General features: G+C 39.4%; 3 protein-coding genes across 8 annotated transcripts; all 3 read left to right on the top strand.

Annotated features, from left to right (window-relative positions):
- The first annotated feature begins 2207 nt into the window (after positions 1–2207).
- Positions 2208–44682, top strand: WDR89 (WD repeat domain 89). Of its 4 annotated transcripts, XM_043472252.1 has the most exons (4): positions 2212–2291; positions 18595–18659; positions 42765–42841; positions 43372–44682. In XM_043472252.1, exon 4 carries the CDS (start codon positions 43402–43404, stop codon positions 44560–44562), a length of 1161 nt encoding a protein of 386 aa, XP_043328187.1. In that variant the 5' UTR covers positions 2212–2291; positions 18595–18659; positions 42765–42841; positions 43372–43401; the 3' UTR covers positions 44563–44682. The 4 variants fall into 4 exon arrangements, with proteins under 4 accessions (XP_043328190.1, XP_043328187.1, XP_043328186.1 ...); XM_043472251.1 differs by lacking the exon at positions 42765–42841; XM_043472254.1 differs by lacking the exon at positions 42765–42841 and having other exon boundaries at positions 18595–18717.
- A 39582-nt stretch (positions 44683–84264) lies between these two features.
- PPP2R5E (protein phosphatase 2 regulatory subunit B'epsilon) lies at positions 84265–233841 on the top strand. Of its 3 annotated transcripts, none has more exons than XM_043472250.1 (14): positions 84265–84859; positions 87073–87236; positions 161888–162084; positions 189613–189714; positions 196172–196264; positions 212235–212365; positions 212515–212574; positions 214999–215107; positions 216753–216806; positions 216910–216960; positions 218622–218741; positions 222079–222206; positions 224291–224377; positions 229149–233841. In XM_043472250.1, the coding sequence occupies exons 2-14, from the start codon at positions 87080–87082 to the stop codon at positions 229246–229248; spliced, it is 1389 nt and encodes a 462-aa protein (XP_043328185.1). In that variant the 5' UTR covers positions 84265–84859; positions 87073–87079; the 3' UTR covers positions 229249–233841. The 3 variants fall into 3 exon arrangements, with proteins under 3 accessions (XP_043328185.1, XP_043328183.1, XP_043328184.1); XM_043472248.1 differs by having other exon boundaries at positions 224291–224392; XM_043472249.1 differs by having other exon boundaries at positions 84279–84859; positions 87076–87236; positions 224291–224392.
- Positions 233842–282179: 48338 nt separating this feature from the next.
- Positions 282180–286223, top strand: GPHB5 (glycoprotein hormone subunit beta 5). The gene is made up of 2 exons (XM_043473043.1): positions 282180–282383; positions 285948–286223. Exons 1-2 carry the CDS (start codon positions 282180–282182, stop codon positions 286134–286136), a joined length of 393 nt encoding a protein of 130 aa, XP_043328978.1. The 3' UTR covers positions 286137–286223.
- Positions 286224–288358: the final 2135 nt, after the last annotated feature.

Here is a 288358-nt window from a genome sequence, read left to right as displayed (position 1 = left end):
ATTTAAAATAGGGGGCAAAAGGAAAAATATTTTCAAAATGTTAGTTAATGGAAGGCATTAAAACTAACATTTACATTTTTGTCTGATGGTGATTTTCATACCAATATATTTCACTGAGTACATCATATCAAATATTTAAAGGAAAAACACAGTGGTAGTAATACTCCATTTGGCTCTTTATGTACTGAGAATTATAGGGAAAAAAAAACACTTATGTTTCTCATGTTTCATTTATAAAGAAAACGTGAGACCTTCTGTCATCATTTACAAGACACAAAAAATTGTAAAACAATTATTTCCAAGCATCAGTCATAAAAGCAGTTTCTGCTTGGCTTAAATCCTCTGGATTGTACTTAATTTTTTGTCCAGCAACAAGCCCTGTTTTTTCTTACACGTATGAATGTTTGTATTACATATTAAATGGAAAAAAAATGCTGAAAAGGGCCACTCAGAAAAGCTTTTGATATTTACAGATTTTCACTTTTGCTAAACACAAAGCAATGAAATATTACTAAATGTGCTCACAGACATGAAAGGAGTTCATGATTCAATAAAACCAAGGAAGTGAAATGAAGTCACTCAGTCGTGTTCAACTCTTTGCAACCCCATGGACCTAACACACTCCTCCAACCATGAGATTTTCCAAGCAAGAGTACTGGAGTGGGTTGTCATTTCCTTTGCCAGAGGATCTTCCTGACCCAGGAATCGAACCCGGGTCTCCCACATTGTAGGCAGATGCTCTACCATCTGAGCCACCAGGGAAGTCCTAAAACCACGGAAACTCTGCCTTAAACCAGCATGTTTCTATTAAGACTGAAAATGGACCTCATAATACAATCTTGAATAATATACAGTGTGTGTGCGCTTCCTGAAATTGGTCATGTTTGACATTTTAACTACAGCATTATTTTCTTATCAACACAGTAGCCAGTTCTGCTTTTTATATCAACACTTGATTTACGTAAACAGACAAAATAGCATATACAACTGTCAAGTTTAAAGCACTTTTCAAATATTGTCGAGTGAACACGATCATGAAAATCAAATACCATTTTGCTGTAAAAGCAAAAAAACCAAGACTTTTACTATCCACTTTGTATGTTAATAACGAACATCTAGCAGAGGGCTTCCCTGGTGGCTCAGTGGTAAAGAATCGGCATGCAATGCAGGAGACCCGGGTTCGATCCCTGGGTTGGAAAGATGCCCCGGAGGAGAGCATGGCAACCCACTCCAGTATTCTTGCCTGGAGAATCCCATGGACAGAGGAGCCTGGCGGGTTACAGTCCATAAGGTCGCACAGAGTCAGACACGACTGAAGCAACTAAGCAGCATCAGCAGAGGCACAGTAGTGAAATGTTTTAAATACTAGTATTTATCTTTACATACATTAAGTCCTTCTAGTTTTCCTAAGTGGCCTTTGGCTTTAATACTCCTGATAAGCGAAATGATAAGAAAGACAACGGAAAACAAGAAAATCACAGTAACTATCAGCGGTTGTTAACATGGAAGAAGTAGCAACAACCACATTCAAAGCTATGGGACACTTGCGCCCAGGACCACAAATCCCAGGATTGCCTGGGGTGGACGCGGAGCTACGTTCAAATTGATAACTTTTTCAGCCAATGACACAGCCAAGTCAAAGACCGCGAAAAGGCCTGATTGCTCTGCGTTCCAACACTGAAGTGATTATTTAAAAGTTCTGAGTGTATGTGGTGTTTCAGGGCCCCATTCGAACTACTAAGTATTTCTCACCCGCAGAAACGTACTGGTCAACGTCCCAGTTGTCTACCCGAGTCTGGCTCGGTGGCAGTTCTAGCGTCTAAACTCTGAAAGGAACTCACGTCGCCCTCTGTCAAACGGAAGGACCCAGTCGCCCGAGGAAGAGGCGGAACTCGCTTTCTTCTTGCCCTTTCTTGGACACGCCGCCAGGAGACTTACGCCTTCGTTACAACCAATGAGTCATTAAAACTTCCGCTAACGGAACGTACTTCCGTAACGTAAAGGGCGATGTTGCCCGTCCCTATACGGAAGCTGGGTCTACGTCTGCGCAGATGTCTAGCTTTCGTCCAATCCGGAAAGAGGCCAACTCCCGGCGTTTCTTCTCACCTCCCCGCCCCACCTCTGTCCCCTCCCCGGGCAATGGCCCGCCTCTCTACTGTTGACCAATCCTCTGCGGGCTCCTTTGCGCGTTTATCCAATCAGAGAGTTGGAGGGTGGAGTTCCGGTCGTCCGCTCGGCTCCGAGTCTGTGCTCGAGTTCGTTCCCGAACCAGTCGCGGGCTTCCCGGTCAGGTATATTTTCCAGGCCTGGGGTGGTTAAGGTTCTTGGGATGGGCAGCTATCTTGACGGTCGGCGACAGTGCCAGTTGACTCTAGAAAACCGAAGTCGCTGAGCCTGTAGCTCTAGGGGCAGAGGGAAATTAGGGGAGGCGGTGAGAGGAGGGAGCCACGTGTTGGGACTTCTGGTGCAGTGATCCGAGCCCCTGGGTCACACCCATGCCGTCACTGCCCCGCCGACCTTCTGAGGGTTAGGTTGGTGTCACCGAAGCCGTCCTGTTTGGGTAAAAACTAGGCGTCTGTTTGTCAAGTGTTCAAGGAGGGGTAGCTGGGACCTATTTTTCCCCTACCCGCTCTCCCTCCCCTCACATTCTTTGCTACCCACCTCCTGTGTTGGTTAATTTTCGGGTCAGAAAAGCAGATTCTCCTCTGGGAAGAGACATCCTGGAGTATATAGTACGAACTGTGAGACTAGCTGCTCTGATAAGCACTTTACGTGTATTATGTCATTTAATCTACACAGCAACACCTTAGAAGGGTAGATACTCATTTTCCTGCGGAGAAACACATTACTCGTTTACGTGTTCTCTTCAGCTTCTTTCTAACCACTTGCGTGTGACCTTAGGTTTCTATGCACGTAAAATTAAAATATGGTATTGCTTGTAAAATGTTGGTCTTGTTTTCTTTGCTAACTTGAAGTTATTTTAGAAGTTAATATAACTTCTAGACGTAGATCGGTTGCTGTTGTCGAGGTAAAATAATCTAGTAGAAAGACATCGGAGTAGGAGCCGTTTACTAACCTTTAACTGGGCAAATCAACCTCTCAGCCGCTGCTTTTTCCACTGCAGAGTTGAATTCAGTACCAGACGTGACTGCTTCCTAGAGTTGTGAGGATCAAATGAGATAATGAATATAAATTACTGATGTTAGCTACATAGGACTCTTTGTGCTTTTCAATTTCTTTCCTGTGGAAGCTAGACTACCTTTAATATGCAATATATAATATATTTAAGATATTATATACACACACACACAATGGATAACATGCAGCCTAGTACCACTTGAGTTGAAATACCTCTTAAGCCTATGTGGCCCACTTAGCTGCTTATCCAGGGTTCAGGACTTTATTCCCTATGAATGCAGAAGTGGTACTTGTCTGGTTTGTATTCTTATCTTACACTGCTGTAGACAGCATAAAGCAAAAATAGTTCAGCTCATTTAACTGCTTTTCTGAGTTCTGATTACTTCTGGAGACTCTGAGAGGAAGTCCCATTTCTTTGCTTTTTTCAGCTTCTAGTAGCCAGTATTCCTTGACTTGTGGCTCCTGTATTTTAAAAGCACATCTGTGAAACCTGTGTTTCCGTGATCTTATCACCCTCTGCCTTCCTCTTACTGGGGCATTTGTGTTTACAAATAGGTCCCACTTAGATCAGTCAGTTCAGTCGCTCATTCATGTCCAACTCTTTGCAACCCCATGGACTGCAGCACACCAGGCTTCCCTGTCCATTACCAACTGCCAAAACTTGTTCAAACTCATGTCCATCGAATCAGTGATGGCATCCAACCATCTCATCTGTCGTCCCCTTCTCGTGTCTTCATTGTTGCCCAGCATCAGGGTGTTTTCCAAGGAGAAAGTTCTTCACATCAGGTAGCCAAAGTATTGGAGTTTCAGCATCAGTCCTTCCAATGAATATTCAGGATTGATTTCCTTTAGGATTGACTGGTTGGAGCTCCTTGCAGTCCAAGGGACTCTCAAGAATCTTTCCAACAACACAGTTCAAAAGCGTCAGTTCTTCGGCACTCAGCTTTTTTTTTTTTTTTTTTTTGATGAGGCACTCAGCTTTATAGTCCAACTCTCACATCCATACATGACTACTGGAAAAACCATAGCCTTGACTAGACGGACCTTTGTTGGCAAAGTAATGTCTCTGCTTTTTAATGTGCTGTCTAGGTTGGTCATAGCTTTTCTTCCAAGGAGCAAATGTCTTATAATTTCATGGCTGCTGTCACCATCTGCAGTGATTTTGGAGCCCCACAAAATAAAGTCTCTCACTGTTTCCATTGTTTCCCCATCTATTTGCCTTGAAGTGATGGGACCGGATGCCATGATCTTAGTTTTTTGAATGTTGAGTTTTAAGCCAACTTTTTAACTTTCCTCTTTCTCTTTCATTGAGGCTCTTTAGTTCTTTGCTTTCTGCCATAAGGGTGGTGTCATCTGCATATCTGAGGTTATTGATGTTTCCCCCGGCAATCTTGATTCCAGCTTGTGCTTCATCCAGCCCAGCATTTCGCATGATATTCTCTGCTTATAAGTACTACTCTGCATATAAGTCAAATAAGCAGGGTGACAATATACAGCCTTGACATACTCCTTTCCCAGTTTGGAACCAGTCTATGGTTCTATGTCCAGTTCTAACTGTTGCTTCTTGACCTGCATATAGATTTCTCAGGAGGCAGGTCAGGTTGTCTGGTATTCCCATCTCTTTCAGAATTTTCCAGTTTGTTGTGATCTACACAATCAAAGACTTTGGCATAGTCAATAAAATAGTCAGAAATAAAGGAAGTTCATGGTTCATTGTTGAAGGTACTGTTGAAGCCTGAGTTGGAGAATTTTGAGCATTCCTTCACTAGCGTGTGAGATGAGTGCAATTGTGTGTAGTTTGAACATTTTTCGACATTGCCTTTCTTTGAAAACTAACCTTTTCCAGTCCTGTGGCCACTGCTGAGTTTTCCAAATTTGCTGGCATATTGAGTGCAGCACTTTCACAGCATCATCTTTTAGGATTTGAAATAGCTCACCTGGAATTCCATCACCTTTACTAGCTTTGTTCATAGTGATGCTTCCTAAGGCCCACCTGACTTCATATTCCAGAATGTCTGGCTCTAGGTGAGTGATCACAACAACGTGGTTATCTGGGTCATGAAGATCATTTTTGTATAGTTCTTCTGTGTATTCTTGCCGCCTCTTAATATCTTCTGCTTCTGTTAGGTCCATTGCATTTTTGTCCTTTATTATGCCCATCTTTGCATGAAATGTTCCTTTGTTATCTCTAATCTTCTTGAAGAGATCTCTAGAATTTCCCATTCTGTTGTTTTCCTCTATTTCTTTGCACTGATCACTGAGGAAGGCTTTCTTATCTCTCCTTGCTATTCTTTGGAACTCTGCATTCAAATGGGTATATCTTTCCTTTTCTCCTTTGCTTTTCGCTTCTCTTCTTTTCTCAGCTATTCATAAGGCCTCCTCAGACAACCGTTTTGCCTTTTTGCGTTTCTTTTTCTTGGGAATGGTCTTGATCACTACCTCCTGTACAATGTCACAGACCGCTGTCCCTAGTTCTTCAGGTACTTTGTCTATCAGATCTAATCCCTTGAATCTGTTTGTCACTTTCACTGTGTAATCGTAAGGGATTTGATTTAGTTCATACCTGAATGGTCTAGTGGTTTTCCCTACTTTCTTCAGTTTAAGTCTGAATTTGGCAATAAGGAGTTCATGATCTGAGCCAAAATCAGCTCCCTGTCTTGTTTTGCTGACTGTATAGAGCCATCTTTGGCTGCAAAGAATACAATCAATCTGATTTCAGTATTGACCATCTGGCAATGTCCATGTGTAGAGTCTTCTCTTGTGTTGTTGGAGGAAGGTGTTTGCTATGACCAGTGCATTCTCATGGCAAAATTCTGTTAGCCTTTGCCCTGCTTCCTTTTGTACTCGAAGGCCAAATTTGCCTGTTATTCCAGGTATCTCTGGACTTCGTACTTTTGCATTCCATTCCCCTATGATGAAAACGACATCTTTTTTGGGTGTTAGTTCTAGAAGATCTTATAGGCAGATAATCCACCTAGAGAATCCAGAGTAATCTGTCAATCTCAAGATCCTTAGCGTAATTACAAAATCCCTTTAATTTGTAAGGAAACATTCATAGGTTCTAGGAATTAGAGAAAGGAAGTTCTGGGTGGGGGTGCCTTATTTAGCTTGCCACAAGGGGTATAAAGAAGGGTAAAATAGTTTCTATACTAGTGCAGTGTAAAGACTAGTAGGATATGCTGAGAGAAAAAAATATTAAGTGACTTCTGGATTGCTGTGAAAAGACCCTTAGTTACCATAAGTTGGTGCTTCAGCTTTTCCACTGGGGAATAGAAGAGGTAAGTGAGTATTCCTGTGATAATGTGGATACAAAGCCTGAATTAATCCCTTAGAAAAGTGAAATTTCTTGAATTCTAGTCTGTTATAAAAGTTCATGTGAGTGTTGCATTCAGTTTCATAATATTTGTGTTTGATACTGTTTTGAACTGTTGCCGTATCATAACATTGCCGTTCTAGGGAGAATAGAGTTTATTTTGTAGCTTTTTATAATAGCCAGTTTACTGTAGTCATAGGTGTGTCCCCTAGTTTAAGAAGCATGACCTCAGAAGATGGAGATGTATTATAAGGAAGTCAGTAAAGACTCAGTCTCATTCCTCCTAAGGCTAGAATATGCGTGAGTCATCATGGAGAACTGGACTGATGGTCCCTCATCATTAATACCATCCAGTTCCCCCAGCAAGAAGATAGTAGCTCTGATGACTTCAGCTTTTACTCAGAAGGTAACAATCCGTTGCTCTCCTGTCTGGTTGGAATTAATAATTCTCAAGAGACAGAATCTGATGAGTGTTACCATCCAAGTATAGATATATTGGAAAAAGATTGGATAGATATATTGGAAAGAACTCAGGTCTAAGCAGTCATTCGGTATTCCAAGAACTCAGTTCAGTTCAGTTTAGTTGCTTAGTCGTGGACCCCAGGGACTGTAGCACACCAGGCTTCCCTGTCCATCACCAACACCCATTCCCTTCTTCAAGGGATCTTCCTGACCCAGGGATTGAAACTCGGTTTCCTGCATTGCAGGCAGATTCATTACCGTCTGAGCCACCAGGGAAGCCCAAGTCCTTTTTAAGCTGGCTGCCTTCCTGTGCCATCATCAGATCCATAGGAAAAATCTCACATCCTTTGCCCTGAAAATAACAATGCATTGCAGTACAGCCATTTATCCTTGTTCTGTTGGAGCAGGTATCCAGCCACAGTCTCTTGGATCTTTCCAGGCATGGCTCTTGTGTCAACAGTTAGCAGGGTACCAGATCAAGGTCTGAGCTACTCTCATAAAAGTGGGCATGAAGAAAAAAATTCCTCAGTATTTTTCCACAAATAACTTACTCCAAAAAATTATTTTTCAGCTTCTTCTGTGCTTTTATTACTTAAAATGCGTGTCATGCTACCGATTACAAAATTAGTTTTAGGCTACCTTCTTGGCAAGTCCAGTGTGAGTGGTCTGCTTCCTGACTTAGGACTGGGAGGGTATAGTACACAGTTTTAGACTCTAATATATTTTTGTACACTTAAGGTACAGTTTGTTGGGTATTTTCTTGGTAATTAATTTTTAACTGATTATTTTAAAAAATCTCCCAGTAGTTTGAATTTTTAAACAAATTCAAACCTAAGGTATTTCACTTGGGAGAAGGAAATGGCAACCCACTCCAGTATTCTTGCCTAGAGAATCCCGTGTACAGAGGAGCCTGGAGGGCTGCTGTCCATAGGGTCACACAGAGTCAGACATGACTGATGTGACTTAGCATGCTTGTAAGGTATTTCACTTACTAAATGTTTCTCTTTGGTTCACTAGTCTTCTCTGTTTCTTTGCCCTGTAGTAATTCATATGAAATAAATATAGAGGAATGAATATTTTTGAAACTGATTATCTCTAGGAAGCTAACATTTAAGTGATTGAGATGAATGATAGAAGTGTTTTTTTTTTTTGAATCCTAGAAAATAGTATTATTGTAGAGTTACATTATTTCACATATATGCATTTTAAATTGGATTTGTTTATCTTTATTTTATTTATTTTTTATTTTGTGGCCATGCCACGCAGCATATGAGATCTTAGTTCCCCTACGATAGAAGCATAGAGTCTTAACTACTAGGTCACCAGGGAAGTCCTCACTTAGCTTTAAATGCAGGTTTTTCTTGGGTTCCAAGTTTATTTTAGCTGAATTAACTAGTTCATCATTTCAGTTAAATAACTTGTACATCATACAATAATGAGATTTTTAGCAAATAGACCATAAAACTTCATTATGTTTTCTGCTGTACATTTTCCAAATTTTCTTGGCTATAAAGCAACTTGAAAAGTAGAAAGCTTAAAATTTTGGCAGCATAATGTGATAAAAGAAGCACTTGGACTCAGATCTATCTAGACCATGTTAAATATTTAACTTCTCTGAGCTTCAGTTTATTTATTAAAATAAGGATAATAGTATTTGTCCTATTTCAGGGTTGTGAGAAATAGATGAAATGACAAATACTATAGTCCTTAGAAAAATGTGGTTCTTTCATAAAATAGGTTATATTAAGTATCGGTAGTGCCTTAAAAGAGTTCAAGTATAACACTAATTCTATTGTGAACTCCACTAGTTCATGTGATTTTTGAAATTTTGCTGTTTCATAAGTTGACTGGATCAAAATACAATAAAAATCCTGTCTGTCAAGTTTTTTAAGTTAATATTAGTGTTAGTTAATATTTGTCTCCAAATTTCATTGTGTTGCTAACAATAGAATTTTGTAGGAAAATTAAAAGAAACCTCTGTGCCATTATAGTTGAAATTGTTTCCCTGGTAGTATAGATTAGTTTCTCATATCAGTTAATATGTTTCTTTTACATGGTCCTTTGTATTGGTATATATGCTGAGGTAAGTGATGGCGCCATTCTCTCTGTGGACGTTCATCCTGATCATTATTACTTTTTATTGGCTTTTTAAAAAAAGTGTTTCTCAATTTCTTTTCTATTATTATTATTTAATTGGAGGAAAATTGCTTTACAATGTTGTGTTGCTTTCTGCCATACAACAATGCAATTTAGCCATAATTATATATATATATATATCACCTCCTTCTTGAGCCTCCCTCCCACCCACCCCCATCTCACCTCTCTAGGTCATCACAGAGCAGCAGGCTGGGCTCCCTGTATTACACAGCAACTTCTCACCAGCTACCTGTTTTACATATGGTAGTGTATATATATTGATGTTACATTCTCCATTCATCCCACCCTCTCCTTCCCACACTGTGTCCACAAAGTCCATTCTCTATATCTGCATCACCATTCCTTCACTGCAGATAGGTTCATCAATACCATTTTTCTAGATTCTATGTATATGAGTTAATATGTGATATTTGTTTTTCTCTTTCTGACTTTACTTTGTATAACAAGCTGTAGGTTCATCCCCCTCACTAAAACTGGCTCACACGTGTTCCTTTATGGCTGAATAATATTCCATTGTACATATGTACCACAACTTCTTTATCCATTTACCCTATGATGAACATCTAGTTTGCTTCCGTGTCCTAGCTATTGTAAACAGTGCTGCCATGAACGTTGGGGTATGTGTGTTCTTTTCAATTATGATTTTCTCAGGGTATATGCCCAGTAGTGGGATCAGTGGGTCATAAGGTAGTCTGGGGCTTCTCAGGTGATGCAGTTGTTAAAGAATCCACCTTCAATGCAGGAGACTCAAGAGACTCTTTCCTCGGCAGGAAAGATCCCCTAGAGAAGGAAGTGAGAACCTACTCCAGTGTTCTTTCCTGGAAAACTCCATGGACAGAGGAGGCTGGCGGGCTGCAGTTGATGGGGTCGCATAGCATTGGACACAACTGAGCTTGTATGCACATGTGTAGTTCTATTCTAGTTTTTTAAGGAATCTCCATACTGTTCTTCATAGTGACTGTGTTGACTTACATTCCTACCAACAGTGCAAGAGAGTTTCCTTTTCTCCAGCATTTATTGTTTGTAGATTTTTTGATGATGGTCATTCTGACTGGTGTGAGGTGATACCTCATTGTAGTTTTTTTTTTTTTTTCCTCTCATTGTAGTTTTGATTTGCATTTCTCTAATAGTGATATTGAGCATCTTTTCATGTTTTATTGGCCATCTGTATGTCTCTTTGGAGAAATGTCTCTTTAGGTCTTCTGCTCATTTTTTGATTGGGCTGTTTGTTTTTCTGATTTTGAGCTGTGTGAGCTGCTTATGTGTTTTGGAGATTAATTCTTTGTCAGTTGTTTCACTTGCAATTATTTTCTCCCATTCTGAGGGTTGTCTTTTAATCTTATTGTTTCCTTTGCTGTGCAAAAGCTTTCAAATTTAATTAGGTTTCATTTGTTTATTTTTATTTCCATTTTTGTAGTTCAGTTCAGTACAGTCACTCAGTCATGTCCAACTCTTTGCGACCCCATGGACTGCAGCACACCAGTCCACCCGGTCCATCACCAACTCCCAGAGTCTACCCAAACCCATGTCCATTGAGTCGGTGATGCCATCCAACCATCTCATCCTCTGTCGTCCCCTTCTCCTCCTGCCCCCAATCCCTCCAAGCATCAGGGTCTTTTCAAATGAGTCAGCCCTTCGCATCAGGTGGCCAAAGTATTGGAGTTTCAGCTTCAACATCAGTCCCTCCAATGAACACCCAGGACTGATCTCCTTTAGGATGGACTGGTTGGATCTCCTTGCAGTCCAAGGGACTCTCAAGAGTCTTCTCCAACACCACAGTTCAAAAGCATCAATTCTTTGGCACTGAGCTTTCTTTATAGTCCAACTCTCACATCCATACATGACCACTGGAAAAACCATAGCCTTGACTAGAGGGGCCTTTGTTGGCAAAGTAATGTCTCTGCTTTTTAATATGCTATCTAGCTTGGTCATAACTTTCCTTCCCAGGAGTAAGCGTCTGTTAATTTCAAGGCTGCAATCACCGTCTGCAGTGATTTTGGAGCCCAGAAAAATAAAGTCAGCCACTGTTTCCATTGTTTTCCCATCTATTTGCCACAAAGTGATGGGACCGGATGCCAAGATCTTAGTTTTCTGAATGTTGAGCTTTAAGCCAACTTTTTCACTCTCCTCTTTCACCTTCAACAAGAGGCTCTTTAGTTCTTCTTCACTTTCAGCCATAAGGGTGGTGTCATCTGCATATCTGAGGTTGTTGATATTTCTCCCGGCAATCTTGATTCCAGCTTGTGCTTCTGCCAGCCCAGCGTTTCTCATGATGTACTCTGCATATAAGTTAAATAAGCAGGGTGACAATATACAGCCTTGATGTACTCCTTTTCCTATTTGCAGCCAGTCTGTTGTTCCATGTCCAGTTCTAACTGTTGCTTCTTGACCAGCATACAGGTTTCTCAAGAGGCAGGTCAGGTGGTCTGGTATTCCCATCTCTTTCAGAATTTTCCAGTTTATTGTGATCCACACAGTCAAAGGCTTTGGCCTAGTCAACAAAGCAGAATTATTGTAGAAGGTGGTTCAAAGAGGATCTTGCTGTGATTTATGTCAAAGAGTGTACTGCCCATGTTTTTGTCTAAGAGCTTTATTGTTTCTGGTTTTACATTTAAGTCTAACCCATTTTGAGTTTATTTTTGTGTATGGTGTTTGGAAGTGTTCTAGTTTCATTCTTTTACATGCAGTTGTCCAGTTTTCCTAGGACCACTTATTGAAGAGGCTGTATTTTCTCCATTGTATATTCTTGCCTCCTTTGTCAAAGACAAGGTGCCTATAGGTGTGTGGGTTTATCTCTGGGCTTTCTATCTTGTTCCATTGGTCTATATTTGGGTCTATATTTCTGTTTTTGTCCCAGTACCATACTGTCTTGATGACTATAGCTTTATAATATAGTCTGAAGTCAGGAAGTTTGATTCCTCCAGCTCCATTTTTCTTTCTCAAGATTGCTTTGGCTATTTGGGGTGTTTTGTGTTTCTGTACAAATTGTGAAATTGTTTATTCTAGTTCTGTGAAAAATTCCGTTGGTAGTTTGACACGGATTGTATTGAATCTGTAGGTTGCTTTGAGTAGTATAGTCATTTTGACAATATTGATTCTTCCAATCCAAGAACATGGTATATCTCTCCATCTGTTTGTGTCATTTTTTATTTCTTTCAACACTGTCTTATAGTTTTCTGCATACAGGTCTTTTGCCTCTTTGGGTCGGTTTATTCCTAAGTATTCTTTTTGTTGCACTGGTAAATGGGATTGTTTCCTTAATTTCTCTTTCTGATTTTTCATTGTTAGTGTATAGGAATGTAAGGGATTTCTGTGTATTAATTTTATATCTTGTGACTTTACTGTATTTATTGATTAGCTCTAGTAATTTTCTGGTGTCATCTTTACGGTTTTTTACATATAGTATCATGTCATCTGCAAATATCTCCATTTCTTAAATTTCAATAGATCTAGTGAGGTTAAGAGCACAGATTCTTAAACCAAGCTACCTGAGTTGAATACTGGCTCCAATTATAACTACTTTGTAGGCTGTTAGGAGAGTTAAATGAATAAATATTTGTGAAGTGCTTGAAACAGGGCCTGACACACACTATTTTTTTTAATTAATTTATTTTAATTGGAAGCTAATTACTTTACAGTATTGCAGTGGTTTTGCCATACATTGACATGAATCAGCCTTGGATATACATGTGTTCCCCATCCTGAACCCCCCTCCCACCTCCCTCGCCATCCCATCCCTCAGGGTCATCCCAGTGCACCAGCCCTGAGCATCCTGTCTCATGCATCAAAAACCTGGGCTGGTGATCTGTTTCACATATGATAATATACATATTTCAATGTCATTCTCCCAAATCATCCCACCCTCACCTTCTCCCACAGAGTCCAAAAGACTGTTCTAAACATCTGTGTCTCTTTTGCTGTCTCGCATATAGGGTTATCATTACCATCTTTCTAAATTCCATATATATGCGTTAGAATACCGTATTGGCTGACACACACTATTAAGTAAATACCTTCCTTGATGATTTTATTCATATATCATTCATCAAGTATTAATGTGAAATAATAGCAAGAAGAGAAGAAACTCTAGATGTTGGCTTATATTTTAAATTATATCTTGTACCTGACATTATTTTTTTTCTGACATTATTTTAAATCTTTCTTTAAGCCTGTAAATATTTGGAAATGTGCACATCTAGGCATCTAAAATTGGCACTGCATTTCACATCATTGATATTACCACTGTCTTTTTAAAAACTTCCTTAGTATGAAGACTTTCCACATATATATGCTTTAAATATTTTAACTATATGTCACTTGGTTGTATGAATTCATTTTTGTTAGTGCCAATAAAAATTATAATAGCACCACTTTATATTAGACTGTTTATTTTTAGTTTGGCTACTCTGGGTCTTCATTGCAGCATGCAAGATCTTTTAGTTGCAGCATGTGGGATCCAGTTCCCTGGCCAGGGATTGAATCCGGGCCCCCTGCATTGGGAGCACAGTCTTAGCCACTGGACTACCAGGGAAATCCTGAATGGCCATTTTAGAATGCTTTGTGAAATATGTTCTTTATATCATTTGGGAGGTGGTATAAGGAAGTATTTAAGACTGTGGACTCAAGCCAGATTTGAGTTCCAGTCCCTGTTCTACATTTGTGAGCTGAGTGACTTTTGGCATGTCACCTACCCTTTCAAGCTTTACTTCCTAATTATAAAATAGGGAATCTACATCGTAGGGTTGTCTGGGAGGTTAAATGAGATATTCATATAAGACATTTAGAACAGTGCCTGGATTATAGCACAAGTTCAGTCCATCCTTAGTTACTGTTAATGTCACTGATGTATACAGAAGAATCAGTAAACACAGTAAGTAGAAATGTGAGGAAACTAAGATTCAGACCGAATCTGTGATTTACTAAGGGTCACATGCAAAAACGAAAAAAGTAAGGCCCCCTCACTTCTAGTGCAGATGTTTTCCCATGAAAAGAGTGTCTCCTTTTCTACCATTAACACCTTTTAGCACACTCATAATGACTAGGTACATCCCAGAGACATGTTCCTTCATTTTCCGTTGTGTTTCCAACTTTTGGCTGCTTGTTAGCGTATTTTTATCTTGGTTCTAATTCTGTCAGACTGCTCTTTCTTCATGAATCCTTCGATCCTGCAGCATGCATGACAGGCATCTATCTTCAAGAAAGGAGAATAGATATTGAAGCTAAATTTTTCATAGTGGTTAGTTTATTTTAAAACATTTGATTTCATTAGCCTATGGTTAATTTGTATTTCATGTAGCCCTGAATTATTTTTGCAGAGCTATTTTATTCATTCTGAACTTACCCTCCCCCACCCTGCCCTGCAATTGTAAAGTCGAACTGAAGGTATTTCTTAGGAACTAAGAAAGGAGCTTGAAAATCACACAAATACCCTGAGCCATTCTAAAAATAGGAAGGATGCAATTTGTGAATCATCAGTTTATTTTTGAAAATTTTGAAAGATTATAATTTGGATGTATTTTTTTGGCATCAAAAACATGTTTATATCATAGGAACAAAGCAAGTAGTATTTAGTGTTTTATACTGGAATTTTGAATTTTTTGATCCTGTAACATGTTTTGTGAAAGAAGAGTTGCATTTTGAACATATTTGCTCCGAATTTGGGTGTGTAGGACTAGTTATTAAATAACATTCAAATCATCAGGTGTTTGTTTGCTAAATACTTTCTGCATATGGGGTGATGTTCCTAAATCCTAGTTCATTCTTCAGTTGTGCTTTCATGGTGCTTTCTAGGAGGTCGAGTGAATTGATCTTCTCAAAACTGTGGTTATGGGTTGTTGTTGTTGTTTTTAATCAATATTGATAAGATTATTACTATTTAATTTCTCTAGAAAGGGGATAGCTGCTTCTAAAGGTTGGTCTGTGTGTGTGTTTCCTGTCTTTGGCTGTCATTGTTTTACATCTGTGGGTAGTTCCTTATCTTTGCCACCTTGTCTGCCTCTCGAGTGTGTTTCGTATGTGTTTGTATTTTTACACTCCTCTTATGGGAGGTAGGATTTCCTGAGGCATGCTGTGGAGTTAGTCTCCAGCTGGTAGAAGATTGATATTAGAGAACTGAAAAATATAGTTCCTGTCCTTAAGAAATTTCTACTTTACACTGGGGAGAGAAACAAATATAAATATATAACACGTACAACTAGGGATAAATAACGTTTTAGTATATTTAGCATGTGATTGCTAAATGAGTAACAGTTGGTATTTTGGCATTCAGAGTAAGTAGAAACACTTTAGGTTGAGTTAAGAAGGATTTTGTAGTACTGGTGAACTTTTAGCTAGATCTTAAAGCATGGGTATTATCTAGATAACTCAAGAAAATGATGTAGGATTCTTGGGAAGAGTAGCAACTCTTTTAGCAGCTGTATTGTGGAGAAAATATTTTGCCTATTAAAATATTGTTGAGTCTAGGGATGCTATAAAATACATTGTGTAATTCACATGTTCAAATGTCTGCATGTGAAACAACAATAGAATGTATGTCATTTTTATGAAAATTATTTAGTTTTATGAACTTAAGAAATGTATGTGAAATCATATATTTGCTTTTATTTGTGATATACTGAATGTCAATATTTTTTACAAGATGAAGTTGGCATCTAAGAATAAAACCCTTACATGCTGTTTCTCCTGTAAGAAGTAAGAAATTTTCCCATTCTTGCCATCTTTGTTCAGGAGTCAGCTGTTGAATCAAGCGTTTCCTGTCATGCTCCGTATCAGGCACAGAGGAAGATTATTATAGTTGCAGACTAGAGGTAATGGAAAACAGGAAGACAGTGGCAGGATAAACAGTGAGGAGGTGGATGTGAAGGGCGATTTTCAAGGTAGGCTTTATTAGCTAGTGGAATCTTGTCCTTGGCCTCCCTTTAATCAAAGGTAATTCTGAGATTTTGAGTTTTGGTGACTGAGAAGACTGTGCAGTTAACAGAGATGAAGAATATATGTTTGAGTTACATTATCAGTATAATTAATTTCAAGTTTTAGCAGCATGTTCAGGGGTAGAGGTCTAGGCACATTAGAAAAACAGGATTAGAATTTTGAAGAGAGATCAGTGTTGAGGATAAAAGCTAGGAGTTCACATAGAGGTAGTAATTTATATTGCCAGGGGAAGAGAGGAAAAGAACAACTAAGAAAGTCTTAGTTGTCCTGGGAACAGTTTAAATTTCTTCTGTTTAGAGACTTTGTAGTTAAGTCCTGAATGATGTTTTTTGTCATTCTCTAATTTTTGCACCTGTTGCTTAATGGCTCTAGTCATTGGTGCCAAGAACAAAGTAGGCAAGTATTTAAAAAGAATTTGATAGTTTAAGTCCAAGCTAAATGTTTTCATGTTTAGTAAAGTTAAATTTGACAGTACATTATTTTCAGTCCTTTTTATCCTTCACATCAGATCTATATAGTAAGTGTGGAATTTTTTTTCTCTTAATATCCGGCTTTTGCAGGATGGTTCAAGAATTACGCCTTTTGTTGGTTATTTCTCTGATATCAGGATCTCTCACTGTGTTCAGAGGAAAGGAAATGAGTTTAGAACTTAACTACGTTCTTATCTTCCTGTGATATGGCACAGAGTGATTAAGAGCACTGGTCTGTCCTATTGAATCTTTACACAAACATAAAACTATAAGTATTTATGTTTAAGGGTTTTTACCACTCTTTTTCTATTTCAACAGATCTCTTTTGGCTATTCACCTAATTTAGAGTAATAAATAGTGAACCTAGACTTTGAAATGTAAAAGATGTCTTTAACTATCAATTTATAAACATTTATAAAATGTAGCCTTTTGTATGAGAGATATGGTGACATGATTATAGGCTCTCCAGTATCAGGAAGCCTCATTCTGGCTTAATCTTATTTTAAGTACTGATTAACAGTGGAAATTAAAAGAATGTTAAGGTGTTCTTCCCACAGTTTGTATATTCAATTTGATTTCAGTTGTCATGGTTAATCATGGGCTTCCCAGGTGCTGCTAGTGGTAAAGAACCCACCTGCCAATGCAGGAGACAAGAGACACAGGTTCGATCCCTGAATCTGGAAAATCCCCTGGAGGAGGGCAATGGCAACCCACTCCAGTATTCTCGCCTGTAGAATCCCATAGACAGAGGAGCCTGGCAAGCTATGGTCCATTGGGTCACAAAGAGTCAGACACAACTGAAGTGACTTAGCACGAACACATAGTTAACAACATGAGGGTGTGTGTGTGTGTGAAATCTAATAAGTTATTCTGCAAGTTTATCATTTGATGCTTGCATTTCTTTGAAATTTTCTATGCTGACACTTAATAGTCTTATGGGCCAGCCATCATTTTGATCACTTAATATGTAGTAGTTAATTTGTATCTTATAACAACCCTAATAGGTTGTCTTATAACAACCCTATTAGGTTGGAACTGTTAACCCCTGTTTAAAGAATAGAAGCTGAAACACAAAGCTAGTGAAGCCAGGATTTGAACCTTGACAGTCTGGCAGTATACTCATCCTCTTAGCTATTGTACAGTATCTGTTTCTCTAAGTCTCAGTTTCCTCACCTCAAGGGCAGTAATAAAAAGATTGTTTTTTAGGGTTACTGATTGGTAGGACTAAATAAAGCAATGCTTGTGAAGAGACTGATTCAGGATCCTAGATATTAATGATAAGTTAATACTTATTTGGCTACTTTTTGGGGGTCCTTCTGTTTCTTTTTTCCTTGTCTCCTTTATAGTTTTTATTTTCCTTCTGCCCATTTCTTTTAACTGGTGTTTCAAGGTTCCATTCTTGACCTGCTGTTGTATATCATTCTGTATAATTCCCCTTCAGGAGGTTCATCAACTTTCCCAGTTTTTAACCACTGCCTACTTCCTATAGGTCAATGATCCAATTCTGTACTTTCCTCCTGAGTTGTAAGCTGATGTATCCAAATGTCTGTTGTACATCCTCCTTTGCCTACCCCCACATGTCCCTCCAGCTTGATGCAGATAAAACTACAAACGGTTTTAATCGGACTTGAAACTAAAGGATACAAAATGGAGAATCTTGCACTTTAGCTCTCAGAACAGCAAAACTTGAAGACTAAGAGACTGATATTCCATAAATGCCTGATGTATAAAAGATTGAAACTTAACCTCTGACCAATGAATTGCTCCCCATCTTTGAGCCAGTTAACTCTGCATGGCCACTAATTGGGCTCTCCCCTTTTATACTCCTTGCCCGTGAATGCAACCCATTCTTAACCTTCTTCAGTGGACTCACCTATAGCTCACTGCAGCTGCATGTCCTGAATTACAATATCTCTGCTACTCCAGAATAAACTCGATTTTTGGTATCTTGTGAAGAAGGAAATGGCAATCCACTCCAGTGTTCTTGCCTGGAGAATTCTATGGACGGGGGAGCCTGGCAGGCTACAATCCATGGGATCACAAAGAATCAGACATGACTGAACGACTAACATACACATACGTTTGGTATCTTGTGTTTGCCTCAGCTTACCTCTTTTCTTTTAGGTTGACCTTACATGGTGTCATAAGTGGGATCTGAAGGCACCAACCACTTGAACCTGTGGAATCAAGTGAGTTTCTTGTAGTTGAGTCCTTTGCACTTAGCTTCTATGAGCCATTCTAACTTTGGTAAGTCTCCTCAGAGCTCAAGCTGCCTTCTTTTGTTTGAGCTCTCCTACTTTATTCAGGATCTAGATAGAGACAGATTGTCCTTCTGGTAAGTACTCTTGTTTCTGATAATTGTATCCAGTCATCTGAATGTACTAAAGGTACATTTAGTACTGAATGTACTAAAGTACTCCCCACAACCACCACCTTGAGGGATCCTAGCTGGTTTTATGTTAAAAAAATGTATGGCCTTTCCTCCTGTGCGTGTTTGACTAAATAGACCAATCTTACTAAGGATAACACAGAACTCCAATGGCCATTGTGTGGAAACTTTGATCTCTCCAAACTTGTTTTCTTTGAACTAAGTTAGAAGACCATGGCTACCATATTAAGCAATCTGAGTAGGATGGTTATTTTAATTGATATCTAGAGGCTACTAAATGTTCAGGATTCTAAAATTGCCTCCTTATTGTTTCTAAATTAACTGAGGCAAATAAACAACCAAAGATGGATTAAAGAAATCCCAGGTCCCTTCCTCAGTGCTCACTAAGGTCCTTTCTAACCCCACTGTTCCACCTCCTCCTTATCTCCCTTTTCCCTTCCTGAATCTCTTCTCTGAATTTACTTTCCTTACCAAACAGAACCTATTAAGACCTTCTTTTTCAAAATTAGACCTTTTTAGGATCCTACTAAAAACTGCCGTAGATTTCCTACACCCCATGGACAAAGGGCAACATAATGGCTATAATAAAGGATTTCCCCTTAGTAACTGAGGATCCCAATATATTTGCTGAAGAATTCAATGCTGTAACCCAAACCCACCAACCTCATCTCTCTCATCTCTGTTAATTAGTTTACTTGCTTGTTGGAGAAGGTCAAGCCCCAAAGTGGATTAAAACTGCGGCTTGGGGAAACCCTGAACAATTTCTAGGGTTTAAGTTAAACCAACCATTAGTCCTTTTATATGGTTAACCTCATGGCAGAGCCAAACGGCTACACAAAGCCATCCCTGGAGCCTTCCCAAAACCTGTGGACTAGAATTAAAGTCAGGTATGCATCCAAAAGCCTGCTGAATCCTTCCATGACTATTAACAACAAACTCCAAACCGTTTCCAAAGGGAATTCTGGACTCCCTATAGATGTTGAGTCCTCTCAGGTGGCTTTTAATTCCATATGTGTAAATGGCCTACATAAGGACTTATCATTGTTGGTCAAAAGAACCTGTATCAAAGGGGAGAGAGTGTTCACCCCTGACCTTGTCAATCTGGCTATTAAATGAGCTCACACCATATAAGATGACTCCAGAAAGAAAAAAAAAATGGTAACTAAGATTTTGAATCTACAGCACCAATACATGGAAACTCCAAAGCAAATCCATCCTACAAGAATGTGTCATTATTGTATAAAACCTGATCAGGGGAAAGGATTGCTACAAATTGAACTCCAAATAGTTAAAACCTTCTCAGAACCGTGGCCAAATCCACGCCAATGATGGGGCTTCAGGGACACACAGGGACTGTTCCTCTTCTGCCATTAGATAGACTGGGGAAAACTACTCTCCAGATCAGGGACAAATTCCTTACAGTGTTAACTGACACAGGGGCTGCTCCTATCAGTGCTCCATCCCACTGCAATTAAACAGCCCCTTCCCTGGAGTAGTATATTTGTTCAAATAGTGGGAGACTTAAGTAAACTGCAATGTGTCCCTATTTCCCAGCCCATATTTTTTGGTCTGGACCTTTTGTAAGGCAAATGTCTGCTGCTTCTCAGTGATTTGGGTCCCAAACATTTATTGGGATGAGATTTGCTGGAGAAACACAATGCTGCCATTTTTTCTCTCAAAAGGTGGAAGCAAAAAAAAAAAGGTGAAAGTATCTCTTGAGTTTAAGTTCAACACTCAGGAAAATTCAACCCCCATTGCCATTATTTGCATTCTACAAACCAAGGCAGTCCAAACTTTGCACTCATCTGCTCTACTAAACATGAAATTCCCTGATCTTTGGGTAAAATCCTTAACTGAAATAGGCACAATTCATAGTGCCCCTCCCATTATGATCCAGGTGGACCCCACAAAACCTCTCCTAAGAATAAACAAATACCCTATAAATAAAGAAACTTATAGGGCATAAGGCAAATTACAGAGGAGTATAAAGCCCAGGCACTTAGAATCCTTTGTACTATCCTTGTGTTAATAATACCCTTATTTTGCCTGTAAAAAAAAAACACCAGTGGCTGAGAATGGAGATTTGTCCAAGACCACAGGGCAATAAATAGCATTGTAATTCTCTGCCATCTTGTCTTTTCTAATCCCTGCATGCTATTAGTATCCATCCATGCTGGAAGCACCTTTTACATTTTAATCAGTTTAGGCAGTGAGTTTTTAGTATCCCTGTTGAAAGGGATAGTCAGTATCTCTTTGCCTTTACCTGAGAAGGACAACAGTACATGTGGACAGTCATGCCTCAAGGCTCTACTGAGGCCTTCTTACTTCTCACAAGTTTGACAGGCTGATTTAAATGACATAAAATTCTCTAGGGGCTCCACCTTACTACTGCATTTGGATGAGCTTCTTTTTTGTTTGCCCTCCTAATACTTCTTGCAAAAAGAAGTATTTGCTGAAAATCTCAGCCCTTAAGGGACACACAGTCTTGAAGGGGAAATTACAATTTGTCCAAACTCAGGTTCAATCTTGAGGACATTTAATCTCAAAACAGGTGCTACACCTAGATGCTGATAGGCTTCAAGGCATTTTAAACTTTTCAAACCATAAAAGCAAATGTTTCTTGGTTTTGGTTTTTTGGCCATGCCACGCAGTTTGTGGGATATCAGTTCCCCGACCAGAGGCTGAACCTGGACCTTGGCAGGGAAAGCCCAGAATCCTAACCACGAGGCCACCAGGGAACTCCCGAAAGCAAATGTTAATTGTGAGGTTTTCTTGGCCTAGCTAGCCATTGTCATAATTGGATCCCAAATTTCTTTTTGTTGGTTCATCCCCTATATACCCTGCTAAAGAACACCAGCCTGACCCCATAGTTTGGGATGATCAAGATAGCTTGGCCTTTAAGATCTTGAAGGAAAGCTTAATAAGTCTGCCTGCCCTTGGACACCTAAATTATCAGCTACCCTTTTCCCTTTTTGTATATGAGAAGGAAGGGAATACCCTCAGATTACTTACCCAAAACCATGGGGCTATCAGCAACCTCTAGATTGAGTAGCCAACAGTTAGATGCAGTGACCTGAGGATGCCTCCCTCCCTCCCATGCCCTAGAGCTATGCTTGCTTCCACTCCTTTAGCAAAGGCTACTGAAGAAATTGTTATAGAATCCTCTTTAATCATCTTTGTACCTTAGCCTGTTGAGCCTCTCTTAAATTTCATGCCACACTCAACATCTTTCAGCGAGCCATCCTACCACCTATGAAATCCTCTTACTTACCTCCCCTCATCACTCTTATTCACTCTAACAGTCTCAACCCTGCTCTCCTTCCCTCTTGCACTGATGAAATTCCCCCTGTCTCTTTGACTTTGATGGATCACCTCTTGACCCCTCATGATGACTTACAAGCTAATCTGGTTTATTGATGGCTATTGCCTAAAAAATGAGGAGGGCAAGTTTTGTGCCAGGTATGCAGTGTCAGCCATTTTCCAGGTCAGTGGAGCTGCACTCTTTCATTCAGCCGCTTCAGTCCAACAAGCTGAATTATATGCTGTCACTCAGTGTGTTTTAGCCAAAGGCAAGATGGCCAGCATCTATACAGATAGTTGGTAGGCCTTTGGGATAGCCCATGACTTTCTAATATTATGGAACAGTGGGGTTTTCTTTCTTTTAGTGGAGATAAAATTAAGAATGGCTCTTATGTCCAGAATTTGTTGGCTGCCAGACTGCTGCCAGCACCTCTAGCTGTCATTGAAGTCCCTGAGCATTCCAAGTCTGATTTCTGGAAGCCAAAGGAAATGACCTCACCAATATTCCTGCAAAAAAATGCCACCCTTCTGGAGATATATAAACCAAACCTCTACCATGGTCCAGAAGGCTACTCCCCCTGTGAAGACCTAAGGGCACTAGTCAGGAAAGTACAACAGTTGGCCTCTGAAAGGAAAACAGAATTGGAAGTCTAGAGGCTATTGGTCCCGTCAATTAAAGGGACGTTGGTTTGGACCCAGTAATAAGTTGGTCCTGCCAAGAAAATCTAAGATTTCCCTTATTAGACACCATACATGAATTAAACCATTGGTCCAATGAGAAAACAGTAGCATTTATGAATGAATATTGGTGAAGAAACATTGGTGAGGCCACAGAAAGCACATGTCTTGTTTGTTCTCCCTGCCCTAAATTCAACTCAGAGAAGACTCTATCTACGCTGCTGGGGACACATTGATTTACCTAAAAGACTGTCTGAGGTCTGGCAAATGGATTTCATACAATACTGCCTGTCTTGTGGATACAAATATATTAGTCTTGCAGGTTTGAAGGTTTTCACAGGGACTGAAGCATTTCCATGTAGAGAGGCAACTTCCTCTTCTACAGCTAACGTTCTTTTAAGAAAGATTATTTCCATTTGAGGAGCCTCCCTGGAACTCCATAGTGAACCCACTTTACAGAACAAGTACTTTGTGTCTTCTGGCCAGTTCTGCAACATTTTCATTCTGCTTATCATCCTCACTCTTCAGGACTAGTTGAACATTCAAATGGAATTATAAAGATCCATTGGCTAAATTAGTTAAAAACCTCCAAATACCTCAGCCAAAATTTTTTCTGCTGGTTTTTGTAAATCTTAGACCCATTCCATTCAGGATTCATAAACTCTTACCCTTTGAAATAATTACAGGACAGTCCCTGCTTCCTTTGACCTACGAATAATAAAAAGGGGATATATTTCAGTTTTGCAAAGGTGTAATTAAGTCCACTGAGAATAATAATGCTTTGGAAAAAGAATCTTTCCGTGGCATGCTCCCAGGAGACAAAGATGTCACATACCACATTTGCAGCCTGCTCTATTGGAAAAGGCATCTCCATAAAGTTTCCTTCTAACCTCGTTGGAAGGGCCCCTCGCAAGTGTTGCTAACTAACACCCGTGTCGCTAAGCTCCAAGGGTTGGACTCCTGAATTCATGCGTCTCTTCTATAAAAAGTGGATCTGCAACCTAACTGGTGATTCAAAGGTAAAGTTTTCTAATGACTGAAGCGGATGACATTAGAAATAGACCGCTTCCCCAAGATAACCAGACCAGGCCTGTGTCATGCTGCTTAAAGTTCTAATGGTCCTCTCTCTGGATTTCTTGCTGCCCCCTCATTTAGCTTTAGCACATCCCGTGGTTCCCTGCTTAGAAAAACTCCCAGTTTCTGCCAGCCTTACTGGTGGTTTGGTTTGTGCCAGAGCTGATAAGGCTCTTGATGAACCTGAACTGGTAGCCTGGCCATCATCCTTAGAAGGGTGGCACGGTCTCTCTGGCAGAGATGTAGTGTTTTCCTTTGGTCCCTTTGAACTGTTACACATTCTTCCTTCTGGCAAATTGGCACCAGACATTACAACATTCCATTGGGTGCCTCCCACCCACAAAGGTATACCCCTCACTCAAGTCTGGACTCTTACCCATAATCTTCCTTTGTGTTTCAAAAACGTTAATGGGACTGGTAAAAACTTTGTGGTGGGGTAACAAAAATTATAATGGTACTGGGGGATGGACGGCGGATGTCATTCCATTCAATGATAATTCGGTTGGTAAGAAATCTAGTAAGTGGTGGGAACGTACCTTCTCCCTGGAGATTCCCCAGACCTCCATCAGAACCTCACCCACAACAATCCAACTCTCCCATTATTCCAAATATATAGAAATTTAAGGTGTTCTTATAGCCATTTCCACCATGCCAACTATCATGTGCTATATGTAAATGACTGTTTTTGGTCATGAGAACTCTTCTTTTATCAGAGGAAAAAAAATACTTGGGCTAAAGGGCCCACTTATGCCCTTCCTTCAGAAAACACTGGTTATTTCTTTCTGTTTAGAAGAAATACACATTCCACATTCCCCCTGAAATGGAAGGGACCCTGCAGAGTTGTTTCCCTCACTCCTGACACCAGAGTCAGGAAAACCCTCCCTTCCACTGGAAGAACCCACATGGGTTCTTTCTCCTCACAACTTAAAGGAGCACGTGAACCTTTTGTTCAAAGTTGTAAAGCAGTTGTGGATTTAAAATATATCCATAAATTCTTAGATAGTCTTTCTTCCAATAGGTGGAACCTAATTGTCCTACTTTAAGTGGGCTGTAGTTAGTGACTCTCATCTATCAAGTAAAATGTGGCAAAAGTGACGGTGTGGTTTTCAGGACCAGATCATGAAAGGCATAGTGGCTTTGTGTGTGTGTGTGTGTGTGTGTGTGTTTATGGGTGTGTATGCGCTTTCTCTCTCTCTCTTGGATCACATCTTCTGGGGAAAGTTGCCACATCTTGAGGACACTCAAGCAGTTCTGTGAAGAGGTCCATCTGATCTGGAACTTAGGCATGCTGCCAATAACCGATAAAGAGGTGAAGCCTCATCCACAGTGAGGAAGCATTCTGGGGAAGGAAGTCCTCCAGCATCAGTCAAGCCTTCAGCTGACCGCAGTCTTCGCCACCATCTTGACTGTAGCTTCACGTGAGACCCTGGGTCAGAAACACTCGTCTAAGCCCCTCTCTTACTCTCGGAAACTGTGTGAAATAATGAATGCTTATTGTTTTAATCTGCAAAGTTTTGAGTAATTCACAATGCAAAAAAATTAACACACCATATTATCTTTATCATAGGGGTTTAATTTTAATAAAATGTGAAAACTAAAAAATCAGTGTGAAACTAAATGTGGAAATCAATGTGAAAACTAAAAAAAAAAACTAGGATGGATATAATTTTGGATGGATGCCCTCTAATAACCCTGTAGTAGTTAGGAAGGGATTTGAGTGTGTCTTTGGCTGTCTTTTCTCCCTAGGGTTAGAGTAATAGACTGTGAAAAAGCAAGTCAAAACCTCTCCATAGACATGGGAACTACCTTCAGTGCTTCTCTTAGAGCTTTTGAATAGCAGCAAACCCAGATAGACAGCCTAGCAAAAGTAGTCTTACAAAACCACGGAGCCCTAAAGCTCCTTACTGCACAGTAGGGAGGAACCTGTGCCTTGCTCTGGGAAGAATGCTATTTTTATGTTAACAAATAGGGAAACACAGTGGATGAACTAAAAATGATGGACAGTATCAATCTCTTAGCTGAAATGAAATATGCCAAGCCCTAGGATTGAAGACATTTTCAAGCTATTAAGTATAGGTAGCTGGGGAAACTGGTTAGAAGCTTGTTCCAGTTGGTAGCTATAATTGGACTTCTGACCCTGGCTATAATCCTTCTAATGAAATTTCTACTGTCTTGTTTCAATAGGCAAATGCCTTTCTCTCAGATATATATACAGAATAAAGTTCCTAAGGCTTATCCTGAGGCTTAATTGACCATGAAACCAAATTGACTCCCTTAGAGGAGTGTGACTGAGATTCTCCATGTTTAAATGAGGCAACAAATCAACTTGCCATGCCGTCTTCTGTGGGACAGAGCATCCTAGGATGGTCCTTTGCAGATTCAGGGGATACACAGCCCAACATCTAGCAACATCTCAGAATAAACAAATACCCAAGGTTGATCAGCAATACTTTTCTATGAGAGATCTTGCTCAAATGAGGAGGAAATAAAAGGATTTTAATCTAAAATGGAACCAGAGGGTATGAAATGGAGACCCATGCATGTGCCCTCAAGAAAAGCAAAACTTAAAGATTGAGAGACTAATTTCCCATAAATACCCAACTTAGAGAATTATCAGTTCAGTTCAGTCACTCAGTCGTGTCCTGACTCTTTGTGATCCCATGGACTGCAGCATGCCAGGCTTCCCTGTCTATCACCAACTCCTGGAGCTTACTCAATGTCATGTCCATCGAGTCAGTGATGCCATCCAACCATCTCATCCTCTGTCGTCCCTTCTCCCACCTTCAATCTTTCCCAGTATTAGGGTCTTTTCCAGTGAGTCAGTTCTTCACATCAGGTGGCCAAAGTATTGGAGTTTCAGCTTCAGCATCAGTCCTTCCAATGAATATTCAGGACTGATGTCCTTTAGGATGGACTGGTTGGATCTCTTGCAATCCAAGGGACTCTCAAGAGTCTTCTCCAACACCACAGTTCAAAAGCATCAATTCTTCGGCACTCAGCTTTCTTTATGGTCTATCTCTCACATCCATACATGACCAGTGGAAAAATCATAGCTTTCACTAGATGGGGTTTTGTTTCCATACATGACTACTTGAAAAACTATAGCTTTGACTAGACAGACCTTTGTTGGCAAAGTAATGTCTCTGCTTTTTAATATGCTGTCTAGTTGGTCATAGCTTTCTTTCCAAGGAGCAATTGTCTTTTAATTTCATGGCTCCAGTCACCATCAGCAGTGATTTTGGAGCCCAAAATATAAAGTCTGTCTCTGTTTCCATTGTTTCCCTATCTGCCATGAAGTGATGGGACCAGATGTGATGATCTTAGTTTTCTGACTGTTGAATTTTAAGCCAATTTTTTCACTGTCCTGATCTTTCACTTTCATCAAGAGGCTCTTTAGTTATTCTTTGCTTTCTGCCATTAGGATGGTGTTATCTGCATATCTGGGGTTATTGATATTTCTCCCAGCAATCTTGATTCCAGCTTGTGCTTCATCCACTCCAGCATTTCGCATGATGTTCTACTGTGCGTATAAGTTAAATAAGCCGGGTAACAGTATACAGCCTTGACATACTCCTTTCCCGATTTGGAACCAGTCTGTTGTTCCATGTCCAGTTCTAACTGTTGCTTTTGACCTGAATACAGATTTCTCAGGAGGCAGGTCAGGTGGTCTAGTATTCTCATCTCTTTAAGAATTTTCCAGTTTGTTGTGATCCACACAGTCAGAGGCTTTGGCGTAGTCAATAAAGCAGAAATAGATGTTTTTCTGGAACTCTCTTACTTTTTCTTTGATCCAACAGATGTTGGCAATTTGGTCTCTGGCTCCTCTGCCTTTTCTAAAACCAGCTTGAGCATCTGGAAGTTCATAGTTCACGTACTGTTGAAGCCTGGCTTGGAGAATTTTGAGCATTCCTTCTCTAGCGTGTGAGATGAGTGCAATTGTGTGGTAGTTTGAACATTTTTCGACATTGCCTTTCTTTGGGACTGGAATGAAAACTGACCTTTTCCAGTCCTGTGGCCACTGCTGAGTTTTCTAAATTTGCTGGCATACTGAGTGCAGTACTTTCACAGCATCATCTTTTAGGATTGGAAATAGCTCAACTGGAATTCCATCATCTCCACTAGCTTTGTTCATAGTGATGCTTCCTAAGGCCCACTTGACTTCACATTCCAGGATGTCTGGCTCTAGATGAGTGATCACAACAACGTGGTTATCTGGGTCATGAAGATCATTTTTGTATAGTTCTTCTGTGTATTCTTGTCACCTCTTCTTAATATCTTCTGCTTCTGTTAGGTCCATAGCATTTTTGTCCTTTATTGTGCCCATCTTTGCATGAATTGTTCCCTTGATATCTCTAATTTTCTTGAAGAGATCTCTAGACTTTCCCATTCTATTGTTTTCCTCTGTTTCTTTGCATTGATCACTGTGGAAGCCTTTCTTATCTCTCCTTGCTATTCTTTGGAACTCTGCATTCAAATGGGTATGTCTTTCCTTTTCTCCTTTGCCTTTAGCTTCTCTTCTTTCCTCAGCTATTTATAAGGCCTCCTCAGACAACCATTTTGCCTTTTTGCATTTCTTTTTCTTGGGGATGGTCTTGATCACTGCCTCCTGTACAATGTCACAAACCTCTGTCCATAGTTCTTCAGTCACTCTGTCTATCAGATCTAATCCCTTGAATCTGTTTGTCCCTTCCACTGTGTAATCATAAGGGATTTGATTTAGTTCATACCTGAATGGTCTAGTGGTTTTCCCTACTTTCTTCAATATAAGTCTGAATTTGGCAATAAGGAGTTCATGATCTGAGCCACAGTCAGCTCCTGGTCTTGTTTTTGCTGACTGTATAGAGCTGTATGGAAGATTATCAGATGTAACAGATTTATTAACCTGTGACTAATGAGCATCCCCCAAAACTTTCTTCCCATCTTTGAGCCAGTGAACTCTCTGCATGTCTCCTACCTGGACTGTCCCCTTTTGCACGCTTTGTTCATAAAAGCAACCCACTCTTAACCTTAACAGACTTGTCTGTAATTTGCTACAGCATGGTATCCCGAATTGCAGTTACTCTGCTGTTCCGAAATAAACTTGATTCCTGGTAACTTGAGTTTCACTTCTTTTAGACTGACATTTTATTATCTTAACCAATTTTCAAAAAGCAAAGATTTTAAATTTTAATTAATTCAAGCTTTTCTTTGCTGGTTTGTGCTTTTGTATACTAAGAAATCTTCACCTAACCCAGGGTCATAACTTCCCTACTTCTTTCCTAGAAGTTTTGTAGTTCTTGCCCTCACATTTAGGTCTATGACAATTTTAAATGAATTAATAGTCCTTGTTCAGACCTCTCCTTTATCTGATATTAATAAGCCACTGCAGTGTTGGGTTGTAAGTTAGTATGTTGTTGTTGTTTAGTCACTAAGTCTTGTCCAACTCTTTTGCAACCCCATTGACTATAGCCCACTAGGCTCCTCTGTCCATGGGATTTCCCAGGTGGCTCAGTGGTAAAGAATCTGCCTGCCAAGGCAGGAGATGCAGGTTCAATCCCTAGAGTGGAAAGGTCCCCTGAAGGAGGGTATGACAATCCATTCCAGTATTCTTGCCTGAAAAAATGCTGTGGACAGGGGAGCCTGGTGGGCTACAGTCCATGGGGTTGGAAAGAGTCAAACACGACCTAAGGGACTGAGCCTGCAGTGTTGGGATGCTGGAGGGCTTTCCTCATTGTCCCTCCTCCACTCACAACGTTAGGCAGGCACTGCTGTGCTGTGACAGATAGGGGATTTCTCACCTCACCCTTCCTCCTCCAGCGGTAGACTTGTTCCTTTTTACTCTGAATGAGAATCTTGATGGAGACAGAAGGTCATTCTCCATGGTGGCTTGTTTTTTCAAATTTGTATACATCTGTATATAATCAACACTCAAAAGTCCTCTTGCTCTCTTTCTCAATCTGGATCCCACCAAAAGATAGGCAGTATTCCAATTGCTACCATATAGATTTGTATCAGTGAAATCCTGCAGCACCCTGTTGTGCCAGGCTTCTATCACTAAACAGTTCTGAGGTTCATCCACCTTGTTGCATGTACTGGTGGTTTGTGGCTTTCTGGTTTCTTTGCTGTGTATAATTCTATTATATTAATAGATCAGTACCACAATTTATGAGCTTCCCAGGTGGTGCAGTGGTAAAGAACCCGCCTGCCAATGCAGGAAACATAAGAGATGCAGATTTCCCTGGGTCAGGAAGATCCCCTGGAGGAGGGCATGGCAACCTACTCCAGTATTCTTGCCTGGAGAATCCCATGGACAGAGGAGCCTGGCGGGCTGCAGTCCATAGGGTCGCAAAGAGTTGGACACTACTGAAGTGACTCAGCACGCACATAGGCTTCACAGTTTATAAAGACTATTTAAACAATTGGATGATTAATTATCTAATTAATCATCTTGTAATTGTCCTAAATGCTTATAATTATCCTAGAAGTAACATACCAGCGGTCTATTCACCTTGTCCCTGAGGCCAGAAACCTAAGAGTCATCTTTGACACTTCTCATACTCCTCTTGAAGTCTAATGAGAAAATTCTGTTTATTCCTCTTTTGTAATTATGGTCACAATCCAGCCACTTCTCCCTATTTTCGTATCTCTTGTCCACAGTTGTGCACAAGACTTTTTTTTTTTTTTTTTTTACTTTCACTTTTCACTTTTTTTTTTTTTTTCCAGTGGGTTTTGTCATACATTGATATGAATCAGCCATGGATTTACATGTATTCCCCATCCCGATCCCCCCTCCCACCTCCCTCTCCACCCGATTCCTCTGGGTCTTCCCAGTGCACCAGGCCCGAGCACTTGTCTCATGCATCCCACCTGGGCTGGTGATCTGTTTCACCATAGATAGTATACATGCTGTTCTTTTGAAACATCCCACCCTCACCTTCTCCCACAGAGTTCAAAAGTCTGTTCTGTATTTCTGTGTCTCTTTTTCTGTTTTGCATATAGGGTTATCGTTACCATCTTTCTAAATTCCATATATATGTGTTAGTATGCTGTAATGTTCTTTATCTTTCTGGCTTACTTCACTCTGTATAATGGGCTCCAGCTTCATCCATCTCATTAGGACTGGTTCAAATGAATTCTTTTTAATGGCTGAGTAATATTCCATGGTGTATATGTACCACAGCTTCCTTATCCATTCATCTGCTGATGGGCATCTAGGTTGCTTCCATGTCCTGGCTATTATAAACAGTGCTGCGATGAACATTGGGGTGCACGTGTCTCTTTCAGATCTGGTTTCCTCAGTGTGTATGCCCAGAAGTGGGATTGCTGGGTCATATGGCAGTTCTATTTCCAGTTTTTTAAGAAATCTCCACACTGTTTTCCATAGCGGCTGTACTAGTTTGCATTCCCACCAACAGTGTAAGAGGGTTCCCTTTTCTCCACACCCTCTCCAGCATTTATTGCTTGTAGACTTTTGGATAGCAGCCATCCTGACTGGCGTGTAATGGTACCTCATTGTGGTTTTGATTTGCATTTCTCTAATAATGAGTGATGTTGAGCATCTTTTCATGTGTTTGTTAGCCATCTGTATGTCTTCTTTGGAGAAATGTCTGTTTAGTTCTTTGGCCCATTTTTTGATTGGGTCATTTATTTTTCTGGAATTGAGCTGCAGGAGTTGCTTGTATATTTTTGAGATTAATCCTTTGTCTGTTTCTTCATTTGCTATTATTTTCTCCCAATCTGAGGGCTGTCTTTTCACCTTGCTTATAGTTTCCTTTGTAGTGCAAAAGCTTTTAAGTTTCATTAGGTCCCATTTGTTTAGTTTTGCTTTTATTTCCAATATTCTGGGAGGTGCACAAGACTTTTCACTGCCTCATTCTTACCCAAAGGTGTGTTCTCCAGGCTGGAACTGGCCAAGGAATCGGTCACAAACGTTCCTCACCTGCTGTCAACCTGCAGTGGCTTGCTTCCTTCCCTGAGAGTAAAAGCTGAAGTCCTACCATGGCCTGCAAAGCTCTTCTCTGACTCCCGCTACCTCTTCAACCATAATTCCTACGCCACTTTCTTTCTCTGACACAGCTTTAGCTGCTCCAGCCCACCTGCTGTTTTTCTTTGCCCAGGATGCTCTTGGCTCACATGGTCCAATACTTTGCTTCCGAATTTTCTTCTGGTGTCGGCTCAAATGTCACCTCATGAGAGAGGCTTGCCTCTAATGACCAAATCTAAAAGGCTCTTCCTGGGACTCCCCTGACTGTCCGGGGGTTAGGACTTCACCTTCTAAGGCAAGGGGTTCAGGTTCCATCCCTGGTCAGGAAGCTAAGATCCCACATGCCATGTGGCCAAAAAAACCAAAACATAAAACAGAAGCAATACTGTAACAAGTTCAATAAAGACTTCAAAAATCGTCCACATCAAAAAAAAAAATCAAAAATAAAATAAGTAAAAGGCTCTTCCTGTCTCATGTCTTGACTTACACATTATTTTTTATAATACTTATCACTGTTTCCATTAGGACTTCCCAGGTGACACTAGTGGTAAAGAACCTGACTGCCAATGCAGGAGACAGAAGAGATGCATGTTCCATGCCTGGGTTGGGAAGATCCCCTGGAGAAGGAAATGGCAACCCACTCCAATATTCTTCCCTGGGAAATCCCATGGACAGAGGAGCCTGGCAGGCTACAGTCCACAGGGTCTCACAGAGTCTCAGAGAGTCGGAAACGACTGAGGTGGCTTAGCATGCACGCACGGTTTCCATTACAATCGTCTATACATCTGTCTGTCTCCTCACCACCCTCTTTTGAGAGCAGGGACTTTGCCTGTGTTCTTTGCTAAATCCATTGTGTTTTAGGCCTGTCGTGTCAGCCATTCGAGAATTATTTCTGAATTATTGAATAAGGATTTAATGATATTGCTTATCAGTTTCTAACTGTAACAGTATTCAAATGGCTGGTTCTTTGATGTTAAAATCATTCTATTATAAGCCATGATTCTTTTTGTTCTCCTTCCTATCTTCCTTTTTCTTCTTGCAGTGATTAAAGAGAACGTTAACTTAATTTTCAAAAGCATCTATTGAGAATTATAAAAAGAAGTAGTAAACATAGAGTACCAATTCAAGATTTGAACTCTTCCACATTGCTACTGTCTGTTCCAAATTAAGACATCTGGTGATTGGGGAAGTTTGGTTCCTCTCTGTTTTGTTCACCAGCTGGTTGTTCTGGAAAGGCAAAGGCAATTTATTGTTCTTGTTGAAAGAGCTGGATGTTCATAAACTTACTATAAAGGATGGATTTGGGATGGAAGATTTACTGGAGAAGCTGGACACCTCAAGATGTTACTGGGGAAAATGTCTGTTTTTTAAAAGTTACTTTGAGTGTTCTATCTGGAAGCTGAAGGGTAATCTCATACTGCTTGAGGGAGTGCATGTGTATCATTCCTTCCTACCCTCTCCCCGCTTTCCCTCGGTAACAAATTCCTGCACTTTGAACACTGTGCTTTCCCTAAGAATCTTAGTGTATTTAATGCATGAAGTACCATATGTTGCTGCAACCCGTATCTTTAACATTTGTGTGAGTAAGAATAGCATATTCAGGCTCACTAAGCAGGGTTAATTTACAAAGACATTAAGTCTCAGTCATTAATGAATATGATATTTGAAATTACACTGAAATTGTAGCAGATGTCAGTTTAGCATACCTTCCATTAAATATATAGCACTTCTGCCCAATTTAAAGCAAATGGTTCTTTGACAGCCTAGAGGGTTGGATGGGGTGGGAGGTAGGAGGAAGGTTCAAGAGGGAGGGGACATATGTATATCTATGGCTGATTCATGTTGACATGTGGCAGAAACCAGTATTGTAAACCAGTTAGCCTTCAATTAAAAATAAATTTAAAAACAATTTTAAAAATAAAACATGATTTCTTGATAAATTGTTTTAAAGCCAATTCTCTGTTAGTTTAAAACATACACACAAATTTCTCTACATTTGTTATATAAAAGTTTTCTGAGAAACGTTCAGCTGACATTAAACCAATGTTTGCTTTTTATCCCAAGATATTCTCTAGGACATATTGGTAATGCATATGAGTGACTGATCTAGAACTTTTGTAACTACCGTTAGATTTTTCCCGTTTGCCATTGACCTTGCCAGTAGCACATGTCATGAGATATCAGCAGTTACTGCTTCCAAATTCTCTGCTAACACCCCTTTGCTTAAAAAAATAAGTATAGTGTATGTTTATTATACAGATAACATAGCCTACGGAGAAGGAAATGGCAACCCAGTCCCGTATTCTTGCCTAGGGAATCCTGTGAACTGAGGAGCCTGGTGGGCTGCTGTCTGTTGGGTCGCATGGAGCCGGACACGACTGATGCAACTTAGCAGTAGCAGCAGCAACATAGCCTACACCTATTTCTAAAAAATATGCTAAGTGCTTACCATAGAGACAGTATAGTATAGGAGTTAACTGTATGTATAGGCTCTGGAATGAGAATACTTGAGTTCAGAAGCCAGCATTTTCAGAACCTCCCTCTCACCTCTCACCCCATCCCACCCTCTAGGTTAGCTGCATGTTAGCTGTGTTTTTCTTATCAGTTTAATGAACATAATAGTACTTACGGGATTATATCATCATTGTTAAAAATTTTAACAATATAGAAAAAGTACTGAAAAGGCAACATATTCCCTCCATACACACATACATACACACACACTCTCCAGATAATTGAAATATATTTTATGAACATTATTCCAAGACCTTTCTTGTGTATATACAGATAAGCTGAACAGAACCATGCATGAATAGGAATAATTTTATTAAATATAATATTTATATATTTTATATAATATTTATTAGTATACATTTTCTCTGAATAGTATTGCATTTAACTTGGGTTTAATTAACAAAAACATAAAATGAAAGAAATAGCTAAAATTTAGGTCTTCCTTTAATATTTGCAAATTCCTTTGAGTTAACCCAAGGAAAAGATGAATGATATTAAAAAGTTGGAGTCATTATGCTGTGGAGTTTTTTAAACTACATCTTTCAGGTAGCATCTACACTGCTAATTAACTGATGCAATCAGATGTAGGTTTTTCTGTTCTGTAGTTAGCCTTTCACGTGGTGATTGGCAGAATCAGACTCCTTTCATTTTTTGACTCGACCATTCTTTTTCTTTGGTCACACTGAGTCTTCCGTGTAGTGCTCAGGTTTCTCACTGCGGTGGCATCTCTTGTTGCAGAGCACAGGCTCTCAGTGTGTGGGCTTCAGTAGTTGTGGCACTCAGGCTTAGTTGCTCTGTGGCTTCTAGGATCTTCCTGGATGAAGGATCAAACCCGTGATTCCTGCACTGGCAAGTAGATTCCTATCCACTGCACCACCAGGGAAGTCTGACTCAACCATTCTTTTGGGTCTTGGAATCCTCTGTATCCAGCCAGCAGATGGGTGAAGAGAAGGTGAAGAAGGCATCACCTTTTGATCACCTGACCCAAACACAACCATTGCTTCACTATTACTGGCAAAAAGTCATCACAGGCTAGGCTGAGGCAACCTTTGCTTGGGTACCTGGACTCTTTTCCCTTCTGGGATCCCATGAATGTCCTGTACCAAATCCCAGGTATATCTATTCCTGTGGGCTGCTTCTCATGTCCTAAACTCAGTGTGGAGACCTTAGAAATACAGTAGGCAGCCCTCCTTCACCCTTCTGTACCCTTCACATAACCGTGATACATTTGTCAGAACCAGAATTAACACTGGTATGATACTGTTGACAAAAGTACAGAATTTAGCTGGATTTAACCAATTTTCCCACTGATATTCTCTTTTTGGTTAAGAATCTAATCAAGAATATCACTAATCTAATCAAGAATACACACGATCACAGACAACTAGCCAATCTTATCACATGGACCACAGCCTTGTCTAATTCAGTGAAACTAAGCCATGTATGTGGGGCTGCCTAAGATGGATGGGTCATGGTGGAGAAGTCTGACAGAATGTGGTCCACTGGAGAAGGGAATGGCAAACCACTTCATTATTCTTGCCTTGAGAACCCCATGAACAATATGAAAAGGCAAAAAGATAGGACACTGAAAGATGAACTCCCCAGGTCAGTACATGCCCAATATGCTATTGGAGATCAGTGGAGAAATAACTCCAGAAAGAATGAAGGGATGGAGCCAAAGCAAAAACAACACCCAGCTGTGGATGGGACTGGTGGTAGAAGAAAGGTTCGATGCTGTAAAGAGCAATATAGCATAGAAACCTGAAATGTTAGGTCCTTGAATCAAGGCAAATTGGAAGTGGTCAAACAGGAAATGGCAAGAGTGAACATCGACATTCTAGGAATCAGCAAACTAAGATGGACTGGAATGGGTGAATTTAACTCAGATGACCATTATATCTACTACTGTGGGCAGGAATCCCTTAGAGGAAATAGAGTAGCCATCATAGTCAACAAAAGAGTCCGAAATGCAGTACTGGATGCAATCTCAAAAACAACAGAATGATCTCTGTTCGTTTCCAAGGCAAACCATTCAATATCACGGTAATCCAAGTCCATGCACCAACCAGTAACACTGAAGAAGCTGAAGTTGAACGGTTCTATGAAGACCTACAAGACCTTCTAGAATTAACACCCAAAAAAGATGTCCTTTTCATTATAGGGGACGGGAATGCAAAAGTAGAAAGTCAAGAAACACCTGGAGTAACAGGCAAATTTGGCCTTGGAGTACGGAATGAAGCAGGGCAAAGGCTAACAGAGCTCTGCCAAGAAAAAGCACTGGTTATAGCAAACACCCTCTTGCAACAACACAAGGGAAGACTCTACACATGGACATCACCAGATGGTCAACATCGAAATCAGATTGATTATATCCTTTGCGGCCAAAGATGGAGAAGCTCTATACAGTCAGCAAAAACAAGACTGGGAGCTGACTGTGGCACAGATCATGAACTCCTTATTGCCAAATTCAGACTTAAATTGAAGAAAGTAGGGAAAACCACTAGACCATTCAGGTATGACCTAAATCAAATCCCTTATGACTATACAGTGGAAGTGAGAAATAGATTCAAGGGACTAGATTTGATAGACAGAGTGCCTGATGAACTATGGACGGAGGTTCGTGACATTGTACAGGAGGCAGTGATCAAGACTATCCCCAAGAAAAAGAAATGCAAAAAACAAAATGGCTATCTGAGGAGGCCTTACAAATAGCTGTGAAAAGAAGAGAAGCAAAAAGCAAAGGAGAAAAGGAAAGATATATCCATTTGAATGCAGAGTTCCAAAGAATAGCAAGGAGAGATAAAGAAAGCCTTCCTCAGTGATCAGTGCAAAGAAAAAGAGGAAAACAATAGAATGGGAAAGACTAGAGATCTCTTCAAGAAAATTAGAGATACCAAGGGAACATTTCATGCAAAGATGGGCTCAATAAAGGACAGAAATGGTATGGACCTACTAGAAGCTGGAGATATTAAGAAGAGGTGGCAAGAATACACAGAAGAACTGTACAAAAAAGATCTTCACGACCCAGATAATCATAAAGGTGTGATCACTCACACTCACCTAGAGCCAGACATCCTGGAATGTGAGGTCAAGTGGGCCTTAGGAAGCATCACTACGAACAAAGCTAGTGGAGGTGATGGAATTCCAGTTGAGCTATTTCCAATCCTAAAAGATGATGCTGTGAAAGTGCTACACTCAATATGCCAGCAAATTTGGAAAAGTCAGCAGTGGCCACAGGACTGGAAAAGGTCAGTTTTCATTCCAATCCCAAAGAAAGGCAATGTCAGAGAATGCTCAAACTACCACACAATTGCACTCATCTCACATGCTAGTAAAGGAATGCTCAAAATTCTCCAAGCCAGGCTTCAACAATACGTTAACCGTGAACTTCCAGATGTTCAAGCTGGTTTTAGAAAAAGCAGAGGAGCCAGAGATCAAATTGCCAACATCCGCTGGATCATCGAAAAAGCAAGAGAGTTCCAGAAAAACATCTATATCTGCTTTATTGACTATGCCAAAGCCTTTGACTGTGTGGATCACAATCAACTGTGGAAAATTCTGAAAGAGATGGGAATATCAGACCACCTGACCTGCCTCTTGAGAAACCTATATGCAGATCAGGAAGCACCAGTTAGAACTGGACATGGACCAATAGAATGGTTCCAAATAGGAAAAGGAGTATGTCAAGGCTGTATATTGTCACCCTGCTTGTTTAACTTATATGCAGAGTACATCATGAGAAACACTGGGCTGGAAGAAGCACAAGCTGGAATCAAGATTGCCGGGAGAAATCAATAGTTTCTAAATAGGTATAAAATGTGTGTTTTCTTTTTATACTTTTTTTCATCTTGTTTAAATGGGAAAGAAAGCTACTTCCTCTTCCATTATCGGCTTCCCTTGTGGCTCAGCTGGTAAAGAATCCACCTGCGATGTAGGAGACCTGGGTTTGATCCCTGGGTTGGGAAGATCCCCTAGAAAAGGGAAAGGCCACCCACTCCAGTATTCTGGCCTGGAGAATTCCATGGACTGTATAGTCCATGAGGTCGCAAAGAGCTAAACATGACTGAGCGACTTTCACTTCCATTATGGAATTATTTAAGCTAGCTAGGCTGTCCTTCAGATTTCATATTCAAACTTGGTCAATCCAAGAATAAGAGGAATGCCTAGTTGCAGTTAGATGTATTTAGAATGTACTTTTTGTATAGAAATAACACTTTATTGGGTTTATTTTAATAGGAAGTAAAATAAAAGAACATTTTGATTGATAAAGATAACATATCTTTATGCAAAAGCCCCAGAAGAAATACTTAATGTTTAGGGATGTTGTTATCAAGTAAATCAGCCCTCAACTATCTAAGGACTGTTCCTCAGATTAGAGATTAATGAGCATTTTCCATCTAATGTGTTTCAAGATGGCTTAATGAAAACTTTTTAGCCAACATAGCTTTAGACTCTACTGAACTTCCTTTATCTGGACTTTCCCTCCTTGTCTCATCTCAGTATTGGGAAAGTACAAAGTGCAGTGTGATTTAGGAGGTAGTGGCAGTAACTCCATTCCCTTCTCTTTTCTGTTTTGTCCTCTTTAGGCTTATCTTCATTTCTCTTCTTTTCTCCTCCCTATTCTTTGCTTCAGTATTCTTTTCTGTTCTTTTCTGTTTGTGCCCTTTTTCATTTGTGTGTGTGCATTAGTATAAGAAAGGCGTCCTCAGCTCTCACTGGCCTGTTGAGATCTAAAATGCTAACTTAGCTTCCTTTTATGTATCTAACAGAAACAAATAGAGAAAATATTAAAATTATGGTTAGTCTTATTTGTTCTCTTTATACGTTTTTGTTAGGTTGAACTGTATGCAGTTGTCAATATTGTTTTAATCTCCAGAAATAGATCGAACCTTGTACTTCAGTTAGTAGCCTGCAGCAGAAGATTTGAGAAGGGATTGGATGAAAGCCCTGAGTAGGAGAGTTGGATTTTCCCCAGAGATTCTGGCTTAGGTAACTGAGTAGGTGAGAGTGCTGTCGTGGTGCCAGTACCACCAACCAACATGGAGAACATCGAGAAGCATAATTTGGTTTTGTTTTTAAGGAGAATGTTTCATGGAGGGGAAGCATAAATAATCAGTTTAACTTGGAGTTGTAGTGGGATTCAAGGAGAGATGGCTAGTTGACACTTGGAAATATGGGCTTGTAAATAGATGAGCTCATTGGCATGTTGGTGGCACTTGAAAACATGAATTTCAATGAGGTTACTGAGTGAGAAGAAAAGAGAGACCATGGCTTATCTTGAGGAATGGGAAGAGGATCATGCCAAAAGAAAAAAAAACTCAGATAAGGGCATACATAGAAGTAAAAAGGTTTATTTATCATTTTACAATGATTCATTAGTATGTAAAATTAAGATTGTGTAACCTTGGAAGTTATATTTCAAATATGTCTCATTTGCATATGCATATTAATGTGTTAAAGCATAAGTCAGAGGTTTTCATCTTTTCCCAAAGAGATTAAAGTAATATTTTACTATTTGTATCTGTGGACGAATGAATATAAGCTCTATAATATGAGCGTTGTGGGATCTACCTATCTTCTAATATCTTTCTCTTTTTTTGAAGCACTATACTGCATTTAAACAGTGTGTTAGGTGGAACACCAATGAGATTGTTACCATTACTGCTATCTTAAAATGTTGGTTTGCTGTAGCATTCCATCTGGGGCCCACTCTGCCTGCATCATCGATCCCAGAATCCTTTGGATTAAAGCCTTGCAGGACCGTTCCAATATGAAGCAGACTCTGGGCAGCACTGCTGGGGGGAGGAGGACAGCACTGCTGGATTGCTTGAGGGGAGCAGTGCGCAGCCATAGTCCTGGAACTTACCGTTAACTTAAAAGTCACATTAAACTTTCTTATTGTTTAAGACTCTCATCAATCTGATGTTTCATATGCAGAGATCAATATGAAACAGTAGCAAAGAATTGTTTCTTTTGTAATCTTATTAACACTTTGATTATTTCAGGAATGGGTAGTTGATTTTTATCTGGAATTAAAAAGGATTTTTTTCCTTGAAGTGTGTAGGCAGTATACTCTTAAGTGAACACACATTTTAGGACATATTTGAATATCTTGTAGTAAAAAAAAAATATGTTAAATAATGTTTCTTTCACAAATATAAAGTCTTTATATTTCCTCTTTGTGTTTTATTTAAAGTACTGCTAAAGAATGCCATTATGTTACTAATTTCCATAAGCAGAGCTCTCCGTGCAAACATACAGACATATGACATATCATTTTAGGTTTATTCTGCTTTTCCTGGAGCTCTTCAGCTCTTTATGCATGAAAGCTGAATCAATTATTCATTCATTTATTCAACAACCGTATTGATAACGAAAGAGCAAGAAAGTCAGGTAAAATCAAGTTTTTCAAAAATATTGAGTGAAAAGAGCAAATTGTAGCAAAGATACATATAAATGTGATGCCATTTTTAGAATTTCTTAATCATAGAAGTTGTATCTATCATTTCATTTCTTTAAATAAAAAACTGAGGCAAATTTGGCAAAATGTTACCATCTGTTAAATCTAGGTAATACATACAGTATTTGAGTATGTTTCCTTTTTTCTACACTTCTTTGTACATTTGAAATAGTTCATAAATTAAAGCATTTCTAATTTTTTATTTAACAAAATGGGCAATTTGATTAGGAGTGACCGGCCGCTTTAGGTTGGTTGATCACGGAAGTTCTCTCTGGGGAGGTAACATATTGAGACCTGAATAACAGGCAGGAGTTACTCACACAGAAAATGTACAGATGGTATTCCAGACAGAGAAGCAGCTACTGCCACAGTCCTGAGACAGAAGCATGACACGTTCAAAAAGAGAAGGCCATTTAACCTATCTGGTTATAAAACCAACAGTTAAACACTGTGGAGGTAAATCATCTTTTAGTCTCTGAATACTTAAAGGAAGTTCACTGTTTTCGTACTTAGGTTATTCTTATACAGAGTTGTTCCATGTAGGGACTTAAGAGACTAATTGTGATAATGACATATCAAAAGCACACAAGCTGGCCTGAAGAGTTTCTCAGTGGTCAGGTCAGAGACAGTTTGAGCACCAAGAACTTAAGGAAGTGATCAAAGTTGTTATGAGCCTCTATGATGTGATGCAATAAGAAGTCCCCAGCATCACATAAATTGTATCCCTGATAACAATGTTAAACTGGAATCTAATCTCGAAGAGGAGACAATTAGAAGAATCTAGAATATAGGACATTTTATGAGACAACTGGCCAGACTTTTCAAAAAATTCAGTGTTAAGAAAACAGAATATTGGGGAGGTTCTCTGTGTCAAAGTATTTAGAAGTGAAATGATATTTTGTCTGCAGTTCACTTTCAAATAGCTCATCAAAAATGTGTGTGTCTGTGTTTATAGAGATAGTAGAAAGCGAGTGATCCTCGGAGGTGAAAGACTGTGTGTATGTGTGTGGGTGTTCATTGTACTAGTCTTTTCAACTTTTGTAAGTTTTAAAATATTCAAAATTTAAAGTTGGAGAAGATGCTTATTCTTCTTTTGAACCTCAATCCAACTTTTAATGTTTTTTGTCTATTGGTTTAATTGTGCTGTTTGGAGCCACTCTGATAGATTTAAATTCTCCACCATGTGGTGTTAGTGGTATTGGTAATGGTAATCCTGGTCATTTTTATGTAACATTTGTTGAATGTGTACCATGATATGCCAGACACATTATTTCAGTTAATCCTTCTAACCACTCTTGAGTTCATATTCATTCCTCCTTGTAAAGATGAAAAGACAGATAGCTAAAAAGCTATCACTAAAGCAACAGAAAAAAAAAAAGCATTTCATCTTAAGAATGAAAATGTGAATTTGTGAGGCTGGCAAGAATACTCATGTGGTAAAGCAAGATAGAAAAACTTGTGATAAAGTCACTAGACTTTATGCATATCTTTCTGGCCTGGAACTAGTTCTGTATACCATTGAGAAGCAATCTAATGTGGTGGTGAAGATCACTGTTCCTGAAGCCAAAATGCCTGGGTTCAAATTCCAGCTCCACCATTTGCAAACTGCTCCTGCCTGAGAAGCAGATTTCTGCAATTCCTCCTGGGTACCTGTATTAGTTTTTTTTTTATCGCTGCTGTAACAAATTACTGCAAAATTGGTGGCTTGAAATGACATAAATTTTTTATAGCTCTGGAGGTCAGGAGTTCAAAGTGGGTCTCACTGGGCTAAAATCAAAGATTAGCAGAGTTTCACTTTCACATGGAGGCTCTAAAGGTGGCTATTTCCTTGCCTCTTCCACTCTCTAGAGGCCACCCAATTATTGGCTTCCCTCGCCCAAACCAATAATGTATCTCTCTGAACTTTTCTTCCACAGGAACATCTCCCACCAATTCTCATATTCTGCCTGCTTCTACTTTTAAGGGCACTGGTTTTTACTTTGGGTCCACCCAGGTAATCCTCAATAATCTATTTTAATGTCAACTGATTAGCAACCTTAATTCCATTTATGACCTCAATTCCTCTTTGCTTTGTAACCTAACATATTCATAGGTTCCTGGGATGAAGGCATGAACATCTTTGAGGGACTATTTTTCTGCCAACACATCTGTGTTTAGATTCTATAGCTGTATAAGGTAGCTAGAGCCAGGAGAAAATGATCCCAAAGTAGAGATCCTGGCTAATGCTGAGGACCATGAGTAGGACCAATAATTAGGTTTGAGCTGAAAGGAATTACTATGCAATGTATGTACATGTACATACATTTTTATAATCTCTTACTGGCAGTAGATTCAGTATATAAAAAGTGGTTGAAATAGAAGGAAGCAGCTGAGTTTTAGATACATCATGGTAGGTAGGGGAATGATTAAAATAATAGATTTTATTTCTATTTTCTTATGCCAGCTCTCAGAGGGAAATGTTCTTGATTTAATTACAATGTAGAGATACTTTGGGTTTAATTTCAATTTTTGTTTTTATTACAGATTTTTACTACCCTTGGATGCACTCCTGATATGGAGAAGATTGAAGAACAATTTGCCAACTTGAACATTGTTAAACGTTCCTCAGAAACTAAAGAGCCTACTTACCTGCTTGGCATAGACACGTCAAAGACTGTACAAACAGAAAAAGGAAGCTTGGTTGCTGTTTTATGTTCTAATGGATCAATCAGAATATATGATAAAGAAAGGTTAAATGTACTCCGAGAATTTAGAGGGTATCCTGGACTTAATGGAGTCAAGTTTGCAAATTCCCGTGACTATGTGTATTCCTCATGCACGGATGGCACGGTTAAGTGTTGGGATGCTCGACTGGCCGGTGGAAAACCTGTCCAGCTGTTCAAGGGTTACCCTTCCAATGTTTTTATCAGTTTTGATATCAGCTCTAATGATCATGTCATTTGTGCTGGTACAGAAAAAGTTGATGATGATGCATTGTTGGTATTTTGGGATGCAAGAATTAATTCTCAGGACTTGTCTACTGCCAAAGAGCCACTTGGTGCATATTCAGAGACACATAGTGATGATATCACTCAAGTATGTTTCCATCCCAGTAATCCAAACATGGTAGTCTCAGGTTCAACTGATGGCCTGGTAAATGTATTTGATATTAGCGCGGATAATGAAGACGATGCACTGGTCACAACCTGTAACTCAGTTTCATCAGTAAGCTTTATTGGTTGGTCTGGGAAAGATTATAAACAGATTTACTGCATGACACATGATGAGGGATTTTGTTGGTGGGATCTTAATCATCTGGATACAGATGAACCAATTACATGTTTGAACATTCCAGACGTCAGAGAAGTAATTAAAGTGAAAGAAGGGAATTTGGACTATTTGATTGGTGGCCTATATCATGAAAAGACAGACAAATTGTTTGTTGTTGGAGGGACAAACACAGGAATTATTCACATAATGAGCTGTATGACATCAGGATTGGTCCACGTGACCAGCCTTCAAGGAGGGCATGCTGCTATAGTCCGGTCCTTCTGTTGGAATATGCAGGATGATTCTTTGCTAACTGGAGGAGAAGACGCACAGTTGTTACTTTGGAAACCTGGAGCAGTAGAGAAGACATTTACAAAGAAAGACAGCATGAAAATAGCATCCTCTGTATACCAGCGCGTTCGCGTTCACAGTAATGATTCTTATAAAAAAAGGAAAAGGCAATGATGTTACATCGGGCATTTACTTGATAGGTTTTATAGTTGCAAATGATTATTTCTGTGTACTACCTGTGGTAGACATGTTAAAAGTTCATATATAAATAAAAACAAGCCAGTTAGCAAACAATCCTGGGAATATGCTGAGAATGGTTTAATTCAAGTCTTCATGTATTCCAAAATTATTTTTTTAAAGCTGCCAGTTGAGTATATAATCAGTGAGTTGAAAGTAAAATTACATTCCTCATTTTAAAAACCCATCTGTTGAATTAGTAAATGTTGGGTTTGAAGAAATAGCTTTGATAAGGGTTTTTTAGAAGTAGATGGCTGGTGTGACTTTTAAAAACAGGTGGTTTGGGTTGTGTTTTTTAAGCTCAATTTTTTACTTTTTTAGTCATCTTTATTATAAAACCAAATCAGACTGTTTTTTCTTTATTTGAGAAGCCCCTACTTGCTTAATACATGTAGATTACACTCGCACTGTAGTTGAGTCCCAAAATCATGTTCAACTCTTTGCGACCCCATGAACTGCAGCACGCCAGCCTTCCCTGTCCTTCACTGTCTACCAGGGTTTGCTCAAATTCATATTCATTGAGTCAGTGATGCCATCCAACCATCTCATCCTTTGTCATCCTTTTCTCCTTTTGCCTTCAATCTTTTCAGCATCAGGGTCTATTCCAGTGAGTCGGTTCTTTACATCAAGTAGCCAAAGTATTAGAACTTCAGCATCAGTCCTTCCAGTGACTATTAAGGGTTGATTTTCCTTAGGGTTGACTGGTTTGATCTCCTTGTAGTCCAAAGGACTCTCAAGAGTATTCTCCAACACCACAGTTCAAAAGCATCAGTTCTTTGGCACTCAACCTCCTTTATGATTCAACTGTCACATCCATACATGACTACTGAAAAAACCATAGCTTTGACTATACAGACCTTTGTTGGCAAAGTGATTTCTCTGCTGTCTAGATTTGTCATGGCTTTTCTTCCAAGAAGCAAGTGTCTTCTAATTTAATGGCTTCAGTCACCATCTGCAGTGATTTTGGAGCCCAAGAAAATAAAGTCTGTCACTGTTTCCACTTTTGCCCCGTTTGCCATGAAGTGATGGAACTGGATGGATCTTAGTTTTTTGAATGTTGAATTTTCAGCCAGCTTTTTCACTCTCCTTCCTCTAGCCTGGCATTTCACATGATGTACTCTATATATGGGCTTCCCTTGTAGTCCAGTCGGTAAAGAATCTGTCTGCAGTGCAGGAGACCCAGGTTCAATTCCTGGGTCGGGAAGATCCCCTGGAGAAGGAAATGGCAACCCACTCCAGTATCCTTGCCTGGAAAATCTCATGGACACAGGAGCCTGGTGGGCTGCAATCCATGGGGTTGCAAAGAGTCAGGCACAACTGAGCGACTAACACTTACTTACTTATTCCATATATAAGTTAAGTAAGCAGTGTGACAATGTACAGCCTTGTCTTACTCCTTCCCCAATTTTGAACCAGTCATTTGTTCCATGTAGGATTCTAACTGTTGCTTCTTGACCTGCATACAGATTTCTCAGGAAACAAGTAAGGTTGTCTGGTATTCCCATCTCCTTAAGTGTGTGTATGAGTCACTCAGTTGTGTCCAACTCTTTGAGACGCCTTGGACCATAGCTCACCAGGCTCCTCTGTCCATGGAATTCTCCAGGCAAGAATACTGGAGTGGGCACCATTCCCTTCTCCAGGGGATCTTCCCGACCCAGGAATTGAACCTGGGTCTCCCGCATTATGAGCAGATTCTTTACTGCCTGAGCCACCAGGGAAATATTTTCAACAGTTTGTTGTGATCCCCACAGTCAAAAAAAAGCAGACTGGTGGCACTAGTAGTAAAGAACCCGCCTGCCAATGCAGGAGACATAAGAGATGTGGGTTCAATCTGTGGGTTGGGAAGATTTCCCTGAGGGAGGAAATGGCAACCCACTCCAATATCTTTTCCTGGAAAATCCCATGGACAGAGGAGCCTGGCAGGCTACAGTCCAGGGGTCACAAAGAGTCAGGCACGACTGAAGTGACTTAGTACCAAAGTCAAGACTTTAGTGTAGTCAATGAAGCAGAAGTTTATGTTTTTCTGGAATTCTGTTGCTTTTTCTATGATCCAGTGAATGTTGGCAGTTTGATCTCTGATTCCTCTGCCTTTTCTAAACCCAGCTTGTACATCTGGGAGGTTTTGGTTCACATGCTGCTGAGGCCTAGCTTGAAAGATTTGAGCATAACCTTACTAGCATGAGAAATGAGCACAGCTGTAGTTTGAACATTCTTTGGCATTGTCCTTCTTTGGGACTGGAATGAAAACTGACCTTTTCCAGTCTGGTGGCCACTGCTGTTCCCTGGAGAAGGGAAAGGCTGCCCACTCCAGTGGTGGGTGAAAATGAAAGTTCTCAGTCATGTCCGACTCTTTGTGACCCCATGGACTAGTCCATGGAATTCTCCAGGTCAGAATACTGGAGTGGGTCCCAGGAATCAAACCCGGGTCTCCTGCATTGCAGGCAGATTCTTTACTAGCTGAGCCACAAGGGAAGCCCAAATAATAGGTAAGTAACTATTATACATATTAAAAATACATAATTCTTATTTCAAGAAATTCAACTATGCTTGGTATTATCCAAACCATACACCTGAGGGTAACTTAGTACTTTCCCTTTTTCTCTTAATCACTCACCAAGTCCTGTGCCATTCTACTTCCTAATAGAAGTAGGAACTTGTCATCTTTTTTTTGCTTTACCCCCTACCACTACTGCCTTAGATGAGACTTTCATCGTTTCTCTCCAAGATTATAGACTCTTATCCACTCCAGTTCATTTTCTCTACTCTTCTTGACTGACATCAAAAACACAGGTTTGATAAAGCCTCATGCTGCTTAAAATCTTTGATACATTTTGATCTTTTGATAGAGGACTATGTAAAAATGAAAAGCCATGTTTTTAACATATTTAGGATATGAGGTAATGCTGACTATGTTGTAAGTGGGAAAAAATTAAATTATTAAAATGACACAACTTAAGAGGCTATCCCAGAACTTTAGTCTTGAGGTTGAAAGGCCCAAAAAGAGTGTCAAGTGTAATGACAATAATAAGACAGCCCAATTTTTTCAATGGTCAAAGGATCTGAATAGACATTTCTCCAAAGAAAATATACAAGTGGTCAATAAACACACAAAAAAAGATGTTTAATATCATTAGTCAGTAGGGAAATGCAAATTGAAACCACAATGAGATACCATTTCACACCCAGTAGGATGGCTATAATTTTTTAAAAAAAGTATTGGTGAGAGTGTAGAGAAAGCTTCACACGCTGCTATTAGGAATATAAAATGGTATAGCTGCAGTCTGGCAACTCTTCAAACAGTTGCTATTTGATACAACAGTTTCACTCCTAGGTTTATGGTGAAGAGAATTGAAAACGAATCCACACAAAAACTTGTATATGAATAATCATAACAGTATTCGCAATAACCAAAAGGGAAATTCAAATGTCCATCAGTTGACGAATGGATAAAAGTACACATATGATGGAATATTATTCATCCATGAAAAGGAAAGAAATATTCATCCATGTACTAATGAATGCTACAACTCTGATGAATCTTGAAAACACTAAGTAAAGATAGCTACAAAAGACTACATATGTATCATTCCATTTACATCAAATGCTCAGAATAGTCAAATCTATAAAGAGAACATATATACAGTATTTGCTTGGGGCTGGGAGGTGGGGGTAAAATGGGAGGGTTGATGGCTGATTGCTGATAGGATTTCTTTTGGGGAAGATGAAAATATTCAAAAATTGATTGTGGTTATGGTTGCATGACTCTGGGCATATTAAAAGCTATTAAATTGTACACTTCAAATATATGAATTGTATGTGAAGTACATCTGAATAAAGCTGTTGCCAAAAAAAAAAAAGATACATCAAATAGATATGAACCAAAAAGCTAGGCGGCAATCTTAATTATTGACAAATGGAATTTACAAATGTAATTATTGAAAAATGTAGCATTGATTCCAAAATCAGATGAAAATGAAGAAAAAGGTTTATTTTGTTTGTATGAATATATATTCACAGGTTAAAATATTAGCTACCAAATCCAGTGGTGTATTTTTAAAAAACTTGACAAATAGGGTTTGTCTCAGGGATACTAGGGTGACTCAATATCAGATAACCTATCGGAGTGATAGACAAATAGTGACAGAAAAACATGTGGTAAGACTTAATACCTATTTATGAAAAATCTAAACCTCAAGCTATCAATAGAATAATTATAACTTGGTTAAAGTTTATATATAAAAAATATGCACTAAATGTTATTCTTGTGGGAAAATGTTATATTAAAATACATTTTCTTTGAGAAATTGAGACTGGAACGCAATGAGGAAGCCTATTGGAGTAGTACAGATTCTGGCTAATACTATAAGGAAAGATTTTAAAAAACTATAATGTGTAAGGACTGGAAGAGAAGAGGGAAAAAAAACTCCTTTGTAAATTAAAAATACCTGAAAAAATCCAACAGTCAGCAAACTATTCGAACTATAAAGAGGTTCAGCAAAGTTGCCAGAAGATGGTCAGTCTACAAAAATCCAAACATCATTTAACAATAGCAAAAGTTAAAGACTATCCCAGAATTGACCAAGATTATAGGATATCTATTTGAAAGTGAAAGTCGTTCAGTGGTGTCCGACTCTTTGCGACCCCGTGGAATTTTCCAGGCCAGAATACTGGAGTGGGTAGCCTTTCCCTTCTCCAGGGGAATCTTCCTGACCCAGGAATCAAACCCAGGTCTCCCACATCGCGGCGCATTCTTTACCAGTTGAGCCACAAGGGAAGCCCAAGAATACTGGAGCGGGTAGCCTATCCCTTCTCCAGCGGATCTTCCTGACCCAGGAATCGAACCAGGGGTCTCCTGTAGGTGGATTCTTTATCAGCTACCAGGGAAGCTACTGTATGGCCATAGAACAATGCAAATGTATAGAACTCAGAGATAAAGCATGGATATATGGCAACTTAATATTTTATAAAGGTGACATAATGAAAAAGGAAAGTTTTTTTCATTAAGTTATTTAGAGGATACTAGCTTACTATATTTGAGAAGGAAATGACAACCTGCTCCACCCTGGAAACTCCCATGGACGGAGGAGGAGCCTGGTGGGCTACAGTACATGGGGTCGGGAAGAGTCGGAAAGGACTGAGTGACTTCACTTTCACTTTTCACTTTCATGCATTAGAAGGAAATGGCAACCCACTCCAGTGTTCTTGCCTGGAGAATCCCAGGGACGGAGGAGCCTGGTGGGCTGCTGTCTGTGGGGTCGCACAGAGTCAGACACGACTGAAGTGACTAAACAGTAGCAGCAGCTTACTATATAGAGAAAAACAAAACTAGATTCCTTAAATTATAAATGTTGTTCAGTTGATAAGCTGTGTCCAACTCCTGTGACCCCATGAATTGCAGCATGCCAGGCTTCCCTGTCCTTCACCATCTTTCTGAGTTTGCTCAGACTCATGTCCATTGAATCAGTGATACCATCCAATCATCTCATCCTCTATTGTCCCCTTCTCCATTTGCCCTTAATCTTTCCCAGCATCAAGGTCTTTTCCAATGAGTCAGCTCTTCACATCAGGTGCCCAAGGTATTGGAGCTTCAGATTTAGCATCAATCCTTCCAATGAATATTCGGGGTCGATTTCCTTTAGGATTGACAGGTTTGATCTCCTTGCTCTCCAAGGGACTTTCAAGAGTCTTCTCCAACACCACAGTTTGAAAACATCAATTCTTTGGTACTCAGCCTTTACAGTCCAGCTCACATCTCTACATGACTCCTGGAAAAACCATAGCTTTGACTATATGGACCTTTGCTGGCAAAGTGCTGTCTCTGCTTTTGTCTAGGTTTGTCACAGCTATTCTTTCAAGGAGCAAGCATCTTTTAATTTCATGGCTGCTGGGACTGTCCGCCTTGATTTTGAAGCCCAAGAAAATGAAATCTGACACTGTTGCCACATTTTCCCCATCTATTTCCCATGAAGTGATAGGACCAGATGCCATGATCTTAAATGAGAATAGCTCTAATTTAGAGGTGGTAAATGGATTCTTAAACTTCAAAAGTATACAGTATAAAGCAGAAAAAATATTATTATATCAAAATTAAGCATTTCTGGTCACAAAAGATCTGTAGATAAATGACTGATGGAAGAAAAGATACTTGGAATCAATGAGTGGTTAATGTAGACTATAGAAGGAATTCTGCAAATCAATAAGAGAAAATACCCATGGAAAAATTAGCAATGAATATAAAAAGGCAAATTTCAGATGAAACCCACAAAAATTGTCGAACTTCTTAGCAATCAGAAAAATAAAGACTTAATCACCTTATATATTTTAGAATTTAAAAAATTAGGAAATTAAATGATACCAAAATGTTGGAGACATGTGGGCACAGAGGAACCCAAAGCACTGCTAATGGGAGTGTAGACAAACAGATACAGCTATTCTGGATAGCAAAAACACGCATTCATGTACCCTCTGACCTAGCCATTACACTGCACGATGTGATAGCCCAAAGATATTTGCATACAGGTTCATTACTGGGCATTGTTTGTGATGTCATACAGTAGGAGACAACCTGGATATGTATCCCTGGGAAGCAGGTAAAAATGTGATGGATGTACACCATGAAGTATTCTGCAACACTTAACAAGCCACAAACTAGATCTATATACTTTAGACATATGGCTTAATCATAAAAATATAGTACCCAATGAAAATAGTTAAGAAATGGAATGCATGTGTGGGAAAACCATTTATATAAATTTAAAATATACAAAAAGCAATTCACATTTTGCAAGCACATACAGACAATTATACATGTTAATCACCATAGGGTGGTTGCCTAGTATGGAAGGAGAAAGTAATGGAAGAGGGTTTAGAAATAGGGAGAATGAGAGAGGGAGGAGAGAAAGCAAAGACAATAATTTTAACTGGAAAGAAAAGAAGACCACATTGATGGGATATTACAATGCCATTTCTACAGTTTGTGGGTCATCTGCTTGGCAGCTGTATGGTGGGTGGGGTTAGGTGACCTTCTCCAAAGGGGTTATGCCGCAGGCTGTGTCACCCAGGTAGCTGCATCCTTCCTTCCAAGGACATTGCTATTCTATACCTATGCCCCTCGTGACTTTCAGAGCTTCAGGCTCTGGTCCTTTCATCAATCTCTAGCTCCATCAGAACCCCATTCTTTGCAATGAAGCCCCATCCAAGCCCAGAAATGCAACTGCAACCCACACAACAAACCACATACATGTAAGTTTTGCGTCTACTGCCCCAGACTTCCTCGACCTCTGCCTCACCTTTCTGATGACAACCACACCCTGAACCAAAGACTCCTGCAACAGATAGCCATGGCTCCTGCTACCACACTGATTATATTCTTTGCAGCCAAAGATGGAGAAGCTCTATACAGTCAGCACAAACAAGACTGGGAGCTGACTGTGGCTCAGATCATGAACTCCTTATTGCCAAATTCAGATTTAAATTGAAGAAAGTAGGGAAAACCACTAGACCATTCAGGTATGACCTAAATCAAATCCCTAATGATTATAAGTAGAAGTGACAAATAGGTTCAAGGGATTAGATCTGATAGACAGAGTGCCTGAAGAACTGTGGACAGAGGTTCGTGACACTGTACAGGAGGGAGTGATCAAGACCATTCCCAAGAAAAAGAAATGCAAAAAGGCAAAATGGTTGTCTGAGGAGGCCTTACAAATAGCTAAGAAAAGAAGAGAAGTGAAAGGCAAAGGAGAAAAGGAAAGATATACTCATTTGAATGCAGAGTTCCAAAGAATAGCAAGGAGAGATAAGAAAGCCTTCCTAAGTGATCAATGCAAAGAAACAGAGGAAAACAATAGAATGGGAAAGACTAGAGATCTCTTCAAGAAAATTAGAGATACCAAGGGAACATTTCATGCAAAGATGGGCACAATAAAGGACAGAAGTGGTATGAACCTAACAGAAGCAGAAAATATTAAGAAGAGGTGGCAACAACACACAGAAGAACTATACAAAAACAATCTTCATGACCCAGATAACCATGATGGTGTGCTCACTCACCTAGAGCCAGACATTCTGGAATGGGAAGTCAAGTGAGCCTTAGGAAGCATTGCCGTGAACAAAGCTAATGGAGGTGATGGAATTCCAGTTGAGTTATTTCAAATCCTAAAAGATGAAGCTGTGAAAGTGCTGCACTCAATATGCCAGCAAATTTGGAAAACTCAGCAGTGGCCACAGGGCTGGAAAAGGTCAGTTTTCATTCCAATCCCAAAGAAAGGCAATGTCAAAAAATGTTCAAACTACTGCACAATTGCACTCACCTCACACGCTAGCAAAGGAATGCTCAAAATTCTCCAAGCCAGGCTTCAACAGTACGTGAACTGTGAACTTCCAGATATTCAAGCTGAATTTAGAAAAGGCAGAGGAGCCAGAGATCAAATTGCCAACATCCACTGGATCATCGAAAAAGCAAGAGAGTTCCAGAAAAAACATCTATTTCTGCTTTATTGACTATGCCAAAGCCTTTGACTGTGTGGATCACAACAAACTGTGGAAAATTCTGAAAGAGATGGGAATACCAGACCACCTGACCTGCCCTCTGAGAAATCTGTATGCAGGTCAAAAGCAGCAGTAAAATTGGTCATGGAACAACAAACTGGTTCCAAAACGGGAAAGGAATTATGTCAAGGCTGTATATTGTCACCCTGCTTATTTAACTCACATGCAGAGTACATCATGAGAAACGCTGGGGTGGATGAAGCACAAGCTGGAATCAAGATTGTTGGGAGAAATATCAATAACCTCAGGTATGCAGATGACACCACCCTAATGGCAGAAAGTGAAGAGGAACTAAAGAGCCTCTTGATGAAGGTGAAAGAGGAGAGTGAAAAAGCTGGCTTAAAACTCAACACTTAATATACTAAGATCATGGCATCCGGTCCTATTTCTTCATGGCAAATAAATAAGGAAACAATGTAAACAGTGACAGACTTTATATTTTGGGCTTCAAAATCACTGCAGGTGGTGACTGCAGCCATGAAATTAAAAGACACTTGCTCTTTGGAAGAAAAGACAGAATATTAAAAACCAGAGACATTACTTTATCAACAAAAGTCCATCTAGTCAAAGCTATGGTTTTTCCAGTAGTCATGTATGGATGTGAGAGTTGGACTATAAAGAAAGCTGAGCGCCGAAGAATTGATGCTTTTGAATAGTGGTGTTGGAGAAGACTCTTGCGAGTCTCTTGGACTGCAAGGAAATCAAGCCAGTCAATCCTAAAGGAAATTAGTCCTGAATATTTTTTGGAAGGACTGATGCTTAAGCTGAAACTCCAATAATTTGGCTACCTGTTGTTAAGAACTGATTCATTGGAAAAGACCCTGATGCTGGGAAAAATTGAAGGCAGGAGGAGAAGGGGACAACAGAGGATGAGATGGTTAGATGGCATCACCGACTCGATGGACATGAGTTTGAGCAAGCTCTGGGAGGTGGTGATGGATAGGGAAGCCTGGCATGCTGCAGTCCATGGGGTCGCAAAGAGTCAGACATGACTGAGCGACTGAACTGAACTGAAAAGCCCCATTGGAGGGTTTGAGAACTAATCATAGACACATGAAAAACTATGCAAATAAAAGAGGTGGGGAATGATTTGTAACTCTAAGGGGGGGAAATTGTATGAGAAAAGAAATGGAATTATAGTATACTGCTTGACCTAGTGGTGAATGATATTTATGTAGTCATCATGGAAGCACAATGTTGATTTAATCAAAAGTTGTAAAACTATGTTAACAGCAGGGAAGGGAAGTGGAAGGGGTGTAAAAATGCTTAGCTTCTTTTTCCATAGTAAAAAGTTGGCATTCTTTCTATGGATAAATCAAGAAAATAGCAAGGTAAGCATATTATCAATATTTAGAAGTATGTAAGTAAATCATCTGCCAAAACAGTTAAAAGTTGAAAGTTATCCCCTCTAGAGAAGAAAGGCAGAAGAGAAAGGAAAAGAGATTTCTGTTTTTATTGTTCTTTGATATTTGTTATATGTGGGCTTCCCTGATAGCTCAGTTGGTAAAGAAGCCACCTGCAATGCAGGAGACTGGGTTCAATCCCTGGTTTGGGAAGATCCCTGGAGAAGGGAAAGGCTATCCACTCCAGTATTCTGGCCTGGAGTATTCCATGGACTGTGTAGTCCACGGGGTCGCAAAGAGTCAGACATGACTGAGCAACTTTCACTTACACCTTGTGGTAGAATATCAGGATAGTTTTGGCTGCAAATAACAGCTCAATTCAAATTAACCAAATGAGGAACATGTTACCTGGCATAAGTTCAGAAGCAAAGCATTGCCAGGGCTGAGAGCAAGAGTGCAAATTCTTTCCATTTTTCTGCTCTGCCAGTTTTCATCTTGTCAGGTTCAAGTTCACAAGATGACTACAATCAGCCAATGAGCACATCCATACTCAACAATGTTTAATGGGAGAGCAGCTGCTTCTTTGCTTGTGATACTTTTTATTAATGTTTGCATACATTTACTGAGAAGCCTTGTAGCAAGTGTCATTGGCTGAAATTTCATTGTGTGCTCAAGCCAAAAACAGTCACTAGCAAGAGGAATGCAATCACCACCAACTGGCCAAGTTGTGATTCACTGCCTGTGGGGTTGAAGATAGCACATGCTCCTTGGAAGCACATGGATTCAGAGAAGGGTATGAAAAAGTAGGTTGGGGTTGATGAATAGTTGTTCTTCGACAGGAAGGCTACTTCAATTCTGTGTATGTGTTACTTCAAAACAATTTTCATTTTATCACTGAGTCAATATTTGTGAGGGAAGAATTAACTTGCAAGGTTTAATCAACATGCATTAAATGCAAATTATTGCATCTTTATTGGACTATTGTTTAGAGGAGAGGTAGACATTAAAAAATTAAAAGGAAAATTACTACATATAAAATAGACAAACAGTGTCCAACTATATAGCACAGGGAACTATATTCAGTACTTTCTAATAAACCATAATGGAAAAGAATGTGAAAAACAATATATGTAAAACTCAGTCATTTTGCTGTACACCATAGACTGACAAAACACTGTAAATCAACTATGTGTGTGTGCTTGCTAAGTCGCTTCAGTTGTGTCCAACTCTTTCCGACCCTATGAACGGTAGCCTTCCAGGTTTCTCTGTACATGGGATTCTCCAGCCAAGAGTGCTGAAGTGGGTTGCCATGCCCTCCTTCGGGGATCTTCTCGACCCAGGGATCGAGCCCTCATCCCTTATGTCTCCTGTGTTGGCAAGTGGGTTCTTTACCACTAGCACCACTTGGGAAGCCCATAATATGTAAATGAAATAAAATTTAAAAGAGAAACTGAAAAATGTGTCAGATGATTTTTGTGGTCCTTTTGGCAAAGTTTACAATACTGATTGCTTCTGAAGTTGGTGATATTATTTGAATTAACTTATTCGGTTACTGACTCATTAGTAAATACATCTCTCAGATCCACAAACTAACTCTCAGTTATCTAGCTTTGAGATTCCTCACATTATATTTCTTCTGCACTTTAGTGCTGCCTGGGTTTTGTGCTTTTCACTACCCATTACCTTTTTGATCATGTGACATGTCAGAATTAAAACCATACAACTTTGCGGCCTCATCACCTTTCATTCCTCCCAATTTTATACTTGTGCATCAGCCAAAAGAAACTACTTGAAATCCCTGAATGCACCATGAAAATAATGTAACCACACTTTGCATCAGTTTTATTATATGAAAAATGAAGATCAGTTCAGTTCAGTCGCTCAGTCATGTCTGACTCTTTGCAACCCCATGAACCACAGCAAGCCAGGCCTCCCTGTCTATCACCAACTACTGGAGTTCACCCAAATCCATGTCCATTGAGTCAGTGATGCCATCCAACCATCTCGTCTTCTGTGGTCCCCTTCGCCTCCTGCCCACAATCTTTCCCAGCATCAGGGTCTTTTCCAATGAGTCAACTCTTCGTATCAGGTGGCCAAAGTATTGGAGTTTCAGCTTCAACATCAGTCCTGCCAATGAACACCCAGGACTGATCTCCTTTAGGATGGACTGGTTGGATCTCCTTGCAATCCAAGGGACTCGCAAGAGTTTTCTCCAACACCACAGTTCAAAAGCATCAATTCTTCGGCGCTCAGCTTTCTTTATAGTCCAACACTCACATCCATACATGACCACTGGAAAAACCATAGCCTTGACTAGACGGACCTTTGTTGACAAAGTAATGTCTCTGCTTTTTAATATGCTGTCTAGGTTGGTCATAACTTTCCTTCCAATATGATAAAAACTTAATTGTCTCCCATTATCTATTCTTCCTTTCCATAGTATGGAACCCCCACATTTAGGATGGGGATGTAATGTCCAGAATAAAGATTGTATTTTCCAGAGTATTTCTTAACTTTGTGGTTATAAGATTTCATTGAGGGACTTCCCTGGTGGTTCAGTGACTAAGACTGCACTCCCAATGCAGGGGGCCCACATTCAATCCCTTGTCAGTGCACTAGATCCCACACGTCACAACTAAGAGTTTGCATGCTACAACAAAGATCAAAGATCCCATGTGCCTCAAGTAAGACCCAATGCAGCCAAATAAATAAGAAATAAAAATAAATATTAAAAAAAAAAAAAGGCTAGTTTGGGTTGGGAGTTCCCTGGTGGGCTGGTGGTTAAGATTTCAGGCTTTCACTACTGTGGTCCAGGTTCAATCCCTGGTGAGGGAACTGAGATTCCATAAGCCGTGTGTGGCATGGCCAAAAAAAAAGACTAAATTGGGTTAATGAAATATATGTAGAACTTCCATAAAATGACAGTTGAGTTCCTTTGCTCCCTTCTGCCATCTGGAATGTGGATGTGATGGCTGGAGCTCTAGTCAACATCTTGGACCAGGAGGATGAAGGCCTAGAGTAGTTGGCTAAAAGAAACCTGGGACCCTGAGGTTTTGTGGAGAAAGGACCTATTAAACTATCATTTAAGCCACTGTTATTTTAGGTCTCTGTTATAAGCAGTGGAACTTGATAATGTTGTATCAACTTTTTAAGATTGTTCAAAACATTACATGAACTGACATATGTCAAAGCTTTTAGAGCAGTGTCTGAGAATAGAGTGAGTGCAAAGTAATATTTATAATATTATAGACTGCAAGGAGATCAAACCAGTCAATCCTAAAGGAAATCAACCCTGAATATTCACTGAAAGGACTGATGCTGAAGCTGAAGCTTCAATACTTTGGCCACCAGATGTGAAGAGCTGACTCACTGGAAAACACCCTGATGCTGGGAAAGATTGAGGGCAAGAGAAGTGGGCAACAGAGGATGAGATGATTAGATAGCATCACCAACTCAATGGACATGAATCTGAGCAAACTCCCAGAAATAGTGGAGGACAGAGGAGCTTGGCATGCTGCAGTCCATGGGGTCACAAAGAGTCTGATGCAACTGAGTGACTGAACAAGAATAAAACTATTTCCATGATTTGGTAAGGTTGTTCTGTCTGCCTGGGGGTTTATTTGGCAAACTTGTATTTGTTCTTAAGCCCCAGATCAATCATTTCTCCTTCTGAAACTCTTTCTGATCTCCACCTGGGGAGGTAATCATTCCTTTGCTTTGTACCGGTTCTTAATCTTTTTTTTCTCAATCTTGTGTATACTTTTATAGCAGCTTGACATTTCAGTTTACAAATTTGTCTCCCTACTAAATCACTTTTTCTCATTCAAAACAAAACAAAAACAATTGGAATCCTCTCTCAATAAACATAAAAATCTCATGGCTCATGTAGATTCCAATACTGCCCCTAAACCTATTACTGCCCCTAAAGCTTTCCTGGTGGCTCAGACAGTAAAGAATCTGCCTGCAATTCAGCAGACCTGGGTTTGATCCCTGAGTTGGGAAGATCCCCTGGAGAAGGGAACGGCTACCCACTCCAGTATTTTTGCCTGGAAAATTTCATGGACAGAGGAGCATGGCAGGCCCCAGGGCATGGGGTCACAAAGAGTCGGACACAACTGAGAGACTTTCAATTGCACTTTCAAATCTGTTACAGTATTACTATGCTAATCCTGCAACCCCCTCCCCACTCCCTGTCACTGCTGCCTAAAGACCCTGATGCACCACTCTTAGAGGAGACATATCCCTCCTCTCCTCTCCTGGCTGACTCAACTGATGAGTTGGGATGAATGCCTATTGAACTGGACACTGTGGCAGTTGACACAGGAGGAAGAGATTTGGTCTCATCCTTGTAGGGCTTGCACTGTGCTAGATGAGACAGGGTCTCTAATAAAAATAATACAATGTACAGAGTGAACAAGTAGGCGGGATGAGAGTGTGATTCATTCTGTTCTCAGGCACAGGTTAAGAAAAGATGATGCCTGGACTGTGTTTGGAAAGAAAAATAGTTTACCCGATAGACTGGAGAACGGGGAGAAAAGAGCAAGGAAGATAAACTGGGCAGAAGGAACAACATGTGCACAGGCACAGAGGCATAAAATTCGTGGTTAATTTTAGTCATGAGCACTGGACTCAGGTCTTTCTGAGATTCTATGCAAACGCATTCACAAAATATTTCGAGGGGTGAGCTACCTCTGCAGATGGTTCATCACATCTCTTCTGTCTTGATTTTTCACTGCTTTAGTCTGAGAGCTGTGTTTCCCTGAGCCTCTTTTCTGGGCTCAATAACACTATATAATAGCTGAAATTGTTAATTTCTCTTCTGGAGAAATATTCCTTGGTGCCAGGTCAGGGCCTCACTGTTGATTCATCCTGCAATTGTGTGTATTCAGAAGCTCTTCCTTCTAAGGCTCATGCTCTTCTCTGACATTCAGAGCATTTGCAAGATTACTTCATAGAAACTTACTGGTTAGTGCTTAGCTTTCCTTTTCTAGTTAACAGCAGGTTGGTTAGTTTTCTACCCTCTGTCTTTAGACCCTAGCCTAGGGACAATACTGTGCTCATATTGCCTTAGTCTTTCTGTGTGTTGTTTTTTTTTTAATTCCTATAGCCTCCTCATTTATTAAACTAGACTGTATTTATAAAATTGCTCTCTGTGCCTTGATTTCTTTTCTCTTGGAGGGAACAAAGGCTACATATTTCCTTAAGGGCTTTGCAAATAATGTAGCTTGGCTCAGGTGTTGAATGAGCTCCTAAAAGGAGGTTTAACCCAGTACTTTTTCCTTGGAGACCTTCAGTGGCTATGAGTCTCACAGTGCACTGGACCTGGAATGATTTTACTGTCACCTGGCTGGATAGAGCTGCAACACTCCACCTGGCAACTCTTTTTAAATTTGGATTGAGTTTTGTGAGCCCTGAAGGCTATTTTGGATCCAGGCACCAACTGTAAGCACCCGCCATTATGGGGTTCTCTCTGCTTCCTTTGTGGCTTGCTCACACACCTCAGATGTTACATATAGATAATAGTTTACATTTCTAACTGTACTATTAACTGCCACTACCATTTGTATTGGTCAAAGCCAAAGAACTGAATTATTAAGAAGTGAGTCTTGGGGATTTCCCTGGCAGTCTGGTGGTTAAGCCTCTGAGCTTCAACTGCAGGGGGCACGGATTCGATCCCTGATTGGCAAACTAAGATCCCACCTGCTGGGCAGAGTGGCCAAATAAAAGAAAAAGAAAAAAAGAGGTGAGTTTTGTGAATGCTCTCTTCCCTTCACCAAGCCTGGTCACTTGGCATGGAGTCTTTGATAAGGCCCAACTTTGAGTACTGTGTTCTCAGCATCATCAGGACCACACCAATGTACCCATCAATAGATTTTTAGCTCTTCCTAGATTCGGAGTACTTATTCCCTGCACCAGTGTGGTCCTTTTGCTTCTCTTTCCTGACAGATCTGTTTTGATGCAATCAACCACTTGCTCTAGGCTCTAGGTCTGATCCCCAACCTGACTTTGCTTTCTGAAGCAGTTTTAGAGAGAGTCCTTCAGGCAACTTTGTGCAATAGCAACCACTAATCCCAAGAGGAAACACAGGACACAGGAGAAAACAGAGATTTGCAGAGGTAAACTTAGTTATGGTTCCAAGATAAGAATAGGAAGTAGCTGGCTTCTGTTCTGACCTGGTAACATTCTCAGGATTGTAGGTAGGAGGCTGTAATGTGATCTATGTGGTTAACAGTGTGGACTCAGATGTCAGATTGCCTGGGTTTAAGTCCTGGCTGTATTAAATTGTTGCTTCTGTGGTTTGAGGGGCAAGTTACATAATCTCTCTGTGCCTTGGCTTCCTCATCTGAAAAAAAAAAAAAAAAATGGAGCAATTAATAGCCTTTACCTTTTCAGTTGTTCTAAAATTTTAATGAGTCGATACAATTGAAGCATGTAGCAGAGTGCTTGGGACATGAAAAGTCCTTGATAAATGTTAGTTATCATCATCATCATTGTCATCAGTGGAACTGAGTTTGTCAGGTAGTAGAAGTCAGATAAAATGAGGCCCACGGCTGTTCGTCACTGATCACACAAATTTGTTGCTTCCACAATGTTTTTCAGTGTTCAGAGAATTTTCACATTTATTATCCTGTGTGATTCCATCACTATTGACTGGTGTAGTCAGTTATGCCACCTTCATTTTATGAAGATATTCCCAGGCATTTATATGCCAGGCACTGTTATGTTCTAAACTCAAAGATAGAAAGATAGCATGGTTCCTGCTCTAGGTCAGTAAGAGTTATCTTTGGGAGTGGGTTTTGAGAGGCCTTTTCTTTTTCTACACTTAGTTTGAATTTATATGATAAAAATATATTAATTTTATGGTCAGAAAAGTAAAAGCTGTGGCATAGGGGGTGTGTCTAATGGGGATACAGGGGTGCAAATTACTAATTATAATACAATTGTCACAGTGGAGGTGCAGATAAGGGTCAATGGACATGTAGGAGTTTCAGGAGTAAAGTCAGAGGAGTGGCATTTAACCAGGGACAGGAACTGTAGGAAGTTTGCAAGTAAATGAAGAGAGGAGGGTATTCAAGCAGAGGAAGCATGAATGACTGTGCTATAGCTTGAGGAAATTATGAACCATTCAGTGTTGCTTGACATGAAGTGAGCAGCAAATGATATAAATTGATGCGAATTACACAAGCAGGAGGAGTCAGATAATGAAGGAATGTACTAGGACAGAGGTGTTCAGAATTTGCCCTGTAGGTGATGGATTTTGTGTTGAATTTTGTGTTGGAGAGTAGCAGGATGAGAATTGTTGGCAGTGTGGGGCTTCCCACGTTGCTCAGTGGTAAAGAATCTGCCTGCCAATCAGGAGACGCAGGTTAGATCCCTGTGTTGGGAAGGTCCCCTGAAGGAGGAAATGGCAACTCACTCTAGTATTCTTGCCTAGGAAATCCCATGGACAGAGAAGCCTGGTGGGCTACAGTCCATGGGGTCACAAAGAGTCAGACATGCCTTAGTGACTAAATAGCAGCAGTGGCAACAGTTGGCAGTGTAGACAAGGGGGCTGATTATATTCTGAAAGGCTAAAATTGTCGAATCAATACCAATATCAGAACTCAAGTCTTTTTGACCCAAATTTAGCATATTTTCCATTAAACTATGCTGACCCATCTACAGAGCAGTTTATCAAAGTTCTCACTCTTTATTGATTTGCTAGTGTGAATTTAAATTCTGAACTAAGAGAATGGGAAAAGGTTTCATATAATCAGTAAACAACTTAACCCCATCTTTCCTCTCTTTGGGGAGATGTGCCTATTAGAAGATAATTTTCTCTTGAATTCCATCTGTTCATCTGACAGGAAGAAAGCTACAATTCATTCATTCTTCAGATATGCACAGAGCATAGATTCTACCAAGCAATTTGTTCTAGTGCATATATCCTTTATAAATTCATGTAATTTTTAAAGTGTAAATTTAATTTTCTTTGATACAGTACAATCCCACTTATCCTTTCATAAGATATATAAAGTCCAAAGATGTATGGACAGCAGCCTTTCACAAGAAAAGCTTGCTTTCTCCATGTGACAATAACTACCCTCACTATGTTTAACACTCTTTGCTTCTACACCCCTGTCCCCAACAGAGGGCATCAGTCAGCCTAATGCACAGCAAACTGGTCATCATGAATTCTTCCATTTGGGGTGACGATGCTTTTACTTCTGATGCTCTCTACCCAGGGATCCTGCTGTCTGGCAGGAGAAGGGAAAATACAGTCCTACACTATTAGCGCCCTCTCTTGGCTTTTCCTACCTAAAGCACTATCCTGTCAATTTGGCAGGACTTAGTATTCCAAGGGCTTCCCTGTTGGCTCAGATGGTAAAGACTCTCCCTACAATGTAGGAGATCCGAGTTTGATCCCTGGGTTGGAAAGATCTCCTGGAGAAGGGAATGGCTACCCACTCCAGTATTCTTACCTGGAGAATTCCATGGACAGAGGAGCTTAAAGGGCTATAGTCCATGGGGTCGCAAAGAGTAGGACATGACTTAGCAGCTAACACTTTCACTAATTTTATCAGAATACCAAGGGTTTTCTGAGCTTCCGAAATCCTCATGGTTAGTATGAGATTTAGTCTGAATTCATCCTAAGGATATTATCATCGTTCTGGCAAAATTCGTGTCATTGAGTGTTTCTTTGCCATCTGTGTTCTACTTCCTGCTTGTTGGAACAAGAAGTGCTAAACTATTCTCTCTCATCAGTGACAACACCCACTTCTGGGGTTAAGTTCAATCTTTTAAACTATACCCAGAAGCATGGTCTTTTAATCATATACTCACTCATTCATTTATCCATTTTTTAACTGCTTATTCAAAGCCAGCCACTGGCAGCCTTAAGTAACTACTTGAGGCACAGTGCTGGACAAAACAGAAAGATCCTTCCATCATGAATCTTCTGACCTAGTGACCCTGATGGGGGGTGGGGAGGGTATTAAAAGTGAGGAACAGATTATTAATTGAGAATGGGAGGAAATGGAAGCATTTACATTTACCATCATTGTAACTGGTGCATTTTAAGTAAAAAGTTTAAACAAATTTTAATTGTTATAGATGAGCATGGATTGCTATTTTCAATTTAATTAGAGGGAAGGCAATATACTGCCTCTTAACATATTGCAGGAGAGTCCATGAGAATGCGGCTATTTGTTTAAAAGGTAACTGGTTCCTTAAAATACTAAATATAGTCCATAAGATCCAGCAATTCCACTTCTGGGTATATACTGTTGTTCAGTTGCCCAGCTGTGTCTGACTCTTTGTGACCCCGTGGACTGTAGCACACCAGGCCTCCTGTCCCTCACCATCTCCCAAAGTTTGTCCAAGTTCATGTCCATTGCATTGGAGATGCCATCCAGCCATCTCACCCTCTGATGCCCTCTTTTCCTGCTGCCTTCAATCTTTCCCAGCATCAGGGACTTTTTCAACGAATTACCTGTTCGCATAAAGGTGACCAAAAGACTGAAGTTCCAGCTTCAGTATCAGTCCTTCCAACAAGTATTCAGGGTAGATTTCCCTTAAGATTGACTGGTTTGATCTCCTTTCTGTCCAAGAGACTCTCAGGCATCTTCTCCAGCACCACAGTTTAAGGGCATCAATTCTTCGGTGCTCCGCCTTCTTTACAGTCCAGCTCTCACAACTGTATACAACCACTGGGAAGACCATAGTCTTGACTATACAGACCTTTGTTGGCAGAGTTATGTCTCTGCTTTTCAACACACTGTCAGGTTTGTCATAGCTTTCCTGCCAAGAGGAAGAATCTTCTGATTTTATGGCTGCAGTCACCATCTACTGTGATTTTAGAGGGTGAGAAGAGGAAATCTGTCACTACTTCCACCTTTTCCCCATCTATTAGCCATGAAGTGATGGGACCAGATGCCATGATCTTGGTTTTCTAAATGTTGAGCTTTTAAGCCAACTTTTTCACTCTCCTCTTTCACTTTCATCAAGAGGGTCTTTAGTTCTTCTTCACTTTCTGCCATAAGGGTGGTGTCAGCTGCATATCTGAGGTTATTGATATTTCTCCCGGCAATCTTGATTCAGCTTGTGCTTCCTCCAGCCCAGCGTTTCTCATGATGTACTCTGCATATAAGTTAAACAAGCAGGGTGACAATATACAGCCTTGATGTACTCCTTTTCCTATTTGGAAGCAGTGTGTTGTTCCATGTCCAGTTCTAACTGTTGCTTCCTGATCTGCATATAGGTTTCTCAAGAGGGAGGTCAGATGGTCTGGTATTCCCATCTCTTTAAGAATTTTCCACAGTTTATTGTGATCCACACAGTCAAAGGCTTTGGCATAGTCAATAAAGCAGAAATAGGTGTTTTTCTGGAACTCTCTTTCTTTTTCGACGATCCAGTAGATGTTGGCAATTTGATCTCTGGTTCCTCTGCCTTTTCTAAAACCAGCTTGAACACCTGGAAGTTCACAGTTCACGTATTGCTGAAGCCTGACTTGGAGAATTTTAAGCATCACTTTACTAACATGTGAGATGAGTGCAGTTGTGCGGTAGTTTGAGCATTCTTTAGCATTGCCTTTCTTTGGGATTGGAATGAAAACTGATCTTTTTCAGTCCTGTGGCCACTGCTGAGTTTTCCAAATTTGCTGGCATTAAAGTGGTATCATCCTCATATCTGAGGTTGTTGATATTTCTCTCGCCTTATCTTGATTCCAGGTTGTAACTCATTCAGCCCAGCATTTCTCAGAATGTGCTCAGCATATATATTAAACAAACAGGGTGACAGCAGACAGCCCTGTTGTACTCCTTTCTCAATCTTGAACAAATTAGTTGTTCCATACAGGGTTCTAACTGTTGCTTCTTTACCTGCATACAGGTTTCTCAGGAGACAGGTAAGATGGTCTGGCATTCCCATCTCTTTAAGAATTTTCCAGTTTGTTGTGATCCACACAAAGACTTTACCGTAGTCAATGAAGTAGAAGTAGTTTTTTTTTAATTCCCTAGCTTTCTCTTTGATTCAGCAAATGTTGGCATTTTGATCTCTGGTCCCTCTTCCTTTCTAAACCCAGTTTGGACATCTGGAAGTTCTTGGTTTGCATAATGCTGAAGCCTAGGATGCAAGATTTTAAGCATGACCTTAGTAGCATGGGAGATGAGTGCAATTGTCTGATGGTTCGCACATTCTTTAGTACTACCCTTCTTGGGAATCGGTAGTACTAAATTCCCAAGTCCTGTGGCCACTGCTGGATCTTCCAGATTTGCTGACATATTGAATGCAACACCTTGATGGCATCAACCTTTAGGGTTTTGAATAGTTCTACTGGAATTCCATCACATTCACTAGCTTTATTAACAGCGGTGCTTCCTAAGGTCCACTTGACTTTGCTCTCTGGAATGTCCGGCTCTGGGTGGCTGACCGCACACCATCATAGTAATCTGGTTCATTAAGATCTTTTTTTGTACAGTTCTTTGGTACAGTTCTTCCATGTATTCTTTCCATCTCTTCTTGATCTCTTCAGCATCTACTAGGTCTCTACCATTTATGTCCTTTATTGTGTGCATCTTTAGGTAAAATATTCCCTTGGTATCTCCCATTTTCCTGAAGAGATCTCTAGTCTTTCCCCTTCTGTTCTTTTCTTCTAGTTTTATACGCTGTTCTTTGAAGAAGGCCTTCTTGTCTCTCCATGCTGTTCTTTGGAAATCTGCATTTAGTTGGATATACCTTTCCCTTTCTCCCTTGCTTTTCGCTTCTCTTCTTTCTTTAGCTATATGTAAGCCTCCTCAGATGGAAGGGCTTCCCTCATAGCTCAGTTGGTAAAGAATCTGCCAGTAATGCAGGAGACCCTGGTTTGATTCCTGGGTCAGGAAGATCCACTGGAGAAGGGATAGGCTACCCAATTCAGTATTCTTGGGCCTCTCTTTTGGCTCAGCTGGTAAAGAATCCACCTACAATGCAGGAAACCAGGGTTTCATCCCTGGGTTGGGAAGACCCCTGGAGGAGGGAAAGGCTACCCACTCCAGTATTCTGGCCTGGAGAATTCCATGGACTGTCCACAGGGTTGCCAAGAGTCAGACACGACTGAGCAATTTTCACTTTCAGATAACCACTTTGCTTTCTTTTCTTTTTCTTTGGATGGTTTTGTTTGCTGCCTCTTGTACAATATTACAGACTTCCATCCATAGTTTTTCCGGCACACCGCTTACAAGTTCTAATCCCTTGAATCTATTTATTACCTCCACTGCATATTCATAGGGGATTTGATTTATGTCATACCTGGTTGGTCTAGTGGTTTTCCCTGCTTTCTTTAGTTTAAGCCTGTATTTTGCTGAGATACTGAGCCACAGTCAGCTTTAGGTCTTATTTTTGCTGACTCTATACAGCTTCTCCATCTTCAGCTACAAAGAATGTAATCAATTGGATTTTGGTATTGACCATTTGGTGATGTTCATGTGTGAAGTTGTCTCTGGTGTGGTTGAAAAAGGATATTTGCTATAAGCAGTGCATTCTCTTGGCAGAATTCAGTTAGACTTCGTCCTGCTTCATTTTGTTCTCTGAGGCCAAACTTGCCTGTTACTCCAGCTATCTCTTGACTTCCTACTGTTGCATTCCAATCCCCAATGATGAATTGACCATCTTTTTCGGTGTTAGTTCTAAGAGGTCTTCTAGGTCTTCATGGAACTGATCAACTTCAGCTTCTTCAGCATCAGTGGTAGGGGCATAGACTTGAATTACTATGGTGTTGAACAGTTTGCTTTGGAAATGAACCGAGATCATTCTGTCATTTTTGAGGTTGCACCCAAGTACTTCGTTTCAGACTCTTTTGTTGATTATGATAGTTACTCCATTTCTTCTGTGGGATTCTTCCCCACAGTAGTAGATATTATAGTCATCTAAATTAAATTTGCCCATTCCTGTTCATTTTAGTTCACTGATTCCTAAGATGTCAAAGTTTATTCTTACCATCTCCGGCTTGACCACGTCCAGTTTACCTTGATTCAGGGACCTAACATTCCAGGTTCCTATGCAATACTGTTCTTTGCAGCATAAGATTTTACTTTCATCACCAGACACATCCACAACTGAGCATCATTTCTGCTTTGGCCTAGCAGCTTCATTCTTTCTGGGGCTGTTAGGAGTTCTCTTCCACTCTTGCCCAGTAGCATATTGGACACCTTCAGACCTGGGGACTCATTTTTCAGTGTCATATCTTTTTGTCATTTTATGCAGCTCATGAGTTTCTCCCGGCAAGTATACTGGGGTGGTTTGCCATTCCCTCCTTCTGTGGATCACATTTTGTCAGAACTCTCCACTATGACCCGACCGTCTTGGGTGGCCCTACATGGCATGGCTCAAAGCTTTATCAAGTTACACAAGCCCCTTCTCCACGACAAGGCAGTGATCCATGAAGGGATGTATTCCAAATGAATTGGAAGCAGGATCTTGAAGAGATATTGGTACCTCTATGTTTGTCACAACATTATATAATTGCCAAGAGGTGGAAGCAGTCCACCATTCATCTGTAGACAGATGAGTGAATTAAAAAAAATGTGATATAAATATACAGTAGGACTTCCCTGGTGGTCCAGTGGCTGAGAATCCACCTGCTGATGCGGGGATCATGGGTTCTATTCTTGGTATGGGAAGATTCCACATACTTTGGGACAACTAGCCTGGGGTGCCACAACTACCGAGTCAGTGCACCCCTGAACCTGTGCTCTACAACAAGGGAAGTCACTGAAATAAGAAGCCCATGCACCACAACAAAGAGTAGCCCTGCTTCCCGGAACTGGAGAAAACCCTCGCATGGCAATTAAGACCCAGCATAGCCAAAATTAAGTAAATAAGTAAATAAAAATTTTAAAAAGATCCAGCGTCTATCTCCCCAAATACATTAAAGAAAATATCATACAATGGGATATCATTCAGCCTTAAGAAAGAAGGAAATCCCATCACATGCTACAACATGGACAAACTTTGAGGATATTATATTCAGTGAAATAAGCCAGTCACAAAAGGACAAATACTGTATGATTTCTTTTATATGAGACATCTAGAACAGTCAAAGTCATGGAAACAGAAAGTAAAATGGTGGTTGCCAGGGACTGAGGGGAAGGAGAAATGAGGAGTTGTTTGATGGCTAAAGAATTTCAGTTTTACAAGATAAAAAAATTTTAGAGATCCATTACAGAATAATGTGATCATGGTTAACATATTGAACTGTACACTTAAAAATAGTTGAGGGAAAGTTTTATACTATGTCAGTCTTTTGCCACAATTAAAACTATGGATATGATAGAAGGAGTGGTGAGTTGGAGTCAGTTAGAAGACTGGAGCTGTAGACCTAGCCCTGCCAGTTCCCAGCTGTGTGACTGTGACCTTGGACTTGCGTTTAACCTCTAAGTCACAGTGTCCTTCCTGATAAAATGGAGATCATGTCACTACTTCAAAGAGTTTTGCAGGTAGTCATCTTACAATTTTTAAAATTGCACTATTTAATTTTCAGTGTTTATAAAAAGAGTTTTTCCCAAAAAACTTAAAAAAAAAAAAAAGTTCTGCAGGGTTAAGTGAGATAGTGAGATGATGTGTGTGCAAGTTGGCAGACTTAAAGCACTGCTAGTTGGTATGATGATGAGTTTCTCTATTATCTGGCTTCCCCACTGTGACATCTGGCCATGCCTGGACTTGGAAGGATGTTGAGGCACTGTGTGAGATAACTGAGAATCTCTCTTCCATTTGTCCCGCTATTTTCTTCAATTCCAGGTTACAGATTTTAAAAGTAGAGTGCCTAAACTGGTTGCTGATCCTGTTACCAGAAACCATTTTTTTTCCTGGCTGCACGAGGAAAAACCTTTGTTCCCCAATCAGGGATTGAACCTGCACTCTCTGCAGAGGAAACACAGAGTCTTAACCACTGGAACACCAGCAAAGTCACTCAACAACTGTTCTTACTGACTTCTCTCCAGGCAACTTCTACTTGCCTCCTTTTTCTTATTTTAGTTAATCCAGTCATAGAGTTGGACAGATTAAATACAAACATGAGGAAATAGAATTGCAATGCAAGATAGTGGGATAACTAAAAAGACTCTTAAAGTAGCTAGGACCCCTTCTTTGGGGAATGGAATGAAGTGTTGGCATTTCTGGTGGGAGGAAACCTCATGAGCAAAGTTTGGAGATAAAAATAGATGAGAAAAGTTTAAGGGACAAAGAGGATACAAGTCTGCTTGAAATAATGAGCTTGAATGATGAGAAAGAGGTATAGATAATGGGAGGGACTTCAGTAGAAGCTGAGGGTACTGGATTTTGTGCAGTGAAGAGTTTAGTCATTTCAGTTTGAGAGTGGAAGTTTGATCTGTCTAGTGTGGGTTTTAGACTAAAATTATTCTTGGACCTAATGCAATTACAATAAAATCTAGATAAGCTATTTAGGAGAGCTATAACATGAATCTGAAATTCAAGTATGCAAGTTATCAGGTGAGAACAAGGAAGAAAAAGACTTAAAAGTATAATGAAAATGGACTTGTCATGACAATAAATGATAGTGGGAAAATTGGTTATTTATAAAAAAAATAAATTTAGGTTCTTATTTTATACCATATGCCAAAATTAATTCAAGCTCAATTAAAGGGTATAGTATAAGAGAGAAATAAAAATTAGAAGATAATGTTGATAAATGACTACTTTCTGAATGATAAAGGATAATTTTGGACATTAGAATCTCCTGTATGCTGCTGGTGAGGTTATAAATTGGTACACACATTTAGGAAAGCAGTATGCCCCTATCTTGTTGAAGTTGAAGAGGACATAACCTTTGACCTGATGTCTCTTCTAGATATGCACACTGGAGAAACCACAGCACACAAGGAGATGTGCCCAAGAATGTTCACAGCACCGCTGTTCAAGACATAAAATGCTGGGAAACAATCCAAACATCACAAAATAAGAGGATGAATAAATGGCAGAACATTTGTAAGCAGAATGCTATATGGCAGGGAAAGTGAATGATCCAAAGCATCTCTATGAACATGGTCAATATCATGTTGAGTGGATAATTATGTTACAGAAGACAATGTACAGTATAATACCAATTATATGCAATCCTAAAATATGAAAACTAAAGAGCCTCTTGATGAAAGTGAAAGAGGAGAGTGAAAAAGCTAGTTTAAAACTCAACATTCAAAAAACAAAGATCATGGCATCTGGTCCCATCACTTCATGGCAAGCAGATAGGGAAACAATGGAAACAGTGACAGACTGTATTTTCTGGAGCTCCAGAATCACCACAGATAGTGACTGCAGCCATGAAATTAAAAGATGCTTGCTCCTTGGAAGAAAAGCTATGACCAACCTAGACAGCATATTAAAAAGCAGAGACGTTACTTTGCCAACAAAGGTCTGTCTAGTCAAAGCTGTGGTTTTTCCAGTAGTCATGTATGGATGTGAGAGTTGGACCATAAAAAAGCTGAGCACCGAAGGATTGATTTTTTTGAACTTGGTGTTGGATAAGAGTCTTGAAAATCTTTTGAACTGCAAGGAGATCAATCCTAAGTCAATCCTAAAGGAAATCAGTCTTGAATATTCATTGGAAGGACTGATGCTTAAGCTTAAGCTCCAATACTTTGGCCACCTGATGTGAAGAACTGACTCATTGGAAAAGACTCTGATGCTGGGAAAGATTGAAGGTAGGAGGAGAAGGGGACGACAGAGAATAAGATGGTCGGATGGCATCACTGACTTGATGGACATGAGTTTGAGCAAGCTCTGGGAGTTGGTGATGGACAGGGAAGCCTGATGTGCTGCAGTCCATGGGGTCACAAAGAGTTGGACACATCTGAGTGACTGAACTGAATCGAAAATGTGAAAAAAGTACTACGTGATGTTTAGGAACATGTACTTAAATATGATGTCATGAGAATAAAAGCCCCCCCAGATTCAGGGTCATGGTACCCTCTGAAAAGAAAGGACATGATGGGAGACCATTACATAAGAGACTTCCACCATAATTTTTTTTTTGACCAAGTCATGAGGCATGTTGGATTTCAGTTCCCTGACCAGGAATTGAACCTGGACTCTCAGCAGTGAAAGCTTGGAGTCCTAACAACTGGACCACTATTTAAGGGAATTCCCTAAAATGTTTTGTTAAATAAAATGTAAGATGATGCCTATGCTTTATAAAAATTAAAACAATATCTCAGTATATAATTTAACTTTTACCATCTTCCTCTGAGCCATGCCTTCAAATGTTCACTGTTAATAGTTCTAGTTATATTTTTCCAGATCTTTTCTAGATATCTATATATCTATTTATACATCAGGTTTCTCCTAATATAAACGGGGGACTACCTTATCTAAAATTTTATAATTCTTGCTTTTTTTCACTTACTGCCATAGACACCTTATCATATGAGGGCATATACATCTCCTTTATATTTAATAGCTACATAGTATTCCATAGTATGAATGTACCACAGTTTATTTTACTATCCCTCAACTGATACATATTTAAGTTGTTTATATTTTTTTGTTATTAAAATTCTGCAGTGAGCATCCCTGGTAAACCTTAGGAGTGTTTTCGTTTGAATTATTTCCAGAGGGAGGAATTTTTAAGGCAAAGACTTTCTAAGAATTTATGCTTAGCAATGAAAGAAATCCCAAAGGAAACCTGGTATATTCCTGTATGTAAATCAATATGTAAAAAATTCATATAAGTAGATCATAAAAGCATTAAAGCTGTAATAGAAAAACAAGCAATGAACACTAACAAACAATTTGCAGGAAAATAAATATAAACGACTACTAAATATGGAAAATATTTTAACTATTCTAGCTCTATAATTAAAAAGATGGAAGTTATAATTAGTTTCAAATTTGGGACCTATCAACTTAGACAAGATGGGAAAGGGAGTAATAGTTTTGGCAATGTGGCAGAACTTAATCAAGGACTCAACGAATACTCTTTTCCCTAGACTATTAATTCCACTGTTATAAATTTAATTTGAGGAAAAAATCAAAGATGTCATAAGCAGACAGTCATTGCATGTGTCTTGGGGTAATGGCTCCTTTTCTTTTTTTCTTTCTCAACACACCTGGAGGCAACAGAAAGCCTCATCGCTCATTTTGTGCAACAATCCTCTGATGTCCTGACCACAGTTGACAGGACCATACATGGGGAGGACCTAGGTTGGACCAGAATCCCCTCCCCAGGGAGTCTAGCTTAACTTCCGGATGCTGTTAAATGGAGACAATGAAAGCGTGAGAGCTTGATCTGCCATTTTGCACCCTGTAGCCTGGTCTCAAAGAAAGTGCCTCTTTAATGAGAGAAAAAAATAGAGTACAATCACAGCAAGGGACAGAGACAAAAAAAGACCTCAGGGCTTTCCTGTCCTGCTGCTAGTCCCTGTCTGTTGAGGCTGTATATCCCTGCCCAGAATTTTAATAACAATTCATCCCTTTTTACACCGGCTAAATCCCTGATAAGGCTCCTGCTGCTCTTTTTTTTTATTATTATTATTATTTATCTTTATTGAAGTATACACTTTGCTGTACAGTAAAGTGAATCAGTTATATGTATACATATATCCACTCTTGTATTTTAAAAAGATTTATTGATTGATTTTATTTTTTGGCCGTGGTGGGTCTTCGTTGCTGCATGCGGGCTTTCTCTAACTGCGGCAGGCAAGTGGAGACTACTCACTAGTTGCAGCGCATGAGCTTCTCATTGCGGTGGCTTCTCTCATTGTGGAGCATGGGCCCTAGAGAACTGGCTCCATAGTTGTGGTGCATGGGCTTAGTTGCTCTGCGGCATGTGGGATCCTCCCAGACCAGGGATTGAATTGGTGTCCCTTGCATTGCAAGGCGAATTCTTAACCAGTGGACCACCATGGAAGCCCATATCCACTCGTCTTTAGATTTCCCTCCCATTGAGGTCCCCACAGAGCATTGAACACAGTTCCCTGTGTTATATAGTAAGTTCTCATTGGTTATCTATTTTATACATAGTACTGTGCATATGTCAATCCTAATCTCCTAATTCATCCCACCCGCCAGGCCCCTGCTGCTCTGACTCAAGAGAGAACCTAGTTTCTACCTTGTCCTGCAATATCCCAGCACACAGAGAGTGAAGGGAAATGAGTATCCTAATTCCTAACTCTGAAGGTGGACTGGGGAAGAGGAGAAGGAATGGAAGGAAGAATTCAACATCCGTTGAGCACTTATTAATAAAATGAAAATAATTTATGTGACTCATTTGGATATTTCCTGGCTATAGCCAAGAATACTTTAAACAAACAAGCAAATAAATAAGATGCCAAGCCAGGAATGAATGAGAGCTCTGAGTGTCACAACGTTTAGCTTGTATACCACGTCCTCTCTTTCTTTTAATTTTTTTTCCCATTTGCCTCTCCTGGTCACAAGATTTTACACTGGACTCAGATGGTAAAGAATCTGCCTGCATTGAAGGAGACCTGGGTTTAGTTCCTGGGTCAGGAAGATCCCCTGAAGAAGGAAATGGCAACCACTCCAGTATTCTTGCCTGGGAAATCCCATGGACAGAGGAGCCTGGTGGACTACAGTCCATGGGGTTGCAGACAATCCAACAAGACTGAGTGACTAAAACTTTCCTTCTCACTTCACTGGGCTCCCATAATAATTAACTCTTGATCTTAACTTCCTATAATACACTAGAGTAATATTACTTACTATATCTTATTCATATTTGAATTTCCTTTGTACACAGAGTAGTTACTTAAATATTTGGAATGAATGCACAAGGCAATGATTAAGTAAAATGATAGAAATTTGGTTAGGAATGTTCTCTGATATTAAGTGTTTGAAAGGCTTATTGAAATGTACTGACTTCGATGATAATGATTTCTCTTGAAGCTAAGCATTTGCTCCCATCTGCCTCCAAAGCCAGTGACTTTTAGTTAATTTTAACTTTTCCTCTCTAAAGGTCAACACAGCTGGAATTTTATATTTTGAATGAGTCTCTTCCAATGCTTGTTCTTCAAAAATACTTTTTCATAAATAGTTTGTTCCAGTTGCCAACTGATTTGTTAAGCGGGTCACTAACCATCGAAATCTGAGAATACAAGCTTTACTGACTTTGAAACCCATCAAACAGAACGTTTTCAAATATTAGAGGTGGCTGCTGCCATTGTCCCTGTTTCAAAGCTCTTTAAGACTAAGGTCTCCAAAGCAGAGCTCTTCAATAAGAAGGTTGATTTGGATCCACACTGCAACCTAACTCCACCAGCAAAGTGTGCTTCCCACCAAAGACAGAATGGGGCTTCTTTGTTGTTTTGGAAAAAGGTTTGAATATCAAGGGAAATGAGTGAGAAAGTTTTCATGTTTTCTATATATTCTATAAAGCACTACATACAAACCACTTCCTAGGGGAGACAGGCAGTAAAACAGTGCATTTAAGTGCCTGTCTTCTAGTCTTAACTCCTGCCCAAATTCTGCCACCTACTAGTTGCATGATTTTTGAAAAGAAACTGAACGTTTCTGTGCCTTAATTTCTATATCTGTAGAATAGGATAAAAGTACTTGCATTAACAGGTTATTTTAAGAATTAAGAGAATACATGTAAAACGTCTGCTGTAATTCCTGGCTTATAGAGTGGGAGTTCACATTGATGATGATGATGGAAGACTTGATCCATTGTTTATACCATTTTTTTTTTCTATATGACATTGTATAGGATACTTAATCTCTGTGTCTTATTAGTCTTTCCTTCTGTAAGATCGAGAAAATAGTAGCCTTGTATTCAATTACTTGGCCATATCATTAGCAAACAAGGATTTAAAAATAGAGGTAACTTGGTACAGTGTGAAAAGGCCTGGCCCCTGGAAGAACTGGATACAAATTGTGGTTCTGTTACTAGCTATGTGGAACTGGACAACTTCCCCATCTCATCTTTCTTATTTATAAAATGGAAATAATATACATCTACAGAGATAGGATTCAAATTAAGTAGTGCACAGGAAAGTGAGCTAAATTGCTATGCATGTGTTTGCAGTTATTATTACCAGTACCATACAAGATTGAGTATATTGTCCTTATTGTTGTTTGTTTTGATAACAGTATATTCAGATTTAAGTTCTCACCCTCTTGGTTGTCTTGCCCACTGATAACATTTTAGCAGTGATTTACCATCTGTTCATAGGTTTTACCCAATTTTATTGATATCTCAGAAGCAATGCTTGCTCTCTATGATAGGTAAGAATCCTGGATGCAAAATTCAACCATAGGCTACACTTTCTAAAACATGGCCTGGTGTCTTAAGCGATACAGTAAAAATAACCTACTGAAAAGCAGCAGTTTGCTAAGAATAAAGCTTATTTTCATGTTTGGTAGGTCACTGCACTTTCTCCTCATGTAGGTGTATTCTAAGGAAACTTAACTCTATAGGTATAATTCTTAAAGATATCTGCTTTGAATTTTAAAAATAAAGCCCAACAAATAAATTTGACTTGATAAATTACATCATGAAAGAATTTCTGGCAAGGTCACTTTAAATAATTTTCTCTCATACATCGGATCAGAGTTCACCTAAAGATTTCATCCCGTAGAAAACCCCAGATTCAGGGACTAAGAGTAAATTGAGGCTTGGAGAGGTTAAGTAACTTGGCCTTGCATTATTAGCCAGGATTCCTTTGGGTGTAAGTTATAGAAATTCAATGCCAAAGTAGCTTAAACAAAAGACGGACTTCACTGAATCACACAACAGAAATTAGTTTCTGACATAGCTGAATTCAGCAGCTCCAATCAGGTGGTTAAAACTCAGCATTTGCCAATGTTTTCCCCACAGCATTGGCTCCCTCCAGGCTGGAGGAGAGGAAGGGAGTTGGTCAGAAGTAGCTCCAACTTACATCATTTCTATGGTTTAAGATTCAAAAGAAAGAGAGGCATGCTCTAGGTTTTCACAGAGCAAATCTTGCGGAAGATCCAGGTGATCCCCTTGGGTCGTGTGCCCATCTTTCATGGTTAACAGTTCCACCAAGACCACATGAAGTGAGGAGTGTGGTCCTCAAAGGAAAAGTGGGTATTCATGGGAAGCCAATATCCACCACACCAAGGCTAGGCTATTACTAGAAACAGGCCTAGGACCTCAGTCTTAGTGCTGTTCTGAAGGTTACAAGGAGAAAGAGAAATAGGTAAGTTTAGAGCAAAATAGTTTACAACTCTTTTAAAGGTATATAAATTAGAAATGAACATAAAGCTCTGAAATAATGTTAAATCAAATGATCATTTTTTATTACTTTCAAAAGTATGCAGATATTGTACAACGCAAATCCCTGTTATTGCTAATGAATGCTGCCACACGCACATGATAATTTAGTGTGGAAATGGATTGAAAAGCATGTGGCTCATTTCCTTGCTCCTTGTTTTCTTTTTATCACAGAAGGGTATTTCAGAATATAATTTTAGGGGGAAAAAAGACAAAACCTCTTAAAGAAAAATTTTGAAATGGATAAAAAGTATTGAAATGTGAAGAAAGTGGATGATTATGGTAATAACTAGTATTTATTGAACAGTTAACATGTGTCAGGCACTATAGTAAGTGCACACATGAATGCATGCTAAGTCGCTTTAGTTGTGGTCTGACTCTTTACCATCCTATGGACTGTAGCCTGCCAGGCTTCTCTGTCCCTGGAATTCTCCAGGCAAGAATACTGTAGTGGGTTGCTATGCCCTCCTCCAGAAGATCTTCCCAGCCCAGGGATCGAATCCACGACTCTTAAGTCTCCTGCATTGGCAGCTGGGTTCTTTACACCAGTGACACCTGGGAAGCCCATAGTAAGTGCATCGTTGTTGTTCAGTCCCTCAATCGTGTCTGACTCTTTAAGACCCTGTAGACTGTAGCACACCAGGCTTCCCTGTCCTTTATCATCTCCCTGAGTTTGCTCAAACTCATGTCCACTGAGTCAGTAACGCCATCCAACCATCTCATCCTCTGTTGACCCCTTCTCCTTCTCCCTTCAATCTTTTCCAGCATCAGAGTCTTTTCCAATCAGTCAGCTCTTTGCACCTGGTGGCCAAAGTATTGGAGCTTCAGCTTCAGCATCAGACCTTCCAATGAATAGTCAGGGTTGATTTCCTTTAGGATGGACTGGTTGGATCTCCTTCCAGTCCAAGGGACCCTCAAGAGTCTTCTCCAACACCACAGTTCAAAAGCATCAATTCTTTGGCACTCAACCTTCTTTATGGTCCAACTCTCACATCCATACTGGAAAAATCATAGCTTTGATTATATGGACCTTTGTTGGCAAAGTGATGTCTCTGTATTTTAATATGCTGTCTAGGTTTGTCGTGGATTTTCTTCCAAGGAGCAAGTGTCTTTTAATTTCAAGGCTATAGTCACCATCCACAGTGATTTTGCAGCCCAAGAAAATAAAGTCTGTCACTGTTTCCATTGTTTCTCCATCTATTTGCCATGAAGTGATGGGACCAGATGCCATGATCTTTGTTTTTTGAAAAGTAAACATGAAAATCACTCAGTCGTATCTGGCTCTTTGCAACCCCATGGACTATAGAGTCCATGGAATTCTCCAGGCTAGAATACTGGAGTGGGTAACCTTTCTCATCTCCAGGGGATCTTCCCAACCAAGGAATGGAACCCAAGTCTCCTGCACTGCAGGCAGATTCTTTACCAGCTAAGCCACAGGGAAACCCATGTTGAGGTTTAAGCCAGCTTTTTCACTCTCCTCTTTCACCTTCATCAAGAGGCTCCTTAGTTTCTCTTTGCTTTCTGCCATTAGGGTAGTGTCATCTGCATATCTGAGGTTATTGATATTTCTCCCGGCAATCTTGATTCCAGCTTGTGTTTCATCCCACCCAGCATTTTGCACGATGTACTTTGCATATAAATTAAAAGAGCACGGTGACAATATACAGCCTGATGTACTCCTTTCCCAATTTTGAACCAGTCTGTTGTTCCATGTCTGATTCTAACTGTTGCTTCTTGATCTGCATACAAGTTTCTCAGTAGGCAGGTAAGGTGGTCTGGTATTTCCTTCTCTTGAAGAATTTTTCACATATTGTTGTGATCCACACAGTCAAGTGCTTTAGTGTAGTCAATGAAGCAGAAGTAGATGGTTTTCTGGAATTTTCTTGCTTTTTCTATGATCTGGTGGATGTCGGCAATTTGATCTCTGGTTCCTCTGACTTTTCTAAATCCAGCTTGAACATCTGCAAGTTCTTGGGTAATGTACTATTGAAGCCTAGCTTGGAGGATTTTGAGCATGATCTTGCTAGCATGTGAAACGAGTGCAATTGGATGGTAGTTTGAACATTGTTTGGCATTACTCTTCTTTGGGGTTGGAATGAAAACTGACTTTTCCAGTCCCGTGGTCATTGCTGAGTTTTCCAAATTTGCTGGCATATTGAGTGCAGCACTTTAACCAGCATCATCTTTTAGGATTTGAAACAGCTTAGCTGGAATCCATCACCTCCACTAGCTTTGTTCCTAGTGATGCTTCCTAAGGCCCACTTAACTTCGCATTCCAGGTTGTCTGGCTCTAGGTGAGTGATCACACCATCATGGTTATCCGGGTCATTGAGATCTCTTTTGTATAACCTTATTTAAATCTGATGACTATTCTGAGTTAGGAAGTATTCTTCTGTTCACTTACAGGCCAGGAAACCCAGGCCATGAAGAGTGAGAAATTTGGCCCAGTTGCTGGCTCTTGGCACTGGAAGTCTACCTTGAGTATAGTATCTGATTCCAGAGTCTGTGTTCTCACCATTTTGATTATAATTAGTTACAACTTTAGTCCACTTTTTGTGGCTTCCTTGGTGGCTCAGATGGTAAACAAACGGCCTGCCATGCAAGAGACCTGGGTTTGATGGCTGGGTGGGGAAGATCCCTTGGGGAAGGGAATGGCAGCCCACTCCAGTATTCTGCCTGGAGAATTCCATGGACAGAGGAGCCTGGCAGGCTATACAGTCCATGGGGTTGCAAAGAATCAGAGGCAACTGAGCAGGCACACACATTAGTCCATTTAATTGTATATAAGGTGACAATTTTACCAGCAAAATTATTGCTTGTAGTACATTAATTTGTCTTTTAGCCTATGTGAAAGAAAGTGCACTTGAAGCATAGGCTTTCTTGTTCCCTGTTTTTTTCCCCTTTTTTGTTAAATTTCCTTCCCCATCAGCAACATAGGGTCCCTCTTCCTGTTTGATGCATTAGTGACCAAGGACCTCTCACTGCTAGGAATGGAAATGGAACAGCTAAATGTTTTAAATCTCAAGCTATAATTATACACATTAATCACATAAAAAGCCATGCATAACCTATGATTTTTGAGGTATATCTGAAAATGCAACTGCACTGTTTAAATTGTAACCCAAGAAAATGTCACTGCGGAGGGTGTTTCCTGTGTAGGTAAATGTTGTTGAAAGAAATATAGCACCAAACTTTTTTGTTTACGTAGCTGTGTATATAATCCTTTTATTGCTTTCCTAAGACAGCAGCTCTTGTCCCAGGCTTTTTCACTATTCTTCCCTCTTGGCTCACAACCAGCTTCATGTACCCTCTACCCCCACTCACAAATTGGGCTCATGTACCTGATGGTACTTAGGCCGATAAGACGATACCTCTGATGGTGTCATCTTAGCAGCATAAGTCTTTCTCTCCTGTGGTGGTAGTTTAGTCACTCAGTCATGTCTGATTCTTTGGGACCCATAGACTGTACCCTGTCAGGTTCCTCTGTCCATGGGATTCTCCCAGCAAGAATACTGGAGTGGGTTGCCATATCCTTCTCCAGGGGATCTTCCCGACCCAGTGATCGAACCCGAGGACACATGTCTCCTGCAATTGGCAGTAGGGTTCTTTACCGCTGAGCCACCATGGAAGCCCTTTCCTCCTATGCTGGTTGACAATTGTTTTGCTGATACTTCTGCTTATTATCTTAACCCTTCTTTAGTTCACCGGTCAGTCTGGTGAATTTCTTCAGTTCACCCGAAGATGACAGCCTACATCTTCCAGTCTCATCACATGGTCAGCTCACTAGTAGATTCAAGATAAGCTCAGCCTCGGTCTGGGAACTGAATGCTTTCATCTGATCCGACGCAGTGTTTTGTCACTTGGTGATGGCTTCCCAGACAACTATAATGTATTTCTTTGTTGTTGTTTGTTTTTATATTTCTTTTTGTGCAGAGTAGACGTCTCCAAACTTTTTTGATCATTCGTTACCATCAGCATATTTTGGGGGAGCAATTATTAACCAAATATATGTATATTTATTTACAAAGTATATACATATGCTACCAGCACTAGCTAATAACTCAATTATATGTTCAGGATGAAGTTCATTGTTAATGACAGCGGATATAAATCCACATTCAGAATCTTCTTGATGAGTTTGGTATTTTTCAAGCCAAAATTTGGTTGAATATTTTACATTAATTTTGAAATGTAGCTGCCAAAAAACCTGATACTAGAAGATGTGTCAGTTCTGCCATTTGCTTGTTTTCCTGTGGTTTCATTGCAAAGAACCCTGTAAAGCAACTAGGATATTTTCTATGGATTAGTTAGGAAATGACAACCCACTCCAGTATTCTTGCCTGGGAAATCCCATGGACAGAGGCAGGCTACAGTCCTTGAGGTCACGAGTCAGACATGACTGAGCAGCTGAGCTCAATCATGAGTTTCATTAAACCTAGGTAATATATTCAGTAACTTCTCTTAACTGAACCAAACAAACTGCAATAAGTCACTACATGTTGACAGAGATTGACTGAGTGGGACTACCACTGCAAACCGCTGAAAATGGATAACTCCCACTTTTCCTTGAGGACATCTCCTGTGCTGTTCTAGGCCAAGAGATCATTCCATTGACTGGGTGCAGGATCACTCATTATATATATCAAATATTATGTAGAATATTATTTTCTTTTTTGATTAGAACTAGGCATAAACAGATGTCTCCATACTTTTTTCTCCTGCAACCCAAATGAACTGGGTTGACTTTTTTTTTTTACCAGGGAAGTCTTGGGTTGACTTTAAAAATAGTCACAACCTAAAAGTTGAGAGTTATATTTTATCTGGTGGGAATTTTTAGGACTTTAAGCCCGGGGAAACAGCATCTCAAGTGACCCTGAGAGAACTGCTCTGAGGGTGGGGGGGAGGAGTCAGGTTATATAGAATTTTCCAACAATAAGCAGGTGGTCTAAACATCAAAAGATTATTGTTAATTAAGGAAAACCAGATATCTCATGAGTTTGAGTAAACTCTGGGAGTTGGTGATGGACAGGGAGGCCTGGCGTGCTGCAGTCCATGGGGTGGCAAAGAGTAGGACAAGATTGAGCAACTGTCCTGAACTGAACTGAAGATATCTCAAGTTAAGGAATTTAATGCTTTTCTATATATGGGAAGATGGAGAGTCTGGGTTCACTGAAATCACTTCTTCCATTTGCATCTCAGCTATCTGGGGCCAGTATCCTGCATTTTTTGCATCTTCCCGCCCCCATCCCCCATCTGCCCCTGCCCCCATTGCTCCTCAGTGCTTATCTAGGGAATGACTGCAGCCTGGGAGCTTCCTGGGGGCCCTCCCGGCTCAGCAATTCACACTTGGAGGGCCAAAATCACTGATGGTTGTGACTCCTTGTTTACTGATATGGCAGGAAACACTCCATTTCTCAACTGCTTTGTACTTATCTGGAATATACATACCCCTTGGATGCGTGGACCTCCTTTAGAAAGCATCAGTTCAAGGAACAATCTCTCACACAGGCAAGGATTTTTCCATTTAAAAAGACCTACTCATTTCAGTTACTCAGCCATTTTATAGAAAGTGAAAGAGTTTTGAAATGAATTGTCTTTATAGAGATCCATAATTTGCAAGCAAAATCCCCACTCTACAAAATGTGAAATATTCTAAGCAACAGCTGTGAGCATTTCAAACAAGCACTACTCTTTGACAGTTCAATTGTTGCCAAGGGAAACTGAGTTGGTTTTAAACTCTTCCCCGGTTTAAATTCTGCATTTACCCTTAATCAGAAATTGAGCAAAGAAGTACTGCATGGCTGGGACACTGAATTTTTCATGAAGACTGGTATGGGAAATTGAGATGTGGAAATGCAAGTTTCTTGAAGGTGGGAGGAAGACTGGTATGCTAGCCAGTTTTATAATGTTTAGGGGAGATGGAACTTTTCAGCGCAAACACAGACACTATGTATAGTGGCCAATCATCTGGAGCCAGTAGGGGAAGCCCGCTTCCATCTAAGAGCAACTTTTTCGGCTTCCTATATCACTTACAATTTCTTTTAATGACAAATTATTTTCATTCAAGACTCATTTCTGGGGAAGTGCATAAAAATTTGCAACACTTGAGTGTTAAGCAACACAAGAGAAATAAAAGCATTTTTTTTTCTCCCTGCTGCCAGTTGTGTGCATGGTACAGTTTTACTTACATGCAGTTTTACTACTTCCTAACTATGGAAAACATGATATAATGCCAAGTGGAAAAATTAAAGTCTAAAGAACGGAACACACAATTCTAAGGAAGAAAATGCTGGAGAGAAGTACACCAAAATGCTAACAGTGGTTGTCCCTGGGTTGAATGATTCTAAATGCTTTTTTTTTTCCTTTTTCCAAGTTTTGAACATTTGGTACCTTGGCATTTGTACTTCAGAATTTTTTTTTTCACCCTCTCAAAAGACAAATGTAGCATGCACTCGAATAGAGCAACGGTTCAAGAATATTCTCTGGTAATGCACCACTTCGCCTGTTGTTCAGTCACTCGGTCGTGTCCGACTCTTTGCGACCCCATGGACTTCACCACTTGGCCTAGGGCTCACCAAGAATGCAACCATGCCTCTAAATATTTAATCACTTGTTCTAGCTAGAGTTAAGTGAAGCCTTCACCACAGACTCTTTCGGATCCAACTTGCCAATTAAAAGCTCCCAAACTCCCACAGTTTGGAGCTGCGTTTCCCTGAGTTCTGTGCAGCGGGTGAGCCCAAGCGGCTGTTCTCGGTAAATGATCTCGGGGCTTAGAGACAGCGTTCCCACCTGCGCCCGCCACACCGACCTGGCCCCAACCAGGCTTGCAGCAGCTCCAGGGAGCTGGCATTCAAAACAGAGGTTCAGGAAAAAGGAGACGAGGACGAGAGAGAATTCGAAGCGATATCCAACCCCTGGCCGGGCCCCAGGGGTTCGGATTTCGGTGCCAGGCCTCCCACAAGGTGGAGCGGTGAGCGACTGCTGGGGGTTTACGGCCGCGAGGCGCGAAGGGCCCATTTACACGAGCAGCGGCGCTGGTTCCCGTCGCGAGTGGACTATTCGAGCCCAGACGGTCCAGTCTCGCGGCTGAAAGGGGCGGAATCGAGGGCCGGATTACCCGACCCTTGCCCTCGGAATCCTCAAGTTGCAGACGACCACCGCCCAGAGGTTCCGCACTGCACGGAAACCCTTCGTATTTATGTCAGCTGCACACCTCCTGAGCTTTAGCAGCTCCAGTTAGGCCTAGTCGCTGAAGCAGTTCTCTTCCTCAGCCTACCCTACCGCTTGGCGGAAGCGGCGGCCGCGCGGCCTGAGAACGCGGCTGCATCCGGGTTCCTCTCGCCTCAGTCCAATCCTCGGTCTCCTCTCTTCCCACCCTCCTGTTTCTCCGCCCCCCCGCCGCCAATCCGCGATCGGCTCTCAGCCGAACTTGCTGACAGGGGAGTGAAGGCGAACGCCGACCAATGAGGCCTCGCTTCCCGTTTGAAGTCTCCAGTGAGTGGGCGCCGGAGGCGGGCGCTGCTGGCGAGAAGGTTCGGTTGCGCGTGTGCCATGGACTCAGCCGCCCGGTGATATTGACAATAGGAGAGAGAAAGGGGCATTGACGGGGACCCACCGCGGGTACCGAACGGCGGCTCTGGCAGTGGCGGCTCCAGCCCCAGCGACTCCTCCTCTTTCTCCTTCCTTCTCCTGTTGCCGCTGCGGCTTCAGTTTTCCTCCCTCCCTTCCCCCCTCCCCTCGTCGTCGCTTCTGCCGCCGGGTCCGAGGCAACGAGCAGAGGCGCCGCCCGCCGGGAATGTGAGCGAGGAGCCACCGGCGGAGCCGCAACGGGGTCGGTGCCGATTTGATGGGACGGGCCCGCGGGGGAGGATCGTGAGGCTGCCGCCGCCGCCGCCGCCGGAGCGCTGAGGTTCAGGTCCGGCTGTGAGGCCTAGAGGCGCCGCCGCCGCGGAACCGGAGGGACGCCGCGCCGGACAGCCGTCGCCCCGGGCTCCCTGCCGCTGTCCGGACCTCCCCCTGCACGTCCCAGTCCCGCCACCCGCCCCCGCTGCGGCCCTCTCTCCCGTCTCCCGCCCCTCCGAAACCACAGATCATCTTTGGATTCTTCTCCAGAAGCTTCAAGGTAACTTCGTCCCTCCAGCTCCGCGGCTTGTCTGCTTTCCTTTTCTCCTTGCTTGCCTCTTCCCCGTCCTCCTGGAGAACCCGCAGGGCACCGGCCTCGGGAAAGGCCTGGCCCGAGCTGGCGAGGGGTGCGGTGGGATGAGGTGCGGGAGAGGGAGCGCCGGTCCCACTTGTCTGATTTACCTGCAATTGCTTCTGATGTTGTCTCTCGTTCTGTTTGCCCCCTCCCCCCCTTTTTCTCCACCTTCCGGCACTGGAGGCGTATTCTTGTCCCCCTTTATCCACTGACGGCGGCGGAGGGGGGAGGAAAGGGGGATTGGTGTAGTGAGAAGGATTCTGTAGCAGCTTAGCTTCTCCAGGGCTTGGGGTGGTGGGGGGATGGGGTGGGTGGGAGCAAAGGGAGTATGTGAGCATCCCTACAGACCAACCTCTTGTCTGTCTTTCTCCTCCACCCCAGCACCCACTTTGGATTATCCTGAGCCTTGGAAATGCCCCGTGCCCGCTGCTCAGAGGATGATAAAGCTTGGGCGCCCTAGTCCGGGGCGAAACCTGTTTCCCCGGGCTTTGCACCGACCCGCTGCTACTGCACGTTCAGTTCTGCAGCGCTTTAGGGTTGAGATCCTTGACGTTTATCCTGGGCCGCGGGCATAAGGGTCAAGTGATTAAAAAAAAAAATTTTTTTTTTTTTTTTTTTTGCTACCGGTAACTTATCTCTAAGATGAGACGTGAAGAATAAAGGGGAGACAAAACGAGTGATGGAGGAACAGGATTTACGGAAATTTTGTGTTGTGAGGGTTACATGTAATCTAAATAACTCACATACCAGATTGGAAAAACTGCCCCTAAATTTACAACATACAGATATGATGTGGAGCTTGTTGTAGATGCAGTCATTATGAAAATTTAGTTCTAAGTGATCTTACTTCTCCTACAGTCATTCATGCTTCGAAATTATCTATCACATTGTATTTGAGGCTAAATTAGGTAGATTGCTAAAAAACTTTTTTTTAAAAAAAGAGAGCCAAACGGGACTTCAGCATCCCAAACCTCAGCAGTATAAGGTTTTGTTTGTTCTTGGTTTCTGTTTTTGTTATTTTTGCTCTGTCAGAATCCAGCTAATCCAGGTAACTTTTTATTCTCACACGTTCAGGAAGAAACTCCCTTACTCTTTTATTTAGAGGTTAAAAACCGCTCGTGTTATGTAGGGATGACAGGTGAGTGATTGCATTTCAGCATTTCCACTATGTGCCTTATTTCTATTCAGGACTGCCATTCATTCTGCATGGGACATGGTGGAGCCTCGGTGCCATGGAAATGAGGGCATCTGTTTAAATTGGTGAATGAAACTGAGCTTAATGCTTGTTACTTTTAGGAAATAGCCTTCATTTTAATAATTTGAGAAGGTTAAAAAAATCTCAAGGAACTGTTCTGTTCCATTAGTTTACCGAATGAAAATTAATATTTGATGATGAACTTCAAGGGAACTCAACTTTGTTGCCTCAGTAGGCTGTGAATTTAGGTTTTTGCATTAATTTTGCTGCATGATTTCATCATAGTTTTTAAGCTTTAGTAACATCAGATGGCTTCATTCAAAAAGAAGACTTCTTTGAAATGATTTTAATTATGCCCTTTATGTGTTCTGTTTAAAGTAATCTAGCCTGTCATTGGTGGTATGGTGTCGTTTATCTTAGCTAGCACATTGCATTAAAAAGTCATGCCTTAGTAGTTCAGAATTTGTAAATTTCACCTTGCTGTGATCCATTGGTGCAGATTCTTGAAGTACCATAAGGATTTCAACCCCAGAGCCCATTCATAATATTAAATATCTTGGGAAAATGTATCGATGGAAGTTTTCCAGTTGCAGAATAGCTCCAAAATTAATTTAGGATCTCAAGATGAGAAGAGCTGTGCAGTTAGAAAACGCGTACATGGCTTAGAAGAGTTTTTTCAGGTATAAACGAACATCTTTACTGCATATTGTAGAAGCAGCACAAGGCATTAGCATTACAATATTGTTTATGTAGTACTTATATTCTATTTTCCACCAAGTTTTTCTGCTTTCCCATTGAACATAGAACTGTTAATTAATTTTATTTGCTTTCTTTTCCCCATATTCCCATTTTCAAAAAAAGTGTGTGGGAATTTTAGAATTTGTGTAACTCACTTGTTTGCTTCCACCTTGGGGGTGTGTGGATGATACTTCTTTCTCTTCAGTAGGGATATGTCCTCAGCACCAACTACTCCTCCATCAGTGGATAAAGTAGACGGATTTTCTCGGAAGTCCGTCAGAAAAGCCAGACAGAAGAGGTCGCAAAGTTCCTCACAGTTTAGGTCTCAAGGCAAGCCTATTGAGTTAACACCTCTGCCGCTGCTAAAAGGTAAGGCTCATGACCAGGTGATGGATTCCTTTTCAGTTGATCTTTTTATATCTGTATATAATTTTCTTTTTGTACCATATTTGTTAAAATTCTTTGTTGCAAGTTGAAGGAATGGGAGACTTTTCAGACATGTTTTAGACAAGTTACTGGTCTGTGACCAGGTATACCCACTCCCACTTTTAGAGGGCTCAATTGAACCTAAATAGCCATGGACAGATGAAAAAAACTTATTATCAGGAGTATCTCTCACATTGATAAGTAGAAAAACTGAATACCACAGAAATTTTAAGATGTCTGGGTCTGGTGCTTGCTTCGGCAGCACATATACTAAGATGTCTGGGTCTGTGTTTTTCTTTTTTTCTTCTGTTGAGATTTAGATGTATACATTGTATGCAATGACACCTATACAATCTTAATCACAGGAAGTAGTAGAGGATATGGTACCATGAACTTACATATAGAAAAGGATACTCAAAATAATTCATTTTTTAAAATTGAGAAAAAATGGTCAGTAATTGATTACACGCATTCTTGTTTTCAGATAGTACAAACAGGAAATGGATTTGATGATCATTCTTGGTTGTGGAATTAATTATGGATAAGTTCTTATGAGAACTGTTTTTTTCTAAATTAGACTTTATTCTCAAAGGAATAAAAAAAACTTGGTTTCTTTTAAGCTCAAAGGAAATAAAAAACTTGGTTGCTAGTTAGTGAACATTTATTTCTATAATGATTTGTGAAATTGTTACAAAGGTAATATAAGAAAGGTATAAGAAAAGCTGGAGTGTGACTAGAAAATGTAGCGGAGGATATTTCAAGCTTCTGTTTTTCCCATATGAATTTATGCTTATGTTTTTCCCAGTATAAACTTAAAGTTGGTGGACATGAAATGAATATTGATTACTGTAGAGATGATATATCTACAGTTAATGAAGATGATCTCATATGAGTTTGGTGGAGAAAATTTTTGACTAAAGATTTTGTTGGTAAAAATGAAAGTAGTCTATGAGATTTTGAAAGAAAAATGAAAGGAAAACTTGCTAGGGATAAAAGTAACCATGCTTGAACTACAAAGTTGGGAGGTATATTGGGTTCTTTACTAATTTATTTAATCTGAAATGGACTGATGATAACTACTGTCATCTCTGTCTGGCAGAGGACTTTATTCTGAGGAAGCAGTTTAAACTTTCTTAGAACAGATTTAAACTTTGTTATATTAATTTCTTGGGATCCATGGTAAATATTTAAATTGGAATCTAACTGACCACTCAGAGCCATGATGTTGGTTTTGTGAGTAGTGAAAGAGGCATGCATGGGGCAAATTTGGCACGTTTCAACATGTTTCAATACTTTGTTGTTTCTTACCTTATTTAAAAAAATGTAGTAAAATATATATAACATAATATTGATCATTTTACCTATTTTTAAGTATGCATTAAGCATGGCATTTACCTTTGCATTGTGAAGGCATCCATTACCGTCTCATATCTCTAGGACTTTTTCATCTTTCCCCAACTGAAATCCTGTATCCATTAAATAAATACTACCTCCCCATTACCTCTGCCCCTGACCTCTTTGCAGCCATCATTCTACTTTCTGTCTATGAATTTGAATACTCTAGATATCTTGTATAAGTGGAATCCTACAATATTTGTCTCTCTTGTGGTTGGCTTATCTTGCTTAGTGTAATGTCCTGAAGATTCATCCATGTTGTAGCACGTGTCAGAATTTCTTTCCTTTTTAAAGGTTGATTAATATTCCATCACACATACACACACACACAGTCACGCACACAAAACTTACTGTTTGTCCACCTTTTGGTTATTGAGAATAATGCTGCTATGAACATGGGTGTGTAAATATCCTCTTGAGTCCCTGCTTTCACTTCTTTTGGGTATATACCCAGAAGTGGAATTACTAGGTCATATGTTTAATTTTTTGAGTAATTGCCATGCTATTTTCCACAGCAGCTGCACCATTTTACATTCCTACCAGCAATGCCCAAGGCTTCTTCCAATTTCTACACATTCTCATTGACACTTGTTCTTTTCTTTTTTTGATAATAACAATCATAATGTGCATGAAGTGGTAGTTCATTGTGGCTTTTATTTCCCTAATGATTAGTGACACCGAGCATCTTTTCATGTGTTTATTGGCTATTTGTATTTCTTTTTCTCATATTTTAAATGTAGTCGGGTAGTACTGAAAAATTTCCAAGATTTTTGTGAACTTGTATATTTTGCCAGCATAGGAGCATTGGAGAGCAACAAGATCATATAATACTAGATACATCTACAAGCTTAATTCTAGAAAGACTAAAAGTGATTCTTGTGTAATAAGCACGTTTTGGGAAAATATTTAGGAAGCATTCCATAAGTTAGATTTCCATATCCTGAGAATAACAAAGAAGTATAGTCATGTACAGACTATAGAAATGTGTGTATGTTCTTGATGATTATAGTGAATGTAGAGAGTTTGTTGAATGACATTTGTTGTTCTTACAATGGATTGACTTTTGTTTGTGTGCCTTACAACTTTAGGAAGTGGTTTATGAACATAATGAAAATGTAAGACGAATTTCTTTTCTTTTTTTTGCCATTTCCTTAGGAAAAACCAGAATAAATTATATATGCATGCCAAAGGCTAGTTACTGATTTAATTTTCTATAGAATTGTTTTGACTAACTTGGAAGGCTTGAGTTAGTTTTATTTGGGGGTGCAGTATAAAGTGCAGTTGAATTTTGGGAGTTGCTTTAAAGAATAAAGTAAAAACATGTCCTTAAGGTCTTTAATTTTAGGGGAGTTTGAAAATGGAAATTGTATAAACATAGTAATTATGTAATAACATTTTTAATATATAATTTTTGAAAGCTCAAAAATTAGGTATTCATTAATGATGACTTATTTTGTGTGTTTGCCCTATAAAAATTTTTATTACAGACGTCATAGTATTTGACTGACTTTAAGTAACACTACCATTATTGCTTAGCGTTTTAAAAGTCTCTTGCAGAACTGTAAAAAAGCGAAAGGAAAGTTTCATCTCTTTTGCTCTTTTTCTAATAGGTGGGGTTTTGAAATTTGTATTAGTGATTTTATTTTCTGCAGAAAGCAGCACCGGCATGTAATTCTGTCTGTGTTAATATATTAGAGTGACCTGGCTTTTCCTGCAATTGTGAAATTGCAGGATAGACCTTGACATACAGACATCTGAATTTTCTCCATGAAGTACTTCTGAAAGTGTTTTCAGAAGGTCCTAAAGTTTTTAAGCCTGAAGGACTTTTCCTCATTTTCCTCATAAGTGAAATTCAGTAGAGGTTGCGTACCTTACGAGCTTCAGAAGAAAGTAAAGACTTTGATGCTTCCTGGGTGCCTGCATAGCGGGACATGAAGCAGACTTTGACAAGGACCTAGAATGAGATAAACACTTAGGCAGATACACACACACACCCATGAATAATAATTGCAATAATAATTATAACTTCTAGGAGCTGTTATCTGCTTAGGTGGTTTATGTTCTCTACCCACTCCTTATTTCTTTCTCTTTTTAACTTTAAACGATTATATAAATTTAGATTTGAGGGAGATGTTTTTGAAAACTACCACCTCTTTGAAAATGTGATTATAATGAAAGTGGCATCGTTGTTGCTAGGCTCACAATTCATCATACATTTCTGAGACATTTTGCTTATAGTTTGAACAGTCGGTATCAAACATTCCAAAAACTTGGATGCCTGGAGGTACTGTTCAGCAGAAAGAAACTCTTTGCCTCTTGATATTGAAACCTTTACATGGGTAACATTTCTGTGACACTAATTCTCTGATTTTTTTTTTTTAACTTTAAGCTTATGATTCAGCATAAAATTTTTATTTTATAGGGTGACAGTTTGTAAGGACTTAAATAATTTCAAGTTAAAACTAGTTTTTGTGCTTTTGAAATTGTTAGATGGGATAATTCCTCTCTTTCATTTGTATCTGGTTTGGGTAGTGTATAGGAAAATGCAGATGGAATTCCCAGTTTTTATAATGGACTAGGTCTCTAAACTGTATTTATGATGAGAATGATCGCCTGAGAAATAGTATCCTTGATTTTAGTGTTCACCTTCCTCCATGGAGGTTACTCTGCAGTGTTGCATGGGAGGAGGTACAGAGGCTTTGTTTCCTGCAAGAGTTCTAGCTAACTTCTAGCTTTGTTGCCCAGGGCAAGTGAGTTAACTTCAGAAAGCTTGGTTTCCATATCTATCATATGGGAATGATAATAAAAATCAAAGAGATACGGCAGTACCAAATCCAATGCATTACTGACTAGTGTCATTTAACTGAGGTTTCAGAAGTTAGAACATGAATAATATGAAATTATTATTTGACCTTTTATATTTTTGCAGCAAAAAGTTGAAACTGGAAATTTCTCTGAAAATTAGGAAACAAGAGCATAGTTTTGTGGTCTTGAACCTCTTTCAACCCCCAAATATGAAGAAACAGTGTGCAAATATGTTGAATTTAGTAGACTAGTTATTTTAAATATCTTTATTTGGAGATTTTTTTACCTTCTGCATTGGTATCCTGCCACATATTTGAGTGTAATGCTTTTTTATTTTTAACTTACTAGTGTTTTGAATAGATAATAGAGTTACGTGGTTCCAATTTGAAAAATACAAAAGGATATGTAATGAAAAGTCTTCCTTCCAAGTTGGTTTTCCTAATTAGTTCCCCTTCCCAGAAACAGGCAGCCATAATATACTTGTATTGTAGGTATAGGCATTTTTAAACCCTTGATTTAATTTGAAATGCCCTGAGCAGACTGAAATTATATGCACATTTTGTATGCATATGTCCATTTTTTTTTAAAATGGGAGAATTCTATAGCATTTTTCAAATTCTTGAAGGGATATTGGAATCAAAAAAGGTTAAGAACCATTGATCTAGTGATCTAGTTTGTACCTGAGATTAGTGATGTATATTCTTTATTTTCTTTTCCATTATGGTTTATTACAAGATATTAAATATAATTCCCTGTTGGGCCTTGTTATTTCCCTGTTTTATAGTAGTTTAAATCTGCTAACCCCAAACTCCTCTAATTTATTACCCCCTTCCCTTTTCCCACTTTGGTAACCATGAGTTTTTCTTCTATGTCTGTGAGTCTGTTTCTGTTTTGTAATTTGTAATTGATGTATATTCCTTAGGCAACTAAATTGTAGTGTGTGTGTGTGTGTGTGTGTGTGTGTGTTATGTGTGAATGGTTTAAAAAAAAATAATCATAAGCTTTGCTTTTGAACCAGAAGAACATCTGTAAGTTAATAGGTGTTAATGTTCAGCTTTGCAGCCTTTGAAGCAATGTGGTAATATTTTTCCTTGGGGGAAGAAATTATAAGATTTTGTACAAAACCAAATCTCAAATTACGCTGTTATCATGTGTGAAAGATTACAGTAGTTGTAGTGAAGAGGTATTTCATTCACTTTTAGGTGGGAATTTATCTATCTCTCTTCATACATGTACATATATAAATTTGTGTGTGTGTGTATCTGTATATCTATATATATCTAACTATATCTGTATCTATCCTAATAGTTTGTTCCTGTAGCATAGAGAAAATTCCTGTACAGAGTCTTATGTGGGCCAAAATAAATTGAGAGTAAGCATTCCTGATTTGTGAATCATTTAAAAGTAGAGTGGCAGCTTGCATTCATATCCATCTCATCTGAGTATGATAATTACTGCTTAATTCTTATCATGGATTTCTGGTTGGGGATAGTGTGTATGTGTTATAGATGAACTTCAGGGTTCTAAGAACCTCCTAAAATTTTATGTAAAGTTTCAGTGTATGTGCATTTTTTGAGGGGGAGGGGGGAGGACAGAGTTCATTGCTTTCATCAGATTCTCAAGGATTTAGCATAATCATTACTGCTCTTTCCCCAGAGTTAAGAGCTTCTGGCTTAGACTAAAAGATTGGGAAATTATTATTATTACTGTTTTTCCTGTTTATCTGGTTAGCTTTGTGTGTGCACAGATGCGTTGGATACTTATCAGTAAATATTGTAAGCTTTAAACAGAATTCATCATAAAGTGGGTCTCTCCAGGATACAACCCATCCAAGACATAAAAATTAATTAAATTGCGAAATAAAACCTCTCATAAGGTGAGGTGGTCCTTTTCTACTTAGAACTTTCTTTTTGTATCATTCTTCAAATTTCAGCTCAAATAGGACCCTCTTATGGACCATCCTGCATCACTTTAAAAAATGATCTTCTTTGACATTTCTATCATTTTATTGTTTTTTTGGCATCGTATTTATAATCTGAAATTATTTTATCTTTGTTCACTTGTATGTTACCTGTTTCTCATCCCCCATGAGAATGTAATCTTTGGTGTGAATACCTTGTGTCACTTATCTATCTCTAGGGTCTAGACCCGTGCCTCATACATAGTTGATATTCAATAAGTATTAGCGAATGAATGAACATTGTTAGATCACAACATTGAGGTTATTAGTAACAGCAGTATAGACATTTGTTTTTCCTTTCTAAATACTAAAATTCTTCCCCTCAAATCCAGGCCATGCAGATTTTAACTAGCAATTTACACAAAATGGTAAACTTGTTTAATGAAGATTTATCAGTTTTAAAGGATCGCTAAGTGTTCACTTAAAATGCTAAGAATGGGTTTATGTTCTGTGTAATTCTCCGTGTTTCAGGCTAAAAACAGAAGTGGTATCTTGTGGAGAAAGAATAGAGGGGATTATATGTATGGTACACTAAGAGTCATTCCTTTTACTTAGGGGATTCATCACTTTGATTTTGCACAAGTTAAGATGTTAAGTACAAGGAAATTTCTTTTTTCTGCTGGTGTTTGGGGACTGAATTATGGGCTGATCAGATCATCAGACATTCTTTCTTAATATAGTTTGAGAGAATATCTGATTTATAATGAACTTTCAGAGCAGTGTTTTATGGTCAGATTTTCTCATCTTTAAAACATTTATTTTATGATAATGTTAACTCTTAATATTAATTAGATTTTGTAGCACTTGAAAAAGAACAGTAAAGTTTCTCGATATTCCATAAAGGCTAACTAAAGTAATTCTTTGATTTGTTTTCCAGTGACATTGTCTTTTGCCACTTAAAAATACTTTTCTACCTTTGGTATTATAAGATTTTATTTAAAAAACCAGGCATCTTATTTTTATATTATAGTACAATTATGCATAAAAGAACTTATGCATATGTTAACTGTATATTATTATTGTTACCTAATATATAACAGTATATACCTAATATATGTATCATATATTACTTGAGGGAGGCACGTACCCTCCCTGAGGTAAGAATGGTCTCTGGGGTCACACACATGTAGGTTTGAGTTCCAGGTCCATTCACAGCCATGTGACTTCTGAGCATTGGCTTTATATCTTCAAAATGGGGAGTGTATTAGAACCCACCTAAGAGAGTCAGATTAAGTACCATCAGGCAGGTAAAACATTTAGCTCAGTGCTGGGGACATTGTAGGAGTTGAAGAGTTTAACTGTCACAATTATGGTAAGAACTGCGTGGTGGAAAATGCTCACCAGTGTTTTCAGTTGATTTTTTATTTCTTTAATTCATTACATGGATTATTTCCACTTAGGTAGAAAAATACGGAGTGAGTGGAGCTATGAGAATTAGACGTTAAAAGCAAAAGAGGGAACTGGTTCTTGTGGAACAATCTCAGCTTTATTGTTGAGTCAGTTTGAAACCAACTTCTCATTTCAGGACTAAGAAAGATGGCTAATGTGATTATTTTCAAGGGAAATTCCATTTGTGGAGAGTTACCCAGGAGAAACTATTGTTAGGTAAACTAATTTTGGAAGTTGTCTAGTAGGACAGGATTTACAAACTTTTTTGTGATTGCTTACTCCTGTCAGTAAAAATAACATGTATTTCTGTTTATATATTATATATACATGTGCTGTTATGTAAATATGTAATGCATGTTGAGAACATACACAGACATAGAAAATTAAAAAGGATGATACTGAAAAACAGTGTGTAGATGTTCTTAATACTTTGTATTTTAACCTCTTTTTCCCTTGCCCGCCCTCCCAGCACATTCACTAGCCTTGGGCATCTCTTTATTTTGATGTTTTGCTTCAAAAAGAGAACCTTCTTTTCAGGTTTTGAGCCTTGTTAAATTTATAGCATTTTATTTTGAGCCAGAAAGAGTTGACACTGAACCCAGATGTGGAGAGTTGAATGTGAAAACTTCTTTATCTTCTTGAGGTTTTTGTCTAGGCTTTTGAGTTTATTGCACTTTAAAGAAACAAAATCTAAATGGGCGATTTTGCCAGTTTGAATATCGTAGGTGGTTCCTTGTTGAGGGCTCTTTGCTGTTGATGGGTAGGTTTCAGAGGGCTCTGAACCCTCGTGAAATTCCAGGCAGTATTTTGTGTCTCTGTGCAGATTGACATTTTTCTGGGCACAGGGTTTAGAGTGTTCATCAGATTCTCAAAGGAGTTTCTCCCAAAGGCTAGCAACCATTGCCTTGGGTGGTGGGTGTCCATTTGCTCAGAGCAGAGAGAGAGAGAGTTTGCCATGTGACCCCTTTCTATAGAAAGGAGATCTCATGTCAAGAGATTTCTCCTGCATATGTCTTCTGATTTTTAATTCTTTTTGGTATCAAACAGAATTTTAAAAGGTGTTTGAAGGTAGATGTTGCTACGTGACTCCAGTGTGGTTGGCTGGAAAATTTTTGATCAGTGTCTTTTGAAAAATTAAGCTGAATGCATGTAACTACCATTGGTAAAATTGAGAGTGCCTGTAAACAGCATTTTCACTTGAACAGCTGTAGACCAGGAAGAAGTCGGGTGGAGAAGCTCAGGTTGTCTTTGCTGGTGAAGAAATGATTTAGTAACCACTGAAGCAGAAGAGAAGCACCATCTCTTGGTTCTGCCCTATGCCGGGCGATGTACCACATGGTGTTGCAGTGACGCTTCTCAACAACACAAAGAGCATGGGAGGTTTGCTGTTGATAGAGGGTAGAGAGAGCCTGAGTTGGGACCCCAGGCCCATCTGGTTTCAAAGCCAGGGCCTTCTGCATTATATGCATTAGTGGTGGATGAGCACAGGTGGGCACTGGACCTAACAACTTTCTTGCTCATGCTATGCTATGATGACTTCCTAGGTGAATCATCTTACTACCTCTTGTAACAACCCTGAAAATTGAGAGGAGATGAGGTGATGAGAAAGAGAGGCAGAGAATAGAAGAGCAGGGAGCCGCCAGGCTGGCAGTAGCACTGTGGTGATGGGGAAGAGTTGAGGGAGAGTCACAGGCCTCCCAGACTCAGCTCCTTGGAAAGGCCCAGGCCGTGCCACCGAGAGGCAGACAGAAAGGGTAGTTGGCACCTCACAGAGGCGGGAGAGGGAAGATGCCTCCCTTGGATCCCTGTTGTCCCGGTCGCCATAAAGTCCAGATAGTTGATAAACAGGTAGCATTCTTGCCATGATGGTTTTTTTTTTTTCCCCCCCTTGTTTCTTTCTCTGGCTGCACAGTGGCATGTGGGATCTTAGTTCCCTGACCAGGATTGAACGTGCACCCGCTGCAGTGGAAGGGTGGAGTCTTAACGTCTGGACTACCAGGGAAGTCCCTGGCAGTGTTTTTTTTTTTTTTTACCATTCATCTTCTCATCTTTGGGAACTAGCATATTGTAGGAAAGGGTCTGGGTTCAAGCCTGGGTGATATTTAGCTTTATGAATTGAGATCAGGTATTTAACCTCTTTGGAGCTTTAGTTTCCACTTTCATAAAGGGGGACTCATACGTCCCAAGGTGTTTGTGAGGAATGAGATCGTGTGGGCAAACTGCTAATGTGTGGTTGGTGGCTTAATAAATAGCCCTTCGCTTGCTTTCTGGTTGCCATTGATCTTTCTTTGAGTCACTCCTGTGGGCCTGCATCATGTTTCAGAGTACACAGTGTTGTGAAGGAAGAGGTCTGGCAAAATTCCATCGATTTATGTAGGCACCATGAAAGACTTTTTGTCTTTTCAAAAAAATTTATTTATTTTTAACTGGAGGATAATTGCTGAACAATGTTGTATTGGTTTTTGCCACGTGTCAGTGTGAATCAGCCATCAGTTCAGTTCAGTTCAGTTCAGTCGCTCAGTTGTGTCCGACTCTTTGCAACCCCATGAACCGCAGCACGCCAGGCCTCCCTGTCCATCACCAACTACTGGAGTTCACCCAAATCCATGTCCATTGCATCGGTGATGCCATCCAACCATCTCACCCTCTGTCGTCCCCTTCTCCTCCTGCCCCCAATCCCTCCCAGCATCAGGGTCTTTTCCAGTGAGTCAACTCTGCGCATCAGGTGGCCAAAGTATTGGAGTTTCACCTTCAACATCAGTCCTTCCAATGAACACCCAGGACTGATCTCCTTTAGGATGGACTGGTTGGATCCCCTTGCAGTCCAAGGGACTCTCAAGAGTCTTGCCAATACCACAGTTCAAAAGCATCCATTCTTTGGCACTCCGCTTTCTTCACAGTCCAACTCTCACATCCATACATGACCACTGGAAAAACCATAGCCTTGACTAGATGGACCTTTGTTGGCAAATTAATGTTTTTGCTTTTTAATATGCTATCTAGGTTGGTCATAACTTTCCTTCCAAGGAGTAAGCGTCTTTTAATTTCATAGCTGCAATCACCATCTGCAGTGATTTTGGAGCCCAAAAAAATAAAGTCAGCCTCTATTTCCACTGTTTCCCCATCTATTTGCCATGAAGTGATGGGACCAGATGCCATGATCTTAGTTTTCTGAATGTTGAGCTTTAAGCCAACTTTTTCACTCTCACTTTCATCAAGAGTCAGCCATAGACACACACATGTCCACTCCCTTTTGAACCTCCCTCCCACCCCATCCCACTCCTCTAGGTTGTCACAGACCACTGGGTTGAGCTCCCTGCACCATACAGCAAATTCCCACTGGCTATCTATTTTATATATGGTAATATATATGTTTCAATGCTGCTCTTTCAATTTGTCCCCCCTTCCCTCCCCAGCTGTGTCCACAAGTCAAAAGACTTTCATCTTAAGGTGAGGTTACGTCTTAATGTAATTAATTTGTAGTTGTCAGTGTCTGGAACATGGTTCAGAGTAAAACATTAAAGCATGAAAAAGAACTTGGAGAAAATTGGGACTTGCTACCATTTCAGGAAAAGTGCTATCTTCTGACAGGAAAGATACAGGCTTTAGAATTAGCCTTTCATCGAAACATGCCCAGAAGACCCCCTCCATTGAGGGGTTGCACCTTAGACATACCTTATAAGGGTATGCGGTGAGAGTTCAGAGTGGTTTCAGGCTCTCAAGGAGCTCTCGGTGTATTCTACATTAGAATTGGAAATCATAGCCACACTGTGCCTTCCACATTGTAAACTTGTAACACTTTTTTTGAATGAGTATTTTGAATTCAAGGACATTTGTCGCAAAAATGATGCTGCTTTTAAGGGTCAGAAGGCTGTTTCAACCTTTTGACTCATCAAATTAAGTTTTCAGAAAGTTACAGTGATGAATCAGAAGGACTGGTGTTTTTCCTTAATTTGTGAGCAAAAGTCAAAATGACTTGAAAGCACATTGATACAAGGGACTTTCCAAAAGTAAAAGGAAGTTTCAGCACTCTCCGTTCCACCTGTCTTCCATGCATCCATTTATGTTTGCCTCTTCAGCTACATCTACACATGATAGAACCAACTGGTATTTTTAATGGTACCTAGTGATTTAGATGGAGAAGGCAATGGTACCCCACTCCAGTACTCTTGCCTGGAAAATCCCATGGACGGAGGAGCCTGTTGGGCTACAGTCCATGGGGTCGCTACGAGTCGGACACGACTGAGTGACTTCACTTTCACTTTTCACTTTCATGCATTGGAGGAGGAAATGGCAACCCACTTCAGTATTCTTGCCTGGAGAATCCCAGGGACGGGGGAGCCTGGTGGGCTGCCTTCTATGGGGTCACACAGAGTCGGACACGACTGAAGCGACTTAGCAGCAGCAGCAGCAGCAGCAGCAATGATTTAGAAGGGCTTTCCTGGTGACTCAGAAATAAAGACTCTGCCTGCAATGCAGGAAACGTGGGTTTGATTCCTGGGTGGGGAAGATTCCTGAAGAAGGAAATGACAAATTATTCTAGGGCTTCCCTCATAGCTCAGTTGGTAAAGAATCCACCTGCAATGCAGGAGACCCTGGTTTGATTCCTGTGTCGGGAAGATACCCTGGAGAAGGGATAGGCTACCCACTCGAGTATTCTTGGACTTCCCTGTGGCTCAGCTGGTAAAGAATCTGCCTGCAATATAGGAGACCTGGGTTCCATCCCTGGGTTGGGAAGATCCCTGGAGAAGGGAAAGGTTACTCACTTCAGTATTCTGGCCTGGAGAATTCCATGGACTGTACAATCCATGGGGTTGCAAAGAGTCGGACACGACTGGGTGACTTTCACTTCACTCATGTTGTTGCCTGGGCAATTCCATGGACAGAGGATCCTGGCGGGCTGTGGTTCTGGGGTCCCAAAGAGTCGAATCCGACTTAGGGACTGAAATAACAGCAACAACAACAGTGATTTAGACATAAAATATTCCCTGGTGGCTCGGATGGTGAAAGAGTTTGCCTGCCGTGTGGGAGACCTGGGTTTGACCCCTGGGTCAGGATGATCCACTGGAGAAGGAAATGGCAACCCACTCCAGTATTCTTGTCTGGAGAATTCCATGGATGAAGGAGCCTGGCAGGCTACAGTCCATGGGGTCACAAAGAGTTGGACACAACTGAGTGACTTATCTTTCCTTTTCTTTAAGAGAGCTTAAAGATGTTTCAATCAATAACAGTTAAGATGAAGTTCCAAAACTCAGTCACTTCAGTCTGGGATGTGACTGGATCTTGGAGGAGATCTATCTATAACTTTTCAGGTATGAGAAATCTTGGCGTAACCTTTGGCTTTTGAGAAAAGCTTGTGCTTTACTACGTAAACTTAGTTATTTCCTAAAGATTTTAAATAGAGCTATATTTTATTGTGTTTAGACTTATAACAACATTGTAAAAGGAATTTCAGCTAATGGTGGAATTTATTTAGGCATTTCTGGTTTAGTGGCATGTTCTAGAAATGGTATATACTTTAAATACCCTTGGCTTACGAGTGGTAGGTCCTGTACTCATGCTGTTGAATTTCGGTGAGATCTGAATGAAAAAAATTGTGTGCAGGTATTTTTCAATATGTATATGAAGCAAATACCTATGAAAAGAATCTGCATTTGACCTGGCTAAATCAGTCACATCCAAGGGACTTAAATTCTCATTTTTGAAGTTGTTTTGTGGGCTCTTTAATTCATTTTGTTCATTTGTTCCTTCATTCATTCATCAGATTTCTACTTTGTGGTGTGATGTACCAGGCACTGTTTTGGGAACATGGTGATGAGCAAAACAAGAAGACTGAGGAGGTGCTTCTTTTCAAAAGGCCATTGTAGCTGGAGGTCAGAGACCGATGGAGCTCTTCAGGTTGTTGGGCCAAATAATTCAGGCTCGGTTAAAGTTTGTCCTGATCCTCAGGGTATTTGTTGTCTGTTGTTGTTTAGTTCTGTGACCCCATGGACAACAGCCTGCCAGGTTCCTCTGTCCATGGGATTTCCCAGGACATTTCCTTCTCCAGGGGATCTTCCTAACCCAGGGTGTTTCCTGCAATGGCAGGCAGGTTCTTTACTATTGAACCCTCAGGGAAGCCCAGGGGTATTTGTACATAGCCATAAATATACAACGATAGAGTATATACATCACCCAGAAATAAACTTCCTACTCAGCCAGTCAGAGGCGTATTTTCCCCTCACGTTTACATATTCCCTTAAAAAATAAGTCATTTGTTTGTTTGGCTGTATCGGGTCATGGTTGTGTCACACGGGGTCTTTTGTTGCAGCCCACGAACTCTAGTTGTGGTGCTTGAGCTCTGGACGCACAGATTCAGTAGTTGCGGCTTGTGGGGTTAGTTGCCTTGAAGCATGTGGGGATCTTCCCGGGCCAGGGTTCGAACCCATGTGCCCTGAACTGGCAGGCAGATTCTTAACCACTGGACTACCAGGGAAGTCTTTCATGTTTAAATAGTCTTGTGTTATGCTTTAAAATTTTTTTTTGTTATATGTGATGATAAATAGCATTGTGATTATTTTGAGGTAGTCTTATTATTGGAGTTGGAATTTTAAAAAGTTCTTTTTTTCTTGTCATGGTAACATCATCCTTGTCATTTTCTGACACTGAAGTTTCTTTGAAAACAAATCACTTAATCATTACTTGCTTTTTAAATTTTTACCAATTTACTTTCAGACTATAAACATGAAGTGTACAAAATGGAAAAAAGTCCTTTTAAAACTAAATAAAGTCCACTTGTAGGTCCAACTACATGCTCTATAGATGGCACTGTGTTATTAAAGTGCATGGTCTTAAGTTTTCATGTTTTAGTTCACTCTTTTGTGAACTGCTGCTTGGAATAGTGGGGGACATAATACAGTAGACTTAATTCATTAATAGAAGAAAGGTTTAGAAAGATTAGAGCTAGATTTACGGTCAGCACCACTTGAAGCTCATTAAATGAGAATGTAAGCAACAGTAAACCACAGTTAGGCAAAGCAATTAACACTGGTAAGCATTATGTTACTGTGAAGATTGGGAAAAACAAATAATGGAAAGTATTTTAAATTTGACAAATTGAATGAAGTTAAAAATTGAATCCACCTCTTTATCACTTGCTAATTTTAAATTTTCCCGAGCTATTATGATTTAAATTATTGGGTGTTATCTGTGCTGAGTTCTGTGGGTGGTGAAAACTGAGTGGAGTGAGTGCTTTTCAGTACCAGTGCTTGAAGCAAAACTGGATTTGTGATAGTTTGTGATGTCTCAGACTCTGACTTGTGGGAGTGTACAACAGAATAAATAAAAGAACTGTAGAGTTTGGAATTTTTGACAGTCCGAGCTTAAAGGACCACTCTTGTACATCAGTGGTTAATGAATTTCAGAATGATTTTAGAATCAATGTACACTCCTCTAAGTGCAAATCTATATTTAATATTAGCATGCTCTTGGTGAAATTATATTTCTTTGCAGTTTTACTTACTGGAAAATTTTCTTTTAGTTGTTAAAGTAACACTTTACCTTCATATATTTCCTGGCTAGAAAGATACCCCCTTTTTATTCTGTACTATCTCTTAAGGGAATAATTTCTTCACATCAGAGCATCATAGTTAATAATTGATACTCATTTCTCCATAAATACAAGGATAATTGTGTAGTTATTTGCCCTGCTTGGTGAGATAGTTGTAATGTTTTGCTTGACTCATGTGGACAAGATGAGAGATCAAGAACTTCTTCACAGGATGGTTTTGAGTGTTGAATGAGTTGAATGAGGGCTAATGCTCGGAGCAGGGCCCAGCTCATGCCAAGTATTATATAAATGTTAGCTGGCTTTGTCATTGTTGTTACTGTTAATTATCATTTATTTATAAATAGCACTGAATTGTATCTTAAGGCTTGGGTTTCAAGTGAATCCTGTGAAGATGATCTATTTTTGTATACCATGTTTAGGAAGTGGGTGTTTTGTTTTTCTGAAATTTATTTGGTCTATACATAGACAAAATTGTTTAAGCAAAACAGTGTATCACTATGTATTACATTTACTAATGAACTTTAGAGAACATTTAAAATGAGTTTTTGAATGAAGAAATATTTGGAAGCTGTAAAAAAAAGAAGATTGCTGAAGCCAAGGACTAGTCTAGCCAAGAGTGAGCTGCATCGTGTTATGATGGATGCTGAAGCATTGTGCTCACCTGTCTTCCCCAGCTGTTGTGTCGGTGCTTTGAGGGGAGGGAGGCTTGGGGAGTTGCATGTGTGTGATGACACTGAACATTGTCATGTGAAACATCAGGAGGGACGGTAGGTGGTTGCTAAATGGAGTTAAGACGTTGGTGGATGCTACCTGGACAGATAGGAAAGAGTTATCAGCCTAACATCTTTCATTTAGTGGGAACATTGGAAAATCGTAAAAAACCAAAGCAACCCCCAAAATCTAAAGAATTTGCTAGGAGTTTTGCAAAAGTATCTTTGGAGCAGGTGGTTTAGAGTGTGAATTTCAGGTGTGTTAGAAATTTTCCTTCATCTGTGAGTTTTTACCTAAAGCTGTTTTTATGAACTGAGATTATGAATTTGTTATGTGTGTATAATTTTGATTAGCAGTGAACCTGTATTTAGTCTTTCTTCAGGCCTAAACCTAGAAAGTTTTTTTTTCCCTTTTTCTTTCCCATGGGAAGTTATGGTTACAATATCAGACCACTCTTTTCTCATCAGATGGTAAAGAATTTGCCTGCCATGCAGGAGACGTGGGTTTGATCCCTGAGTGGGAAGATCCCCTGGAGAAGGAAATGGCTACCTACTTCAGGATTCTTGCCTGGAGACTTCCATGGACAGAGGAGCCTGCCGGGCTACAATGGGGTCACAGTCAGACCTGACTTAGCGACTAACAGAAACCTAGAAGGTTTTTTTCCCTTTTTCTTTCCCATGGGAAGCTATGGTTACAATGTCCTGAGCGCTTGTTTCTCATACTTGTCTCATGATAATGAGTTTTCCCATTGATATGTCTTCAGTTTCTGTTGAGAAATAATGAATTCAAATAAGTGACTGTGAATTGAAAACATTCATGAAAACAGCATGTATATACACTGAAGTAGGTATATAAGGAGGGAAACCAAGGCTCCAAGAAATTACTGGCAGTTCAAAGTTCAGTGAGTGGAGTCGAATTGGAATGCATTCCAAAAAGAACTCTCTCTTCTGAGTGACCTGTCTCCTTGAACTGGTAGATGCTGATGATTCTGTTCTACCTTGAATTTTTACTTTTTATCTTAAAGATTTAAAGTGAAGACTCAAACTCGGAGAAACGAAAGCTTCAGTCAAGGCAAGGCACTTTAGGTGTATACTATACTGTTTGACTTCAGCTTTGTTGAAGCAAGAGACGGTTCCTAGACTTTTTCCCCTGCCATCTGTTTAGAAAAAAATTTTTAAGACAGATTTTTGACATTTATTTTCCCAACTCTGTATATCTTGCTTAGTTTTTTTTTTTTTTTGTCTTTCAGGTGAGTTTACTTCAGGCCATATAGAACTAGCTGTGACTGGGTCATAAATACACAGGTAGCATGGGAAGCTAGGGAGACTGATGATTAAGACATGAAGATGTTGCATAGCCAGCAAGGTAGGGTTACAGGTAGAGGCTAGGTTTGTGAGCCAGTTTTCCTTGCAAACTGGGTGACTTTGGACACATAACCTTCTCAGAGCCTCAGCGTACTCATCTGTAAAGTGTTGATAATATCTGCCTTGCAGGATTAGCTTGAGCGGCCATGTCTATGATATGTCTCGACCAGTACCTCACGCATGGCAGACACTTGCTGATTGACCCTTGTCATGGTATTTCCATCTTTGGGGTCAGGGACCATGTCCATTTATGATTATATTCCCACTGTCTAGGATAGTGTCCCTTCACATTGTCCCTGTTGGTTGAGTACCTGTTGAGTTGAAGCTATCCTTCAGATAGGAAAGGAATTCTTTATGTATGTGAAGCAGTGCTGACTCATTCCTTTTTCTTTTCTGATTTGTATCTTAAATATTCTTTTAAACAAATGTACATATATATTTTAAATGAACAGACTTTTATGTAACATAGTTGTTTAATAAACTGAACATTGCTTTAAAGACAGATGTTTATGACTATGCTTGCCCTGGTTAGGTGAAAAGGTGCTGCTTTGGATAGAGCACAGTCTCTGAAAGGATTATCAAAAGTTGCCAAGTGCTTTGAAAGCCTTCCTCTTCTGGCTTTATCTTCAGTCTCTTCAGCTGTGATTTAGAGCTGTCTGTGTCTGGTGTGTTGGAGACATAGCACGAGTGCTTATAGAGTGAATGAATATGTTGATGGTTCAGATATCAAAATTTTGTGGGATCTTCATTGGGTACTATTTATTTAAACATCTTTGCAAAGCAGAGAGAGTATGCAAACATTAAAAGAATTTTAGTACCTTCTTGACAATAAAACCTCCTCAGTTTCCTGTCACATCTTAAGTGTAGACCAAACAGACTTGCTGGTTCACAGTAATTGCTGTTGACACTAACCTGGCACTTTACTGCTCTCCTTAAAATACACCATAGAGAAGTTTCCACTGGGTTAGCACCTAGGGCCTGAAAAGTGTCACATTTGTATAGTCTCCTTTGGGTGGATATGTGGGGGATGTATGAGTGAAAGAGCGTGCTGCAGGAGAGAGTGTGTATGTTCTTGTCTTTTCTCTCGCTTTGGCCCCACTTTTCTTGTAGGTATTTATGTCATCTCAGATGCACTGATTCTGGCTCATTTGTGACTAATGAGAAGAAGTGCTGTAAAAGTTACTACTCTGGTCCTCTGTGTAGTTTCTTTTTTCTCTTAAATGGACTTTTTTTCTTCACCCAGTCTGTCGTTTGTTTGGTGTGTGTTCAGGAAATCTAAAAAGCTTATTTTAATTCTAGCCTTAAGCTAACATAATTAAAAAGGAAAAGTTTCTGTTGGTTATTGCAGGAAGCCCTCCCTACTTCTACTCCCTGCCTCCCGTGCCCTACCATCAGTATATTTTTTAATAACTCAGGAAGAAGTGAATTTTAGGTTTTCCATATTTCTGTCCCTTCATTAGGGAGTATAATTAAGAGGTGAAAGGATTTGATGTGGCTTGCTAAATTTTTGAGTAACATGAGAGGCACACTGAGTGGTTCATAGTTTTGAAAATCTATACAGTATTTGGGAACATTTTCTTTTACTAGAAACTTTATTTTCTGGGCTCTTCATTTTTCTGTGTATACTTTGATGACTCAGTCTGTCTGTCCTTGTTCTTTATACTTGAAAGGAGACTCAATGTATATTTTGAATAGACCAGCCTGTGACCCTGGGAGGCCTTTCTTTGGTGAGCGTAGCTTCAGAAACAGAGGTAATCAGCATCTGTCCCCAGGAATTTCCTTTCTTCCCGGAGACACATTTCCAAACGTCAAATATAAACTAAGCCCATAAGCTCTGGCAAGTGCTTTCCTTTAACCATCCAAACAGTTTCTGTTTCAGTTCCAAAAAAGGTAATTTGCCCCCTCCCATTAACTCCTTAGGCTTCCAGATTTTTTAAAAAATATTTTGTGAGGCAGAGTGGATTGTTAACAGTGATTATCTTTGGGGAAATAAGAGGGTTTCACTTTCTACCTTGACATTTTCAAACTAGTGAAAGAAAGTAAGCATGTGGGAATAAAATGATCCATTTAACATTGGTGATCATTAGATTAAGCCTTTATATAGTTAGTTGTAACATGAGAAAACATGTATAGGAGCTTATCCATATAGAGTAATATAGCAGTTAATAGTGGAAGTATTATTTGTATGTATGTATGTCTGTCCTTCTATCCTTCTGCCTTCTATCTACCCATCTGTCTGTATCAGTCAAGGAAGCGTGATCTCAGGTTGTGATCTCTTTAATATAATTGATTTCTTTTCTATAAGGAAAGAGTTTTAATTACTCATCTGTCTAGACAACCTTGAAAAAGTATCATTTTTAATGTTTAGAAGGGAGGTAAAGTACTTTGTAGTTTTCAGAAATGGTGTGTAGGACATTGCAAAGAAAAAGTCTATCAGTGTGAAATCTTTTATTCTCACGGTTTTCTGAGATGCTTATCTTGGTGATTTTATTTCACAAAGAACTCAGCTCCCTGGCTGTCATACACCACACTTTAATGAGCTACACAGTAATTTGTGACTTGTGCTCTCTCCTTTTTAATCAGCTTATCACTCATCAACATCATACCCATTTCGTATCAATTTACTTTACAATCGAAACTTTTTGTGTAGTGCCATTAGAGAAACCAGGAGAGCTTAGTGGTTTGCTTTCTGTTTGGGGGATCAAAAGGTATTCAATTAGCTTTTGCTGTTTAACAAATGATTCCAAAACTTGGTGGCTTAAAGCAGCCATTTAGTTAGCTCACCATTCTGTGGTTTGGCAGCTGGGGTTGGGTTCAGCTACATGATGGTCCTGGCCTCTGCTGGGCTCACTCTTGCACCTGCAGTCAACTGGTGCATAATAGTGTCATTGACATGTCTGATCATTGGCTGGCGGTTGACTGGCTGTGGCTGCAGGGGTGTCTGGGCTGTGTTGACTCTCACCATGTAGCAGGTTAGCCTGGTTTTCTTTATGTGGTGGATTGTGGGGTGCTGTGAAGCAGTGAGAGAGGGCAATCGTTAATGCTTCAGTACTTTTCAAATCTCTTGCATAATTTTTGCTGTTATCTTATTGGTTAAAACAAGTTACAAACAAGATGAAATCCTAAGGGTGGAGAAAGACTCCACCCCTTTGTGGGAGGAGCTCTAAAATTGTACTGCAGCATCGTGAATACAAGGAGGAAAAGAATTTGTGGCCATTTTTGCAGTCTGCGAAAGATATTCTGAGGACTTCAGGTCTTGGTTCAGTGGATATTGTCTCTCTTTTGAAATACATGTGGAATCTTCCACCACTTCTGGTCCTACCTCCAAGTCCAGACCACCATCAACCTTCTGTCTCCTAACAGGTCCCTTGCTTCCACCCTTGCCCCTGTATTCTACACAACAGCCAGAGCAGACTTTTCGAAATAAGAATCAAATCATGTTTAAAACCTTCTATTCACTTCTCATCTCTTTGAGAATAAGCTTTAAACTCCCTCCTGTGGCTGTAAGACTGCACGGTGTGGCCCTTTCTCTGACCTCATCTCACCCCGCTCTTCTCACTCACCCTGTCCAGCTCCGCTGCCCTCCTGGCTGTTTCTCAGACACACTCATCTTGTTCCTGCCTCAGGGCTTTATCTTTGCCCTTTCTCTGCCAGATTTTCTGCACAGCTCCCTGCTTCTGTTAGATCTCTGTTTCTGCCCTCTTGCAGAGAGGCCTTCACTGATATCCCCATATAAAATAGTATTCTTTCCTGCCAGTCTCTAGCTGGCATTATTTGACTCCCTAGCTCTTATCATCACCTGACATGTGTTTATTTCCTCTCTCCTCCAGGTAGAATGTAAACTCCTTGAGGGCCGAGAATGAGTGTTTATTCCCAAATACTGGAGCAGTGCCTGGAGCAGGGTATATGCTCCCTGAGCCCCAGGGAAATGACCACTAAGTGATATTCATCACTGGGCCTTGTTGATGGCCGTTCACTAGAGCTAGTGTCTCTGTGTCTCGTTGTTTCTGGGCTGGAAGCAGCCTCTCTCCTCCCCTTGCCTGATGCTCAGCTGGACCAGTGTAATGATATTTAATGAAGTAGCCATTCAGTTTCCCTTAAAAAATTTTTTAAACAATCTAAATATAATGATTTTTGGATCATATTTCTTTATAAATACCTGTATGGACTCAGGAAGAAAATCATTCTCTTTTATCCTGATGGCTTATGTAAATGCATAAATATTCATTCATTCATTTTTTTTTTTTGCAGAAGGTGGCAAACAGCAAACTCTCTAGGCTAAACAGGGAGGTTCCCCTGTTGTGGTGTTAATACCTTTTTTTCCCCCAAAGATAATTGTCAGAGTTATTTGTCAGAAACTTAAGAGCACCTCACAGAGAATGACAGTACTTCCTGAGAATTGTTAACGACAAGAAAAATGCTCCTACTTAAGTGACAAAACAAAGCAAGAAATAGCAGTTCCATACTTTTGTTCCCAAGAATATATAAGCTGTTGTTTTTTCAAATACAAGTAATACATTAAAATAATGTAAACTATCATTTGCTGGTGGGATAAATGATTACCTTCTTTATATGTTCATATTGTCTAAAGAAAGTACTACCTCTGCAAACAGTACATTTAAACCTGGAAAATAAAATGGCAAAAAATCAACAACATGATATTTTTATTAAGTAAATCAAGCAGGAGAATGAAACAGGGCCCATAAATTCTTCACAAGAGACATAAACAGGTCTTGAAGACTGCCAGGATGCAGAGAATGAGAAAAAAGTCTAGGGTAATTCCAAAGTCCCAAGCTGGGAGGGATACAAAACAAGAGGTTTGGGGAGAGTTGTATTCTGCTTTGGACCTAAGGAGTTTGAGGAACCTGTAAAGTCCAGTAGAAATGTATAGAGAGCGATGTGTGTGTGCTCAGTCATGTCCAACTCTTTGTGACCCCGGGGCCCGGCCTCCCCAGTCCATGGGATTTCTCAAGCAAGAATATTGGAGTGGGTTGCCATTTCCTTGTCCAGGTAATCCCTTCTTGTACGCTGGAAATTCCTTCAGTCCCCAAGCCCCCTTTTGTTAGGCCTGTGTACCAAATTCAGGTCCTACTGAGCCGTACTTCCCCTGCACTTTAGCTGACCCAGGCATAGCGTTCCTATCCTTCAAGTGTAATTTGTCTCTCAAATGGCTTTCCTATAGCCACCTCTAGGCTTTGAATCTGAGTTCTGTTAGTCCACAGGAGTTTACCATCTGCAGGTATTTGTTTGTAACATAGAGTCAAACCTCTAATTTGGAATAATGAGATGGGATGGGGCTGAGTAGGAGGAAGGGCATCTGGCTTAGTGAAACCTCTGAATCACAGAATACTTAAAAATAAAGACAATTATATGATTCTTAAATTATAGAGCATATGATACACTAATATATAACTGAAACATAATGAGCTGTGCGAGTAGCAGTAATGGAAATATTTACCGTTCACAACAGGGCTGCAGAATAAGCTAAGAATGGTAAGCAGCAAAGTCTTTGTGAGAGTTATTTGACTCAGAATTTGAAGGCCGACCTAAAAAACCCGAGGACTCATAAATTTCCAGAAAGCTTTGATTTGAAAATATCATTGATTTTTATATAGAGTGTTCTTCATTTATGAAGACCTGAAAATGTGCAGGTATGGACTGACTTGTATTTGATTGTAATCACAATCTTCAAGTTTAAAATAAAGTGTGGAAAAGGAAAAGCTGAGACAGGAGATTTCACTGCTTCACCTTCCTTCCTTCTATCCATTCAGGTAATCCTTTGTGGAAACATCTTCTCCTAATGTAGAAGGTGGGTGGGTACATATTAATTTCTGTTGCCCCAAAGCTGATTGAGTTAGGAAGCTGGCAAGCAAAACAAGATGGGGTTTTAAATAATTTAGTGGAAAGAGAGTGCTCATAATGGCAGCAGGGACTGGGGGCCTTTTCTTCACTCTGGCTTCTTATGAGAAATGGCCAGGGCTAAGAACATGCACTTTGGAGACAGGCTACAGTTTGAGTCTAGTTTTTACCATTTACTGTTGGAGTGATCTTGGGCTTCCCAGGTGGCGCTAGTGTTAAAGAACCTACCTGCCAGTGCAGGAGACCTCTAAGAGGCGCAGGTTCAATCCCTGGGTCGGAAAGATTTCCTGGAGGAGGGCATGGCAACCCACTCCAGTACTCTTGCCCGGAGAATCCCCATGGACAGAGGAGCCTGATGGGCTACAGTCCATAGGGTCGCACAGAGTCAGACACAACTGAAGTGACTTAGCACACACACACACATTGGAGTGATCTTAAGTTATTAAGATCACTAATCTTAATAATCTACATCTCAGTTTCCTTTGCGATTAAAAGGAGGGCGCACATAGAACTTGTATTTTAGACTTATTGTAAGGAATAAGTGAAGTTAATATATGCAAAAGACTTAATACTAGAAAAGGCACATAATATATACTCATGAAGTACTAGTTAATTTATAGAGAAGGCATACTTTCTCAAGTATCTAGACAAGTGATGTTATCAGAAGGGTGTAGAAATGGGCAGCAGAGTATAGTCTTTTGTGACGTTTAAGGCCCTATGAAAATATTGAATATGTGCAGTTAGTCTGTGAGAGGGACAGGGTGAGGGGCGACAGGGAGGGGGCAGGGGGGGTCATAGCATTCACAAGGCCTGTGGTTGGGGTGGGTAGCCAGTGGTTTAGCAAGGAATGGGCAGGGCCTTTGATGTGTGCAAAGTGGCTCTGAGGACAGAAGTGTGAGGTTGTGTGAAGAGAGAACACACGCATGATAGTGGGGGACAGAGAGCTACAGGGCAGGCGGAAAATACTGGTGTGTGAGGGGTGTGTAGGGGACAGGGGTGGGAGGGCAGCGGGTGGAGCAAGGACTTGCAGGCTTCAATCTGGCAGTTGCATTGAATTCCAGACATTTAGGAGCCCCTCAATCAAGGCCTCTACAAGGAGGGATGATACAAACTAAGGCTGTCCTGTTGGTGTGAGACTAATGGTGTAAGGATAATGCTCGAGTATGTCTACTCAGGTACCTAGGCATAAGAGAATTACCCTTGCCACAATCCTGCAATTTCTTTGAAGTTTTGTTTTTTACTTTAAAAATTCAGAGGTTTTTGCATTGCATAGGATCTTTGCTTCTTTTAATTCTCAAAATCGATGTTTTTAGTAAAGTTTATGGTTCCAGGGTGATGTGCCATGTTTATGCTATGGCTTCTGGAAGACACTCACACTGCCCTCCTTGGATCAATCTAGGAACAAGGTGATTACCAAATAGGGCATTTGGACTGTGAGGACCAAGGGGCTTTAGGAGGGCCTCGCCCTTAGCAGGCAGGCAGGCCCTTGTTACTCTTCTTCAGCCGTCGTGGGCCCCAGCCTCTTTCTTGGCGTCTTTGAAAATTCATTGACCGTGCTTTAGTGCTCACTGCTTCCGCATCTTTTTTTCCTCTTCCCGTGGTCTAAAATATCCAACCTCTTTCTTACTGCTTTTTTCAAGCAACTTTTTTGAGATATTGTTTACATATTGTATAATTCTCCCATTTAAAGTGTTCAGTTCAGTGTTTAGTTCATTCACAGAGTTGTGCAACCATTGCCACTCTCTAATTTTGGAAATTTTTGTTCCTCCTAAAAGAATCTGTGCCTATTATCAGTTACTCATTTTCCTTGCCCCCACCCCTGCCACCCCTAATCCTTGGCACCCGTAATCTATTTTCTGTGCACAGATTTGCCTTTTCTATTCATGTAAGTGGAATCATACATTATGTGGTCTTTTATGACTGACTTCTTTTACTTAGCAGGTTTCCAACGTTCATAATGTTGTGACATGTATCACTGCTTCGTTCCTTTCTACGGTTGATCATATTCCATTGTAACACATTTTACTCATCCATTTGTCACTTGATGAACATCTGAGTTGTTCCCATTTTTTGGCTTTTATGGATAATGTTATGTTTTTGTGAGGACATGTTCTCAAGTTTTCTTGGGTAAGTACTTTAGGTGTAGTAATTCTGTGTTTAACTTTTGTGGAGTCACCAAACTTCTTCACAGGGGTGTGCCATTTTGCATTTCTGTTAGTGCTGTATAAGGGATCCGACTTTTCTATGTCCTTGCCAACACTTGTTATTCTTTGTCATTTTGATTAGGGCCATCCTGTTGGGTGTGATAGGCATTTTTCTGATGGCTTGTGATGTTGAGCATCTTTTCATGTGCTTATTGGTCATTAGTATATCTTCTTTGGAGACATTTTTGTTCAAATCATTTGCCTATTTTTGTTTCTTTGGTTAATGAGTTGTGATACTTGCTGTAATATTCTGAGCACAAGTTTCTTATCAGATATAATATTTGTAAATATTTTTTCCTGTACTGTGGGTTGTCTTTCACTTTTCTGATGGTGTCCTTTGAAGCAGAAAAGTTTTTTATCTTGGTGAAGTCCCACTTATTTATTTTTCTCTTTCATTGCTTGTGCTTTTCTTCCTGCTTTATAATCCCAAGCTTGTTGGGATAGGTACAAGAGAACCTGGGTTTTAGTCCGTATTACCAGTAATGAACTGGTTGACAGTGAGCAAGTCACTATCTGTTTGCTCTGCTTATACACCAATCTGTCCTCCACAAAAGAGATCTTTTTCTAAAAACTCCACAGTGATCATGTAACTTCCCTCTTCACAAATGTCTGTTTATTATTGTCCGTAAAGGATAAAATCTAAATATTTAAGGCATTTATTTGAAGCTAGTCCTCTGTTCTTTAGCACCCATCCTTTTTGGATATGCTGAATGCCTCATCAATGTTTAAATCTGTGCTGAATATTCTCACCTGCGTCTCAATCTGTCATAGCTTTTTCCTACTTCATGACTGTGTGCTTTTTTCTTAACTGAGAAATCTTTCTCCATCCCATATTCCTCTTTATTTAGTAAACTCCCTACTTTAGTCTTTCAAGATCTATGGCAAATGTTCATTGTTGTGCCCATGAGGTGCCTGGTACACAGTACATACTTAATAAATAATTGTTGAATAAACAAATGAATGAAACATTACCTTTTCTTGAAAGCCTTACCAGACTTTATTCAAAACTGTAGTTTCCTCTTTCAGGTTTCTAGAGCATATACTTTTTTATGTCTGTCATGATATTCCCACACAGTTTTGTACTTTGTGATACTTTTCTCTCCCACCCAGTGATCCCTTGGGAAGCAGGGGCTATGTCCTCTATGCTCCCAGCTGAGTTTCTGCCAAGTGCAGGAGGATAGCTTAAGGTGGTCGGTAAATGTTGCCTGTGAAGGGACGAGTTTCTCTGGGGAACTCTGTAAAGTATAAGAGGGGATATAGACTGTTGATTCTCAGCTTTTATGAACCAGGCTATAGAATGATTGTAAAGCTGGTGTAAAAGGATGTGAGGAGTTAAATTCTCAGTCAAAGATATTCCTCCAGACTTTGACAGAGACTGTTTGGAGACACACCAGCTCCATGGACCCAGCCTCCCTTGCCTAGTCTTTTGAGTGTGGGGAAGGAGTTGGGGGAGTGAGTGGGAAGAGTACTTGAGCAGATAGGTGGTTATTATTAGGGTTCTGTAATCCCCACCGTTTATGTGGATTTCCGCAATTCTAAAGTAGTTACTACTGAGTTTAATTATCTTTTTAACCTTAGTGGGGTGTAAAGCTGCTTTTGGCTTCTTTAGAAACTTCCTTGGGAGTAACCAGCTTGTGTGATCCTGCTAATGCTATAATAAGATCTCTTCTAGCTCTGAGATTTCATGGTTCAAAACTTTGTCTTGCCTGTGAAATATTTCTTGATTAGTCCTCAGTGATCTCTCTCTTCTTATCCTAAGTCATGCAAGACCTATTTATATGTACTGCACCCTGTCATTCATTCATTCAACAGACCTTCTCCTGGGAACGTGCTAGATGCTGGAGTGACCAAGATGACTAAAACAGCATCCGTTTAACTGCATTTATTGAGCATATATTTTATACTGTGTTCTGGGGGTAGCGTGTGAATAATACAGGCAAAGCTCTTACATTGCACTGGTTGTTGCTTTTCATGGGTGTTGGTTTGCTGTCCCTAATTAGAGGGTAAGTTGTGTGTTTTGTATTTCATTCCCCCAGTCATCTTAATACGCTGAATAAATAGTTCGCAAGAATTACCTGATTGACTTCTTGGATAGAGTTCTTTTGATTGATTGCCAAGAAAAATTCTACTTGCCAAGAAAAAACATGAGCTGTTTGGATAAATCAGAACTTTGAAGTTTATAATCTATACAGTGTGTCCAGGTCTTACAAGTAGTAAGGTAGGTAATCTGATAGGAATAATCTATACCTGTAGTTGAGTTTTATTTGGAAGAAAAATTGGAAATAACTTAAACTTCTGGGCTTTTTACTCAGATTTCATTTCTTAGTAATGAATTTGTATTCAAAGTTTGGACTCAGGATCCTGGCATGTGACTTTGGTATTGCATGCTAAATCAGAACTTCAAAGAGTTTTTCTGTTTTGTTTTGCTTTTAAAAACAGGGCAATGCCCTTCTTAGTAAAGTAGAATCTTTTTGTTTGCTTGTTTGAGTTGTATTGGGGTTTTCCCAATATTTTTCCCTTGCATTCTGCTTTTAATAAGGGCTTTCAGAGCCCTCATGCGGTTCTCACCACTTCATTATTTAATACCTAAGAGGAGAGAGACTATGATTGTTGTATCAGTATCATTTGCAAATATTTTCTTCATTCCGTAGGTCATCTTTTTAATTTGTTGATGGTTTCCTTTGCTTTGCAAAACCTTTTTATGTTTATTGAGGTCTCATTTGTTTATTTTGGCTTCTGTTTCCTTTGCCTTAGGAGACAGATCCAAAAAGATATTACTATGTTTTATGTCAAAGAGTATTCTTCCTCTGTTTTCTCCTAGGAGTTTATGAATTCTAGTCTTACATTTTAGATGTTTAATCTGTTCTGAGTTTTTTTTTGTATCTGGTGTGAGAAAATATTCTAATTCCATTATTTTACATGTAGCAGTTCAGTTTGCCCAGCACTACTTATTAAAGAGTTCGTTCTGTTGCACACTCTTGCCTTCTTTGCGGTAGATTGACCGTCACTGAGCGGGTGTGTTTCTGGGTTCTCCATCCTGTTCCCTTGATCTGTGTGTGTTTTTGCGCCAGTGCCATACTGTTTTGATTACTGTAACTTTGTATGCGTGCTAAGTCGCTTCAGTTGTGACCGACTCTGTGCGACCCCATGGACAGCAGCCCACCAGGCTCCTCTGCCCACGGGATTCTCCAGACGAGAATACTGGAGTGGGTTGCCATTTCCCCCTCCGTAACTTTGTATAGTATAGTCTGGCGTCAGGTAATGTGGTTCCTTCAGCTCCTTCTTTCTCAGGATTGCTGGACCATTCGGGGTCTTTCGTGCTTTCACACTGCTTCTGTGTTTTAATCTTCCTGCTAACTTTGTGTGTGGTTGATTTACTACAGCTGCTGTGTTTCTGCCATTACCAGTGAGCTTTTTCCTTTTGTACCTTTCGTGTTTCTAGTTGTGGCCTTTTCGTTTTTGCTTAGAGGCCTCCCTTTACCATTTCTTGGAAAGCTGCTTTGGTGGTGCCGAACTCTTTCAGCTTTTGCTTATCTGTGGAACTTTTGATCTCTCCATCAAATCTGAATGAAATTTCTTGGTTGTAAGTTTTTCCCTTTCATCATTGTGCATTTATCATGCCACTCCTGCTGGCCTGCAGAATTTCTGCTGAGAAGTCAGCTGATAGCCTTTGGGAGTTCCCTTGTACGTAACTTGTTGCTTTTTATTATTCTCTTTATCTTTAATTTTTGCCTTTTTAATTACAGTGTATCTTGCTGTGGTCTTCTTTGAATTGATCCATTTTGGGGCATTCTGTTTTCTTTCCAGGTTAGGGGAGTTTTCAGCTATTATGTCTCCAAATAAGGATATATTTTCTGTCCCTTTCTCTCTTCTCTTCTGGGACCCTTGTAATACGAGTGTTAGTACCCTTGATGTTGTCTCAGAGGTCTCTTAAAACTGTTCTCATTTCTTTTTATTCTCTTTTGTCATTGTTCAGCTTCAGTGAGTTCCACTACTCTTATCTTCCAGCTTGCTGGTTCATTTCTCTGTATCATTTAATCTACTGCTGATTCTTTCTAGTTTTTTTTTTTTAAAGAAAAATTCATTTATTGTATTCTTCATTTATTTTTGGTTCTTCTTTATATTTTCTAACTATTTGTTAAAAACTTCTAACCTCTCACTCTGTTCATCTATTCTCCAGGGTTCTTTGATTATCTTTACCATCATTGCCTTGAACTCTCTACTGTGTAGATTGCCTGTCTCCACTTTTTAATTAGTTCTTTGGGGGAGTTTATCTTGTTTCTTCATGTGCAACATGTTACTCTGTCACCTCGCTTTGTCTGATTTGCTGTTTTTATTTCTATGTACCTGATAGGTTGATTATGTTTCCTCACCTTGGAGAGGTGGTCTTTTGTAAGAGATATCCTGTACATGTCAGCACCTCAGTTCCCTCTGGTTATCAGGACTCTGTGCTTTAGGAGTATCCCCTATGTAGGCTTCATGGGTCCTTCTCTTGTGGTGGGCTGACTACTATGGGCAATCTGGTAGGCATGACTGGCCCCCCAGCCTGGTTGGTTGCCAGGCCTTGCCTTGTGTGGAGCCTTGATGGCCATTGGTTGGTGGGTGGGACCAGGTTACAAGGGAACTGGCTATGGAACCCCAGAGGTTTCTGCAACTAGTGCTGGCTCACTGGAAGGCAGAGCTGGGTTCTGGGGTGAGGCGTTATAGGACCAGGGTTCCTGAATCCAGTGTTGGCCTGCTGGTGAGTGGGCCAGTTCCTGTCATGACTGACTGCAGGTTTCTGGGTGTTCCAAAGCTAGTGCTGGCCTTTTGGTGAGTATGCAGGATCCTGGGGTGATTGGCTGAGGAGTTTAAGATATTTCAGAGTTAGTGTTTGCCTGCTGGTAGGTGGGTCCAGGTTCCAAGGTCCCTGGCTGCAGGGCCTGAAGGGTCCTGAAGTTGACGTTAGCTGCTGTTAACCCACTAGTGGCTGTGGCCGCTGTCTGATGGACCCAAGGTTTTCCCAGAGCTGCTGTTGGCCTAACGGTGGGCAAGATCAGGGCTCTGGGGGGTCCCAGGGCTTTTGTTAGCCTGCTGGCGTGTTGGATGGGTCCTGGTAAGGCAGGCTGTGGGACTGTGGTGGTCTTGGGCTTGTGCCTGCCCGCTGATGTGTGAGGTTGGTCCCTGGTCTAATGCTGGTCTTCTGGTAGGCAGAGCCAGGTCCTGGAGTCTCTGAGTATAAGACCTGGCAGTTGCAGAATTGGTGTGTTACTGATAGGTGGGGCTGAGGCCTAGTGGGATTTGAGGCTGATGCCTGGTCCACTGGTGCGTGAGCTGGGTCCTGGGCCCTCTGGTGAACAGGGCCCATGTTCAGGGCTATGATTTCAGGGGGATTTAAGGCAGCGTACCTACTGGTGGGTGGGGCTGCGTCCCTGCCCATCCAATTGCTTGGCTTAGTACTGGTGCTGACAGTCTGGTAGGCGGGGCTAGGTCCCCAGTGCTACTAAGTTAGAGGGAGGATTCCAAAATGTTGCTTGGCAGCACTAGTGTCCACACGGTAGAATGAACTCCCGGTGATGACTGCCTCCAGTGTCGTATGTCCCCAGGGGGACTCCAGTTGCCTCCTGTGTCTCTGGGAGGTTCTCCAAGATCAACAGGTGGGTTTGACCCAGGCTGCTTTCAAATTACTGCCTCTGCCTTGAGTTCAGAGTGTGTGAGGTTTTTGTATGTGCTCTTTAAGAGTAGAGTTCCTGTTTCCCACTGTTCTCTGGGTCTCAGGAAAGTAAGCCTTGCTGGTATTCAAAGCCAAACATTCTGGAGGCTTGTCTTCCTGGTGCAGGATCCCTGAGGCTGGGGAGCCTGATGTGGTAACTCAGATGTTAATTCATGTGGAGAACTCTGCAATTGTAATTATTCTCCTGCTTGTGGGTTGCGCACTCAGGGGTATGGGTTCTGACTATATGGGTTTTGACTATACTGCAACTCTGCCCCTCCTTCTTATTTGTATTGTCAGTTATAGATGATCTTTTCTGCTAGATTCTGGTCTTTCCCATCAGTGGTTGCTCTCTAAATAGTTGTAATTTTGGTGTGCCTGTGAGAGGAGGTGAAGTCAGGATCTTCCTACTCTGCCATCTTGCCCAAGCTCCTTGAGTATGTAATTCTTGATATATGGTATGTATTGCTCATTAGACCATTCCCATATACTGGACTGCCTTACTAGCATACTTTTCAGGGCTCCCACATAGAGCTTTGCAGATTTTACACTCATTGCATAATGTACAGTGTTTTAATGCAAAAAATAGCTCATTTCTCTTATAAATATTTTCAGTTCCTTGAAAGTAGGAATAATCTTAAATTTTTATGTTCTCCATAGTACCTAGTTAACTGTTTATGTTCAACCTATTTCTTCTAATATTTTTATCAATTTCATACAACAAAAATATGGTGGTACTGTTTTATCTTTTATTTAGGAAATAACTGTACTAACAAATGATTTAAGATTAGTCACAGAGTCTTAAATTTGATGAATGTTCTTTTTTAGTTTTTAGAGTTCTTTTGCCACCATTGCTTCATTTCCATTATAATTTAGTATGTGATGAGTAATGTTTTAATAACCATTAAAATTAAAGTACTATTGATTGAATATTGTCTTATGAAATATACAGTTGCTAAAGGAGATTATTTTTACATAATGATTCCAGTTAGAAGCCTTGAGCTAAGTTTTTCCAGATCTTCCCCCCACCACCTTCCAAATATACAGATTATTCCTGTATGAATAGTTGAATGTGTTTTTTGGTCTTCTTCTGAAAAAGAAAAAAGAAGAACAAAAATGGCAACTTTTTCAGTTATAAAAGTCACACATATATCTTTATAGAAAATACGGATGAACATTATAGAAGGACATAAAAATAATCACCCCTACTCTCAGCTCCAGAGATGGTTACAATTTCAAGCATTTTGTTGTTATGTTCTTCAAGCTTTTGGTGGAGGGAGGGGGTGACTATTTATATGGACTTACAAATCATTTATATGGTCTTACAAATCATTCTGAATTTATTTTTAAATTGATCCCCCATTTTTGGGGGTAAGGGCTAATTCTATCCTATCCACAACTATGAGTAATTTATATTAATTTGCCTTTTTTTCAAGTCACATCAAGAAATTGACTTAGCCAATTAGTAGTATGTCTCTTGGTTAGTTCAGTGCTTATTGAGCAGCAAGACTGAAATACAAAGAATATAAAGCAGTGCTGTTGGAATATTAGGTCATTGTCTTCTGCTTCAATAGACTACCCATTTTGGGAACCACTGACCTTTTTTTTTTTAATATTGGAAACTGAGCCAGAACATTTTGCTTGTAGTTTGAGGAAAGAGAGCACTCGTGCTCAGCTCCTCTGCATTTTGGAGGATCATGGTTTATGACTTAATGTATACATTTCTCCAGTTCCCTTCTTATCCTCCTGTCTTCCTGGCAGAAGAAATCCAGGTTAACTGCTGACTAATGCCAATAAAAAGATTTCTTGTGTTCATAGAAGGAGTCCCGGGTAGTGGAAGAGAACAGGCTTTGGAGGTTTGCTGTTTTTGCCCTGTGCATGACCCTTAGCAAAAGCATAACCCTTTTGAGTCACAGTTAACTCATCTATTGGAGTCTGCTCCAGTGGTCATCTCTGCTGTTATCCTGGCTCTCTTTCCTCACATCACGTTTCATTTGGTCTTCATGGCATGTGAGGGAGTGAGGAAGATGAGGATTATCATCCTTATTATTTAGGTAAGAGAAGTTATAGGTGTTAGGAGGCAGGCCCTCTTGCCTCTAGCTGTGGTACCCTCTACTTTATGCTGTGCTGATGCTTCCATTAAAAACAAAGAGAACAACAACAACAAAAAACAGAACTTAAAATAATTTTTGATTTAAAGTTCAAGAATAGAGAATTCAAATTGCTTTCCCTAGTACTAGCAGTTTATATAACCATCATCTTTTTTTTCTACTGAATATGGTTCAGTTTTGGATATATTTCACCACCATCTTTTCATTTTATTTTATTTATTTTGGCTGTGCTGGGTCTTTGTTGCTGTGCATGGGCTTTCTTTAGTTGTGGTGAGTGGGAACTACTCTTCCTTGTAGTACATGGGGTTCTTACTGTGATCGCTTCTCTTGTTGTGGAGCAAAGGCTCTTAAGGTGATTGGGCTTAGTAGCTGTGGCTTTTGGGCCCTAGAGTTCAGGTTCAGTAGTTGTGGAGCAGGGGCTTAGTTGCCCCACGGCATGTATAATCTTCCTGGACCAGGAATCGAACCCATGTTCCCTGCATTGGCAGGCAGATTCCTATCAATTGCTCCACCAGGGAAGTCTCATCTTTTTCTTTTTTTAAAACAGTTTTATTGAGATGAACAGTTTATTGAATTAAAACTGAGGTTCCAAAACTGCAGATTCAACCAACTGTGGATTGAAAATATTCAGGAAAAAGAAAAAATTCCAGAAAGCTCCAAAAAGCAAAACTTGAATTTACTTCATGCTGGCAACTATTTACATAGCATTTACATTGTATTTACAACTATTCATATAGCCATTTACATTTTATTATGTGATCTAGAGATCTAAAGTATAAGAGAGGATGTGCATAGGTTATATGCAAATGCTGTGCCATTTTGTATAAGGGATTTGAGCACACATGGATTTTGGTATGTGGGTGGGGTTTGGGTCCAAAAAAACAATTCCCTGAGGATACCGTGGGTTGACTATGATATGCATACCATATAGTTTACCCATACAATTTACTAGTATTTAGTGTATTCACAGATTTGTGTAACCTTCGCCAACAGTCTAATTTTAGAACATTTTTATCACCTCAAAAATAATACTATACCTATTAGCAGTCACTTTCCCTTCTTCTTTCTACCCCTTTCCCCCAGCTCCAGGAAGCCGCTAATCTACTTTCTGTCTCTTCTAGATTTGTCTAGATATTCTGGATACTTCATGTACATTTTCTACCATCTTTGTATCTTGTTAGCATTTTCTATACAGATTCCAGAGCTTCACTTCCTGAATTTAAGTCCTTTACTAGAACCTAACAGTGAACTTGTCATTTAATTTGTCTCTGCCTTGATTTTTTAGTTTGTAAAATAAAAGATAATTATAGTACATACATACAGGGTTTTAAGAATTAAATGAGTTATTGCGTGGAAGGTACTTAAAATTGTACCTGTCCCCAATAAATACTCTATAAATTTTAGCTGTTGTTATTGTGATATGATCTGTCATATTTCTAATTAATTCATTTTGCAGTCTTCTGTATTAGTATTTATTGTGTATGTGTTGTAAACAAACTTAACCTTAAAGTGTATAAAAGTCATTCAGGTCAGTTTTAGTATTATAACTCTAGGGTTTAGAATTTAGTCATAAACTATTTCCTGTCACAAAGACTTAGTTGGTTAAAAAGAAATTACCAAACAACCCCCCCAAACATAAAAAACCTGCAACATTTTGCAGTGTAATTATGCATCTTCATTTGGCACCTTGATGTGTTTATTTGAATGGGAGATGATGCACCCATCTGATTTTAAAGTAAAGTAAATCTCGGGCATTGGTTTCTGAAAAGCAAGTTGGACTTCATTAAAGGAAAGTTGTACTTCATTAAAGGAAAGTTGTGTTTAAAATTGATTTTTTGGACACAATTATTTTTCATAGACTTCCGAAATCCAAGAGGAGATATGTTCCTATGAGAAAAATTCACAGTGCCCAAAAAGCATATCTACCATCACCACCACTTCATAGATGGGTAAACTCTGAGGCTCAGTTGAAATGATCTGTAGGATAGTGAAATGAAGCGTGAGAAATGTCTGTTTAAAGTAATTATCTTTGTCAAAATAATTGTCAACATAAATGCAAATCGCATCTAGATTAGGACATTCAAGAGGGATTGTGAAATACCAGATAAGACACTAGAGACGCTAGGCTAGGAACCAGAAGTTCTGGGGCTACCACTTGCTATATCAGTCAGCTGAATGACCTGGAACATGCCACTTAATGTTCTTTGGGTTTTCTCATTTGTAAAATGAGACAGTGGGTCCCAAATAGATGGTCTCTTGGGGCTTATCCAGAGGGAAAATTCTTTGGTTTATTTCTTATTAGTAACAGACAAGATGCTAGCAAACATTGATCAATTCCCTGTGCGCTATAAGGGAAGGATAGGGCAGAGAGATGACTAAAGGTGTGTTGTTACTGCTCTTTCCCCATTCTTGTAATTGCTGCCTCTTTTCTTCTAGTTTCATGGTGAGGTGGCTGCTTTATGATTTGTATTTATGCATTTCTGCAATGTGTCTGTCTCTCTCACTAGCAGCTCTGACTTGTGATACCTTCAAAGTCTTGTTAAGATTTTAGTTACAGATGGTCTGGCTGGGCAGCATAGCTCAGGACTAAAATCAGCCTCTCGGTGGTAGAAATGGAAGCTGGCATATCCCATGTTCTAGAGTGTCCTGAGGCCTTTTTATGAGTAATTGCATTTCTTAAAAATTGCCTATGAAGTAAATGCTTGTATGTAAATGATTTTTGTGACTAATTTTTAATTTAAATTTGGAATTGTAATTTTAGAGGGAAATAGTATAGTCATGCCTGACATAAAATAAATTGTCACTTCAGATTCCAAATAATTAAAGAGCTATACTGTTTGTACCTAGGCAGTTTTGTGTTTCCTATTCTTTGCCAATGGTTCACCAAATGTGGCCTTCAAAAGATGAGGGATATGTAGTAATTGTAAGGGGTTCAGTCATCTGTGCAAACCCCTAAGCTACAGACTAAATAAATAGGCCCTGGGCGTAAATGTATTGTACTAGTATTTTTCAGATGTTTATAGGTGCTTGTGATTAATAAAGCACAGATTTATTTAAAAATACATACTGAATTCAGAAAAACCTTTGCCCTTGTATTTTCTTGAATGATAAAATTACTAGCGTGTAAAGATCCCCAAACACTGTAAAGCCTTGTAAAAATTCATATATGTGAAGCTTGGAAAACCTTGAAAAAGCTTCTCTAAAATCATGTCAAGAAGGGAGTGAAATGCTTAGATTAACCATCTGATACTACGTATTTGTTTATAAATATGTGTATTAAACAGTTTCTGTCTTAAGTAAAACAATTTAAGCAAGCTTTGCCTTTTCACTTAATAAAACCCACAGTATTTGTCTCTCTAATGGATTTAGGACATTCAGTCTCAAGACAAAATGACAAACATTCAGAAAAGCTCTCAAGACTTGGTTGATACTAACTAAAAAAGCCATCTAACTCATAAGGAAAAAATACTAACTTCTTTTCTAAGATGATTATTTTGTTGACCGAATGATATTGTACTTAAAATAAGACATAAGCCATAGAAACTGAATTCAGTTATTGCCAAAAGTTCACCAAATGTATTGTCTTCTAAGTGAGTAAGGAAATGAGATTTATTGATATTTGTGACGAAGGAAATATTGAACAATACCAGGTGGTACCATTAAACCGAGTGTGTTTTGGCCATGAAAGAAGCAGTGTTTTATGACAGGTTGCAGTGATCAAGTTACCTTTCCAGTTCCCGGGTAAACTTTGAGCAGTTTCCTGTGTTTATACCTGGTTCCTTACCCCGTACACTGTTAGTTACTTTTGGAGAATGAAGAGTGTGGTTTATCTACAGATGGTGCTTTTTCTTGTTGGTGTCAAGAAAGAGGATTGTATGTAGCCTTTTGATGTAGACCCAGGTTTTACAAAATCCCATGGATCCAGTCTTCAGATCCAGCATTCTAATTGAAATAAAGACCTTCAAGGTTCTTTGTTATATTGTTCTTTCAGTGGAAAGGAAATAGTATCATGCTCACATTTATGCATCTCTGTATAAAATAATTTAGAAGTGATATCATATCATCATCATTACAGTCACTAAGATGTGTCCAACTCTTGCGACCAATGACTTCTCTGTGCATGGTATTCTCCAGGCAAGAATACTGGAATGGGTTGCCGTTTCCTTCTCCAGGGGGATCTTCCTGACCGAGGAATTGAATCTGGGTCTCCTGCATTGCAGGCAGTTTCTTTACTGACTGAGCTATGGATATAGTGTATTTGAGATAAATGCCCTAATAAAGGTTAAACTATCTTGGAAAAATGGGAAAACTTTAACAGGAGGAAATACAGTTATTTTTACAATTTAGAATGTTCCATTTAAAAGCAGTTAAACTGGTTAGAGCTGAGGGTAGAGGGTGGTGTGCTAAGATGGTTTAAAGGCCATAGCTATTATGGTTCATGCTTGACATTTTGTTTTGAAAAGTGTCTGCTCGTTTATTTTAGAACCAAAAAAAATTTTTTTGGAAAATTACCTTTCCTTCTGTGCACCCAGATAAAATAGTTTGTTACTCTAAATCTAGAATTGAGGTTTTAATTTTTATTTATTATCAGGTCTGTCAGTCCTTCAGATGTTTGATTATTAATTGAAGATTTAAGTAGAAGAGGAAAAGCCACATCAATAAGTATGGATCATTTAGATCAATAAATTGAAAAGTAAAATTAGAATCAAATTTAAATTTGTATAAGATCAGAGTCTGCTAAATTAAACAGACACTTATTAACATTTCATAAAAATTAAAATATTATGCTAAATTAAAATATTTCTTTCTGACTATGTTCTTAGTTATCAACTGACTGTGATTCAAGAGGGCATCTTGGTGAGATTTCTTACCTCTTTGAAGTTGACTTGGCAAAGTGAATTAAGCCTTAGGTGACTGCTTTCAAGGATCAGCAATGTCAACATTATGTGGTCGACAAACAGCGGACTCTAATGCATCCCAGTGTGTGATACAGAATTATCCACAAAGCCTGATTTATTGAAAAAGTGACATACAGAAAAAAGTTTTTAATAAGCCTTAAATTTGAAAAATGAAGATAGCCCAAGTCTAACTTTAAGTCTGTGTCTTGAAAATTGTTAGTGGCTTAAAAGAACACATACTTGTTGAAAACATCAAAACAAATTGGTGTATATTCTTTCAGACTTTTTTCTGTCTGTATCTACACACAGACACAGACAGAGACACAGACACACACACATATACATGAAGCCATACTTTCTCTCTCACTATATGTATTTCTTTGTCCATTCATTTCCCACTTAAAAGTTTGTCTTATTATTGCTTTTTTAAAGAAAAATGGCTGTATAGTCTTCCAAGGTGTGAATATACACTAATTTATTTAAAACTATTTCCTTACTGACATTTGAAGTATTTCCAATTTGTTGCTGATGTAAACAGTGCTGTGGGAACTGCTTTATGCATCCCTCTCCTTGTGTAGAGGTGAGTGTATCTGTAGGATAGATTCCTAGAAGTGGAATTTTGAGTAAAAAATAAAGTTTTGTAGATGCTGCCAAATTGCTTTACAAGTTGCAGTCTACATTCCTAGACGGTTATCGGAGAATACCTGTTTTCCCCCAGTCCTTGGAGAGTCTCAGTCCTGTTAATTTATTGCTAACTATATGAGTTGTGTGTGTGTGCGTGCTAAATTGCTTCAGTTGTGAAGCGCCTCTTTACGACCCTATGGACTGTAGCCCGCCAGGCTCCTCTTTCCATGGGATTCTCCAGGCAAGAATACAGGAGTGGGTTGTCATGCCTTCTTCCAGACAGTCTTCCCAACCTACTTATTGAATCTGCGTTTCTTGCGTCTTCTGCATTGCAGGTGGATTCTTTACCACTGAGCCACTGGGGAAGCCTGAACTATATGGGTCACAAAGTGGTTTCTTATTTTTATTTAAAACCATATTAAGACAATAACCATCTGAGTTTAGGAGTTAGAACATCATGTCTTCTGAATAGTCACTGTTGGTTAATCTAATAAAAATGTTTACCAATTAAATTAGTTACTAAGGCAGGAAGCTTTACTTCCACTGTAGTTGAAGAACCTTGTGTCTGAAGCTTGGCTGGTTCCTGGAGTACTTCATTAAATTGTGGCCCTCCATGTTTGGGCGTATCAGAGACTTTGTCAGAAGTACTTCTTACCAGGTATGCAAGACCAGCTGTTTGAGTCTAACTTGCCACCCACCTACACAGAGAGCATGGCCTCTGATGTGGTGCAACTTTTCAGGTGCTTTTGCTCTCTACTGATGCTTCTTGGCTGGGGGCTTTTTTTTGTCTCCCAAGGGATCTTTGACAATGTCTGGAGACCTTTTTGATTGTCACAGCTTGTGGTGCGGGTGTGTGGGAAGGAGGTCATGGCTGGCATCTAGTGGGTGGAGAGTCTGCAGATGCTGCTAAAGTATCCTACAATTCACAGAACATTGCCCACAGTAAGGAATTTTCTGACCCTAAACACCAATAGTGCGAAATTGAGAAACCCAGCTCTAGTCAAAGAAGTTAGGGTGTTTAGCCTCAACAGCTATTTGATTTCTTAAACTGTACCCCCATTTCTTACTGCTTCATGCCAAGTCAGTCTTTAATGTATCAGAATTTTTTACTTAGAGTGGCTGATGGGCGGATGACCATCTGGTTAGCCCTTAGCCACCTTTGGGGACTTTATTGTTAGAATGTCTAGCTTCTTCATGTTTTGCTCAGAGGTAGAGACAGGCAGAATTAGGCACAACTTGGCCAAGTAAAGCCTGGTATAAAGAGCCGACTCCTAAGTTCCAGTGAGGAGACTCTGGTAGTTTCTGTCTTGGATTTGGCTTTTTTTATTTTGCTGTTATTTTCCACTCAAATGGAGAAGTAAAACAACCCCTCCCCCCAACAAACAAACAAACAAAAATGCAAAACCCAATCAAACAAAAATGCCCCCATAAACAAAAACAAAACACCTGAGGAGAGAGCCTAAAGTAGTTATCTTTAGTTCACATTTCAGGTTTGTACTTGACTTGTGTTAGCATAAAAGAAAACTAACTGGTATGACTGTCCGGAGTGCGTTTCCAGCAAAGAGGCTGGGAGAGTCCACAAGAATGTTTTGAGTCATCAGATCCTTTTAAAATGCCAGATTCTTTCTGTGGGGTTAATTTAAACCTGTTGTGACCCTTTAAAAATTTTCACAAGAGGCCTCAGAGTCATAATAACATGGAATACTGCTTGTTTAGTAGAAGTTTCTAAAGGGCACCTTTATATTTGGCCACCTTTATATTTGGCCACATTTTTTACATGATTAGCCATCATGTAAGAGAAAAACAGATAGGAATTTTGGGGTCCTTAACAGGAAAGAACAGTTGCTTAGGAAGAGCCTCTCATGGCAGTGTTTTCTTTTGAATAGAAAGGAAGCTCTCTGATTGAAAAAAAAAAGCTCTCTGATTTTCTTCTTTCTTCTTTATCCCTGACAATTTAGGTTTAAGCTAAGTGTATGGAGTGTCTGTGAAGGTGTAACAATTCAGTGTGCTGTTTATTTAAGAAGTTGCCTGCACTTCTTGTTCAGAGGTAGTAAGCTGTAAGTCAGGTTATTGAAGAACAGAGAATGACTGGGTTTCTTTTATGATCACAGAGTAGAATTGTTGCGGGCTCTTCCAGGTCCAAAGGAATGGCAAGTTTTCCTCTTTGTTTTTTGTTGTAGCAATTTGTCTCCTTTGTTTCTTGTGTTAGTTTGTGCTTCCCAGTAAAAAATAGGATGCAGACCTCAACGTGAGTCACATGCATAATTTAACATTTTCTAGTAACTAGATTTTTAAAAAAGGAAAAAGAAACAGATACAGTTAATTTTGATTTCTTTAACTCAAGGTATCTAAAATATCATTTTAATACATATATGATATAAAATGAATTATTTCTGTTTTTAATACTCAGTCTTCGAAATCTCATGTGTTTTTTTACACATTTACAGCACACCTCACTTAGAACACCTGATATTTCAAATGCTTAATAGCTACAGGTGGTCTACTGTATTGGACTGCGCAATTGCTTTTTGTTCTTTTTTTTTTTTTTTTTACTGAAGTATGATTGACAAATAGAAATTAAAGTGTACAATGTGCCATTCTAATACTTAAGCATTGTGAAATGACCAGTCAGGCAGTTAACATATCCATCACTGCACATAGTTAACTGGTGTGTATGTGTGTGTATGTGTGTATATGTGTGTATGTGTGTGTGAGAGAGAGGGAGAGAGATGAGAATACTTGTATAAAATAAATTATTTGTTACAGAAACAAGTGGGTTTGAGACAACTCAGCTCTATTCATGTTGTGTGTTGGTCTCACAGGGGCTACATGGCACAAATACAATTAAATATAATTCCAAGAGGGCAGATATTATCACATCCTGTAATCTACTTAAGTGCAGTAAGAGAGTTACAAGCAAGGGACCCCTGTGCTTCAAAGGCAGGGAAGGATGACATCAGGTTGAGCAAATCACCAGGAAAGGTTCATGACCTTTGAATATGACATTTGAGAGGGACATCTAAGGATGGATGGGGCTAGAGCCTGGAGGGGTATGGGGCCAAAACGAGGAGAGTGAAGACTTGCTTGGGGTCTTTTAGCTGAAACACAGGTAACGGTTTGGGGCTTAGAGTTTATACAGGAAAGAGGAAGGCAGGAAAGCAGAGATAGGATAGGAAAGAAAATGAAAGGGGAAGCAAATGGTAGAGCATAGTGGATCTCATGATTTCTAGTTTCATATTCTGATATATCCCAAATGATGGTGTTGGTAAGCAGTTTGTGATGAGAATTTAGTATATTTGCACAAGTAAACTAAATATGTAATTTAATATACATCTCAAGGGGTTTCCCAGGTGGCGCTGGTGGTAAAGAACCTGCCTGCCAATGTGGGAGACTTAAGATATGTGGGTTCGATCCCTGGGTTGGGAAGATCCCCTGGAGGAGGGCATGGCAACGAACTCCAGTATTCTTGCCTGGAGAATCCCATGAACAGAGGACCCTGGCAGGCTGCAGTCCATAGGGTCACAAAGAGTCGAACATGACTAAAGCGACTTAACATGCACACATGCATACATCTCAAGATAAGAATGTTGCCGTGTATAGATAATGGATCTTTTTGTATGAGAGAGGTCTGGTAGAGAGAAGAGAGAGACTTATTACCGAGAAGAGTGTGTCTTTTGGTATTTGTTAGAGAACCTATTGTTTGTGCAAATGTTTTCACTTATAAGCATCATGGGAAAAAAATTGCTTCCTGGTGAAAATGTTTAAAGAGTGTGTGTGTGTTTATGAAAGAGAGAGTGGAAGAGCCGGAAGTTAGAAAGGGGCAAGGGGGAGAAACGTGAGGAGGAGAGGAGAGAGGTGCAAAGGGGAGTTGGAGAGAATAGGTAATACCAAAGTGTAATGAGGACATATTTTTTAGAGGAAACGCCTTTGGGAGGCTTCTCTACCACAAATGTTTGTCAGTATTTACACAACCATAGATTCATCACAAGTTGTTGTTGCTGTTCAATTGCTGTCATTTTGAGTCATTGCGACCCTATGGACTGCAGCATGCCATGCTTCCTTGTTCTTTATACTATCTCCTGGAGTTTGCTCAAATTCAAGTCCATTGAGTCAGTGATGCTGTCTAACCATTTCATCCTCTGCCACCCCATTTTCCTTTTTGCCTTCAGTCATCTTTCCTAGCATCAGGGTATTTTCCTGATTAAGTCAGCTTTTCACAACAGGTGGCTAAAGTATTGGAGCTTTCAACTTCAGCATCAGTCCTTCCATTGAATATTCAGGGTTGATTTCCTTTAGGATTCACTGGTTTGATCTCCTTGCAGTCCAAGGGACTCTCCAGAGTCTCCTGCACCACAACTCAGAGCATCAGTTCTTCTGCGCTCAGCCTCCTTTTTGGTCCAACTCCCACATCTGTACATGACTACTGGAAAAACCATAGCTTTGACTATACAGACCTTTGTTGGCAAACTGATGTCCCTGCTTTTTAATACGGGTATCTAGGTTTGTCATAGCTTTCCTTCCAAGGAGTAAGCGTCTTTTAATTTCTTGGTTTTAGTCACTGTCTACAGTGATTTTGGAACATAGGAAAATAAAATCGGTCACTTTCCCACTTTTTTCGCTTCTAATTGCCATGAAGTGATGGGACAGGATGCCATGCTCTTAGTATTTTTCATTTTGAGTTTCAAGCCAGCTTTTTCATTCTCCTCTTTCACCCTCATCAAGAGGCTCTTTAGTTCCTCTTCACTTTCTGCCATAAAGGTGGTATTATCTGCATATATGCATCACAAGTTATATATCACTAATAATGGAAGCACCTGTAGATTTTTTCCCCTGCTTTTTAAAAAAGTAAGAAAAACATGGAAAATAGCACTCACATTTCATAGTCATCTTGTTGAAAAGTATGTAAAGTATGTAAAAAGTTATGTTTTTACATGCATACCATAGCAGTAGCTCTTTTCTGTGAGGCAGAAAGATTTAAGCCAAAATCTTACAAAAGAAGTTGATACTTACTTTGGTCGGAACATTTACTTTTATGAAAGCAAAGCAGGTGAAAAGACTGTTCAAAGAAATGAATGGTTGAGTTTGGATATAATAATGGCCTTAGGAGAAAAATTATTTTTTCCTTTCTTTTAAAGTGCTGAAAAATTTTTATTTTCAAAATAAGAAATGTGGTTACATCGTCCCTTCCTACAGGAGTGTTTTCAGGGGTGCTCCCACTGAGAAAGATGAGGCAGCTCTTTGCTGCCTTGGTCTCCTGCAAATTTAAAATAATTTGTTGGCTTATCTATTTTTATTGTGAATTATTGAAATCTTAGGATATAAAAATTGAACTTGGTGGTGCCCTGGTAGTATTTTTAAGCTTCCTGTATCTTTAACTAGCTTGAGAACACTGTGAAGGACTCAGCAAATATACTTGGCCTAGTTAGAACCTTGTTGTGTCTGGCTTTCCTGATCTTTTGAGTAGATTCTGAATACTTTTCTTTGGTTTGAATTATAACATTGTTTCTTGTGGTTCTGGAAACTATCTGTAATAGCCTCATTCTTGTAGTTGCCTCATTCTTAAGAAGTTCCTTTTTTGCTTTTGAGTAATTGTGTTTGACACTGTGCACTTAGGACAGATAAAATATTAATAGTCGTGTTGTTGCAGGCTGCTTCTTTCTGAAAAAGGGAGTGATTAGAAGATCTTGGTGCTCTCTTTATAATTGATATACTTGTGTATGTATATAGTATGTGTGTGAGAGAGAGGGAGGGGAGGGGAGGAGAGAGAAAAAGATGGATAGTATCCATTCTGGTGCCTTCAGCTGTACCTCCCAAACTTTTCAGTTTATATTTCCAGGCTAGAATTTTTTCTAATCCAGATCTGCATTTCTCGCTACTCCATGGTCCCTTTCACAGGTCCCTTACATTGAGCGTGTCCTAAATCTCTCTAGGATCTCTTCTGAATGTCCCCATTTTAGGGAGTGGTACCTTCATCTCCAGTGTGGCCTTCGCTGCATCTGTTTGGGCTCCGTGTCTTTCTGCTTCTAGCTGCTCGGTAGATGTTTTGAGTCTGTCCTGTCCTCTCCTTTCCACATCACTGCCTCTGCATTTTCATTTCTTTCCTGGCCCCACACGAAGCTGCCTTTCAGAGCTGCCTGTGTGAGCTTTCTGTAGCATAGCTGGTGGTAGAAAGCACCCCCTCGAAGGCGGAACCCCCTTGCTCTGACCCCTGCCTGCCTTTCTCACAGCTGCCTCCTCCCCCATCACATCAGCCGTGGTTTCATCCTGGGAGGCTGCCCACTCTAGCTCCCCTCTCCCGGCCACGGCACATGCTGTTCTCTGGACATTGAGAGCCCATTGTCATCTCATGCCTCTGGCCAGCTTCTCTTGGTCTCTCAAAAATTGGTTCAAATGTTCCTTCCTCTGGGAGGCAGAATTAAGGGGCTCCTCCCTCCCATTGAGCCTTGATCAGATCTCACGTAGTACATATTATCACATTGATGTCATGATTAGGTAAATGTCTGTCTAGGCCACAAGTCTGTGAGCTCATCCTACTTAAAATTGTAACCTTGCTGCCTTTCCGGTTGCTCTTTCCTGCTTTCTTTTTCTTTTTCCTGTTGCACTTATCCCTCTTTAAAGTACTAGCTAATCTTCATATTTATAATAGCATCTGTGCTAGAACATAAACCCCATCAGGGCAGGAATCTTCATCTTGTTTGTTCACCACTGTATCATCACTGCCTAGAGCAGTGTCTGATGCACAGAAAGTACTCCAGAAATATGTGTTGAAGGAAATATGCCAGGGTCCATTTCACAGCAGGCATTGGATAAGTTAAACTGTTGGTGAATAGCATATTCTGTTAGACTTACCGGGAGGTATATGCCTGTGCCTTTGTGTGGTACATAGAAGTAAACATAATTAAATACTTTTCAGGATTTTATGTGTTCAAGTAATTGTTTTATTTTGTAAAAGGCTGACTTACTCTTTGTTAGTTTCTTTGTCCTTGTTGATGAGAGAGATTTTGTGCCAGCATATATTTACCCCTCTTTCTTATATAATCCAAAACTCAGCAACTGAACAACCAAGAAAATATTTCACCAAAACTCATGCTTTGAGAATACCATCTATATGCCATCCAGGATCACACATGCCTGATGGCAGCAGTTTTCAAATATTTTTGGTCTATAAACCTGACAGAATTTTGTAGAACATTGAATTTTTGAATTGATTCTGACAAGTTTATCTTGTATGTTTAGACAATTGCATAGCGTGTAATTTCCAGGATGTTGTAAATATTGACATTTAGAGAATGTCAGAAAGAGAAGTTGGATGATGGGTTTGTGGGGATTTATTACACTGTGTTCCTTTTAGGTATATTTCAATACAAAACACAAAGTAAAACAAGACAAAGCAAAAATTCTCTGTGGAAAGTGTTCTCACATGTGTATTCTGATTGGAGACCACTGTCCTTTGATGCTACTAATATTACTAGTCTTAGTGCTATTAACAAAGTAAGGCATTCTCTTAGGTTGAACCAGATGAAATTGCCTATATTTCATATAGACCTAGGATCGGTTTTGACATATAAAAAACTGACTGTTTTATTTAATTCAAACTAACAAAATTTGATCGTATGTATTGGTTTTCTCTTCACACGTTTCATTTTACTAGTTGGAAAATTTCCTTTTACTAGCTTGATGGCTTAGGGAGAATTTTTTTCAGGCTCTAATCCTTATAGACAGTATTTTTAGCTAGGATTTGTCAAAAGGGTTTTTAATTTGATGTCAGTGTGGTGCTCGGTGCTGTTTAGATTGACATGTAGCCGTGTCTTACTCTGTTGTATCAAAGACTACGTTTTGTTCAGCTCTTGATTCCTAAGTGTAGGCAAACAGACAGGTCAGTTCATTTAGCGAGGTGTTGAGTGAATAGAAGAGACCGTTTGGGGCCAGACAGCTGGAGCTGTCACCTGAATAGTACTTGACAAGTAGACTTTAGAGGGAAATTAATCTGCTAAAGGGCTCAGAGTGTGTGTGTCTCTGTGTGTTTTTGTCTTTGTTGTGAAGTATGGGAATAAAAGACTGGAGACAGATATTGTTCTTAATGTTTTCTTTAGCCAGAAGGAGATTAGGATCTAGAGAAGATAAGTGATTTAGTCTGCTCATATGCTAAATCAGGGATAAGAGTCAAGTTCTCATGGATTCTCATACCCTGGACTGGTTGTACTGAGTGTACTTGCTGCCTTAGCCAGCTTGGCTGTTGTCACCCAAGAGATTCCTGGCCCTCTAGTTAAATGTGTTACTTATATACTTTTTAACTTAATGGCGGGTAAATATTAAGCATTTAATGCATTTTTTTTTTTTTTTTTTTTTTTGCCTAGTTAGGTATCATATGGCATAAATTACAACAAAACTCTGGCTTTTGTGATATATAGATCTAGCCTCTGAATTTTCTTTTTAGAGAGCTCAGTAGAGGGCTTTGCCCATGGTACAATTTGCTTTGCTACTTCAGCCTCACTGTAGAGAATCTCGGACATATGATTATTTTGTGGTATCTCACGAAAGAATAATAGTGCTCAGAATTTATCTTGAGTTTATAGTAAAGTAGTGAATTTTTTTCTATTCACTAGAGTAAATTTTTGTGTTTTGATTGGGGAAAAAAGTTAATATGGTTTAGAACTGTTAGACCATATGATTTTACTGTCGCTTGAGTTTTGTAAGGTGAGTTCCTTGGTGCACTTTTGAATGTATGTTTCAAGTTCTAGGTTTCCTGCAGGTACCATGTTTGTATTTTCCAAAGCAGTAGTTGGAAGTTAGGGTCTGGCAAATATTTAATTTTTCTTCATGGTATTTGACACACACACATATATAAAACTCAGATACTATTTAGTTACTATATTTCCTTTTACTTTTATTGAAACTTCACATAAGAGTGAAACTATCCTAGAAAATCTAAGATGGTGGTTTTCTGTTTTTTTTGGTCACCTCCAGTAAAAGGTTCATTTTGCATTCTGACTGCAATATATGGGCCTCTCCATAAATGCAACAGGGTACATGTAACCAATATAAAAGTTAAATGAAGTAGAACTTACATTTCATATGTTAGATGCACTTGTTTATGTTGTTGTTTCTATTCTGCTTCATTTACAAATATATGCTGTTGCAATTCCCTAAGTTGAGATTGAAAAAACGATGAAATGGTACATATTGTTATTGTACATGTGGTATTAAACACCTTCTAGACGGAATTTTGAAGAACTGTGTTGAGTATCAATTCCTCTGTTGATTATTTGTGTAATCTTTCTTTCTTTCCTCCCTGCCTCCAGTATTCAGTGGCTACTCTATGCTAGGCTCTGTACCCACTGTCTAAGGCAGATGCAGTCTTTGTCCCCTAGAAGGTTGTATTCATAATAGTAATTGATAACTGTCACCTACTGAGCCACTTGCAAGAAGATTGGACTAACACTAAAACCACTGTCTCCCACTTACTGCTAAGTCACTTCAGTCGTGTCCAACTCTGTGCGACCCCATCCCTGGTATTTTCCAGGCAAGGACACTGGAGTGGGTTGCCATTTCCTTCTCCAATGCAAGTCTCCCACTTACTGAGCGCCTATTACTTGGTAATGTTGTACATTTTGTTTTCTTTATTTCTTATCAGCTTGCTAAGAGAGTGGTATAATTCTCCCATTGGATGAGGAAAGTGAGGCAACACTTAGTCAGTGAGGGAACTTGGATTCTACTCTTAAGTATGACATTTCTTTATGTTCCTGCTTTCCACTGACCATCTGGCTTTTTTAGACTTAACCCTCTAGGTTTCAATTTCCTTATTCTTTGTTTTTTTTTCAATTTTCTTATTCTTAAAAAAAGGTTGGATGTTAGGTTGCAGAAGACCAGAAGTTGCCATTTATTTGTTTTGCAAGTTGAAAACAATAGTCTCAGTGTTCAGTTCTACAGGGTAGGTGTCTACTTTAATGGTATCCAAATTTTTATTCAATTTTTCCTTTTTTTATTAGTAGTATCGACAGATGATCAAGTAATAAGCCAGATATTAAATGAAATTGAACTATGTCTTTTTTTGTTATTATTTCCACCTTTGAGATGGGAAAACAGCCTTGAGAGTGTTTGAAGGATCTCAAAGCTAAATCATATTAATTCATTTACCTATGTTTTGCATAAGAGCAGTATCACTTGGGATTCATTGTTTCTCTCATATAGATTTTTGGGTTTTTAACTCTAGTATGCATGTTAATTAAGTGCTTTTTTTTTCTGTAGGAGTCAGTAGTGGATAGTGACTTAACCCTAGGCTAACCTACGCTTACATTTTCTTTGAAAGAGCCTGCCTTAAAATGAGGATTTATTTGTCAGTTAGTTTTTACAGATAATGTATCTAACTTCTCTTTCCCTCGTTTTCCTAATTCCTTCTTCTCCCCTTCCCATTTCCTTTTAGTATTACTGCATTTTTTAAAAGAAGATAAATGAGTCAGTAAAATAATAGAAGATGACATTTTATGACAAAGAGATAAAACTCTGGACAGTCATCACTGAACTTGGCCTCTCTTTCTGAAAGCTTTGACTTGTTTCTTCCTGAGGTTTCGCTTATGGATCTGTTACCTTCTCCCTTCTCAGTTTCCTCTTGTTGTCCATATTCTTTTCTCATGTTTTTATTTTAGGAGTTTATTTGATTGTTAGGAAGATTGAGTAATACTGGTAACAATTACTAGCGTCTGTGGAGTGTTCATCATGTGTCAGGCATTGTTCGGAGCGCTTTACTTAAATTAGCCCATTTTACTCACACGTGATGACGAGAGGGCAGAGGCTGTGGTGCTGGGTTCTCCCTAACTGCCAGTGCAACCCTGGGCAAGACGCCTAGTCTCTGTGGACCTTAGTTTCTCTGTTTGTAAAGGGGGGTATATATGCCAAAGCCTTCGACTGTGTGGATCACAATCAACTGTGGGAAATTCTGAAAGAGATAGGAATACCAGATCACCTGACCTGCCTCTTGAGAAACCTGTATGCCGGTCAGGAAGCAACAATTAGAATTGGACATGGGACAACAGACTGGTTCCAAACAGGAAAGGAGTACGTCAAGGCTGTATATTGTCACCTTGCTTATTTAACTTATATTCAGAGTGCATCATGGGAAACGCTGGGCTGGAAGAAGCACAAGCTGGAATCAAGATTGCCGGGAGAAATATCAACAACCTCAGATATGCAGATGACACCACCCTTATGGCAGAAAGTGAAGAGGAACTAAAAGCCTCTTGATGAAAGTGAAAGAGGAGAGTGAAAAAGTTGGCTTAAAGCTCAACATTCAGAAAACTAAGACCATGGCATCTGGTCCCATCACTTCATGGCAAATAGATGGGGAAACAGTGGAAACAGTGGCTGAGTTTCTTTTTCTGGACTCCAAAATCACCGCAGATGGTGATTGCAGCCATGAAATTAAAAGACGCTTACTCCTTGGAAGGAAAGTTATGACCAACCTAGATAGCATATTAAAAAGCAGAGACATTAATTTGCCGACAAAGGTCCATTTAGTCAAGGCTATGGTTTTTCCAGTAGTCGTGTATGGATGTGAGAGTTGGACTGTGAAGAAAGCTGAGCGCCGAAAAATTGATGCTTTTGAACTGTGGTGTTGGCAAGACTCTTGAGAGTCCCTTGGACTGCAAGGAGATCCAACCAGTCCATCCTAAAGGAGTTCAGTCCTGGGTGTTCATTGGAAGGATTGATGCTGAAGCTGAAACTCCAGTAATTTGGCCACCTGATGGGAAGAGCTGACTCATTGGAAAAGACCCTGATGCTGGGAGGAATTGGGGGCAGGAGGAGAAGGGGACGACAGAGAATGAGATGGCTGGATGGCATCACTGACCTGATGGACATGACTTTGAGTAAACTCCGGGAATTGGTGATGGACAGGGAGGCCTGGTGTGCTGCGGTTCACGGGGTCGCAAAGAGTCGGACATGACTGAACTGAACTGAACTGATTTATGAGTCTGAGTGAAAGTTGCTCATTCGTGTCTGACTCTTTGAGACCCCATGGACTATACAGTCCATGGAATTCTCCAGGCCAGAATACTGGAGTGGGTAGCCATTCCCTGCTCCAGAGGATCTTTCCAACCCAGAGATTGAACCCAAGGATCGAACCCAGGTCTCTGGCATTGCAGGTGGATTCTTTGCCAGATGAGCCGCCAGGGAAGCCCAAGAATACTGGGGACTTCATAAAGGATACTCCTGAGAACAGCCTGTTAAATTAAACGGGAAGTGGGGGAAGAGATGCTGGTTACGTGACATTTCAGGTTACAAGTCTCGGGCTGTTTAATCACGGTGTATTTCCATGCCCTGTGCTCTCTTTATTTTCCTAGAGAGAGAACGTGAATAGCAGAGCATGGGGCCCTGAAAAGGGAAGCAAGAGGGCATCTCAGTGGAGTATAGAAGAATAGAAGGACAGTAGAAGAAGGACAAAGTTCTGGCACATTCTGATTTTGCCTGAGGCCTTTCTTGAGTCCTTTAGTTGTGCTCTGTCTGATATGGTGGCCACTACATGCATGGTACTATGCAACGCTTGAAATGAGGCTGATACAAATTGAGATGCTTTGGAAGTATAAAAATACACTGAATTTTGAAGACTTAGATATGAAAAAAGAATGCAAAATATCTCATTAACATTTTTACACTGATTACATGGTTAATGATAATATTTAGAAATTTTGGGTTAAAATGTCTTATTAAAATTAAAAGAAAGATTTGATACTTGTTAATAAGCATCTTAAAGTGAAGAGGTTGGATTTTTTGTTTGTTTGTTTTTTGATGTGTGTAAGTCACAAAACAGGTTCTAATACTTTACAGTCTAAATGGTTCACCTTGTTCTTTAATTTTCAGCTATTAGTGGACTCTTAGTTAAGTTTGTGTTAAATATATGGTCTTATTCATGAATGTCGTGAATGAGTAGTTTAGAGATTACTTTCTGACTGCTAATTATTAATGGACTTGAAATCAGTGGAACTTCTAGGAAAGGATGGAAACACAGTGACCACCAACAGTCTTACAATGACTTCTGTGTGCTCATTAGGAAAAATAATAGCATAATGAATGAACCGTCAGAATTGGCTTTCTGGTAATACATCAGTGTAGCTGGGCATCTAATGCCTCAGAACTAATCATCAAAGCTTGGTTATTACTTGGGTGAATAACTGAGTCTGTTGAGAAGTCACAGTATTTTATGTGATATTTGAACCAATTTTGGCAGGGATTTGAAACCCTTTAATTAAAGACTATATTACTTGTAAACTTTGGTGGAGGGAGAAGTGGACCTCTTGAAGCCTGTAAGACATGGATTTGAATGTGGTCCTTGTTACCTCTTATGTTGTAATTTTGAGCAAATTGTGCCTCTTTGGTGGAACTCAGGTTCCTCAGTTGCAAAATTAGTATCAAACTTAGCCTAACTCATAGTTTTGTTAGGATCACTAAATGAAGTATTGTATTTTAGGGAGGCCTTAAAATTCTTCTGAGTACTATACAAATATAAATTAATGTCAGTCCTCCTTTCAAATGCAAAGGCATTGTTTGAGAGTATTCTGACTCCAGCTTGTGTTTATGGTTTTAATTTTTTGTTTAGGTTCATCAGTGGCAAGTATAAGCTTTAAGTATCATGATCTTCTATTTTTTTGACCACTAATTGAAATGAAGGATGTCTGCATTTGTGTCTGGCTATGTAGGCATAAGTAATGGTAGCAGTGCTGTTTATGACACTATAGTTAAGCATTTGTCAGAGTTTCCACTGTAAACTTTATATTAGTTTTTTTTTTTTTCATTTTAGCTTGGCTTTCCTGTGGGGTGAAATTATAGAGGCCTGAGTGTTTTGGTTAGAAACTGTTTTTCTCTTTAAAATAGGGAGTGAATGCATACTATTAAAAACTTTTCCTGCACTTTGTTTTATTGTAAAGGTTTTAAAATACATGTATGTATTTTTCTTTCTATAATAATTAAAAATGTACTAGATATTTTCACTCTATATTCATAAGTAGCTTTTCTTTGTTGTTGTAGTTTTTCCACTTAAAATGATCACTGCCTTCATTGTATTATCCCAGTTAAAAGGATGTAAGTTGTTTTTATAAATTAATGATAAGGTCTAAGAACGATGTCTTGAACACCTGGATACTTATTCCAAATTAAGAAAAACTAAACTACTTACAATTTTAAAATTTCCTTTGACCTTCATCAGTAAAAATATTCATTGATTTTTGTTTTTTAAAAAATTTTTATTTATTTGGCTGTGCTCAGGTTTAGTTACGGCTTGTGGGATCTAGTTCCCTGACCAGGGATCAAACCTGGGCCCTCTATATTGGGAATGCAGAGTCGTAACCACTGGACCTCCAGGGAAAGTCATGATCTTTGTTTCAAATTTAAGTAGAGTGCAGTGTGTTAGGGACAGGCCAAGACTTAGAATACCCATTATAGTCACAGACCCTTTCATAATGGATGTCGTGTAGAACCTTGTGGTCTGGTCTCAAGATCATGCAATGAATACGCAGGCCTTTGATCCAGGCAGGAAGGAATCCAACCCAGAGGCTCTACCCAACAGATGAGAGTGACGTGTTGTACCTAAGTCAGAATCCCTGAGTTTGAACTTGGCACAGAGCAACTGAAGGCAGGAATAGAGGCTGAAAAAGTACCTATGGCTGATTCATGTTGATGTATGGCAGAAACCAACACAATATCGTAAAGCAGTTATCTCTCAGTTAAACATAAATAAATTGAAAAAAAGTTATGCTAATGGTGGGGCCACAGGGTAGGATTCCATAAATTCTTGCCGTTGTGTGGTCCTGCCTTTATTGTTGCTTTATTGAAATTACTCATCAAGGCCATCCCCAAATCTTGATGGACACGTGTCTGTCAGCAGCATCTGCTGCTTGTCCCCATTCTCCTTGGGGAAACATACTCTCCTTTGGCTTTTGTGACACTCTGGACATTTTCTTCCTAACTCTGGCTATTTTTTCTCATTATCTTTGCTGCTTCTTCCTTCTCTCCTACACTTACACGTTGGCTTTTTCAGGCTTCTGTACGTCACTTTCTGTACTCGCCGTAGGTGATCTCATCTGTTCGATTGACTTTAAGACCATTTATGTGCTGTTTGCGTCCACATTTCTATCTCCAGCTCTGACCTTACTTCAGATTTTGGTCTTGTATGTCCAGTTACTGACTGGACATCTTCAGGTTTATATGTCTCCTAAACACCTCTAATTAACACATTCTCAGTGGAATACTTGATTTCTCCCACCAAACTACTTCTCTTTTTTACTTGACGACTCCTCCATTCGCCCAGCTGTTCAAAGTAGACAACCAATACTCATCATTGATTCCTATCTCTCACTTTCAAGTCACCTTCATACCCTCCCCAAGGAACGGTTGCTGTCAGTATGTGCTTTTGATGCCACATTCAGTGTTTATCTCTAAGTCCACTTTGTCTCCAGTCATTATGGCAACTTCACAGCAGTAGGCTTTTATATACCAGTGGTCTGAACTGGTTTTCCAACTTCTCTTGCCCCTTTTCCATTCATTCAGCTCATAGTGCCCAGAGAAGTCTTTTGAAAAATAGAAATTGTATGCTGTGTCTCTCCCTCAGGCTTTAACATTGCCATGGGTTTTCACTGCATCTGGAATTAAAACCAAAGTCCTGACCTTCACCTTTTGCTCTTCTCTCTTCACCTTGGCTTTTTTCATGCAGTTTTCCTGACATTACTAATTAAAATTTAATGTTGAAGTCAATAGCATGTGGGTTAAAACTGCTGAGTTCCTAAGAGCTTGAATGGACTTGATTTTTTCCCCTCTTTCATCTTGTCTCTTTTCCTCTTGTTTCTTCTCTTAACTTGGTAAAAACCAAATCAAAACCAAATTACAACCGGCCTTGTCCCAGTTCCCAAGTTTTTGAGTTCATTGAGTATCTCTCAGACCTCTTTGGGAACTTGCTTTGTTTCATTAGCATCAGGAGAATTTCTTTAAGGCTACAGGGGTTTTTTCCACTTGTATGTCTGTAGTAAACTGTTGGCATTGGATGTGGCTTAGAAGTTCTGCTTATTGTTATTGGTGATCATCTTCTTGGTTCTCAGCTCCCTTACTGAGTTTTCCGCGTTGTCATTGAGTTTTCTTTATCTTGTTTCTAGCCACTTTATGGTTCCATTTTTAACCTTCTGTGCTTAGTTCATCACTTACAGTGTCATTGAGCTTGTTTATTTCTCTGACTTTCACTTTTATGGGAAAACTCTGGAATCTCTATTCTCTAGTTTAGCCTCGTGTTTCCAGTACCATCATGAATTTTTCCTCCCTTGCATGCCCTGGAGTTAATCTCACACTCCATTGTCCCCAACAATGACATACACGAGCTTCCTTTATAAACTAACCTCTCTAATGATTCCATTTTTACCACCAGTATTATCATTCTCTCAACCTGGAGACCTTAGTGATCTTTGACTATCTTTCCTTTGCATTACACATAGTATGACAAAAAATTCTTTTGACCCCTTTGTTCCTGTCTTTTAAATGTATCTCAGACTTTCCTCCATTCCTCGGTTGCCATCAGCATAGTATTGGCTGTCATAACTCCTCATGTTTGGTTATGGTGACAGTGTTTTTGCTAACCTTCCTTCACACCTTTCTGAAACACTGATTGTGTTTGCTCCTGCTCAACAGATCTCTGTTGTCACCTGCATGAAACTCAGATTACTGTGCATTTTTCAAGGCCATTTGAGGCCTGGTCTGTTCTGATTCTTCACTCTGGTTTCCTACTCTTCCCAGTCAACTATGTCCGCATCCAGTCAGTTGTACACTGTTGTTGTTCAGTCGCTTTGTCCTGTCTGACCCCGCAACCCCATGGACTGCAGCATGTCAGGCTTCCCTGACCTTTATTGATTCTGAGTTTGCTCAAACTCATGTCCATTGAGTTGGTGATATATGCCATTCAACCATCTCATCCTCTGTCTCCTCCTTCTCCTTTTGCCTTCAGTCTTTCCCAGAGTTAGGGTCTTTTCCAGTGAGTAGGCTCTTTGTATCTGGTGGCCAAAGTATTGGTGCTTCAGCTTCAGCATCAGTCCTTCCACTGAATATTCAGGGTTGATTTCCTTTAGGGTTGACTAGTTTGATCTCCTTGCTATCTAAGGGTCTCTCAAGAGTCTTCTGCAGCACCAGTTCAAAAACATAAATTCTTCAGTGCTCAGCCTTCTTTATGGTCCAACTCTCACATCTGTACATGACTACTGGAAAAGCCATAGCTTGGGCTGTATGGACCTTTGTCAGCAAAGTGATATCTTTGCTTTTTAATATCTGTCAAGGCTTGCCATAGCTTTTCTTCCAAGGAGCAAGCATCTTTTAATTTCATGACTGCAGTCACTGTCTGCAGTTATTTTGGAGCCCAAGAAAATAAAGTCTGTCACCCTTTTCCATTTTTTTCCGCATTCATTTGCCATGAAGTGTTGGGACCGGATGCTCTGATCTTTGTTTTTTGAATGTTGAGTTTTAAGTCAGCTTTTTCACTCGCTTCTTTCACCTTCATCAAGAGGCCCTTTGGTTCCTCTTCACTTTCTGCCTTTAGGGTAGTATTATCTGTATTGCTAAGGTTATTCATACTTTTGGCATTCTCGATTCCAGCTTGAGCTTCATCCAGCCTAGCATTTTGCATGATGTACTCTGCATATAAGTTAAATAAGCAAGGTGGCAGGTAGGGTAGTTTGGTATTCCTGTCCCTTTAAGAATTTTCCACAGTCATGAGCATCTTCTTATATTTCCCATATAACGTGCTTGATCTTAACCACTGTATCCTGCTTGCCTGAAATGTCTTCTTCCCCTTCCTTTGTTTTCTCCTTGCCCCATTCATGGTTCCCTTAAGTTCCATTGCCCTCAATCTGCCGGATGTCTTCTTGACCTTAGGCCCTGCCAATGGTAACAAAGGATTGAACACTCAATTTGACTCATCTTATCAAAACATATGAAGAATCAACAAATGTCAGGTGTTCCAGAACAAAATGCAACAGCTAAACCTCTGTGTCCTTACATTTCCTTGAAAAGTAAATTAAATCCAAACAGAAAGAAAGTTGAAATCTTAAAGGTAGAGCAGCTCAGGTGCAAAGGAGGATGTTGGAAGGCCAGAGAAGACTTCTAGTAATCATTTGAGAGACTTAACACCAACATAAAGGGGTCCTTTAAATTTTAATAGAAATAACAGTCCAGCTAGAGAATCTGTATAACTCCTGGTACTTGCATTTTGTTTGGTCCAAGTGGAGGTAGATCACTGAACTTGTGCCTTTGTAGACACTATATTAAAGAATCTATTAAGAGGATTAACCTTTTCAGGTTGTCCCTCTAGCGCCGTGGTCACCAACCTTTTTGGCACCTGGGATCAATTTTGTGGAAGACTATTTTTCAATGGATTAGCGGAGTTGGCAGGGTGGGGGGATAATTTCAGTATGATTCAAGTATACATTTTTGTGCACTTTAAAAAATATTTATTTATTTGTCTGCCCAAGGTCTTAGTTGCAGCATTCAGGATTGTCGATCTTCATTGTGACATGCCAGATCTTCAGTTGTGGCATGTGAGATCTAGTTCCCAGACCGGGGATTGAACTCCAGGATCCTGGATTGGAAGTGTGAAGTCTTAGCCACTAGACCACCAGAGACGTTCCTATTGTGCACTTTATTTCTATTATTATTTTATCAGATCAACCTTAGATCCTCAGGCATTAGATCCCGGAGGTTGGGGACCCCTGCTTTAGTTTATGTTGTATGTATGAGATGAAAAAACAAAAGTGGTTATTGATAAGCCAACTCATATTACTCTCTGGCAGAGGTGATAGAGTGTTCAGGTGCCAGATTGTTTGAGTCTAAGGCTCAGCAGGGCTCCTTTCCAGCTGTGTGACCAAGTGCAAATTAGTAAATCTCTCTGAGACTGAGTTTCCTGTATGTAAAATGAGGATGATAATGCCTCCTGCACAATATTACAGAAAGGATTAAATGAGTTAGTACATGTAAACTGCTTAGAGTAGTGACTGTCTTAGAGTAAGTGCTTACTAAGTTTTTGCTATTGTTATGTATACATGATATGGCTGGGAAATGGTGACTCATTGAAGATTTTCAGAAAGAACTATTTATTGTGAAACAGGAAATGGCTCTTGAGAGTGTTTCTTTTTTTTTCATACCTGACCTGTCCTTGGTGACTCTTGTTTATTTTGATTTATTCATTCATGAACAAGTATTTTTTGACATTGTTTATAGTGTTGTGGATCCTAAAAGGGCAGATTGTCTCTAGGAGATTATGGTATTTTCAGTAGAACGTGGATTCTGAAAAATACTCTCATGAGGGGTGTGAATGAGGTTCTTCTGGCCCATCTGCATCTGTGAACCAGCCATACAGATAAAGCATCTGGTTTCATCGGAAGCTGGAAACATACACATTTTAGCATGTGCTTTCTCTTCTCACAGAGAATCTGGTGCATATTTTCCCCAGTTTACGTAATATGAGAGTTTCTGAACTCTGGATGAATGTCATTCAAAACTGCTGAGCTTGCTGCATGTTAAACCCTTTCAAAGAGACATTATCCTTTGCTTGCAGTGCTTGGTAACTCTTAAGACTTGGGACTTCAGGAGGAGCAATGGCTCAGGAGCAATGACTCAAGCTGTTGCCTGGTTAACTTTTTGAACTTGGGGTGCACTAATAATATAAATGAACAATGTGATTTGTTTGAACTTCAGAATAGATATTTCATCTTTTTAAGACTGGGACACAGGTGAGAGAAGGGGGAATTGGGTGAAGGCAGTCAAATGATACACACAATTACAAGATAAGTAAGTACTAGGAATATAATATACACATGATAAATATAATGAACACTATATATGTTATGGGCTTCCCTGATGACTCAGACAGTAAAGAATCCACCTGCAATGTAGGAGACCTGGTTTTAATCCCTGGGCTGGGAAGAAGGGATTGGTTACCCTCTCCAGTATTCTTGCCTGGAGAATTCCATGGACAAAGGAGCCTGGTGGGCAGCAGTCCATGGGGTTGCAAAGAGTTGGATGTGACTGAACAACTAACACACACACACGTTACATGTAAAAATTGTCAAGAGAGTCAATCCAAAGAGTTTTTGTTACGAGAAAATGTTTTTCTTTCACTAACTTTGTACCTGTGTGAGATGATGGATGTTCACTAAACTTATTGTGATAATCACTTCATGATGTATATAAATCAAATCATTATGCTGTGTACCTTCAGTTCATTTCAGTTCAGTTGCTCAGTTGTGTCCAATGTTTTGTGTCCCCGTGGACTGCAGCGCGCCAGGCTTCCCTGTCCATCACCAACTCCCGGAGCTTGCTCAGACTCAGGTCCATCAAGTCAATGATGCCACTCAATGACTATATACCTTAGACATGTCCAATTATATCTAAGTAAAACTGGAAGAAAAGAAACATATTTTCTCTTTTTATCAAGTTGTGCTTTTTTTGTTTTTTTCCTGCCCAAGATCTGTTGATAAGACTTGCCTTATGATGATGTGAGTAGTATAGATATAACTGGGGAGGATCGGGCTCCAAGTATCTTGCCCATTTTGTTTGAAATGTCCATTGTTAAAATTAGACCATCAAGTGAGGCCATTTTGTTATTATTTATGAAATCTTTGCAATAGTATAAATATGTTTCTTTATTGGTGTAAACCTGTTAGCCCTTTAGCATTCAGGGTAATCCACTATATTTTTCAGAGGATAAGGAAGATATTTGCGGGTGTGGAAAGGTCATGAGTGTGCAGTGTGATTATGCTAAAATATGGTCTGCCTCAGAGGTTGGAGATGGACTATAAAAGAAGAAGTAGAGGATGTGGAGAACAGATTCATTGCTCTGTTCTCCACATTCCTGCTGCCACATGTATCTGTTCAAATTAGTGTCAAAGAAGGATTCCGTTTTAATGTAAAATTTTTGTACCTTTTGGTTCTGTACAATGAAACTGCTTTTACATCATGGTTATTGGCCTATATTAATGAAACTGAATAGCTTGCAGCCTCAGGTTTCTTGTCTGTAAAATGGGACTATTAACGCCTGCCTTTCAGGATTTTTGCAAGGTTTCAATGAGAGAACTCATGGAAGGATCCTGGCTGGAATATTTTAGGTCCTGGCTGAATGCTTTTTACTTTTCTGTCTCTTAGTCAGTGAAATTTAGGTACTTAATTGCATTGTTCTTAGATTTTTTAACTCTTGTTTACACATATTAATTTTGCTTCCCACCAGGCTGAATTTCTTTGAGGACAAGCATCATTTCTTTTTTATTCTCTGTAGTTTATGTTCCTATAGTATCTTGTACCTTTTCTTCATCGTGCAACCTGTCTTATATTTATTTACATGACTGTTTAGTTAGATTTTCTTCCTTTTTGCGCCATAAGCTTCTTGAAGGGTAGAATGTTGTTTGATCTTGCTCAGAAATGTGTACTTAAGGCCTGAACTAGTGCCTGGCATGTAAAAAGTGTTCTGTAAATATTTGTGGAATGAATGAATGAATGAATGATTGATTATTAAATTAAACATACTAGATTCTAAGCCAGTTCTGTTCTGGGAAGGCTGAAACTGCCTATCATATTCCTTCCAGACTTAGCCTGAAGCCTTGTAGGAGGCTATAAAAAGTTTGCAGAATTTTAACTAACACCTTAGATCTTTAAATAACAGAGTATGTGGAAAAGAAAAAAGGTTTATGAGGTACTTTGAAGTGGTTCAGTACTTAATGTTATTTTTGTGGGAGGTCAGTAATGTTTGTTATAAACATGTTATTGTAAAGAACTCTAAGTATAAATTACTGTTATTGCTTTTAGCTAATATTTATAAGTATTAACATCTGTGAGTACTAATGTTATTTTAAAACTCAGGCTGGGAGAACAACACTGTGCACCATTGTTTCTTTTTCTTTCCTTTGCGAACCTGATTGTTTGGGGATGTGTGAGAACTGGGTGTGTCCCAGTCTGGGCAGTGCTCCTCCAGATGGTTGTATTTCTCATAATTGCTTGATTTTCTATCCCTGATGCTCTGTTAGGCTCTCAAACATTCAATCAGACGCTGACTGTCTTCACCCTCCAGGATTGTGACACACTGCTGAAACATGTCCTGACAGATGAATCATTTCATGTATTGAGTTGAGTCAGCATCGTCACCTTCCTTCTAATCAAATTACAATTTTATTTTGAAGTAATCTCACTGGATATTAGTAGATCAAAAGCTCAGTATTATATTCTACAAATATGGCTTGCACAATTAGACACTTAAACACACTCATATGCAGAAGGGGAGGGAAGAAATCCTCTATGTATCATCAATTTATGTTTTTCATTTGTTAGGTATTTCTTAAAAAGCTGATATTTTGGAACATTTTCCATGTGTCAGGCATTGTGTGAAACATTCTATGTATTATCTCATGAAATGCTTGAGCTCTCACTGGGACAGAGCTACTATTCTTAGATTCATTTTGCAAAGGATTTTAAGGTTCAGCAGTGCTTTTTAGCAATAGCAATGTAGCAGCTAAAGTTTATTGAGCACCTAAAGTGTTCCAGACATTGTTCTATGTGTTTTTATTTTTATTCACTCACTTAATCCTTAAGTCAATCATATGAGGTAGTTACTACTCTTAAGCTAGTGGAGGTAATAGAATTCCAGCTGAGCTATTTCTAATCATAAAAGATGATGCTCTTAAAGTGCTGCACTCCATATGCTGGCAAATTTGGAAAACTCAGCTGTGGCCACAGGACTGGAAAAGGTCAGTTTTTATTCCAGTCTCAAAGACAGGCAATGCCAAAGAATGTTTGGCACAATTGCACTCATTTCACATGCTAGCAAGGTTATGCTTAAAATCCTCCAAGCTAGGCTTCAGTAGTACGTGAACTGAGAAATTCCAGATGTTCAAGCTGGATTTAGAAAATGCAGAGGAACCAGAGATCAAATTGCCAACATCTGTTGGATCATAGAAAAAGCAACAGAATTTCAGAAAATCATCTACTTGTGCTTCATTGACTATGATAAAGCTTTTGACTCTGTGGATCACAGCAAACTGTGGAAAATTCTTAAAGAGATGGGGATACCAGATGGAAACACTGTATCTGCCTCCTGAGAAACCTGTGTGCAGGTCAAGAAATAACAGAACCGGACATGGAACAATGGACTGGTTTAAAATTGGGAAAGTAGTACATCAAGGCTGTATATTGTCAGCCTGCTTATTTAACTTCTCTGCAGAGTACATCAGTGTGAAATGCCAGGCTGGATGAATCACAGTCTCGCATCAAAATTGCCAGGAGAAATATCAACAACTTCAGATATACAGATGATACTACCCTAGTGACAGAAAGTAAAGAGGAACTAAAGAGCCTCTTGATGAAGGTAAAAGAAGAGAGTGAAAAAGCTGGCTTGAAATTCAGCGTTCAGAAAACAAAGATCATGGCATCCAGTCCCATTACTTCATGGCAAGTAGAGGGGTAAACAATTGAAACAGTGACGGACTTTATTTTTTTGGGCTCCAAAATCACTGCGGCCGGTGACTGCAGCCATGAAATTAAAAGATGCTTGCTTCTTGGAATAAAAGCTATGAGAAACCTTGACAGCGTATTAAAAAACAGAGACATCACTTTGCTGAGAAAGGTCTTTCTAGAAATGCTATGGTTTTTTTCCAGTAGTCATGTAAGGATATGAGAGTGGGACCATGAGGAAGGCTGAGCACTGAGGAATTGATACTTTCAAGCTGTGGTGCTGGAGAAGACTTCTTGAGAGTCCCTTGGACAGCAAGGAGATCAAATCATTCAGTCCTAAGGAAATCAACCCTGAATATTCATTGGAAGGACTGATGCTGAAGCTGAAGCGCCAATACTTTGGCCACGTGGTGCAAAGAACTGACTCATTTGAAAAGACCCTGATGCTAGGAAAGATTGAAGGCAGGAGGAGAAGGGGACAGCAGAGGATAAGATGGTTGGATGGCATCATCAACTCGATGGACTTGAGTTTGAGCAACCTCTGGGAGATGGTGAAGGACAGGAAAGCCTGGTGTACTGCAGTCTATGGGGTTGCGGAGTCAGACAGAACTTAGCACCTGAACAACAATAACTGCTTTTAAGGGATTTCCCTAGTGGCTCAGTGGTAAAGAATCCACTTGCCAAAGCAGGAGATGTGGATTTGATCCCTGGGTGGGAAAGATCTCCTGGAGAAGGAAATGGCTACCCGCTCCAGTATTTTTGCCTGGGGAATCCCATGGACTGAAGAGTCTGGTGGGCCACATGCTGTGGGTTTGCAAGAGTTGGACATGACTTAGTGACTAAACAACAACTATTATGCCCTCATTACTGAGGGAATCGATACACTGAGTCTCACCTCTGATTCTCTGGCTAGGAAGTGGCAAGGACAGGCTTGGAATCCAGCAGTCTGATTTTGTAGTCCGTTGCCTTAACTGTCACCCAAACTGACAAACTGGCAAAGTGCTCCAAACTGACAAGCGGCAGACAGTGGAGTCTGCTTAGAGCCCAGACCCCTGACTTCAGAGCGTGGAACCCGCAGAATAATCTCAGCCATCTGGTATAGTGAATGCAGAAAGTTTCCACTTGTGCTGAAGGAAATCAGTTTAATTTGAAATTGTAAACATTTGTGTAATGTTCCTTCAGAATTATAACTGACAGACTTTTGAGATAGTAGACTTAAGTGTCCAGTTTAGTGTTTATCACTCTTATTAACCCCAGATCTTATTTCTCACATTTGGTCTGCCTTCTTAAGTGGAAGATACAATTATAGAATATGTTTCCAAAAAGTTGTTTTTAGTATAACTGAAGAGAAAATATTTGTACTACCCAGTGACATTAGCCAAGCCCTAGAGTACTGCTTTGGTTGTAGAATGCTGAATTATATCTCGATTCAGTAAAAACACTTGTGCTTAGAGTTGCATCATTAGCATGCTTATCTTTAGGTTTCAGTGACTCTTCCTACCTTTGGTGACAGATTTTTGTGGCCAGGAAGTCAGTAGCAAAGAAGGGAGTTATGTTGTAAATATCCTCGTTCTAATTGATATATCTTACCGTTCAGTGTTTTAAAAATGCTTCTCTGCTCTGAAGCTGTTACGCTTTGCAGATTCATTCTGTGTCTTTACAAAATCTTTGTATTACTGTTTTCTAAGTTTCCATTTTGGAATCATGCACTCACAGTTGTATTTATACATACATATGTACATGATACATGAATACATATGTGTAAGTTCCTGTTTGTTCTTTTATACTTAACTACTGTTTTTATACATAATAGGAAATAAGTTTTCAAAATTGACTTCATTTTTCTCAGTATGGTGTTTCAAATTTGAATTTTGCATTTCATCAAACCTTATATGTATATGGGCTTTACATTTATCTTCAATTTCTATTCATTAAGTAATATGCTTTGCATGAAGTATAGGCACATTCCACAATTAGTGAGGTGTACTGCCTGCCATCGCTGGATTTTATTGTCCAGATTATGACTTTAATTATACATATAGGCCCTTTGTTACTGTTGGGATTAGAGGTCATTTCACTGTACTCAGTCCTGTGTCACTCTCAGGAGCTTAAGGTCTCATATTTAAAACTCCCAGCTGAGGTTCAGAAATAGCATCTCTAAGCTGGCATTGCAACACTGGATTGACTCTTTTTTTGTATTTTAAATCTTTTTTTTTTCTTTTTTTAAAGTTTAATGATGTCTTTGGTGTCAGCTCTAAGTTGTGAAATAGAGGTAGTGGTGGGTAAATAGCAGACATGGGCTTAATTGATATTAATATGATGTCTATCTATTTAATTTGTTTTTAACTTCATATCATACCGTTAAAATAGCTAAGGTTCATCTCATTCTGAACTGATTCCCACTGATGTTAATCCTCAAAACAAATGGAAAGTAGATAGGCCATTTTTTATCCCTTGTAGAAGTAATCCCTGGGGAAGAGGTGGGGTTAGTGGTGCTCAATTAACTGAATCCTTGAAAGTAATGCATTTTTTTTTCTTTTGGTGGGGGAGGGTCAGTTGAAGGGTAAGTGCTTGTTGAAAAAACCTGTAATCCCATTAATTTATTTCTTACCTTATAATCATGGAATAAGTGAAAATAGTCTTTTAGAAGATTTTTGTTGCTCATATATTTGAACCTGGCTGAAATTTGGGCATCAACAATGCTGACTCTTGGACATATCCCGGAAATTTGTTCTATTAGTTACTTTTTATCAGAGTAAGATTTTCATAATTTACTCCTTGTCTTAAAATCCAAATGTAGAAGAGAAGACAAATTATCATTATCTTAGGGTTTTAAAGAGATGGCCTTTGTTTAATTGAAGTTTGATATTATTAGAATAAAATTTCAAAAATTAATGTTTCTGAAAACACTTCAGAATGTATTTTGTATATGTTTTTAAAATACTAATGAAGATGTGCTGAAAAAGCAAATGTAAACCTTTCTATACAGAAAACAGTTTTAATAGGATTTAAAATAGCGAATTTATTCAATACCATATGCTGTAGATACGATATTTGTGAAGTAAATGGTAACTTTTTGAAAGTGCTTTTGGAAGGGACTTAACAGCCTACAGAACACTTAATTCATTTACTCCTCGCTGCACCCTGTGCAGTACATTTTACAGATAGGGAGACTAATGCTCAGAAAGTAAGTGGCTCGTCCAGTGTCTCTTATTAAACTGTAAAAGTGTGATTCCACTTCAGAACTGGAAGCCTTGTGTGCAGGCTCAGTGGTGTCTGACTCTTTGTGACCCCATGGACTGTGCCCACCAGGCTCCTCTGTCCATGGGATTCTCCAGGCAAGGATACTGGAGTGGGTTGCCATTTCCTACTCCAGGGATTGGAGTCAAGGCCAAAGTCCTTGCTGTGGTTTTCAAGGCCTGACATGATCTCCTGCAGCCCCTCGTCCCTTACTCTTCTGACCAATCACCCCACTTTGCGCTCAGGCTCCAGCCTTGTTTGCCTCTTTGCTGATACTCAGATTCATCTGCATGCCCTCCTGCCATGACCCCTGGATTTATTGTCCCTGTGCTCATGCACTTGCCCTTCAGACACTCTCTGATTACCTTATCTTCAAGTATTTGCTGAAAATCCATCTTACAGGTGGCTTAGACGGTAAATAATCTGCCTGCAATGTGCAATACCTGGGTTCAATCCCTGGGTTGGAAAGATCTCCTGGAGGAGGGCATGGCAGCCCACTCCAGTATTCTTGCCTCATTCTGTTTGATTTTAAAAGTCAACCTGTATTTTTTTTTTTTTTTGAAGAAAGTGTTAGAAAGTGAGACATAATCTTTTTATATAGTAATAGGGGCAGATGGTTCAAAGAACTTAGGTTTTTGTCAAGTAAGCTGCACTTTTTTAAAACATTCATAAATATTGTGTCATTAAAAACCAACCTAGTTTTAAAATTTTATTTATTTCTAGTTTTCTTGAGATATAATTGATCTATAACACTGTATAAGTTTAAGGTGTACGTTATGTTGATTTTCTATGCTTATATTTTGCAAAGTGATTACCACCGTGGTGTTAGCTAACACCTCCATCTGGTCACATAATTCTATTTCTTTTTTGTGGTGAGAACATTTAAAATCTGTTCTTTTAGCAGCTTTCAGGTATATAATGTAGCCTTATTTACTATTATACCATGCTGTGCATCAGATCCCCAAAACCTGTTTATCTTATAACTAGAAGTTAATACTCTTTGACCATCATCTCTCCATTTCCTCCACCCCTCCACCTCTGGTAACCACCGTTCTAGTTTCTGTTTCTTTGAGTTTGACTTTTTTAGATTTCACATATAAGTGGTAACCTCCAATATGTCTTTTTCTGTCTGACTTATTATACTTACTCCATCTTAGTTTTAAAATTTGCATTTTGTGACTTGATATTATTAAAATATTAGGAAATAATTTATTCTATTAAATATATTAAACTTTTTCCTCTTCAGTATAATTTTTTTTCTAGAGGAATAAAGCTGTAATTTACCATTGAAAGTAGAGGAAAATAAGATTTGGTTTATAAAGTCAACCTGCATTTATTATGTACCTACTATGTTCCAGAAACTTCTTTTGGGGGCCGTTAAAAGAGGAACAAGACACATGATTCATTGGCTTAAAAAAAAAAAAGTGGTCCTAATGTAATGTGGCAAGTCCTTCAGTGGAGTTATATATAAGGTTTTATGGGGGTTTTATGTTACGGGATTTCAGGACTTCTTGGCTGCTCTAAAGTGAGATGGTCCTATAACCCGTGCAGGGTGTATGATTATCTTCTAAGTGTTTACAGCCGTCTAAATACAGTTGGAATTAGTACTGTCATTACGGCTGAGACTGTTATCCACACTCCTAGAGAAATGTTGAAACAAAGAAGTGATGTGGCCCAGAGGTTCCCAAATGCAGGAGACCAGTGGAAGAGTTGTTGCTGGTACTGGGCAAGATGAAAAATAAGTAGAAGGGAAAGAAGATTGAGAGAGAGTACATGACTGTGTGTGTATGTGCTCACACGTGTGTAGATGTGTATGCATGTGTGTACGTATGTGTGGAGAATTGCATGTGCTCACACGTGTGTAGATGTGTATGCATGTGTGTACGTATGTGTGGAGAATTGCCACCCTCCTTTTTAAGGAAGGATTATTTTTTATTCTAAGTTTGAGCTTTCTCTTCTTTTTCTATCCTTAACGGTCCTTTCATTTTAGGAAATTATAGTGGAAATAAGTGTTATCTAGTTATTATTTTAATGTCTTTTCCTGAAATAGAAGAAAGTCAACCTCTTTTTCTTAATAATTTTACTGGTAAAATCTTCAGAGGGAGACACTGTCAGGGATACTTTAGAACATTCTATAATTCTTGCAGTTCTTATTTTATTTTTTTAACGTAGCCCAGCATGCTTCAGGAATTCCTTTTATTTAAAAGGCCTTGGTTCCTATTTTCCTAGTCTCATCTCTGCAAATGGTAATGAACTGATAGTAGAGAGACTGGGTCAGTCAGAGGCTGTGGTGGCTTCTATCCTGCGAATAAGTTTGGTGGCAGAAAAGTAATCTACATCTGTAACTAGGAATTTTTAAATGTTTTATTTTTCTTGTCCTTACAAGTTATAGTGCCGGCCTTGGCATTAGAAGGTAAAGCATGAGGGAGAACTGTGAAAAATTGGAAGCATGTTTATTAGAAGTTTTGTATGTGTGGGTGCATGTGTGTGTTTCCCGTTTATTCTGATTAGAACACAGTGTTGAAACAATACGATAGCTCTGAGTCCTGTGGTTTTGGTGCTGAGGGCACTGTTCTGCATTAGTGGAGACCTCTGGCTATTGCTTATAAACTGGCATGTACATATTTGTCAGCTTTGGGGAAGGGATAACTGGAGAGATCCATGAAAGAGTAATAACACATGTTGATTGTCCAAATTAGGAAGAATAATTAATATATTATTATTTAAAACTTTATCCACCTGCCATTGTTCACTTATGTTAAAGTTTTAAAATGTGTAAATACTTGTAGAAAAGTCTATCAGATTTTCCTTTACTTTTAGATACTTTTCTTAAACAGATAACCAGTCACGATAGTTTATCCATTGCTCCGGTGGTGGTGGTGGTGGTAGTAGTGAATTGCTTTTCTTTATCCCAGTCATCGTCATCATTGCTCTTGGTGTGGGCACTGGATTAAGACTATCTGGGTTTGGATACTGGCTACAACCCTTAGTAGTGGGTGATATTGGGCAGGTGACCTAGCTGTCTAGGCTCTGTTTTTTGTTTTTTTTTTTAATCTGAAAAACTGGGATATTAATAGTGGCCACTCATAAGATATTCTAGGGATTAAATTGGATAATGTGTGTCAAGAGCTTAGTACAGCGCTTTGCAGTAGTGAATGTTCCTTATCATTGTCATCATTCTTTTAACCTTAAAATATCAATACTGGTCTTAACTGCCTTTCAGTTTGTTGTTTAATACTTAACACCTTGGTCTTCTTTTTATACTGTTTTTTATTGTTGTAGTAGTTCTATGTGACATGTTTTTGAATCTAAAAAAAGTGTGTGCTAATAATCACCAAAGTGTTTTTCGACCTTCCTAATAGGTTGTGAAGAGTTGTGAAAGCAGCCAACTCTAAATTCACATATTTATAGCCAGGGCCAAGAAGGAATACTTTCACTGTTGTAGGTGTTGCCAGGGACCTTCCTTTGGTTGAAAACCAAAAGTTTTCACTGTTAGCTTTAAATACACTGAGGGCAAATTTCAAAGGTGAAGGGGGTGAAAGAAGGATTTTAAAGTGGTTACTTTAAGAACAGTGGTCTTCAGCTGTGGCCACACACTGAAATCACACAAGACACTTTTATGAAATATAAATACCTTGTAGTGGAAGCATCATCAACAATAAACGTCTTTGGAGCCACTACTTGAAACACAGTAATAAAATAGTTGGAATGGTCAGATACTTAATACTTATTTTAGCTCACATCAGTTTCTTATTTGCTTATTTATCTGGGACTGTCTTGTGTTACCAACATGGTATGCTTGGGTTCAGTTTATAGGACATGAAGTCTAATTTTATTATTTGGTTCATTATAAGGATTTATAGTGGTCTTATTTTGATGAAATATTGTTGGCTATATCTGATTTTTTTTTTCAAGTATCAAAAGCAGTTCCTAATAGAAGCATAGTTCCATGAATAAAATAGGATTCTTTTTAGGTTTGTTTTTGAAGTAGGTATGACAAAAGTGGGGGCTTCCCTGGTGGCTCAGTAGTAAAGAATCTGCCTGCAGTGCAGGAGACCTGGGTTTGATCCCTGGGTTGGGAAGAAACCTGGAGAAGGAAATGGCAACCCACTCCAGTATTCTTGTCTGGAAAATCCCACGGGCAGAGGAACCTGGCAGGCTGCAGTCAACGCAGTCGCAAAGAGTCAGACACGACTGAGAGACCGTTACTTTAGGTCCTTAAACACATCTGCTAACATACCACACTTCAGTCTTCAATGCTCAGGCAAGCTCTTCTCACTGCTGTGAGACCAGTTTTCTGTAAATACATTCTCATATACCCATACGGATGCAATCCTGTGACTTTGTTGAAGTTTTGAAGGGTCATGTGTAAGGGACTCATAGCACACTTGGATGGGGATGTGTTTGCCGTGGGGAAGGTTCTAGAGGAGGAGGTGGGGGATCAGAGACCACAGTGACATGCTGAGTGCTTTCGGTTCTTTTTGTTGTTGTTGTTTGAGTCGGGGAAATGGATGTAAAAGGGCTACAGGAGGAATAGCTTAGGGTGTTTTCAGGTGAAAAGCATTGTTAATTTAGAATTTTTTTTCCCAGATCTTTTGAATGGACATAACTGATTATAAATATTATTCATTAGGAGCTCAAACAATGTTACTGCTTAACTTCCAGTAGAAACATGACCATTTTATGAAAATATTTATCTACATACATTTAAACAGCTTATGTGTAAATGCATTATCAGCCCACATCTCTTATTTTTTTTTCCTAAAAACCAATCTGCTTTCTTCCTGTGAGATCGTGGCTAATGAATTTAATGATGTGGGCTTTCTTTATTTACTCAGTTGGCGTATTTATTTGCAAGTTGCAGTGATTTTCAACAATTAAGTTTAACTGGAGTCCCAGAGTACCAAACCCAAAGGACATTGAGCTCATGTTTCATTTCTTCTGCCTTTGCTGCTTTCTTCTTTGCAAAGTCCAAAATTGAGTCAGGCCCTCAGAGAAGATGCGTTGATATTGGGTCCATGATTCTGTGTCCCAGACTTTAGAAGGGGTGGAATAATGTAAGCTCTTGATTAGGGAGGAAAGAGTGTTCTTCCAGTTATAAACAAATAATAAACATCCATCCCTTGAAATCATAATGAGGGTGAGTGGTGTGTGTGTGTCTGCATGCGTGTATTACATGTATAACTAAGTGTGTATAACACCCGTTGACTATTCTTTAGATATAAGGAGAATCTTTGGCTCTTAATCTGAACTTGCATCCTTTCTGTACTGTTGAATTCTGTGCCTGTTTTCCCATTACTTTGGGGCTTGTAACTTTTAAAATTCTTTGGGTATGAACACCTTGGAGGTGAGAGTAATCATTTCAACTTACTAATGAAAATTGATAGGAGGATGCTGAGAGATGGTGATAGAAAAAAAGCATGTGTGAGAAAATGACTAATGCTGAAAAGGAAAGATGAGGACACTACAGTTCGAAATGCAAGTGTCATGAAGATCGACCATTTAACTGGTCATTACATTATCTTCTTGGGTGAGGAACATATTCTGGAAATCAGCTTAAATTCTAAGAGTTGTTCCAGAATAGTGGAATCTGACCTTATGAAATCTTACCAAGCTAAGATCATTAGATCAGTTAACTCTTCCCTTCAAACAAATACTAACATTGGATGGATGGGTTGTTGTGCTAATGACCTTCATGGTATTATATAACCACTTACTGATTCTTCATTATTTATGGTTATGGTTTTATGGAATCCCTCTCCTGGGGGTAGGGACGGTCTGTGCAGGACGGAGGCTCCCATGGAAGAGGGACTACACAAGCGCCCACTGCCTGGCGTGCTTTGGGACTCTGCAGTGACCCTTAGTTTTTCTAGTTTACATTTATTTTGAAATGTCTATAATTTTTTTTTCTTCATCTAAGTTACTGAATGTTTCAATTCTCAGGTGGCTTGGATTTAGGAGGTGGGTAGTTTTGAGTTGCTAAAATCTAGTGTTACTGCGTGTAGCCAAAATGTACTGCTTGTCTGATTTCTTCTTTTTGTCATTTATGAGATTTTCTTTATGGGCTAGTACCTGATCCTTTTTTTACTCATGTTTCTTTAAAAAAGAATATTTGTATCTGCTCCTGGGACTGGTTCTGTAGACATTAATCTGACATCACTGGAACCGTCTGCACCACTCAGTGTTCCGTCTCTGATCCTGGCCGGTCCTCCCTTTTCACATTCTACTCTTACATCCTGCTGGAACTAGGGAAGATGAGGGCAAGGCGGGTGGGAGCAGCACCGCCGTGTGGGGCGGTCTGAGGGCCAAACGAGAGCCCTATGCTTGGACCATTGTGAGTTAGGGCATCCTTCAGCACAAATGAAAACACAATTTTTAAATATTGTTATAATGGGATTGGTTCTTTGAGGACACCATTCCCTTTTTTTCTTTGTCTTGACTCTCCTTTTTTTCTTCAGTCTTGATTATTTAAGTTCTTACATTTAGGGGAAGGAGGTTATTTTAGAGGAATTTAGTCTGTGATAAAGGATAAAACGTAGCTTGTTGCTGTGTGTGTTAATCTCTGGGAAAGGGCTGGCAGGGTTCAGCACCATACTTTATATTGAGGGCATGATGGAAATTAATTGGTTGTTTTCTTTCTGTGTTCTTCCTCTTTTCTCTTTGTGCATACCCTCTCTATGGAATATGGTATTACTCCCATGTTTCACTGAGTTTGATTGTTGCACAGAGTGAAGAGTTCAGGCTCTGGAGTCAGTTAGCTTGAGTTTGAATCCTTTCTCCACTGCTTATTAGCTCTAAGACTCTGCGTAGGTCACTGAATCTCTCTGTGTCTTGGTTTCCTCATCTGTTAAGTGGGAAATAGTACCTCTTGCATAGGGTTATTGTTGGGACTGAGTGAGATATAAAATATGTAAAGTGCTTAGAATATTACCCAGTATTTATGTCCAATAGTGGTCAATAAATGTGAGTTAATTATCATTATTGGGCAGTTGGATAGCCTGCTTCACATTTGTCTTTGACATTATAGCAATTTGGATTAAAAGAGAATACATTTCAGTTGTTTAAAATTAAGAAAGAGGACTAAATGTTAACTGCCTGCATTTTTTTAGATAGCCAAATGTGAATTATTTGAGTATCATTGCACTGACCACAAAGAATAATCATTGTTGTCACTGCTTAAATGATGATTTGCTTTTTGGAGGAAAAACTGTCATTTATACATGCTTTTATAATGCATGTGTGCTGAGTTAAGGAGTTTTCCTTGTACATGGTCTGGTTTTTAAGCTTTATCAAAATTACTGTATCAAAAATAGGATTCATTAAAATTTGTCCTAAAGACTTTAATACATTAATAAGCCTTTTCTTGTTCTCTGTGCAGCGTCAAAACTCCTCTTCCACTTTGAGGTGTGGGGTCTGATGTAGAACTTAGAAGACTTCAGTAATTAACCATGATGGTTATGTTCATGTAGTTAGCCATTGGTTAAGGATATATAGTCATGTTGATAAGCAGCCTTGTTAGTTTTTGTTTGTTTATGTAAACACCTGAAGGAGATAGCAATTAAAGAAAACACTTGGTTTGTGTGATTTAGTCCTTATAAAGCTTAGATGTTTTGAAAGTGATTAAGTTTAGGGGAATAGAATAAGACATCTCATGGCTTAATTCAAATTCTTTGACGTTACTAAATCAATATGTTAGACTTTTGGGGTAACTTTGGGGGGTGGTGGTGAGAGGGGCAACTGGTTGAGAATACTTTCTAAATATTTAACTTGTTTTTGCTGAGAATAGCAGTGGTGCTATATACCTTTAAAAATGATCAGCTATTTCTTCTTCCCTTATATCTGGTAGAGAAATGTGATACTTTCAGATACCGTTGTGCTTCACCTAAAGTTGACATCAGTTTTGGGGAGAATGATCCATGAGGTCCCGGGTCCATGGGCTGGCACTTGGGCTGTGGGTTGTGAGGAGGAGAGGGGGCTTGGAGAGGAGGAGCCAGGTGGATCCCGTGACTCGCAGTCTGGCCCTGTCTGCCCTCTGCTGGGGCTGCCGGTGACTGTGTAAGATGGGTGCTGTTAGCCTTTGCACTCACTCCGGGAATCAGGTGGCCCGTGCTGCAAGGCCATTGCAGTGCATTTCCTGGGAGATTGGCAGCTGGGGATGGTTGCAAGTGACTGGACAAACATGGTTCCAGTCCCTCTTGAATTGTAAAGAAGGGAGATGGGAGTGTGGTTAGAGACTTGGGTGCTGTGCCTGGCTTCACGACTCATTCATTGTGGGACCTCCATGATTGTCTCTAATTTTCTTTGTGAAAAATGGAGAATAGTAATAATGATGGCACCTGCTTACCTCAGAGAGTGTTCTGAGGATTATGAGTTAATCGCCTTGGATCGCAGCAGAAGTTCTCTTGTCATAATATCATTACCTTTCCAGAGAGGCTCCAGTTTGGTGGAATAAAGTAGTAGAAAGAAGATAGAAGTGGAATGAACTATTTACCATTAGTTGGTGTCTTTCAAGTCCAACTCTAGGTCAGGTTTCCATTCTAGCTGGGGAATTTAGTGTAGAATTTCTACGTAGTTTTTAGCGACACCAAACCAAATGTCTGACCTGCTGTTTGTAGGAAAAGAACAGATGTTTATTCTGAGAACATATTAATGAACATGTTAGTGGTTTTCTCTCCTGTAAGAGAGGAAGATGGGTCAAGAGGGAGAGCCTAGGTTTAAGTAGAGTTTGCTTGCATTGTCCTATTATGGATGTGCCCTTTTTGAGAGTCTATATTGCTTCATTCTGTTGATCTTTTGAGTGTCTTTGACAAGAAAGCTTCAGAGATACCAAGCCAAAACAAAACAAAAAATATAAATACTCACAACAGTCACCTTAAATACCAAGGATGTCAGCGTGAAATTAAAATGAATCAACTGACATTTCTGCTTTTAAGTTTTTTAGTAAAATTAATTTAAACCAACAGTGAAAAATTCTGTGTCTACCTTATAATGGAACGTTTGACCTTTTCCAGTGTTTTTGGCTTAAGAGTGTAGACATTGGGATGTTTTTGGTTAAAATTTGCTGCAACTCTCTAAGGGCTCTTGGGATTTTGGTCAATCTTTGGTGGCGAAATAGCAAATGCTGTCAATTGTGTTGGTACCATGTAGTTTCTGCAGACAAGGTCTCTGAAGTAGTGGATATGGTATTTCCTCCTGTCCATGTGTAACTGTTTTAAAAGAACACTGTTGTCATGTGAATTCTTATTTTTTTGAGCTTGCTTTTGAAGTTAACTTTCACAGAGAATTCCTGTTACCTAGAAATTGACGACAGACTTACACCATTTCCTTTTTTTTTCTTAGACGTTCCATCCTCAGAGCAGCCTGAACTGTTCCTAAAGAAACTTCAGCAGTGCTGTGTCATTTTTGACTTCATGGACACGCTATCTGATCTTAAAATGAAAGAATACAAGCGCTCCACTCTTAATGAACTGGTGGACTACATTACAATAAGCAGAGGCTGTTTGACAGAGCAGACTTACCCTGAAGTAGTTAGAATGGTGAGTTTCTTTTTTTCGCCGCGGACACATGTAAGCACCTTCCATAAGGACGCACAGGTGTATTTACTGCAGAGTCAGGTCACGGGAGGTCACCTCCACAAATGAGAGCCAGCCTTCTGAGAGCTAAGCACAAGTAGTCGGCACAATGCTAGAATTTGAAGAGCATGATTTCATGAGAATGAAATCCAGAACTTTTCACCTACAACAGTATTGGAGGAATCATTGACTTCAAAATACGAAACCAAGATTGCCAGAGTGTTACTGGATTTCTGGCATTGGGAAAAGAAAAGACACAGGAGAATCAACAAAAGTTTTAGATCTGTGTTCGAAAAATATACAAGCCTGTTGGATGCCTTGATTTTTTTTCTCCCCATTCATTGTGGTATATTAGAAATGGCTTTAAACTTCATGAAATTGTGATAAAGAACCTAGATAAAGCCTCTCTTGGCTTTATAAACTAATCATTCATTTTATAATCTTGCAGTCAGGAATTATGTCTTTCATTAGTTTTGAACAGCGTCTTGTACTTTGTGTGGTCGTTAAAAGTTATGAGAAGAAACATTAGTATAATATAAGAAATTATGTTCTTATTGTATCAATAATTATATTAGTTTTTCAAAAGCTGAGCCAAAATACAGTCTGCTGTTAGATTTCCTTGGCCTCCTAGAAGATCTTGGGTCTAGAGAGCACAAGCTATTTGGAGGTGGTGGCTCTGGTCTATTAACTCCTGAAATTATGCCAAAGAGATCTAAGGGGGTCGGTGCATCATTGGGAAGCCCATTGGGGAATCTGGCTCACCCTCTGTGTACTGCTGAAAATGTACTTAGTCTTTTTGTGTAACTTGTATCACTTGTATTCAACAAATGCAGAAAAGAGACATCTGTGATGGAGTAGTTTTGGTTAAAAATGAATAGTTTTCAGATTTGGGAAGGGACCTGAATTATCACAACTTGAGAAACTATGATACATATATGAAGGTCATTTCAAAACAATGTCCAGTATAGTCCTCAGATCCATATCGCAGTGTATATTGCATTTATTAATTTACAGGAATGTAAAACAGTGTTTTGTACATTAACTGTTTACATTTTTACATTGTGGCTCTTGAGCAGTGGTTCTCAACCAGGGGTGATTTTCCCTGCCAGGGCACCTTAACATTGGAGACGTTTTTGGGAGCTGCAATCAGGGTTGGGAGGGGGGTGCTACCAGCATCTAAGGGGTAGAGGCCAAGAATACTGTTAAACCTCTTAAAATGCACAGAACAGCCCCTGTAACAAAGAATTATCTGGCTCAAATGTCAGTAATGCCACTGGTGAGAAACCTTGGCTCTAGAGTTTGCCTGCTCTCCAGCCCTCTTACCCTGATACCTAGGATCTTCTCTAGTCCACCTGCTTCTTCAGAGCATAGTCCCTTGGTTTTAACCTACATGTGTTCTCAGCCAACAGAGTTATCCTCTGTTTATAACTTTCTTCTGCATCTTTCCGTGGATAGTCTATGATTATTGAAGCATATCCAAGCCTATATGTATAAATATTATCTTTTGTAATCACACAAATGGTAGTATACTATACACACTCTCTGTATCTTGCTTTCTTTTCTTACATAAGTACATCAGTACATACAAAGCTGCCTCATTCATTTTTATAGCTGCATTTCATTGTGTGGATGTGCCATAATGTATTTAACCATAACCCCATGAATATCTTTGTACGCATATCAGTCTGCCCTTGTGTGAGAACATCTATGTATTTGTGGATTTGTTCTCTAATAGCCTGTCTTTTCCCCTCTTCCCGGACCTTTGTGAATTCCCTGGCCCTCTGCCTCTAATTCTGGTTACCCCCCTTGCCTTCAAGAGCTGGCTTAAAGTGCTACCATTGGTTCCTGAAAAGTCCAGTGTTTTCTCCTTCCTTCAGTTCTACCACTTCCTGACAACCCAGCCTTTTAGAATTTGTTCATTGGCTCTTCTTTAATCCTTTCAGACATTTATTTGATTTTTCTATTTAGATTATAACTACTTCTAGGGGGTCCCTAGCCTTTGGGCCACAGACTGGTACCTCCTGTCAGATCAGTGGCAGCATTAGATTAGAAATAAAGTGCACAGTAAATGTAATGTAATTGAATCATCTTGAAACACTTACCCCCGCCCTCTAGTCCATGGAAAAATAGTTTTCCATGAAACTGGTCCCTGGCCAAAAAGATTGGGGACCCCTGAATACTGCTCAGCAGGAACTATGCCACGAACATCTCTGTGGCCTCTGTAATATCCTAGTCCCGGCCTACCTGGAGGTTGATGAATGAGTGAATGAAAGCATGTTCCCTCTTAAAATATGGGCATTTCATGCTCTCAAATTATGATGAAGATATTGGATTTATTGGACTATATCCAGTTTTAAACCCAGTATGTGGCATAATTCAAAAATTCATTAATTCCTGTGAATCATCTTGGTCCTAAAGCAGCTTGAGTCTCAAAGGAGAGACCGTTTTCTCTTCTCTTTTACTGTCCATCCCCCCCGCCATACCCATCACAACCCTCAAACCTCAACAAAAAAATGTTAAAAAAAAAAAAAAAAAGACTCCTGTCATTTGCTTGTGAATGTGTACCTTAAAATGACTTAAGTCCTGTTTTAGGAAGTTTTGAATCTGTAGCATGCCTGCCATTCTAGGGCATTAGATAATTGACTTTCTAGATGATAGTTTAGGGTGCTCGGAGGTGTAATTTATTTTTCACATCTTGTGATTTGTGAAATTGCTACTAATTTTACATGATTCCTAGACAGTGTGGGATTTAAAGAGAAGGAAGTAGTATGGTAGAGTAGAAAGATAAAGGGCTTTGAAACCACACAAACTTGGGCTCAGATGTCAGCTCTTGGCACACTTATTTGCTCCATCACCTTGGCCTGAGCCCTCCGTCTCTTAATGTCCTCAGTTTACATGAGGTGCCAAGAGATGGGTAGGATGGAGGGAAGAGTGGCTACAGTCCCTCCCACCCTGCTCCAAATAGTCCACTAAGGAAAATACTTTGTTTGTACATCAGGGTTCTCACCACCTCAGATACACATACAATCTAGTAAACAGGGATTTACCTCTATAAGAAGGGTTGGAACTACGTCCCTCCTTATCCTCTACTCCCTTCCATTTTGCCACCTGTGAGCCCCTTGTATGTAGAAATCCTGGTGCTGTTACTGCTTATTTTCGTCATCTGTATCATACCTACCCTTTGGTTACTTTGTGAGGATTGGAGATGACATATGTGAAGCTCTTGGTATAACCCCTAAAGGGCTTCCCCAATGGCTCAGTGGTAAAGAATCCACGTCCACTGTAGGAGACGGGGTTTCATCCCTGGACTGGAAAGATCCCTGGAGAAGGACATGGCAACCCACTCCAGTATCTTGCCTGGGAAATCCCATGGACAGAGGAGCCTGGTGGGCTGCAGTCCATGGGGTTGCAAAGAGTCAGACATGACTTACTGACTGAACAACAACAGTAGTCCCTAACACATGGCAAGCGTTTAGTCAGTAATACTATTAACTAAACTTGGATGATTTCATTATTAGGTACTTGACTTTATAATAAGTCCTCCAATGGGAGGAGCCCAGAGTTCCTGTTTGTGGACTGAAAAAGCTCTATTGGCTAGATGTGTTATATCCCACTGCCTCTGGTCCTCAGATTCTCTAATTCCAATCCTGCCTGTTGAATAGTCACTGTTCCCACCAGTTCCTCTTTCTTATTCCTGTAAAATGAAATTGCTTCGGTAGGATTAGTGAGAGAAATGGTGGTACTTTTAATGAAATATCAGTGAAGTTGATAGCTAGGTTTTACAAACGAGTATGACCGATGACTTAAGGTGGTATGTTCTGATGTCAGCATTATTACCGAAAACCGATGGGACTGTTCTGAAAGCTGCTATTCCTGTTAGGGTAAGAAAAGAGTGGCAGATGAAAGAAATCTAGGAGTTGTAGAACCCATTTCTAACATTTAAATAAAGTCTAGATACCACCTACAGACTGTTAGAATTAAGAAAGAAAAATGATTCTTTATGTGTAAACAAAAGAAAACAATATAGCATGTAACTCACCTTCGGGTGGTGTGGGTAATGGAATAGCCCCAGATAAAGTAGAAGCCACTGTCCTCATTTCTTATCTTCCATTTAACACTGTGAGACTTGGGTAAGCTCCCCCTTGAGCCCCCCATCTCTCCCCTTGTAAATGAAGGGAGTTGGTGGTGGTCTCTCGTGTCTGTCCAGCTCCAAAATCTACCAACACATTTTCAGAAATTTAGAATGGATCCTGCCATCCTTAAAGCTTACAGAATATTGTCCAAAGTAGTTGCTTCTACTCTGTCAGTGGTTTCTTCCATGTGTTTCTTTCTCGTGGGGTCATATCTGATGGAAAAACGAGAACCAGGACTGTTAGTTCCTCAGGCTTTGGCACATATTGGCCTTGTATCATTTCAAGTGTCAGGCTTCTGTCCTTGAGGCAGTGTTTTTACCACATTTATGCTCGTGTTTTCTTTCTGGTTCTGTTGCCATGCATCCATTTGAGAAATTTCTTAGCATTTCTAGCTCTCTCAAAGGGTTGGACATTACTTGCCTGCTGAGCAATAAGTAATCTTGGGTTAATTTTTTTATCCAGACTTAAACTCTGTCTTTTATACTCTTTATATTCACCCATCTTCCTTTTCAAAACCATCTCTGGGAAATAGTTCAAATATGAGAGGAAATCTTACGGGTGAAGGCATTGATTTAATTAGCCCCGGGTAACATTTATTGACTGGTTTAGAGCCACACCTTTACATTTTGATGATTAAAAACAGACAGGGCCCTGCTCTGTCAAAGTCTGGTAGAAAGGGCACCCATGTGAACAAATTTTATGTCATCCATGTATTAATAGAAGTTTGTAGAAGGCAACAAAGGAGCAGAGAGAAAGGGGGAAGGGAGGAAGGTCAGGAATGGCTTTACAAAGTGAGGAAAGCCCGACTATTAAAAACAATGGAATACGTATTTTCCAGTGGTTGAAATAATGTTGAAATGAAAAAGAGAATTACCTGATACAAAGGCATTCCCAAACCACATGGTAGATTCAGAGGAACACAAGCAGTGCTGTGTTGTTACAGCGTTGTGTGTGGGGGGTGGGTGGGGGGGTGGGAACAGGTGAGTGGTGGCAGCTGAAGACGTAGGTGTGGACTGGGAGGACCTGAAGGAACCTCTGGTCCACCTCCAGACAGTAGGTGACCACTGAAAAGCTAGGAACGGGGGGTGACAGGGTCAGTTTTGTATTGTGGTGGCAGCGGGCCAGGTAGATTGGAGAGAAGGCAGAGGAGAATTGATGAGGGGTTTGTTGTATTAGAGAAGTTGTAGAGGGCCTGAACCAAGTACAGGGTGGAAGTAGGGAAGGGGAGAAAAGTTCAGTTCAGTCGCTCAGTCGTGTCCGACTCTTTGTGACCCCATGGACTGCAGCATGCCAGGCCTCCCTGTCCATCACCAACTCCCGGAGTTTACTCAAACTCATTGAGTTGTTGATGCCATCCAACCATCTCATCCTCTGTCATCACCTTCTTCTCCCGCCTTCAATCTTTCCTACCATCAGGGTCTTTTCAAATGAGTCAGTGGTGAAAGTATTGGAGTTTCAGCTTCAGCATCAGTCTTTCCAATGAATATTCAGGACTGGTTTCCTTTAGGATGGACTGGTTTGATCTCCTTTCAGTCTAAGGGACTCTCAAGAGTCTTCTCCAACACCACAGTTCAAAAGCATCAGTTCTTTGGTGCTCAGCTTTCTTTATGGTCCAACTCTCACATCCATACATGACTACTGTAAAAACCATAGCCTTAACTAGATGGACCTTTGTTGGCAAAGTAATGCTTTTTAATATGCTGTCTAGGTTGGTCATAACTTTTCTTCCAAGGAGCAAGCGTCTTTTAATTTCAAGGCTGCAGTCACCATCTGCAGTGATTTTGGAGCCCAAAAAATAGCCTGTCAGTGTTTCCACTGTTTCCCCATCTATTTGCCATGGTGATGGGACCAGATGCCATGATCTTAGTTTTCTGAATTTTGAGCTTTAAGCCATCTTTTTCATTCTTCTCTTTCACTTTCATCAAAAAGGGGAGGAAAGGATGGCATTTAAAACTCATTAGGGCACTTCCAGTGGTTAATAATCTGCCTTCCAGTGCTGAAGACACAGGTTTGATCCATGGTTGGGGAACTAAGACCTTGCATGCTGCAGGGCAGCTAAGCCCATGCACTGCAACTGGAGAGCCTGTGTGTGGCAACTATGGAAGCCCACCCAGCACTGCTGCAACTACTGAGCCCATGTGCTGTAGAACCTGTTCTCCTCCATAGAAGTCCGTGTGCTGCAGTGAAGACCCAGTGCAGGTGCACACCGCCCTCGTTAGGAGGTAAAACTGAAGCCACTTAGCGTTTGCATTGATGTTAGAGAGAGAGAGAGAGAGAGAAAGGAGTCTCCAGTAGCTTTGGAAATCAGGTAGTCTGTGGAGCTGCTATTTGAGAATGGTACGGCAGGATTAGCAGCAGGTTTTGGATGGAAACTGAATTGAGTTTTGATGTGTTACCTTTGAGATTACAGGAGTCCTTGATGGGAAGGTTAGAGATGGTTATCTGTAATTATCAGCATGAGCTTAGAGCAGGGGAGAAAAAGAACAACGCTGGGACCGCAGGTGGTAGCAGAGAATCATTGCGCTTCAGTGCAGTCGTTCAGGGGGAGCTAGTGGGTTGAAGTGATGGCTGTGGATAATGATTGCACACACAGTAGTGGAATCTTGGGTGTACTATCCTCATTAGAGTAAAATCCTATCCCTTCTTTCCTGAGTGAAGGATGTTTTATCGCATTGGTCGTTTATTATTATTTTCATATTTTCTCTCTATATCTTGGCTTTTCTTGATTTTAGAGTCTGCTCCACTTCTGTCTTGTTTTGGTTAAATATGTATCTCAAATTATAGAATGTATGGTTTGCCAAAGTGAATGTAATTTTAAGATAAAATACAACATTTTCTTCTTTTCTACTGAAATCTTGCCTTGAGTCCTTTATGTTGTTTCTAGTCCACACATTGGGTTTGTTTTTTCCCACTCTCAAATTATGCCCTGACACTTAGTTATCTAAGTGTTTTATTTATTAATTTTTTTTGGCACTACTGGATCTTTGTGGCTGCGGGTGGGCTTTCTTTAGTTGTGACCAGCAGGGACTACTCTTGTTGCGGTGCCTGGGCATATCATTGTGGAGGCTTCTCTTGTTGGAGAGCATGGACTCTAGGTTGCACGGGCTTCCGTTGCAGCACGTGGGCTCATAGTTGTGACTTTTGGGCTTCAGAGCACTGGCTCAGTAGCTGTGGAGCATGGGCTTAGTTGCTCTGCAGCATGTGATATCTCCTTGGACCAGGGATTGAACAGTGCCCGCCCTGGCAGGTGGATTCTTAACTACTAGACCACCAGGGAAGTTCCTGTTTTATTTTTTATATGTTCTGTGACTTAACTGGAAATCACCGCTCTGGTTAGCCTCTTAATAGAATAAAACAGTTTTGTGGAAAAATATGAAGTCTGCAATTTAAAGATCTCAGAGTCTCCCTACACAGACTCTTATGGGTGCTTTGTTAACTTCACTGCATCCTCTCTAGGCTGAAGGATGGAAGATTTCTTTTCATAAAATGACAGCCATCTAAAAGTAGCTTTGGGAATGATAACTGCCAGGGGGAGCATGAAATTGCCATTTTTCATCTTCCTGCATCTGATAAGGACTTTAGCTCTACATTCTGGCTGGATTTGTCTTGGAGGTGACTCTTTAGACCCAGAGGAGATAAGATCTGTAGGTGTGAGCCATTGGGTGTGGTGGGATACGGGAGGTGGGGGAGATTAGAAATATAAATAATGGAGGAGAATTGAGTGACATCTGGAAAAGGCATTTAGGAAGTGATGAACTTACTGGGAAATTTTTAAGGATAGGATAAGTCTAAAAGATAGGACCTAATAAATTAGAAGGTAAATAATTCATTGGTACTTTGAATATACAGTGGTGGTGGTTTAGTCGCTAAGTCGTGTCTGACTCTTTGCGACCCCATGGACTGTAGTCCTCCAGGCTGCTCTGTGCATGGAATTCCCCAGGCAAGAATGCTGGAATGGGTTGCCGTTTCCTTCTCCATGAATATACAGTGAGTGAGTGAGTGAAGTCACTCAGTCGTGTCCGACTCTTTGCGACCCCATGTAGCCTACCAGGCTCTTCCGTCCATGGGATTCTCCAGTGAATGTATATTGTATATATACAATAGATGTATATTGTATATATTGTATACATACATATATTGTATATGTATTGTATATATATAATATATTTATAGTATATATACAATATACAATAGAATGTATATTCTCCATGAATATCAGTAGGTGCAGACAAATAACTGTTGACACCACTTATACGAGGTACCTAGAATAGTCAAATTCATAGAGTCAGAAAGTAGAAGCCAGGGGGCCTGGGGGTGGGGTGGGAGTGGGGAAGGGGCAAGGGGGATGGGGAGTTAGTGTTTAGCGGGACCAGAGTTTCAGTTGAGAAATGTGAAAAACTCCGGAGATGGATGATGGTGAGAGTTGTGCAACATTGTGAATGTACTCAGTGCCACTGAAGTGTTAAATGGTTAAAATAGTATGTTTTATATTTGTGTAATATAATATGCATTGTGGACTTTTACCACAATTAAACATTAAAAAGAAAAGAATTTCTTGGTATTTTGTAAAGACTGTAAGGTTATGATGATGAAGATTGCCAAAAGATATTTTTAGAATGAGATGAGGAAAAAATGACTGCTCAAGGTTAGGAGTAGTTTGTTACCATTTGTAATGTATCAGAGGGTAGAGAAACTGGCAGGCACTCTGTCCTGTTGTTAAACTATCACTGTGCTGCATCTGTTAATGCTCATTTAATAGTATTGTTTAGCGTGTTTGGGTGTCCATTGAATATTTTTGTGGGGGTCAGTGAACCTCTTGATGTTGAGCACAGAATTTTGTGTGTTTCACCTGTTTTTATGGGAGAAGATCTGTAGTTTTTGATTAAATTTTGGGACATAGTCTGACTCCAGAATGGCTTAAGCTCAATTTTTACATGTGCAGTGCTCCGCTCGGTGCTGCTCCCTAAATTATAGGATGAGATTAGAGGGGAGCAGGGTCTTCCTGTTTATGGCAGTAACTAAAGATGAAGATGAAATTGTTGGAATGATTTCACCAATGAAACCATCTGGGCCTGGAGTTTTCTCCATGGGAAGGTTTCTGGCAGTGAATTAATTGTTTAAAAAAATTTATTGTATTGAAGTATAGTTGATTTATAATGCTCTGTTAATTTCTACTGCATAGCAGTTATGTGTATCTCTCTATATATACATCAATTATGAATATATACATTATTTTCATATTCTCTTCCATGATGGTTTATCACAGGACATTAAATATAGTTAGTTCCCTGTGCTTACAGTAGGACCTTGTTGCTTTTGCTTATCCATTCTATACAAGTTTGCATCTGCCAGTCCCAAGCTCCTAATCCATCCTTCCCCCACCCCCTCAATTTTTAAAATACATATGTGACCTATTCAGGTTTTTTGTTTTCTCTTGTGTCAGTTTTTGTTGGTTTTTTTTAATGGTTTCACAATTAAGAATTGTGTTTGAATTACTTAATCCTTAGTGGTTCTTCATAAACGTGTGTACTAATGAAAGATGACCAGCACCTGTACAGTTTCCAGTATTAGCAGCATAATTATCTGCAAATACTGTGTGAGTAAATTAAGTCTTCACAACAACCCTGTTGTATTATATGTTATATTATTTCTAGATTATATAAAGGAAGTAGAGACAGGTTAAGAAACTTTCCCGAAGCTACTCATCTGGGTAACTGTCAAGACTGAGAGTTGAACCCAGTCTGGCTACAGAGCTCATCCTCTTGACTGCTGTGCTGTAATACTTTCCTGGGATCAGTCTTTCTAATAGGAGTGGAGACTAAAATCTCTAAATTTGGACTCTTGCCTCAGTACTGTGTCATTTTCCTTGAACCCCTCTACATAAGTAATAAGGCTTTGATGCTTTCCCTGGAACCTTTTCCTTGCTTGTTATTTTACCAGATAATAAGCTCTGGGGTTAAATGTTCATTTTTGCTTAAGGAACAGCTTCCTTTTCACTCCCTCTCCTCCACCAACCGCCCCCCGCCTCCCCCAAACCTCACTATCCTATATAATAACTACGTTGTCTTTGTTATTCTCAAATTAATTTTTCCCCCTGCCCGACCACTGCCTCCCAGTAGGCAAGAGTACATGGTCATTGGGAGTGAGGAGGGGCTCAGGAGGAAAACTTTGTAGTTCAGAACTCTCCTCTGTTCCACCCCAACCACAGTCCTTGAGATGGTCATATCCCCTAGGTTCGTGTGCTCCCTGCGTGACAGTTCTCCCCACCTCTCCTCATTAGAAACAAGAGAGCCATATCAGCAACCAAGGGATCCTTAAATTGCTTGGTTAGCCTGGATTTAGAGCTAGGAAGTTAGATATTTAAATGTCCTTTCATCTCTATGTTGGTCCCTAATCCTTGGAAGCATTTATGATTACTTAGGATTGTACAGCCTGCCTATTTGTGGTCCTTCCTGGGTCAGTGATACAGACGGAATAACCTGGGCCACTTACTTAGCTGTGTGATCTTAGATGAGTCTTCATCCTAAGATCGTTATGCACTGTAACTTTATAGAGTTATTGTGATGTGATTATTGTTATCATTTATGCTACTACCTTTGCCACCTCTGTTAGACTTTTTCTTTGAATGGATTAATCAGTTTTTTGGTTACAATGAAGTCTTGCTAGCATGAAAGCTCTTTGTGTCATTAAGGTGACTTTTCACATCTTTGACTATTGATTTTAAACTTTAATTCTCTCTGGGAAGTCTTATTTTCAAGTCTGTTTTTTGGGATGGGGTATGGCCCTGTAAATCTGCAAGTGCCCATGTGTATATAATTATATCAGGTTGTCCAAAAAGTTTGCTTGAATTTTTCCATAACATCATAGGAAAAACCTGAACAAACTTTTTGGCCAACACTATATATATGTATGTATGTACTGTCCTTAGTTCACCTATATAACATTTTTTTCTGATATTACTTGCATAGTAATATCCACACTGTATTAATAATTTACCACTTCTCTTCTGCAAACATTGTGTCTTAAAATATCTGGTAGGGATTTTTTAATGGGTTTAGTTTAATTTAAACATTCTGAGGAGCAGGTTTTTACTCAGGAAGCAGTGAGCCACTCATGATTGCTATTTGCTTCATTTACAAGCTGTAGTCCCTCTGGCTTAACTGCTTCACAGATTGTTGAGAGTTTTCAATATACTTAAAATGGTTTGACAGCTGTGACTTGTCTAGCGCTGATCTATCCAATACTGTGATTTCATTGAGATGAGAATATTCCTCCTCTTTCTCCTCCCTCCTTGCCCCCAGGCTGGCAGCAGAGTTTGCAGGGTAAGTTACAGTACTGCATTCACATTTTGATTTCTCTTTTATCCCACCTTATAATTTAACCTAGAAACTGAAAATATGGTTAGTTGTGTAAGCAATACTTCTGGAAAAACCTGCCAAGAAAATGGATGACAAAATGATTGGAAAATATTGCTGGTTGTATATTTAAGTGGGTCTTACCTCTAGCATAGCAATTGATGTTAGTTTCTATGGCTTGGTCTTCTCTTTACTGAAGAAGGACAGAAATGAGAGAGAGAGGGATTTATTGGTTGATTCTCTAAGGGAAAAGCCAGTTACACCGTAGTGGTGCATTATTAGCAGGAAAAAGTGGAGAAAATGAGTGTCTTCCATGTGGAATTCTGAGAGACAGTGATGCTTGAGGCAAGAATTTGGCAAGAAAACAATGAGCAGGTCCTTTCCAGGAGGTAGCTGGCCTCTGACCAATAGTAAAAGCCAAACTTGATCTGTAGATGAAAACAAGAAATATGCTATCTAGTGACTTCTGCAGAGAAAGTTGCCTCTGAAAAGTGAGGGGAAGATAAGGGACGTTATTCTCTGCAGTTCCAGTGATGAACAGAGAAGTGGCGGGGGTTAGCCTGTCAGCGGAGGAGGGAGACAGGAAAGACCAGAGCCTGAGGCAGAACTCAGGGAAGAGCCGTGCCAGGAGAGGAGGGCAGGGGTGACCCCGAGGAGAGACGATGTTTCTGAGTAGAAACAGGACTGGGCGTAACTCTCTGGTAAGTTGGAGAGCAAGTTTATTTTTTCATAAAATGGACAAGCAAGGTATTTTGGAGAGTATGATATTTCCTGGCCCTCCAGAAATGTAGGTTACAGAGTGGGGGGCTGGGCAGGTGCTTACACGGGGCATACCGTGGATTTTCCCTTCCTGAAGAAGTTAAGCCTTTTATGAGAACAGGGTAGAACATTCTGGAATAACCCCAGCCTCTTTTCTTTAGTGGGACTTTTGGATTTTTCTCTTAGAAGTTAGAAAAATTTAGACAGTAGGTAAGGTGCTAGAAAATAGAGTTTTGTATCGTCAGGAACAAAGCGGGGTGTCTCTTATGCCCTGTTCTGGAAAGGAAGTGCAGTAATTTGAAGCATAAAATAATTGGAAGGCAGTGGTCTTTAAGAGCACATTTAAAATGGAAGGTAAAAGGGTTGGTAGACAGTGCCCCTAGAACCCTCTCTTGTTTTTTTTTCTGAGGAACTTACACCCACGCTTTTGCCTCCCCCTCCAAGACGAGGCTGGCATGCCTCTGTGAGGCTGGTGAGGCAGGGCTGGCTGGCTGGAGTGGCGTATCTTACTCAATTTATTATGAAGCAGTAGTATCTGGTAAAGAGTGATGTTCATCTCTGGTCAGAGGTAGGTCAGGTGTGTTTTTGTTTTCACCGCTCGCCCTCTACCTCAGGGCTTTATTTTACTAATGAAGGGTCACAGAGACAAGAGAATTACACACAGGCACACAGAGGAAGGGGCAGTGACAGTTTGGGCAATTTCCTGTTTATTTTCAGTAATTTTATGTAAGAACACATACTCAGTAGCCAGAAATGCCCCATTAGGAGCCTCCAGTAAAGTTTTGTGTGTTTTTTTTTTAATTCAAAATTCAAGAGGTTTAATTATTCCTTTAGCACTGGCTGATTTTGAAAGTAAAGCATTGAAAGCAGATGTTGAAAGACTGTGTGTGTTCTCAAAAAAGCCCCGTGTTGTTATTGTTTATCAACTTGGGCACTGTGGTTCTTACTGAAATCACTTAATTTAGCAGTTTTGGTACCGTTCCGGGATGTTAGGACCTGCAGTCCGTGCATAATGAAGCAGAGTGAAAACCCGGTATCACAGGGCTAGCCCGAGTGTGGGGTGTGAGCGCTTGCCTGCCAACAGCAAGACAGCCTGCTCTGTATTTATACACAGCAAGCACCATGACTATTGCAGTGTTTACACCTCTATTTTTGGATTCCAAGATTTAATATCAACAATCTTCACTTTTGGATTCACTGCTACATTTCCAATTTTGGAGACGGTGCAATATAGTTGTCTCTCTGTGGGAAATACTTCCCTGTGATGGTTCCTGTGGGGATAATAGACTCTAGAGAGAATAAATTTGATACTACTGTCAGCATGTCAGCAGGTAAAAAGTTGCCTCTTTGAGCGAAGTCTAGTCTTGAAATAGAAGCCTAATGGGAGTGGAGGGTTCATGGTTGGAATTTGTGGGAAATGAGATGGAGCCCCAGGGATGGCTCTAGATTACAGAGGTCTTGGCAGGCTAAGTAGAGGAGAGTAGGCTTAATCTCGTGGATAGCAAGCAAGAAGTTGCTAAGGTTTTTGAATAAGAGGTGAAATGTAAATGATATTCTTATTTTTCTTTCTCCTCCGACAAAGAGAGCTTCCTGCCAGCTCCTTTGTGTAGATTTTCAGTGAGCCGATTCAACCCACGATGGCCAATGGGAGAGGACTGTTGTCCCAGTCCTGTCGGATGGTGGCAAAAAAGAGGAATTAGAGAAGAATATGTAAAGAAACTCCCAACCTTCTCTATTTTTTCTTGTGCTCATCAAAGAAAGTTCAGAAACCAGAGGAAAAAATGATCTATAGTTTCATTATTTAAATTCAACCATTGCCCACATTTTGGCCAGTTTCCTCCTATCAGTTTTTTTAAAATGAGATTTTTTTCCCTTAAGTAAAAAACTTTTAAAAGATATATGGAATATAATTTTAAGAATAGAGCTTAGGCAGTGAATGTTCAGTGAATTTAACAATTCTTTATACTCATGTAACCATAACCCCAAATGTAGAACATTGCTGTCACTTAAGAAAATTTCCTGTTTCCTTTCATTTTTTCCCTTGTTAAATTTTTTTCTAATCTTACTACATACATAATTTCTATTAAAATTTTTCTTTAGAATTATTATGTAAACATGCTTTCATGTAGTTAAATATCTTTTAAAAACATCATTCTAATGTCTGCCTCATACTCCGTCTTATAGATATACCATTGTTTACTTAACTGTTTTCTCATTTGGAAGACATTTAAACTGCTTGCAAATTTCCACTGTTAGAAGTAACACCACAATTAACCCCAAGAGACATTATGAAGGAATAAAGAAAATGACTTCTCGATAAGTTGCATAAAGCAGATAATGAAGAGGAAGAGTTAAAGAAAATTCTCAAGAGTTAGAATGAGGAAGGTGAAAGGAGAATTCTCTTTTATGAGGAAGTGGAGGATGTGATTGGTTTTGACTAGAGTAAATTTGAGATCTACTGAGATGTCAGAATTGCTTTGTACATAATTGGAAATAATGGAGTTAAGGACATCCTAGTGCCTTGGAAACAGAAATCATAGTAGAAAAGGTGACAGAAAACTGAGATGGGGACTTCCTGCCGAGGATTCAGCTTTGCTCCAGCTTGAGTTTTAGTGATCTCTTTTTTGAGATGTGTGTACTTGTTCCTTGGGTGAAATTGATGACTTTGAGGCATTCATTGACTTCTGTATTTAATATTCCAAGGCCCAGAATGTGCTTTGCTTTCTGTTCTGCTTCACACTAAGACCTTTTACTGCGATTGGTGCTAATGCTGAGAAAGAAAACTTGATGTCGGGGAGTCTCTCACTTTTCTTTGGCTGAGGTCAGAGCAGATGCCATTTAATTTTCTTGACCTTCTACTGGATTCTTTCCCACTAATGGAGGATTGATGTATTTGCATAAGAAAATTAAATTGCTTGAATTTGCAGAAGTTATTGAAGAATGGAAGAAATAATTTTGTAGGAAATGATGGCTAACTTTTGAGTAAATAGCAAGAATGGAACACATGCACACATATGTCTACTTCCTTTATCTCTGAAACCACAGAAATTACTGAAAGGAAATAAAACCCACAGGAAAAAAGTGAAACAGAGATCTCAGAGTCAATATTTTGGAAACCATAAAGCAAATGAACTGGGGATCACTACCAAGACTGATTAGAGAAAGCTGAATCCTAGTCCATAGCAAGGATAGTTTGGACATTGCCAGCTCACACTGCATTAGCTCCAGAAGGTGCAGAAAGGCACCTGTCAAAGTGAGGGTGCTTGGGGTGAAACAGACGTGGTGGACAGTCTGTGTAAGATATAGCTGGAACTGCTCCTCTCAAACCAGGCAGCCAGATGACTGCTCCTTCCAATCTGCAGCAGAAGACTGAAGGGTTGCTCTCTGGAGAGGCTAAACTGGAGGGAATCCGAACTCAGGGACATTGATTCAGAGCAGCAGTCAGTACCTTTCTGAAAGCAGGGAAGCATATTGAGTGAAAAGATCCTTAACCCTCTTCCCCACTCAGCTCCCAGATCCTGTATGCCACTGTTCTGGAGGTGGATGCTGCTTCTCTGGAGAATTAGATAAGCCCAAGAGAAAAGATCCAAAGGCACCAATAAAAAAGAGTTCTGGGAGGATGAAAGGATGGTTGTGGTAAGAAAATAGCGCAGCCAGTCTCACTGCAGGGAAAGCCCACCGCTCCGTGCCATCCTGTCGCATAGGTCTCCCGTTTTAATGTGACTGGGTGTGACACTGTGAGTAAGAGCACCAATTCTGTGGGTTTAAATCCTCTCTTCCAGTTAGTTTTCCAAGATTTTGAACTTTATGTGAGTGTGCCTGGAGGGGTTCTGCTCAGATGTCTTCCTCTTTCCCTAGCATCCCCCTGCCCTCACAGTCTCTTTGCCTGCCACTGATCTTTGCTGTCTTCTGATGGGCGTAGGTCAGAGAAAGTGGACCAAAAATCAACGGCCTGCCCTTCACACACTTTCTCCCTTTTGTCTCCTTGTAGCTAAGTGTTGATGTTACTCCTCAAAACTGCACCTGGTACTTGTATTTGATCTGTATTCAAGTTCTGTTGATTCTCTGTCCTTGATCTCTCATGGACAGATTCCTTTCTTCCTATACAGTTGTCAGTGCTCTGATCCTTCTAGAAACTGATTGTCTAAAGGGACCAAATTATTTTCAGAAAAATCCATTTATATCTGTTGATCATAACAGTTATCAACTGCTGCCACCACCAACAGCAGCAGTAATAACATCAGTGAAAACAGGTGGTTTTTTTCCCCCCCAGTCTGTGTAATCTGAATAGTGTGTGTACCTAGTAGATTTTGAAAGGAAAACAGTATTAAGGAAGTGTTGATATAAGTAAAAATGTTGGCATCCTTGTGAGTTAGGGAAATGCTTAAGATTTCTATTACTCTAATCTTTTGAATTAGGCTAAACTCTAATTGGGCAACATAAGTTTTTAAGCTTCCTTTTGTTGTTTATTTGTTTTGTTATTTGTTACTCTCTTTCTTCAACTGATTGCTAAGCTTTTTTTTTTTAATCATTTAAAAATGTTCTTTCTGCCTCATTTCAGAAATCAGTTTTAATAGAATAGCTGCTATGTCCTAGAAAGCCCTATTAATACAGATTTAAAATATGATGGTGAATGGGTAACAATAATTAGGTTGTAATCGTTGACTTTAGAAATCTTTTAAATCCTCTTTTAGATTTCTGGATCTTGTAAAACAAACTGCCCAGCTGTCTCACGGGCATATTTCTTAGCCACAGGGAAACAATGCTCTCTGTCTTGGTTCTGGTTTGGTGAATGTTTTCTGAAAGGTATAGAGCTTTGTCCACAAAGATGGTTTCATGATAAAAATGTGAACAATCTTACTGGAGTAGCTTGACACACCTATGTATCACAGTATTTTAGTCCTTACTGTGTTGCTAAGACCTGTGCTTATGACCTGTGTGGAGGTGGTTTTGGTTCAAGGAATCACATTCTAGTGAGCATGTCTGGAATGATAACTTGTGGAAATGCTTGTCTGAAACTTCTACTTTCATTGACACTTACCATATTTAATATATTAGAGAATAAAATGACACCTGTAGTGGATGGCTCATAATCTAAGAAGTTGTTATACGGATTTAATTAAATTTCTCCTCTTTAGAATTAGTGCTAAGGACTTGTCTTTATGTTAGAATAAGAAATTTTAATGATTCCATGAGTTAGATAAGTTTTAAACAGCCTTGTGCATTCATGTAGACAGTGAGGTTTAAAAAGAAAATTTGTACCTAGTCTGAAGTGGAGACTAGAGGAGATTTATTATAATTAAAAGACAGTTTGTCTTTCAAAATGTTGATTGAAGGGATTGCCAGTGAATTAAATTAAGTGCTAATTGAAAGTTTAAAATGTTGCCATTTGTTTCCTAATCAGAGCATCAGTTTAAAAGATAGTTTATTTTCTGCAGTTTCCTTGAGCATAATTACAAATGCTTTGGGATTTTCCCCTTTGTTTTTATTTATCTGTAATTAAAAGGGGCTGAGAGTCAGGTTTGGAAGGTTCTTTATAATTAGATCACTAAGAATTCTTAAATTTGGTGTTACCAAAAGTAACTTGACATTATATATGTATATGTTGTTACTTTTATGTTACAAAAATTATATAGCATAGCAAAGTGTACCTAAGCAAATTTTGTTAGAATTTTATTTCTTAGAGTTTGAATGTTTAATACAAATTCTAGTGTGTTTGGAAATCAGTCTTCTCTGTTCAAATGTCTGATTTACAGATTTAAAGTAAGTTTTATTTCAGTTTATTTTGTTTTATTTCAGTTTATTTTATTTTAAAATATTTCAGTTTTTATTTTGGATGTGATTGTTTTTAAAAATTGCATCCATGGCAGATGTTGATGAACTACTATGAGATTTTCTTTTGAAATTTAGTTTTAGTGTATCTATTTAGATGTATCTTTTGGGCTCCCAGGAAATACTATGAGAATAATGCATGATGACCTAGCTTCAACATTGTTTCCTGGGTCCTGCCTCTGCTTATAAATACTTGATTAAGTCATTTGTTTCTTTTTAATACATGATGGATTATGGAATGATAAATGAAGAACCGGATGAAAAAACTCAGGGGTATTATTGAAATTGTTACTTGCATGAGGTCTTGATACAAATTTTGCTAGAGGGATGCTGGAGGAATAATGGCACTTTGAATTTTGCTTGACTGTTCTCTACTTAACATCATTCATATAGCTCTTTTTTTTGTTAGAAAACTTACTTCTTAGATGTAATTCCAAGAAAATTTATTTTATAGTTATGATGTCATTTTTTGTATTTACAGCTAGTATGATTTCAGTATTGCATAAATATTTGAAATTACAGTTTCACAGATGAAAGGGGGAGAAACCTTTCTGATGTTAACTAGTTCACCTGCTTTTATTGAAGAAAGATGACAGTCATCTAGAAAGTATTATTTTAAAGCACAGGGAAGATAATTTAAGTTACCTTGTTATACTTGGTGGAAGTGTCCCTGATTACATACCTGGTTTTCCCAAGCCTTAAATATTAATACGCTAGCAAATATATAACTAAAGGAAATAAAAAGTATTCCTTTAATACCTTTAAAAAGTACTTTTTAATACTCCTTTATGTTAAATAGGTTTGTTTTTTTTTTAAAGCAGTACTCAACTGTATTATCCTTACCTTCTGTTTTGTTCATTATTAATCCTGGCAGATATTTAATGAGTAGTTACTAGGTGCTTCCACATTCTGTTCTTTTATGCTAGGCTAGTTATTTTCCTTAAGCAATAACAATAGCAAGATGTCAACTAAAATCATGGTGTAAAGTTAGTAGTTTCTATGGAGAGAAAGAGATTGAGGATATTGAGTTTTCCTTTTTTTCCTGCAGTAATTTAACTAATTATTTAAAATGTTAGTAGTTGTATTTTAATATTGCAGGTTAAAATGAAATAAGTTGTTTAATGAAAAACTGGTGAAAATATGCCTAAACACTTCTTTTGCTTAAAGGGGCTATGTACTTAGAAACTTTTTAGTCTTCTCTTTCACATTTGGTCAAGACTTCAAAATTTATTTCTTTACACCATAGTTAACAGCAATCAGCAAGAAACCAAAGAACTGAAAAATAAGAGAGCAGCCAGTCCCTCAGAGCAAGCTCCTGTCGGGTCCTAGGCCTTGCCTAGCATCTCCCGCTTTCATCCTCTTCCCCAGTGTGTTACAGTGCCAGTTCTGAGTTGCAACTGAGTTGTAACTGGTAGAGATTCTTAATTAACATTATTTTAGGGTTGTTGGATTTAGGAAATGAAAATACAGGGCACCTACTTCAATTAGAATATCAGATAAACAGTGATTAACCTTTTTTAGTACCCATGTAGAGTGTGGGATGTATTTGACCAAAAAACTGTTCATGTGAAACTCAGACTTAACTGGCAACCTGTATTTTATCTGGAAACCCTATTTATTTCCATTTTCTCTCTATTAGGCTCTAGGCATTCAGAAATTAGGGATTCCCAGGTGACTCAGTGGTAAAGAATCTGCCTGCAAAGCAGGAGACCCCAGTTCAATCCCTGGGTCAGGAAGATGCTCTGGTGAAGGGAATGGCAACCCACTCCAGCATTCTTGCCTGGAGAATTCCATGGACAGAGGAGGCTGGTGGGCTATAGTCTGTAGGGTCATAATGAGTTGGACAGCACTGAGTGACTGACCACACACATGCCCATGCTTTCAGAAATTAGTAAAGAGCCCTAGAGGGACTCAGAAGCTAACTGGGCAAGGTGAGAAGGGATGTGAGGAGCAGGAACACCAGAGGGGAAACTTGCAGTCATCCAGGTGTTTGATGATAGGGGTGTGAACCAGACAGCAGGGATGCAGAGCTTGTTTTATTTCTGTGTTAGTGCCGGGTAAGGACATCAGCTTGTGTCTGAATGCTCTCAGAAAAAGAGTGTCCGTGCATGTCATTGAGGGCCACTGGCAGACCAGAAACCTAAGAAGGGGGTAATGGGAAAACAGAGTAATAAAAATGGTAAACAAACAAACAGAAACTGGTGAGGGGAGTCAGGGAAGAAAGAGAGAGATACAAAGAAGGCGGGTCTATACATGGTCCTCAGGGGTGGTGGCAGAGGTGAGGTGTCAAACAAAGAACCCCAAGAACCCTTTGACAGATCGTGGCACTTTTACCTTGAAAAACTCACAAACTCTTAGGACCTCACTTTTCTGATTTCTTAGAGTGGAACTGGATTTTTTTGTTGCTGTTATGTTGCTCAGTCATGTCCAACTATTTGCTAACCTATGGACTGCAGCACGTCTGGCTTCCCTGTCCTTCACTGTCTCCTGGAGTTTGCTCAAATTCATGCCCATTGAGTCAGGGATGCCATCCAGTCTTTCATCTCTGCTGCGCTCTTCTCCTTTTGCTCTCAGTCATTCCCAGCATCAGGGTCTTTTCCAGTGAGTCAGCTCTCTGTATCAGATAGCCAAAGTATTGGAGCTTCAGCTTCACCCTCAGTCTTTCCAATGAATGTTCAGAGTTGATTTCCTTTAGTACTGACTGGTTTGATCTCCTTGCAGTTCATGGGACTCTCAGAAGTCTTTTCCAGCACCATGGTTTCAAGGCATCAATTCTTCTAAGCTCAGCCTTCTTGATGGTCCAACTCTCACGTCTGTTTATGACTACTGGAAAAGCTGTCTCTTCTTTTACTATACAGACCTTTGCTGGCAAAGTGATGTCTCTGCTCTTTTAATACACTGTCTAGGTTTGCCATTGCTTTCCTTCCAAGGAGCAATCATCTTTTAATTTCATGGCTGTAGTTACTGTCCACAGTGATTTTGGAACTCAGGAAAATAAAATCTGTCACTGCTTGTTCTTTTCCCCCATCTGTTTGCCATGAAGTAATGAGACTGGATGCCATGATCTTAGTTTTTTTCATGTTGAGTTTTGAACCAGCTTTTTCACTCTCCTCTTTTCACCTTCATCAAGAGGCTCCTTAATTCCTCTTTACTTTTTGCTCTTTGACTAGTGTCATCTGCACATCTGAGGTTATTGATATTTCTCCTGGCATTTCACATGATGTTCTCTGTGTGTTAAGTTAAATAAACAAAGTGACAACACACAGCCTTGTTGTATTCCTTTCCCCATTTTGAACCAGTTATCTGTTCCATGTAAGTTTCTAAGTGTTGCTTCTTGACCTGCATACAGATTTCTCAAGAGACAGGTAAGATGGTCTGCTATTGCCATCTCTTTAAGAATTTTCCACAGTTTGTTGTGATCCACACAGTCAAAGGCTTTAGGGAGTCATGAAGCAGAAGTAGATGTTTTTCTGGAATTCCCTTGCTTTCTCTATGAACCAGCAAATGTTGGCCATTTGATCTCTGGTTCCTTTCCCTTTTCTAAACCCAGCTTGTACATCTGGAAGTTCTCGGTTCTAGTACTGCTGAAGCCTAACTTGAGGAATTTTGAGTCAAACTTCGCTAGCATGAGAAATGAGTGCAATTGTCTGGTAGTTTGAACATTGTTTGGCACTACCCTTCTTTGGGATTGAAGTGAAAGCTGACCTTTTCCAGTCCTGTGGCCACTGATGAGTTTCCAAATTTGTTGCGTGTTGAGTGCAACACTTTAACAACATCATCTTTTAGGACTTTAAATAGCTCAGCTGGAATTCCATCACCTTACTAGTCTCTAACACGATCTGATTCTAGAAGCATTTCAGTGGAATCACCTACCCTAGATTTTCTGTCTTTAAGGAAAAGTATTAACATCCAGATTTTAATACCTGTTCCTTGCATTCCCCCAGCTTTGCTTTCTGTCCTTATCACTACTTTCTAGAGACTAGGCCAGTGCCTTTAAGCCTTTAGTTTGGTCCAACTTTCAGTGTTTATTTTAATATTGTTGAAAATGAATTAGACTTACCTCAAAGGCACTTGTTTCTTAATTTTTTTCTTTGCATTGACCCCAGTATAGATTAAAATAAAACAGTGATAGTATATTTTAAAAACTTTTGTTCATTTCTGGTAATTCATTTTGAAAGAAATAAAACAGAAGGGTTAGGACTAGAACCTCATACGTTTAAATGTATTAATAGTGACAATTCGTGACATTATAAATACCTGGATGCATTTTAATCTAGCTACATAGATGCTTTGAAACTTTCTGTGCGGTGAGGAGTGATGCTGGTGGCTACTTGTGGTCATGATACATTTGCATAAGCATGCAACTGCCAGTTCAGTTCAATTCAGTCGCTCAGTCGTGTCCGACTCTTTGTGACCCCATGGACTGAAGCATGCCAGGCCTCCCTGTCCATCACCAACCCTTTGAGTCGGTGATGCCATCCAACCATCTCATCCTCTGTTGTCCCCTTCTCTTACAGCCTTCAATCTTTCTGAGCATCAGGGTCTTTTCAAATGAGTCAGCTCTTCGCATCAGGTGGCCAAAGTATTGGAGTTTCAGCTTCAACATCAGTCCTTCCAATGAACACCCAGGACTGATCCTTTAGGATGGACTGATTGGATCTCCTTGCAGTCCAAGGGACTCGCAAGAGTCTTCTCCAACACCACAGTTCAAAAGTGTCAATTCTTCAGCGCTTAGCTTTCTTTATAGTCCAACTCTCACATCCATACATGACTACTGGAAAAACCATAGCCTTGACTAGACGGATCTTTGTTGGCAAAGCTTCTGTTAGGTACCTATTTAATTGTTACCTACTTAATAATCCTTTTAAAACCTGGCTGTAAATCAGAAGTGACTGCCATGATAAAGGAAGATTTAATGGATGCATATTTATTATTTTGGACAGTGGTTTTTAACCATTTTAGAGTCTGGAAGTCTTTTGGAAATCTGATGAAGGCAACTGGGTCTTTTCCCAGGTTGGACTCACACATACACAGTGCTGGCTAAGACTTCGGGAATTTAGAGAACTGTCTCCCATACGCTTTTCATCCAAGGATGACCCAATTTTAAACTCATGATTTTGCAGCTCAGCTGTGTAGTTCAGCTAGTCCATTCATTCAATCCTTCAACCATTCATTCATGAGGTAGATCCTAGACATTGTAAGAGGCTCTGATTTTTAACTCTCCTGACAATCATAATCTTTTTCTAACAAATTCAAGAGCTTGTTTTTATCTTGAAATTAAAGGCATCATGCACATACTACATGTCTCTAACTTAGGCTTTTTATGGATTTAGAACTTACTTGGTGTATCTCAAGAGGATGAACAGCAGCTACTGAATTTCATCCATAATCCTCTTGCTTTAATACAGCTTTTCTTAATTTCCTTTTTGTTGTTGTGCTGTGTGATCAGTTGTTTCTGACTCTTTGTGACCCCATGGACTATAGCCTGCCAGGCTCCTCTGTCTACAAGATTCTCCAGGCCAGAATACTGGAGTGGGTTGCCATTTCCTCCTCCAGGCAGTCTTCCTGGCCCAGTGATGGACCCTATGTCTGGTGTACCTCCTGCAGTGGCAGGCAGATTCTTTACCATTAGCACCACCTGAGTTATCCATATCTGCTCTTATCTGTGTAGTTACAGTTGATGCCATTATAGCTCAGATGGTAAAGAATCCACCTGCAATGCAGGAGACCCTGGTTCAATTCCTAGGTCGGGAGGATCCGCTGGAGAAGAGATAGGCTACCCACTCCAGTATTTTGGGGCTTCCCCTGTGGCTCAGCGGGTAAAGAATTCTCCTGCAATATAGGAGACTTGGGTTCCATCCCTAGGTTGGGAAGATCCTCTGGAGAAAGGAAAGGCTACCCACTCCAGTATTCTGGCCTGGAGAATTCCATGGACTGTAAAGTCCATGGGGTTGCAAAGAGTCGGACACGACTGAGCGACTTTCACTTTCATTATAGTCACATCATCTTTCCCTCTAAATCTTTATTTCTGACATCTCTTTGTGCTTCAGTATAGTGATTATCTTTAATCCTGTACAGTGTCCTACTGAATAGATGTGCTTCTCTGATGTTGGACTTAAAGGTTATTTCCAATTTTACACTCTTTGGAGAATGTTGCAAATGATTGCTTTAAATAGTTTTATCAGTCTTGTCTTAGATTAGTTTCTTAGGATGGATTCTCAAGGATGGGAACAATGGTTCATTTATTCATGACATTTTTATTAAGCAACTATGATGTGCCAGGCAGAGTGAAAGGCTGACTTGATTTGCGTTGACATTCTTTCCATTTGTTCTAGAAAACTACTTAATTAGTTGAGTTGGCTATTAATTGTCCAGCCCAGTAGATCCTTGCTTCCTCATTACTCACGGTGAATGTTTAGGAGTATACTGAATAAAGTATTGTTAAGGAAGGCAGATCTGAAGACGTGGCAGTGTGTGGCTAAGTGAGATGTACATGCCTTTAGAACTCTTTGCTGTTTGGATTTTGCTTATACAATTCAGCATTCTTTTGATGTGACAGTAATTGAGAGATGAAGCTTTGACCAAAAGAGAGGCTTAGAACACTGCAGAGCTGAACATCTTAGGTTAAATAACCAATGCTTATTTAAATCACTCAAAAATTTAAATTGAAATTTGGCTAAAGCAAACACACACACTTGTATTATATATCCAAACCTTTTTGTGAACATTTATTGGAAGACTCATGTGTACCAAGAAAACAAATGTGAGTATGACATTGCGTATTCCTAATTAGTGGGAAGAGACAAATATGCAAACAAATACTTGCTGCAGCCCAGTTATTTCCCCACCATAAAAGAGTTTGAATGTCAAAGAATACAGAGGAACAGAAGTTTCTGTCTTTTTACCCAGATTTTTTTTTTTACTACAGAAGATATGTTTCTTTTCTCTCTCTTTTCTCTTTATTTTTATAAATTAATTTTTATTGGACTATAGTTGTCCTTCCTTCTGTGTTTTACTTTTGCATCTTGTGGGGAGGAAAAGAAAACTTGTTACAGAGTACAATAAATATAAATGATGTAGCTGAGATGAAAACTCAGTTTCTGCAATAGATGCATAGTTGAATGAAGATTCAAAAGCAAGTAATTAAAAGATTTTTGCTCTTTTGATTACACAATATGACTGGCTGGTTGAAGAGAAGTCATTGACTGATTATTATCTGAAAAGTCACTGGTTTCTTTGTAAACATAATTTCTAATAATCATTAGAAGGGACAAAAGTAAAATAACGGTGTGTGCTGTATAAGCTCTAATTAGTCACTGCAAAAATACTCTAGCATGATAATTTTATTTTTCAGTCATCTAAGTTAAAGAAGAGCAAAAGAATTAGTCTACCTACTTTTCTAGAACATTGGGGTGGAGCCTGGCAGCTTGGGTTCAGTCATAACTGCTGGTTACAAACGATAACTTCAGCTCTCAACACCTGTGCTTCTATTTCCTCAATGGTAAATTGAGGGTAATGATAGTACTCGCTTTATAGGGCTTCTGAATCCAGTAGATTCTGCTCTGGAGGAGGATCTTGGTCCTTCTCAAGCAGCATTTGCTGCTTGGTCATCTTTTTTCCCTTAAGACACTGTTTTCTCCTAGCTCTTAAGATCCTCAAACCTTTTTTTTCTCCTACTTCCTACTCCTTTCCTTTTGTCTTTCTTGTCTCCCCCTACACCCATGTCTGGTTTCTAAATGATGGATATCTGAGGGTCCTTTCCCTTCTTCCTATTTATTCCTTTCAAGAAGATCCCTTAGTCCCATGGTTTCAAATATCTCTACATGTTGATGAGTCTGTGTAGATCTCCAGTGCTGACCTGTCTACCTCTGAGATTACAGGTTCATGTGTCTGGTTGGCTCCTGGATATTGCTTTTTTAACATATTTCTAACTGGATCTCTGGATGTCCCCACTAAGGCCAGCAAACAAAGGAAATGTTTCCCTTTCACAGTCATTTTCATCTTGGCTAAATGACCTTGCATCTATGACTCATTCTCGTCTTTCCTTTCGTTCACCCCATACTTCCAAGCCAGCAGCAAATACTACCTCCAGAATATATTTGAATCAGTCTATTTCTGTCTTCTCTGCTAGCCATCATCATGTCTTGCCACTTTCATAGTCTTTTAACCTGTCCCCTTCCTGTCTGTCCTATACATAGCTGCCAGAGGGATTGTTTTAAAAGTAAAAATTGAACTCTCTCCTTTTTCTGTTTAAGATCCACTAATGGCTTCCCATTGCACTTAGAGTAAAATCAAGTCTTTCCATAGCTTACACATCTGAGTTCAGTGACCATATCTAGAAAATAGGAATAATTGTGACTTTAAACTAGAATATAAACTCCTGGAGGGCACAGATTTTTATCTACTTCATTCACTGCTGTTGTCCCAGTGCCCAGAACAGTGTGTGTACGTAATGAGCACTTAACAATTATTTGTTGAATGAGTAAACACATTCAGATTATATGAGTCTTTCTTTTTCCCTCTTTTAGAACAACATATTATAGCCTAGTATTTTCTATACTATATAGAAGGTTCAGCAAAGGCTTCTGGTACAATATCCACCCACCCCTTCCTTGTTTCTTTTGCATTTGTTTGTTGGCCCTAAGGCTCCAAGATGTTAGTTCCCCAAACAGCTATTGTACCCTTGTGCTCTGTAGTGAAAGCTCAGAGTCCAAACTGTTGGACCACCAGTGAATTCCCTCCCCACCCCTGTTTTATTTTTTAAATATGAGGATGCATTTGAGTCATTAGGGGAGGATAGATAAGTAATAGAACAAGGAACAGAATAGAAATTGGAAGGAACCCTGGGAAGGTCACTGCAAAATAGTAGCAGTGACATTACACAGATGTATCTTACCCTGGTCATTGTCACTATTGTACAAACCAACTGAGAGCAGATTAGATATGATTGTAAGGACTCTAGGTTCTGAAATATTTTTTCTGATTTGCATTTTTGTAAATGCCTGAAATTTATCATTAGTATGACTGTAAACCCGCAAATTGTGAATAAGCCTGAGAAGGGAAATACATGAAGCCCATTAGCAGTTATTTATATTTTAGTGTAAATTGATTAATGAGAAGATTGCTTGACGGGTAAGTAATGAAGCATAAGCTTTGATGGAAGGCATAAAATCGCACGGACCTGGGGTGGAGATGGCATTGTAAGCACTAGGAATACTGTTCTAGAGGGTGGAAGGTACTGCTCTATTTCCCAGCTTTTCTTGGAGCTGGTCCTGGCCTCAAAGCTGGGTCTCCTCCCAGTTTGGTGGTGTTCTTGTCATCTGGGTTCCCTTTGGCTGGCCGCAAAGACCTTGTGTAAGGCTGCCGAGGAGGTGATTCCATTCCAGCTAACTCTGCTGCTTGTTTATTTTTAGGTATCTTGCAATATATTCAGAACTCTCCCTCCTAGTGACAGCAATGAATTTGATCCAGAAGAAGATGAACCTACCCTTGAGGCATCATGGCCACACTTACAGGTACTTTGAGCTAACATTTGTTCTAAAAGAAAGATCCATTAGTCCATGAGCTGATTAGCATGGGAATTCCTTGACGGCCTTTATTTACCAAGAAATCAGATTAAAAGTACATTACTGGAAAGCTGAAGAATGCATTTTATGTTTCTTACTCTTGATAATTGGATGCCAGAAGAATAAAATAATAAGTATTATAATGCTTTAGGGTGGCCCCTCCCGGGTTGCACACTCGGCCAGCAGTTTTTTTTTTTTTTTTAGCATTTCTGTGATCTTTCCGCTGGAGCCTCAAATAAGAACAGAACTATTTCTCGTTAATATTAGTTAGATATGATTAGGTCACAGAGTACATACCTCATTTTCAGCAGTTAGGTACCCTGGGGACTTTGAATGCCTGTCTTTGTGATAACCACGAATGTGTTTCTTTAGCCTGGAAGGACAAAAACAAATTGCAGTAGCTGTTTCACAGTGTCATATAAGGAGGAGCAATAGCTGCGAAAAAGCTTGTGTGAAGGCCAGTTTTGCTCTGTTGCACTGAGAAGGCCATGTTTTCCAATTACCCTCATGTGCCAGGACAGATTAGGACCATCCGTGTATCTCCTTTCCCAGCATTAGGCCCATTTGTACTGCGTTGAGTTTTCCACACCAGCCCTTCATCATCCTCCTTTCCTGGCTGCCTTCTTTCAAGACCAGACTTTCTCAAATGAATAGAACAAGGAAATGTGAGTACAGTGAACCTTAAGGCCAGTTTTCCATTCAGTTAGGTTGTTCTCCAAGGCTGGGTAACAGCTAGTAAGGAGGGAGGGAATGATGGAGAAGGAATATGACCTTGTACATTTTAACGGGAGGCAGAAGCCACTGCATCTTTGTAGCAGTGTGCTTATGGTTACTAGTTGACTTTTCTGAAGGGCAGAAAACTGTAGCAGGGAGAGTAGGCCTAGAGAATTCTAAGGGTTTATTTTTTTCCCTGCTTCAGAATTTTTGACATACATTTGCAACTTTCCGTGTCCTGCTTTGGCAGCTCAAGGTTGCCGCAGATATATGTGTAATGCTCTTTCGCCTAGTTATATGGAAAGCTTTCAGGGCTGTTTTCTCAGCTGTCACCTAGGCATGTCATACATATATATTCCTGCTATGATTGCCACGTGGAGAAAATTAGTTAAAACCCTATAGTCGATTTACTATCTTAGATGCTTGATTTTTTTTTTTTTCCCTCAAGGTGCCAGACATACTTTCTGCAGTCTAAGAAATCTGGGAGACTGATTTGTGCTTTTCATGGTGGATCCCAGATTGTGACCAAAAAAAAAAACCAAAAGCAATAACTCTTGTGGATTTTTTGTCATGTCTTATTCTTCATGCTTGGCATCAGGTCACAGAAGTGCAGTATTGTCTGGAAGAAATTTAAAAAACAAAGCAAACAAAAAGAGATAATTTTCTCTGAAAAGTCCCGCATTGTGTAGTAGAAAAGACGAGGATGGAAATGCCTTCAGAGCTTCAACTTGCTGTCTAGTCTACATTCTGAAGAAGAGACAGTAGACCATTCTTACTATTTGCAAGAGCTTTTGAATACTCTAAATTATGATTGCCATAGATATAAATTTCCCCTAAAGTATGATAAAGTTTAATTCAGTATTTCAGTTAATCCTTCATAAGCTTAATGACTCTATAAAACATGGGACTAAATTAATTTCTAAAGCTGTTAAGCTGAATTCCACCACCACAAATGTCAGGCTTACACCGTGTCATTAGTACAGAAACATTAATCATTAGTTCATCTGAAACTCTTAAAACCAAAGCAACAGTGAAGAGTGATGCTGAGATCTGTGCCTTTGGAGATCTAAAGTAACAAACTGTCTTCCAGAACATGCTGGTTTCATCTCTGTTGACATGTGTTTCAGCCTGTAGTCCTCTCAGCCCTTCTTTAGCTCAGGGGAAAACATGACCTAGACTAGATCAGGTTCCGCGAAGGCTCAGTCGTAAAGAATCTGCCTGTTAATGCTGGAGACTTGGGTTCAATGCCTGGATTGGGAAGATCCCATGGAGAAGGAAATGGCAACCCACTCCAGTATTCTTGCCTGGGAAATCACAGGGACAGAGGAGCCTGATGGGCTATAATCCAAAGGATCGCAGAGAGTCAGACACAACTGAGCACACACAAACACACAAAAGAAACCTACATGAGAAAAGATTCTAAAAAAGAGAGAATATATGTATATGTGCGTCTGTATCATTTTGCTGTACACCTCAAACTAACACAACTTTGTAAACAAATTATACCCCAATAAAATTAAAAAAAAAAAAAAAAAAAGAAGCCTCTTAAAATTGACAAAGCAACCTTCATTCATAGCAAAGGTCAAGTCAGTAGGCACTCTGGCCTTCACTCTCTTTGGCTTTCTGTATGTCTTTGTACTGGTCCCTGACTTGTCTCATGAATTCTGTTTTCTTTGTGCATTCTGACTCCATGAATCAGTCACTGTTCCATTTTTACTGATGGGTGGTTTTAGCACTGAAAGACCCTCGATGGATGTTTCAGAAATCTCCCTTTCTGTCCATGATAGGTCTCTCCTGTTGCAGCGACCCATCACTACTATTCAACATCTTACTTTATGATTGATCAGACAGTTGATTTTTCCTAACCCAAACGGCATGTTCTTCAACCTTTTCACTTTTTTTGTAACTCCAGCATTTACAGTGTGCTGCTGCTTCTGGACCACGTTTTACAAGGAAACAGTGAAGTTGCTCAGTTGTATCTTGACTCTTTGCGATCCCATGGACTATAGCCTACCAGGCTCCCCTGTCCATGGAATTTTCCAGGCAAGAGTACTGGAGTGGGTTGCCGCTTCCTTCTCCAGAGGATCATCCCGACCCAGGGATCAAACCCAGGGATCAAACTTCACACATTGCAGGCTCACACATTGAGCCACCAAGGAAGCAAAACACAGGACACACAAGTGTTTATTACCATATCTCTGACAATAGAAGAGAAGAAATCACGCTGTGGTTGTTGGGTGGTTGGCTACGATCATTGCTTTCACTAATTGTCTGCTCCTGCACACTTTGATTTTAATTTAGGCTCATAGCGTATTACTCATAACAAATTATGAATATTTCAGGATATTTAAAAATAAGAAAAAATGTTAAATCTGCTCTATGTGTTTTGTTTGATCTTTTCTGTTAGTGGTATCTTTTAAACTTTCATCCCATGGTTACCATGGTTATTCTTTGCATATTTTCTGAAATTTGTTCTATATTTCTAGTAGAATATGCTTTTGTAGGACTTCCATTTACAATTAAGGGATTATTTGTAATATTTTACACTTTAGACTGAAAATCTGGAATGCTTAAGTTTTCTTACTTACGTTCCTTGGAGAATTCACTTATGTGACCTTGAAAAGTAATTTCAAGTTCTCCCCAGTCCCTAGTCTTTTCCTTTAGAAACTCAAGGGAGATTTTTGATTCTGAGGTAAAATTGGTAAAAAAGAGAGCATTTATGCTTATTAATAAATGTGTCTGAAGTATTTCCACCAGACTTTTTAAAATCATAGCTGCGTTCAAGAAGGGAGAGGACGCTTTGCCAATCCCACCAGAAAGCCCTGCCAGCCCACAAGTCAGGCCTGGAAGATGGAAATCTCTCCATTTTGTGGGAGTCAAAAGAGAGTTGAAACCCTCTTTCATGAGTTATTTGAATAATGCTGATGTAAAACTATTGGTAAAACTATAAGTTGAAAGATTAGTATATTGAAGAAAAGAAAAATTCTTCTAGGGCATGTTTGAACTCGGGTGTTATTATGACTAAAAGTACAACTTGGCATTGTTCAGATCACAGGGAAGAAGTTTTTCTGAATCTAGGGTTTCAGAGAGCAAAACAGAATTTTATAGAAAATTAAAATGCTAATATGGACACCTAATGTAAGTGTTACATTAGAGTCTAAAGTCACAAGATCTCCTTTAGGTTAGTGCTATCTGCAGACCATTAGGGGGATCCTGAGATCAGATTTTCAGTGGCCTGCAAAGTCAGAATTAGTTTTATAACAATACTGCTTTATTCTCTCTTTTTACTGTGTTGGCATTTGCCCTAATATTTGTAAAAGTGATGGTGGTTGAAATTGCTGTTTCCTTATTAGCACAAATCAAATGTCAAACTGACTTAGTAGTTGCTTTCTCCACTGCCATGCACTTACAATTTAAAAAAATCCAATTTCAATTAAGAATGTCCTTGAAGAGCAGCAAAAATTATTGATTTTATTTAATCTGGACCTTTGAGTACATATTAAAAATAACATTCTTCATGGTGAAATGGAAAGTATGCATAAAGCCAGCTGAATCTTTGTCTTGTGCTAAATAAAGCGTTTGTGTGATTGTCTGAGCTGCATATTAAAGTAACTATTCATAAAGTATCATTTTTACCTGAAAGAATACCTGACAAACTATGGTTATTCTGACTTGGGTACTTAGTAAATGTTTACTGTGAAACAAAGAAAACAGTTGTTTCCCCACTGATAAAATTAGAGCATTCAAGCAAAATTTAGAATTAGAATTTTAGAAAATTTGTATCTATCCTTTATCTGTCACCTTGAGCTTTATAGCTCCCCAAAGCTTAAAGACTTAAAAAAAAAAATTGGAGATATTAAGGAATGTGACTTTTATTGATACTGTGTAATAAAATGTGCCAACATTTGCAGTAACTCAGTGAACCAGTATTTTCCAGTTGACCAATGAATGATGTTAAGTAACCATGCATGGGTAAATATCATCCAAAGTGCAAGATAGATGACTGGTATTTAGTGTAACAGTGTGAAAAATTCATTGATATGGTTTCAGATTCTCAACTTCAGTTTTAGGAAATGACTGTTGTTCTGGTGTAGTATCAAAGAGTATCCACAATTAAGTAAAAAAATAATGTGAAAGTACTCTCTTTTTCGCAACAGTAGGTTTGTGGATAGCTCGATTTTTGTGATATATTTTAACCAAAGCAACATATTCTAACAGCTTGAAGATAGAGGCAGATAAGAATCTGTCTTCTAATATGCCATTAAAGAGATTTATGAAAACAAAAAGCAGTATTCCTTTTCTTAGTAACTTTTTTGAAAAATACAGTTGTTTTTCACAAAAATATATTAGTTATGTTAGCATGTGATGTTTTATTGTTCTGAATAATAAATATATTAAAATAAATATAATTTTACAATTATATATTTATAAAATAAATAAAAATATATTAAAGTTTTTGTGTTTATTTCTACTTCTATATCTCATGTAAACAAAAGCATTTTGGAGTCTTCAGTAATTTTTCATTATAAAGGGGTGAGACTAAAAAGTTTGAGAATCGTGTTTTAAGCAGTAATGACAGTAGTGATATGTGTTAGCCACTGTGTAGGGGCTTTCTGTATATATTATTACATTTAATCTTAGGGATTATCATTTGCATTGCACAGTTGAAACAACAGACTAGGGTTACACAGTAAGGGGTAGAGCTAGGTTTTCAACCCAGAATCTGTCTCTTGAAAGTTCTGGTTTTAATATACTGTTGTATATGTGCTACACCAGTATTTAATGTATGCTTTAACATAGGTTTATTTTGCAGAGCATGTAAACAGTGATTCCCCCACTGTTTCTCAGAAGTTATTTGAGGTTGACTCTGTGGATGAGAATATTCTTACTCTTTGCAGATGAGAACATCCTGACACACTCTTACATATTGTTGTTGTTGCTAGAGGAGCGTAAATTTCCGTAAACTTTCTGAAAGGAAATTGGTAATGAATGTTGATAATCCTGACATGTTTGGATATCTTTTGATCTAACAATTTCCCTTTAGAAATATTTTCTCATGAAATAATTGATCAAGTTCACACTGATGTGTGTTATATAAGGTACATTGTGGTGAAATTTAATTGAGTAGTAATTTAAGAACTATTTACATGTCTAAGCAGAAGATATTGATTAAAGTAATTACGAATAATGGAATTATTCATTATAAATTATCTATAGTGGACTATGCTTCTGGCTACTAAGAATGGTAGCATAGATATTGTTGGCGTAAATTGACTATATTGTTTAGATGGTAAAAATAGTTTGAAAACTATATTTTATATATATATGTGTGTGTATATGTGTGTATATATATATACATACATACATAAATTTATAGTACATTGGTATGTTGTAGAGGTTTAGAAAAAATCAGGAGTTTTATACATTAAAATGTTAACAGTGGTTAACTCTGAATGATGAGATTTGGGGAGGTTTTTATTTGCTTTCTTAGGCTGTGTTTTCAGATTATAAATTTAAAAAGCTAAAAATCATAACAGCAACTGTGAGCTTCAAGAAAGGCTAGCACTGCTAGTTGATTGATACTGAAACACACTAAACCCCTCGTCGGTTTTAGTATTAGAGCTTTTTATGGTTTTTAATACTGTTGTCAGTGAATTATAGTTTGAGATTAACAATAATCTTTTTCTTGCAGCTTGTATATGAGTTTTTCATACGGTTTTTGGAAAGCCAAGAATTCCAACCCAGCGTTGCCAAAAAATACATAGATCAGAAATTTGTATTACAGGTAAGTATATTCTTGTCATTGTATGTATTTGTTTTTCAGTTGATAACACTTTATCTCATTTGCTGTAGATGTTTGTTAAAAAATCTTACAGTGACAGTTATATCACCCTGTAAACAAATATATATACATAAATTTATTATTGCCCACTAAAAGTAATAGGTACCTCTTTAATTTATTGTACTGGAAATTAATTACATTTTAAATAACAAGGAATTCTAATGCCTAAATCCCTGCAATTTTCTTTCTTAAAATGTAATTATAGAGGAATTTCATTTATATAACTCTAGTTTGTGACTCTTTATATAATTTGAAAACTTCTATTTGCATAAGGATTTTAAACTATTTCATACATCTGTTAAAACTGAGTAGGCATGGTCTAGAGCATAAGTAAGCTTTGATAAGTAATCAAAGTCAGGGTACTAGTAAGCTTTCATAGCTAGGAAGTAGCACAGGTTAAGACTTAAGATTCCCTTGAAGAGATTAACTCTCACCTATCTGTTTGGAACTTCTCAGTGTACCTACATATTTTTCTTGAATGTCATTTTACATTTATAATTATGGATCATATCTGTTTACTCCAGATCTGGAGTACATTCATGGTGCTGTTGTTGACAGTCATCTGTAAAAATGGATACTTGAGCCAACTGGTGTATGGATTGTTGTAGCTTCTTTCTAAGTGATGAATGAGATGCCTTATGTAGAAAAAAAAGTATCTCCTAGTGAGTCAGTATGCAGAACTTCACATTTAAAACATTGCTTTGGCAGGAAATTGATCTTCTGGTCTTACTGGATAAAGGTTGATGACTCAAGTGATGACCTCATTCCCCTTTCTTAAATTAATACGTTTAGAATTCTGGACATATGAGGCTGAGAAGTTTTGGAAAAGTGAGATTTGATATTTGTTGTTGTTCAGCCGCTCAGATGTGTCCGACTCTATCACCCCACGGACTATAGCATGCCAGGCTTCCCTGTCCTTCACCATCTCCCAGAGCCTGCTCAAACTCATGTCCATTAAGTTGGCGATGCCATCCAACCATTTTGTCCTCTGTCATCCCCTTCTCTTCCTGCCTTCAATCTTTCCCAGCATTTGATATTTAGAGAGGTAGATAACTAAGTAGATTGGTGGTTCACTGGGCAATAGGTCGATTGGTCCAGATCCTTATCCCAAAGAGGTAACATGCATTTCAGGCAGAACAAAAACCAAAACATAACAGATCTGTGTTTGTATTGGAAAGTCCTTGCATTTCTACAGCACTGTATAGTTGTCAGAGCACCTTTATATGCATTATTTAATTTGATATATACAATAATCTAAAGCAGATATGGCTAAGTTTTATGCCCATTTTGTAGATAAATAAATTTGAGGTCTAAAAAAGTTAACCAGATTTCCCACACACATGTCTGTCTTATTCAGGTTTTCTGTCTCTTATACCATGATGGCTCCTTGTGATTCCCTTCACTATAACTTGGAATGACCTCAAGGCAGGAGTAGCCCCCATCTCTCAACACGGGCGAAATGATAAGGTTCTCTTACATTCATGGTAAATTGAAGTGCCCAAGAGGATCAGATAATTATTCCGCAGTAGACACTGTGTTTAGTTGACATGGAAACAGTAAATCCTGCAATCTTTCTATGAGAGCCGGTGCTTTTCTTACATGAAGAACATGCAGGGCCCAGTCAGGGTACTCTCCGTGGTTGATGATACTGATGATAATAAAGCTCCTAAAATTAAAACATCAGAGAGACCCAGACTTGGAAGGGACATTTTGGTTTGTCTCTTCTAGTTCTTTATCCATTGAATCAGTGTCCTTTGAGGCCCTGGTCAGGGGTAACCTCTGCTGGCTCTTTTTCAGTGAGGAAGGGCCACATACTTAGGCAGGTTCTTCCCTTTTTGTTAGAAAGTTGTTGTTTATGTTGAATCTCCCTATACCTCATATGCCTTTGGCCTTATTTCTTCAATAGAGTCCCTCAGTATATCACTAGCCCAGGCATAACCTTTTAGGTCCTAGAACACAGCTTTTGTATTTACCTCTCACCTCTTTTTCTCTAAAGCAGCAGTTACAATTCAGATGCTTGTAGACTCATTTAAAATAGTCTGGGGGCTAGATTCAGGCAATAGGCAGACTGGTTGCTACTGAAGGGAGCTTTGACTATACCTCTTTCATCAGTTCTTGCTAAATACTGTTTTTTTCCAAGAGAAATTTTTTTCTCCCAAATTTGTTTTTTTGGTGAAATTTTCTGATAGTTTAAAAATCCTATTCAGAGTGAAGTAAAGCCATCTGCCTCATAGATCTAGCCTTCCAGCTGTCAGTATGCATTCTCTGCTCTAGACTGAGTCCTTAGTATCTGTCTCATTTGTTAGTTTTTGAAGTCTTCAATATGTGTCTGTTTGTCTTTAAGGATGACATCTAGATCTGAACACAGAGCTCTGAGTTTGGTCAGTCCAATGGAACTTAGAGTCCGGGTCTGCATTCCTTGTCTGGATACTAGGGTTCTTAAAGGAGTCATCTCATTAGCTCTTCTTGCTGTTCTATGACACTGTTAATTTAGGTTAATAAGCTTATGGTCTTAACTGACTTTTTCTTTAAAAAACTTTTTTTATATTGGAGTATAGCCAGTTAGCAATGTTGTGATAGTTCAGGTGGATAGTGAAGGGACTCAGTCATACATACATATGTATTCATTCTCCCCAAACTCCCCTCCCATCCAGGCTGCCACATAGCATTGAGCAGAGAGTTCCATGTGTAATGCAGTAGGTCCTTGTTGGTTATCCATGTCCATCCCAAACTCCCTAACTATCCCTTTTCCCTATCATTCCCCCTGCCGCCCCGACCGGCAGCCATAGTTGACTGACTTCCAATTTAGTTTCATGCATTTTGTCATAGACCCATTTTCATTTTCCCTTGTTCTTGTTCATTTTGTGGTTAGCTTTTTTTTTTTTTATCTTAATATAGGATCTGACATATATTCCTATGAAGTATCTTATCTCCTCAACCTTCTGAAGTCTTTCTGGGTCTTGATTCTATCATCAACCTTTTTCACTCTGCCTTCCATCTGTATCACATTTGTGACTTTCTAAATATGCTAGCTATTGGCTTCATTAAAGCCACTGACTAAAATAGTTAAACTAGCCAGGATGGAGGATAGAAGCCTGTGGAGTGCTTTTAGCAACTTCCCTTTATTTTAGCACAAGTTCACTAATCAGAAGTCTTTGAATTCCATCCTTGAGCCAGTTAGAAATCGACTGTAGAATTTCATCCTCCTCTGATTCCAAATTTTGTTTATAAAGAGAGAGAGAGATTTTGTCCAATGCAATGGTAAAAGCTATTTTTTTTAGCTTTACATGTTTACAGGATTCCCCTCCTCTATGGACCTTGGAACTTTATCATAAGAAGGAATGCCGGAATTCTCTGGCTGTCCAGTGGTTAGGACTCCTGAGCTCTCACTGCCGAGGGCTTGAGTTCGATCCCTGATCAAACATTGCCACTGAGTGGTACTTGAATGTAGTCATGTGACTCAAACCATTGCATCATGTTAGAGATGAGCTGTCGTTCTGCCAGCTTCCATCTTCCATATTACCCTGTTCACTCATGTTGGTAACCTGTACAATTGGCCTCCCGTTCCTTTTCCTTCCCTAAGTTTGCCCAGCACCTTCTCGGAGAAGGGACTCAACCGTCTACCTGCTTCTCCTGAGATTCCTTCCTTGGACCTTTGGCCCCAACCTGGGACCTTCTGGCAATGGTGAGCCTTTTGGAGCTTGAGGCGTTATTGCTGCGATTCTGTCCTGTTATCCCCTGTCCCACCCGACCTCCCTCTTGCTCTGACCACCATGCCTAACCGTCCTCGAACTGGCAGGTCCTCTGTACGTCTGTGCTCTGTTGTCAGCTCATTCATTTTGCACACCGTCACTTTTCTCTACCCCACGGACTTGCATGGTATAGCCTGGTTCTAGTCTGTTTCTCTGTGACATGGGAACCCTTAGAATTTTCCCTTTTGCAAATCAGAATGACGCTCACTTTATTCCTTTTCTTTGAGCAGATAGATATCTTATTCTCTGTGAATTCTCAAAGATCTCAGAGAGTTTTGATGATCTTAATGCAGAACTTTTTTTATTCAGTTAGATATAATTTATTCTAGTTATAAGATTTACACTTTTGGTAGCAGCTAGCTAGATTCTTTACAGTCTGATTCCTCCATCCCCTAAAGCAAAATAAAAATTGGGCTATTTTAGCATGATGTAATGGAAAGAAAGCTAGAAAGCTCTGGATTTGAACCCTGACTCTCCTGTGTATCTACTTATATTTTAGGAGCTGAGAATATGACTGTGGCATAAGAAGAAACTGTATTTAAACCCTGTTTCTGCCTACTTGCAGTGTAACTTTCAGCAAGTTAATAAACTTGCTACCGAGCATGGATTTCCTCATTCATGACATAGGGATAATGGAATAAGTGAGATACTGTTCAGTAAAATAGAATATACCCCAAACTGACAGCTGTTAGATTTTCTTAATTGAATTGGCACGACAGATAAAACACAGGGCTCCCTACCTTCAATCTTTAAATAGGTACTGAAAACTTGGGCAGATTATTGACTATTCTGAGCCTGTGTTTTCTTCAGTAAAGTGACAATAACAGTCATCTCTCTTATAGCAAGTTAAAACAAAGTAGTAGGCTGTTAAGATGATAAAATAATATGACATATAAATGTCTGCTAGTATCGTATAAGAGGCCTAATATTTGCTCATTAAATATGAATTCCTCTTTTCATATATCCTCATTATATTACCTGTCCACATTGGCAGAATATCTTATTTTTCTTGATTCCAATATTAGTTTTATAATTTCCACCTTTTGAAATAATTTTAAAATTTATGTGAAACTTATAATAAAAATTTGCAAAGGCGGCTTGCATAAATGCAGAAATGTAACATTCCTGGGTGGGAAGACTTGCCATCAAAGAAGTGTCCATAGAATCTCCAGATTAATCTGCACATTTAGTGCACTTCTAATTGAAATTTCAGTGTGTGTGTTTGTGTGTGTGTGCTACATCACTTCCGTCGTGTCTGATTCTGTGCAACCCTATGACCTGTAGCCTACCAGGCTCGTCTGTCCATGGGATTCTTCAGGCAAGAATACTGCAGTGGGTTGCCATGACCTCCTCCAAGGGATCATCCCGACCCAGGGTTCAAACCCACATCTCTAATGTATTCTGCATTGGCAGGTGGGTTCTTTACCACTAGCACCACTTAGGAAGCCCAAAATTTCAGTAGTTTCTTTACTTGAAAATTTCAGAGTTCATGAAATAAAACATTTTTGAAAAAGGAAACTAATGATACTTTATTGGACATTAAAACATACTATAAAGGCACATTAATTATAAAAGTACGGTATGGGTACAGGCGACTAGAACATAATAGAGATTTGGGTGGAAAAGACTTTTTCTTGTTAGGGCTTTCCTGGTGGCTCAGATGGTGAAGAATCCACCTGCAATGTGGGAGGCTTGGGTTCGATCCCTGAGTTGGGAAGATCCCCTGTATGCCATAAGACTCTTAAAAATGCACAAATGAATAGACAGGTACCTACATCCCTGTATATTAAATTGGTATAAAGCTCTGAATAGGAGATCTGATGGTATTCTATTGATGAAGATTGTGACTGAGCAATTCCATGAGAAATAGATATGTACACAAAGCAAAATATACAGGGATATTAAATCCATCATTGTTAATGATTATTAGAAAATTGGAAACAATTCAGCAGTTCCTCAGTAGGGTGTTAGTTGAATAAACTGGACATTCATTTAACAAAATATAGATCACTGAGTAAAAAGAATGAGATAGAGTTACACAGGATCTGTTTTTAAGTGGAACATGCACATTGTGGAACAGTAAAATATTTTGAACCTGCATCTGTTATTTTAGAGAAAAAGATTATTTGTCTCTGCAATAAAAAGTGTGAAAGGAGATACAGTACATTTTTGTTAATTATCTAGTAGGGTGTCAGATTATGTATGATGATCTTTTTAATTTTTGTGTTTCTCTATTTTTTCATTTTAAAGTATGATTGTGTATGTTGTAATTAATAAGAATAGTCAAAATATTTCCATTGCAACTACATTCTCATTTTGTTGCCTTGCATTTTTCATAAACGTCAGCTGATTCTGTGCATTATCTTTCTTAAGACTACTTTTACAAGACTGGGCCATTCTTTTACACTTAACATTTTTTATGTGTCCATCCGTTTATCTTTTGTGTATGTCCTTTTAAAGTCTGAATCTCAGAGGAAAGCTTCCTGTGTTTCCTCGAAAGCCTCTTTCAGTAACTCTTTTTTATCCAGGAAGAAATAGAAGATCTTAACAAACCCATCACAAGCAAGGAAATCGAAACTGTAATCAGAAATCTTCCAGCAAACTCTTTTTTAATTGATAATTCCTCAGCAGGAAGCAAAGTAGATTAGTGGTTAACTGTATAGAGAGGTTTGGATGCAGACTCTGCCATTTTTTAGTGCCTGACCTTGGGCAAATTATATAACTGCTGTGCCTCAGTGTCCTCCTCTGGAAAGTAGATTCAAAATATCCATAATTTGATAGTAATTACAAGGTTGTGTAGATTTAATAAGTGTGTTCATGTGTAAGTATGGAGAATAATTTCTGATCACTGTAACGATACAGTAAGTGTTACACTGCTGCGGTCACTACTGTTTTTGTTAGGATCACCTCTTGTTTTGAGAAGTTTCTTTGTCATTATTTTCTAGAACAGCCTTAGTCCCCAAAGTTATATATTAGTCTGTCATGCCTCACATAGCATGTTATCAATTTTTTGAGATCTGACTTCTACTAGTCTAAAACATCAAAAAGCCCTTTGGACTCTACTTGTATGGTTCTTCTCTGGCTGTGGGTTTTTTTTTTAAAGATGTTTAATATGGTCTCTTATCTTTGAATTCTTATCATTTCCACTTCACCAGCTGATTTCTTCCAGTCAGTGTTAGAAGTAAATGTTTAGTGCCAAGAACGTATACTTTTCGGTATGTGAGAACTGGGGAAAGCACGTTCAAATCTTCATAGAGGCCAGACAAGTGATATATAATGTAGTAGTCTGGGTTTGACAGAGAAGAGTTGATGGAAACAGTGGTGACCTAGAGAGCTTGGACCCTGCTGCTGCCAGTCCACTCCAGTCAACTGTTGGCTAATTGATAAGTGGGCCAAGTATTGCTAGATTCTTTTGATTTTTTTAGGAAAACCTGGAAGTCTAGATTTTTGTATGGGCCAGTCAGAACTATCTGTGACTTGTACCTTTGAAGGGTTTGCTGTTTTTTATTTCAGAATGGACTTCTGTTGTTCAGTCGCTAAGTTGTGTCCGACTCTTTGTGACCCTGTAGACGGCTGCACACCAGGCTTCCCTTTCACTGTCTCTTGGAGTTTGCTCAGAATGATGTCCATTGCATCAGTGATGCCATCCAACCATCTGTCTCATCCTCTGTTGCCCCCTTCTCCTCATACCCTCAATCTTTCCCAGCATCAGGATCTTTTCTAATGAGTCGGCTCTTCAAATCTGGTAGCCAAAGTGTTGGAGCTTCAGCTTCAGCACCAGTCCTTCCAATGAATATTCAGGGTTGATTTCCTTCAGGATTTACTGGTTTGATCTTGCTGTTCAGGGGACTCTCAAGAGTCTCCTCCAGCACCATAATTCGAAAGCAGCCATTCTTTGGCACTCAGTCTGCTTTGTGGTTCAACATCTGTAAATGACTACTAGAAAAACCACAGCTTTGACTGTGCGCATCTTTGTCGGCAAAGTGATGTCTCTGTTTTTAAATACGCTGTCAAAGCTTGTCACAGGTTTTCTTCCAAGGAGCAAGTATCTTAATTTCATGACTGCAATGACCGTCCACAGTGATTTTGAAGTCCAAGAAAATAAAATCTGCTACTATTTCCATTTTTTCCTCATCTATTTGCCATGAAGTGATAGGACCGTATGCCATGATCTTAGCTTTTTTTCATGTTGAGTTTTAAACCAGCTTTTTCACTCTCACCTTCCTTCAGAGGCTCTTTAGTTCCTCTTTGCTTTCTGCCATTAGAGTGGTATCATCTGCATATCTGAGGTTGTTGATATCTCTCCTGGCAGTCTTGATTCCAGCTTGTGATTCATCCAGCCTTACATTTCACATGATGTACGCTGTATAGAGGTTAAATAAACAGTGACAGTATATAGCTGTGACGTACTCAGAATGACGTATTAACTAGCTTAAAGTTCATACTAATTTTTGTTAAATCTAGGTTTACATATCGTTTAGCATTTGTTATGTACTTAATCTAAGTCTTTACATAAGGAAGCTGTCAGAGACTTCAGAGATAGTCGATTGATTACATAGTGCACTGTGTCCAGGGTAATGTTGATTTTAGACTTAGGTAACTTAAGCTATAAGTGTGTAGGCTTGCCTAGACTTATGAAACAACCTTGTCTGTTCCCAATAAAGATAAATTTCACCTGTGTTAGTTGGGCAAATGGTTCGTTTTTGACACTTCACACCCCCAAGACCAAAAATGAATCATCAAACCTTGAATTATTTCACTGGGTGGATTATTGTGGCAGGAATTGAGTAGTGAATTTCTAAAGAGTGCTTTCAACCACTCTGCAAGTCTGAAAAGTAGTCAGTGGTTGCTAAGAGACATACTATTCAAGTATCTCCATAAACATATGTACTGTTGGAGATGGCTGGCTAATAACTTGTTCTTCACATGTGCAGTTATATTTAGCTGAAAGGTGCTGTAATTTTCATGCAAATTATGCAAATCTTCCAGCCTGTCCTTGATAGTGACCTTTTGTTATTGTGTTTTAAAAACTGAAGACAAATTGGACACGACATAAAACCAACTTGTGAAAGAATTTTAGATTCTAACGTGAAATAAAATTCACAAACCTTGAATCTCAGCCCTAATGCAAAGAACTATTTTCCAAACAAGTTCCCTGAGTGTGTCAAAATGTTTACATTTCTCTCTCAATAGTCTTTAGCAAATAAAACTTAAGAGTTTATTTCTACCAGGAATTTTATCAGATAGCCATTACCAGTGAACAGTAAATTACTCCATCTCATCTGTCCAACCTGTAACTCAGAAACCTTAAAAAAGGGCTTTACTGCTCTGACTCCTGCATCCAAAGCCAGCTTTGTGGGGATGCAGTTCATGCTGGGGCAGAGGGCCCTGTGCTTAGAAGGCACTTGTTCATGGTTTAATGCTTTGCTGTTGCTGTCTTGAAATTCTTAACACTTTTTGAACAAAGAGTAAGGCATTTTCATTTTGCACTGGGCCCACAAATTATGTAGCTAGTCCCTGCCTGTATCCCACTAAGTGCATCGTTATGGAGCATAACCACTCTTTCTTGAGATGCCGACCAAATTGATTGTCTTAAAATTTTTAATTGCAGGGTTTTCTTAATGCTTAAGGGAGACAGAATGGACTTCTCTACTTTGTAGGAAAAATGCTGAAATTAGGAAAATAAAAGCATGTGACTTGGTGGAGTTGTTCATGTTTGTATGACTTAAACCTTTGAAATTTTTATACTGAGTTTCAAAGTTCCTGAAGTCAGAATTGCTAGAAGCTTATAATGTAAGCTTGTGTACACTGTACTTGCACATTTGCTGCCCCATAGTTCATTTCATATGTTGGTCCTCTTGAGTTGTTATGATACATGGGAGTCAGGCTGCAGTTGGCTCTTGTTTCTTGGTTCTTGGCTCTTTTCTCCAGGTGCCTTTTTATTTGATTGAGGTGAAGGTATTAGGAAGATAGTATTTTTTCATGTAGCAGAATTTGTTCTTCAGTCACTTAGTTGTGTCAGACTCCTTGCAACCCCATGGACTGCAGCACGCCAGGCTTCCCTGTCTCTCACCATCTCCCGGAGCTTGCTCAAACTCATGTCCATTGAGTCAGTGATGCCATCTCATCCTCTGTCTTTCCCTTCTCCTCCTGCCTTCAATCTTTCCCAGCATCAGGGTCTTTGCTAATGAATTGGCTCTTTGCATCAGGTGGCCAAACTATTGGAGTTTCAGCTTCAGCATCAGTCCTTCTAATGAATATTCAGGGTTAATTTTCTTTAGGATTGATTGGCTTGATCTTCTTGTAGTCCAAAGGACTCTCTTTGTAGTCCAGCACCACAGCTCACAAGCATTGGTTCTTCTGCGTTCAGCCTTCTCTACGATCCAACTCTCACATCCATACATGACTACTGGAAAAACCATGGCTTTGACTATACAGACATTTGTTGGCAGAGTAATGTCTCTGCTTTTTAATATGCTGTTTAGGTTTGTCATAGCTTTTCTTCCAAATAGCAATGTAGCAGAATAGCTTAAGTTAAGTAAAAGCTTGACATGTAGAGATCTGATTTTAGTTTAGATTTAAAACATTTAGAATACTAATTTCATTGATTATTTACTCTTTCTTTACATGAACTAGAGCTGGGCAGTTGGTTCTTTATTGCAGAAGAGGATAATGGGCTTTTTGTTTCAAGTCTCTTGCTCACACATTTTATAAAGAAAAGTAGCAGTTCCTGCCTGATCCTTCCCCAACCCAGAGTCTCATTCCCTGGAAGTAACCACATTCAAGCTGTCTCCTTGTGTGTATCTCAGTACTTCTAAACAGCATTCTTAATGCTGTTTCTTGATTTTTTAAAATCTGTTCCTACTATAAGCTGTTACATGTCTGCCTTTATATCTCCCTCCTCTCCATCTTTCCAGTACAGTCAGAAAATTTAATTAAATCAAATTGCAGTATTTTACAGTCAAACAACATGACTGTGTACATGTTGTTCAGAGCAAAGGCACACATTCTGCCATAATGACATTTGTTTTCTTGTAGGGTTGTTTTTTTTTTTTAAAGAAAAACCCTAGAATTAGTAGTTACCTGATTTTTCACTTGCTTGCTTCCTTATGTTGCGGTCATCAGTTCATTCGTTCATTCTTTGAGAGTGTCGTGCAGCTCTTATTCTGGCCCACACTGACAACTAGTCTTTTGCTTTTGTATTTTCCTTGGAGGAGGCCTTCTTCCTGGAGCCCAAGTCATGCTGCTCTGGTTGGCACTTCAGGCTGTGTCCACAGTGGCCATCCTGGGACTTCCCTCTGCCCCTTTTCTGACTGTGTCTTTACTTGCTTCATTTCCTTTCATTTTGGTGGGCTACATCCTCTAGATGCTTCCGTGGAAAGCATGGATGGGATGTACATTTTTTGATACCCGCTTCTCTGCCCTGGTGGCTTAGACAGTAAAGTGTCTGCCTACAACGTGGGAGATCTGGGTTCAACCCCTGGGTCGGGAAGATCTCCTGGAGAAGGAAATGGCAACCCACTCCAGTATTGTTGCCTGGAAAACCCCATGGACGGAGGAGCCTGGTAGACTACAGTCCATAGGGTCGCAAAGAGTCAGACATGACTGAGCGACTTCACTTCACTTCTCTGAAAATGTCTTTATTCTCCCCACATAACTTGATTGACATTTTGATCTGCTAGTTTTCTTGTCTTCTTTCTTCTGTATACTTTACCATTTGGTTATACTTTCAAGCTAGATTTGCTCACTTTAATGCGTAGACCTTCTGAAATTTTTATTTCTGTTGCATCTTGAATTTTAAGTGTGCTATTTTATTTCCTGAATATTCATCTGTAATAGCATTCTGTTTTTGTTTCAAAGATCTAGTAGATTTATTTATTTTGAGGATGTTATAGATTCTTTTATTTCCAGTTTTTTCCACTCTTGCACTGTTTCCTCTGAATTCTTTATGATTGTTTTTTGAGGAATGTTCTGTATCTTTTATGTTAGAGTCTTTGGTGATCTTAGACTATATTCGTAGTTGTTGTTTAGCTGGTAGGTCGTGTCCAACTCTTTTGTGACCTTGTGGACTGTCGCCTACCAGGCTTCTCTGTTCATGGGATTTCCCAGGAAGGAATACTGGACTGGGTTGCCATTTCCTTCTGCAGGGGATTTTCCCCAACCCAGAGATCAGACCTGCGTCTCCTGTGTTGGCAGGCAGGTTCTTTATGACTGAGCCACCAGGGAAGCCCTATATTCATAGTTAACATGTTAGTTTTTAAAAAAAGACCTCTTAAAATCTGTATCTGTGTGTGTGTTTGTGTGTGCATGTGTGTGTGCATGCGTGCATGTGTACACACATGCACAAGTGGGAAACACTTGGCACCTTGGGCAGAGGCCTTGCCATTTAATTGAGAAACCTTCAGATATTAGTATATCTGTAGCTGTTTCCTCTTGAGACTGTCCATTTCCCCCATAAGGAACTTTCTAACCTCCTGCCTCAGTCAGAACTGATAACTTCGTCAGGGAAGGGCCTGGCAAAGATAATGCTCTTCAGCATGCAGAATTTTATTAAATTCCATTGTTTTCAATAAATGTTTTACTTCAGCCTATATCTGATGTCCTCAAGACTAGAGACTCGCTCATTTATTCTCTCCAGGCCTTGAGTGTAAATCTTCAGTCAACTGCATGGGACGGAGGATCCAGGAGATCTTGTTACTCTTCCTCCAAACTTTCAATCAGCTCTCCTGTTTCTAGCTCCTCACAACCTTGCCATCAAATATATCTGGTGCCTTCAGTTCTTATGCCTTTTAAGGGTTCTCTGGTGTGAACTGGCTTGCTTCTTGTTGGCTTGCCTCCCTGCTGGCAGAATGGAAAAACACTGAGCAGAGTGGAGAAAGAGGAAGCCTAAGATAGTGACCCCTTGCCATCTGCTTTCCATCTTTGAGAGATGTGCAGATTTGTCTGATCTGCTCCCCAGTCCTCTCTACCCCATGGATTTCTTGCATTTTTATTCCTTTACTCTCATTTAAGAAGAGAGAGGTTCAACCCCTCTAGTCTAACTGACAGACCCTGACTACCTTTTTCAATTTGTCCTTTACATTTCACTGTAGATTTATGATGAGGTTCAAAGGAGGTTGTTGGGCTAAGTCACTGGGCAGTTATCTCTGTCAACTCCAGGATGGCTGGTTTTGTAAAGTAGGAGACAGCATGTTGACAGGTCTGTCTTTGCTCTGTAAGCACCTTGGAAACTCTCCAGCTTCATTTCTTTGACAACAAGTTGCCTGTTACATTGTAGAGAGCACAGTCTACCTAGGGATTTACAGATACTGGATTATATTTTACATTGCTTTTTTTTTGTGGGGAGTATTTGGAGTTTATATATGACTATGCACACAAATATTACTTGGTTTTGGAAATTAAAACTCATCCCACTCCCTTCTTTTTGGGCCTACACACAATTCTATCTTTTCTTTTGCCTCATATATCATGAAATAATTGAGTGTGTTCTGTAGTGCCACAGAAAAGTAGTTTGTATACTACAATTCATCTTTCTCAAAGAACATAGTGTATATATATATATATATATATATATATATATATATATAATTTGTGCCTTTAAGACTGGCTCAGGTTAGGTGCCTGGTAATACATTTTCTTTGAGGGCCTAATGAAACACTAATTTAACACATTAGTTAAATAATTTTTGTTTAATTATTATGTGTTCATCAGACTCTTAAGATTAACAATGAACAGTACATAAGCATGGTTGATTCAAGTTTTGCTAGCATTACACCCCCTCAGACCTTCTCCTGTGTTAGTTACAGATTACTCATTAAGCCTTTTTACAACACTTAAAAATAGAAACCAAATTAAAAAAATAGAACTCAAAGGTTAATTATTTCTGTTAACATGGAATGGAATGAATGGGTCAGTTAGAAATCTGTCATTTTCTGCAGGTAGTGGTAAGAAATAACAAACCCACGGGGCCTTTTTTGCCCGTAGGGTTCACATCTGTCTTTCACTGTTTCCTGTAGAAATGTGTAGTTGACTTTCTCATTGCTTTCCTGTGGGCTCCATGTTTATTCATGTCTGTGTGTGTATGAGTGTGTGCGTGCATGCCCCCAGCAACGGAGATGGTCATGGTCCCTGGTATATGCAGAGATTGATTGATTGGCTGGCTGGTTGATTGTATGACTAAGTAGGCAGAGAGATGGCAGGTATTTTAACCACATCTTATATTTTGATAGGCTGCAGGCGAAGGTATGTACTATTGAATCTGCCATGAACACTTTCTTCACCTCTGGCTCCTAGTTTCTTCATGGATGTCACTTCGTGTAGAAGTCTTACCTGATCACTCCACTTCTCCCAAATAGAGTAGATGTTGCTGCTGTGTATTTATCTAGTATCCCGAGTCACTTGCCATGGTGTTTATTTCCGTGTATTCCTCATTACACTAGGTCTGTAAAAGCAGTGTCTCTATTGCTCATCATTTTGTCCCTGAGACTGTGCCCATTGCAGGGCGACATGCTCATTTGAAATATTCAAGTTTTGAATGGATGGATGGATGACATTGTACAGTCAAAAATTTTGTCTGTCTCACTGCCCAATTTTGAAGACTGTTCTTCAGTTTGTGCTTTTTTTTGGCCTGTTGTTCAAACAAAAGTAGATAATTTTTTTGAATCCGGCCCACCAAGTTCTTCTGCTGTCAGTCCCAGGCTCAGTCTTTAATCACCTGAAGTCATGTTTAAGTGTGTCTTGACAGCTTTTTTTTTTTGGTAATTACGGTAGTCTGCATTCATTTGTATGGTGTCTATATGCTCATGAAATGTTTTGCTATAAAGTTAACATCAGAACTATGAGTTCTGTTTATTGCAATGATAATGAAGGTATGAAGAATTCAGTAAAATTCAAACCAGTCTCCAAGTTTGTTCTTCAGGTAGAGGAACCTTCCTATTATCATTAAAAAAAAAAAAAAGTAGCCTTACTGAGATATAATTCATTTACTGTAAAATTCAGTCTTTTAAAGTTTATAATTTAATGTTTAATATATTCTACAGAGTTTAATCATCACTGTCATGTAATTGCAGAACACTTTCTATCATTTCAAAAACAAATGCCATGCTTCTTAGTGGTCACTCCTCATTCTGCTTTCTGTCTCTACGGACTTGCCTGTTCTGGATATTTCAATGAAATCACACACTATGTGGCCTCTTTGTGTCTGGCTTTTTTTTTTTTTTTGCTTGGCATGATGTTTGAGAGGCGTACCCATGTGGTAACATATTTCAGTATGTCATTCCTTTTCATGCCTGCATAATATTCCACTGTAGCACACTTTGCAGCAGTTGATGGGTATTTGGGTTACTTTACTTTTTGGCTGTCATGAATCATGCTGCAGTGGACATTCATGTGCAGGTTTTTGTGTTGGCATATGTTTTCAGTTCTGATAAGATGTGATCTTATCAGGATTCAGTTATTGCCTTTAGATTATAAATGATTGGAAGCTTGAAAAATGTCATTCATGTATAACATACATACGGAAATCATAACTATTCACATCAGTGGGTATTTATAAAGTGAACATACCCATGTAATAAGATCCAGGATCTCAGAAGAGAATGTTGCCAGTGTTCTTGGGAACTTTTTGATGTTTGCTTTGGTTTAGGTTATCTCAGTTTACTTGTATGCTCTGGGAGAGCTGAAAGCCTGGCTGTATCTTTGAAACATAAGCTCAGTAGATGACTTATGCCACAAAAGTGTGGTGATTGAAGTAATGGACTCTAGGGTCCCGACTGCTTGGGTTCAGATTCTAGTTCTACCACTTCTCATCTTTGTGCCCCAATTTCCTCTTCTGTAAAATGGGAATAAGACTACCTTATAAGGAGTATTAAGTAGGTTGTTTAGAAAATTGCCTGCTGATCATACTAAGTGCTATATGTGTGTTACCTAATATTATAATTACTGTTATTGTTCTTTTTGTGCATCTCTTCTCTATAGAGTATGAGCCCCTTGTCTGACTTACTTATCCCTGCATTCCCAAAGGCTAGCGCTATGCTTGTCACATAATAGATTTTTAATAATGTTTTGAAGAAGGAAGAGATTTTAAATAACACGTGGCAGAATTTCTAAATCCTTTGCTGAAACCGCTTTTGACAACTACACTATTTTTTTGTTTACAACAGCTTTTGGAGCTGTTTGACAGCGAAGACCCTCGGGAACGGGACTACTTAAAAACAGTCTTACACAGAATTTATGGCAAGTTTCTTGGTCTTAGAGCATTTATCCGAAAACAGATTAACAATATTTTTCTAAGGTAAGTGGAGGGAAGAGAAGCAAAGTTGATGGTTTTATAGAAGTATTAAGTAACCTCAAATATTTGAACATAGTGTACTGACTTTTTCTCTTTTTCTTTCTCTTTCCTCTTCTCCCCTTCCCTCCCCTTTCTTTCCTCTCTCTTTTTAGGTTTGTTTATGAAACAGAACACTTCAATGGTGTAGCTGAACTGCTGGAAATATTAGGAAGGTAAGCACCGTTGCTACTCTCAGGTGAATATTGCTGTGATGGTTAGGGTCAGGTGGCTCGGGGAGACGCTGCCCCGGATCCCTGCTGTGTGTTCATCAGGTCTCATTTGTGCTTATAGCATGCTTCCCAACTGACCCTACAAAACATAGTTTTGTGTTCCCCTGCTTTCATAATTATACATTGCATTGCTAATTATTTTGGCAAGAGAGTTCCAGAAAAACATCTATTTCTGCTTTCTTGACTATGCCAAAGCCTTTGACTTTGACTGTGTGGATCACAATCAACTGTGGAAAATTCTTAAAGAGATGGGAATACCAGACCACCTGACCTGCCTCTTGAGAAACCTGTATGCAGGTCAGTAAGCAACAGTTAGAACTGGACATGGAACAACAGGACTGGTTCCAAATAGGAAAAGGAGTACATCAAGGCTGTATATTGTCACCCTGCTTATTTAACTTATATGCAGAGTACATCATGAGAAACGCTGGGCTGGAAGGAGCACAAGCTGGAATCAAGATTGCCGGGAGAAATATCAACAACCTCAGATATGCAGATGACACCACCCTTATGGCAGAGAGTGAAAAGGAACTAAAAAGCCTCTTGATGAAGGTGAAAGAGGAGAGTGAAAAAGATGGCTTAAAGCTCAACATTCAGAAAATCATTATTTTCTGAAACAGAAGATCATGGCATCTGGTCCCATCACTTCATGGGAAGTAGATGGAGAAACTGTGGAAACAGTGTCAGACTTTATTTTTCTGGGCTCCAAAATCACTGCAGATGGTGATTGCAGCCATGAAATTAAAAGACGCTTACTCCTTGAAAGGAAAGTTATGACCAACCTAGACAGCATATTAAAAAGCAGAGACATTACTTTGCCAACAAAGGTCCGTCTCGTCAAGGCTATGGTTTTTCCAGTAGTCATGTATGGATGTGAGAGTTGGACTGTGAAGAAACCTGAGCGCCGAAAAATTGATGCTCTGAACTGTGGTGTTGGTGAAGACTCTTGAGAATCCCTTGGACTGCAAGGAGATCCAGCCAGTCCATCCTAAAGGAGATCAGTCCTGGGTGTTCATTGGAAGGACTAATGCTGAAGCTGAAACTCCAATACTTTGGCCACCTCATGTGGAGTTGACTCATTGGAAAAGACCCTGATGCTGGGAGGGGTTGGGGGCAGGAGGAGAAGGGGACGACAGAGGATGAGATGGTTGGATGGCATCACCGACTCGATGGACACGAGTTTGAGTAAACTCTGGGAGTTTGTGATGGACAGGGAGGCCTGGCGTGCTGCGATTCATGGGGTCTCAAAGAGTCAGACACGACTGAGCGACTGAACTGAATTATTTTGGAATGACAGAAAGAGCCCACAGTTTATTCATTATTCATCTAATCACCATCAGACCAGTTACTCAAACATCTTCTTGTCCGTTTCGTTTCTCTGCCATCATTTTCTAAAGCAGGTTTATAATAAATTAGAGGGACATCCCTGGTGGCACAGTGGCTGAGAATCTGCCTGCCAGTGCAGGGGATGTGGATTTGATCTGGTCTGGGAAGATTTCACGTGGTGTGGGAAGCTAAAGCCTGTGCGCCACAACTTCTGAGCCCACACTGTAGAGCCCACAAGCTGCAGCTACTGAGCCCCCGTGCTACAAGTACTGAAGGCTGCACACCCAGAGCCTGTGCTCCGCAATAAGAGAAGCCACCACGAAGAGAAGCCTGTGCACTGCAACCAAGAGTAGCCCCCGCTAACTGCAACTAGAGAAATGCCGCACACAGCAGGGAAGACCCAGCTGAGCCAAAAATAAATAAATACATTATTATTATTTTTAATAAATACATTATTTTTTAAAAAATTAGAAAGATTGCCATGTTCAAAGGGTCCATGTACCAGGTGTAGTTCTTGAACAGCTGATGCCTGGAATAGTGAAATGAACTGGGGAGAGACACCTGTGGTTGGGTTTCCACACACAAGGGAGTCTAATGTAGCTGGACAATGTGATTACTTGGTCTGTCCTCCTGATATGAGGAGAGAGAGAAGGTGGAATCACTTGGTTCCCTTTAGGACTTCCCACGGGTGGGCTTTATAGCTTGGGGTAATCTTGGCATGAGCAGATTTCAGGGATGGGAAGGAACACTTTCTGGAAATGGAAAGGGTCATCAGTGAACCAGGCCGGTGATTATTTGGGGAAGGATAAGAGGGAAGGAAAAATAAAGAGTTGTTGTTACAAAAGCTTTTGGGAACTATGCATCTTCTACTTAAAGATATTCTTTAAAGCAACTGAGAGGACTTGAATGCCACTGGGGTGGGTTTTGGTTTGTTCTGGATCAAACATAAACTGATTAAGATATAGCCTGATCTCACAAGAACAGCATCTCAATTTAGCTTGTTGTAATATCACTAATTCGTGTCTCTTTTCTTTTTCCTAGTATTATCAATGGCTTTGCTTTACCTCTTAAGGCAGAACACAAACAGTTCCTGGTGAAAGTGTTGATCCCTTTGCACACTGTCAGGAGCCTATCACTCTTCCATGCCCAGGTAGAATTTTGTACAACTACTTTTGGAAGCACAATAAATTTTGTAAACCCAGTGTTTTGTTGTTCTTGTTATTTACTTAATTTAAACAAAAGGCTTGTGAAAGTTAAAAATATTCCCCAAAGCAAGTAAAATGTGTATCTATTTGCCTGTGTATAGGAGAATCATGGAAATTATTTCTTAAGTGGGAACAGCAGTTGCTTAATCATCTCATCTTACAGAGAGAACTTAGATAGTTGCCCAAGTTCACAATCATATATTCAGCAGGTTGCGTGTGATAAACATGTATATGGGCTTTTCGGATTTAAACCTTTGGACGAATGTAATCATTTTGGAATGTTCTCAAATCTTTTAGCCCATCCTCTTCTTGCGTTAGTCTATCCTTGTTCTTTTTACCCCCTCTTCTACTTCATTCACCATTTCTTTCTCACTTTCTCTATACAGATAACACTCTCACAAGAAAACAAATCAGTCAGTATTTGCACTTTAGCCTCCATTACTTTAAAAAGCATACCCTGTGTAGTCCCCCCATTCTGATTTCCCTGCTAACACTTCCTTGCATGGTAAGCATGTCACTAGGAGGTAGATTTATGATATCATGGCATTTTAATTTTAGCATTTCAAACCTCTGATATGCCCCCTCCCTGTAATGGGAATGTTTTGAGTTTTCATAAAAATGTAACACATCTTTCAGAGTAGTGTTCTTGTTTAAATGTGAAATAGTGTGTTTTGAGGAAAAATTAGTCCATATGCTTCTGATTTAGAACACCATCAAAATGTTTCACAAGAGTGAATTTCTTGTCCAAGAATCTTTCCGAGCCCCTTTGCTGATCTTGCCTTGAGTTTTTGAAATAGGATATCACACTTCATGATCATTTAAAAAAAATTCTTACCTTGGTGAGTTAGCATCAGATGTAGAACTCTTCTTGTTTGTTCAGGGTTCTATCCATGGCGGCTACAACCTTTTAAATCTTTCCATGAAACTATTTCAGCTTGCATGTGCCATTTCAGGTGGTCAGCAATGTTTTCAGTGAAGTGCCTTCTTCTCAGATAGGACTCTTTGGAACCCCAGTAAAACCCCATATCGTTAATGTTCCAGCAAAGAGAAAAGAAACCCATGAGCTGTAGCTCAAACTCTATGTAGACGAGATACTTTAAGAATATACTGAAAAAAGAAAAAGAAAAAAAAAAAAGAATATACTGGATGTGGTATTTCACCTCTGCTTTTCATTAACTGACTACTTCATGTCCCCACATTCTTTTTAAAAAAATTTCCCTGGAGCCTTATTGGTGTCAATCTTTGAGTTGAAAAAGTAGCTTCTTATTTTTCTTTATATGTATTTTATTTTTTAAATGAATTGAATGTGAAGTTATTAAAACCAGACTTTGGAAGCTTTTTAGGGCTTTTTAATAATACATCTTTGAGCCTTGAGTATATATAATTTCTTTTCATTTATTTTTATTAGTTGGAGGCTAATTACTCTGGGAAGACCCAGAGGGATCGGGGTGGAGAGGGAGGTGGGAGGTGGGGTCAGGATGAGGAATACATGTAAATCCTTGGCTGATTCATGTCAATGTATGGCAAAAACCACTACAATATTGTAAAGTAGAATTTCTAATTTTGTCTTGTGTTTGCTTGTTTTTCCAGCTGGCATATTGCATAGTACAGTTTCTGGAGAAAGATCCTTCACTCACAGAACCAGTAAGTATTTTTTCCATAATTTTAAAAAACTTCAGAAAAACCACTTTTCATGGAGTATGTAAGAAAAATTAAGTGCAATTTGTTTTTCTCCTTTTCATTTTAGGTTATTAGGGGATTAATGAAATTTTGGCCCAAAACATGTAGTCAAAAAGAGGTAAGTGTTCAGTGTCAGTGTGTTAATAACTTACTAGAGCACTGAGATAATAGGCGTCTGTAAAAATGCATTATCTTAGCTAATCCTCATGGTAACCTCAGAATAAGGCAGGGCTGTAAATATTCTCATTTTACTAGTTATGAAATTGATATTTGGAGGTTAAGTAGCCTTCCTGGGTACACTAAGTTTAGGTGGTTAGGCCAGAGCCCGCCCCCCCGATTCCTGCACCCTGGGCTTTTATCCTGGTCTGCTCACCGATGTCCGCTTCCTAGTGACCACCTACAGAGGATGGAGGCTTTGCTGTCACTGTTGATAGATGCTGTAGCAACCTGCCCAGATACCCACTTTAAAGCATCATGTGGGTGAGATCTTACTATGCACAATCTTAAAATATATTGCAGACCTTTAGTTTCAGCTGTTCACAAGTGGCCCTGGAAATCTCTGATTTATAATCATTTGTACTTTGGCCAAGACCTCACTGGGCATGTGCAGTGTGAGGTTGTGGCGGAAGCGAGTCTCTTTGTGAAGTGAGCCTAGCTGAGCGCCAGATCTATACCACCTTTTCTTAAAGGTTAGAAACCATGTGGAAAAGGGTCCAGAAACAAAGGTCAGCAGTTGATTTTATATTTGGAGAGTGTTTTAGAAGAAATTCAGAATGTTTCTTAACAAATGGCAAGGCTCGACTATACTTCACTTTTGATGGAAACACCCTCCTTCTCAAATCAGCTTCAATTTGCCAAAGCCCTACTTTACACATTTTCAGAAACTCTTCTAATTTCTTAATACCTGTTAGGTAAAATTAAACTAGTCATTGCTACCCAGATGCATCTTAAGATATGAAAAGATCATTTTTCATATTTTAATTGCATACTTAAGTTTTTTCTAGGCAGTCATTTCTTCATACCTAAATAGGAAAATGGTTTTTATTTTTCTGTCAGTTTCCCATTATATTTAAAACAAGCGACTGTACTATTGATTTGGCTCCATTGTGTGATCTAAAAGCTCTGGGTTTAGACGCACAGGGTACTGAGGCAACCAGATTCATTGTGCTCAGTAGCGAGCGAGTGTGTACATATGTACGTGTAAGCGTGGAGAATGGGTCCGCGTGTGCTGAGGAGTTAAAGTGGCATCTGTCTGTGACTGAATCTGCGCATTGGTGTGTCTCTGACTTTGTATGTTCTGTGAACTGGTGTCTCCTAGAGGAGCACCTAGCTCATGGCACGGACTGTAAATGTTTGGCAAACATCTGCATGTGCCGCTGTGGACTTTGTCCATCATGCAAGAGGGCCACTTGCCCACCGTTTTAAAAATATGGAGGCGGGGAGGCAAGCCCCACAGGGACATCCCGTTTCCCAGGGCCCTGCTGCAGTGTGTAAGTACCCCGCTGCTCTATGGAATAGATGTAGCACATAGAGTATTTTTTCCAAAGTAAATAGAATCACATCTTCAATGCTATAGGAAATTTGTTCTTAACAAGTACCCTCCGGTGAGTTTCTTATGAAATAAATATCTAACATAAGTTAAATTCTGATTTGTTCATGTTCAGTTTTATGCATAAATTTTCATTATATTAAAACCGTGCAAAACTCTCATTTTCCTCATTGTCCGCAGGGATTTTTTAATCAAGCACCTGACACTTGGTGTTTTGCATGTACTTCTAGGTCATGTTCCTTGGGGAGCTGGAAGAAATACTGGATGTGATTGAACCTTCGCAGTTTGTTAAAATCCAAGAACCGTTGTTTAAACAAATCGCCAAGTGTGTGTCTAGCCCCCATTTTCAGGTTAGTTAAAAAGAGGGCATGAGCCAGAGTGGCTTGTACAACATGTATTATTTTGGTCAAGTTTTATTTCTGTTGAAAGAAATGTAATGGACACCAGCTACTTGTTGTTTTTATTGGCTGTTTTTCCACACAATAATAATACTTTTGATAATCACCACCTTCATCTTGAACTCTTGCTACATGACATCCACTGTGATGGTGCTTTCTGTCCAGTAACTTGAATTCTCACGACCACTCTACAGGCAGGGCATCCTGATTTTTACAGATGTAAACACTGACCTTCAGAGTGGTTCAATAACTTGTCTCAAAAGGGTTGAGAAAGAGGTGGACAGGTAGGGCTCCTATGGTGTGTAAGGGAATGGTGAATAAAGCTTAAGAAAGAAAAAGAATGCTGATCTTCTTTACTGTGTTAGATGTTTCACATACATACTCCTGAACTTCATATTATCCTGGGAGACTCCCCCCCTCCACTTTCTAGATGAGGAAAAGGCGGTTCAGAAAATGATTTGTTGAAGTTCCCAAGTTGAGAGGGAGTGAGGAGTCACATGGCATAGCTTCTTGTGAAAGCCTGTGACCTTCCTGTGGCACCAGTCTGCCTCCTTGTGGCCACTCAGAGAGATTACAGGGAAGGTGAGCTGGGCAACCCTTTCCTCCACTGGGGCCATTTTAGTTGTGCTGTGGGACCCACACTGGAGAGAAGAAGGTGATCCTGGGTGATTAGGTTTTATAATTTGGTTGTCTCATCAAAGGTCCAAATCACAGACCTAGAGAATTGACTCTATATATACTGCCTCTTGCTTGGAAGAGATTGTTCAGATCGCAGTTGGCAGTACAAAGCCCCGCTAGTAGCATGATGGACTTGATGGTAGACTTCCCTCTGAGCTGTTATTATCTTGCATAGTTAGAGACACTGGCTGCTGTTCTAATTTTTGACCTAAAGACATCTTTAGTATGTCAAGCCAGTAATCTAATCTTGCAGTTGTACCACAGAGCCAAGAAAAAAAAATAGAAACCATTCCATGAACCATCACATTCAGATGATATGACACATGTCTGCTGCTGCTGCTGCTAAGTCGCTTCAGTCGTGTCCAACTCTGTGCGACCCCATAGATGGTAGCCCACCAGGCTCCCCCGTCCCTGGGATTCTCCAGGCAAGAACACTGGAGTGGGTTGCCATTTCCTTCTCCGGACACATGTCTAGATTTCTTTAAAAATGCAGGACCCTTTGTAGATGTTTTACATATGACACATGGTCTATGGTGCTCAAATACTTGGATTGTTTACCTTATTTTTCGGTTTTTATTATGTGTTTGGGGGTAGTGGAGGGCAAAGAGCAGGAATCTCTTTCCAAATGAGCATTATCAGGAAGACTTAGACTCAAGTGAAGCTCGGAAGCATCGAAGGGAGACAGAGTGTCTTAATCCACTGGGGCTGTGTCTTAGGGCTACTTAACAAAATACCACAGACTGGGTGGCTTATGAACAACAGAAAACTTTTCTCAGAGTCCCAGGGGCTGGCACTCTGAGATCGGGTGGCAGCATGTTTGGGTGAGGGCTCTCTTTTGGGTCACAGACTTTTTGCTGTATCCTCATGTAGTAGAAGGGGCTAGGGAGCTCTCAGGGGTCTCTCTGAAAAGGCACTAATTCTATCATCTTTGGAAGTTAGGATCTCAATGTAGGAGTTGTGGAGGACACATTTAGACCACAGCAGACTTCCATAGCGCTTCCCAGGTGGCGCTAGTGGTAAAGAATCCACCTGTCAATGCAGGAGACGCAAGAGACGTGGGTTCGATCCCTGGGTTGGGGAGATCCCTCTGGAGATGGGCATGGCAACCCACTCCAGTATTTTTGCCTAGAAAACCCTGTGGACAGAGGAGCCTGGTGGGCTACAGTCCATGGGGTCACAAAGAGTTGGACATGACTTGAGCACACATATGTCTGTGTGGCTTAAACGATAGGAATTGATTCCTCATAGTTCTGTAGGCTGGAAGTCTGAGATCAGAGTGCCGGCATGGTCTGCTCCTGGGAGGGCTCTTTCTGGCCTGTACATCTTCTCACTGTGTCTTCGCATGGTCTTTCCTTGCTGCATGCTTGAGGAAAGAATCAAATCTCACGCTTCCTCTTCATAGAAGGTCTCCAAGCCTATCTGCAGTCAAATGCTCTTCCACTGAGCTATACTCCCATCTCCAAGCCTATCTGATTAGGGCCTCCCCCATATGACCTCTTTTAACCTTAGTTATCTTCTATCTCCAGATGCACTCACCCTAGAGGTTAGGGCTTCAGCAAATGAGTTTTGTGCAGGGGGTGGGGACAGATTTATTAAATGTATTTAAATGAAGCATAATTTCTTAATCTGTGTAAATGAAAGAAGCAACTCTTTTCCTTTCCCCATATAACTACTCTTAGAGTTTTTAGTGGTTTTTTTTTTTTTTTTTTGAGACTTTGGTTTACTTGAATTATTATTGTTATCTTAGATTGCTTTTTAGAGTTTTTAGGTTTTCTTTGAAGCATTCCTTTGAGTTCAGAGAGTCAGTTGGTAAATGTGGCAGTCAGAAAAAAGAGGTTTGAGATAGCAAGTGTGTGTACATACAGCCAGTATCCCTAAGTCCAAAACTGAGTGACTTCCTCCTGGCTTACCCAGTTCAAAGGAGGGGACCAGAAATGAACTCTGGAAGGAGCCTGGGCACTAGACTCACATCTCCATTTATCACTGAAAAGCAGTGTGACTGTAGCCAGGCTCCCCATCCCTCTGAACCTCGGTGCCCTTGTTTGAACAGTAGTACCCACTCCTCGGATGGTGGTGAGGATAACACATTCTGCCTGCAGGCTGGGCACAGTCTCTGGCGAAAGGAGGTGTTTAGCAAATGCGCCTGCTCTGCAGAGATGGGCAGCTGCGTTTTCTACAGCAGCTATTGATTGAAGGCCAGCTACGTGCTGGGCCCTGTGGTTGATCTGAACTGTGTGGGATGAAAGAGGTGAGCCAGGAAGGGAATTAAAGTGATGGGGAAACAGCATGGCATTTAGAAGCAGGGTGAAGGTGTCTGATGCTTGTGAGCTGTGTAGGGAAAATGTGGAATCAGGAGAATAAATGTGTTGAAAGGAGAATAAAAATAAGCAGGTAGCAGATCTTCTTTTTCTTCCCCAAATTGATTAACCAGTTTGGAACTTCGTGAAAGATTTTAAACCCACAAAAATGTAAAGTGTGATTAATACTTAATTTTATACTTGTTTGAATGATACTAAAATAGTCGTAAAATACTTTTTTTGAAGAGGTTATAATTTTGTTTTATCTTTGTCTTTTTTCTCTCTGTTAACATTTTCTTTTTCTTCTCTCAAAGGTGGCAGAAAGGGCACTCTATTATTGGAATAATGAATACATCATGAGTTTGATAGAAGAAAACTCTAACGTCATCCTTCCCATCATGTTTTCCAGTCTTTATAGGATTTCAAAAGAACATTGGAATCCGTAAGTTTTCAGTTTTCCCTCTCCTTCTCTTTCTTCCTCCCCCCCTCCTCCCCTTCTCCTCTTCCTTCCTTCCTCCCCACTCTCTCCATACCTCCTCTCCCCTTCCATCTTCCCTTCTCCTCCTCTGCTCTGGCCTCTCTTCCTCCCTCCTTCTCTCTTGCTTGATAAAATGTCTTGTATGCATGCTGTGTGTCAGATGTTGTGCATGATGCTGAAGATACGCGTGTGAAAAGGTAAAATGTCTACATTTTAGGAATTCACTGACTGATTGGGGAGACCCACAAGTAAACAGATTTTTTATAAAACAGTATTTTGAGTGTTGTTATGTTCACATACCTGTTTACTTGAGGGCATCTTAACCTGTCTTTGAATATTGCTAAGATCTTTTGGGGATGCTCTGGATCAAATGGAGAAATTTGTATATTGATGGGGGTGATGATGCTCATGCTGAATCTTAAAAGAATTGGGCAAGTGGATGGGGTGGGGGGTAGCCCATTCAGATAGTGGGTTTACCCGTCACCTAAAAAGGCACAAAAGGTAAGAAGCACCTGTCGTGTTCTGAGACCTGTAAATGTGGGGGAGCTGAAGCACATGGTCATTTGAGAAGTTTGCTGGAAGATTGGGTCAGAAAGTAGAGGAGTGCCTACGTGAGGCTTCACCAAATAAATAATAAGGAAACACTAGAGAGCTGAAGGAAGGGAAGTGGTCTGAATTGATTTGCATTTTAGCAAGATCCATTTTTTAAAAACCCACTCAGTCATTATACATGTTCTGTAGAGGGAAAAAACATTTTTGAATGTTTTTTATCATCTAGTCTTATGAAAGTTAAAGCATTTTGTGTTTGAATGACTTTACATATTTCTCTATGACATAAAAAGAAAATTGACTGTGGCATTAAAAATCAAATATAATTCGGTATTTCCATAGTTTGTCTACAAGTTTTGCATACAACTATAAAATATCAAATTTTTCACTTTTCACATTTGTCAAATTTGTGACTAAAGCTTATAAAAATATAAGAGTTGGCAAACCGTTAAATCTCATTATGCAGATAGCCTCTTGAGAACCTAGGGAGTGGTTCTAGCATGTGTCCTTAACCTCTCAGCAGACTGTATTTGCCTTTTCTCCATCACAGCTCCATCACTGTCATATCTGAGAAGGTCTTTCTTTTCAACAAAAGACAGCTGAAGTTTCTCTTTTAATGAACACAGGGCAGAAGCAACACAGTAAATCCACTTTAAAATGTTTCAGAAACTTCACACCCAAGGAATGCCTTTTTCAGTGGTGTTGGAAAACACGCAAAATGGAAGAAATGTTGTATAGCTTTGCACAGGGAAGTGTTATTTAGATTCTAGTCTGAAGATACTAAGCTCGTCATGGCAGAGTCCTCACACTGCCAAGAGCTTATTCTTAGACTTGATAAGCATGGGCAGCCATTTGGCTCTTGAGCTGATTAGTGTTCCATCGCTGATAGCAGCGATCACCAGCTAGCCAATTACCTTCAGCCTGTGCGTTGAGTCAGCAAGAGGACTGATGCAAATCACCACTAGAAATGTAGCTCATATTAAGCTGCCCAACTTACAGGGGCCTGGTATCATCTTTGAATATGAATTATAGATATATAAAATTTGTTACCATGGGAACAGCCTTTGATTTTGATGAATTATGTATATTATCACTTTAAAAATAAAATTCTATGCAAATTCAGGTCTCAAAGGTTGGTCCTGCCACAAGTGTTCATTTTTAGGGTGAAGTTGCTTTATTTTTATACTTGCCTTTGTATTAATTGAAATTAACAAGTGCCCATAGGCAAGTCTATTCTGGGTACCAATGATTAGAAGGGCAAAATTAGATTTTCTTTTTCTAATCCTGCCAACCCCTCAGAAAGATTCTCTTGTCTAAAGAATGTAGCTCTCTTCATGTGGAAATGAATTGTAGGTCATTTCTAGTTGTTGTAACTAAAAAAGGGGTGGTGACTATGCAGTGTGAGGAGCCCATTCAGGTAAAGGTTGTACATCCATTTTCTTCAGGCAGCAACCCATTATGTAGGACTAACCAACATGTTCCTTTCTCTCTGCTTCCAGGGCTATTGTGGCGTTAGTGTACAATGTGTTGAAGGCGTTTATGGAAATGAACAGCACCATGTTTGATGAGCTGACAGCCACATACAAGTCAGATCGTCAGCGGTAACTTTTTAAAGCTTTTTTGTCAGCTGCACATAAAGCTATTGAGTTCTTTCCTTGCTCCTTGCTGAATTTGCCTAGTTGTACCTGAAATCCTAAGCAGCACGATTTTATTTCCAGATTCATTTTTGCGTGTGCATTAGCTGTGTCTTTATTAGTGTGCCACTGGGTAACAAAGTGTCATTTTGGTTAAGGCTGCTTTCCTCCTTCCCTTCCCCTCTGCATCCAGGTTAGAAGCCTGGCGCATAACTGGTGTTTCAGGATCACATAAGGGGACCCATCAGATCATTAGCCATCTGGATTCACTCCCATTCTGAACTAGAATTGGGCTGATTTGTCCTTCACCCAGCAGCAAGAGAGATGGGGCATGTTTTTTGTTTAGCTCTTTGACCCAGAACTTAACTTTCTATACTAGAACCCAGCACATTCCTGTGATTTAGAGGGCAGTGAAAAGAACAAGGAGGTAAAGAGTATTATGCAAATCTTGATACGTTTAAGGTCAAAAGGGAGCAGAAACCAGTTGAACTCATTATAATAAATGCTTCTGGTTTCATGGGTCTTTCTTGATTTCATTTACGTGATTCTTCAATTTTGTTATTTCTCGTTCAGTATATTCAACTTTCCAAAAGATGTGTCTCAGTCTGTGTGGGCTGCTATACCACATTATAGGTATCTTGTGGGTAGCTTCCAAACAACTAAAATGTTCTGGAGTCCAGAAGCCCAAGAGCATGGTGCCCCCATGGTTGGATGAGGGCCCTCTTTCTGGTTCAGAGCTGGTACCTTCTCACTAAGTCTTCACAAGGTGGAAGGGGCAAGGGATCTCTGTGGGGTTTCTTTTATAAGAGCACTAATCCCATTCATGAGGGCTCCACCCTCATGACCTAATCACCCCAAAGGCCCCACCTACTAATACCATCACCTCTGGGGTTTAGGATGTCAACATGTGAATTTTGGGGGCACATAAATATTCAGACCCTGACTTGATGTACTTGGAGAGGTTGAGGAAAGTCTAGAGAGCTCCTTAGTAGTTGGAACTGCTGGGCTGACTTTTCTCATCCAGAAGAAAATGTCAGCTTGTGTATATTATAAAACCATAGACCTTCAAGGATCCCAGTGTTCATACTCGGGACCTGGCTAAACCTCCTGAGAAAAGCTGTCTGTGGTTCCCTTGCACCTTTTCCTGATTTTTAATATGTTACTTGGATTTTAGATAAAAGGAGCAATGAAGGGAAAGGTTTGGTGGCAGGGGACAGAGGATCGTCATAGTGATTTTTTAAAAAATGACCAGGATGTGGTATACAAGAGCAACTTTATGGCATACGAAAAGTGTTTAATAGTAGAGAGAAGAGACTTGAGTTTTTTTTAATACCACGTTGAGGTAAAAATCAGTTATTGGATATGTTGTACCAGACTTAAAGAATTTTTAATTTACTATATTTGTAGTTGTTGCAAATCATTAGATTTATAATAACCCTCCATGTTTCAAACTTAAAATCTTTAAAAAATGTTATTTAAGTGAAGGAAATACAGGGCAAATTTTCATACTGTGATATACCATTAAGGAGTGCATTGTACATAATATCCTTTTTTTTATAGTAACTAAAAACCCATTTTTATTTTCCTAGTTGAATAAGGATTAAATCTGTAGAAATCCATTAAGACTACTGAAGACCTATTTCTAAAACATTCAAATCATTTGAATTAATTTTGTTCACTTTTATTGAATTTCAAAATTGTTTTATGATCATATATCATTTAAACTAAATAGGCCAGACTCTTGAAAAAGATAATTAACAGCAAATAGACACTATGAAGCTGACTATGACAGTCTGGTGTTTTAAAGTGATTTATAGTGAGTGGACTTTCTTAATGACAGAGGATTATTTAAGAACTATAGTATTTTGTCTAATGAGCTATACAAGGGTATACTTAGTAGATGGGAATACTGGTTTTTTGTGGATATAGGAAGAGAAAAAGAGACTGAAGAGATTTGTATTGTCCGACAAGAGCTTCCCTGGTGGCTCAGATGGTAAAGAATCTACCTGCAGTGTGGGAGACCTGGGTTCCATCCCTGGGTTGGGAAGATTCCCCTGGCGGAGTGCATGGCAACCCACTCCAGTATTCTTAGCTGGAGAATCCCCATGGACAGAGGAGCCTGGTGGGCTACAGTGCATGGGTCACAAAGAGTCCCGACAAGAAATGAAAAGAGGATTTATTTCTAGAGTCCCGACAAGAAATGAAAAGAGGATTTATTTCTAGAAGGCAAGAAGTTAGTAACTGTTGCAGTTCAGATCAACATTTTTTTAGTATTACAAATCTGAAAATGGTGGGTGGAATAAGTAACTAACACTGATGGATACATATGTCAACATTAGTGCTCTGTGAAATTGTAACAGCGAGTTTCACATTATCCCTAGTATGACAGCTAAGTGAAGTTTTAAACTGCCACCTACAGAGAGAGAGAAAAGTGGGAAAGAATAGGGGTGACAGAAGCTATATCAGAAATACTTAGGGTTTTTGAAGATAAAGCTGTCAATATAAAAGATGTATGATAACTCAGCAAAAAGTTTACCTAGAAGAAAAGCCCCATAGGGTAGACTGCATTGACTGCTATACAACTCTTGATCAAAGATTGGTGAAATGCCTCAGTAACAAGATTATGAGTGTTTAATCATGTCAGCTCTTCATTTAAACTGCAAATTAGGGCAATAAGAACCTAACATATGTTGAAGCTGTTTTTTAGTTGAATAAAGTCTCTAAAGCCCTTGGTTACTATCTTCCTCCTCTTCCAAGTAAAAAGCTCAATATGCATTGAAACTCAGCAGGATCAGCAGAATTTACTTTCAAATCCATATTCTATGATAACATTTATTTAGACCTAATGTTGGGCTTCCCTGGGAGTCCATTGTTTAAGAATCTGCCTTGCAGTGCCAGGGGAACCTGTTTGATCCCTGGTCCAGGAAGAGCCCACATCCCGCAGAGCAGCTAAGCCCGCATGCCATAACTACTGAGCCCAGCCCTCTAGAGCCCGAATCACAGTGACTGAGCCCACACGCTGAATCTGCTGAAGCCAAAGTGCCTGGAGCCTGTGCTCTGCAACAAGAGAAGCCCCTGCATTGAGAAGCCTGTTCCACAACAAAGAGAAGCCCCCGCTCACCACGAGCAGAGAAGAGCTTGCAGGACAGCGAAGACCCAGCACGGCCAATAATAAATAAATGAATCTTTAGACGGGCCTAGTGTTGTCCCCAGATTGTACTGAGAAACCACAGTGATACTTGACCAGTTTTGCTTTGCAGTTAGGTATCTAGAATCCATAATGGTTGGAGAATTATTGCCCTATAAATAAAATTTTTCAGGGTCAAAGTTACCAAGTAGGTAATTGTTTGAAAAACTATTATGCCTACTAAAATTCATGTTGTGTCAAGTGTATTTGAGCCAGTTAAAACTAGTTGCAGTAAACAAGGCTTAAATTGCCAAAATACTAATTATAAAATGATGGAATGGGGATGTAAAAGTCTTTAGATATTTCTAGAGGTATTTTGGCGGGGGAGATGAAGATTAATTTCTGTTGCTGTAGATAATCAGTACAACTTTAAAAACTGGTAATGACTTAAAAAATACAAGGCAGTGGAATTATATATACATTTCACTTATGTGGATTTCCTTCCCTGAATAAATATACTGTACTGCAGTGAAGTATAAAAGTCTTGCTAAGTGAAGTCAAATTCTTCCCAAGTGAAGTAGAGCCCCTGTTTTTAGGAATTATCTGAATTTATGGATTCACAAATATTATCAGGTCTGCTGTTTACTGGTTCATCACAACATGAAGAAACTTGGAACAGGGTAGTGAGTTATTTTTAATAAATATGAATTTATAGTGGAGCCATGTATTCCTGGATTCCGTACTTACTACTTCATAGTTATTAAAGTTAACATCTTTTCTTTTATAAAAGTATGGTAATCTAAAAATGTCCTGGGCAAAATAAAATTCCTTTACCCTATTTTGAACATCAAGTTTTTGGGGAAATTTTAACCAAACAGTGAAATCTGAAGTCTGTAAGTCACAAATTGATATTGAGCCAAATTCAAAGGCTTGGAACATTAAAAATTTAATAACTGATAATATCAACAAAGTTCTGTTGAGAATTAAATTGTAGAAGAAAGGATGTTTAATTTTATATATAGGTATAAAATAAATTCATGATTTGGTTTCTTTGGTTTGATATTTTTAAGAACAAGATTCTGCTAAAGACTTTACATACATATAATGTAGAAAAAATGGACCATAATAAAGAGGAAGTATGTTTTCTTGACCTATTACGTTCTCTGTATCAGTGTCATCTCTAGCAACCCCTTTGAGAAACTTCAGAGATAAAAAGAAAATCAGATTTGAACTAGACCCAAAGTAAAAATGACTAATATGCCATTGGATTTAGGGTAACAGATACTTATAAATGTTGATCATTTTTTTTCTTGGTATTTTGAAGTTAATCTTCCTTATTAAGCTAAGTGTAAAGGAATACTAATGTGAAATGAAATCTTAAAATATTCTTGTCTATGTTGTTTCTATATATGTGTCAAGGAAAAAAAAAAAAGAGCAGAAAACCAAAAAGATGAAACACCTACAAGTTTAATGCCAGAGTTTTCAGAGATATTTAAAAAGACTGGGTTAAAGTATGTCAAAGGGGCAGTTATTGTTGGATAATCTTTTTAAACTTTCTCAGTTGTTTACCTTATATTCTATTTTTTTTTCCCCCAGTGAGAAAAAGAAAGAAAAGGAACGTGAAGAATTGTGGAAAAAACTGGAGGATCTGGAGTTAAAGAGAGGTCTTAGACGTGACGGGATAATTCCGACTTAACGAAAGCAACACCACCACCGTCACTAACCTGTGGAGTCACACGTTTATGTCGTAGGAGATGGAGCCACAGTTTTCTGTATTGTGCAACCTTACAGTAGATTTCACATTTGTTTCATTATTACAACAGCACTGTATATACCTGTCTCTAAGTAAAGAAAAAAAAATAAGGACTTCAATCCAAAGTTTGGACAGTAGATGGACTTCTCAGAACTTGGCAAACGTAATTATTGTTCTAACCCTCTTTTAAAAAAAAAAAGGAGTCTTCAGAGATCTGTTGATGAAATTGCTATATTAAAATTCCATTATTGGGAGTTCCTTATTTATCATTAGCAGAGAGTATGAAACAATTTTCAAATGTGAACAATCTTCAATTTAGCTTGTCTTTCTGCTAAGCTGTTAAATGTATTTATAGTAAAGAAAGGAAAAAAAAAAAGACTGTCATTTCCTTATAAGTTTGTATAACATCCTCCTCTGGATAACTTGACTGTAATTTGACATCTTTTCCTTTTGCACATCTTCATGAGTTGAATGTGGAATGGGGCTATGAATTATAAAGGTCCCGTGGTAAAAGTTTCGTTTACTGGAATGAACATCTTTCCAGTAACCAGGTAGTCCTGGTACTCCTTTAGTTTTAAAATTAGGAGTAAAAGAGAACAGGTGATAAACATAGTAGGGAAGGGAATTTTGGATTCATGCATGAGTTTATGGTGAATCCAGATCAATGTCTTGAATCCTTTGAAAACAGGCACTGGGACAAGATAGGGTTCAGTACCTGACCAGTATTAGTTATGTACATCATTGAACACACATACCAGAGATGTTTTAGAAATGTCAGGAGACATCCTTTTGGACCATTTTGAAATAAGAAAGACAAACACTGAACAGTACAACCATGAAATTGATTGCCAGGATTGTGAATCTAATTGGGAATAGAGTTGAGCAAACAGCTTGGACTGTTTGGAGTTGTTGCCTTACTTTTTAATATGTATTTATAAAGTATTCCAGCAAAAAGAGGATGTAGCCTCTGGGGAAAACAAACAAACATATTACAGTGTTTTTTGTAGATTCTCGTTCTATATCCCATCACAGCGCCAGCCCTGTTTTTAGCCAGAAAGGATTCAGGATAAACGTTATTATGCATTCTGAATTGGATGCGTATTCCTAACTACTGTATTTGTTACCAAAAGTGGTTCTACAAATGCTACTGAAAAAAATCTGGAAATTCCTAATGTCCTGAGTGTTAATAATAAAGTTTAAAAATGCTTTTATATCAAAGGTGCATTGTGACCAAATTGTTTAAGAAAACAAACAAAAAAACCACAAAATCTAGGGCTGTATTATAGATATATCTTACTGGCTCTCTGCTTTGTATTTGAAAGAGGAATCTTACATCTTGGGGAGTTAAAATGCTGATAAAACTTGTGTACATTGTGTACTTAACCTAATGCAGTTGCATTATCATGTACTGAAAGATATGTGTTTTGGGATTTATTTCCAGGATGCTTTTGCTTGTTATGGACATGGCAGCAGTGAGTTGATAATCCTAAACCATCCCTTCCAGCAGTATTCGTGATATGGAGCTGATTCTGCGTTCATGTGTTGAATTGTGATAGTAGCAAACAGGAACATATGAACTGTTGTTGCTCTTAATAGAAATATGGTATCAATATGGGCTTGTATATTTTCTTCCTTCCATTTAAAATATAAGCTAGAATATGCAGTTTTATTCTTTATAAGAAAAAAGGAAAAAAAAAGAAGCCGCTGACCTTTCTCCCCTATCAAGTGTTTCAGGATTATCAGGTCACAGTTTGTGCATAAAGTCAGCCAATTATGGACATTGTCATCTCAATAACTTTGTAAGACAAAAACAAAACTTGGCATTGTTAATTCTGAAAAAGAAATAGCAGTAAAAGAGTTATATGCAATATCAAACATAACATGGTTTAGTGGAATTAATAGATTTTTTTTCTTTTAAAGAACTTTAATGGGGATTCAATGTAAAGCTGGCAGAGGCTGCCAAAGATGAAAGAACTTACTTTAAAAGTGCTGGAGCAAAGGTGCAAGTTCAAATGCTAAAGATAAAAATAAATTTGTAACAAACCATCTCCTTCAGCCCTTTTGATTTTAGCCCATGAGTTTTGACTTTGCTTTATATTTAATTTTGACAATGTGAACTTTTGTTTGCTATCAAGGTCACAGGTTTATGAACTATATCTCTGCCTGTTAGAATGAAATGCAGTCATTTGAAATGAGAAAGACCAGGATTCTTTATTGCACCTTACCCTGTCCTCAGAGTTAAGGTGAAAGCTGTACCGATATCCTTGATGTCAATTTCGTATGTTGAGCATTCCAAACTGAGAAGAATAAAGCCAAATTTTAGACATATTTAAAGAAGCTATTATAGATATATGTCTAAAATTCATAGGGCAACTTCTGAGAAGAAACACTGTCTTTTCTATTTTAACCGAAAGTGACAATGTGACATTTGTCATGTTGTATCCAGTGACGCAGAGTAACTGAGGTAACCTGACTGTTGCACTATGTGACATATTTAAGGACGTACTTGCTGCATTTGCAGCAGCCCTCTCTCTTTGTCCTTTCCCACATTTCTGCTGTTGCTGCAACTTGAGTTAATTGTGACAAATGCATCTTTGTGTTATATTTTGTTTGCTTCCTAATTTCCAGAACTATATATAAATATATTTTTTAAATAGCAAATATTGTAGTTAGTGAGTGATGATCACTCCAACCTTATCCCTACCATATTGGTTTCAGGGGTAGGATTAAGAGTGTCTTTGGAAGAAAAACAAAAAAACAAAACCCTGTGGTTTAGAAGGATGCTGAGGCCTGAGGCTGTGGGCCTAGAACAACCATGTGAGTGAATTGACCCATCTCATACTTTGAATCAAGCATGCATTCCTTTTCTCATTGTGCAAGTGTCCCCAGTTGTTTTCCCTCAGTGTTTAGTTTTTGTCCTTTGAAATTTTATTATATTTTGCTCTCCCTAACATCTGTTTTTTATAAAATAAAATAAAAAACAAAAAAAGTGAGATATAAGTAATACCCTCAATGCCTCTGGATACTCACAAGCAGGGTTATACTCCTTCATCTTGGGCTCAATTGCCTAAATGGAAGGGTTTAATTTATTTTGTACCTCCTTCTATCCGTGGGACAGTCCAGGGTGCAGAGCCAGGAATTGCTTATAATTGCACCTGCTATACTTAAATGTATAGCCCTAGGCTCAATCACACTATGGAAAGAAAAAAAAAAAAAGTATATTTAGAGCTTTAAAAGCTTTTTTATTTTTTTGTGGGGCCCGGGGGGGTGGGTTGGGAAAGGGAAGATGTATGGATGTTATTGGCATTTTTAAGTGTTCAGAGGTGGTTTTTTTTTTTTTTTTCCTTCTGTTTTGTTTTTTTCCCCTTCAATTGGATGCACTGACCTGGCCCAAGAAATAAAGAGATTCTCTCTTTTGATGCTATTGCCAATGTTATGACAAAGTGACAGTCACCTGGAACAAAAAAGGTGGCACCAGACATGATCAGTGATATTTTATTTGCACATCGATATTTTTATTTTTATATTCTGGCTCAGCTGCTTCTCTGAGTGGAGTTAAGGAATGAGCCACAAAGAATTTTTGTAGTAGCTATATTGGCAGCGCATTTTATATTTCTCAGTATTTAATTTTGAAACTCTAAAAGGATGGTGCATCTTGAGAGAAAGCTGAGCAGATTTTAACCTAGTGGAATGTTAATTTGTGCTGCTTCTTGTGCACGCCTGCAGCAGTAGCATCTCTCTTGGAAATAAACATCCCAGATTATGACGTCTATGAATATAGGTTTCCTTTTCTATCCCACTCCTTCCCTTCCCTCCCCTGTCTTTCCTCTTTCCCTTCTCTTTTCTTTACTTTTTTGGAAATCACTTATTGTATATAAGTTGTAATCCAGACCTCATGTATCAGTGGGGAACTTTCAAATATAAATATTACCAATACATTTTCTGGTTGTTGTCTGATTTTTGATTGAGGTATAATGAGAATGACATGTCCATTGCTTTTGGTTTGAGGATTTCGCTTCAGCTTCATGCATCTTTTGGTATTTTAGTATTTCATTGTTTTAGCAGGAGAGGGCAGCAAAAGTTCATTTTCCCTGTTAGAAATGCTGTGATTCATGACTGGTTTTAAATTTAGTTGTGTGTGTGTGTGTTTTTAAACAGCATCTGTTTGTGGGTAGAGGTAAAAAATGAAACATTTTTGATATGAAAATTTGCATATGAAAATTATAGACTGGTTCAACCAGACAGTGAAGACTTCTGATCCACATGAAAGTTAAAAGGCCACGAAACAATCTTCTGGCACTGGCTAAAATATGCTACTTCCTTTTCAAACACAACAAAATGCAAGCTGAATCTTAAAAAACACTTGGAGTTTAAAATGCCTTTCTTTGGAAATGATTTACTTTCTTCAAAGTGGTAACAGAAACAAAAATGAAGGTGCTCCCAAAGGAAAATGTAACCTTCCCCTTTCACAGATGTGTGAGAGGTTCTGTACTGTGGGTGCATCCTAATAAAGAAGCAGTGAAGAGTTTCCAGGCACCTGGCTATGTGTGTTTGTTCATCTGTTTCTGACCTCCATGACCTTTTTGAACCATACAAATAGTAGATTTGATCAATATAAATGTGAGACAGGTTGGTATGTTCAGGCTTTCAACTTGAGAAAATCAGTTTGTGATTAGAGTGTGCTCCAGGGTCTATTGCTGGGTATGCAAATACCCCAGAACTTGGTGGCAAAATTGAAGTTATTTATTTTGTTCACAGATGTACGATGTGGGCAGGACTTGGCAAGAATTCTTGTCTTTGCTATTCAAGTGTCAGCTTGGGTTTATCAGGTGGGACAGGAGAACTCCCTTCCAACATGGCTAACTGCATGGCCGGCCAGTCGGTGCTGGCTGTTGACTTGGGGTTCAGCCAGAGAACTCCGTTCTTGACACAGACTTCCTTTTGGGCGTGCCTTCCGTTACATCCTCAAAGTATGACAACTAGGAATGAGCGTTTTAATTGACAGGAGGTGGACACTGCCAATTCTTTAAAACCTGGGCCCAGAAACTGTCACAACGTGATTTCTGTCATATTTTGTTGCTCACACAGTGACAAAGTCTGCTCAGATACAAGTGTAGGGGATGTGGGCCTCATCGCTATGTGATGAGAGGAATGTCATCTGTAGCCAACCATGGGATACTTTCTTTGTAAAGCATTTGATTTCGGTGTGGTTTACTGTCTTGGCTAATTAGACTTGGAACCATGTAGAGTTAACTAGTTAATGTTTCATGTTCAGTTAAACTGAGTTGGGGGGGATGTCCTTGTAAATTCAGTAGTTTTGTATTTCAAAGCATGACAATTTTACATTTGAAGATCACCTTCTTGGTAAGTTACTTACCAAGAAGAAACTTGTAACAAAGAATTTTAGGGTTCATAGAAATATGAGTTGATTTCCATGGAATAACCTCTTCTATAACATTGCTTCCTGTCTTATAATGAAGCAAAACAAATGTAAATCCGGATTTTGTTTGTTTGTTTTAGCCGAGACTAAGTATGGAAAAGTATGGAATAATTGACCAAGACTATGGGATTAGGGGAATTAAAATTTGATTTTTTTTTTTCTGATTATGATACATATTCATTGTATATTCTTGAGAAGGAAGATTTTAAGAAACAAACTGAATATCTATATGCTACTCCCCATACCAAAAAGACCATTAAAAGTCATGTACATTCGTTGATTGACTGGACCAATGTTAATTGATTACCTCTGTCCAGAGTTTTGCCCATCCTCTGTTGTTCCCATTTTCTACATCTTTATTGTCTCATTTAATGTAGTTCACAGTCTGAATTAATTATACAATTTGAGTCAAATTTTGCTGCTTCCAGATGATATGGGGCCTCAGAACCAGGATGGATATCAGTCACGGCCCCCTTTCTCCTCCCCAAAGCTCTTCAGGCAAGGTGTCTTCAGCCAGTGTCACTCAAGATGATGACCATGGACTTGGAAGACAGAGACCCCTGGGATCATTTGGCTTCTGACATTTGTCAACGGTGTGACTTTGGGAAAACTGCTTGAGTTAAGCCTTGAATTCATTTGTAAAGTGGTACTTATTTTTCAGTGTTGTTATATTCTATTAGGTAGTATATGTAAAATAACAAAGTGTGACACATGGTAACCTGAAAAATATTATTATGTTTGATGAATACTTTATTAAACCCAAAAGTTAAACCCACAGCAGAAGAATGGAAGTAATAAAGATTATTAAGCAGAAATAAAGTAGAGAATAGAAAAACAACAGAGAAAAATGAAACCAAAAGTTGGTACTTTGAAAAAATCAGCAAAATTAACAAACCTTTAACCAGATGGACTAAATAAAAGAAGACTCAAATTACTAAAAATCAGAAATGAAAGTGGAGATATCTTTGCTAATTCTATAGAAATAAAACATAAGGGCACTGTGAACATTTGTTTGCCAAAAAAGAAAAAAAAAATGTTGGATAGTCTAAATGAAATGATTCAATCACCATGAAATAGAAAATCTGAATAGACTTATAATTAGTGAGAGGATTGCATTGGTAATCAAAAATCTCCCAACAAAAATCTTGGCCCAGGTGGCCTCACTAATTAATTCTACCAAACATTTAAAGAAGAATTAATACCAATGCCTCTCAAATGTTTTCAAGAAATCAAAGAGGAGGGAACAGTTCCTAACCCATTTGTATCAGGTCAGTATAACTCTGATACCAAAACCAAAGATACTATAAGAAAGTAAAACTAAAGGCCAATATCCCTTATAGACATCGATACAAAAATGTCCAGCAAATTGCTAGCAAACAGATTCAGCAGCATATTAAAAGCATTATTCTCATGACTAGTTGGGATTTATTCCTGGAATGCACGGATGGTTCAACATACAAAAATCAGTCAATGTAATGTACCACATCATCAAAATGAAGGGAAAAAACCCCACATAGTCATCTCAACTTATGCAGAAAAAGTGTTTGATAAAATTCAACACCCTTTCATGATAAAACACTCAACAAAATAGGAATAGAAGGAAATTGCCTCAACGTTGTAAAAGCCACATGTGAAAAATCCTTAACAAACATTGTATTCAATGGTGAAAGACTGAAAATTTTTCATCTTAAGATCAGGAAGAAGGTGAGGATACCCCCTTTTTCACTACTTCTATTCAACATAGTGCTGGAAGTTCTATTCAGAGCAATTAGGCAAGGAAAAGAAAAAGCATCCAAATTGGAAATGAAGTAAATTTGTTTACAGGTGGTATGATATTACATGTAGAAAACTGAAGACCACAAAAAGTTGTTGGAACTAATGAATGAATTCAGCAAAGTAGCAGAATACTAAGTCAACACACCAAAATCAGTTTCATCTCTATATGCAATAGAGATGAACAAACTGAAGAGAAATTACAAAAACAATTCCATATACACTTAGCATCAAAAAGGATAAAATCCTTAGTAATTAATGGTGAGACTTGTACAATGAAAACTACAAAACATTGCTGAAAGAAATTAAAACATAAATGGGAACATATTCCATGTTTATTGATTGGATTACTTATTATTGGAAAAATGTCCATACTGCTGAAGTGATCTACAGATAGAATGTAATCATTATAAAAATCCCAATTGATAATGATTGATTGATAAAAGGTTTTTTTTTTGCAGAAATTAAAAAAAAAATCCAATCTAAAATTGATATGGAATCTCAAGGGAGCATGAATTGCCAAAATGATTTTGAAAAAGAACAAAACTGGAGGACACACTCTTTCTGATTTTAAAACTCACTATAAAGCTACATTAATCAAAACAGTGTGGTGGTTTTGGCATAAAGCTATATAGGCCAATGGGATAAAATAGAGAACTCAGAAGAAACTCATATGTGGTCAAAAGATTTTTGACAAGGTTGCCAAGACCATTTGATGAGGAAAGGAAAGTGTTTTCAAAGAATAGTGCTGTGAAAACTGGATATCCACACTTTGAAGTTGGACCCTTATCTAACACTATATACAAAAATAACCTCAAAATAAATCAAGGACCTAAATGTAAGACCCAAAATAATAAAGCTCTTAGAAACATAGGACAAAAGTTTCATTGTACAACATTGTACAGTATTTGACATGACTTCTTGGACATAACATCAAAGGCACAGGTAACAAAAAATAGACGAATTAGACTTCATGAAAATTTTAAAAATTTGTGCATCCTAAGATACTATCCACAGAGTAAAAAGGCAACTCGTGAAATGGGAGAAAATACAGATATACATCATATATCTGTAAAAGGGTTAATATCAAGAATATATAGAGAACTTTAAAAAACTCAATGACAAGAACCTAAACAGCCCAATTCAAAAATGGGCAAGGATTTAAATAGATATTTCTCCAAAGAAGATAATAACTGGCCAAGAAGCACTTAAAAAGATACTCAACATCGCTAATCATAAGGAAACTGCAAATCAAAACTTCATTGAGGTATACCTCATACCCATAAGGATGGCTACTATCAAAAAACCAGAAAACAAGAAGAGCTGGCAAGGATGTGGAGAAACTGGAACATTTGTGCGCTATTGATGGGAATGTAAAATGATACAGCTGCTGTGGAAAACAGTATAGCAGTCCCTCAAAATATTAAAAATAAAAATATCATGATCTGGCAATTGCCCTTCTGAGTATATACCCAAAAGAAAGCAGGGCTTCAAAGAGTTATTTTTACACCCATCATTATTCACAATAGCTGAAATGGGGAAGCAACCCAAGCGTCCACCAGCAGATGGCTGGATGAGCAAAATGTGGCATATACATGGAATATTATTCAGCCTCAAAAAGGAAGGAAATTCTGAAAGATGATAGATACATCATAGATGAACCTTGAGAACATTATAGTAAATGAAAAACAGGCCGTCACACAAAGGCAAATAGTGTTTGATTGCACTTAAATGACGTACTTAGATGAGTCAAAACCATAAAGACAGAAAGTATAATGGTTGTTGCCAGGGGGCTGAGAGGAGGAAAGAATGGGGGTTATCTTCTAATAAGGATAGAGTTTCAGCATTAAAAGATGAAAAGAGTTAAGAGGATGGGTGGTGGTGATGGTTGCACACTAAAGTGTACAAACGACCTGTGCATGTAAAAATGATCAAAATGGTAAATTTATGTGTATTTTACCTCAATAATAAAAAATGCTACTAAACCATTTTCCACAGTGGATGTGACATTTCACACTGTTAGCAACAAGGTATGAGAATTACAGTTGCACCACATTTTTGCCGACATTTAGTGGTGTCACTTTTAACAGTTTTAGCCATTCTGGTGAATGCATATAAAGATAATTTATTGAGGTTCTTATTTGTACTCTCCTGATGACTAATTATATTAAACACCTTTTTCATGTGTTTTTAGCAATCTGGGTATCTTCTTTTGTGAAGTGTCTGTTCAAATTTTTGCCCATTTTGCTTTATTGGGTTGTTGACCTTTTTTATTATTGAATTCTAGGGTATCTTTATGTTTCTTGGATAATAATTCTTTGTCAGATGTATGTTTTGTGAATATTTTCTCCATACCTAATGAGCAAAAAGTTTAAATTTTGATGAGATATAATTTAACTTTTTTCTTTTATGATTATTGTTTCTTGTGTCCTATGAAATCTTTCTCTTCCTGCTTCCTTTCCTTCCTCCCTGCCAGTCCAGATTATACTCTTTTATATATATCCCCTTTGAAAGCTTTATAATTTTTACTTTTATGTTTAGGTTCATGATTCATCTTGGATTATTTTTTTGTGCACATCTCTGGCTATTTTCAAAATTTTCTATATCTTTTGTTTTCTGTTTACTTCTGATGTGCCTAATGTTTTGCTTCATATTTATCATGCTTGGAGATCACTGAGTTGCTTAAATCTCTACATATTTACTTATTACCAGATTTGGTGAGTATTTTGATCATTATTTTTCAGATATTTTTTTCTGTCCCATTCTCTTTCTTTCTTCTGGAACACTAATTACATGTACTTAAATCTTATAGTATCATACATCACAGGTACTGTTCATTTTTTATTAATAAATTATCTTTTTATTGAGATAGAATTCACATAAAATTGATCATTTTATTTACTTTTTAAAATTAGCCATTTAAAAATATACCATTCACAGACACTTTGTACATTAAAGATATTGTACAGCTTTATTTTTATATCATTCCAAATATTTTCACCATCCCAAAAGAAACCCCCATAATCTTGAGGTTTCCCATTCCTCCCTCCCAACATCTGTCAACCACATTAGCCTTCAGTCTTTATGCATTTACCTATTCTGGATATTTCACATAAATGGAATCATATAATATGTAACCTTTTTGTCTGGCTTCTCTCACTTAGCATATTCTTTTTGAAGTTCATATTGTATGTATCAGTACTTCTTTCCTTTTTATTGCTGAGTATTTCATTGCATGATATACCACATTTTATTTATCTTTTATCAATTCATTGATATTTAGGTTGTTTTCACCTTATGGCTATTGTGAATAGTGCTGTGATGAGTGATCATTATGAGTTTTTGTTTAAATACATGTTTTTAGTTTTTTCAGTAAATAAGGTTGGATTGAAATTTCTGGGTCATATGGTAATGCTATGATTAATTTTCTGAGGAACTGTCAGACTTTTTTATAAAGCACCTGCACTAATTTACACTCCTTGAGCAATGCATGGGGGTTCTGATTTCTTTACCTCATTGCTAATGCTAGTTGTTTTCTGTTGTTGATTTTATCTATAGTCATCCTAGAGGATGTTCTGTTCATTTTTTAAAAAATATCTTTTTTCAATGCTTTTTAAATTGATAATATATGATATTCCTCAAGTTCTTTTTCCTCTGTCATCTCTATTAACTGTTATGCTCATATAACAAATATTTTTATCTTAGATACTATATTTTTTAGTTTTAGAATTTTCTCATGGTTCATTTTCTGGAGTCTATTCCTTTGTTGAGATCTCTATCTTTTCATTCACTGTATGTTTTTCTTAATATCATTGTGTATAATTATCATAGCTATCATAAGATTCTTTTTGCAAATTCCAGTATCTGAGACTTGTCTTTCTTACTGGTCTTTTTCTTGAGAATTTGTCACATTTTTCTGGTTCTTTGTAAGTTGAGTAAATTTGAATTTTTTCTTGGATACTTTAAATTTTATGTTATGGGAACTCTGGATTGTGTAATATTTTTCTGAAGAGTATTAATTAGTTTTAGCAAAAACTAATTTGGCGGAACTCTACAAACTCCATCTCTTGGTAAGTAGCTCGTATCATCGTTCAGTTGTTTTATCCTTCTCTGGAGTTTGTTCCACGCATGTGAGGGTCTCGTGTTAGTCATAGATTTGGGTTAGGTTATACACACAAAATTTTGGTTTCTCCTCTCTAGTGCTGTGCTTTCTGTGACATAACCCTCACTTTCCAATGGCTGTGGTTGCCCTGCACGCTGTGGTTCTTTAGGGCAGAAAAACAATTTTTCTATTGTCTTCTATTTGTGTTCTCCTCTTCACCTAGTACTGACCCTCAGGCTAAAACTTATAAAAATGGAAGATTTACCCAGTGTCGTCCTTTTTTCCCAAGTGTTGACTTTCCTACAGAATATGCCTTTTAGTGCTTTCCAATTGTTTTCCTTTTTCCTCTGTGTGTATGTCTCTGTATTTTTGCCACATTTCCCCGTTTTTATCTGCATGAAGAGGTCTAGCAGAATTCTGATCATATATTCTTAAAGCAGATTTTCCCTCAAGGGCTATAATTTGGAGACACATGATTCTCTCCCCCTCCAACCCCAACACATTCTACGTATCAGGCGTGGTACTAAGTCAGGTAAGTATTTCCCACACATCATTAAATTACATATCACGGCCATTAATTTTGCCACTTTAATATTACACTTGTAATGTGTTAGCTTATTTTTAAATGCATCGTATTTTCATTCAATTTTATTTATTTGCTTTTAAAACTTTTTATTTTGAGACAAATTTAGACTTATACAAGAGTTGAAAAATATTACCATGAATTCCTGGATAAACTTCTTCCAGCTTCCCCTTTTGTTACCATCTTCTATAACCAAAGAAGATTTATCCTTGGCACAAGTGTCCTAGATACAATGCTGTCAACTAAAATACAGACTTTATTCAGATTTTACCAGTTTTCCCATTAACGTCCCTTTTCTCTTCTGCATCCAATTCAGGACTCCACGTTATAAGTAGCTGTCACGTCTCCTTGGTCTCTTCAACTTGGTGACACTTCCCCAGTCTTTCCTGATCTTTCATTACTGACACTTTTGAAAACACTGGTAAGTTGTGTTTTAGAATGTCCCTCAGTTTGGGGTTTCAGATGGTTCCTTATGATAAGATTGAAGTTATAGGCATTATATCAGGATATTGATAGGATGCTTCAGAGATGATGCTCCTCCCTCAGTGCATGATATCGGGGAGTACATGGTGTCACTGTTTATTATTAGGCTAGAGAGAATATTTACATACTCATATTAATGCAGTCCCTGATTACTGACTTAATTAAAAGAATGATATATTGGGAGGATGGGAGTGGGGAGACACAGGTTGTGCAAAATTAAGCTGAATCTTTGACAATGTTTGTAGAATTTCCAAATCAAGAAATAACGGCATAAGCAACTGGACATGTGGAAGCAACTACTGATGGCTTGCAGACATAATATAGGTAATATTAGCTAAAGGTATTCAAGAGGAGAGAGATCATGAAAAAAAAAAGGCTTGATTGTCTTTTATCAAAGTCTCAGTGTCTGAGAAATAGGTCAAATAAATAGTGTGCATTCTTTCTTCAAAAACTCAGTGGAGCAGACCTACAACAACCTCCAATGCAAGTTGAGACATGCCTGTTAGTATAAAAGGGGATTTCTTCAGATCACAGTGATTACATATGTATGGATAGAGCATGTCCCAGTCAAGAATTAGGATGTAACAGGTTGAGCTGATATCCGTCAAGATGCATAATTCTTTTTCTGAGATTCTGAGAATGCAGGGGTCAGGAATTGACCTCTGCCACTGATTAGAAAGAAATCTGGCACAGATAACCTTCTAGTTTGCTTGAATGAGGAAATTTGAACATCAGATGGTGTTAATTAGGCGTTTACAGGCTATTTCACTGACACAAAAAGGATATTATCGCTGTTCCCCCTTGCACTTCAGCACCTGGAGTGTTTCAGACAATAGTGAATTCACATAATGAGCAATGTGAAATGGCAAGTGATTATGATGAACAAATTGAGCTTGTGGAATCTCAGAGGCAGACTCATTTCCTCCTTACAACTCTGGAATAGCCCTGTCTCTTTGGAAAGCTTGCTGCTTGTTCCAGGAGCTTCAGCAATCCAGGAAGGACCACCTGGAGAAGCCCAGGAGGGGCCAGTCAGCAGAGAGAGGAGAACTTTCATTACTTCTGCTGCAGACTCTGAAAATCCAAAGGTCAGGAGGCATCCTTGTAGGGGTGGAGTCCTATACTCTTCTTATGGCTAATTTGATGAAAATCATCACAGGGAGAAACCTCTGAAGATCCATAAAACACCACATGAACGGTTCAGCTAAATTACAGCAATGGGAGAGGGAAGGGAAGTGCTGGGGAGAATCATTTTAAAAGCTCATGAATAAAAAGTATATCAATTTTGGAGGCTTTATTTTCATTATGAAATTATATGTACCCTTTCATTTCTACTGCTTCTTGAGGTATAATATGGGGTTTCCCAGGTGGTGCTAGTTTTAAAGAACCCACCTGCTAATTCAGGAGACATAAGAGGCATGGGTTTGATCCTGGGTCAGGAAGACCGCCTGGAGGAGGGCATGGCAACCCACTCCAGTATTCTTGCCTGGAGAATCCCGTGGACAGAGGAGCCTGGTGGGCTGAAGTCCATTGGATCACAAAGAGTCAGACATGACTGAAGCAACTTAGCACGTTTGCACAAGGTATAATATCCTTGCCAAAAAGTGTACATATCCTACATGAACAACTCACTACATTTTTTTACTGTTTTCTTCAGAGAGATAAAAACAAGAAGCCAAAGTGAGACATAGAAGACAGGTTGGGAGAGACTGCATTCTGCTGTTACCATCTAGGGGCAAACGGCTCGATGCTTTGATGTCCACCTGATAACCACGTATGGCTGCATCTCCCTGAAATTGTCTCCATGCTGCTAAGGACCAACCAGGATCACCTCAGGCTGACCTCCTGTGAGGATACTCATAGCAATGGAAATCCTGCCAAGTTCAGCGCTGCACCCAGCGACACCTGGGAAGACATTAAGTCTTCAGGTACAGGCTATAAAAGAAATAGGACTATGAGAGATTAAAGGAATCATTACAAAGTCTCTGCTATGGTTTCTCCATGAGCTTCAGGGTTTGTTTCCATCCCATGACACATCACTGATTCAGATAAGTGAAAACCTGAAGAAAAAGCAGTGGATTGCTCTGAATATCAGATCATGTCAATATTCTTCCAAAAACCCTTTCCGTGATTACTTGATATACTAGGAATAAAGACTAGACTCCCAAGCATGGTGTACAAGGTGCCAAGTTATCTGGCACCAGCCGGCTCTCTGATCTTCTTGCCTGCTACTCCCTTCCCTTACTCATTGATCCTAGCTCCATCGGCTGCCATCTTCTCCCTTGGCTCTGCCTCAGGACCTTTGCATTTGCTGTTTCCTCTGCCCTCGGTACTTTGTGTTGTTGGCTGCTTGTCACTTTTTAGTTCTCTGCTTAGATGTCATCTCATCAGTGGATTCCCATGACTGGTCTACCTAAGTAAACAAGTCCCTTCTTCTGAATCACTCCTATCTCACAGTCCTCTTTATGTACTGAATTTAGTGTCTCATAGCCTGAAACTACCTTTTATTTGTTAACTTTTTTTTTACTTATTTTTACCTCCCCTCTCTAAAAGTTCAGTTGAGTAGGGCAGACTTTATCTGCCTCACCGATGCCTATAAATTAGCCCTGAGAATAACCGTGCCTGGCAGGTAGTTGGTGCTCAGTAAGTCTGTGTTGAATGAATGAGTAAATGAATAGTGAGCAATATGCATAATAAACATATCCATTATGCTAAGGTTTCTGTGAGGAATGAGCCTATGCTCTTCTTCTTTGGAAGCCCCCTGGAGTCTTGAGTATAGAGATCTGAGCACTGTGCTCTACATGTAGACTTCTGGAAAGCCCAGGCTAGCTTACTGGGCTCTGTATTAGTTATTTATTGCTATGTGACAATTTTCCATAAACTTAGAAACTTTAGAGACTTAAATCACATTTATTAGCTCCTAGTTTTTCTGGATTAGGAGTCTGGGCATGGTTTAGCTGGGTCCTTTGCTTGGGATTTTGCATCAGGCTGCCGTCAGGATGTAGGCTAGGGTTGTGGTCTCTTTGTTCTCAAGGACTGATGGGGGAAGGAACTGCTTCCAAGCTCACGTGGCTGTTGGCAGAATCCTGTGCTTTGCAATTTTAAGGCTAAAGGCCTCAGTTTCTGGCCGGCCATTGGCTGGGTGCTGTCCTCAGTTTCTAGCTGATTGTTGACCAGAGACTATCCTCAGCTCCTTGTTATGAGGGCCCCCCCAGTCTGCCTGCTCCCTACAGTGAAGACAGCAAGGGAGAGAGTCTGCTATAAGATGGATGTTCTGATCTTATGTCATGTGGTCACAGAAGTGACATCTCATTTCTGTTGCCATATTCCAGCCTAAAGCAAGTCACAGGTCCAGGCTGTACTCTAGGGGAGGAGATGATGTGGAACATGAATGGGAGCCCCAGTAGGGCTCCCTGGATCATCTTAGAATCTGCTTGTCACTGTCTAGAATCTAGCTCTCAATGGTTTACATCCTCTTGCATGTCCTCCTCAACGCCCCCCCCCCCCGCCCGCCCCCCACAAAATAACATCCACCTCCTTCCAAGAGGAGCCACGAGTCTCATCCCATTTCTCATCACAGCATCTGTTCAAAGTGCAGCATCTCGTTATCCAAATCAGAAAGTGCACTTTGGATAAAATTCCTCTACATTGATGGATTTTTAAAACTAGAGAGACAACTTATCCACCCCTTGTCCCTGCAACCTACAACTGTGGAATATAGGCAGAGAATGAAGGCTATAGATCTGTTCAAAAAGGGGGAAATGGGAGGTACAAAGGGGTGATAGGAATCATTCTCATTGGCCCTGTCCTTTGAGTTCTTGATTTCATCCCCTGAATGATCCTTTTTTTTTTTTAAAGTGAAAGACAGTACTCTTTGTAGCTTAATAGTCCTATTAGCCTACTTCTTGTGAGTAGGATTTTGTGAGTTCAAATGCCTCCTTTCACTTAGTGGTGGTGATTTAGTCACTAAGTCATGTCCCACTCTTTGTGACCCTATGGACTGTAGCCTGCCAGCCTCCTCTTTCCATGGGGAGTCTCCAGGCAATAATACTGGTGTGGGTTGCCATTTCCTCCTCCAGGGGATCTTCCCAATCCAGGGATTGAACCCAGGTCTTCTACGCCACAGGCAGTCTCCTGCATTGCAGGCAGATCCTTTACCGACTGAGCCACTAGGGATTTATCTCTAGTTTCTTCAGTCCGTTTTGGCAGTACTTTTGCTAAAATAACTTTTTTGAAAACATAATGGGTCTTCCTTGGATTCTGCTAGGACTGGGGTTCACTTCATTGAACGAATCCACACTCACAGATCTTTGTGAGGGAGCCCTCCTCTAGCTGTGCCCCTGGTGCAATGGCTGAGATAGGAGGCTCCTAAGATCCCCACTGAGCTTCCTTGGTAGCTCAGCTGATAAAGAATCTGCCTGCAATGTTGGAGACCTGGGTTCAATTCCTGGGTTGGATTCTTGGTTTCATTCAATGACTATTTGGTGTGATTAAGAGAATCTGGGAGACACAGCCTTGGTGTCTTGAGAGGATATTTTGTGTGACTGAATACTATTCTGCAACTCTGATCTGTCTTGAGATTTTAACAAAAGGTGTATGGTCACGTCCTTGGCTTTTTTTTTTTTCCATGCCACATTTTCCTGACAGTGCAAGGAAGCTATTTCTTAATTTTAGCATCTTTCAACATACAAAAAGTCTAATAATTTTAAAAAGTCATTAAGTCTTGGTTCTTGATTTAACAGTTCCGCCCCCCGCCCCCCAATTCACTGGTCTCCCAGTGCATTTTACTATTGTACAAATGGCAAGAAGAAGCCAGGTGGTACCTTCTTTATTTTGCTTGGAAATCTCTTTGGCTAAATAACCAAGGTCAATCCTTACACTTTCTTTTTTTCATGTAACTGCAAGAGACAACTTTGCGAAGCTTTCTGCCACTGCACTGCAAGCATCTCCCTTTCACCAGTTTCCAGTAACTTGTTCCTCACTTCCTTCAGAGCCTTAACAGTGTCTTCAAGTCTCTTCAACTAACAGTCTATTGGAGTCAATTTAGGTTTTCTTTCTCATGTGCCTCAAAATTCTTCCAGGCTCCAAGACCAAGCTCATATTTGTTATGGCAGGACCCCACTTCTACATACCCAAATCCATGTTAATAGGTTTTATGTATGCTTTCCACCAAGCTGAATTAAGGGAAGTTAACAGTTGACTCACTTAGATTCCCTAAGTGCTGAGTTAAACCTCTCATGCTCCCAACAGTATGTTAGGTACACGGAAAACTATCTGGTGACAGTTACCTTTTAGGACAAGTTTTGTTGCTATTGTTCTGACTCTGTTGTTCCATCATCATGGATAGGTTTCTTCTCTCTTCGCATTTATTTGCCTGTGGGGTTCTGTCCCTCTGCTGAGCAAATAGAGCAAACTGAAGCCAAGCCACTGGGTGAAGATTTGGGCTTGGGGTTTCTGGAAAGTTTTAGCAGCAAGGAGGACATAACTCGGTGTGAGTGGCCTAGAGGGGTATTAGGGATGGATCATTTGGTGTTGGGTTTGTGCTTTGTGATTGTCAACCCATTTGAAAACATGTTTTCCCCAGCAGGCTGTTGGGCCACTGCCTGTGTTCCCTCCAGCAGTCTGACCTTTGAGAGGATGAACAGTTCCTATGACGGTTGTCCCCAAGGGTGGCAGCCAGGCTGTCCAAGCATCCTGACACGCGATAAAGATGCTTCAGGCTAGAAGGCCCTCATGGCAACCCTGTTCTGCTGCCAACAAGTCAAGCTGGCCATGGGATTCCATGACTTTGTCCACTTCTGGGGACACACCTGGAAGGTGAGCCTCGGGGCCCCAGCTTGGGGTCCTCCAAGGCTCAAGAGTGCTGCTTGGCATTCATGTTTGGTCTCTACTAATCTGGAATGTTTTTCTATGGCAAATGCCAGGATGAAAAATCCATAGACATTTGAGTGCCCTAAGGATCATGCCTGTCTAACTTGGTATGTATCTCATGAGTTTAATTCAGTATGATCTCCTGAATGCCACGGGCATGTCCTTGTATCTTAGTGTCCTAACATTTCAGTTGACCGAATGACTCATTCTTCTGCTTGGGAAATTGCTACTGCATCTGCAGCATTCATCCTTACACATGTTTCCATTTCATCTATGTCAATATATTCCTCAGTTTCAGCCAGGCTCCTATTCTCCACTGTCATGTAAATATATTCTTTGTCTTTTGAAAGATTCACTTTTTACCTTTTTGTTAGGAAAGTGCCCTCAATCGTGAGTGGCCTTACTTTGTAGTTATTCCTAAGAGCCTTTGTCCAACTTTCTGATCAACTTTAGTTAAAACTGTGTTTTAATTTTTTGGGTGGATAGGAGGCAGGGCTTGCAGGGACAGGATTGTATGGTTAACAGTAATTTCAGCTGATGTGGGAAAGAAGCAGTCTTAGAGTCTCTTGCTGAGTAGAAACTGCCAATTCTTAAAAAAAAAACAAAACAAAAGACAAAGGTAATTTTTATTTTATTAGCTCCATTGGAGTAGGTTCCTATTCAGGTCAAGTTATATCACATAATTTTTGATCATCAAGCCTTCAGTGTCACTTGTCCAGAGGCAAAGGATATATCCAGCCAGAACTTGTGAATGTGACCCTACATGGAATGGATCTTTGCGAAGGGAATTAAGTTAAGGATCTTGAGTGAGATCACCCTGGATTTAGGTTGGATCCTAAAATTAGTGTCAGGTGCCCTTAGAAGAGAAAGACAAAGGGAGATAGAGACACAAATTGGTCTCCTTAGAGTTCTAGGATGAAACATTGGAAGCTAAAGGGATCAAGTTGTTGGCTGTGGGTTCAGAATACAAGTATGCTGATACTTTCCTCCTAATCAGGAGGTGAAAGTCTAGGTTTAAGAAGCAGCCACTATGAAGAACGGTATTAAGGTTCCTTAAAAAAGTAAAAATAGAGCTTTCATATATCCCACTCCTAGGCATATATTGGAGAAAACCATAATTTTAAAGAATGCACAGGGAACTCTACTCAATGATCTGTGGTGACCTAATTGGAAAGGAAATCTAAAAAAGAGAGGATATATGTATATATATAACTGATTCACCTCGCTCTACAGCAGAAACTAACATGACATTGTAAAGCAACTATACTCAAATAAAAATTGCTAAAAAAAAATCACACACAGATGCTATTTTTAGACTCTGTGCACATGTAAATAAGTACTAAAAGCAAAACTTAAATGCTAACTACATAGTTGAAATACAAGTGAGATAAACTATATGTGAAAACCTTAAAAAAAGAAACATTCATGTATGTGTTCAGTTATTCCTGAAAGTGTAGTTTGTGGCAGAAGATTGGAGACATTGAAGCAATAGGGGAATAAAGGACGATACTATGGCATGATGATGATATTATGGCATGACATGCAGATGGTAATAAAGGATGAGGGGAATCTCTATGAAATGATAAGGTGAGATCTCTAGGACATATTATTGGATGGAAAAAGCAATGCTGGAAAGAGTTTATACAGTAGGCTTACTTAAAAAAAAACAGGAGAAAATAAGATTTTGGGGGTATTTCTCAGTATTTGCCTAATGAAATACTAGAAGGATAAGTAAGACATTAATATAAATGATTCCCTGTAGGGGGTGAGGGCAGAACTATGTGGGTGGGGGACAGGGTAGGAGTTAGACTTCTAATGTTAATTTGCTTTTAAAATAATGTAAACATGTTATTTTTTCAAGAAAGGGAAAAAATTAATAAGTCTGAGCCTGCCAGGCTTCTCTGTCCATGGAATTCTCCAAGCAAAAATACTGGCGTGAATAGCCAGTCCCTTCTCCAGGGGATTTTCCTGACCCAGTGATCAAACACTGCATTACAGACAGATTCATCACCATCTGAGCCACCAGGGAAGTCCAATAGGATTTAGCTTCTTTTTTTTTTTTTTTCAAATATAACATACAAAATCTATGATATATAATAATATAGTGTCATTGTTGTTCAGTTGCTCAGTCACGTCCAACTCTTTGCAGCCTCACGGACTGCAGCATGCCAGGTTTCCCTGTCCTTCACCATCTCCCAGAGTTTGCTCAAACTCATGTCCACTGAGTCAGTGATGCCATCCAACCGTCTCATCCTCTATCATCCCCTTCTCTTCCTGCCTTCAATCTTTCCCAGCATCAGGGTTTTTTCCTAATGAATTGGCTCTTCACTTTAGGTGGCCAAAGTATTGGAGTTTCAGCTTCAACATTAGTCCTTCCAATCAACATTCAAGGTTGATTTCCTTTAGTATTGACTGGTTTGATCTCCTTGCAGTTCAAGGGACTCTCAAGAGTTGTCTCCAACACCACAGTTCAAAAGCATCAATTCTTTGGTGCTCAGCCATCTTTATGGTCCAACTCTCATGTCCATACATGACTACTGGAAAAACCATAGCTTTTACTATATGGATCTTTGTTGGCAAAGTAATGTTTCTGCTTTTTAATATGCTGTCTAGGTTGGTCATACCTTTTCTTCCTAGGAGCAAGCAAATTTCATGGCTGCAGTCACCATCTGCAGTGATTTTGGAGCCCAAGAAAATAAAGTCTCTCACTGTTTCCATTGTTTCCCCATCTCTTTGCCATGAAGTGATCGGATTGAATGCCATGATCTTAGTCTTTTGAATGTTGAGTTTTAATAATATATATAAAGCTATATATATATATCTACATATGTATGTATAATCTATCATTTATGTATCTAGAATTTTAAAATTCAGCTTGACAATCTAGTTTTTTACTTGGAGTAAACCCTTGAGAATGTGGATGTTCAGAGAGAAGAGAGAGCAGGAGTAAGGCTGGTGTGGGAGGCAAGGGAGTTAAGGGCTAGATCACACACAGCTTTTCAAGTTGCAATAAAGCGTTTGGATTATATCCCCAAAATGATCCAAAGTTACTGAATGAATTTAAGAAGAGGAAGGACTGAATATAATTTCTATATACCACTTTGGCTGCTCAATTTTCTGGCCATCTCATAAACTGAAGTTCTTTGCAACTCCCAATACTGTATTACAAATTATTATTAACTGACCATATTGCAGGACAAAACATTTTTGAAACTTAAATAAAAGCCAACACCATTAACAGATTAATAGTCTAATATATAGACAATTCTTTTAATTAAAACAGCTTTGCCTGAAAGCTTTAGGAATTTGATTTTGCGATTCAGGGAGAAATCTTGGTAATTGGTGCCAGTCAATATGTTACTGACTTCATAAACATGAATGCAAGTTGGTGCTTACCCCATTAAAAAGATACTGAGGTGTGTTTCATTAATAGTTCTACTATTACTAAGTTTAGGTGAAAAATGATAGTGATTTCTATTAATTAACCAAAATCAAATTTCTCTCTTTCTTTCTCCCTCATCCCCATCTTTCTAGTCCAGCTTTAGTCTATTGTTTTTGTAGTGTGGTGCTTCTCAAAGACTGAAGGGCAGTGTCTCTTGGACACTGAGACCCTTTTAGGAATCTGCAAGGTAAAAACTATTTTCAGAATAATATTCAGATGTTATTCACTCTTTTCACTGTGTTGACATTTCCACTGGTAGTGTAAAATCAATGGAAGATAAAAGTGCTGGCAGATAAAAGTGCTGAATTAAGGCAGTGTACATCAAACCATAATAGTAGGAATTGAAATTTTCACTCAGTTGAAAAAATAATGCTAGTTTCAATTAAGAATGTATTTAATAAAGCAGTAAAAATGATAAATTTTACTAAAATCCTCAGTAAAATCCTTATTCCTTGGACAATTTTAATATTGGTGTGATGATATGAAAAGTGTATATACAGCACTTCTGTTACATATTGAAATATGATTATCTTGAGAAGTAGCACTTGTTGGACTGAGTTGGGAGTTGAATTAGCTGATTTTTCATGGGGCATCATTTTTACTTGGAAGAGTGAAAGACCAATTGTGGTTACTTAGCATTGGGTATTTGGCATATATTTTCTGCCCAAAATTTCAAGTGAACCTATCACTTCAAGGAAAATAACTGATAGTGTTGGTTGGCAAAATGAAATTTGAGATTTTAAGGGAAAATTAGAATTTTGGAAAACATATCCACTACTGTGAACTTGTCAGCTTCCAGAAAATTGAAAGACTTTTCTGATCAGAGTGCTGATGAAATTAATGAATGTGATTTTTTTAATGTTGTATGATGAAATTTATGAACACTCAGAACATTTGCACAATTCAGTCAACTAATGTTTTCTAAATCACCAATGTAGTATGTGACGATATCATGTCTGGGTAAACTATTTAAAGTGCAGGAGAGACAAATGGATTTTAATGTAACTCACTACAAAAAGTTCATTGATGTAGTTTCAGATTCTACATTACAAACCAACCTTAAAGAAACTACCACTTGTTGAGAATTTGGTTTAGTATCAAAGAATATGCTTTATAATCATAGTAACGTTTTCTTTTTTTGACTAGGTCTTCTAGGGTAATGGAAATAAAAACTAAAATCAACAACTGAGACCTAGTTAAAAGAGAATCATTAGAGAATGCAAATTAAAACTATAGTGATGTATCTCCCCACACCAGTCAGAATGGCATAATTAAAAGGTCTATAAATTATAATTGCTGAGCAGGGTGTGGAGAAAAAGGAACCCTTCTACACTGTTGGTGGGAATGTAAATTGATATGGCCACTATGGAGAAGAATATGGAGGCTGTTTTAAAAAATTAAAGATAGAGCTAATGTATGACCCTGCAATCCCACTCCTGGGCATATATCTGGAGAAAACCCTAATGAGAAAAGATAAATGCACCCCAGTGTTCATAGCAGCAATATTTATAATAGCCAAGGCATGGAAGCAACCTAAATATCCATCAACAAATGAATGGATAAAAAATGGTGCATATATTATATATGTATGAATATATATATATATATATATATATGCACACACATAATGGAATGTTAGCCATAAAAAGAATGAAATAATGCCATTTGCAGCAAACTGGACGGTCCTAGAGATTATCATATTAACTGAAGTAAGTCATACAGAGGAAGACAAATATCATATGATATCACTTATATGTGGAATCTACAAAAATAATACAAATGAACTTCTTTACAAAACAGAAATAGACTAACAGACATAGAAAACAAACTTTTAGTTATCTAAGGAGGATAGCAAGGAGAGGTATGGGGAAGGGGAGGGATAAATTAAGAATTTGGGATTAACATACACACACTACCATATGGAATCGATAAATGATCAAAGACTTACTGGATAGCATGGGGAATTATATTCGATATCTTATAATAACATATAATGGAAAAGAATCTGAAAGAGAGTAGCTGTATACACACATGTATAACCGAATCACTTGGGTGTATACCTGAAACTAACACAGCATTATAAACTAACTATACTTTAATTTAAAAAATGTTAAAAATAAACATCTGAAGAGTATTAGAATATTTCATTCCCAACTATGTATCATTATGAGACTAGCTTGTCTTCATATACGTCAACATAAACAATGTGTTACAACTGATTGAATATAAAAATACCTTTAAGAATCCAGATGTTTTTATATGCCAGCTATTATAACAACTTGTAAATGAGTGAAACAGAACAGTTTTTCTTACTACTTTTTTTGGAAAATATATTTTTTCCACAAAATGTGTTATTTATATTAACATGTAATGAGCTTTTTATTGTTATTTTAGAACTAATTAGTAGTTGAACATTAAGGTATATCTATGGATATGTGCCATGAATGAGAATGAAAGGATGAAATGAGGATTAAAGGTAGAAATGAAAGGATTTAATAGTCAGACATAAACAAAAGCTCTTGGGAGTCTTCAATAATTTTTAGAGAATAAAGGGATCCTGAGATCAGAGTTTGAGAATCTGTGGTCTAGAAAAAAGTCTGTGTTCCTCATGTGCATTCCAGTATTACTCTTGTTCTCAATGATTTCATGTGAGAAAGTCTTTAATTTCAAAATTCTCATCTGAAGCAAAGTACAAACTAATATGTACATAGGATAGACAATGATTGAGATATTTAAAATTATAAATATTACTCTTGGTAGTTTATTATTCTCTCTTCCTGTAAAAAGGGGTTAACATCACCAATTTTATGGGGCTGTTGTTGGGCCAGATGATGTATGTAGAATGCATGGTATGATTCACTTGTCTCTCAGTGTTCTTGATTATCATTTTTCAAGTAGATGCATGTGTGTGTGTGTGTGTTAGTTGCTCAGTCGTGTCCGACTCTTTGTGACCTCATAGACTGTAGCCTGCCAGCCTCCTCTGTCCATGAAATTCTCCAAGCAAGAATGCTCGAGTGGGTTGCAGTTCCCTTCTCCAAGGGATCTTCCCAACCCTGGAATCGAACCCCGGTCTCTCACATTGCAGGCAGATCCTTTACCATCTAGATGCATAAATATCCTTAAGTGAGTTTATCTGGGTCTTAAACTCCTCTCTGATGTCTTTGTTGGCACGTTTCTGTGTGGCATCTGTAGTCCTGCAGCTCTTCCTCTCATCATCAAATAAAACTTCCATATAAGGAGTTTTTTGTATATATTTCTTCATATCCCATAAGGAGAATGAGTCCAAGAGGCAACATCTAAGCAACAATCATTGCTTTTCTAAACAGACTAAGTGATGAAGACTTCTATAGATTATTCCTTACAGGGAACTGGAAAACTTACTAGGATACCACATTACCCCAAAGCCATCTTGGAACCTTAGTGAATTTGAGTGACGAGTTCCTAAAAGGAGAGATTATGCAATTCTATTACTGCACTGAAAAATCCCTACTTACAACCTTTTTTTTCCCCTCCACTTGACAAATTATTCCTAAAAACCATGGCCCATTACTATTATTTTCTGATTTTCCTGACTTACCTACAACCCCTCTCAAAAATCCTTGGCTGTGATGTCTGAGATTTTAGAATAGTCTGGCTCATTATTGTGTAACTAGAAACCAGGTAATGAAATTTCTGTTTGGCTTAACTACCAGGGAAAAGATTGTGGAGAAATAAGCCACATGTAGTCCTAGTATTTTCCTTTGATCAAATGTCATAGTCATGAATAATAGGAATTCTGATTTAGTTGGGAAGTTGACTAATTAGCACAGAGTTACCATGTTTTTCTAAAGTAAACAAACATGTCTTTTGTTGTCTTTTTACAGATGGGCTTTTTAAAGTTTTATATTTTAATGATATGGATTTCATTACTATTGATGACATCTGATTGGCAGCTTATGAACATGAATTAGAAGAAGATTAATTCTCTAGGGGAAACTTTGGAAATGACTGGAAATTTTTTTTGTTAATAGCTAGGTATCCTTTCTAAGGAAACCTTCCCAGTATCTAGTCATGGAAGAGGTGAGATAGAAACCCACTCAGAGCCTGCTGGAGAGAGACTGAATAATGGAGTTGGAAGAAACTTATGTAAAGTGGATTTTTCCATATTAGCTTATTCTAAGTTCCGAACATGTTGGCTTTGTTTGCCAAAGCACTGACTAACTTATTCTAAGATTGGGTTGTTGAAGTCTCTTGTTTTTCTGTCTTCTTTCTCTTGCGTTCTGCTATTTGTGTATTTCATTACCCATTAACATTTATATCAAAGGATGAGATTATAACAGAGAAGAAATTTATGGCAAGATGGAAGTCTGATGGTTCCTTTCAGCTTGCCTTTCCTCATTTATAAAATGAAAATGATAATATTCCCTACTTCATAGGGTTGTTCTGAGGATCAAAGAGATAATATATGTAGAGTGCTTAATATAGTGGCTAGTACAAGGTAAGATGAAGAGTGCTTAATATAGTGGCTGGTACAAGGTAAGATGAACAAATACAGACTGCAAACCATTTTACGTGAGCTTACCTGGTGGCTCAGACAGTTAAGAGTCTACCTGCAATGCAGGAGACCCAGGCTCATTCCATGGGTCGGGAAGATGCCCTGGAGAAGGAAATGCCAACCCACTTCAGTATTCTTGCCTAGAGAGTTCCATGGATGGAGGAGCCTGGTGGGCTACATACAGTTCATGGGGTCCCAAAGAGTCAAATATGACTGAGTAACTAACACTTTCCCTTTTCACTTTACATGAATTAGTTTTATTGATTCCTCAATTAAAAAGAAGAGAGGGTCAGATTATTGGCAGAAATGAGGCTTAGATTTTATCTCTGTTTACATCAGGTTCTCCTAAATTAGCTGGTCAGAAATATTGTCAACAATATACTTATGAACCCACCTAAGTTATTGTGCTTCTAAACTTCCTGACTAAATACATGACTATTTCAATTTAAGTAAATTCAGTGCTCCCTCCTTGTTGCAACAACATCGTGTGAGTTACAGCTGGCGGTGAGGATCCCACTCTGTTGGTCTCGTTGTAACAGGTGGAATAGGGTGGCAACTAACAGAAAAGTGGACTAACAATGGCTTAAATACTGAAAATATTTATAAATTCACATAAGAAGAAGTCTGAAGGGTGGATGCAATGAGTTTGATTTTATCACACCACTGTCCTTAACACGCTGGTTTTCCTTCACAAACTTTTCTCTTGCTTACTAGATGGCTGCCTCAGTTCCAGGCGTCATGTCCTCATGTTACTGCATCCAGAAGAAGAAAGAACAATTTCTCTTTATAGGTCTCTTTCCACTAGAGGGGAAATTCTTCTCTAGAAGCCTCCCACGAGACTTACCTGCCCTTGCTTGGGTTCCCCAGAAAGCAGAGTTTGAGCGTCAAAGTCTTAGATTTTAAAGGGTCAGGGCAAAGGAAGCAAAGAAGTACCCATCTGAGACAGAAAGAATTAACAAGGATGAATAATAATGGTGAGTTTTGTCTAACGATGATCTTAGTGTTCTAGTTTATAAGCCCCCCCCATTCTCTCTCTGTGTGTGTACACTCATGGTGTATATGAATTCATTCATCCATTTCTTTCATACATCATAAATTCAGTATGTACTGATGAGCACTGACTATGCCGGAAGCTGGGATTTAGAGACAAATGTGACCTGGCCCTTGCTGTAAGGACTCCATGGCCTGTTAGCTCTCCCTCGTCCACATTCCCTCATCTAGTTCAGACTCCTGCTGCATTTCCCAACTCACTTTGTCTACAACCTTTCAAGGCCCTTGCCTTAGAGCAGTCCTGAAAGTGAAAAGTGAAAGTGAAAGTCGCTCAGCCCTGTCTGACTCTATACCGTCCATGGAATTCCCCAGGCCAGAATACTGGAGTGGTAGCCTTTCCTTCTCCAGAGGATCTTCCCAACCCAGGGATCAAACCTAGGTCTCCCGCAGTGCAGGTGGATTCTTTACCAGCTGAGCCACAAGGGAAGCCCAGAGCAGTCTTGGAAACCTCCTGATCTTGCCTCAGTCTGACGCTCTGCTTTCTGCAGTTTGGCTGACCTTGGTCCCTGATCTCTGCCAAATAAAATCAAGTAGACCTAGGGATTAGTTTCTTTACTAATGTGTAGTTTCAGTCCTATCTGAACTAGGAAAAGCTGTGATTCTTTTGAACAACTTTAGGTTGGATATATTTATATATATCCTCATGGATATATACATGTATCTCCTTATGGATGTTTAAATCTTCACTAGGACTTTGCTTTGGATGAAAGAAAACTTAGAGCTGCATTTGTGCCTTGCTGTAGCACATAAGCAGAATCCCACTATGTGTGCAGAAGGGTACACCAGAAAGGGATGAGGCTGCTAGGCTGAGGGGCGAGCCTGCCTGTGGTGGGAGCCCTGTTACAGTGGATGACGCCGTGGGCTGGATTCTCCAGCTCTGTCGCTTGCTGGTTGTGTTCTGGGGCAACTTGTATCAAATTTTCTGGCTAGTAAATTTTCTGGCAATGTTGGGCATCTTCAAATATTCTCCAATTCCCTCTCATTTATTACAAAATTAGTGGATGTTTTTCATAAAATAGCTTATAAATGTTGGATAATATTTAGGCCCATGTCATGTGAGTAAACAGTAGCCCTTTTGAAGATACCCTTGCAAGATAATTAGAAAGAAGCAAGAAAGTTTTACTCAGAGTCTTATTCTTTCGTGTTAGAAACAAAATATGTGCCTTTGCTATAGTTGTTTGCAGCCTCCAGTGCCGAGGGTTGAGAAGGAGGCCGACTTAATAGTTTGGATGTATCGGATGTTGAGAAAATAGCATTTTCAAGGCATGTGAAATATTCACCCCAAAATAGCTTAATATAGTGACAACTCAACAGCTAATCAAAAAGAAAATAATTAAATGAGATTTAAAGCGTCTCACTGTAAAAGGAATCACTGTAAAAAATGATCAAATATTTTTTACGGAGGCTGCATTAGAAGTAGATTTGTGTTTTTGCAGCAGGTTACATTGGATATTGTAACATTGTTCAAATGGTAGGCAATACTTCAAATGGTTTTCAATGTCTCTTTGGGGCTCTCTTTGCTAGGAAATCACCCTAATGTCAGAGTTGTGACCAAAGCAACTTTTAGTGAAACTATAGGTTTACCAGTGTAGGTATCTGCCTGGTAATATAGTCTCAGTAACTTACAGCCTGGCTGATTTTGCTGACAAAATATTTTCTCCTGTGTTGAAATGCTACCTGTCTTCATACTGCCTGAATAGGAATTAAATGACCTTTTATTACTGTGGAGGAATATGGTATTTTGTAGATGCTTCAGGTTTTGATACTGATTTGTGAAAAATGCTCTTGGCTGAAATTTGTTTTGCACTGTTGTTTCCGTCTCCTTTTCCTTTGACTCTCTTTCCCCCAGTGCTCAGTCTCTCCCAGGAGGAAAAGTTTTGAGACAGCTCTCCTGTCTAAGAGTGGTACTTTACTCAAGACATCAGTTCAGTTCAGTCATTCAGACGTGTCCGACTTTTTGCAACCCCATGGACTGCAGCACGCCAGGCTTTCCTGTCCATCACCAACTCCCGAAGCTTACTCAAACTCGTGTCCATCGAGTCAGTGATGCCATCCAACTATCTTATCCTCTGTCATCCCCGTCTCTTCCCGTCTTCGATCTTTCCCAGCATCAGGGTCTTTTCCAGTGAGTCAGTTCTTCAAATCAGGTGGCCAAAGTATTGGAGTGTCAGCTTTAGCATCAGTCCTTCCAATGAATATTCAGGACGGATTTCCTTTAGGATGGACTGGTTGGATCTCCTTGTAGTCCAAGGGACTCTCAAGAGTCTTCTCCAATACCACAGTTCAAAAGCATCAATTCTTTGGCACTCAGCTTTCTTTATGGTCCAACTCACATTCATACCTGGCTACTGGAAAAACCATAGCTTTGACTAGATGGACCTTTGTTGGCAAAGTAACGTCTGTGCTTTTTAATCTGCTGTCTAGGTTGGTCATAGCTTTACTTCCAAGGAGCAAGCATCTTTTAATTTCATGGCTGCAGTCACCATCTGCAGTGATTTTGGAACCCAAGAAAATAAAGTCTCTCACTGTTTCCATTGTTCCCCATCTATTTGCCATGAAGTGATGGGACTGGATGTCGTGATTTTCATTTTCTGAATGTTCAGTTTTAAGCCAGCCTTTTCACTCTCTTCTTTCACTTTCATCAAGAGACTTTAGTTCTTCTTTGCTTTCTGCCATAAGGGTGGTGTCATCTGCATATCTGAGGTTATTAATATTTCTCCCAGCAATCTTGATTCCAGCTTGTGCTTCATCCAGTCCAGCATTTCTCATGATGTACTCTGCATGTAAGTTAAATAAGCAGGGTGACAATATACAGCCTTGATGTACTCCTTTCCCCATTTGGAACCAGTCTGTTGTTCCAAGTACAGTTCTAACTGTGTTTCAAGATCCCAAGAGGCTCTGTCAGAAAGGGTTTCCTGGGCTTGAGAGTTCTCTGAAGTAGAGATTATAGTTCATGGTTAGTTGTCTGTTTAGCATAAGGATTCACCTACTTCTTCCTCCTTAAACTTCTCCATTGTGAGACAGTAGAGGCTGATTCTAGCCCTTTTCCAGGGATGGGTCCTCATTCATGTGAGCCAAAATTAGAGTTCAATCTTCTTTTTCAGTGGTTGGTCAGGGGTGGACATCTGAACGAAGGGAGCTCAATCAGATGGAAGGGAAGGACTTTTATCATAATGGGTGAGGAATGATGGTTAATTTTATGTGTCAACATGAGAGAACTCTGTCTGGTATAGAGGGAGAGTCTCGCTCTCTCTCAAATGGACATGGAAGAGAAAGCATGTTGCTCCAGGTGCTGCTGTGGCCATCTTGTGACCATGAGGGCAGCCTCTTTCCAAGGATAAAGCAGGCATGCTAAAGGGGGAAGACCATAGACAATTTCAGAGAAAGAGAGAAAAAGCTTTACTATTTCCTGGAGCTAGTCCTACCTTGGGGATTTAGCTTTGTGAGATAATAAGTTCCTTAATTGTTTAAATATGTGTGAGTCATACTTTCCTCTTTATTTCAACAATTTGCTTAACCTATTGCCTACTTAGCAGCTACTATGTGCCAGGCGCTGTCCCAAACACTATGGTCAAAGTGCCTATCCTCATGAAACATAATCTCTGTTAACAGAAAAAACAGTACACACATGAATACATAGAATGATATCAGGTAAGCCAGCAGGATAAGAAGACAGGTAGTGTTGATTGGGGGTCATATAACTGAGAGGCTTGCTGTTTGGTCAGGCAAGTGAATAAAGTGAGGGAGTGAGCCATTAAAACATTTGAGGAAAGAACTTTCTAGACAGGGGAAACAGCAAGTTCAAAGGTCCCAAGGCAGGAATGTGCTTGGTATGTCTTTAGGAAAAACCCAACTTACTGGTACAGGTGAATGAGATGGAGATTGCTGGTAAGAAGGAGGCAATGGTTAGAGCATGTGGGTCGATAGACTTGGAATTGCTTATCTGCATAAAGCAAAGCTATTGGAAGATATTGAGAATGGGAGTAATTTGCAGCTCAAAGCATTCTAATGAGTATAGAGGTAAAGTAACTTGGACCTAGAGGTACAATTTGCAAAGATCAGGACAGGATTTGCCTTTGAACCTTTGAATAGTCATTGCACTCAGTTAGTCTTTAAGGAACTCATCAGTTCATCTGTTGCTGCATTCTTATTGTTCTAAATAACCAAAGCTCAATATAGCTACATACATATGTGTAGATATACCGATAATTGAGAAAAATACCTATTTTTCCTATTTTACTAAGAATTTAAATATTTTCAATTGGGAATAACTGTTGTATTTATTTTATTACATGCTTTTGCAGCCTATGTTGAGATGACATCATGTGTTTTTCCTTCTTTGATCTATTAATATGGAGAATTATATGAACAGATTATTTCCTGTTACTGAATCATCCTTGTATTTCTAGAATAAACCCAACTTGGCCATGGTATATTATTTGTTTAGTATGTTGCTGGATTCAATTTGCTCAGTTTATTTATTATTTTTATATCAGTATTCATAAGAAAAATAAGATTATAGCTTTCTTTTCTGGTGCTCTCTTGTCCTGGTTTTTGTATTAGGGCCTTTGTAAGGGCACTTTGTTTTCCTTCTCAAGTGCTTTCCCACATGCTACAGTCTTTATAATAACTTTAATTGATAAATACTTTTCTACTGTATGGCTGGACCATGGTCTAACATTTTCTTATCCTTGCATGGTTAGGATATTTCCTGTTGCTATAATAGTTTGTAAAATAATGCTACAATAAGTGCACTTTGCAAAGTTGTATCCTAATTTTAGATTTTTTTTCCCCACTAGGATAAATTTCCAGGAATGAGAGGGTAGAAAACTTTCTATGACTTTTAAGATCTATGAGCAAATTATTTTCCCACAGATTTGTACTGATTTACAGCATCTCCATAATTTTGATGTATTATCTGTACATCATTCTTGTCAGCACTGGATGTCATTTATATATATATATTTTCTGTTGTCAGGTATGGAATAGCAACACAGACATCTAATCTCCAGGCTCAGGGGCAGAACAGTGAGGCGAGTACTTTTCCATTAAACGCTGACCCTCCCACTGAGGTTGCAGGGTTGATATAATTGCTGTTGTTTCTTGGGTTAGTCTGAGACTGGGACCCCAGCTCTTGCCTGCATTGTATTGACTGAAGCCAAAGCCCAGTACTCAGATTTGGTCACCTTTTTGTTTTTATTTTTCTTTTTAGGTAACATTGATTGGGCTCTTATAAATATGCCAAATACAAAGTCTTAGCTGCATTTGCTTATTACCAAGAGGACCCATGACTGGGGAATATGAGGACTTCTATGGGCAGATAGGGCAGGCGCCTGCCTCTGGTAGCCTCTTTTCACAGACAAATGCCTTCCAGCTTGACTTTCTCTTCAATTCGATTTAGTGACTATAAACACGTATCACTATCTTCTGAGCAGGCTGGCTCAGGGAGGGGAGAGAAATCTTGGCTCTTTAACACTGAACTTGTGGTTCTTCCCCAGTTAATCTGTTTTAAACAAAACAGCACTTGCCACCTCAGCAGAGAAGACCTCTTATTTTTGTGAAATCAAAGTGCTCTGTAACCATGACGAACTTCCAATGTCAGTAAACTATCCCCAGAGAGAGGTTCTGATTACAAAAGCCTCATAGAATAACCACGCTGCTGGAATTGTCACACAGGTGCCCGCCCCGGGAGGGGGTCTGATCTCCCTCGACAAGCTGGGGCCTCAGACAAGGATTAACTGAAGAGCAGAAACCAATCAGGAACCTCCCTATGGTATTCAAATTTAGTTGTAAAAGTGAGCACAATGAGAACCTACTGCATAGTTCAGGGAACTCTATTCAGCGCTTGTCAGTGACCTAAATGAGAAGGAAATCCAAAAAAGGAAGGGTTATATGTATATTTTATATGGGCTTCCCTGCTGGCTCAGCTGTGTGTATAGCTGTATGTATAGCTGATTCACTTTGCTATACAGTAGGAATGAATACAACATTGTAAAGCAATTATGTGTATGTGTGTGTGTGTGTGTGTGTGCTCAGTCATGTCTGACTCTTTGCAACTCGTGAACTGTAGCCCGCCAGGCTCTTCTATCCATGGAATTTTCGAGGCAAGAATACTGGAGTGGGTTGCCATTTCCTGCTCTAGGAGATCTTCCCCACCCAGGGATTGAACCCACTCTCTTAGACTGCATGTACTGGCGGGTCGATTCTTTACCACTGTGTCACTTGGGAAGCCCACTATACTCCAAGAAAAAAAAAATTTTTTTTAAAGTGAGCACGCACAGTTCAAAGAAAGAGAATACCTTGTTTTCATGATGATGGAGAAAAACAAGTGGCAGAATCTAGAAATCAGATTTCTGTTCTTAAGTAAGTAAAGAGAAAGAGGGGGCACAGGGAAGAGGTGTGTTCCTAGATTAAAATTTATCCTGAGTGACATGCTAAAGCCTTGTACCTCCCTGAATTTGAAACACATCAGACTTGCTGTTTTTGTCTCTTCCATGAACTATGAGTTCACAATTATTATTTAATAAACACGTGTTGAACATGTAGAATATTGTAGAATATTCTGAATTGTGTATTTAATCCTACAGACATGAATAAACTAAGATTTTGTCCTTACCTTCAAGCTCACTGTGTCTCAGGCAGGAAGAAACTGTACACAGACATAACAATGATGGATGTTAGGTCAATGTGCTGTGGGAACCCTGAGGAGATAAATACTTTGGTTCCAATGAACTAAGTACTAAGCTCTGAGGCTCTTTATATGACTTCTTGCCCCTTCAGTTCAGTTCAGTTCAGTTCAGTCACTCAGTTGTGTCCGACTCTTTGCGACCCTATGGACTGCAGCATGCCAGACTTCCCTGTCCATTACCAACTCCCAGAGCTTACTCAAATTCACGTCCACTGAGTCGGTGATGCCATCCAACTATCTCATCCTCTGTTGTCCCCTTCTCTCTCCTCCCACCTTCAATCTTTCCCAACATCAGGGTCTTTTCCAATGAGTCAGTTATTCACATCTGGGGTGGCCAAAGTATTGAAGTTTCGGCTTCAGCATCAGTCCTTCCAATCAATATTCAGGACTGACTTCCTTTAGGATTGACTGGTTTGATTTTGCAGTCCAAGGGACTCTCAAGAGTCTTCACCAACACCACAGTTCAAAGGTATCAATTCTTTGGCGCTCAGCTTTCTTTATAGGCCACTCTCACATCCATACCTGACCACTGGAAAAACCATAGCTTTGATTAGATGGACCTTTGTTGGCAAAGTAATGTCTCTGCTTTTTAATATGCTGTTTAGGTTGTCAAGTATTTATGACCAAGTAAATGATGTTCTAATAGATCTTACAGAACTAACAGCAGAACAATTGCTCTTTTAGAAGCATGAAGGGTAGCAAGAGAGCCAAGAAATGGACAAACGTTGCCTACAAAAACTAAAGGGGAATTATTGAAATTAGACAGGTAAGACTGATAGCTATACCACCACTTTGGAAGGCAGTACTTACGGGTGATCACCAAGACAGTCATGTCAAACTAGATAAAGAGCACATGGAGCACATTGATTTAGGAAAATGCCTAAAATGTCTTATTTTTCATTTTTTTTTTTTTGGCAAGATGAAGGAGAGGCAGACATGGGTGGTGGTCACTAGTGATATACCCGGGGCTGTGTTTATGGCCCCATCTGTTTTCCCCTCTTCCCTTGAACCTACTCAGGAAGATGGGACCATTGGCCGGTGGTTTTTTTTGAAGAATTGAAAGAACTGGATGAAAGTGAAAATACTCTGTTTGGGGATCAAAGAAGGTGCCATATTAATGAACATTTACCCTGTCTCATTCTTCCCTCTTTGACATTTTGAGGCCGAAATAATGTCCTTGGGGAGGAGGGGGAGCTTTGGGTAGAATGAAGCAAAAAATTATGAAAACTTCTTTATCTCTTTTTCCTCTTTATTTAAAAAATATGTAAAATTTTAGCCAAGAAATACATTACATGGTTAAAAACTCAAATACTCTACCAAGAGTTAGGATGACAAATGGCATCCTCTGGCTGTATCCCACTCTACTTCCAAGTTCAGCCCACCCTACTTCCAAGTTCAACTATCCTAGAGCAATACTTTCAACTCTTTTTAACTGTTCCATTTGTCATTTACTTCTCTGTTTCTAAGTAATATGCCTATATTGAAATTTCTAGATTTATAAATTTTTGATGTTGTTTATTGACTTTCTATAATGAAGATGAGGGAGCAGGGCAGTATGTCATCCATTTATATCACCAGCCCCCTTCCCTTTTCCCCACCTTCGAATGTGGTCCCCTTATACCCTTCTGTTCCAGTTTGGGTTTGCTGTTCTCTGGGCATTTTTTGACTATTATTCTGGATTCTCTTCAACTCTCTCCTGCCTTGGATTGCTCATTCCCGAATTTGATATTTTCTCTTTCCTTTATTGACTTCCTTATTTATATTTCTTGGTTGCTTCCTGAGAACAGGCACATTTGAGATGTTGCATGCCTGAACATTTCTTTATTCTACTTTTATGCTTGACTGAAAATGTGTCTAGGTGTACAATTCGCTAAGATGAAGATACTATTCAATAGAATTTTGAAGGCATTTTTCCATATTACTGTGAAGGAGCTCTGGTAAAAAGAATATTATGTGTTCATCAAATTTATTTCATCTTCTTCATGGGAAAGACAGCCTCATTTCTCAGCCTTGTTTGCAGTTAGGTCAGAGCCATGAGATTGAGTTATGGTGGGGTGTGGGTGGGAGTGATGTGCCTACTTGAGGCTTGCACTGTCTTCCAGGCTGTCTCTTTCCCACCCATGGTGGTCTTCCAGGTCACACCTCAAAGATGATGTTGTCACAAGTGCACCCTCTGTCCCTTAATGATGGCAAAGCCCTGCCCTCAGCTTCTGCTGATGGTGAGTGATTTTATTGTATTCAGCCATTGAGACCTGGGGTCTTTTGTTAGCTAGTCTGATTAATATACAAATCCTGTGTCATTCTGATTCTAGTTCCTTCTTATATGACTTGATTTCCATGTGATCTATTTTTCTCTTTGGAAGATGGATGGAAAGAACACATCATAGATGCAACATCTGAGCACATGCCTAAAGGAGCAGCAGGAGCCTGCTGGGCAGAGGGAGCTGTATAAGGTGGGGCACAGCAGTGTGGTGGTGTAACAGAGTCTGTTTGAAGAACATTGAAGAGTCTGCACAGGAAGTCATTTGTTCATTCATTCATCCATCCCTTAAGTATTTGTTGTCTATTTGCTCTCAGACATAATACTGCATGTATGCGTGCTTGGTTGCTTCAGTCCAACTTTTTGTGATCCTGTGGGCTACAGTCTGGGCAAGGATGCTGGAGTGGGTTGCCATGCCCTCCTCCAGGATATTATCCCAGTGCAGGGATTGAACCTGCATCTCCTGCATCTCAGGCAGATTCTTTACCACTAACATCACCAGGGAAGCCCCAAATACAATACTAGTGGGTAGAAAAACAATGACCCCTATGGATTAGTGGTAGAAGTAGAAATGTATAGAAAAATTTAAAAAATATTTAGATACTGTCAGAGAAATGTAACAGTGGTTAAGGGCATGCGCTCTGGACACAGACTGCCTAAATTCAAATCCTAACTCCATTACATTTCTCTGTGTGACCTTGGGCAAGTTACTTAACTCCAGTTTTTTCACATGTAAAATGGAGATATTAACATTATAGCAATATTCTTGCTGTGAGGGTTAAAGGAGACAATGACATGAAAGTGTTTAATATGTATTGAACTGGGAGTAAGACTAAAAACATTAGCTGTTATTATTATGTATGAATAGAAGCTGATGCTAGGAACTTTTATAAGCTATGTCAAGGCATTTAGGCTGTATCCTGTAGACTCAGAGATTATTTCAAAGCAGAGATGAAGGAGAGACCCGTTTTTAGTGCCTTGTCATTCTGCTTGTCTTACAAAACTCGATTTCAAGGGAATAATAATTTTCTTAAACTCTTGTCAGCCCATTACATGGCTACACTGAACAACAGGCTTGGGGCATATTCACAAGTTCCTATTTTTATTAAACTGACACTGGCATCAAAGTTCATCCTTATTTACTAGTTTTGATTCCTTAAGGCCAGAGTAAGTCAATGTGAGTCAAATTGTTTCATTTCATAACAAATCTTAGGCTACTTGTGATTTGATTCACTGCTTGGAGACATTTGAATGCACAGTCATAGAACCAGAGAACATCAGGGCTGGAAGGGGCTTCAGAGACGCTTATGCAAACCCCTCACTTTGCAGGTAAAGAAACTGAGGGTACTGGTTTATTTTCCTGTGGTCAACAGTGTTCCTGGCAGTAACTGTTAGTGTTTGAGGGTGATAAGCAATCATGACTTTCTCCTTGCTCTGAACTTGGGACTAACAGAAAGATAAGACAAAGGAATCTGACAGGAGGAGGTATAGACACTGAATTTCCTACTGAAAGGGGTTAAATTAGAGAGCAGGCCTTGACCTGTCTTTGCTGTGACTCCAACCAACACATAGGACAGGCACTGATGGTCTACCCGACACCAGTAGGTGCCTTTCTCTCTTGTCAGCAGAGTTGGTCTTCCACTGTAGAGGCTGGAAACGCCAGGTACTCCCATCCCCAGCCTTCCTTACAGTGAGGACATGATTGTGTGGCCTGATTCTGGCCAATGCGATTAAAGAGGAAACCAGCAGGAAATGGTGGTAAGACCTTTCCTCTCTTAAAAGAGAAATGCTGTGACAAGATACTTTCCTCTTCTTATTCCTCCCCAGCCTGATTTTTTGTTTTTGGACACTGTTGCCTAAGGACACTGAGTTTGGAGCTGGGGCAGGTCATGAAGGCAGGCAGTTCAACATGCTCGGGTTGGCAGACCAGGCAGATGGGCAGCACCCAGGTCCTTGATGACAATGTTAAGCAGCCACGCCAGTGCTGGATCGCCCTGACTCTGGATGTTGTTACTTAAGCTCAAGTGTGCTTATGACGCCTTCAGTGGCTTGTTATTTGCAGCCAAAACCATCCCAATTGATAAATCTACCTGAACGCTAAACGTCCAAGATGGTGAGTCACCATATTTATTTCCTAATCTCATCAATTGATCAGAAAAGAAACACAGGTGGGGTGTAGAGTAGATAGACAGAGGCCTGAAGCATTCTATTCATCCTTTTCCTTCTTACCCACTGCAGACAAGTGAGAATGGGAGATAAGTCTCTCTCCCCACCCTGATCTTAACCTTGAAAATTAGAGTCTAAAATACAAGGGTCTGCTAATTTTTGAAGAGTTAGATCCATGATTTTACATGATGAGCAGAGTTGAATCGAGAGTGAGTGTATTCTGATAGCAGTTCTAAAGCGTCACACTTTCGGCTCAGTCTTCTGTAGGCCTCACCGGTTTTCAAGGCAGTGCAGAAAACGGCACCAACAGCAGTGTCAGGCATGCCCAAAATACGCATCTTGTTTCCAGAGCCCTGGACATGAACAATGCAGAAAGGATGAACCTAGCGACCACATCTTTGAGGCACAGTAATTTCATTATGAAGTTTCCTTCTTTACTTTTGCCCCTGAGGGGAGAGGATTATTAAAATTATGTCATTACCCATCAGGCTGTCAGAAAAGCCCAAACTCCTTTGTCCAAAGAGAGCTGCAGAACAGCAGAAGTGATGGAAGCAAAGAGCTGGCTGCCAATCAAATCTAGTTTCCATAGTCTCCACAATCCTTTGATGAGATATTTCAAGCTGCAAAGAAGGAAAATGTTTTTTCCTTTCCAAGTAATTGAAGTTAGTCATAAAACTCAGCCAAACAGACCATGGTGCCAAGGAGTTCCAAGAAGCAGATATGTGTGCCCTGCCTGACCACTCGCATGGAGGACTCTGTTCCGACTGGTGGGGGGTGGAACCCATCAGGTTACTGTCCTGTTATGGGGAAGAAGATAATGGGAAGGGCCCTGCTCCCAGGGCCTAATCCTTCTAGAACTTCTTGTTGCCTGCGTAAGTGCACAGCCCCTCATGTGGACCCCACTCCGCACTAACTCGAAGCTCATGGCATTTCATGGTGACACCTGCCCTCGCCCACTGAGCTCTCATTTAGAAATCGAAAGGCAGAACTTACTGGATTGACTGCTTTTCCAGAGATACTTGCCAAACTTTAATGGAGGCTGACTAAGTTTTGAGTTGGGGGAAAGTGGGAATAAGTGATATTTGGTGTTCTCCACAAACATTCAGATCTCCACATTTAGTTCAGCATTTATTGCTCACTCTGTAAGGCACTGGGGTTGGAAGATTGAACTGGAGAGTGATGGGGAACTACTTGTAGGGGTTGGAGACAAGTGAACTGTTCATGAAAGGAGCTGCAGTAGGGGAGGCATGAGGAACGATGAAAGTACATGTCTTGGGTGCCCATCTCTGTCTTTGAGGATCAGGAAAGGCTTCCTGAAAGAAGCTAGCAGCGAAGCCAAGTCCTAAAGGATGAATAGGGGTGAGGCAAAGGTAGGGGTGGGGGGGGAGGAATGGGCAAGTGTGAAGGCCAGATGGGAGCGAGGGTGGTCCTTGGTTCATGCAGACAGACCCAAACTTGGAATGAGAATGGGGAGGGGCTAAGGAGAGAGCTTTGTTAAAGAGCTTGTGTTTTGTCTTGGGTGGCATGAGAAGCACTGGTAAGTTTAAACCAGAATGAACAAGTCATATTTAGACTGACATTTAGAAAAGATCTTCCCAGGTACAGTGAACAGAGAGTCAGAGGCATTAGTAAGAAGGGTCTTCAAGGGTTTTGAATTTGGAAACAGAGTTACAAGGTGTTTAGGAGATAAAACTGATAGAATTGTGCATGTTGAGGGGTGGGGGTCCAGGGGGTGGGATTGGGAGGTACTTAGGATGAATCTCAAAGGTTTCGTTTACAGAGATGAGAAATGCCAGACGAAGTGGGTGGGGAAGACCCTAGGGAGAAAGATAAAGAACTTTGTTTGAGACATAATAGAGTTAGGATGTTTCCGTGACATCAAATGGGCTTCCCAGGTGGTGCCAGTGGTAAAGAATCCACCTGCCAATGCAGGAGACATAAGAGATACGGTCTCCACCCCTGGGTTGGGAAGATCCCCTGGAGGAGGTGATGGCAACCCACTCCAGTATTCTTGCCTGGAGAATCCCATGGACGGAGGAACCCGGAGGGCTCTGGTCCACAGGGTCACAAAGAGTTGGACACAACTAAAGTGACTTAGAACGCACTCATGCACATGACGTCAAATAGAGAGATCATGTAAGGAAATCAACAAATGGTATTAGATGTTAATGTACTTAATATTTGAGCTCCCCTGATGGCTCAGACAGTAAAGAATCCACCTGCAATGCAGGAGACCCAAGTTCAATCCCTGGGTCAGGAAGATTCCCTGGAGAAGGGAATACACTTAATATTCAGGCTGTTTCAGCTTCATATTCAGGGTCTTAGTTTGCCTTCTATCCATGGCTTGTTAACTCAGAATCGTGGGTTTGAGACTCTTATTTTATTCAGCTCTTAAAAATCTCAAACTGCTTCTCTAATCCTTGGTCAGCATTTTGCAAAGGTGGGTCCCTGGTTCCAAGAGACACCTAGGACCCAGGCCCACAGCTACAGAGAGAATTGGGTCTCAGGTCTGCTTTTGATATACTGCTATTCACTCTATCCGTAGCCACCATGGCCTCATGATCTTATATTGTGCTTTCCTTCTGCTCAGGCTTTGCCTGTCCAGCTTATCTTTTAGACTGGTGATTTTGTTTTTTCAAAGCCCATTCTTCATTATTAAATTCTTCTATTCCCTTGATAATTTTAGCTTCCCATCTCTGGACTTGATTGTTCACTAAATGTCAGGGCCATCTCTACTTAGAAAAAATTTCTCCCCATATTTAATTTTGATGTGAGCTCTTCAGCGAGGTTAAGGTAAGAAGCAGTGATTCAGTCAGGCAGATTAGTGCATTTCTAAAGACTGGGACTCTCAAATCAAGTAATTAGGCTCAGCAGATCAGAAATCAGGTTCTAGATAAATAAGCGTTTTGATAAATTCTGAAAAAAAAAATCATCTCTTTAATGGACTCCTTGCTGCTTTAAGCTTTGAAATTTCACATGTATCAGCTGCACAGGCTCAGCTGGCAAGGCCTCAGATGTTGCCATAAAATTGATCTAATGATCCCTCACTGTAGGCCCAAGTTTCTCACTGGAACAGCCTAAAAAAGTGGCTAAAGCAGGCGGATATAGAAAAAGGCGGTCAGAGCTGAGTTTGAATCCCAGCTCCATCACTGACTAGCTGGAAGGCCAGGGTCAATTTGTTTAACTTCTTCGGGGCTCAGTCTCCTCATCATAAAGGTAGATAATAATACTTCACAGGGTTGTCGTTGCTGTTGTGAGAACTAATAGTCATGCCACATGAAAGGGGTTTAGAAGGAGTTCAGATAATCACTCCTTGCCACTGGGTATCACCATCTATGCATTAGACCTGTGCTGTTCATTATGGTGTAAGTAATTCTTCAGCACTTGAAATGTGGCTACTTTGAATTGAAGTGTTCTGTCATTTATGCATATCAATACAGATTAGACTCCAAAGACTTAGCATAAGAAAAGGATGTAAAAAGAGTATGGAGTGTTTCATGAATAATGTGTTTCAGTGTTTGAAGTGAAGTGAAAGTTGCTCAGTTGTGTCCGACTCTGCGACCCCAGGGACTATACAGCCCATAGAATTCTTCAGGCCAGAATACTGGAGTGGGTAGCCTTTTCGTTCTCCAGGGGATTGTCCCAACCCAGGGATCAAATGCAGGTCTCCCACATTGCAGGGAGATTCTTTACTAGCTGAGCCACCGGTGAAGCTCTTTATAGTGTTTACATGTTGATTATATTATAATATTGGGTACACTTTTATTTCTAGCACTTAACATGCTGGAATTAATTATTATAATTAATTTCACATTTTCCTTTTGTTTTCTTGATATGGCTACTAGAAATTTAAAATTGCATATGTGGCTTGAGTTCTACTGCTATTGGACACCTCTATTTTGGACATAGGACTTTTCCTAAAGGACTTCTAACATAGCAAAGCACTCACCAGCTGGTGTCCCTCTTCCAGTCTATCTCCTCACTATGCCCACAGGATCTTTCTGAAGCACAGAATGCTTCTTTCTGAAACTCCTCCTTTATGTTGGAATAAAGATTGAGCCTTTCAGAGTACCTGATCTGTAGCCCATCTTCTGCTACCATCCTCATTCCTGTCTATCCTCCTGAGCACTATTCTCAACCATGATGACTCCTTGTAGCTTCTTGAACTCACCACATCCTCTTCCACATCTTTATGATTCATTCAATGAAAGTTTTCAATAATTAGCTGTGAGCCAGGTAGTGTTTTAGGCCTTGGATAAATTGCAGTGAACAAGACAGATGAAGAGTCCGTTCTTTTAAAAATTTTTTATTGAAGTATAGTTGATTTACAATGTGTTAGTTTCTGATGTACAACAAAGTGATTCAGTTATACATATACATGAATTCCTTTTAATATCCTTTTCTATTATGGTTTTTCACAGGATATTGAATATAGTTCCTGTGCTATACAGTAAGACCTTGTTGTTTATCAATTCTATGTTTACTACTTTGCATCTTCTGATCCTAAATTCCCATGCCATCTCTTCCCCCGCTGCATTGGGAGTCATACGTCTGTTCTCTATATCTGTGAGTCTGTTTCTGTTTCATAGATAATTTCATTTGTGTCATATTTTGGGTTATACATATAATGATATATGGTATTTGTCTTTCTCTTTCTGACTTTGTATGATAATCTCTAGTTGAATCCATGTTGAAGCAAATGGCAATATTTCATTCTTTTTTATGGCTGAGTAATATTCCATTGTATATACAAACCACATTTTCTTTATTCAATTTTCTGTTAATGGACACTTTGGTTGTTTCTGTTTCTTGGCTATTATGAATAGTGCAGCTATGAACATGGGGGTCCATATATCTTTGTGAATTATAGTTTTGTTCTAATATCTGCCCAGGAGTGGGATGCTGGATCACATGGCAACTCTGTGTTTAGTTTTTTGAGGAAGCTCTATATTGTTTTCCATAGTGGCTGTACCAGCTTACATTCCTACCAATGGTGTAGTGGTTTCCTTTTCTATATGCCCTCTCTAGTATTTGTTATTTGTAGACTTTTAAATGATGGCCATTCTGTTCAGTCTAAGGTGATATCTCATTGCAATTTTGATTTGCATTTCTCTATTTATTAGTGATGTTGAGAATCTTTTCATGTGCCCTTGGCTATCTGTGTGTGTTCTTTGGAGAAATGTCTATTTAGGTCTTTTGTCCATTTTTTCAATTGGGTTGTTCTTGAGTTGTATGAACTGTTTTTATATTTTAGAAATTATTATTTTTGAAATTGTTGGTCACATTGTTTGCAAATATTTTCTCCCATTCTGTAGGTTTTTTCATTTTGTGTATAGTTTGTTTTGCCGTGGAAAAGCTTATAAGTTTGATTACGTCCCATTTGTTTATTTTTGCTTTTATTTTGATTGCCTTGGGAGACTGACCTAGAAAACATTGATACGATTTATGTTAGAGAATTTTTTGCCTATGTTCTCTTCTAGGAGTTTTATGGTGTTATGTCTTATATATAAGTCTTTAAGCCATTTTGAGTTTTTTTTTGTGTATGGTGTGAGGGAGTATTCTAACTTCATTGATTTATATGTGGCTGTCCAACTTACCCAACATCACTTGCTGAAGAGATGTTTTCCTCTTCCTTTCTTCATATTCTTGCTTCCTTTGTCATAGATTAATTGATTGAAGGTGTGAGTGTTTATTTCTGGATTCTATTCTGTTCCATTGATACATATGTCAGTTTTTATGCCAATACTGTGCTGTTTTGATTACTGTAGCTTTGTAATATTACTGTAGCATTGTCCGAAGCCTGGGAGAGTTATGTCTCCTGCTTTGTTCTTTTTCCTCAGGATTGCTTTGGCAGTTCTGGGTCTTTTTGGTTCTATAAAATATTAGAATTATTTTTTCTAGTTCTGTGAAAAATGCCGTGAGTAATTTGATAGGAATTTCATTAAATCTTTAGATTGCTTTGGGTAGTATGGTCACTTTAACAAAATTAATTCTTTCACTCCAAGAGCATGGGATAGCTTTCTGTTTCTTTGACTCATCTTCAGTTTCCCTTATTAATCTCACATAGTTCTCAGCAAACTGTCCAGAGTATTTTACTTTTTTTCTGATGTGTTTTTAAAAGGTACTTTTAAAAAATATTCTCTTTTTGATATTTCATTGTTAGTGTAAAGAAATGGATTTTTGTATGTTCATCCTGTATCCTGCCTGCTACCTTGCTGAGTTTGATTATCAGTTCTAGTAGTTTTTGTGTGAAATCTCTAGGTTTTTCTCTATATAGTTTCATGTCAAAAGAGACTGCTGTTAACTCCAATGGTGGAGTCAATGTGTGATTTCCTCTACCTGAAATGAATTCTCTCCCAGCTCACTGGAGTCACCTCAGTAGGAAGTCTAAGGTCACATAGGATCCTTCCTCCATTTTATCACTGCATTTTATCCATTTTATCATTATCCCACTTAATGGTATGTTGATTTATTTTTTAAGCTTCTGGTTCTTTTGATTTCCTAGCAGTAATACTTAAAATTGACTTCTTTATTTTTTCTTAATGCAGAGTACTTTTTCACTAAAAAATTGACATATAATTGACATATGCCTTGTATTTGTTTTAGTGGTATGACATGATGGTCTGATATATATGTGTATTGTGAAATGATTACCACATTAGGTTAGCATTCATCATTACACACAGTTACAAAATTTTTTTCTTGTGATTAGAACTTCGAAGTTCTACTCTCATACCAACTTTCAAATATACAATAGTGTTATTAATGATAGGTCATCATTATGAGCATTATAGCCACAGGATTCATTTACTCATAACTGGAAGTTAGTAACTTTTGACTACCTGCATCCATTTGCCCATTGTAAATAAAATGTTGATTTATTTTTTAATCAAATTTTTAATTTTTATATATTTGTAGATTTATATGCAATTGTAAGAAATGATACAGAGATATTCTGTGTCCCATTAATCCAGTTTCCCTCAGTATTTTTTATACTTAAAACTGTAGTACAATAGTATATTGTCAGGGTATTAACATTGATATAATTACCCATCTTGCTTACATTTACCCAGTTTTACTTAGATTTCCCAGGTTGTGGCAGTGGTAAAGAATCCGCCTGCCAATACAGGAGGTACAAGAGACAAGGGTTTGATCCCTGGGTTGGGAAGATCCCTGGAGTAGGAAATGACAACCCACTCCAGTATTATTGCCTGGAAAATTCTACAGGCAGAGGAGCCTAGTGGGATACAGTCCATGGAGTTGCAAAGAGTTGGACATGACTGAGCACATGCCTCAACTTGTATTTGTGTATATGGGTATTTTGATATTTAGTTCTGTGCAATTTTATTACATGTTTTGTTCATTTATTTACCACCACAGTGAAGAGAAGAACATTTCCACCATCACAAAAATCCTACATTTGTCCTTTGTAATCACATCCACCTCCTTCCTATCTGAGTCTCCTTAGTGAAAAGTGAAAGTGTCAGTTGCTCAGTAATATCTGACTGTTTGCAACCCCATAGACTGTAGCCTGCCAGACTCCTCTGTCCATGGGATTCTCCAGGCAAGGATACTAGAGAGGGTTTTCATTCCCTTCTTCAGGGGATCTTCCCAACCCAGGAATTGAACCTCGGTCTCCCACATTGCCAGCAGATTCTCTACCATCTGAGCCACCAGGGAAGCCTTGACCACTGGCAATCCAGTCTGTTCTCTGTCTCTAGAATCTTATCATTTCAGGAATGGTATATAAATGGAACCATATGATAAATATCTCTTTAGGATTGGCTTTTTTCACTCAGCATGATTCTCCAGAGATTCATGAGTTGTGTGTTTGTTCCCTTTTATTGAGGTATAAGATTCCATGACATGGATAGACCACAATTCGTTTAACCATTTACCTAGTGAAGGACACCTGAGCTTTTTCCAGTTTGGGGCTATTATGGATTAAGCTGCCATGAACATGTATGAAAAGTTTTTTTGTGAATATAGATTTCCATGACTCTGGGGTAAATGCCCTAGAATACAACTTCTAGATCATATATCTGTTGGTTTATTTATCGCCCTTGCTAGATTTTGACTCTTTGGGGCAGGTTCTTAGCTCTGTTCATATTTGCATCACATATACTTAGCATGTGTCTGACATATGGTAACAGTCAATAAAATATGGAAGGACAGAAAGAAGGAAAGAAGGGATAAAATAAAGAAAGGGAAAGAGGAAGGAAATCTATTATTACTCTCAGTTGTTAGCTATTCCACTTTCCCAACATCATCTTTTTATTTTTAAATGAACCCAGTGACTCCAGTCCTGGACAGTGCCTGGCACATAGTAGTTGCCTAATAAATATGTGTAAAGTTGTGTAACGAGAACTCTGGAGAGTCGAACAGCTCTCCACGTCTTCACTCTCCCGTCACCCTGCTCCATCATCCCAGCACAAGCATGGGTGCACACAGACATATGCCCGTACTCTGGGGCTGTGATCCTAGGAACCTTTTTCTGGAACAAAGCCAAATAGCCAACAAATGAGGTGCTGTTGCTTCAGAACTTAACTAACAACAACCTTGGCCCTGTGCGATTGCCTAGGGAATCACAAATGAAGGATTTGGGGACCCAGCCGCTTTGTGGACTCATTCCAATGAGAATAAAGGATACACTTGAAATAAAGAATGCTTCTTTGTGACTCATTAAGCTCCTCTCTGTTCCTCTCTATTAGGCATGTGCCTGCCATGCCCTGCAAAGCTATGACATTCAAAAGTGGAAGAGTCAGGCGGAAATAAAAACATTCCGCTTCAGCGCCTAAACCATGTGCCCCTTAATCTGAAATAAATCTGTGACAACTGACAGATACTTCTTTCAGACAGTTGTGGAGAAAGGCTTGACTTGTCCTAGTAAATCACACACAGGCTTCATTATTTTTAGTCTCGTTAAAAAAAGATAGTTACCATGGCAACTGCACCATCATCTAGGGCAAATGTTATCTCTCTAAATCAATAAAACGAAGAGTCCCACAAATACCCAGTGCTTTGAAAGGAAGAAATGACTTTTCAATAAGATTCATTTCTTCAAGACTTTGCTATTCATCTACATTTGTAATCCAAGATCTTCTTCTCTATCTAAATAAGGGATATTGAAAGCAACATCAAACTTTGAAAAGTCCAAGGCTGACCTTGCTTGCATCTGTTTACAGAAAATTGTGAATTCTATCACTTCCTTGAAACACATAGCTTCATTTGTGGCTTTTTTACCCATCCTCAGGAGGCATCATGCTAATTACTTTGGCCCTTGGACACAGCATTGTGTATTCTGAGAGGACATCAGAGCTTGCATGTCTTTTCTCAACCCTTAACAGATCCTTGTAATCAATGCAGCAGACAGCTGAGTTCCTGTGGGCTCTCACTGAGTTACCCGTGGGTATGCCGTATGCACTGGCTGGCTTAGTTACTTTGGCCCTATTCTTAGTCAGAACTGACATTGTTTCAGAGTATTCATGAAGATTTCTTAATACATTAAAACTTGTTACTGTGGTACACATGAAGTATGAGATTTCAATCTTATAAATTAAATCTAATATGTCAGACTTTTTTCCTGCTTGCTCAGTCACTCAGTCGTGTCCAATTCTTTGCGACCCCATGGACTATAGCCCGCCAGGCTCCTCTTCCCATGGAATCTTCCTGGCAAGAATACTGGAGTGGGGTGCCATTTCCTACTCCACGGGATCTTCCCGACCCAGGGATCAAACCCACATCTCTTGCATCTCCTGCATTGGCAGGTGAATACTTTACCAGTAGTGCCAACTGGGAAGCTCTTTTTCTACTTAAAAAGTGTTAACTTTAATGTCAGATCACAACACTATAGGCTGTGGGAAAGCACAGTTGGTACCCACCTATGTCTCCTGGTTTCAAGATGCTGAGAAGGTCTTCTAGCCCCCAAAGACTTGGCTTCCTCTATTTTCAGACTTGTATTTTTTCCACATTTAATACTTTTTAAATCAGGGTATGCCTAATAATGAACATAATTTTTTTATTGGCGGCTTCTCTTTTCTTAGGGGTACACACAATGACAATGGGAAAAAAGAGTAAAACATTTATTGCCTGCTTCTGAGGTATCAAGCACTGAAATAAACAATTTCTAGACATCATTTTGTAGAATGCTTACATAAACCCTTTGAAAAAGGCATTTTCAGTTTTGTGGAAAACAGATTCAGTGGGCTATGAGACTTTCCCAAGATCACAAGCTCAACTATCAGAGTCGGACGAACACACATCTAGATGACTTTATTATAATATGAACCTTCAGATTCTCTACCTGACTTGCCCTCAGCTTGTTATATTCATAAATAATTTGCAAATCTTTAAGTTCTGGTGCTGGAAAGCACCTCATGAGTCATAAGGTCCGACCCATTCATGTTACAGATGAGGAAACTGAGGCTGAGAGAAGTGACTTGCCCAAGGCAGTCACAAAAGAAGTTGTGCCACTGAGCATCAGCGCGGCCGAACCAGGGAAGAGAGTTACCAGGCTCTTGCAGTGATTGCATCTCCTTCACAGATGCCCACTCTGGACCAGGCCTCAGCCCTTTAAGGTGCTGACACTCAGCTCCTCCCTCCTCTGTTGTGCTGCCCTAGACCTCAAGATGATTGCCCTCCTATGCCCCTGCTCCCCTCTCCTTACCCCGAGGAAACCTGTATCTTGTGACTCATCCTCCAAGGTAACAATGAATCCATGTGATGCTAATGTGACAAGATGAGAGGATTCTCTTGGTGCTTGGAGACATTGCCCACATCTTTGCTGTATCAAGAGAATGACTTTAATGGTGGGAACGTCAATGAAAATGGAAGGGAAGCCTGCAGATACAGATTCTGAGATGTTTTGTGGGTATCGGGGCCTTAAGTAACCCTTGAAATCACACAGCAACCTCTCACTGCCTCTAGAGAGGCAGGTGGGATGGCACAGTGCATGGGTTGCAAAAAAGTGGCAGCCATATACCATCCCCCTTTCCTACACTCATGATGAAGTTGGTGGCCCCCAGCTTTCTGCACTAGGAATGGATTCAGAGGCCTTGCTTTTCTTATTTATTTACTTAGTTTATTTTCTGGTTGTGGTGGGTCTTCGTTGCTGCATGTAGACTTTCTCTAGTTGCAGTGGGTAGGCTTCCCATTGCTGTGGCTTCTCTCGTTGTGGAGCACAGCAGGCTTCAGTAATTGCAGCACGGGGGCTCCGAAGTTGCAGCTCATGAGCTCTAGAGTGCAGGCTCAGTAGTTGAGGCACGTGGGTTTAGTTGTTCAGTGGCATGTGGGATCCTCCCAGGGCAAGGATCATACTGGTGTCCCTTGCATTGCAAGGCAAGTTCTTATCCACTGGACCGCCAGGGAAGCCTGAGGCCTTTCTTAACAGAGTGTTCCGGGTGGTACCTTCGACTGACTGCAGTTGATTCCAGGGATGAAACAAACTGATTTGCCATCTCAGTGTTTCCAAAGGCTTTGGAGACCAAGAGAGTACAAAATCACTGATCCTCCATTTCTCCCAATGGAAAAAGAAGACAATATAGTTTGACTTACATAACTGATGTAAGATTTAGGGGTGACATATGCAAGAGCACATAAGGAACCACGGAGTCTGGTACATGGCAGGTGCTCAGTGACTATAGTGGTCATTCTCATGAGGTCAACGCTGATGGGGAGCAGGCAGAATGCCACAGCCCAGCTGGAGAAGAAAGGCACTTCTTGGCCTCTCTTTGTTGTCTGTCTTTATCTTGTGACATTGCAGACACAGGTATGTATGTTTCAGGTCTCCTCCAAAAGGGTTGAACAGTCTCAGGTCAGGATGGCAGCTCACCACCGATTGGTTCAGCAAGTTAGGACAATCACGTCAGGTAAGCAGTCTGTCCCTATAGTACCCCAGGTCTGGTTATGCTACTCATAGTCTGAAAGGCTGAAGAAAGTCTTTTATTCCAAGTCTAGTTCTATTTCTATAAAATATATATGATAATCTGACTCTGGGAGATAGGTATAGTGATGGATTCACTAAGAGTCATTATATATTTTGAAAAAAAAATCAAACCCTTAATGAGTAGCAAGTCTATTTAAAGAACACCTTTGTAGAAAATAGAAATATTTGAACTTTATTTGGAATCATATTTATTTAACATGCATCTTAAATGTCTTGAACTATGTCATTATTAGCTATGATATGTAAACTCCCAAAGGCTAGAAAGATGTCTGCTTCATTAATTTTTTTAGTGCACCCACAATAATGCCATGAACAATGAGATTTTTAATCCATTTATATGCTACAATTGCAGACTGGAATATAAAGTGTGTCTCATACTCATAAAGAATACTATTTCATTCTTAGTTTAAACTCTAAGAACCAGAAATTGAATGAAGCAGATCTATTACAACAGCATTGAATATTCTTACATGCAGCACAAATGGATGATTATTGGTTTATTTTAATTTTTCAAGTATCAATATTAACCAACTTTCTATGAGAGAAGCCTGCCTAAGTAGAAAATGTGAAAGATGCTGAAAACTACATGGGATAAATAAAAAGTCATTTTAAGTCCCATGCTGGAAGATAATCGTGTCGAATACCTTCATATTTGTTTCCTGTGTGATTCATTTTAAGGTGTTATTAATATGCTCTAGTACTTAATGCATTTTAAGACATTCAAATGTTTCTTACCATGATTTCCATCCTTTCAGTTAGTGATCCCATGCTCTTCCCAGGAAGAATTATTGTTTTGTTATCTTTCAATGCATTGAAATGTGTTGTGAGTTAAAGGAGAGAGTGCTGTGAGCAGCTGGTGACTGCCTCCTGTTGAGAAGGAAAGTTGTGGTTACTGCAAAGGAAAATCGAATCCATCTTGCCCCAGTGCACTTGGTCTTCCAGAGCCAGGTGAACTATCTTTGACTATTTCCCCAGGATTATGTCACCCACCAAGGTAACTTTCTTTTTCAGTAGGCGATGTTAAGAAACAAAACAACACCCTTTAAGTTAATCACTTTTGGAAAATAGAGAACGGCTTTATTTTCCAAGGCTTTGATGTGTTTAGTGGTTCCTGTAAGGCTCTGCCTCCCTTTTCATTTTGATTGACAAGACCTTTCCTATATATTTGAGCAATCAAGCAGCCCAGTCACAGAGGGTAGAGGCATTTACCCAGAGCAAACTTGTACCGCTCACTGTGACTTTCCAAAATCTTGAGTACGAGTTTCAGCTTTAGAGGCGAGTCAGCTCCAGTAAGATCAGGTAAGTGCTTCTCCATACAGGAACTTCATTCTGCCTGAGGGTAAGTCCAGAGAGCCTTGCTAAGGTGACAGGTCAGAGACAGGAACTGGGAGATAAGTTTGGGCATAAATAACTCTGCAGTCTAAATCATAATGAATTGGGGGTGTTCTGTAAGTGGAGAGTCCACCCTCATTTCAGCATTCAGGTATGTCTGTCTGGTGGGCCAACCATGAAAGAAGTGATTCTGGCTCCTGAAAAAGCACAGGAAATGATCAAGACCCAGGAAAGACCCTGATGCTGGGAAAGGTTGAGGGCAGGAGGAGAAGGGGGCAACAGAGGATGAGATGGTTGGATGGCATCATCAACTCAGGGGACATGAGTCTGAGCAAACTCAGATGGATAGTGAAGGACAGGGAAGCCCGGCATGCTGCAGTCAATGGGGTCGCACGATTGAGCCGCCGAACAACAACAACAGAGAGGATAGACAGTAGACTGGTATTTGAGTGGGGCTGTGTTTTAAATACCCCTGATGCTTTCCATCATTCAGATTTAAATTTAGTCACAACAAGATGCCTATTACAGTGGAGGCTTAGATCAAAGGGAATTTGTAGCAACTAGGCCACATTTTTATCAATGGCCACCAAGTCGGATGTGAGGGCTGTTCTGCATATCCAAGCTTTATCGTTTTGTGCTGGGTTGGGTTAGTAACAATACATATGGGGCATGCAATTATTATTTATCTACCCTCTCCATTTCTCATCCATGACATTGGAAATATAATTTCGAGTGAAGCATGTAGCATGATACCAAATGGATCTGAATAAAAATAATTTGTGTGTGTTCATGTATTATGTTAGGATATGCATTACTTTTGGTGTTATTCATATTCTGTATTCATTCTGGAGAGATTATTGGAACAAACTTCTTTAATGCACAAATCCAGCAGTTGGGATACCATAAGGAAAAGTCTAAGAAACCCTTGGAGGGTTGAGTGTCTAGTGACCTGAAATTCCAAGAGCAATGTCCCTTTGATAGTGACTGACACATTATCGATGGAGGTTGTTGTTATTGTTCAGTTGCCTGGTCGTGTCTGACTATTCGCGACCCCATGGACTGAGTCCATGGGGTCCATGGACTGCAGCACACCAGGCCGCCCTGTCCCTCACCATCTCCCGAAGTTTGCCCACATTCATGTCCATTGCATCGATGGAGGTAGCTAGATCTAATCATAAATTCTCCGTCCTTTCCCTCTTGGAGAACAGCATGAGGCTGGTGTGCCTTATCCTTGGCCCCACGGCCCTCCTGCTCCTGGCTGGCTGTGGCTGTGTCGTCAGCACCTCCAGCGGGGACCTGCGCACATTTGTGGGCTGTGCAGTGAGGGAGTTTACTTTCCTGGCCAAGAAGCCGGGCTGCAGGGGCCTTCGGATCACCACGGATGCCTGCTGGGGCCGCTGTGAAACCTGGGAGGTGAGTCCCCAAAACAGACCCTGGTGCCAATGCCTTCGTGTCGCTTGGACTGATTCTAAAGTACTCACTTAAAAAAATTTTTATTTCTTTATTTTTATTTTTGGCTGTGCTGAGTACTCATTGCTGTGTGTGGGCTTTCCCTAGTTGTGGAGAGAGGGGGCCACTCTAGTTGTGGTGCAGGGGCTTCTCACTGTGATGGTGTCTCTTGTTGAGGAGTAGGGTCCTTACGGTGCATGCTCAGTCATTGTGGCACTTGGGTTGAGTTGCCCTGAAGCATGTGGGATCTTTCCAGACCTGAGATGAAACCTGTGTCCCATGCATTGCAACGCAGATTCCTAACCACTGCACCACCGGGGAAGCCGAAGGATTAAAGTTCTTAATGAAATGAGATAGAGCTGGGGTAGCTATACTTCATTATGGGTTAAACAAGCAAACAAAAAACAACTACTTGGAATCCTCGAAAAATAATCTGAAAGAAACATGATATTGTCCTTCTAACGAAGCATTGGTAAAATTCGTAATTTGATTGACATGGTGTCTGTCTATTTGGGAATCATCTCTGGGAGGCCAAGATGTGCTGTTTTTCTGCCCATTTTACAGATGACATGCAAGAATTCAATTGGTAGCTGACTGCAGAGTCAGGCAGGGAGTCAGTGAAAAGTTTGGAATAAATTCTTGGTTCAAGCTTATAACCCAAACTCTTCCCTGTGTTCCTCCCCCTGTAAAAAAGCCAGCCAGTTAACAAGAAGGGCCCTAAGCTAAACATCAGGTGAGGGCGTGTCCTCAGCCCCTCCCTCAGTGCCTTACGCTCAGCCCTGCTCTCTTCTGTTCCCCTAGAGTAAGTCCTGGGTCCCTCAGGGATCATCACTGACAGATCTATTAAAGCCCTTCATATACAATTATATCCAGCTTTTTTAGACACAGTACACCTAAAATGGGATAAAAATCTCAATCAAAGTTAGAATGCTATTAGGCTGAGAGGAGGAGATGTTTGAGGGGTGAGGAGATAGAGCGCCTTTCAGCACCCTGTAGGGTCACACCATATAGTGACTGCTGCCTCTGCCTACTAGGGCCTGAATTGATTCCTAATAAAGTACTAGCTCTGATTTTGTCACCCTGGCTCCAAAAACCTTTAATGACCACCCACTGCTGCAAATTCAGTAACTAACTTTTAAGGTCCTCAGCAATATGGCATCTGCCTATTTTCCCAGGCACTGTACATATTATTAGTTCTCGCTAAGAGACTGGATTTTAAAGGTTTTATTCAATATTCCTCATGAAATCTTACTTTTGGCCCTTTCCTCATATTCCTGCTCACTTTTATCCCTTGGTGCCTGTCTCCAGAACCAACTCCTCTAAGCCTTTTCTGACTCTCTGGTCAGCCCATGACTATCATCTACCATTTTTGTCTTACTTCCTTCTCCACCACACATTAGGTTTTAAGTTTTTTGAGTGGAGAGGTTCATTCTTGTGCCTTTCACGGCTTTTGTCAAAAGACATGTATAAGCAAGGCATTCAATAAATGTCGAATTAAAAGGGATGAATCCCTTCCTGGAGTTATACATCTTCTCATCAAATTGAGCCCATTTAGAAGTCTGGTGGCTCAGATGGAAGAATCTACCTATAATGCAGGAGACCTGGGTTCAATCCCTGGGTTGGGAAGATCCCCTGGAGAAGGGAATGGCTACCCCACTCCAGTATTCTTGCCTGGAGAATTCCATGGACAGAGGAGTTGGGTGGGCTACAGTCCATGGGGTCACAAAGAATTAGACACAACAGAGTGACGAACACTAAACTAGAAGCCCATGAGTACTATGAAAGGACACTGCCATTAGGAAAAATATCCTTCTATTCAGGGACTCAGAGAGCAACCTGTCATCACTTGGATAAAATTATGGCCCTATGATTGGAATTGGATTATGGTAATGAAACCTGTAATTTAAATGAAACAACGCCACCAAGTTAGCTTCATTTTCCCATCATTTGGGGGCTAGAGACATAACAGCAAATGAAAATTCAGTTGTTGCAGATACTGTGGCTGTCACATGACATCAAACTTGTGTGAGAAATTTTTCTTGTGTTCAGGGCGTGGCCTGGCAGTGCCTTCCCCTGCTCAAAGCTGTGTTGGGGCTATTTGGAGCTCTTTCTGGGCTAAAATCTCAAACTACAATTTCCCTTTAATTCAACCCATCTTCTTTTCCCCTTATAAATCAATGAATGGCTTTAACTGGGTAGCAGTCACCCACAGGAGGTCAGGGATTGTGCTCTCACTGGAGAAATGGAAGCACTGAGACTATTAAAGAGTAAGAGTCTCTTTAACGTCAGCCAGCTTTTATTTATGCCTTTATTGTGGTATGAAAATGGAGGCTATGTCTAGAAAGTAAATAAAAGAATGAGGTTTATTTTCCCCACAATCTGAAAGTTTCTGATTGATAAAGCACTTATTTTTGGTAACTTAACTGGGGAGCACGTCTGAAATTAAGGATATGCATGATGACACAGTGGCTGGATTTACTTTGAAGGTGGAACTATTGCTGAAAATAGCCTTTGTTCCTGGCCTAGGTTTAGGGTAGCTAGAGTTAGCAAATAACCAAACCAATCAAGCCAGGATGCCAGTTACATTTGAATGTCACATAAACAACCTTTTTTTTTTTTTTCCATTTTGGTATAAGTCTATCCCATGCAATATTTGGGACATACTTATACTAAATATTGTTGTTTATTTGAAATTCAGATTTTACTGGGTATCCTGTATTTTATTTGGCAGTGCTGCCCAGGATTCCAGATTACTGAAGATAAGAGGACATGAAGCAAACTGAGAAAGGATAAAACATTATCTGAGAAATAGTAGGAAGAAGCTGATATTGAATTTAACTCTTCTACAATGGTCCTCATTGAAGGCAAAGCCATATTCCCATGACATGCATGTAAGATCTGCATCCTGGACCTCCATTAAACATATTTCATTTGCCTGGGACAAATGAAGGTGCTGTCCTCTGAAAGCTTGCTAGTTATTATTTTTATATTACTTTCTTACTCTTATAATTGCTCTGATAAGAACAATAGACTACACTTACTGAACGCTTACTTGGTGCAGTCATCTACCATCTTACGTTATCTCCACAACAATGCTGGGAGGTAGGTATTTTGTTTCACAGATGTGGAAACTGATTTTCCAAGGTCTCCAACAAGTGGCAGATCAGGGATTCAAGCTTAGCGGGTCTGACTGCCGGGTTTGAGATGTGCTGGTTTCCTGATGCTGTATGCTCTGTTTGTCAAAATTGTCTTTGAAGTCATGATTTCTAGAAGGTGAAGGAAGGAAGTGAATCCTTTGATGATCAGAACCAGCACATAGGGCACTAAGGAATCTGCCTTGCTGCTTTCTTTTATCGATTCAACAGGTGGTATTTGAATTTGCTTTCTACTGGAAGGGAAACAAGTAAAGAAATGAACAAGTAAAGAAATGAATAACAAGCTAATCTTTTGTAGTGATAAGTGGTACCAAGAAAATGATACAGGATGGTATGTTCTAACGGGTTTTCTGTTTTCTACCTGTGGGGACAGAAGCCCATTTTGGAACCCCCCTACATCGAAGCCCATCATCGAGTCTGTACCTACAATGAAACCAAACAGGTGACGGTCAAGCTGCCCAACTGTGCCCCTGGAGTCGACCCCTTCTACACCTACCCTGTGGCGGTCCGCTGCGACTGCGGGGCCTGCTCCACTGCTACCACGGAGTGTGAGACCATCTGAAGCTGGTGTGAGCTGCAGACACAGCTGGAGGGCTCCAGGCTCACGGACACACCTGCGCGGGCAGCATGGGCAGCTCTACCCCCTGAATCCAAGGACTGTTTAATTTTGACCCCACCTTTGTAGGAGGCTATATATCTCCCTATGCCCAGCTCAGGCACAAGGCTGAGGCAGCATACTTATGCTAAAAATGCAAAACAGTATTTGTGCCTTCCCTGACATAATTTCTCTGGTTCACCCACTACAAATTAAATTTTCTTTACCTTGAGTCTCAGAACATAACTCGTATATCATAACCTGCCTCCAATATGGATTTATAGTAAGCCATTATTTTAAATGCCTTGGGCATAATTAGGAAATGGGGCTAGAAAAGCCTTTAAATTCTCATGTCTTATTTAATGACTGGTCTCCAACTAGATTTATGATCAAAGTGCCAAGAATTAATAAAAACCAACGCTTTAGTCCTCATGCCCTCCAAGAAAATCCAATTGCAAGCTCCCTTAGAACTTTCTTTTCCTTTTAACTGAGTGATTACCTACACAAGATATAGAGACTGCTCAGATTAAAAAAGGGAGGGCAACAGTAGCTCGAATTGAAAGGTTTCTGGATTTAGGGGATTCTTTTCCCAAGAAAAATTCCCAAAGTCCCTTTTAGATTCTTAATAAAGAGACTCCTTTGTGATTAAAAACAAACAAACAACTCAGAAAAAAAATGTAATCAGAGCTATCACTTGATCTTAAAAACTTATGAAACTAAACTTATGGATTTAGACTCAAGTGATACTCTCCCAAAGCTATGTCCCAGATTATCAGAGTCACCAATATTCTTTACCACTTAGCATATTTTAAATTGTAGTTTTTTAAACTCAAAAGTGTTCTGTGTTTGTAGGGGTAAAACTGCACTGCTGACTCAGAGGAAAAAGTCTGTGATCGTCTAGCTCTTGCCCTCTCTAAAATCTTAACAGCAGCTGATTCTCTGTGACTTAAAAAAAAACAACACTCTAATGTTAGGCAGGTGTCTTTAGTTCTGACATTTTGGGGGTTGAAATGAGCCTCGCTCCTTTTTCACATTGCACCAGGAAAATCTATGTTAATGACAATAAAGCATTTCCTCTGCATTTTGAATTCATGAAAACTTTCAAAAAAGTCTCTTTTGTCTTTAATACACTTGGAATTATAACAACAATTCACACTTAAAATGAATTGCAAGGTTATTTTTACTTGCACATTTAGGTTGCCATATTTAGTAAGGAATACAGACAGATGACAGGTTACCAGAGTCCCAAAGGTGGCTCATTCTGTATTCTCATCCCTGGCATTTCATCACTAGGAACCAGGGGTCCTCCTTGAATGAGGAACCAATGAATCTCCATGAAAACAGTAAAGCAAATGCTAGGATTGATGGTCTAGGATTGGGATGCTGAGGTGGACATCCCAGAACAAAGGGCATGAGCAAAATCCACCCGACCTTCAGTGCAGATCTGTTGGTAGACAAGAGGGTCACTCTAATGTGAAAAGTACGTGCCTGCCTGCTGTCTCCACTGGGGTGGAGGAAGGGGATTAGGGATAAGACTGGATGGCACCACTCAGGTGTTTTCAACCCATTCCTCAGAACTTCCATCAGGAGTTTCTGGGAGAAAGATCTGCTTCTTAAAGAAACTTAGGGGAAAAGAGCAGATGCAGGAAGGGCTTGCCAGAATTTGAGAAAAGGTGACTGTAGCAGGTGCCACAATGGTAAAGAATCCATCTGCCAGTGCAGGAGATGCAAGATACTTGGGTTCAATTCCTGGGTCGGGAAGATCCCCTGGAGAAGGAAATGGCAACCCTTTCTTGCCTGGAAAATCCCATGGACAGAGGAGCCTGGTGGACTACAGTCTATGGGGTGGCAGAGAGTCGGACATGACTGTATGTCATGTAAGCATCTGTAGGGGTCCTGGTGGGAAACAAATAATATACTGTAGTGGGATATTGAGGAGAATTAAACAAAGAGGCTGTTTACAAACATGAAGACAGAATTAAGGAAACCAACTAGGGGGTGGTGAGACACTCTCAAACACTTGTGTGAAGCAGTGGGCAACCTAGGCTGAAGGACCAGGAGAAAGAGTGATTTTCAGATCTCAAAGAGAACTGTAGGAGAGGGATTCTTTGAGAGGGGTTGTGGATTTTCATAGGAGGATGTGGCTGTTACCAATATGAGGCCTGGGAGGGAGGAAGGTGGTTAGTAAA

The sequence above is a fragment of the Cervus canadensis genome, chromosome 6, assembly GCF_019320065.1.
Source record: "Cervus canadensis isolate Bull #8, Minnesota chromosome 6, ASM1932006v1, whole genome shotgun sequence".
Taxonomy (NCBI): Eukaryota; Metazoa; Chordata; class Mammalia; order Artiodactyla; family Cervidae; genus Cervus; species Cervus canadensis.
The sequence above is the reverse complement of the archived record's forward strand: the minus strand, read 5'-3'. Positions and strand labels throughout refer to the sequence as shown.

What these genes read in the sequence shown, in the direction of transcription:
- WDR89 (XM_043472255.1), top strand. Translation starts at nt 43,402, where the DNA reads ATGGAGAAGATTGAAGAACAATTTGCCAACTTGAACATTGTTAAACGT.
- PPP2R5E (XM_043472248.1), top strand. Translation starts at nt 87,080, where the DNA reads ATGTCCTCAGCACCAACTACTCCTCCATCAGTGGATAAAGTAGACGGA. An exon ending in CATCATGGCCACACTTACAG is followed by an intron (nt 189,715 to 196,171) that starts GTACTTTGAGCT and finishes TTTTTCTTGCAG; the next exon opens with CTTGTATATGAGTTTTTCAT. An exon ending in CTGCTGGAAATATTAGGAAG is followed by an intron (nt 212,575 to 214,998) that starts GTAAGCACCGTT and finishes TCTTTTTCCTAG; the next exon opens with TATTATCAATGGCTTTGCTT.
- GPHB5 (XM_043473043.1), top strand. Translation starts at nt 282,180, where the DNA reads ATGAGGCTGGTGTGCCTTATCCTTGGCCCCACGGCCCTCCTGCTCCTG. An exon ending in GCCGCTGTGAAACCTGGGAG is followed by an intron (nt 282,384 to 285,947) that starts GTGAGTCCCCAA and finishes CTGTGGGGACAG; the next exon opens with AAGCCCATTTTGGAACCCCC.